Source organism: Colossoma macropomum, unplaced genomic scaffold (assembly GCF_904425465.1).
Source record: "Colossoma macropomum unplaced genomic scaffold, Colossoma_macropomum, whole genome shotgun sequence".
NCBI classification, from domain to species: Eukaryota; Metazoa; Chordata; class Actinopteri; order Characiformes; family Serrasalmidae; genus Colossoma; species Colossoma macropomum.
Window position 1 is genome coordinate 23243871 of NW_023494787.1, and position 277495 is coordinate 23521365.

Consider the following 277495-nt stretch of genomic DNA (forward strand, 5'->3'; position numbering starts at 1 on the left):
GTTTTGCGACAGCGGTGTATATGTTTATTATTTATGTTCATTTTATAAGAACCATACTGGGTGCCCAAAGGTTCTTCGAAAAACCTTTAGGTGCCTGGAGGAACCGCTTCTTTATTGAAGGTTCTTGGAGGAACCACCACCATATTTGAAATGTTCCTGAAACATGCACGGTTCCTAAAAGAGCCTTGATTTCAATGAAAATCCTTCAAAATTTCCCAGGGCAACATTATAATGTAACCTTGTTGTTGTGGTTGTTTTCTCAGCGGGCTGATGATTTTAAATGGTTTATAAGTGTAAGTTAACCTAAGTTGTTGTTTTTGTTTATTTTGCCAGTCCGAGCCAGAAAAATAACCACCAGGTTCGTGTTGGAAGCTCAGTGTGTTTAGAAGTTCATTAGCTAAAGATCCCTGATGTGCATCAGTCCTCCACTGGCTTATTAGCGCCAACTGGGCCGCGCGCGCGCGTGTGCGCGCGTCTCAGTCTCACGCTGTTCCCACCTCGCTCACTTTGTTCTGCACCGCAGGATGTTTTTCTCTCCGCGAGTCTGAGAAGTCGCGCGGGACTCACTTACTCGATGCTTTGAACAGCCGGATCAAAGTGGCACATTTGCTCCGCACGCGCTTTTTTAATTTCGCCTGACTGGTCTTTCTTTTCTCCCTGACTCATCTGACTCTTCGTTACCGCCATCATTATTCGCTTTTTTTACTTTAAGCCGTTTACAATTGGCTTCTTCTGCGCGCGGTGCATTCCTCCCGTCTCTGCTGCTGCTGCTGCTCATCGTTCCTCGTGCGTGGCAGTGAGTGTGTGTGTGCGTGTGTGTGTGTTGGGTGAGTTTATGACACGGTGGTCTCAAACAGCGGACTGATGGATTTGAAACGGACGCGCTTCTCCTTGTTTTGTGTGTCTGCGCGCTCCCGATGAGACGAGCTTCAGTTGAGAAACAAAGGCAGCGCGCGCCGCTCGTTGAGCTCTACTGCTGAAGATGTTTCTGCTTCAGAACCCGCTGTTTCTCTGATTTCGCAGTTTTGCACCACTGGAGTGTAAACTTGGTTTGTGGTACCCTCAACCCCCCACCTCCCCTCCAACACACACACCTCCGCGTGTTGCCCACCCCGGCCAACCTGCATCTCCTTCGTCTCGCTGACCCTCGAAGGCGCGCGGGATGAATTTTGAGCAGCTCTTGGCCACCGTGGGAGGCTTCGGCCGGTACCAGAAGACCCTGTACGTGTGGATTTGTCTCCCGCAGATCCTGCTGGCCTTTCACATGATGGCGAGTGTGTTCACGGGCGCCACGCCACCGCACCAGTGCCGGAGCGCGAGACCCGGAGTGCCGTACAGGAACCTGACGCGCGCGCACAAGCTCGAGCTCCAGCTCGCGAACTTTAGCGAACTGCTCTCCGCAGGCCACGTGGACTCGTGTAGCGTGAATTCAGCCGAGAACCAGAGTGTCCGCTTAGGGTGTGAGGGAGGGTGGGTGTACAACCACGACGTGTTCGAGACCACCACCGTCACCGAGGTAATTAGCTACTGCTATACACTGTACTTAAAGATGGTTCTTCAAGGGTTCTTTCGTAAAGGGAATGGTTCCATTTTGAACCACGAGTTCTGTATAGAGCCATTTCATGCATGGTTCGTCAGACTGATGGAGAACATGTTCTTTAGGATTCTATATAGCACCAAAAAGGGTTGTGCTATTGTTACAAGCTAGACATCATAACAATAGTAGAACATTTTTGGAGCTGTATAGAACCATTTTCAAAACGGTTCTACGTAGAACCATATACAACACGTTATCCATCTATCTGAAGAACCATTTCACCATGCAAAGAAGCATGAAATAGTTATTTATAGAACTCCTGGTTCTAAGTAGAGATATTGCCTTTACTAAAGAACCCTTGCAGAACCATCTTTTTAAAGTGTGAATGATCTAAAGGCAATTAGAAAATCCTTCATATTACACTAGAATGGGCCAGGACCACAGTGGGTCACTGTTAAAGTTCACTTTATCCCAGGGCTGGTCAGACTTTCTGTCTCTGGCAGCCAAAGTGTCATTTTTGTGGTGGGCTGAAAGAGGACCAAGAGACAAAACAGCAATCAAATAAAGGAGCTGTGTAGACTTTAAATCATATTTTAGAAATTTACATTATATTTCCTTACTGAAATGTTTAAAATGCATTTCAAAGGCAAATGTGCGTTATTTATATCATACAGATATGTTTGTTCTCTCATTCAGTGAGGCAGTGGAGTTAGTGTAACCTCCCTTAAATGGCCAGGGCCCACCTGCAGGCCCACAGTTTTATTATACAAGTCTATAACTTAGCTCAGCTAGTTTGCAGTGAAGTCCCTGTAGTTACTGAATAATTAGACTCAGTATGTAATAAGCCTGGGATTTTAAGGGGTTAAACCCCTTAAACTGAAGGCTTGTTATTCAGTTATCAATCTTACAACTCTGTTCAATTTTATAGAATAAAGCCAGCATATGCTGAAAAATGCAACCTACAACATAAACTTAAATATCAACATATATTTTTAGTTTGTAACTGCTTTGTGTGGTATTCAGTAGCTAACACATGCTGACCCATAAGCTGCTATGGATGGAGGCCACACTTTCTTTCAAAGTAAAATGAAAACACATGCTAGAGCTCATGCCAGTGAAATGCCTCAGAGTCTCTCTAACAGCTGGAGTCAACAGTAGGTGTTAAAGAGCGTGAGAATTTCACAGTGAAGTAAATGTATGTCAGCCTCTAATAAACCTGGGTAAAGGAATGAGCACATTTTACTTGAAATGAAATCAAGAACTAGGGCTTGGGTGAGTGATCGGACAAAAATAGTAGCATTCTTGAAGATATTTTCACAGTACACAATGTGCAGCACAATATTTTGTTTTTCTGAGAGTTGCAATAAGTTGGAACAAACAAGAATGAACCAGCCATGCCACATTTAAAAAGTCCTATGAACTGCGAATGCAGTGATTTTTGTTCCACTTTGTTTTAATACGGTAAATCCAGTAAAACAGGACTAGTTTGCTCTCTTTGTGTGGAAACATTTAGTTGGCCAGTATTCTTTGAGTACAGGTGATATCACAGTATGCTCAGAAAAGTATATTATATCAAGACTGTGTATAATTTCATTTGATTTATTTCAACCCAAAACTGACACGCATCTCTTAAACTCCCTTGGCTGACCAGGTTATAGGTCAGTATCACTTCACAGTACTGAGTTTTTAAAAGTCCACCACCACTCTGACTGCCCTCTTGTTCTCAAGAATACTGCATTTCAGACAATGCAGTCTTTGCACAAACACAGCAACAAATGCAAAGACTCTGTAGAAAGGAGCATTTGGAGTGCTGTTTTTGTGGATGGTCATGTTCAGAGTAAGTGTTAATTAGTTCTTCTTTTCCTCTGTTTGTGTGTAATTAATGTGTGTGTGTGCTCTTAGTGGGATCTTGTGTGTGAGAAGTCTAGTCTAAACAGCATTGGTTCCTCCATCTATATGCTTGGCTTACTGGTTGGAGCTGTTGTGTTTGGAGCTATGGCTGACAGGTATGTTTACATGTTGTTGTTTATATGTTTACATACATGTTTTGTATTGCATTTTGGAACTTCTGTTGGGTTTCATGCATTATTCAGTAACTACTATGAATTATTCAGGATCCACTATAAATCATTCCATAACTACTATGAATTATTTGGTATCTACTATAAATTATTCAGTAACAGTGAGTTATTATACTGTGAATTATTCAGTGTCTCCTATGAATCATTCAATAACTACAATTAATTATTTAATGTCTACAATGAATTATCCAGTGTCTTCTATGAATTATATTTGGTATCTATTATAAATTATTCAGTGTATGCTATGAATAACCTAGTAACTACAATGAATTATTCCATAACTATTGTTGTTTATTATTATTACTTTGAATTATTTGGTAAAAACTGTGTTAGGTATGTAGTTATGAGTGTGAGGAAAAGAGGTCGAAATTAAATCTTCAGAATTTGATGTGAATTATGCAGTATTTACATTTTGATAATTTTCTAAGTTTCCAAATTTCAGGGCACAATTTCTATTTATTTTAACAAAAAATGTGCCATAACATTTGCACAGGCATGTTTTTATGTTTTATCCAGTATGTTAAATTTGGCATATAAACCGTCTTTGTAGAGGATGTGGTAACTTATTTTCACATACAAAAACAACAAAACGTCATTTGACAAATTTTAATCTCCATAGAAAATCATTGCAAATACAATGGGACACTCTGGAGCAGCCAAGCCTGAGCCTAAGACCACCATGTCCAGTGCCATAGGTTAGAGGGGTATACAGCCCCCCAGCATTGGACTGTGGAGCAGTGGAACTGTTATCTGGAGTGATGGAGCTTTATCCAGTACATTCGGCTTGAGTTGGAGAGCTGTTTGTGATCCAGAGCTAATTATCCAACATCAACATCTGACTTCACTAGTGCACTTATGACTGAATGCAATCAAATTCTCACGGTAATGTTCCACTATCTAGTGTAAAGCCTTCCCAGAAGAGTAGAGGCTGTTACTGCAACAAAGGAGGAACAAACTTTGTTTAATACCCTTGATTTCAGAAGAAACATTGGATGAGCAGCTGTCTACAAGCTTTCTGACATACAGCGAATAATGTAAAAACATCCTAATGCATCTTAAGTTGAATCAGGTCTGTCATTGTGCAGCAGACATACACAGAAACTGCAGTGAAAGCAGTCCCCCAGAACTGGATGTAAGAAATAAACTCTCTCTCTTGCTCTCTCTCTCTCCCCTAGATATGGCAGGAGGTTTGCCTTGCTATTGTCTCTTGCCTTTCAGACAGTATTTGGTGTGACTGCTGCCTTCTCTCCAAACTTCCTGGTGTATGTGATTCTGCGCTTTCTCATAGGAACCACCATCTCCGGCGTCATCATCAATGCTTTTGTGCTGGGTAAGTCAGAATAATACAGCATAATTCCTCTCAAATTGCTGTTCGGACACTTGGCTGCTGGTTTAAAGGGCCTTTGTTTTTTTTTTTTACTTTGATTTTCCATGAAAACAAGTTATTTTCATCTGTTTTCTCAAGATCTTGTGATATTTATGTCATTATCACAGCAAAACGAATGTTGTTTTCTCTAGATCACGAGTTATTTATATCATTATCATGACATAATGGACATCGTTTTATTGAGATAAGATTTATGTCTTGATAATAGCATAAATATATTGACATTTGTTGCGTTGTGATAATGATATAAATAAGTTGAAATCTTGAGAAAGCAAATGAAAATAATTCGTTATCATGGAAAAACATAGAAAAAAATGTGAATGAATTTTAGGGCTTCCGTACAAAGTCAGTAATCACTATATTAATAAATCAGTTTGCAATGGATTGTATTTAAACATGACAACAGAATATGTTATACAAAGCATATATACCATTTTGAAGTAATGGCAAAATTATGTGAATTAGGCTGAGAAAAAGCAAATATTTTTCATTTAATTCCTAAGTATCATTAGGCTTAAGTACCAGGATACATAAAGCAAACATGAATGCATATTCTTTGTACTTGACTAGTTTGTGAAGTTTGACAGTGCAAGCCTACAACCAACCAAAGCAACATAAAATCCACTGTTGTTGAGTATACAGCAAAATATAAACTTGACTTCACTGCTTTTTTTGATGGGTCTCAGTCCTAGACACTTCTGGAACAGCGTGCAGATCCTTAAAACAGTGAAATCAGTGTTATCATGACATTGAAACATGTATACATGAATAATTAGCAGTAACAAACATCTCTCCTGTGTGTCAGTCCTAAACCTCCTGTAGTCAGCCCTTTCCCCTCCTCATTCCCATCCAAACCCCTGGTTGACAATCCTCCCCAAATGCTCTGCAGGCACTGAATGGACGTCCACAAAGAGGCGCATGCTGGCCGGAATCTTCACTGATTATTTCTTTGGATTTGGCTACATGCTGCTGGCAGGCGTCGCTTACCTCATTCGAGACTGGAGGAAGCTGCAGCTCGCTATTTCAGTTCCAGGATTTCTTTTTATTTTCTACATCTGGTAAGAGAATGCACAACAAACACGCACACACACACACACCATGCCGTTTTAGCAGGCTAAATGATCACCTTCATTACTTTCTCAGCATTTGATATTGCTCAGCACAAGCATCAGACTCAGGCAGGAAGAGTGGTTTTCAGGATTTGCTGCAGACTGAACAAGTCAGCACAATGGCTCTGACCTCGAAGAACATTTTTCAGATCAGTTCCAGACTTACATTTTTCACCAAACCAATCCTTTAAGTCTGTCTAGCTTGTTGTTTTTTTATGTAAGTCAAGCTAACAATCATTTGCCTATCTACAGCTACGAATAGCTGTGTTTTAAAAGGAAATGTGTAATTTCAGTAAGCCTCTGATGAAGAACTGGATGTCAAAAATGGCATGTGGATTGTGGATATAGTCAGGTCCATAAATATTTGGACACAGACAATTTTATTTTACCTGTCTACCACAACATATTGGAGTTGAAATTAGAGAATGAATATGAGCGTAAAATGCAGACTTTCAGCTTTGAGAGTATTTACATTTTTTGTGACTCAAAAGTAATTGGACAAACTACCGTTATCATAAATTAAATTGTCATTGTTAATACTTGGTTGCAAATCCTTTCCAGTCAATGACTGCCTGAAGTCTGGAACCCACAGATATCACCTGACACTGAGTTTGTCCCCTGGTGATGCTCTGCCAGACCTTTACTGAGGCAGTCTTCAGTTCCTGCATGTTCTTACAGTGTTTCTACCTTTGGTTTTGCCTTCAGTAAGTGAAGTCAATGCTCATTTAGGTTAAGGTCAGGTGGCAAAATGGCAGAACATTTCTTTCCCCTAAAAAGCCTTGGGTTGCTTTAATAATATGCTTTGGGTAACTGTCCATCTGCACTGTGAGGAGCCATCTAATGAGTTTTAAATAATTTGGCCAAATCTGAGCAGATAATATAGCCCAATACACTTCAGAATTCATCCTGCTGCTTTTGTCAGTAGTCACACCATTGTTAAATACCAGGGAAACAATTCCCTTGGAAGCTATACATGCCCAAGCCATAACTCCACCATGCTTGACAGATGAGGTGGTATGTTTTGATAATGTCCAGTTTCTTCCCTTCTCCATACTCTTCTCTTCTTATCATTCTGGTACAAGTTGATCTTTTTCGCACCTGTACATAAGATGTAATTCAAACTGTACAGGGTTTTTTAAATTTGTTTATTTATTTTGTTTGCAAACTCTAATCTAGTGCATTTTTTGGTGAATTCTCTATATTTACTCTGGTGAAGTATTCTCTTTATGGTTGACTTTGATACAGATACACCTACCTCCTAGAGGGTGTAACTGTTGTGAAAGGGAAAGAATTTTTATGTTACCCACCACAGTTGTTTTCCATGGTATTCTGGGCCTTCAGGGGTTACTGAGCTCATAAGTATGTTTTTTGTTTTTAGGATTGACCTGAATGATTTGGCCACACCTAATTTTTTTATTTCTCTGATGGGTTTGATTTGGTTTTTCAGCCTAATAATGACTTACTTCACTGACTGTGAACACCAACAGATTCCAATGGCAAATGCCACACTTGAAATCAAAGACATTTTATCTGCTTACTTGTAAGTGATATGATGAGGGGATAACACACACGGCCTTGGAACAGCTGAGCTGCCAATTGTACAATGACTTTTGAATGTTAAAAACGGTTATAATTCTCACATCATTCACTCAATTTGAATGTAAATACCCTCAAATAACAGCAGAAAGACTTCAAGCTCATATTCATTATTTATTTTCAGCTCTAATATGCTGCTAAACTAACAGCTTTGTCTACATCCAAATATTTGTGGACCTGACTGGATAAGGTCCCGTCCCAAATTCTGTGTCCAAACACATAAAAATTAACATCCGACGTCATTAAGTGGCACTGCTACGAGAAACATGAGGACATTCCTAAAGGGTGCTGATTGTAGCAGTTAAACATAAATGATAAAAAAGAAATAATTGAATTGTTTGATGATGCAGAGATCTGGCATTAATGCAGCTGGCCACAGAAGCTGGCCAATTGGCTACAGCACAAGGTTCATAAACAGAACTGCTTAAGTCTCCCTTTCAGTCTCCCTCCCTATATCACTCCTGCTTTATGTCCTTCACTTTCTTTATACAGACTATTCTAAATCTCTTCTTTTGTCCCTCTCTCACTCGCTGCTTTAGGGTTCTTCCTCATTCAGCCCGTTGGCTGCTGGTAAATGACAGAAAAGAGGAGGCTCTCGTTCTTCTGCGCAAAGCAGCTATGGTCAATGGTCGTCCCTTCCCTACTACAGTGCAGGTATAGCACTATCTCTCTCTGTCTCTCCCTCTCTCTCTCTTGTTCTCTCATAGGTAAAGATGTTTAGCACTCATAGTAAAACTCTGCTAGCTCAATAGCTTCATTAGCATCACCATGACAACAGGCACCACCCCCTCCAGGCACTCAGCCAATCAGGCAGTCATTGTGCAGGAGTTCCCTCTGAAAGTGACTGACTAAAGCTCATAGTTTACATTGCCACGGCAACATGGAGATGACTCCTCCACATTAGGGCATTGGGTTCAAGTTGTCTCCCACAGGTCCACGTTCATGTGTCATGATGTTTGTACTGGTTGATGTTGTTATTGTTAACTCTGTTCTGTTCTGTCACGTTATTGTCAGTTATTTTCACTAATACTGTGCAAACTAGCTATGCAGATTTATCAGGTTATTCTGTCAGAAACTGTGTCTCAGTCAACAATTTTTTTAATTAATTATTTTGATTTAACAAATGTTGTATCAAAACATCAGCTTCAACTTTTGGAACATAAAACTTAATCAAATAAAATGAGAAATCAAATAAATTCATTATAAATTGAACTGTAGATTCACTGAAAAAAAAAATTCTATGATTTTTCCTTCTTTTCTATTTCTGGTAGTGGTATGTCAAAGTAACGAGTTGGTATCTCAAAATAATGACCATTTTCTCAAAATAATGATTTATTTTCTCAAACCTTTGACTTAAATTCTTGAAATAATTCTTTATTATCATAATTATAACTTTTTTAATTTTTAGACTGTCTTTTAAATTTTTACTTATTTTCATTTTTTTATTTAACTCATTTCAAAGAAGCGTCTCAAAAGCTTAAAAAATATCATTTCAGGATGCTAAGTCAGTATTAAAATAAAAGTCAATCTTTTGAGATATTAAGTGAGAAAATGAATAATTATTTGGAGATGTAAGTGAATATTTTGACGTACTGCTGTCAGAAACAGAGAGGATTAATAACACAAGTCATATTTTTTCTCCTCTACCTGGAGGGAATGGGCTTCCATAGATTACACACTGGTTTTAACACAAATTAACCAAAATGTGTTGCTGTTAAGTAGATACACAGGTGTGAAAAACACACGTGATGTTTTTAGGATGTTTTCGGCTCTGTTACAGGTGGACATGTGTGATGCGATGCAGGGGCGGGGTCAGCACTCTGCTGCAGATCTCCTCCGTACTCCACAGATGAGGAAGAGAGCCCTCATCCTCTTCTACATCTGGTGAGAATGCAGTGTGCTCAAAACACAGCTGGTTCTGTGTGCCAGTGCTGAGGAACCCGTACACTGCAAATTTTTGTGTTTTCCCTCATTCAACACATCTCAGATCATCCAGTTATTAATTATTTGTGAAAGGTGTGTTAGAGCTGCTTTCGCCTAATGAGCGCTGGGATAGACTCCAGCAAACCCTTCGCGTGTGTGTGTGCATGTGTGTGTGTATGTATGTGTGTTATAGCAGGAAGCACACACACTACCACTCAAAAGTCTGAAATCGCTTGTCATATTTACAACTGCTATTTTATTATACAATAATCACAATAAATTAGACACCACATTTTTTTTTATTTTGCATCATGACATCAGGAATAATAATTGATAATTACATAATAAATAAAGGAATAACTGGAAACATCATAAAATGACGAATAATAAAATATGTAATTAAGTTATTTAAGTTTTATATGTAATCATCTATGTTTTCATAATGTAATTATCTAAGCTAAGGTTACACACTATAACCACTTATGGACATTCAATTTATAATAACTTCATTCTTGATCTTTCTCTGTCATTTGCGAATCATATACAGCTCAGTTCATCGCTATGAATACACCTAAAATTCTTCCTTTCGTACTTTCTTTCTTTCTTTCTTCGATTCTTTCTTTTTAGCAGCTTTTTAGCTTTCTACTAATTATTTAAATCCTTTGAAGTTGTGCCATCATTTTATACATTTATGTAACCGTGGTGCTTTTATATTATTGAAAACATTGATTACAGACTGTTGAACAGTATTGTAAACGCATAAATGTTTTCATTAAAGACAAATGTCACCAACTTTCCAAATTTCTTCATAATATAAATGGTTAAAATGTACACAAAGTCATTTAGAGTTGTTCTAGAGAGTTGCTCCGTTCTAGACAAACTTACAGAGTCAGAATTGTGCACAGTGGTGGCGATAGGAACCAGATACCTGAAGGGTTCAATGCTTCTAAAAACTATATCACAGAAAGTTATTACATGAAATGGTTATGAATACACTGCTTGATACCTGACACTTTGTTTTAGGACAGTTTTAAGGTGAGGTTTACATACATGAAGAACATTGTAAGGCAAAAAAAAAAGAAAAAGAAAACAGATTTTCGGGGGTTTACCACTATTTTAACATTATCAACATTACATATAAAAACTCAGAAGACATTTGTAGGCTAACGGGCCATTTTGGATAGCAAATAAAATGGTTATTTTTGCTTTGTAGTTTCTCCAGCGTGCACCATTTCACATTAGAACTCTTAATGCCTTTTTTTGTCTCAGTGATTGAATTATGCAGAACATTAAGCAGAACATTTGAAAAATCTGTGGAATTTCCCTTTAACCTCAAGACAATCTAGCATTTTTTATCATCTGAAGTATCCTTTATGTTTCCTGTACTATTTTGTAGAACAAGTGTGATGGAATGGCTCAACCTAAAAATGAATAAATGATTAGATCTCCCATTTTCTCTTTGTCTGTCTCTGTAGGTTTGTGAATGTGTTGGTGTATTATGGTCTGTCTCTGGGTGTATCTGATCTGGGCACAAATCTTTACCTGACTCAGTTTTTGTTTGGACTGGTGGAGATTCCTGCAAGGTCACTGGTGTTGATCCTCCTGCCCTGCAGCCGGCGACTCCCACTGAGTGTTTTCCTCTTGATCGGGGGCGGAGCGTGCCTCCTCATGCTCGCTGTCCCAGCAGGTGATCACACAGCTGCAGCGAGTTTATCTCTGCCACAGGAAGCACTCTTCTTCTCTCTTCTCTTGTTTCGTAGACTGATCTTCTCTCTCTTTTTCTCTCTCTCTTCTTCTCTCAGATCTTCTTAATATACAGACTGCTCTGGCTATGACTGGAAAATTTGGAATCACAGCTTCTTTTGCTATCATCTACATTTATTCAGCTGAGCTGTTCCCAACTGTGCTCAGGTATTTATTTACACATATTAGTCCAAAACATTTCCCAGAAAAATGTTGATACCTGACAATTTGTTTGAACAGTGTAAAAATGCTCTGATCTGGCGCTGGAGATTCAGCTGCATCGACTTCGACAGTCTCCCATACGGAAGAAGACAGAACCCAGAAGAAGAGGGACAGTGGAAGACAGAACCTGGAAGAAGAGGGACTGAAGAAGAGAGAACTCAGATGATGAAGGACTAGATGAGGCATAGAACCCAGATGATGAAGGACTGAAGGAGACAGAGAACCCAGATGATGAAGGACTGAAGGAGACATAGAACCCAGATGATGGAGGACTGAAGGAGACAGAGAACCCAGATGATGAAGGACTGAAGGAGACATAGAACTCAGATGATGAAGGACTGAAGGAGACAGAGAACTTAGATGATGAGGGACTAGATGAGGCATAAAACCCAGATGATGAAGGACTGAAGGAGACAGAGTACCCAGATGATGAAGGACTAAAGGAGACAGAGAACCCAGATGATGAAGGACTGAAGGAGACAGAGAACCCAGATGATGAAGGACTAAAGGAGACAGAGAACTCAGATGATGAAGGACTGAAGGAGACATAGAACTCAGATGATGAATTTCTGACAGAGAACCTAGATAATGAGGGAACGAGAGGGAAAGAGAACCCAGATGATAAGGGACTAAGGGAGACAGAGAAGTCAGATGATGGAGGACTGAAGGAGACAGAGAACTGAAAAATGATGAGGGACTGAGATAAGACATAGAACTCAGATGATAAGAGACTGAGAAAGACAGAGAACCCAGATGATGAGGGACTGAAGGAGACAGAGAACCCAGATGATGAAGGACTAAAGGAGACAGAGAACCCAGATGATGAAGGACTGAAGGAGACATAGAACTCAGATGATGAGGGACTAGATGAGGCATAAAACCCAGATGATGAGGGACTAAAGGAGACAGAGAACCCAGATGATGAAGGACTGAAGGAGACATAGAACTCAGATGATGAGGGACTAGATGAGGCATAAAACCCAGATGATGAAGGACTGAAGGAGACAGACAACCCAGATGATGAGGGACTGAAGAAGACATAGAACCCAGATGATGAGAGATGGGAGACTGAGAACCCAGGTGATGAGGGACTGAAGAAGAAGTGGAAACCAGAAGATGATGGACTCAGGGAGACATAAAACTCAGATGATGAGGGACTGAAGGAACCATAGAACCCAGACAATGAGGGACTAAATGGGACAGAGAACCCAGATGATGAGAGACTGAGAGACAATCAAACTGAATGAGGAAATTAGAGATTTCATGATGTATTGAATAATCAAACTGAATTATATGTGAAGTTACTTCTAACTTATAGCTTCTCATAACACAAAAACGTGCATCACATAGTACACAACACTTCTACACAGTAGTTGTTTTAAGTTTAAATGTAATATTACATCTAGATGACAAGTCTGTAAAGGTTCTGTTATTTTCCCCCACAGACAGACAGGCATTGGTGTGTCCTCCATGTTTGCGCGAATGGGTGGAGTTTTAGCTCCAATGATAAATCTGCTTGGAAGGCAAAACCCGGTTGTGCCGGTGCTGATATTTGGCTCCACCCCCCTTTTGGGTGCAGCTCTTGCTTTGGCCTTGCCTGAGACAGCCAATAAACCACTGCCAGATACCATTCAAGATGCAGAACGGTAGGCAGATACACACATAACTAACCTGACTAAACAGCATAGAACTGCACAGAGCTCAAAAAATACAGTTTCAAACTCATCCACATCATAATCACACCCCTGCTTATAAAGCACATACAAGCACATACATACAGTACAAGCTATTGATAGATGATACCTTTAATGCTGAGTAGGACAGTATCAGTATCCTGATACCAATCCCTTCATTTATTTAATTTACAGTCCAAATGGCCATTAATCCCTTAAATGGCCAGGGACTATCAGCGTGCCCAAAGTTTTATTACACACTTCTATAACCCAGAAATAGCTCAGCCAGTTTGCATTGAAGTTCCTGTAGTTACTGAATAATAGGTCTTAGAAAGTAATAAGCCTGGGATTTCATTTATCAGTCCCAAACAGAAGGTTCTCAACAACCTCTCTGCAGGACTGTATGAATCTGTATGAATATTTTTCCACATTTCTCCAAATTGGTTGCATTTTCTGCTTCTCATGATCCAAATAATCACAAACACATTCAGTGATGCTGAGGTCTGGAGGTGGTCAGTCCACTGTTCTGAGAGCACCAGCAGCTTGTTTGTTTAAATGGCAGATTTTCTTCTTTTTTGTCTGTTTCCTTTTCTCAGTAAGGGCTTCTTGACAGCTGCACATCCTTTCAGACTCATAGCACTAAGTTTCTTCTCACAGTGAAAGGATGGACAGAAACACATGGATTTTTCACATTTAAAGGAAGAGTAGAGCTTGGTTTTCTCCTCTGTCTGAAAGATGAAAGCTTTAAGTGCTGTTTATCTGATGATGACAGTGTTGGTGGTCCACCAGGTCTTGCATGATTTATAGGAGTCCTGTGTTTTTTTTTATTTCCTATACATGAAAGTCTTGGCTATCCAATCTAAGCCAATATGTATTTGTTCATTAATGTACTATTATAAAATTGTGTTCACCAGGAAAAAAAGCGTCTGTTTCAAGAAAATATGGACATAACATTTTTAAAATAGTCTAATATTTGGCTAATATATAAAATTTAATTACTAGATAAAGAGAGCACATTATTGATATTTTATATAAAGATTGGTTCTCAAAAGGAGAGAACCAATTTAAGCATTGTATCTTTTCCTGTGCAGGTTTACTATCCAGAAATATGACCGGGATCTCCCTGCAGACTCCATCCAGTCACCAGGCAGCACAGAGGGCCAAGAGCTGCAGCGCCTAACAAACGAGTCTCCATAGACACACATACAGGTGCTTGCATGCAAAAACACACAAAAACAACCAGGAAAGACTTCCCACATATCAGTAATGGTATGAGTCTGTGAATCTGCAGGTGGACTGGACTTCTTCAAAAATTATCAAATGTTTGAAAATGTTGAATTTTGTACTGGATTTTTAATAAGTTAGTTTTTGGTCAGAACGTTTTATAGTTTCACACAGAGAAAAGCAGCTGTGTCACCAAAGGTTTTAAACGATAGGTGGCAATGGCTCAGGAAACGGCGTGTCTACTCTTTTCATCCACACTGTTAATCAAACCAATCTATGCAACAGGAAGACCTTTCACTCGTAAAATCTTATACATACACTTTAGTTAGCAGACTAAGCAGAGTCAGTGTCAGTATCATCTGTGATTTTTTTATATTGATCATAAACTAGATGTGTTCTTTGTGAAATCATTTTGCATGTCTGTAACTGTAACTGCTACTACTATGTTTAAAATGTATATTTTAACATCGACATTATATAGTCATGACTAAGTTAACTGTAGATGTATTTGATTTTGGGGAAGAGGGTACATTTTCCTTTGTGGGCAGGTTTCTCACAACAACAAGTGGTGAGGTTCCTGCCTTTTAAGTACAGATGTGAAGGGCCCGTATCATAGAAAACCACATTTACCTCACGTTTTTTACATAATAAAAGTTGCTGTAGTATGTATATTTAAACACTGTTAACATTTTAAAACGTACTACTCAGTCCATGCAGTGTATATATGGCATGTTTTAAATCTATATGTGAAACCAACTTATTTACTTACAGTACAGTGCCAAACTTTAAGGCATGTGAGAAAATCAAACTAACAGAGCTATTTGTCTGGTCAGCAAGTGTTTAGTTGCTCAGAAAAATACTAATATTAGAATAAATACAAATGTCATTAATACCATAAGAAGTGATTCCCTGTACATCAATATTTTTGTTTAACCATTTCCAAACTCAAGGAACCCCAGTATTAATTGTAGTTCATCCAACACCTGGTTTATCTAATGAGTGCTGCTGATGGAATTTGGGGCATCCAGGAGCAATGTGGAGTTTGTTTTTCAGATTAGCTCACAAGATATCAATGACATTTTTGAAAATAATGTCTTGTTACTTTTTACTTGTTTTTACTGTACCTTTTACTGTTCTTTTGCATTTATTCTAATGTTATATGGTGTTTTACAAGCAAAAACAGATTTACCGCAAAGAGAAATGGTTTTAAATAATGTGAATAGGTAGTTAAAACCTTTGCACAGTGCTGTATATCTGCCTGTTCAACCTATAGCAGTTTAGCCCCACCTATTGAAGACTGAAGATATAAGGAGTGTTTCATCCTGGACTGCTTTTTGAATGAGGCCCTATGCAGGATAACCAATCAGAACAAAGGTCATGAAGATATAAGGAGTGTTTCATCCTGGACTGCTTTTTGAATGAGGCCCTATGCAGGATAACCAATCAGAACAAAGGTCATTTACATATATCAGTCTTAAAGGCACAGTAACATTTAATTCTAAGGGATAAAGAGAGATTGGAAAATGATCATATACAAACAAATTATGACTGTTTTTGGTACATGAACCGACACAAATCTTTTTTTCATTTTTTCTATGACCAAATGAAAGAAATATGGAGGACATGGGCCTTTTAAAAAATACAGGGCAAATAGAGAGTTTGAATAGGAGAAAAAATGAGTCAAGGCAAGAGATAAAAATGATTCTTCAACGAATCGCCCTTACTAATGAGAGTACCAGACTATAGATTATTTTCCATGAAAGAGTCATGAGCCGTCATGCACTCTTCTTGTGTTCATGACCATATGAGAGTTCTGAGTGTATAATTTCTGGTGATCTCATTAAAACATGGAATAGGCAGAAATCATTATGGTAGAGCACACTTACCATGAGTGCTGACCATGATTCTTGTGACAAACAAATGCTTGTGACACTGTTATTAGGGTTGTGTTTGAGTTTTAGTTGCTGGGCATGGAGCCTTGAGAGTTGATTATTTACAGCTGCCCACATCATGACCTTCTTGACTGCACCAAGCAGGCCATTACTCAAGGGAGTTAACCAGTGCCTTTTCTATAACCAAGTCCCTTGAGGGAGTCTTCAAGAAGCTCCTGGTACAAACAATCCTAAAGATTTGACAGACATTTTACAGACATTTTTTTTGACAGACTGTTTACATGAAATTGATGATATGGGTTACCAAAGAGAACATTTTTTATTGTGAACAATTGGTTCTTGTAGTTACCCATAGTTATATTTCTGGATGTCAGGAGGGAAAGGTCCTCAGTTTTGTGTTTTAATGTTTTGAAAACAATGTCAGGGCAGCCATTTTATTGTGTGAAACCTCAGATTGGAACTTTGACCATTTTTATGTCCTTGTTCCTCAGTCTTACAGGATTCCACAGTGTTTGGGAATGAAATTTGGTATGTAGCTATGGTAATGTATGTTTCATTGTACACATTTATTAAAACAATAACCAAACAGTGACTTGTTTGTGTAAGAGTGAAATGTCTCCTTGCAGTTGATCTCCCTAGCCTAATCCTGATTCAGCCTGTAGAAAGATTCGTCCTACCAAGTACCTACACATCAGATGTTTTCCTGAATCTCTTATAACTGAATTTCCTGAAGAATTAGCTACACACAGACTAGATTTATCAGTAAAACTGAGTACCTGTTGGACACAGTCCCTAGTTGTTTAGGAACAGAAATCTAGATAAAACCTCCACTGAGTGACCACGTACATGCAGTGTTGGGTGGCAACAATATGGTGTACAGCAGTCGGCCATAATATTAAAACCACCTCATTTCTACACTCTTTGTCCATTTTACCAGCTACACTTATCACATAGGTGCATGTTGTAGTTCTACAATTACAGACTATAGTCCATCTGTTTCTCCGCATACTTTGTTAGACCTCTTTCACCCTGTTCTTGAATGGCCAGGACCCCCACAGAGCAGGAATTTTAGGGTGGTAGATCATTCTCAGCACTGCAGTGACGGTGATGTGGTGGTATTAGTGGGTGGTGTGTTGGTACGATGCTTTAATGAAATTCAAATACGTTATCAACAACTTAATTATCTTTCATCAACCTTTCACAGTACTATCCCATTATAACTGAAACTGTTCAATAAAACAAAGAGGGGAGGCAGATAATACTGTACCTCAGACCTACGACCTATCTAAGCCTTTTAAGATGTGGATTTCAAGTAATTTTCAGGTCAAAGGGGTGAAGTACAGAAGACAGAAGAATAAAGGAGACTTCTAAGAGTTTTGAGACGCACCTCTAGTTGCCCCCTTGGTCAAGGTTCCCAGACTGGGCATAGTTAGGCAGCAAAATGTCAAAACTTCCCCTGCATGATAAATAAAGTACAGTATAAGAAGCATCTTTCTTAAAAAATTATATTTATTGTCTAATCAGAAAAAACTCCCATTGTATCCCACTCCAGCATCCAGAATAATCCCAAGTAGTGGCAAGTTTCTGTACGTGTACACTGGTGCTGTGCAATACAAACACAATACTGCAAATCATATTGCCTCATTATGTAAATGTGATATGCTAAAGCATGGATAAGCACTTGGTATTTCAACAAGACAGCAGCTTGACTGTGGCAATATTATTTACTGAACAAAAAAAAAAATGCTGTTTATTAGAACATTTAAGGACTTTCAGTCTGAGCATCCGAGACTGGCCAGCATGCTCAAATACTACACAATTAAAAAAAGATTCTCTTTTGCAAACTGTAACAAACATCACAGAAGTAATTACTGTAATCATTTACAAAACAATATATTGTGCAGCTCTAATGTGCAAGCACGTTTGTCTGCATGCATGTACATGAATGCAGTTAGGCCAGCGTGACGTATGTTGCATCAGTTGCCACTCCACAGTTGTTGTCCTTCATGGACATGAGCACATAGCCGTCATTGCCCCAGTAAGTGGACCAGGAATTCTTCACTAGCCAGTAAGGCTGGTTGTCCAGTACCCCATAACCCACCGCCAGCACAGCATGATCCAAGTCATCAGTCCCATTTTCTACATCACAAACAAGAAAGTACATCATTGCATATGATGACCATTATTTTACACAGATTATTATAGTTAATATAAGCTTCATCAGACCATCTTATTAGATGACAGCTAATGTCATGTTGCAAACAACATAGGGCTCAATGCTAAGGTCTGGTTCCTAAAATTGATTACATGATAGCCATTTTAAAGTGAACATCTGGAGTAACTAAAATTTTACATAATTACAACATAGATTAATAGCAAAAACACTTCCTTTGTGAAGTGGAAAAGTTATTTTTAGTTTTGACTCCACAACTTCAAGTTTATTTACATTTAGACAGAAATCATAAGTTTGTTTATTATTATTATTATTATTATTATTATTATTATTATTATTATTATTATTATTAATATATTTACATACTTAAACAAAAAGACATGAAAAGTCAATGCCACAGGGGCAACCAGAAGCCACAAAATAGTTCAAAATTGGTTGCTAAGGGCTCTGAGAATATTACAACAAATCAGGAGCTTTTGAACTTCAGACGTGGAGGGCCTTAGTCCAGTGCAGTTTGGGGATTTCTCCATTTAAAACACCTAATTCAATTCAGTAGCTAGTTACCAGGTTTAGTATGAGTGTTTGAGCAGGGAAATCACAACACTGTGTTGGTGTAAGGACCTCCAGGACCAGAAATGGTCACCCTTAACCTAGAATAGTGTTTCTCAACCCTGGTCCTGGAGGCCCACTGCCCTGCACATTTTAGTGTTTTCCCTGCTTTAACACACTAATTTCAACTCAATAATGGGCTGTTAATGAGCTGATTAGTTGGATTAGTTGTGTTGGGGGCAGGGAAAACACTAAAACGTGCAGGGCAGTGGGCCTCCGGGACCAGAGCTAAGAAATACTGACCTAGATAATCAGTTAAAAAGCTAAAAGCTGTGTGTACACTGACTGGTTACTTTAGTATATCTACTTGTATCTACTTTCTTTGTCCCTTTTATCGGGTCTGTTTACCATATATGTAGAACTGCATTGTCACAGACAATAATCAATTTGTTTCTCTGCATAATTTACCCTGTTCTTCAATGGTCAGGACTCCCACAGGACCACCACAGAGCAGGTATTATTTGGGTGGTGAATCACCCAGCGCTGCAGTGACACTGATATGGTGGTGGTGTGTCAGTGTCACTGCAGTGCTGAGAATGAGTGTTAGTCATCAGTGCTCACATGAAGCTGTTGGCTGAATATTTTTGGTTGGTGGACTATTCTCTGCCCAGCAGTGACTTCAGTGCTGAGAATGATCTACCATACAAATAATACAAGCTCTGTGGTGGTCCTGACCATTGAACAGGGTGAAAGGAGGCTAAGAAAGTTCTAAAAGAAACAGATGGACTACAGTCTGTAATTGTAGAACTAAAGTGCACCTATATGGTAAGTGGAACTGATAAAATGGACATTAAGCATAGAGACAAGGAGGTGTACTTAAGGTGGCCAGTCACTGTACAAAAAGTGTATGTATATTGAGAGACTCACTGCAGGCAGGTTCATAATATACTCCATTGCTGTAGAAGGTGAAGGAGCGGTGAGAGGCGTCAATGCTGACCGCAGTGGGACCATTCTTAAACAGCGCAGCCTTCAGGGCTTCCACATCCCCACTGGTCACATTGGTGTAACTCCTCACACGAGCGGTCAGTGAGGAGGAGTTGTAGTGACACAAACCGTTCTGTTAAGAAATAATGCAGGAGAACATGCACATTAAAGCAGCACCATCTCTACTCATATATATTTATATATTTATATATTTATTATAAACTATGAAACATACCCTCATTTTTGGCCATAACAAAAGTCTTAACTTATTAAATTTATTTAAAAAAATAAAAAATAAATAAATAATAATAATAATAATTTTAAATACTGCTGCATAAATAGTTCTTTCACCTCACATTTCTATATCCAGTGTCCTTGCACTTCCAAAGTAATGGACTAAATCATGGGATCATTTGAGATTATAATGCACTGGCTCAGTTCCAAAAAGTCTAAGTCAGATCACAGATTTACACTCTTCATAATTACACAGGGGTGAATGACCCGACAGCAGTTGCTGCATATTGTCGGTCATTATTGTTTTTCACTTTTAAATGTTCAGTTTTCCTTTATATTGTGTATATAATAAAATCTTATCACATTAATTTACACTGAAGGCAAGGTCTGGAGGTTTTGTTCAGACAGCAATGATATGCTAATAAATGCATTTAGGACCCACCATGCCTGTGTATCCTCCATAGCTCTCTGCAGTGGAGATTCCACCATGTTTCATGATCCACTCGTATGCTCTCCACTCCTCTCCTCCATCACACCCATTATTACCAAAGCCCCATGTACAGTCCACCAGCATCTGCTGAGACAGTATCACCTGCTCCCCTGTCTGAGAGAGAGACAGTATAAGATATAGTGAGTTACTGTGATAAGGTGAGGCTTTGTCTGACGCATAATCTGTCTGGTTAGGTCATGTATATTTTGTTAATCTCTACAGGAAAAGGTAAAACAGTGTAATCTAAACTGGATTCAGTCTCAACTTGGAAACAACACTGAAGAGAAAATTTATGAAACATTTCACACCATAAATTCAGTTGCGTTAGCTTGTTCTTTGACATGTACATTTACGTAATTTAGCAGGCACCCTTATCCAGAAGTGAAGTGTTTCTATTCTGATAATATATAATCTTCAAAGAAGGTAAAGCCTGAAGACCTCCTTGAGCTAAGACAGAAACAGGAAATCAGTATACCCGGACAAATCAATACAAAATACACGGATTACAAGACATTTTACTTAGGTGCAAGGTTAGAGTAAATGTTCTTATTCCATTATCTAGTTGCAGAATGTTTGTGTATCAGCAAGCCATTTGTATCCAAACTTTTTGTACTAACAGTTACCTGGGATAGACTCACATACAATACTTTACAAAAGTGCTTGGTTAAAACTGCTCATCTCAGCAGTGTGTGTCTATTTTCCAGCAAAATAAATAAATAAATAAATAAAAACTCTGTTCTTACATTATAGACTTCTAATATAGACACAAACAAATAAGTAATAATTTAACTTTGTTTAAAAGTTATTAATAAGGTGGTTAAAAGGACAGTTTGAAGAACAAGCCTGGTTCCTGACCTTTCAGTGCGGTACTGATGGCAACTGTATATACAGTGAAATTTCTGGAGGAGAGCTCTGGAAATGATTAAGCTGTGTGTGTTTGTTTATTTTTATTTATTCTAAAGTTGCTGTTTGATCTAACAAATGTTTACTGCCCACATCAATGGCTTTATATATCATTTTCTCAAACTTCTGCACAGTACTGTATATAAACAGGTGAACTTTGTACATGTAACCATTTTGTTCAAACTGCAATAAGGAAGTACAGAAGTATGCAAATACTACGTTTTTCTGTGAGATTTGCACAATTTTACCTTTAAAAACAATGCTCCTTCAAGTGCTCCTGTTGTGGCAAAGCTCCAGCAGGATCCACACACAGCCTGGTCTTTTACAGGGGTCACAGCACCTAAGCACACAGACATACAGTATAGTGTTTAAACTCAGTATTCTAATCATCATGATTCATATCTGAATTACACCGTAACAAGGCATTATCACGGCACCTGAACAGACCCAAGAAGTACACATCCATGCACGCACAGACATGTTTACAAAATAACTTGTACAGAAAGACACACCATAGAGCCTCCAGTCCAGGGAGTCTGGTGTGGCAACAGAGCGGAGTTCAGTGGGGAAAGACTGAGCGTTATTAGGGGTCTTCTTCCGTCTTCTTCCCCTCATGACTGCCAGCTCTGCCTGCGAGTGATCAGCCAGGTGATTCACAGAGAGTGAGAATGACAGGCCTGCCCTGTTCATGGAGTGAACATACCTGAGAGAGAAGAGGAAGGAACAGGATTTGGTGTCAGGGAAGGAAACAAAATTATTTATGAGGTCTCCATGCCTCAACATTGTTCCTCACCGAATATTATGTACAAAGTTGTGTTCTCGCTTCTCGTGTTCCTCCTCAGTTTCATAGTCGCGCTGATATTTCTCTTTAAAGTGCCCAAATAACCGATGGGCATGTCCAACAGGAGACGTATGTATCAGATCTTGAATGGGATTGGCTAAGAGCCGGTGCTCCGCTCCTGGACCAGGGAATGGGCCACAGTCCATACCTAATAACAAACAGACCACATAGATATTTTTTTATTTACTCTGTTTACAAAACACATGCAGAGAACATACATAAAGGATGCATTTGTATTTATATACCATCTGGCAGGTTGAAGTCTTTAGGGTCAGTGCGTGGGCTGAAGTCACTGTAATCAATGAGATATTTGTCATAGTGGGAGCCGAGCAGCGTGTTGTAGCCCATCATCTCATAGTGGTGGGGTGTGGCCACTGAAGGCCCTCCCTCTGGGCGTGTCACCCACAGACGGTAAGTGTTCTTTTTGTGCCCGACTATAGTGATGTTCTTCCACACTTCACACAAAACACCAGCATAGTAATCCATCTTCTCAAACTGTACACAAACACATTAAAAATGTCACCAGCGTGCAACAAAAATGCAGCAAACACACAGCTGACATTAACCCCTTAAAATCCCAGGCTTATTGCTCAGAAACTACAGGGACCTCAATGCAAACTGACTGAACTGTTCTTAGATTATAGATGTGCGTAATAAACTTAGAGTCTGCTGGAGGGCTCTGGCCATTTAAGGGGTTAATAAAGAGCAGCAACAGCATTTATTTGATTAACTTACAGCCTGTGATTAAATTTAGTCTCCTGAACTTCCTTTGAACTCCAGCATTCCATGGAAATTATATACTGTTTAACAGACATCCCTAAAAGTTTGTTTCCCAAAAGACAGACTCTCCTACAAATGCTCAAGACGCATACCTGGAAGCCCTGTACGTTGGGCAATGCCGCCTGAGGCAGGACAGGATCTTCCTTAGTGCCATTGACTTGGAAGCACTTCATGGCATTGAATTCGGTCTCTGTTGTAACCGGTGTGACCTTATAGCTGACACCTTGAGGCACTGCTGTACCAAGCTGGAAAGTGCAGACCTGGCCTGGGGGAGGCATTGTGCTCACCATTGAAACACAATTCATTCAGAGATGCGCTGCATGAATAGTAGCTGCAATAACTTCAATTCTAAAATAACATGTTTTTTGGAAATTGTCACAAGTCAGACTCAAGAGCCATGTTTTATTCAGAAACTACTCATAAAAAAAACTAATAACTCTGACAAATACTTAATTATTGCTGTGAAAAGCTATTACTTTGATTTGACTGGCGCATTTCACATCAAACCACTCAGAATTACTTTGTTTACATGTAACTGACTGAAGTAAGCAAACATTTTGAAAAGTTGGTGGAATCGCCCTTTCAGAGCTGAGATGTGCAACCTTAAGCGACCTGAACACACCAGCAAGACACCACTCACCATGATAGTAGTCAATACGACTTCTCTTCCCCTCCAGGTCATACCAGGCTTCAAACGGCTCTTTGATTTCAGCGTAGGGCAGTGAGATCACACCTTTAAAAAGAGCAGGATCATGATTCCCAAAGAAAACCAAACTCACAGCCACTCACTAAAGAGAAGAACTCTGCCCCGTGTCAGCAGACAGGCAGACAGCTACCTTTCACATGATGCATGTTGCCGAAATCGGGAAGTGTTCGGCCCGCCAGCGGTGAGGCCTCCAAGACTGCGGACACACAGAGCACACGCGCTTTTCATTATCCCGTCTACATTCAGCCACGCAGGCTACACTTAACACAGCAGGGCTTATTTACAGCTCGGCTCCAGCGTACAGTGTGAAAATACGGAAAAAATGCATGAAATAACAGGCGTAGCTGCTGCAGATCTAAAGCAACGATCATGAAAACAAGAGATCCAAAACACAAACACTCACCTGAAGCACAGCCGAGTAACGCGGCTACCGCCAGAAAAGGCCCCATCGTGAGGTGAACAAGTCAGTAAGCAAGTGGTCAAAAGGACATACACACAGCGCAGACAGCTCATCTGAAGTTCAGTTTGTTAAAAACACGCTCCCGCCAATGAAAAGCGCTGCCCTGCGCAACGGTCCAATCACAACATCGGTGGGCGTGGCTTGATGAAGTCATATGACTTCGTTTGAGTGCCTCTCACATGACTGCAGTCAGCTGTTTCAGTTCTAGCGATGGAGGAAGTTTTCACGTATGTCAGCAATTAAAAATGCTGTGTTTATACTTGTGTCTTCAGTAACATATTAAATTATAGACAGGATTTAAAAAAGAGTGATTTCATTCTGACAACAACCACCCGCCGCTGTGCGTAACTGGAGATGAAATCTTGGCTGAGATTTGTTGAAACCTAAGATGAGAGGCTTTTATTTCCAGGTAAACACTGGACTAGTGTATCTGCAAAATCACTAGAGGAATCTGGAGCACTGCAACGTCCTAACTATTATGTCGTGAACTATTCAATATTATTTAATTGTTACACTGAATTAAAATAAATAAACCCACCTATTAGACCGTTGCCAGTCTAAAGGCCAAATCTGTGCTGATTACAGAGAGAACAGCACTATTCAGTGGGCACTTCCTTATGTCAAGCAGTCTAAGGTTTGCCTGGTCTTAAGATCCATATTAAAGGGTTAAAATTAAATCATTGTCAACCTAATGCATGTATAACATAACCACCACTGACCTTGTCAATGAATAAATCAAATATGACTCCTCATCATGAAAACTTAAGCTCAGCCAATGAACACTCTCCTTATTTTTAATTATGAAAATCAGATACATTTCATAGGGTTTCTCAAATGTGACCTGAGACCCAGACAAAAATCATTCTCTACTACTGCAACTTTCACTTAAATAAAAGATGACCCAAAAAGTAACATAACTGATGAGAATCAACACAAAGCGAGTTGTCAGATCAATACAAAAGACACTGATTACACATGATCAAAACTCTATTTATTTCATGAACTACTTTGCCAGTTACAAAAGTGTTGAGTCTGTTATTATAATAAGAACAACTATTTCTTTTTTAGCGTCCCTGCTGAAAACCTAATAGTTGTGCTTCCTAATGGAAATTTGCTTAATGGTTACCCTCAGAGACCGCTAGTTTCCCATAGGACACCTTCAAAGCCCACTAGAAAACCGGTAAGTGCATCTGGTATCAGTCCCAAAACACCTGTTAAACCATTAGAATACTTTATATTGTGTGATCAAAGCATCATGAAAAGCACGTTACAAAACCACCAGGAACCAACAAAAACACTTAATGCTTTCTGTGTTTTTTTCAGCAGGAATTTTTAAGAAGTTTTTATCCCCTATACCTTATTTAGCCACTGGCCAAAGTAAGTGGAGCATAAAAAGGAAGATCTTTCCATTATTGCACAACAGCACCACCAGTCCAGCATATGAGCAACCACATCTTTCTGAAAGTCCACTTGTAGGAGAACATTTAACCCTGCAGATACCTGACTGACTTCCATTTCATATAGCAATGGCTTAGAGAGCAAGCCCATCAATCAGAATGCTGTGCTTGCTCGAAGAATCCCAGACATGGACAGGAATGTCTTCAACCTGATGACTTGAACCTGAATCCAGGCACACCTGTGGTGCCCAAAGAGGAGCTAAAGGGGGTGAAGCAGTGTTAAGATGTATGGTGATCATCTATACAATTTAACGGACAATAATGTCTAAAGCTACTTATACAAAAGCATTTAACAAAGTAGAAATGTAACAAACTGTGACAAAAGATCATATTACTCATGTTCTAGAGACATTGTGCAATATTTTCAATTACATTTTATCATTTTAAGAATACTTCCCTGTAACACCAAGACACAGACAGACATAAAACAGTAACCAAACCTCTCCAGTATTGTGCTTTAGGCTGCGTCATTTAAAAAGAGAACATAGAGCTTGTTAGAGCACATTTGTATTTAATTGCTGTTAAGACTTGATGCTGTTCAGTGAAGTCCAAGTTTTTCATCTCATGCTATAAAACTAAGATTTGTGAGGTTCATAATTACTGAAAGCTCCAGGCTGGTCTTCATATATTCTGACAACTGGATGTTATTTAAAATTAAAAATGTATTTCCACCAGTGAAATTTAATTCAGTATTAAGGTTTTTGTTATCTTTAATGTATTTGCTTTTAGTCTAAGTGAGTTCTAAATTTTACTATTAATAAGAAACTTGCATTGGAAATGCTTTTTAGTTCTGGGCTTAGTCTGGCCTTTTGTGTGGCACTGATTTATGATTAGGCTAAAGTTTTGTTTGAAGTTCTTTTGACCAAGAGGACTACAGAAGCCAAAATCACTGTTTCAGTGGTGAACAGGTCTTGACCTTAAATGACCTTAAACTTATAACCATATCTGCTCTGTTTCTGGTTAGATCTCAAACACAAGGGACCAATTAAGGGCCAGTTCTCCAGTCACATATGAAGACTAGCCTTAATCCCTAAACCATGTTAATTGAAAATTCTTTCACAAATATGCTTTAGTGACTACTAGACTGTCCCAATAAATGTTTAACCCTTTTTAGAAGAACTACACTGGAAATGTAAGAGAAATTGCAGGACTGTTCGATTTCATGGACGAAGCTGCCTTGCGGAGGCAGATTACTCTGAGCACAGCTGGAGGTTGGTTCTGATGGGCAGCACAGCGTCCACCCAGCTGTTTAGGTTTCCAATGACTGTATTCCACACGCTTATCTCCTCTTCAGTGGAGTCCATCCAACAAACCGTCTGACCGTAACTCACACCTAAAGAGCACAAAGACACACATTTACAAACACCCATATGGGCTCAGAAAAGATGGAACTAATTTATGGTTTATTGTTTTAATTTGATGTGCGTTGCCTCAGTTATTGATGAAGATTTATCAATCGTTTTTCTTTTTTGCTCAGTTACCTGTGTTGTGATGGTAGTGTTGCTCGGGAATGCAGATAATAAGTAGCGCACAACACTTAGAAAAAATGTATAAATGCTTTGGCTTTTACTAGCCGTCTCATTCAGAATCAATTTTTCATGTGGAGGCATTTCATTCAGAACACAAAGTGGCGTGCGCCCGCTCCCCGGGCCCCGATGGAGGCTGCGAGCACCCGAGCCGAGAGGGAACAGAGCTCGCTGCTCCACCTTCTCGTCACCGCCGTCCTCGCTGGGCTTCGTCGCCGCTCAATGTTTGGGCCCCGCCTTCTGGCAGGCTCTCGCAGCCGCCATCGGGGCCCGGGGGGCTGGAGCACGCCACACACAGTAATGTAATAAATTCTGTGTAAAATGCATGTGAGTGTGTATGTATAAACACACATAAATACATTTATTCAAAAGTGTGCGATCACATCACATTTATCACTTTTGTTACTTTATATTCAATAATAACTTAAATGTTATAAAATTTTATAAACTAGACACCAACAAGTATTTTCATCCTCGAATATTTCAAGTATTTTGCGCACAAGAGGTGAATAATAATACAAATAAATACAATATACGGAAATTATCTAGATTTGATCACTTATAAAATTTGAGGCTTTCTGGATATTGATTTTATTATAACTTTCTTGATGTTACATAGCTTTTTCAGTCATTATTTGAAACCTGCAAAGTTGCATAGTACTAACATCATATTAGGACAATTTCATATATAATATTGCTCCATACATATCTCCATACATATTTTTTTCGTTTTACCTGTTTTTTTTATGTTACTGAAATACTAGTCTTACAAGCTTTTGACTGGTACAACCCCATTTCCAATAAAGTTGGGAGCGTAGTACAAAGACAACGTATTGAATGTTGAAACTGAGAAATTTTATTGTTTCTGAAATGTATATGCCGTTTTTCACAAAAGTTGGGACGGGCAAACAAAGGCCTGGCTAAAAACACCTGGTGGAACATCTTACAACTAAATAGGTTAACTGGCAACAGGTCAGTAACATGACTGGGTATAAAAAGAGCATCACAGAGAGGCTGAGCCTTTCAGAAGTAAAGATGAGGAGGGGTTCATTACTCTGCGAAAGAAAGTGTGGACAAATAGTGCAGTGATTCAAGAAAGACGTTTCTCAACATAAAATAAAATAGAACTTGGGGATTCCATCATCTATGGTACATAATATCATTAAATGATTCAGAGAATCCAGAGAAATCTCTGTATGGAAGGAATAAGGCTGAAAACCAGTATTGGCTGGTCATGATCTTCCAAAAACCACTGTCTGTGAACACAGTTCATTGCTGCATCCACAAATGCAAGTTAAAACTACACCATGGAAAGAAGACACCGTATATATACATGATCTAGAAACACCACCACCTTCCCTGGGCCAGAGCTCATTTAAGATGGACTGAGGCAAAGTGGAAAAGTGTCCCATGCTGCCATACAGATAACATCTTTTCAGGGAAGGCCTTGCTTATTTCAGGAAGTCAATGCCAAACCACACTCTACATGAATTACAACAGCATGGCTCTGTAGTAAAAGAGTCTGGGTGCTAAACTGGCCTATCTGCAGTCCAGACCTGTCACCCACTGAAAACCTTTGGCGCACTATGAAATGAAAATACTGAGCAGCTGAAATCCTATATCATATCAAGCAAGAACAGGAAAACATTTCAAAACTACAACAATTGGTCTCCTCAGTTCCCAAACACTTACAGAGTGTTGTTAAAAGAAGAGGTCATGCAAAACCTGGTAAACATGGTAAACATGCCCCTGTCCCAATTTTTTCGAAACGTGTTACTGGTATCAAATTCAAAATGGGCACATATTTTTTGAAACTTCATGGAGTGAATTTAACTCATTTCGAACTTAATGGCAGTAATGCATCTCAAAAAAGTTGGGACAGGGGCAACAAAAGACTGGAAAAGTAAGTTGTACTAATAAAAAACAGCTGGAGGAGCAATTTGCCACTAACTCACATGACTGGGTATAAAAGGAGCATTTCAGAGAGGCAGAGCCTCTCCAGAAACGCTGCCATCTTCTCTGGGCCAAAGCTCAATTAAAATGGACTGAGGCAAAATGGAAAACTGTTCTGTGGTCAGGTGAATCAAAATTTGAAATTCCTTTGGAAACCACGGACGCCGTGTCCTGTGGACTCAAGAGGAGAGGGGCCATCCAGCTTGTTATCAGTGCACAGCTCAAAAACCTGCATCTCTGGTATGGGGTTGCATTAGTGCCTATGGCGTGGACAGCCTACACATCTGGAATGGCACTATCAATGCTGAACAGTATATAGTTGTGTTTTAGAACAACATATGCACCCATCCAGACAATGTCTCTTTCAGGGAAGATCATATTTCAGCAAAACAATGTTAAACCACATACTGCATCCATCACAACAGCATGGCTTCGCAGAAGAAGAGTCTGGGTGCTGAACTGGCCTTCCTGCAGTCCAGACCTTTCACCAATAGAAAACACTTGGTGCATCATGAAACGAAAAATCCAGCAAAGAAGACCCAGGATTGTTGAGCAGCTAGAATCCTACAGCAGACAAGAATGGGACAACATTCCTCTTCTACAACTCCAACAATTGGTCTCCTCACTTACCAGACGTTTACAGACTGCTGTTAAAAGAAGAGGGGACGCTACACAATGGTAGACACGGCTCTGACCCAACTTTTATGAGATGCGCTGCTGCCATCAAGTTCTAAATGAGTTAATATTTGTCTTGAAACGGTAAAATGTCTCACTTTCAACATCTGATATGTGTTCTACGTTCTATTGTGAATAAAATATGGGTCTATGAGGCTTGCAAATCATTGCATTCTGTTTCTATTTACATTTATTTACATTTTACACAGCATCCCAACTTTCTTGGAATTGGGGTTGTACATTTTGCACCATGTTCCAACTTTTTTGAAAACATTCCATTTGGAAAATTCCAAAAGTTATAATTACTGATGAAGAGCCAAAAAATGTGTTTTTAATAGAAGCAGATTGTTCTTTTAAGATGTCAGTGGAGGAAGCTTACTGAACTAAAATTTTATCTAAATCACTTTTATCATTATTATTTTACCAGTACAATTTCTGTAATTCTGGAATGTACTGTATTTTTCCGTGTATTTATATTTGGAAGCCTTGGTGTACATAGCTTGGTCATTATGGGTTTTTGAAAACTTTGGTTTCACAAAAATGAAAGCAAAATATTACTCCATATCTGCAATAATTAGAAGCTGATGTATTTGGAGAAAAAAAAATGCTTTATTTATTCATAAAATCTCTGTTTTGCTTTGTACTGTTGTGTAACTATTGCTGACACAGTCACTGGTTTATGCATCACTGGACAATTAATGCATCTGATAAGAGTGTTTTTTTGTTTTTTTTATTGCGTATTTTAACGTGTGGACCTAAATGAAAAATTTACCTGAGCCTATGCTGAGGCGCACTCCTCCCAGGCAGTTGGAGGAGTTCCACACAGTGATCTCTGTGCATGTCTGTGTGAGGTCACTGGGCTGAAGGCCGTCATACACCATCGTGTGGTTGAACACAGGACTGACTGAGCCACGGACCACCCGTGTCTGCTGACCGCTAACGCTGGTCTCATCTGGCAAAACTACACTGCACACACCATATGCACATATGTACTTGCTTTTGGGTGCAAACATGAATGCATTTACAACGTAATGATTTGCAGATAAAGACCACATTACAGAGCGCACATGGTCAGTGTTACTGATGTATTTCATGATTTTTCTGCATCTGATTGTGAATGTTTATATGTACCTTTTCACATAGGTGTTAGGAACGCCACGCTTTGGAGGAAGGAGTCCAATGACCTCCCTCAGCCAAATATGTAGCTCACCAGTCAGAGGATACCCTCCTCCTATGACCACACATTCACAAAAAGATCAACACACATGTACATACAGGATGTAATGTATTTAAAGTAAGTGTTTATTATTATTATTGTATATATATCTCTATCTCTGTTTGTGTGGCTATGCAGTGACCTTCAGAGCCGGCAGGTACAAATTTCAGTGAAAATAAGACGGTTCCTCTGCTGATGATAGCATCAGGATTGATTTGTACCTGTGACAGAGTGAGAGAGAAAAAGCAGTCCAATAAATATGCTCAGACAAACAATTTGACAGTTTTCACTGATCTCAGAATCAAAAGGTTTGGTCATTATGTGATCATAAGCTGCACAGGCATGTATTGATATTTTTCTTGCCGTAAAGCAAAAAACATCAAAGGCAGAAAAATAATAAAATAAACAGAATGACATGCAATGTTAAAAGAAAGGAGATAGTTGTTAGGTGTCTGTTCAGGCAGCACAACAAAATACATGATGTTAATGTTGTACAGTAAATAAGTAATAATAAGTAATCTAATCTGATGTAACTGATGAAGATACCACATGGAAAAAGCTGGAAGGGTGATATATTGCTTTAACTATTTTGTTCTGCTTTAGGGTATTTGTAAGTGACTCACCCTGGGCTGGAGGGGATACCAGGTAGGTTGATTCCGCCCCCAGTCCCACTGAGCAAGCCCCACCTCCACCTCCCCCAGGAACAGGTTCCTCCTCACACGCTCCAAATGCCACACAGACACGCTCAGCACACGTGCCTGCAGCTCCGAATTGCGCACTTTATACTGGGAAAAGATCAGTGTGGTTGTCAATTATATATCGTTGCTGTCAAAGAAAAACAACTATCTGGCAACTTTGCAGGAGAGGGCAAAACTTTGCTTTAATGGAAGTTAATTAAAATGATTAATGAAAAGGGATTTTATTCCAAGCAATTTTGGAACATCGCTATAGATCCATTCATCCTCAAATTTTTACCCAACGCTTTTTTTCATGGAGTGAAGATGCCAGTATTGTATATTGTTCAGTATCTATTGCAATATATATATATATATATATATATAAATATATATATATATATATATATATATAACATTGCAATAAGTACTGAAAAATATACAATACTGGCATCTTCACTCCATGACAAAAAGCTGTAAATGTGCTATTTAGAAATACAAAGTCCTTGATGAATATGTCACTGTTATGGCAAGTCCCAGACATCTTCATTTCTAATAAAGGTACTCTTTTTGGCCAACTTCAAATATTTGTAATATTTCAAGCACAATATGATTTGTTACATTATAACAAGTAAATTTCAAAATGTTTTATATCTTTCATATAATGTATTCTGCAGCAGCTATAACTATAGTGGTTTCTTACTTTAAGTGTTTCATCGTACACAGGATTTAGGGTTTTCCTCTTTACTGAAGTCTTCCTTTTACTGCGAGATGTGTTGTCTGGGAGAAGGTACACTTTCACATACCTGCAATGGATCAGCAAAGACATAATGAACAGCCCTGACAGCACCTGGTAATATGCTGACGTACTCCACAGTGTTGTGTGGTCGGTAATTTGAGTTTGTGCACTAGAGCAAGTACTTGTTAGCATTTGCTGTGCTAATCATACACTAATGGTAACATGAGCTAAATCTAGTGACGTTAGTGTACTTTGTTACTACTTGGGAGACATAGGTAAAACACAAAACCTAGTATTGTATGAATACGGGTATACCTTCACCACATCCCACTTTGTAATCAGTAGCAGTCTGAGGTAGTCCAGTTTTCAAGGCAGCAGACATAAAAGAGAAATATGAAGGGAATGGCCGGTCTCCTGGGGATAGCCTTAAGTGTAGCATGGGGAGTGAACAACTCCCCATCCTGTGCGGTCTGATGCTGTTGCTTCTTCTGCCTTGATCGGGTGCCCACTGCTCGCCAGCCTTCGGGACCGGTTTGACCACCATTGAGCTTCATGCTGTACAACGCTGTGCAAACCTCACCCTCATGAACTGACCCTCCTGATGATGTTGCTGCTGCTGCATAAACTAAAACTAATCTAATTAACCATTGCTCCACCTGTTTTCCCCATTTTGTATTATAACATTTTATAATAATGCTGTTTGCTATCCGGTGTCGACCAGAGGATGGGTTCCCCTTTTGAGTCTTGGCTCCTCTCAAGGTTTCTTCCTCTTGCTCTTAGCGAGTTTTTCCTTGCCACTGTCACCATTGGCTTGCTCATGGGGGCTCGGACCTGGATTTTTCTGTAAAGCTGCTTTGTGACAACACCTGTTGTAAAAAGCGCTATATAAATAAACTTTGACTTGACTTGACTTTGACTTGACACCCGACTGCTTCTATTTCCTCTCGCACCATATGCAGTGCAGGTCTCACTTGGTTAGCACACACCACTGCAGTGTCAGGGCTTGATGTTGGCAATAAGCCAAAGACCAACAGGTACTGATAGTGTGCAAGACTTGCAATATTTACCAGTGTCTGACAGTCGTAGATATAAGCACAAGTTTCTTAGACACATGTATGGGACAAAAGAAATTAGGAAAGAATTAAGAAATTAGGATGTGAAACACTTAGCATTTTTGCCAGGCCCAGAGAAGCTGCTGCATGCTAGAATTAAAAAGCACTGCTGACATAGCTTCATCTATATATTATTCAGTTTTTACTATTTTGCACAGTAAAAAATGCAAAAGATTTAATTAATAAATGACAATATTTGCATTTTAGGCACTTTATTAGGAACACTATACTAATATGGGATAGGGCCACCCTTTGCCCTCAAAACAGTCCCGCTCTCAATACAGTCTCAATTCTTTGTGGCATGGATTCCACAAGATTCAACATTCTTTTCAGATTCTGACATGACTGAACCATGCAATTTCAGGTGCACTTTCATGCTGCAAATGTCCCATTCTACCACATTCCAAAGGTATTCTATTGGATTCAGATCTGGTGACCGGGAAGGCTAAAGAACACTGAACTTGTTGTCATGTTCATGAAACCATATCAAGATGACTTTGGCTTTGTGACATGGTGCATTATCATGCAGGAAGTAGCCATTAGAGGAGGGGTAAATTATGGCCATGAAGGGAGGCACTTGTTCAGCAACAATACAAAAATATGCTGTGGCATTCAAGTGATGATTGAATGGTAATCATGGGCCCAAAATGTGCCAAAAAACATTCTCCACACCATTACACCACCTCCACCATTCTGGATTGTTGACACTTGCTGTTGCTGCCAAATTCTGATCCTACCATCTGTGTGTCTGTGTTTCCAGTCTTCAACTGTCCAGTTCTGGTGAGCCTGAGCCCACTGCAGCCTCAGCTTTCTGTTCTTGGCAGACAAAAGTGGAACCCGATGTGCTGTCCATAATGAGATGCTTTTCTGCTCATGCACGAATGAGTAGGTGTACAGGTGTTCCTTACAAAGTGAGTATATGTGAAAAGATACTAATTACACTTTTACTGCGATATAATTTCTATTCAAACCGCACACTACTAACATAACCCCTCTGCATAAACATCCAAACATCCTGACTGTAACAATACATCAAATAGCTAAAATAATACTAATAAATTATAACAGTGTAAAACACTATTGCTTCTACTACTAATTATAATGGCAATAATGATGATAGTAAAGTAAAATGATAAAATACAGTGAATAACATTTTGAACTTAAGTGCTTTAACTATATTGCAGTCAACACACTATTCATTGCACGCAGAGTGCAGTTAGGGCTGGGCGATATTGCAAAAAAGCAAAATCTCGATTATTTTCAAATTTATGAATGATTCTCAATTCCGGTTGGGATGGTTCTTGCATAATGCCATTAGAAAAAGACAATTTCTTTTTTGCAAAACATAGTAACAGCACCACCTATAATTATTAAATTGTGCAAATAGTGGTTACTATTAAATATCCTTTCAAGGGACTGTGCAAGCACAACAAAATCTGTAACAAAAAAAATAGCAATAATTAAAACATAAAAGAACCATTTTAATTAGTGATATTCTTTTAGGAATAGCAAGCAGCTTCCTTAAAGCTCACAAGCAACTCTCACTTCAAATAATGTGCAAGCAAGACCGTAGATTAAGAAAAGTGCAAACCTCAAAGTTCTTTACTTCTTTACACAGGTTTCTTGAACGGAACACAAGCCTATCTACTGTTTCAGGCTTGAGAGACGCCATTTGAAAGGTAAAGGCCTCAGGAGGCTTCTTGCGGAGACGACGTTCAGTGAACAATGTGCCGTAATTGCAGAGAAAACGCACAACCGCAGGCGTCGCGCGGAGGCTTCGTTCGCCGTGTCGCGCACATGGCAGCTGGGCGAACTCCGTGGACGAAGACGCTATGCAACAAAGCCTTTGATTGGTCAGTAAAAAAAGAGGCGTGCCTTTAAACAAAGATGGACAACTTTGAGGAGCTTCAGCTTCGGCAGACACGCTAATATTTCAGTGTGAAACACGCATTTGTTAAATAAACAATGAATATCTCATAAATGTAAGATATTAAGTCTACTATTCGGTAGTGTTTACTAGTACTCAGCACCAAAACATACAGGTTATCTTATATTTAGGTTCACAAGAGGACGAGGCTGAAGTTGGCTTTCTATTCACCAGCTTCTTGTTTGAATTTCCCCGTTCCACCTTAAATGGTGGCGGTAGTCTCAACTCAAATGTCGCCATAGTTAGAACTGTGAAAGAATCGTTTTCCAGCAGTCCGGAGCATCCGCGACAGGCAACACGAAACCGCAGAAAGTACGCGATCTTATAATCTCGCTAAGGCGCTTTCGGCTTCGCATAACCCTTGAGAATTTAGTTTCGCAAGAAGTGTTAAGGCCTTAACAACGTGCCCTGTTGCACTGAAAACTCACTCATTTTCATCGCGTTGTTTCACTCATTGCTCCCAATCCATTGGGCGTTTGTGTCATAAGGGCTGGAACAGATTTGTCGTACTGCTAAATTTGGTTGCAACTGTCTTTCGACACAACTTACACTTTTCCACACCACTGAACTGATGTCTCCACCTTTCTTTGGTACAAGTTCACTCCTCTGAAGCGCCGCCTGCCTCCATCTTAGAGTGTTTGTGTTTTTGTTTTCTATCGCACGCGGCTGAGGTCACTGCACAGACCTGTGCGAGGCAGCGTTTTGTTTTTTTTTATTTAAGATGCGTTTCTCGTACGTCTTGAAAATTTGAATAGTTTTGTTGGTATTTTAATTAAAGTACAAGCAATGTAAACATGTACAAACTCGATTGTCACATTTCTAACATCATATGAAAATGTTAACCGAATTAATCGTGAAAAACGCCCAGCACTAAGTGCAGTAATTATAATACACTATGCATGGAAGTCTTACGGGTATACTTACGGGTCAGAGCGGTTGTTGCGCGCTGGAGCCAAATCCTGACATCGACACACATGGACATGAAGTTCCTCCCTTTTTGGGTCATAATAAAGAGAGAACTGAATCCTCCCAGTCACGGTAACACCTCCAAAATCCCCCACACTGTACAGACTCATCAGGCTTCCACTCATCTGCCACAAACACAGTCAACTAAAGTTAGCACTAACTCACAGATTCAGATTCAAAGGTACTGCACATACTGTGTGATATGGACAGAGATGTCTGAGCCAGTATTAGAAGTCCAACTCATTGTCAGTGTTGTTGCTCATGGGCGTAGATAAATATATGTGTGTATGTGCAACGTACCATGTGATTGGAGTGCAAGCTGTTAACTGAGCCGAATCTAGTGTCGTCCAGTTCAGTGCTGCCAGAGTCGATATCACCCTCTGAGTCCACCTACAGACACACACATCCAAATTATTCAACTTTTAGAATATGCTGTACATTACACAATACAGCACCTAAATCAGAAGTGGATTTGAAAACACCAGCAGTACATTTCATGATGAAAGGACCAATAAAATGGTCCACAATTACATGAAAAATATACAATCTCTTTACTTTAACACATTTTAAAATTACAAATACACTTTTGCTTCGACAATAATGATACAAAATTTCGACGGTAACAATATGTGTGTTGAACATACCTGCAGCGACGGCAATGTGTTCTGCAGTACTCCATCTACAACCTCTGAACCTTCAACACTTCCTGAGACAGCAGGGCAGAGAGGAAGGATAAAGCAGGGAGGTTGAGAACGGAATATAAAGAGTATAACAGGAACTATTCCCTTTACAATCTATTCCTTGTTTTATGCTCAATCACTGTTGTGTGTGATTTCCAAAACAGATACAGAGCTTACCTTCAAATCCTGAACTACCTTCTGTGTTCTCTGCATTCTTCTGAAGAAAAAATAAATGAAATGTAAAAACATATAAATACTTCATGCCACCATTCTTGATCATACGTATACAACACCAGTCAAACTGACCTTGGGGACGTGTTTCGTCCTGGGCCGTGGTTCAGGGGCCACGCTGAGGTTGGGATTGTAGAGAAATTAGTTAAAGTTAGCTGAGATACTGAGATGTTTTTGATGATTTTGATTGAAAGAAACTATTATTACTGAAGAAACTCCAGGTTCAAAGAATTAAAGAAGGTCAATAAAACTGCAGAGTTCGCAGATTCATACTGGAATAAAGTCACAGATCTTGTCAGTACATTACATTACCTCTCAGGTAAAACTAATCCAAGTCAAACAGGACTTTTAGACTGTGATGACTTCACTGTTTCATTTAAGTTCATTAATATTAAAACCAATGAATATTTATTTTGAAAAAGATGCTGCTGAACTCCAGTGATCTGATATAATAACCCAAAACAGACTAACAGATAAGGCTGCACCAACCTGTCTCTTTTTTCTTCGCCTGTTTCCCTTTCTGCTTCATCTTCTGTTTTTTCTGTATCTTTCAGATCAGCTGTGTTCTCTTCTGTGCTTTCTTCCTGCTTCTCAGTCAAATTCTGTTCTTTCTGATCCTCAAACACTGACATCGCAAGCATATCTACAGAATGGAGAATACACTGTAAATATGCCAAGAAGGAGTCAGTGAGTATAAACAGCAATCAGGTGTAAAACTGGAGTAGAATATGGCCTAGAATATGAGCCCTTTTTCACATATGATGTAAATGATCAGTAAGAGATAATATGACCTTTGCCCCGCTTTTTGCGTCGTATGGAGGCATGGACGATATCGGCCCCTCTGTTTTGATAGCGCTTGGCACACTCTTCATTAAACCACGAACCACTGAGGGAGCGCAGACGCACAGGGTCTGACTCCACTTGCTGTAGCTTGCTGAACACACACATACACACACACATATTACACAGACACATAATAACACACACATTTAAAACAAACTTACTTCCTCTCTAATCCCCCTGATTTACAACCCTGTATAACATTCAACAAATCAACAGTATAAACATGCTCTCCAGTACTTCCCATAAGTCTGATAGAAACTTGGGTGGAGCATTGTGGGCCCAGGGGGTGGTATTCTAATATTTATGGATATTTAAACTCCTCTCAGTATTCTTTTTCTCTTTTGTTTTTAAATAAGACAGTGGTTCTCAATCCTGGTCTTGGAGAACCACTGCCCTGCATGTTTTAAGTGTTTATATGCAGAATTCAACATATTGGAAAAAGTAAAGTATAAAATATGAAATTTGCATCCATAATGTTTGCATGGGCGACATTTCATGTTGTTTTTTTTTCCAATATGTTGCAAATAAACAGTAATTGTGCATTAAAATGTGTAGAAGGATGTGTTATCTTATTTTCTTATTTCTTTTATGTGTTCTCTTATTACAAAATCAACAAAACATGTCATCTGACCAGGGTCGCCTTGTATAGCCAACAAATGGGAAACACCGCTCTATCACATGCACACACACACATTTATACACACACACACACACACCTGATCCGACCCTCCTCTCGTTGGCGTAACTCAGCATCCCTCAGCAACACGTTTAAAATCATGGTTTGTTCCACCTCAGTCAGGTGACTCAAATCCAGCTGAGCAGATTCTTCCTCCATAATGAACTCACCTTGCACAACAAACACTGCTTTAGGAACATCAGAAAAAGCAGCAATAATTAGTAGACACAATTTTAAAATCACTAACCTTTCACTGTTCAATGTGATTTTACTGGACTAAAAAAGCAGAGATTTTTCAAAGACCACACCTGAGTGTTAAGGGTGGAGCTGAGTTTGAATTACAAAGCCTACCTGGACACCCAGATTTACACATGCAAACACTCCGCTGCTCTCCCTTTCATTCAGATCTTTACTACGAAAAAGCTGATATATGTTGTACTAGTTTACATAGTGATTATAAATGTCATTAAAAACACTGGAAACTTGAGAGGAAGAACTCTGAGGATGTCGTAGTTACAAAACTAATATACACGTTCAGTTTTACACAAAACCAGAACAGTCAAAATAATGGTTAGAAAAGTAGATTGGAACAAAATCCTTCATTTGCAATAAAAGGAATGTATTTTTCACTCTCTTCCATTTTACTCTTTCACGTACATATTACTAATATTTAGTTTAATTCATTCTATTTTGCTAGAGACAGCAAGGTCAATCCATGTGAAGTCACAGCAGGCCGCTCAACTGACCATTTCAGATTTGCTTTTGAAGCACTGATGCTAAATGCATGAAATATTGTCAGAGATTATTTCCCTACCGATGGTATTCATTTTTTTTTACTATTGGTAAGAGCAAATTTTAATTAACCAATGAACCATATAATGTAGGCATTTTGACTGAACATATATTTACTGAAGTATCAAATATACCTTGTTTTACAAAAGACAGAAATGTATAACGCAGACACACTACACACTATACAATCACAAAACTGTTTTAGGTAGCAAATATATATTTTATGCCAAAATAATCTATTAAGGTATATTCTAGAAATTTCCGTAATGACCAGTTATACCAGGGGTCACCAATCTTATCCACAAAGGGCTGTTGTAGCAGCAGGTTATTCAGCTCAAGTAGATGCACACCTGATTCCATCTGTTTAATCAGATGGTCTTACTCTTTAATTGATTTGTAATATGATTATATACGTGGGGCATGAGACCCTCTGTCCTAGACAAACTGTATTAGAGGGACCATGAGAATGCATCAATGTTAATTGTTCTTGTTCCTCCTCTGATGCAGCAGTTCCTCCTCCGATGTTGAAAGGCAGATACATATCAGATATCTAATCCTGTTTTGTAATTGTACAGTACGTAATATGTCTGAAAACAAGGAAGTTCAATAAAAATGTTTTGGCTCTTAATACCAACTACATACTGGGTACATTTGATCACTGAAATATGCTTTCACATGTGTTGAAATGTGCTGTATGAACTAAAGTGTGACTGTTTTTTTTATTATTGTAATGGCTTACAAATGAGAAACCTTTATTACTTGTAGACTAAGCTTCAATGCACCTTGTTTTATTTATTTATTTATTTATTTATGGTAAATTTCCAGGAATCCATGAAATGGCAATTATGCATGCCTGTATCTCCTGTTCGGTACTGAATTCAAAATAACTGAATCCCTGAACATTACATGCATCTAGCATGTAAAGTATCAACTTAGCAAATTTTGTACTTTTTTAATAGCACTCATTTTAAAGCAAAAAAGAGCACATTTATTAAGTTCAAGCCCACATGTCCAAGCATCTGTATATCAGAAGTATAATAATGATAAAGAATGTTGTGCACTATTTATTGGGCATAATGTCAACATTTTTTGAAAGTATTAGGGAAATCTGAGTGGTCAGTTGAGAACATTTTCTGAACTTTTTCTCCAGATCTGGCCATTTAAAGCAAACACACCCAGCAGCTGGACTGCTTTGCTGTTGCTCTTACACTATAAACATTCAGCCCAAAACATGTACTTCATCTGGCAAGAAGCAGTTCAAATTATTTTATTCAAGTCAAATAAACTGACTGATTTAAATGAAGAAAGCTAAATTTTAGTTTACACAAAGTAACACTTTTCACCAGTCGAAATATCAGAAACACTTTAAACCAACCACTGACTCCTTCCTTTCACAGTGTACTTGTGAGCTTTGTTGTTTTATTTTAGACCAAAACAATCCCAAAAAGTAAAAAAACATGACCTAACAAACTTGGGTTCATGTGCTGATAGATGCTGGATGTACTAAGAAATTCCACTCAGTTGTAAAGAGCACTCAGTAGACTTTTTACTCTTTTACTCATACTCAAGTTTCTTGGTAGCTACCTTCACTTCTACTCGAGTCATTCTGTTCCAGAAATAGCAAAACTACTTGAATACAGTTTTCTCTGTGTGACTCTTGTGCCCTCAGTTGTCAGTCCCCTTCTATGTAGGCTTACACTATACAATGTTCAATAAAGCATGTTAAAAATATTTTAATATAGTTTTAGGCTCCGCTGCTCACTTCTGCAGCAACAAAATAAGTAGCTATGACCATCATAAAGGTAAGTAGAGGTAAGATGGAACCACGGTCTGGTTAATCTGGTAAAATATGGCCTAATAAAAGAGGAAAACTGTGGTTAACTAACGATGCTGACAGCAGAGAGCGCGCACGAGCACGCGCACCGACAACAAGAGTAAACAAACAACAGCAGCCTGTGGAGGCCAATGGCTCTCTTTTTCACACAAATTCAACAAGTCAGCAAATACTGTTTTAGAGCTCGAAGAAAAGCTCCACACTTACAGCTGGAGTCACCAAACTCGACAAAGTAGAAGAACTGGATGCAAAGACCAGCACTCACAAACCATCTGAGTTTTGGGTCATGGCTTTCGTGCAACTTTTCTCGCGTATCGTGTGTTATACACGTTTACATTCTCCTCAGTCATAAGTACACATGGCTAATCTCCTGCTTTTCGGTTGCGGAGAGAACAAAAAAGTGAGCGAGACGCACCTGTTTCTCTGACTCCTTCACTTCAGCGACGCAGACAAAGCCAACAGCACAGTGCAGAGTTAAGACACAAAAACATTATTACAGTTACCTTCACGTCATTTAAGGTGTCCCATTTGATGGCCTCTTTTGGAGTTTGCACAAAGTTTTCCGCGGCTGGAGCTGAAGCTGAAGCGGGCAGCAGCGCTGCACTCCTGCTTCTGCCTGAACTGGCTGCATTAGCGCCCCGCGAGCCCGCCCTCTAGGCACGGTGCAAAAACTGAACCGGATCCCAGAGCGTTGCATGGGAAGGCTATTTGCTATTCATCAATTCACTTCACGTCTCATGTTTAACTCATTCATCTCTCGCTCTCTCAGTCTCTCTGTCTACACTACTTGTCCTAAAGTTTGTTGACTCCGCTTGTAATATGAAATTAGTAAATTCAGCTACCGAAGGTGCTCCCTTGCTGACACAGGCGTGCACACACAGCTTACGTAATCTCCATAGAAAAGTCTTACCAGTAGAATGGGACACATGGTCACACATGAGCCACATGGTCACACATGCCGAGCTTTCAGAATAGGGTGGCCAGGTAGGACCCTGAGATTTACTGGGGTGGCACACTGCTAGAAAAAAAAGTTTACTGCATTAACATTACATACAAACTGGTGTTTTTTTTCTCTGTAAATAACTAAATCTGTCCACCATTTCCAAATGAAAATCCCTGCTGAAAAAAAAATCATAGAAGTCATTAAAAGTCTCTGTTGGTTCTTGGTGGTGTCCAGTAGTCATTATTGGTATTATGTGTTTTCCTGATGGGCTGATATCACGGTGTAAAGGATTCTAACTGGCAGGTGTTCTGAGTCCAGATGCATCTGATGGTTTCCTAATGGGATCTAAAAGTGTTCTACAGGAAACCAATGGTCTCTAATGGTAACCACTAAGCCAATTCTCATTAGAAAACAAAACCAGCAGGTTGTAATCCTGATGGTCCTAGCAGTCTTTGTTTCAGCAGGGATATTACACCAATACAACTACTGCAAACTACAAAAGTAAACTTAAAGGCAAAACTGTGTTGATGTTGCTAACATTTTTTAGTGATTCATGAGGAAGGATGTGTTTGAATCATGTAATTAAATCCATCACTTTTGTTTAGTTCACAGTGATAACACTAGCAAAACATTTTACACAGACAGGCCACAGAAGGTAAAATTCGAACGGGGAAATTCGAACAAGAAGCTGACGAACGAGAAACTGACTTGAGCTTTGCCACTTTTTGTTTTTGTCAGTTTCTCGTTGCAGATTAAACGTAGCAGGAAACCAGCTAGAGTGCTTTTAAATATAAAAGAGTCTGTCAGTTTGTCTCTAAATTATCGATGTTCGTCTTGTAGTCATCTTTCTTTTCTTTGCCCTTTCGTTGCTAATAGCTACGCGAGAATGTCTGCGTTGCTATGGCGACCAGCAGTCGGCGCGCCGATCTTCAGGGTCAAAGGTCGGTAAAATATTATATAAACTAGCGGTTGTACATTAATTGCAGCGTTTATAACCATTTATTGTAAAATCTGTGTTGGAACTGTGCGTTAGAATGCTCAGCAAAGCTTTATTTTACTGCAAACGTGGATTATTTTATTATTGCCTAAAAATCTAAATCTGCTGTGGAGTAACAACAGGGCAGTAAAAAAGCCGCACGTGGCTTCCCTGGTCTAATGATTAGACAGCGAGCCAGACGGCACTGTATAAGGTAACCTACACCACATGCATATATTCAACTATAACAAGAAATGAGCGTGATAAGTTATTATAGCTGACTAACTGTTGAAAGTTAATGTATCTAACTACTGAATTGCCGTATTCACAGTGTAGCTTACAGAGCAGCACTGCTGAAAGCACCCAGTGCACATTCACTCGCTAGAGCCCCCAACACTGGACTGTACAGCAGTGGAACTGCGTTCTCTGGAGTAAAGGAGTCTCATCTAATACATCTGCGGTAGAGTGGTGCTTGTGATCCAGAACTAATCTGGACCTCACTAACGCAATCAAACCCTCAATGAACAATCAATGTTTCAACATCTAGTGTAAAGCCTTCTCAGCATAGTAGAGGCTGTTACTGCAGCAAAGAGGGACAAACTGTCTATTAAAGGTGTATCAGGCAATTTATTCTGTTTTATTTTTATTTTCTTGGTAGTACAAATAACCTGGAAAATATGTAGAACATGATTTAAAAACAATAATTTTAGCCATGGTGTCAGTACAAGTGAATGCTGTGCCTGAGAAACCCAGTTTGAAAACCCATCTGTGTTTCCATTGACCTCCTGTCAGTCATTTTCTAAGACACTTCCCAATGCATCATTATTCCACCCGCTTATCTGTCTGCAGGGCAAAGAAAACATAGCAGAATCCGGTTAGCAACCTGTACCACCAGGTTCTAGTACTCTGGGGGCAAAACACACTGTGCTGCCAAAAACCTAACAACAAGAATCAACACTGGCAAATGTTTTTAAAGATGGAATTATTACATGTGAAGGGAATGAACACAGAATTAGTAACGTTCCTTCTGGACATATATGTAAACGGAATATGTATAAAGTGTTGGGCTGTTTGAATTGCTGACTTTACATATCAAATCAAGTAGGTAAATCTTTATTACTCAGAGAACCTGGTAAAGATGCCCTTTTAAATAAGCAACCATCACAGATTAGATGAAAAGTCTCTCTGAATAAGTTAATTGTAATGGTATGTCAATAGTTTACAAAGTTGAATGAATCAATACTTTGCCAAGGGGGGTATTGAAGAGTATTGTAGTCCTCTCTTGATGCATGTACCTTTTAGCTATGTTTCTGAAAGCAAACACAACCCCCTGAGATGCAGTAGTATATACCCATGGTTTTCACTATTATTGTATCTTGGGAAATTGTTGTTTTACACTATATAGTCAGTATACTATAGTATGTGGACACCCCTTCTAATTATTGAGTTCAGGTGTTTCAGCTACATCCATTGCTAACAGGTAAATAAGATTTAAGCATATAGCCATGTGCTTGCATATACTTAATGCAATATGCAATCTCAATAGACAAACATTGGCAGTAGGGCAATGGGTCATACTGAAGAGCTGAATTACTTTACACGTGGCACTGTCACAGGATGCCACTTTTGCCAGAAGTCAGTTTTTGAAATTTCTGTCCTGCTAGATCTGCCCCTGTCAGCTTTAAGTGCTATTATTTTGAAATGGAAGTGTCTAGGAGTAACAACAGCTCAGCCATGAAGCAGTAGGCCACACAAACTCTCTGAGTGAGCCACTGACTACTGAAGCATGTAAAAATCAGTGTCCTCTGTTGCATCACTCTCTACAGAGTCCCAAACTGCATCTGGAAGCAACTTCAGCAAAAAGAACCAAACTTAACACAGAATGAACAGAAAACACACGCACACAAAAAATGTTATAACATGTAACACAAGTAAGTGTGTTGTTATTGAACACATCACTTTTTAGGGGGCACAAAAACATTGCAGACAATTATATGCTTCCAACCTTGTGGCAACTATTTGAGGAAGAGGGGAACTCTGCTGGCCCACACACAGCCCTCACCTCAACCCCACTGAACAACTTTGGGATGGATTGAAACATTGATTGTGAGCCAGACCTTCTCGCCCAATATCTCTGCCTGACCTCACAAATGCTCTTTTGACAGAATGGGCACACATTCCCACAGATGCGCTCCAAAATGTTGCGGAAGACCTTCCAGAATAGTGCAGGCTGTTATAGCTGCAAAGGAGGGGGGAGCAACTCCATATTAGTCTCCATGGTTTTGGAATGCAATGTCCAACACGCTCATATGGGCACGATACATAGGTGTCCATATACTTTTGGCCATATGGTGTAGCTATGAAAAATAAACACACTCAGTGTGCTCTACTGAGATGTAAGCTATCTCAAGTATTTTGATCTCCTCGCAAGCAACAATAGCATAATACCATACTTTTATTACTTTTTATTATCTATATCTAAATAACGAAGAAAGGCAATACGTCTAATACACAGCCTACCATTGCTAGGAAATGAAGCAATGACAATCCTTGATAATGCTAGCAAACTGTAAGTGAACTCGACACTGGACGCCGTCAGGTCTAGGGCCATGCTTTGTGTTAATGGGCAAGAACAGGAGGTCCAGTGTTATTGTTGTTCATCTACTTTACCACAAAAAGTTTAGTGTCTTGAATCTTGACTAATGTACCTTTAATCTATCTATCTATCTATCTATCTATCTATCTATCTATCTATCTATCAATCTATCTATCTATCTATCTATCCATCCATCCATCCATCCATCCATCCATCTCAGGTAGCTTGCATTTTCATGCCAATACCATTAACCCCTTACATGGCCATGGGCCCACCAGCAGCCCCAAAGCTTTATTACACACTTCTGTAACCTAATAATAGCTCAACCAGTTTGCATGGACCTCCCTGTGGTTACTGTATAATAAGCCTTAGTATATAATAAGCCTGGGATTTTAAGAGAATAAATGATATAAAATCTGTATATTTTGGAAAGCATGTAGTCTGTGCTTTAAGTACAAAAAGCATGAGCTTCAGTCATGGTTGTGTTCATATTTGTGCACACTGCAGTCATGCACTCATGTCTTGGATATGTAGCTCTGGTTAGCTGAACATGAGTAGCAGCTATCAGCCCACACCTGCTAAATACACAGCCATTCACACAAGTACACCCAGTAAATACACAGAAAGGCGCATGAGCATTATGCAATCATAGTGCAATTATACAAGCAAACTCACAAAATCCAGCAGCTGAAGTGCTGTGTATTAAGAATTAGTGTTTATGTTTTTTCATCTCCATTTTATAGATTTTAACATTTTGCTGGTTAATGCAGTGACTTTATCTTATCTTCTGTTTTTTACCCATTCAGTAAAGGAAAACAGTCCTTACATGGAGACACACACATACACAGACTTTTTCTGTGATAAAAATGAATTTTAGTTAATTCATTGTAGTTTAGGTCTATATTATCAGGAGGTATTTTGAGCACAATTAGTCAGTTTATAACAAAATAATCATTAATCATACAGAGTAAAGGGGAGAACAGTCAGACACTGGTAGGAAATTACAATAATCAAAAAGGCAATAAAAGAATTAAATGTATAACAACAAACTGAAATCTTAGAATATTACATTTCTGTGTGGATTTAAATTTGACTAAATCAGGTGTCTGAATATAAGAAATCTTCATAAATCTACTTTCTCTGACAAAATACTCACAAACTGTCCTCAAACATACCTCCAGTGGTGTTAACACTGGTAGCATAAGATGTAAGCGATCATTGAAATGTATGTGAAGACAAAAATATAATCCTGAACCAGGTCTGGAATATTTTTTAGCGATGCTTATTCGAACTGCAGGCAAGCATGCTCCCTAAACATGTACAATTTAAAAAGAACCAACCCTTGACTTACAATATGAGTGAAGTGTTTTTAGCAGGCAATGCTGCCTTTGCCAAAGCAAGGAAGTCAGGTCTTCACTATTACAAATTCACTTTTAGATGTCAGAGAAACAGCAGATACTTTAAAAGATTAGTTATTATTTAGATATGATAAATACCACCAGCATTCCTAAGTGTAGGAATTCTCCCTGTAGACCCAATGGCAGTCCAGCCAGTTTCTGGTAACAGAGCTCAGTGTTGTTGCTCACAGTTTCTTGAAATTGTTAGTGGGGTTCTGCAGGGTTCCACTCTTGGGCCATTTACATTATATAATAATGGGCCTGGAACACAAATTTACAATTGTAAAAATCATCTTATGCAGATAATATATGTCCTTATGGGCTTCCTGAGGAATATTAGATATAAAAAGAACCTTTAATTGTATACAGTCTTTCTTATACTCCTATAACTAGTTTTTCATGAAAGGAAGACAAAATATATGCTGGTTTCCAAGTTTCCATTACTTATTTACTACACTAGGCAGCTCAGAATTCATTATATTTAATAGCGGTGTTTTGATTGTTAGAAGAAACATTTTAAAAGGCCAATAATAAACTCATGGAGAAACACACTGGGGTTTGGAATGTGTTTATTAAAAGGGGTCTTTTTTGTAAAAAGTCACATACATATTTCCAGCACTCTTACACTCTCAAAGGTTGTGCTAAAAATCTCACATATCATTTCACACATAAACATACACATACATACACACACACACACACACACACACACACACACACAGAATCCTATTCAAACACACAAGAACCTCTCATATACATGTCAACATACATCCCAAACAGCACTGCAAACACACACTGCCAAACTTACCATCATAATTATCCCCTCCCACACATTATAATAACTACACACACATCCAATCCCATTCCTCTCATCCCTGAGTGTGTCCTCATAGTTCATCATGAGCAGCTGCTTCTTCTGCTTTCAGTTTGAACTCCTCCTCAGTGATTTTCCCATCCTTGTTGCGGTCTTGGTTATGATACATGCTTTCTATGATTCGTTGTGGATCAAAACCAGGGGCCAGGCGACCTTTGCCTTCATTCACCTGGTGCTGGATGTAGTCTGAGAACTAGAGGGACAATAGATGTTATACAGACAAAAAGACACTCAAATACGAACACATGCAAATGTATATTCTTGCTGTGATAAGGAATGTTAAAAAAACTGTGTATCTTAGATTCTTTATGACAACAAGTAAGTTTCCTATTGGTTCAGGTAACAGGTAACTTTCCTGCTGGTGCAGTCATCCTGTTTATGGATCCTTTGTACTGTATTTATTGGTACTGTTTCAACCAGATTTTCCCTTAGGGATAAAGTAAGTATGTAAATAAGTAAGTATGTAAGTCAGTTGGATGATCGGTCACTGGTACACCAATCCAAACTTTGTCTCTCCCAATACTGACTCTGATACTGATATTGGTTGATACTGAGTACCGATTACAATAGTTTTTTCTTCTTCATTTTTAAATCTGTATACCTATTTATGTAATGTGCTGTGGCAACTGGAGAGTTCCAAAATATAGAGATATCAATTTAACAAATTTTGTTACAATGAGGCCCACTGGACAAGTATTTCATATCAAACTATTTTCTTCTAATTTATTTAAGGGTATGAAGACTGACTGATCACTGTAGACACCTTAACTAACACGTTATCATCTTCAAATCACCCAAAAATCTGACAATTAATTTCTCAGCCTACTATAAATTGATAAAACTGTTAAAGTATGAAATAGCAATAATGCTGACAAAGCTGTTGTGAAGCACAACAGAATTAGAGAAGCAAACCTGGGCTTTTATTCTGATGCACTGTCACACTTTGTTAAGAAGGGCTTTTATTTTGGCATGCTGCAGCACTCTTTAAAAAAGCGCATGGCTCATTTTATGTTTGCAAAGAAACTTGTTTCATCACCTTAAACAAACAAACAAGTTTGCATGAAATGTAATGTTTCATTATTATTTCTTGTCTGTACAGCATTCAGTTCCATGAATATAAAGTAAGACTTAGATGTGCAACGTGTTTTGGAATGACACTTTTCCTCCTTTGAGCAACCATGACTTAGAAACGGTATCTAAAGTGGATCAGGCACATCTGGCCAATATCTGATCCGTTCACTAAGGTCTGTATCAGTGCTAATGCAACTCCAATGGATCTATCTATCTATCTATCTATCTATGAAAGATGGAAATGTTCTTACCATCTATTAAAATCACTTTATATCAGTTTCTATTGGTCTGGTCATCATCAAATGTACTCATACTGTAAATGTGAAGAGCCAATAACAGCCATGATATCACACAAAAATACAAATACACACATGCAGACAAGTCTGTACCTCACTGGGGTCCACTTCTAAGTCCTTGTTTCTGTCCATTTCCTTGAAAAGGTCGGGTGACACATCTTCATTCCATACAAACATGTAACCCTCAGGAAGACCCTCCTCAACGCCAATCAGCTCAATATCAAACACCAGCACTGCACTGCCAGGGACCTCCCCATCTACAAACACATATAATACACACATATGAACTAATGTCATTACAGTGGCATTGCAGTACATTCATCATATATAGCTACTTGTAGAACAGTGTTTTTTGTTAAACTGTGTTTAATTCATAAATCGATAACCTGCATGTGATCCTACTTCTGGCAAGAATTCTACATGCTACCGCATGATTTCTGCACCCTCTGGTGGTTCTATCAGAATAGCAGCAGAAGTCAATGTGACTTTTACAAATAATTCCACCCAGAGGCAGCAAGTGAAAAGTGAGAGTATTAGAAATTAAATTCATGTCTACATAACTGTTGGTACTAAAGTGTTCATTTAAATAGGTTTGAACCTATTATTCTACAGTCATGTGCAAAGGTTTGGGGCACCTCTTGACAAATGACACATTTTGTAGATTTTCTATGTGAAAATAAGTACACATCCTCTATACAGAACACACTTCTGTACATTTTAATGCACAATTATTTTTTATTTGCTGAATTTAACATACTACAAAAACAAAATAATACAGGTTAGGTGCAAGTTACAGTACATTTTATGTTTTTTCCAGTATGTTAAACTGAATAAATATAAAACATGCACTAAAAATGCCATTTTTAAGTTTGTTCCCTGTAGAGTATATGTTTATTACTTATTTTCACTTAGAAAATCAACAAAACAAATGAAGGTGGCATACATGCAACATCTGATTTTAGCACCCTCTGGTGGTTCTACTAGCTACTACAGAATCAAAACCAGGCCCTCCATTCAAATCCATTCAACCGCAAGGACCTACCAGCAACTGGTTCTTTAAATTTCTTTATAAATAAAGATACAATAAACCACAGAACTCCTATTACAGTGACTATCACTACTTTTCTGGGTCACACACAGGGTAATTGTGTGCGTGTGTGTGTGAGAGAGAGAAAGAGAGAGAGAGAGAGAGACATAGATTAATGAATAGCATTAGACAGAGAGAGAAAGAGATACATCCTTACCCACTCCTCTCTCTCCATAGCCGAGGTGAGGAGGCACAACCAATGTGCGTTTCTCCCCCACACACATTTCCATGAGACCCTGCTCCATGCCTGGAATTACCTGTCCTGCTCCCAAAACCACGTCATATGTCTTCCCATATTTGTGCCTACACACACACACACACACACACACACACACACACACACACAGACCACAGCAACTGTATGGATGAATTCTTTTAGATCTGTGTTTTAGCTGTGACAGGAAAATGAAAAGCCAAATGCATTATCGTTCAAAAGTTGGAAATCACTTATATTCAATCACTTATTTAATGTAAATTTAAATATTACAATATTTGACACCAAATTGTATTTTTACATGTCTTATTCAATATTTCAAGTATTTTTGGAATCCACAAGAAGTTAGTAAATGATGATAATATACTGTGATTCTCTGTTTAAAGCAATTCTGTCAGGATTTCTGCCTCAAGTTTGGTCATCACTGTCAAAAAATAAGAAATTCTATTTATTTTATTATAACTTAGCTTTCTAAGTCATTTTGAAATCTTCTACAGCTCTTTTAATTATTCTTCCTTTTACACCTTCCTGTTTATTATTTGAGACCTGTGAAATTACACAGGACTAACATATCAGAATCATTTTATCAGGGATGCACCGATATGGAACTGTAGACTGATACCGATAACCAATATTTTTCGTGTATATTTCTGTCAGTCCTGATCTGACTGGAATACATACACATTTAAAAAATACAGAAATTCTGACTAAATCTACCTGGATTAGCATTATGATTTAAAAAAGTTAAAAACCTGTGAAAATTTGCTCAACCTCCTTTGAGCCTTAAATCCATACATTCTCAGCTTATTTTTCAGTGATTAAAACTTATTACTATTAATTATTTAGTAACTACTATGAACTATTCAGAAACTTCTATAAACTAATAAAAAAATTATATATAAGTTATGTTTGCACCCACATATGAACATTCAGGTTTTAAGACTCAAAAACAGAAAAGGTTTATTTATGTATGCGTGTTACTAACGAGGAGTCGATGTAAGTGCCGTCCAAAAGCGAGGCATTGTAGTGGTATTTGACAAAGTCCCCGCGTTTGGTGGAGTAGCCGCACTGCTCTGGCTTTTCTTTGGTTATCTGCACTGTATCAGATGGGTTATGGAAGTCAATGATCTGGACATCAAAGACCAGCACAGCAGAGCCAGGGATCTTAGTGCCTGAGAGAGAGGAAGAGAGAGAAAAGGAGAGAGGGTAAAATAAATCCTTTATTTGAAATTATTTAAACTACAATTCACAGAAAATTAAGTGCAAACCTAAGTTTAATTTAGGTTAAGTGCAAACCAACCAACAGTAAAGAGAGAAGTTTCAAAAGTCTGAGCTTGCAAGCTAATTTCATCATCCTGTACTGTAGTTCATTTTATACATTCTGCTGTTTCAGCCCCACACAGTTTGCCAGAAGATCTGATGAGGCAAAAATATCCTTATGTGGTTAAAATGAGGAAAGGCTGGCCATTATCGTGCCTGCAGAGTAAGACTGTAGGGATGTCAGTTTTTAGATTTTTAACTTTAAATGACCTTATGACACAGCACTGTAGCTACACACCTGTCCCCTCCTCTCCATACGCGAGGTGAGGCGGGATGGTGATCCTCCTGCGCTCTCCGACACACACACCCAGAAGACCTTGGTCCATCCCAGCAATCACATAGCCTTTCCCAATGTATGTGTCATAGGTACGATTCCTTGAGTAACTGAAACACAAACACAACACAAACATTGAAATGCAGCATACAAGCATTAGTTATTACCACTTTAACCAGAGTTAACTAGAGATTTCAATGATCCAGTACCAGGTATCAGTATCAGGTAATGGAAAATCAGAAGAGGGAAAAAAGAATGAATCTGATCCAATCCTTTAACAAATCTAAACTGAAAGAGCACACATTCACACTGTGATGTGATGTTGTTAGCTGTGTATTTCTTCCTGTGGAGTAGTGTTTCAGTAGTTTGAGCATAACAGCCCAATTGCTCATCTTTCATTAAGTGTTTCAATTAAAAATAGCTAAATTTAAAAATGAATAGTTTTTGAAGACAAAAATTTTTGGATCGTAATCAGTATCAACCGATATATATATACACACACACCGATCAGGCATAACATTATATCCTTGTTTCTACGCTCATTTTATCAGCTCCACTTACTATTTAGGTGCACTTTGTAATTCTACAATTACAGACTGTAGTCCATCTGTTTCTCTGCATACTTTGTTAGCTGCCTTTTACTCTGTTCTTCAGTGGTCAGGACCCCCATGGATCCTCACAGAGCAAGTACTATTTGGGTGGTGGATAATTCTCAGCACTACAGTAACACTGATGTGGTGTTGGTGTGTTAGTGTGTGTTGCACTGGTCTGAGTGGATCAGACACAGCAGTGCTTCTGGAGTTTTTAAACACCTCAGTGTCACTGCTGGACTGAGAATAGTCCACCAACCAAAAATATCCAGCCAACAGCGTCCTGTGGGCAGTGTCCTGTGACCCCTGATGAAGGACTAGAGGATGACCAACACAAACTGTGCAGCAGCAGATGAGCTATCGTCTCTGACTTTACATCTACAAGGTGGACTGACAAGGTAGGAGTGTCTAATAGAGTGGACAGTGAGTGTTTACAAACTCCAGCAGCACTGCTGTGTCTGATCCATTTGTACCAGCACAACACACACTAACACACCACTACCACGTCAGTGTTATTGCAGTGCTGAGAATGATCCACCACCCAAATAGTACCTGCTCTGTGAGGGTCCATGGGGGTCCTGACCACTGAAGAACACGGTAAAAGGGACTAGAACTACAAAGTGCACCTATATAGTAAGTGAAGCTGATAAAATGGACAGTAAGTGTAGAAACAAGGATCATAATGTTATGCGTGATCGGTTTATATATATATATATATATATATATATATATATATATATATATATATATATATATATCCAATTTTACTTTTCTTTTTTTTTCAGTAGAACTGCATATATATTGAGTCACTCAGTATTCTTCTCAGTTCTGCTTGTGAGTGATGAGCAACCAGAAGAAAATACTGAGAGACATCCCATTATTTCTCCATCTGTCTTTCGCTCACCTGGAGTCAAAGAAGGTTCCATCCAGCAGTGTCCCATTGTAGTGATAGCGCATGAAGTCTCCCTCTTTGCTTTTACGAGGGCAGGAGTCTGGAAGACTCTGGACCTCCACTGTGATTTCATCTTTGGGGTTATGAAGGTCCAACAGAACCACATCAAACACCAGAGAAGCCTGAGCAGGGATATCACTGCCTGAAGAGAGAGAGAAGAGTGTGAGATGAAGCAATAACCTTTCACAAATAGTTTCCCAAAAGATCTCTAGGGCTAAGATCACATTAACTATTGAAGAAGTGACATTACGCATTATATATGTGTGGAAGGCAATGAGGCTTTTCAGTTTAATTGGTTGTGAGGAGACATAATTATGCTACACCGGAGTTAAGCTTTAAGTAGGCCTAAATATAAGCAACAACAATAACATCCAATAGTATTTCCTCTATCAGTGCTTTATATCACACTTTTAAGTGCAATATTCTTTATTTTGTCTGGATGACAAGTGCAGCTGCAATCATTCTACTTTATCATCATTCTATCATCTACTCTATAATTCTGCAGCTATAACAGCCTCCACTATTCTGGGAAGCCTTTCCAAAGAAAAAAGCATTTGTGAGGTCAGGCAATGATGTCTGGCTCACAATCAACATTCCAATTCATTCCAGTTTGTCAAACCATGTCTTTATAGACCTCACTTTGTGCACAGAGGCACAGTCAGGCTGGCACACTAAAGAATCTTCCCCAAACTGTTGTCACAAAATTGGAAGCATATAATTATCCAAAATGTCTTTGCATGCTGTATCATTGACATTAGCCTTCATTAGAACTACAAGGCCAAGCCCAAACCCTGAAAAACAACCCCAGGTCATTATCTTCCCCCCTGTCAAACTTTACTGTTGGCACTATGCATTCTAGTACGTTCTCCAGACATCCGCCAAACCTAGATTCATCAGTCAGACTGTTAAATAGTAAAGCATGACTCACCACTCCAGGAAACATTTCCATTGCTCCAGAGTCTAATGGCAGCGGCTACTTATTTCTTTTTATTTCTACTTCTTTTTTATATAAACTCGGAGACACACCACTACTCCTACTCTGGAACAAGTGAATTTCCCTTTGGGATCAATAAAGTTCTTATCTTATTTATATCATTTAACTTGCACAACCCATCTATCTCACATACACTCATCTCAGAACTCATCTCTCTCATCTCTTTCAGCCACAACCCTTCACCCAAACCAAGGTGCATATCTGAGTTTGCACTAATGGCTACCCACTGATTCACCTCAAGTGTGACAATTCCAGATTTCAGGACAGGTTCAAAGATTTCAATATAGGAATGCCACATGACCATATTTACCATCTCCATGTTCTCCATAGCCAAGTGAGGGAGGCATGGTGATGATACGTTTTTCTCCCACACACATTCCCAGTAGCCCCTGGTCCATACCAGCAATCAGCCAGCCAATCCCCACATACGTATCATAGGTCCTCATGCGTGTGTGACTAATAAAACAGAGCAAACAGAAGCAGCAATTATAACGATTCACTGCAAAACACACACAAACAGAAACACCCAAAGCATGGTTTCCTGGAGGATTTGTCCACCTGTGTTACCTTGACCATTGTTTATCGCTGTAAACTGCAAAGGCCCAAACATGAGCCAACACCTCAATTTCTTACTCTTGTAACAATTACATATTAGTTTTATTAATTGTAGTTATTGAACATTAATAACTAAATAATAAGCCTGCATTTGAAATGGGAATTCCACTGATGTTCCAAAATGTCTGCATAATTAAAGGGTCAAGATGTAAACAAAGTCATTTCGAGTAATTTGATGTGAAACATGCTATTCTAGACACATACTGAGTCAGGCAGCGATAAGAACAAGATGTCTGAAGCATGCCCTGCCTCTAAAAATTACAGACAGTTACTATAATAAATGGTTAATGGCTATATTTGCATTGTAGACATCATGAGCCTTGGTTTTTTTTCCTCACCATTGTAAAGAAATTTGACTCAGCAAGTTTCAATATAAAATGTACCATTTCACATCAAACTACGCTGAATGACTTTGTTTACATCTCATCAATTGAATTATTCAGTAATGTCAAAAATTTGCTGGAATTCCCCTTTAAGGGGCTAATTCAATTCCGTTTTAATTGTGCAGCGCTTTTACATTGTCAAAAGCAGCTTTACAGAAATTTGGCTCCAGACACCTAATGAGGGTAAAACTCCCTCAGAGAATGAGCAAAAACGCTGAGAGAAACTCAAAAGTCAGAGTTAAAAGTCAAGACGTATTACAATGTTAGCTGTGGCTGGTGGTTTACTGCTGCCAGTATGTCTATGTATTTCCTCACCTGGAGTCAAACAACGTGCCATCAAGCAGAGTGCCATTGTAGTGGTAGCGCACATAGTCAGAGACCTCCACAGTGCGGCCACATTTCTCTGGCTTGTAATAAGTCTGAATCTGCACCTTATCTTCTGGGTTCCAGACATCCAGCATCAGCACGTCAAAGTGCAGGATTGAATCAGGAGGGATGATGTCACCTGGAGGATAGAGGTACATCCTTAATAACTGGGTTATGAGTGAGAATACTCTAGAACTGTACAGCACTGCTGACTGCTAGGGATGGGCAATGTGGCAAAAATATAACATCGCAATACTTGAAAATATTTTCATGATACATAATATTGCATCACGTTATTTGTTTTTTCTGAGGTTTGTAAGTTGGAACAGCCAAAAAAACAGCAGAACCACATTTTTAAAAATTCAATCTAAAACTGAGAACAATGATTTTTAGTCAGTATTTCATACACTGCACTGCACTAAATCCAGCAGGACCAATTACACTCTCTTTGTAAAGAAACATGCAGCTGATCACGGTTCTTTAAGCACTGATGATATCCACAATACACTCAGAACAGCATACAGTGTGTAATTTATCACGATAATGGTAAAATGTCGTCTACTTAGTGCTCACACCTTTAAGATTTAGTTTTGTGCTGCTAATACATTTTAGCTTAGCAAGGCCAACTTGGAACTGGAATGGATGTATGAAAGGAGGAGCAAGGGCATGGTAAGCGAAAAGGAAATACATGTATCCACCCAATACGATAGCATCTGCATAGATGTGTGTAGACAATGGCATGCAAAAGTACTAAAATTACTTTTATCTTGGCTGGTAATCTCATAGCAATAAGTTAGCTGGGTCTAATTTGCTTTCAGTTTGTGTTCTCATGTCACTTTAAGCATTCGTCCATATGCATGAGAACCCACACAACACAGTTTCACTCATCTGAGCTTTAGTTTCTCACTAACTAGTACCAACATGCGGACATGGCCCAAAATTCCTTTCCAAAGTCACTCCCTTCAGAAGTCCCCACCCCCAGCTATTCTCTCTCTCTCACTCATCCACCCCCACAACCAGCATCCTCTTCTCTAGCCTACGAAAACACCTTCCCCCTCTTCCCTCTCTGTGCCACACAACACCCCCACTGCTTCTACGTCGTAAAGCAGGGTTTATGGGAATTGTGGGCCTCATCCAGGTAAACCCTATCAGGAACATGTTTAAGCAGAGAACAATATATAAGGAACTCAAAGACAGAGATGGAGGACACTCTGCTGATGCACTCATATACACGTATACAGTACAGCAACACAAGAAGATCAATCATCAATGATGGTGTATATAAAATTATATACATCTTCATATCATCGGTCTCACTGATCCTCATGTTAACCTACTGTATGTGCAAATGCATCCTAAATATAACACAACTTTACCATAGCCGTTCTTCCCGTAGGCCAGCTCTGGAGGGATTTTGACAAGACTTCTCTGATTCACACACATGCCCACTAATGCTTTGTCCATTCCGGCAATAAGCTGACCCCGGCCAACAAACACATTGTACGTGGTGCCACGATCATAACTGCAAATACAGAGAGAGAGAGAGAGAGAGAGAGAGAGAGAGAGAGAGGTTAGCAACTGAACACATGCTACTAATCTGCACTAAATATTCTCTTTATGGTCTTTATGGTTTAGCTCTAATTGAGAAGCCTCAGCTCTCCCTTCAGGAGCAAAACTGCAGCAGTTTGACCACCAGTCATCTAAGAGGGTCCATCTGCTTTACTCATTCATTCGTGCATGAGGTCCACAGACCGCTTTCATTCATGCACTGTTTAATTTACTCCTTCGAGAATCATGGCTACTTGTTTTGGTGAAAATGATTATTATAATTTTTTATTTATAAATTATTATAAATAAATTATTACTTCAGACACACTTTCTGTTTTGCCTGCGTGGCTGAAACATGCGCTCTGCTCATTGCATGAGACAGAAGAAGCGCACTGTCCCACGCCAGCAGAGATTTGCAGAGTTTTTCCTCTTTCTGTTGCTGTATTTTACCTGGAATCAAACTTCTTGCCGTCAGGGAACATGCCGTTGTAGTGATACCGGACGAAATCCCCCGGCTGCACGGCCCGGTCGCATTTCTCAGGCGTGAACGTTTTTTCCACGACGATGTCATCTAACGGCACCGGCGGGGCGTTACACGCCACAAAACTGACAAGAAAAGCCAGAAAAATCATCCTCCCCGTTAGCCGCTGTATCATCTTCCCTCTGGACTCTGTAAGGCTTGGTGAGTCTTCTCTGCCCGAGTGCTCCTCCGCAGCAGCCCACACAACTCTCTCCAAGCACTTCAGAGGCCGCAGACTCTCGGTGCAGATTTGTAGACGTGGTACCGCAGGCCGGACCTTCGACTGGAGGTTTTCTTTCAAAGCAGCTCAACTTTTCCTCAGGCTTTCGTGTCGTCCTGTTTTTATCGCACCTGTATTCCGGCAAGTCCCGCCTCCTCCGCTAGCTTCGCTAGCAGTCCGCACAGCGGGATTGGCTGGCGGGGTTCTGTCTCCTGCGCTGTAATTGGCTCCTATGTCGTCATTAGGGCGGCCAAACAACTGGATTGGCTATGAGCGCTACGATTGGTTAGCGGAACCCTGTTTCCTGCACTGGGATTGGCCAATGTTGACGGACACGAGCTACTAGCCAATCCTAATGCAGGAGACAGGATACCGCTAGGCAACCGTGGCAGGAGCGCAGGAAGCGCAGATTTAGTGGAATACGGGTGGGAAAAAAATAAATAACATGAGACGGTATCACATTACACCGGAATATCGCGCATGGGCGCGGGATGAGCACGGCGTTTCCAACGTGGCAGAGTGGGGAGGAGGAGGAACTATACGATGGGGGTCGTAGGAGTGTAGGATTATGGATGACCAGAAGCCCACAGTGGGAAAAGACTCAGGCCCAAAGGCTGCTGGCCTAGTCTACACAGCAAAATCCCCAGTGATGAATGAGCTCTTACTGTGTTCACCTGGACTTCACAGAACATTGTAGTTGTTAATTCAACATTGTAGGTGTCCATTTACCCAATTCTGGACCCAAATAATCAATCTGAGACTGGCCAGTGTTGCTATTTATTCATTTAACCTCAATGACCTCAGCTTTGTGCATTGGCCAATACAGGTACTCTGACATAAAGTTAATTAAAGACATGAATTCTCTCTCCTCAGAAAACCCCTTTAAAGCAGCAAAAGTGTTAATTTTATAACTTAATACTGTAAACGTTCATTCAAAACTGTAATGCTAATGAAACACTAGGGATTTACTGGACTTAATCAGACATGTCCCTAATAGGGGACACTTAAAGAAACTCTCTCTCTCTAAATGAGCAAAATGAGGTCACTCATAGTGGGAAACTGAATGAAATAAGGGGCCACAACATGACCTATTTTACCATACAAGTCACTACTGTCCTGAGGTCTCAAGGGTGAACTCACTGCTTCTGCTTCACCGTGGTTTACTCGCACTGCACTGCACGCTACTGCGTTTTCAGATGTCTCACTGTGTTTAATGAGGACATCATGACAAATAAGTGCAGATGTGAGCTGCTGTGAATGACTTGGGGGAAGGGAGGGGGACAGGAGAGGGGGGTTGGAGGGCAGGCCGTGTGGACGTGGAGAGCCAGCTGGGCGCCTCCTCCCCCTCCTCCTCCTTCTCAAACTTTCATCCAAACTCTTACATTGGACCAAAATGGCCTCCTGTCCGCCGTGTCTCGCGCTCGCTCTGCTTTTCTTCGCCTTTCCGCTGGTCTCTCGCGCGCAGTATGAGAAGTATAGCTTCCGCAGCTTCCCCCGCCACGAGCTCATGCCGCTGGACTCCGCGTACCGCCACGCGCTGGACCAGTACACCTCGGAGAAGTGGCCCGACGCGGTGGAGTATCTGGAGGTGAGTCTGCGTTTGTACCGGCTGCTACGCGACAGCGAGGCGTTCTGCAACCTCAACTGCAGCTCGGTGCGTCTGGACGACGAGAGCCGCTTCGACGCTTTTCCGGAGCTGCGCGCCTTCGGTAACGTGATGAAGCGCGCGCAGTGCCTGAAGCGCTGCAAACAGGGCCTGCCCGCGTTCCGCCAGACCCTGCCAAGCCGCGAGACCGTGGAGGACTTCGAGAGACGCGAGCCTTACAAGTACCTGCAGTTCGCTTACTTCAAGGTGAGTAATGCGCCAGGGGGCTCTCTATTTGCACGCCCACCCCCACTCACTCCTGCTAGGGGTTTTCAGTGCTGGTTCGCACTCAACTTTGCTTGATTCTAGTATGTACTTATTTCCACATGCACAAAATATGTTGCATCAACACAGTTTTGTTTTTCATTATTTTGCTTATATCATTTTATTTTACTCATGCCCTTCACATTTAAGTCTTTTTTCTTCTCCAATCTGATGAAATTAATTAAAAAAGTTTAAGGCAATTTACTTCTCAGCTTTTTCAGTAGACCTCAACCCATGCCCTCCAGTTGAATTGTGAAGTCAGTTGCCTTAACATTTTAAGTTGACCTAACTGTTCTGTTTTATTACAACGTGGCTGTATTAGAGCACAGTAATCACTAAAATATGCAAGGTAGGAGCAGGACCAGGATTGGGCACCACTGGAATAAAGCACTGAGTGACAAAACCCCCAGTATTTGAATATTTAGCCTATTTTGAATGTTATATTGGATATTATATGTGCAGTTTCCTTTACTTCAAGTTATGTTTCCAAATCTGAATATTCAGCTAAATAAGTGGTTCTCAGCTCTGATCTGCAGTTTCATCTATTCCCGGCCTCGAGGCGCAATTACCTTAGTGAGTTGGGTTAGGTATTTAGAGGGAAGAGAATAGTTTAAACTGTGCAGGGCTGGGGGTCCCCAGGACTGGAGTCAAGAAACACTGAGCTAAAGAATGTGTGGTGATTGTGTTTGTGTCCATGTGTGTTTCAGAGTGACAAACTGGCCAAAGCCGTGTCTGCAGCCCACACTTTCCTGCTGAAGCATCCTGATGATGAGATGATGCAGAGGAACATGAACTACTACAAGAGCCTGCCAGGTGCGGAAGAACATCTCAAAGACCTGGAGACCAAGTCATATGAGGCAAGACAAACCCATACACATGCTTCTCACACATACACTTAAAGAGGCTCATAGCTTACATTTTTCTTGTGTTTTATTTTTTACCACTTACGACGTTTGGTATTGGTATTGGTATTATATGCCAATCAGAATTCATTTTTGCATGACCATTTTCCAGCCTCTCTTCATCCCTTAGAATTAAGTAGGCTGTTTTTGTTACTGTGATATATGTAAATGATCTCGGTTCTGATTGGCTATCTTGTATTGTACTTCATTCAAAATGCAGTCCAGGCTGTAAACACTCCTTATAACTTCAGCGTGAATGGATGGAGCTAAACTGCTGTAGGCTGAATAGGTGGATAAATGTAAATGAGTTGTTTTTTGTGACATCACAAAACCAATAAATTCAAAACAGGCTGTTTTGCCACTTAGTTTCAGTATATAGACTGAATAGACTGAAGAATAATGAATAGTATGTTCTGAAACAATGTTTACATACTAAATCAAACTTTATAAATCATCAAAAACTAAATTTTATTTAAAAAATCATGTGCTAAATCATGGAATCATGTTCTATATTTAATATTTTTGTTATTTTGCATAAAATAAGTTATACAGTGTCTATTTACAGTGTGGATTACAGTTATTCCACATTACAAGAATTCTGTGAACAATAAGTGAATAAAATGCTAAACACTATACTGTAATTATCTATTTAGATTAATATTTTTGTCAAGTTATCTGCATTGAGATTTGATCTCCACTTTTGAATATGATGAATTCTATATTTTAATTGTATTATAACTTAATTCTCAAGGCTATACAGCTTTCTAAGTGATTTTAGAATATAGTATGGTCCATACATCATTGTGGACTCTAATTTCATACTTTTCAATTCTAATTACACATTCCTAATGTCCTACACATCATATGAAACATTATATGAAGTTATAAAGAATCATTTTATAGACATTATAAAGTCATTATATAGTCAGTACCTTTGAGTATGTCTTAACTCAGTTTGAAGACATTAAAAACAATGTGCGCTGTAATTTAGTTAACGTAATGACAGACCCTAACTGATTGCGTTTTCTTCCACAGGCACTGTTTATTCGAGCAGTCCGGGCATATAACGGTGATAACTACCGCACATCTGTGGCAGATATGGAGCTGGCGCTCCGAGACTTCTTAAAGGTTTATGATGAATGTATTGCTGCCTCGGAGGGTCCCAGAGAAATCAGAGACTTTAAAGATTTTTACCCCTCCATTGCAGGTTGGTTTACACTTTGTCAGATAAAAATGCTATAAACTCTTTTCTATAAAGGCTCAGATTGTTTTATATCAGTCTTTACATATTGTTTTTATATGATCTGTTAACCTTTTAGTTTCATTTTAAAACTACTAATAATAATTTCATGGGTTTCTCCCAATTCTCACTCTCTTGATCTATAGATCACTATACTGAGGTTCTTGAACGGAAGGTTCAGTGTGAGAGCGATCTGACCCCCGTTGTTGGTGGATTTGTTGTGGAGAAGTTTGTGGCAACTATGTATCACTACCTGCAGTTTGCCTATTATAAATGTAAGTCAAAAAGCTCAATATATTGTGCACTTCAACCCTCAATGGAAATTAATGTGTTACATTAAGGCTTCCATTATTGCTTAGTGTGTTAATGTGTGTGTCTCTTGTCGTTCTCAGTGAATGACCTGAAGAATGCAGTTCCGTGTGCTGCCAGCTACATGCTCTTTGACCCAAGTGATGAGGTGATGAAGAATAATGTGGTGTATTATCAGTTCCACAGAGAGAAGTGGGGACTCAATGATGAAGACTTCCTACCCAGACCAGTCAGTATTTCATATTTTCATCAATACAGGCACCTGTACTAGGGATATGCATTCTGACTAGTTTTGACATTTGAGCAGGGAAGAAAAAAACATGCTTTTTGTGTATTTTTGTCTAAAACAATTCAAGAACATGAACAAAAATTTAGCCACTCACAGAAGTGTAAATGTGAAAATATATCTTGTTATTCAAAAATGACTGTGCAAGTAATAGAGGCAGACTTTAGGTAAAGAACTAATGGGCTAATGTTAACACTAAAGATGAACAGTGCAGTGGTATATATTGATAAATTGTGGGCTTCTGTTCACATTATTTTTTGTCTATGGATGATGTGACAACTGAGAACAACTTTGTTCATTGTTTTTGGTTATAGCTAATGCTAGCTAGAATTGTTATCCCAGTTACAGACAGTTTTTTTCCTTGCTAGCAATCAATCCAAAGGGCAAATCCAAAAAACAGAGTCGAAAAGAACGGGTAATACAGGTCATACACAAAATCAGGATCACAGATAGAACGCTCAGTAGTAGCAAAATGAAACAATACGTCACAAATAACTAATGCTAAAGCCCGGGCTTATAAGCTAAACTGAGGGAGTCACATGGTCAAAACACACAGGTGTAACACATCAGAATTCGGGCGAACGAGAACGCTGATAGGAGCATGTGGGGAGATCAGAAGTCAGCTGATCTCCCTGTGTATTCTGGGAGATGGAGTCCGTGTGTGTATTGGGGTTTGTAGGAAGAGTCAAAGTCATGTGATCTCCCAGAGGATTCTGGTAAATCGAGTCCGTTTCTTCCGCTTCGCTCGTGACATTCGTGACAGCAGACAGAAGTCAGATAGCTAACGTTACTGTTAGGAAGCTGAATATCACATCTATATTGTAGTGGAACACAGATGGATAAAAACACGAAAAGGGTTCAAACTGTTGAGGCTGAGGGAGGCAATGTTGCACTGCAGAATATTACATAGCAGGAAATGAAACACATGTATTTTTCTACTTGATTTACATGAGTAATTGTATGTTTTACTCGATTTTGTATGGCTGTTAACAGGAGGCAGTACGGTACCACAATCAGACGACACTGCAGCTGCAGATGTTGAAATTTGCCAGAGAAAAATTCCGGCAAGATGATGAGGTGAGCACAATAGAATATGCTTGTGTCCATGAGGATAATTATGTCAATGTTAACACTTACCTCGTAACAGGAATTGTTAAGGCCATGTTACCATCCTGTGTTCACTAAGAGAGAATGGAAATATTCACACTCTGGGTTTTGTTGTGCATCTTTTGACATTGTCGTCATAATATGTACTAAAACTGCAGATTTCTGCTATTCCCTGCTATTGTAGCCAAGGAAACTGCAAACTGCATATCAGAGTCTTCACACAGTTGCTTTAAACTGTGTCCAGTGATTTAACATAGGCTTGCTTTTTGTAGTTTCAGAAACCATATCTATAAAAATGGGCAAAAGTATGTTGTATAACTAAAACAGCAGCCGTCCTGAAGCCTGACTTTTGTCCATTTGTGTCCAGACTTTGGACATCAAGTATGTTGTGGCTGATAAACTACATTTGGTGTAAGGAGAAAAATATAAATCAGTGAACTGTCCCTTTAAGGTTGACACTGAAGTGATGAAAGCCAATAAATCTGAGCAGTGAAGACTTTTGGTTGCTGGTTATTCTCATCTAAAGTGTCAGTTGTCGGTTGAGGTGGATTGGGTAGATCATGCCTCTCTTGGTGCGTGCTGTAACACATTTAGCCACTGGAGTGCAGAGTGTGCTCATGTTTTCAGAACCAGCAGAACAGCACTGTCCTCTAGCGGCTGAATCCTGAACGTAGTCTTTTTTTAAACATGCAAAGCTAAACTGCTGTAAATACTTCAGCCCTGGCCCATTTTGTGATTACAGCTGTCTTGCTCCCTCCCCCTCTCTCTCTCTCTGTCTCTCTCTCTCTCTCAGGGAGAAGTTTTGGAGTTTCTAGATGAGGTTCTGGAGGCTGAAGAGGAATAGGCTAATGAACATTTTTTTGCACTGAAAATAACAAAACCAAAAAGGGAGAAAAAAAACAAAACTATGAACTATGAGCATTTCCAGTGTGAGTATGTTTGCTATATTTATTTCAGGTGACTGGGGGCCTTTTAATCTGTATCTCCCAAGCTTATGATCCACATAAACGCATTGACAATATTAGTACAATGCAATGTTACTGAACAATCACTGTAATTCTGAGGGACAAATCAAACTATGTCATTTGTTTATCTTTTATAATAAATTACAGTGTTTTGTATACACTGCAGTCCTGTGTTGTTCTTTTATGGTGAAAGTGTAAGTATATACCAATTCCTTATTATGTATTGTTATTCAAAAGAAGTTTTGCAAAATATATTCTTAGGGAGGTCTTTGTTGGCATATTGCGGCAAGAACACAAACTAATCATTCCTTTATTTAAAAGCATAACACGAAACACTGTCATATTGTATTGTGACAGATACAGTTACGAGTATCATTGGTTCTGAGGTTCAATGGAACTAATATTAGCTCATGGTAATGGTATCAAGGTGCTTGATTATTGACATTAAGTAAAGCATCTCTCATCATTTTTAACATTTTTATTCCGATCTGATGCAAAACACATTCCTAAGATTAAAGGGGAATTTCAAGGATTGTCTTAATATCTCAGCATAATTTAATTGCTAAGAAGTAAAAAAAAGTCATTCCAAATGGTTTGATATGAAATGCCCTGTATAATAGCAACTTACTGGGTCATAATTGTGGTTGTGATAGGAACCAGACATTTAAAGAGCCTAATACCTAATACATCTAAAAGCTTCCTCACAGGGAGTTATTACATTAAATAGTTATGAATTCATTGCCTGCTACCTAGAAAAGTTATAAAGTTATGATAGTTTTGGAAAGATTTTGGCCTAAAGTGTATTTATTCGTGGTAGAGAGCTACATGCAGAGTATTGTAAGGCAAAGTAGTAGAAGTAGTAAAACCAAAAGAAAACTAATTTTCTCAAGTTTACCACTATTGTACTATTATTAACATCACATACAAATAAAATGGCTGAATTTGTGTTGTAGATGACATGACACCACCACTGTAAAGAAACCTGAGTCAGTAAGTTTATCTACACCAAAACATTTCATATCAAACCACTCTGAATGACTGTTTACAACTTGATGATTGAATTATGCAGAAATTTGACAACTTGACAACTATTGACCAAGAACGACTGTAATATGACTAAAATCTCCAGAAGACAGCTGTGCTCTGTGGTGGAAGACACAAAATTCCTAGACTTGTGCTCAAAATCAGCAGTGCACACACTTGAGTACCCTGACTAAATTTAACAGCAAAAGACTAAACACTGGATCTTAACTTCAAACATTTGAATTTAAATGTGAATGTGGTCTCACACACACACACACACTCTCTTTTCATTTTTCTTTGCTGAAACGCTGACCCATGATTCTCTTTCTTTCCTTCTCTCTCTCTCTCTCTCTCTCTCTCTCTGTGAAATTTTCCTACTATGGTGTGATAAACTGCACAGATACTCCATGTTCAAACACCTTTAAATGAGCCTCTGTTCCTCTTCTTAGTGTGTGTGTGTTTGAATGCGACCATGAATGTTCTTTCTCAGCACTTTGTCATACTATTTAATGATCGCAATGTCTTAATCATGTATAAAAACAAGTCTACAAAGTACACTAGCTAGTCCAAGTACCAAAAATGTGATTTATATTTTTCAAATTTCATTTCCTGCTGACACCAGGCTAAGCTGGATGCACAGACACATACAAATACCCCCACCCAAATACACAAGCTCTAAATACTCCAAATAAGAGCAGGATTCAGCAAGAAATCCTAAAGTGATTGGATTTTATTGGTAACCGGTCAGTTAATTTGTCACAAGAATGTTCAGCAGTGTCAGATGGCCACATGACTCTGACTACAGAGATATAATGCATTGACCAGACCTCTGATGTTCTGATACATCACAGAAACATTTAAGAGAATGGACAAAATTAGACTTTAGGTGATAAAAGGCATCATTTCATATATGAAACAAAAATAACAGGAAAAATAACAGGATAAATAATGCAATTTGCTCATGTTCTTCTTTGAAGGAATGTTACTTGCTCCTCTAATACTAGCAGCCAGTTGGGAGTCTGCATAGTCACAAGCCGGTGTCAGGTATTTAGCGTCCTCCCAGACTATTGGTGCTGAGAGACCTACAATAGGAATTGGTACAAGAAACTGAAAAATATTTATGTGCCAATTCATATCTGCACTGAAAAATATATTTTTTTTAAGCAATACACCGTGATCATATTTCTGAACTATTGGCACTGTTGTTTTTGGGAGAGTTGTCTTTTAAACGCCTGTGCAGCCCAGAGCACACTGACCCAACATTCCCCAACAGACACCTACATTCTATTGCTGGCAGTTGACTTCATTCTGTTCCAGAAAAAGAACTGACAGGCCAAATGAACCAAGAAAAACATTTTAGAACAATGAGAATGGGAAGAACATTCTAGCATAGTGTGAATGAGGGAGAACATTCAAAAAGAGTATTTGGTTTACACATTATTACGGTACGTTAGAAGTTAACACCTCTACAAAACACAAACAAACCTTTTTTTTCCTAAGATAAAGGGAGTGGACATTACTGTGCAAAATATGGCATAGGATTAAAAGCTGTGACTTCTACTCTTGACGCTCTGTTTATTTGAATAAGGTGCAATAATGTTGACACTTAAAGGGTTCTGAAATAGGAAAACATCTCAAAGCTCTGTAAGTAAACAAAACCACTTTTTACCTGCACAGGAAATTTTGTCATAGAGCACCGTTGAAAAAGAAAGATGGCTAAGAATGTCAAAAGTACACAGATTTGCATTTTTTCTTGGCAATGAAATACAAACTTTTGTTTAATTCAGCCAAAGCATTAAACATAGTGTATCTATTTAGTCTGCATCAGCTCAGTGGTGTGTAGATTTTCTAAAGAGCTCAGACTAATGTTAGGACCCCTTCATGAGCTAGTAACTGAAGAATTTTGGGCCTGTTCACAAACACAGAATTTATGTGAGCAATAAAAATTAACATCAGAACATTTTTTTCCAAGTTATTCATTTTAGGTTCTTGCACATATAGTTCTGTATAAGGATTTGAGTAGGATACATAGAGAGCGTTCAGCATTATAGCAAATTATTCTTGTTACCATTTTTTTCTTCTAAAATTACTTCTAAGTTGTGTACTTCTAACTTAAAACACAAAACTTGAAGACAGCCATTGGATCACTGGAAACAGCAGATCTAGCACTCCACCTAGTATACCCACACTAAATACAGCTGATTAATAGCGTAATATGAAAAGCTCTACTACGCCGCAAACTTTGTTGAATTACAGCTCTTACAGAGCAAAAGTCATTGTCAGTGTCATGTGCTAACAGTGGAAAACAGCAGGATACTAATGCACGTTACATGCAAAAGGTTAAATCCATTCACCTGGCCCACAAAAACTAACCTATCTAAAGTTCTCAAATACATAATAAAAAAATACTGTCCATATTGGTTTTTTTTTACAGCCTCAAAACACTGGCTATTTTGTTGTGCAAGCCTTTAAAATTAATCACTAATGTGGATTTGGTCGACTGTTACTAGAAACGATAAAGCACATATGACAGAATCCAGTTCTGGCAGGCCACAGTTCTGCCTTTTCATTAAGCACAGCTGATTCAACTTCAAATTTAAATCAGGACAAACGCTAATCACCTGTAAGGAACCTAGTTTGACAAGCCTGTGATATGGTATAGAACACAATAATTACAGTAGAAACATATGTATTACATGTATTGGGAATTTTTTTTAAGGTATCAGTTGTGGCGAATGGTATTTCAATTTAGATTCCTAAAATATGCTGCCTACAAAGGCTAAGTCATAATCAAATGCATCCTTAATCCATAAGACAGTCCCAGAATGCAACGCAAGATGGATGGAAGCAAGCAGCAAAATCATCCTTGCTGAAAAAAAAATACGGCACAGGAGTTTATTCTAAGCTGATGCCTGCTAGTTTATGCTGGTCTGGTGCTGGTTTAACTGGTCACCCAGCATGGTCATGCTAATTAACTGACATACCAGCTTCCAAAACACAACCAGTGACCAGCATATTAACTTCCGTTGCTGCTGACCAGCAAACCAACATCCAAAACACAACATGTGGTGGTTTTGCCGATGATCACCCACACTGATCTGTGCTGTGTTTTTAGCAGTGATATGCCATTACACTCATTTTATTTATGATTTTGATCATTTTATATTGCGAAACAAGCTAGCTGTCCCTTCAGCATATTTCAAATGGCAATTAACTGACTGTTAGCTTAGCTAATGTGTTGAATTGTTATGTTCTTGTTGTGAAAGATCATTATCTAGGTAACATTAGCAGGCTAATCAATGGTCTCAGCTATGTGAGGCAGTTTTGGTTAATTAGCAAGAATCATGAGGATTCTTTGGTTCTTATCTGTAGCTAGCCTAGCTACTAAGCCAGCAATCTTCACAAACATACTGGTGATACTTGTGGCTGAGGTGTATAAAAACAACACAAGATGAACCTTGCAAGTTAAAGGAACAACAGATAATGTGACCATTCTCTAACTGAATTGTCTAAATAGGCTGTTTTTAATGTTTTGTTTTTTTTAGCTAAAATGCTACATACCTAGACAACTGCCTACGTAGATAGTGAGGAGAAACACAGCTCAGTAGGTTTGTTTTGTATCTATCAGTAATAATTTCAGTATTTACATTCAGTGTACTTTAATTATGTTGGTCAAAATATACTGGGAATGTGTGTTTGAGGAGATATAGTAATGCTTTTTTGGTTTGCTTTTTTCAAACTTCCATTTAAATGTAGAACAAGTGTACACCACCATGTCCTCCTATAGCTTAAGGTCCAATGCTGATTTAAAGCATTATGATAAAAAAATTATACAACACATATTTAAAGTATTACGACACTTGACAATGTTAATTCTTAACAGAGCGGACTCCTTTCAAAAACACCAAAGTTTTTCAAAAGTCAATCAGGTGAACCTTCATTTCCTCTCACCGGAATGTCTGCAGACACAAACTAGGCCTAACACCAATGTGTAACACTGAGACTTCCAGAACTCACAGAATCTAGCAGTCACTTTCACATGTCCACTGAAACACCCCTCATACTCTCATAGTCACACTCACTCACAAAAGACAAGCCTATACACACAGACAAATGTGTTAACACAGAAAAACATCTCCCATGCATGCACTGACCCACACCCAATGCATCTCAAATGCAGTCCACACTATGAAATTAAATTTACAAACCTAATCTAGAAGAAACAAAGCATCAAATATAGATAAACACAGCAAAAAAAAACAACATGCATGCTCTAAAGCAAGTATGAAAAATAGAAATATGTATTAACAAAGCATTGAAGCAATACACAATTTCTAGCTGCTATCACCCTTCCTAGTGTGGAAAGAGCTAAAGCTTCAAAAACTTGAATCCCCAGATTGTGTGTGTAGATTAGTGTATGTAGTTGGACATAGATCATAATGTTCAAACATGTATGTTGTTTGTGTAAGCTACGTATGTTAGATTACACAGTCTGCTGGAGCTCGATACATTGCGTTTGTCTGTTAGTTCCATTGAGCTGATAGTGAGAGCTCTTCTGCTGCCTCCTTTTGTAACACCACACACCTAAGGCCACACCAACAACAGCTGCTACTAATCCAACGATAACGGCTGCGATGGTTGGCCCACGACCAGCTACTTGGCAAGGGCCTACCCCACAAGCTCCATCCTCTGCTTTTTCCTGTTGATCCGTGTCTCCTTCCATCGCACTCTGATTGTCGTGGCTTTCAACCGAGATATCACCCTCTTTGGTGGGAATCTGTTCCAGGAAATGGCCAAAGTCTTTCGTTTCCCAAGAGACACTGATTGTGGGCGTGACCACATTGCTGACAATGTGTATCTCTTGAGTAGGTGTGGTGTCCAGAGGTGCCATGCCTGAAGGTGTGACCGTGTGTTCAAAACCCATTCTTTCTTGGCTGGTACTGACATTCTCAGGGGAAGAGCTGGGCGTGTAGGGCATTGGTCTTTTGTTGAAGGTCATGTCATCTATGCCAGCTGTGATCTGAGTGAAGCCGGTGAAAGAAGTAGGGCTCATCTCCACATCATTTGCCCTGTCAGTTACACCATGAAAGATCTCTTTAGATCTGTCGATCACATCCTTGGATTCCACCTCAGCTGGTCCCTTGGCCTCTCCTTCCATCTCCTCTATTCTAGGTTCCTCTGTAACTAATTCTTCTGACAGCTCTGTGACTCCATCAGATATCTTTCCTTTAGGCACATCAGTAACTCCTTGATAACCTTCCTCATAGCTGGGAAACACTCCCCCATAAGCCTTCCCTTCAGTACCTTCAGTCACACCCTCAGTCTCTTCTTCCTCTTGACGATCAGTACCTCTCCCAATGTCCTGCTCTTCAAATGTCTCAGATGTACCTTCAGGTCCTTTCTCCTGTTGGCCGTGGATAACTCCTCCCACACCTGCCTCTTCAGGACTGTGTGTCACAGTTTTAAACCCCTCCACCTTTGAATCATCACTCTCAGCATCCACTCCTGGTCCTGCCTCATCTGTAGACCCTGCACCTGCTTTCTCCTCCTCTTGTGGAACAGGGTATCCATCCAGCCATGATTCCTCCGTGCTGCTCACACTGTGACCAACAGGCTTGTCAGTCGGAGGTGGAGTTAGGTGTTCTCCATCATTTTCTTCTGTGGTTATCTCAGTCTCTGGCTGCCTGTCATCTGTTTTGGCTATGATGTAGTTCTCATCATGGGTGGGAGCTTTAATGGGTGTTTCTGTGGTGGTGAAGGGATGCTCTTCCTCCTCGAAAGCCTCTGAAGGGAACCAGAACATGTGTTTCTGGCTGAGCTGGGACACTGGAGGCTCTGTTACAGACACCGCAGGGTCTTCCTCATCAGTGACATCCTCTTCCTCTACCATTACGTGCTCGTCTTGCTCGGGCTCAGGCGTAGACTCTTCCTCTTCTTCATTGTCAGTGATCTCAGGCACCAGACTCACACGATGCACCTCCTCCAGGCCCTCATACAGATGATGGTCATCTGGGAGCTTGTCTTCATAGTCGATGAAGGCCTCAGCATCATCTGTAATACATTAAAAATACTTGCACTAGTGATTCTTTCTCAAGTGTACTATACATGAATTCTGATTTTAGAGAACTAGACCCAGGGAAAATGTCTTTACTATACTAATCTTAAATGGGTCTAGTCACACTGTCAAATAATCTTGCTCAATTTTCCAGCCCTCTAAATAAATGTTCAGAACAAAAATCATGGAATTTTGTGCTATGGCTCTAGAGATATTTAATTGTTCTAGAACCTATAAATATTGATTCCAACATCTCCCAGAAATCCTTTGCTCTATTTCAGAAGGTGTGGGCTGTATCAGCACTGCACAGGCATGATCAAACCCTCACATCTGCTGTGAGTCAATTAGCATCACAACTTCAGCAAAGATCTATGCTGAAAGACTTTGAAAGAGATATCAGTGAAAAAGTTGCTGCTGCTATATGGAACCCAAACTGTGATGAAACACATAATTTCTTCTGACAAACGTCTGCATGTGTTCAAAACACATCAGTATTTCAAGAATCATTTAAAGGTTGGTCTTTTGAACCAGCATAAAACTCAGACTGGAACTTCCATGGAAACTCGACCGAAACAGAAAACCCAAGCTAAAGGAAGACTATCTGTAATAATAAGGCCAACGCTGATTTAGCTACTAGTAAAAGTGCTCATTTGACAACATAATAAATTGTGTGTCATCTCTCAACAAAGCTACCTAAAATATACTGAGGTAAAATAGTTTTGCATTCACAAGCTGCTTTCATAGATTCACTGTGCATTTCCTTCTCATATTGCAGCTGCAGTTGACTCTCTTCTATGGCTTCCAATATGAGCTTCAATAAGTTTGTCTTTCACTTATCTTTCACTTATTTACAAGTTACAAATAACATACTAGTCATTTCATCATGCTATAGCAAAATCTACATAATGTTACTAAACTCTAAAGCTGTTTCAGAAGCCTACTACTAAATCCATTAAAGCCTGTCTCACCCTGAGAAAGCTTACTTATATGTTTAAAGAAAAGTTGGGTCAGTACTGTACATTTTCTCACCTTTGACGCAGAGCTGCACCAGGCCATACCACTCTCCACAGCTGTCACACAGCAGGCTGAAGGCTGACTCTCCATTAGGCAGAGTGTATCCTGGGTTACAGGCGTACAGAAGCTCATCACCCAGCTCCAGTCCTGTCTGTCCCTGCAGGTGTGTGTTAGGGAATGATGGTGGTGCTCCACATGGAGCCCCTAACACAGGAACAGGAAGGAGACAGTTTTGGAAATGGATGTGGACATCAAGGGAACATCTGTCCCTAGTTAAATCTGTAGGTAGTTTGTAAGTATGTAGCATATTGTTATCAAGAAGTTTATTTCAAATTACATGACTCTATATTCTATACTTGTTCTTGATTTATTATTTATTTTTCAACCTCTCTTGATCCCTTAGACCAGGGGTGCACAACTCTGGTCCTGGCCAGTGTCCAGCACAGTTTAGTGATTTACCTACTCAAACACCCGATTACACTTGTCTGTTAATTACCAGGTTTAGTGGGTGTGTTTCAGTAGGGAAACCTCCAAACTGTGCAAGTCCCTTCAGGACTGGAGTTGTGCACCCCTGCCTTAGACTGTTTTTGTTACTGTGCCTTTAAGACTGGTTCATATAAATGACCTCTGTTCTGATTGGCTGACCCCTTCACAGGTGCAATTAAGTATATCACATTGAAAATGAAAGCAGAATGGTGGAAATTTGGGGCAAAATGTTAAGTTTGGAATTAAATCCTCAAAGATGTCGGAAGAAATATACTTTAGCTAGTCCGTTCAGATGTCTGGACTCTCTTTAAGGCTACAATGATACATTTCCTTTCTGACAAATAGAATTAGCACCATGTTTAATTGTTTTCTCCATTTTCCATTCAGCTACAGACTGTCTACAGCTGAGTTGCCCAATCCTGGTCCTGGAGATCTACCACCCTGCACAGTTTAGCTTCAGCGCTAATCAAACACACCTGATCCAGGTAATGAAGGCCTTCAGGGGCATTGTGAGCATTAGAGCCATTAGAGTGTGTCAAATCTGAACCTGAGGGGTGGTAGATCTCCAGGACCAGGATTAGGCACCCCTGCTGTAGACAGTCTGGTCTACAGTAAAAACACTGTTTATCACTTCAACATGAATGGGCTGTAGGCTGAACAAGCACTTTTATGTAAATGTGTTCATGGTTGTGACACCATGGTTGTGACACCATTCAGGTTTAAAACTGACCTGTATCTTTTACACAGAATGTAGCCAGTTGCTCAGATGTCTCAGTCACATTCTCCACACGCATGTCCACAGCCCGTAAGTTCCCAGCCACGCTCCTGCACACTGTGATCCTGCAACAAAGGCAAAAGAGACGTAGCTACCAGGCAGAAAGTTACCCGAATGGCGCTTGTACTTGAATATAGTTGGAATTAAATACCTTACTCTTTACTTTCTCTCTAATTCTTTTCAGTTCTAGTCACAAGTCTTGCAATATGAACCTACAATTTAAGTTGTGTGCACTGATTCCATCTGTCAATAAGGCAGGGCAAGATAAGGCACATTTTCATACACAAGGTACACTGTAAAAAATGGCTCATCAGATGAACCTAAAAAAATTTCGTATGGTAACAAGCAATTGAACAAGTTTCATTCACCTTAAAAAAAAATACATTGATTGAAAGAATTGTTCATTCAAAGTATTTTTTTAGGTTGAAGAAAACTAGTTAATTTACTTGTTACCGCATGAGGTATAGTAACTGACAAGCCATTTTTTACAGTGTAGAGATTTAAAAATATATTAAAAATATTAAAAAGATCAAAAATGAAGTTAAATAACACTGCAAAAGTGGCTTGTCAGATCTACCTAGAAAAAATTACTTCATGCGGTAACAAGTAAATCACCTAGTTTTATTCAACGTAAATAAATACTTTGAATGAATGATTCTTTCAATCTACGTAGTTTTTAAGTTGAATAAAACTAGTTTAATTGCTTGTTACCACATGAAGTAATTTTTAAATAGATCTGATGAGCCACTATTCACAGTAAAATTTAACAAAGATAAAGTAATAAACATAGAATAAAAGAAACGTAAACTGAATAATAAAGTGCTAAAAGACGCAATGTGCAATTGCTTAAGGAGTCTGAAAGTGCAGAGAATGATTTTAGCCACATGATTGGAATTGAGTATTCTTAATTGATGTACAGTATTGCTTTTGTTCATCTAGACTAAAATTTTGCATTACATTCATTCAGAGTATTTATTTGAGTTCAGTAAAATCAGATACATTGATTTTTATCATGATATGACATTTTTAGGTTGAACTGAATGATTAAGAGGTGTTTTGGATTTAAATATCTTTTTGAATGACTATTTTACGTGAGTAGTCTTGGACTTTTTGTCACTACTGGTGAGGAAATTTGTGATGCATCATTGTAAAAAATATGAGCCAGTTTCTGCAAATAATCTGTCAATATCGATTGTCATATTGATATATTTAATGTTAACATCAATATAGACAACAACTCTCACAAGTCAGCATGTTGGCCACAGTACTTATTGGTACTTATTGCTACTGTCGTACAAAAACATGTAACAAAATATGTAACAGTCACTTTATAGAAGAAGGGAAATAATTTTCACTTAACATCTCTTAATGCAACTTGACTTGTTTGCTTTTTGCAAATTGATTGTCATGAAATGTTTGAGCAATATAAAGGGCACTATCAAGTAGAGAAAAAAATAGTCACACAATTTTATTATGACAGTGACTCGGATAATAGAAGGTAAAATGACCAGCAGCAACTGGACTGCAGAGTTGAGGTGATAATACTCCTGTCCTTCTGCTCAACTTATTACACTCTGTGCTACTCCGTGATGAGATGCTTACCCTATCTGGTGACTGGCCGCATATTCATTAAGAGACATGCACTGGCTTTTGTTCTCCACATTAGCAATGATTAGGGGAAAGGCCTAACACACTGCTTACTGGACACAGTGGTAATTATTTTATGTAGAAAAATTGAGCAATTTCATTTTTAATAATGGAAATGTTTTCCTTTATCATTTTTATAATAGGCTGATTACTGGCCATGTGCCTCATTATTGTAATGTGATTGTGTAAGACAGATTTAATGTTTAATTTTGTGTATGCGCACACACACTCACACACACACACACACACACACACATACACACACAGAAAGTATAACAGTGTCAACTGAGAAGTCACATCGTAATGTTTATCTAAGTTTAAATTCTGGGCCTGGTTTCTGTTTAACATGTATCTATTTGACATCATTTTTATGTGTGTGTGTGTGTGTGTGTGTGTGTGCATGCTCTCTGTGAGCCTATGTGTATAAAAGTGATAACATGGCAGATAACATATCTCAGTCGAATATCACACATTAACAAGGATAACAAAGTGTTTTTATGCCAGTAATGAAAGTATTTCATACCTTATTAACAGATTGCACCTTTGAAGGACATAGATCTAAATAGATCTATGTTGGTGGTTGGTGGTAAATCTAAGTTGGTGACTTATCCCACATTGTATCATTCCCTTGTAGAGTCTGAGTCAGAAATGGAGTGGATCATTGTGTGTGCATGTGTGCGTGCATTTGGGTGTGGGTGTGCATGGAGGTGTCAAGATTTAACTGCTGGGAAACCGGGGGGACCGAACATGAGTGTCCTCTTGGGACAGGGTAAAGTTACCTTGGAAATGCCCCATGATTGCGGATCTGCTGAAGAGTTCACGTAAAGGTCTATCTGTGTGCAAGTTATGTGAAATTTATGAGCCATCTGTGATGAATCTGTATGTAATCTAAGGGTTATTTTGATTGGACTGACATTCCTTTTGGGTGGACTCGCAGTTAGAATTCAGCAAAAGGTACATAAGGTCAACACCACTCAACATATACTCGCATTCCCTAAACCACAAAGTCTTGTGGCTGTACAATGTAGGTAAAGCTAGAAATATATCAAGAAAAAAAATCTTTGTTGTTAATTTGTGATTTTAGATCTTTATTTGAGCGTTTTGACAGTTTACAATTCACAAGGAGTAATAGAGTTGCAGTAAATTTACAATGTGATAATTACATTGGGATTTGGGCATTCAGGTTAAGGAATATACATTAACTGTGGAACAGCACAAGCAGTAAGTAAGTGCTAATGTATTCTGTGACAGTGCCTCCGGTCTTGCTCTCCAGGGGCCTGAACGCCTGAGGTGCAAATGGAAACTTTCTACCTGAATTCACAAAACACAGTCTCTCTCTTCCACAGATCCTGCTGTTATAATCAGATGCTCACACTGTGGTTATGATGAAGAGATATAATAGGTGTGAGAGCATGTGTGACTGGGTCCCTTACCCGATGCTGGGGCCAGTAAGCCAGCCTCTTGTGCAGGCGGAGAAGGCACACTCCACCACGGCATGATGGAGCTCCATTCCTGATGCCACCCGCGCACCCTGAACCTCGCATGCATGTGAAGCTGCCTCAAAGCTTGCATCTGAACCGTTCCGCAACTCCAGCAGGAAGACACGGCCTGTGAAGGAGATCAAAGTGATGTCTCAGCCAAAAATCAAGTTCACATGATTTCCTCCTTACTACAAATGTATTCAAGCAGCCATGACATGTTTGATAGTGCAAGTTTACTTCCTTGGCTTTACAGTGGAGCTTTGAGGCTAATGTGTCTAACAAGTAATGGAAGCTTACAGGTAACAATTAGCATCATGAAAACTGAAAGCTAAGTCATCACACACTAATCTCAAACCATGTCAAGTTGTTAAGTAATCTCAAATAGACTTATTTATGTGGTAATATGGCTATAAGACAAGGTGTTATCTATAAAATGAACAAAATCATGTTGCAAGGCTAAACAGCAGTAGTAGCAGCAGCAATCTAGCAATCAAACTTTTATCCATTATTATAGTTTACAGTATGTCATACAGTGTCAGAAACCACATAAACAAGTCTTTTTGAGATTTAAAAACTTAGTTTGTGATGAGTATGATGATTTCCCTGCTGGAAAAACAGCACTGACCAACATGCATTCCATACTGGTCTAAGCTGGTCTATGCTGATCTTGTGCTGGTTTAGCTGGTCACTCAGCATGGTCATGCTGGTTGATCAGCACACCAGCACTGAAAACATATGCTGGTTTTGCTGGTGATCAGCATATCAACTTCCATTACTGCTGACCAGCATACAGCATCCAAACCACAACATATGCTGGTTTTGCTAATGACTAGCCATGCTGGTCTATGCTGGTTTTTCTAGCAATGTTGCACAAAGCTAACTTTATGCTATAAGCTTCCATTACTTCATGCCATTACTCCATTACTTGCTGCAAAAAGACAGCTTAGATCAGCATGAATTCTATGTTGGTTTATGATGGTCTGGTTCTGGTTTAGCTTATGCTAGAAGGCTAATTGTTAGCTGCATTAGCCTTATTAGCTGCATTAGCCTTGTAGCTCCAGTGCAAAACTAAAGACAAAACTTCAGACTCCGTCTCCTGGCTGATCGACTACATCTTGAGTTTGTGGAAAAATTTGTATGTTTAATTTTTGGCCAAACCATTGTTTTTACATATGTCGACTGTATGTTTTGTGGTATCATTTTCTGCAGGATACAGAAAATAACATTATATTATAAAATTGAACACATGAGGTGTCTGAGAGAGAACGAAGAGGGAATTTTAGGTCCCCATGAAAATCAGAAGATGGTTTTAGCAAATTTGCAAATACAGTTATTGGGATGATAATTGGAATATAGGCTCAGCATGATGAAAAGGGAAACATTTACAATCTCAGGGGTAAATATTTATTCAGTTGAGATTGGAATAACGCATCAAGATGCTAATAAGGTCAAATGAGGGTAGCTGCTACTGTGGGTGCCAGCAGGGATGAGGGGATGGTTTTATTTTTAGGGCCAGGCCGTACAGAGTGGACTCTAACTTTAAATGACGGCAAACAAAAGGTAAGAACAAGAAGAGAAATGAAGATCAGCTCCAAACAGGACCTATGACTCCAAGGTGCGAATGTGAAGTCACATATACACACCAAACACCACAGTCAGCACCATTCTGTAACCCCACCCCAACCAACACTCACACACAGAGAGTCTCAGTGATTGAAAGAAGTCCACATTCGCACAAAAACAGCCACAAACACTGTCCAACTTCAACATCACTTTCCCATTTAGTCACAGTTTCACACACACAACTAAAATAGCAGTTGGGGGCAGTCATTGTGGTGAGCTATTCCAACAGTGTCTTCACTGACCCTTCTGACTAATTTCCACCAAAACATGAGCTCAAACGATGACAAGTTTTACTTTACATTGTATGAAATAACGAGTGTGCAAAGAGGCACTGGCTGTCTCAAACCACAATTACCATTTAGCCATGTGCATCTACTGAAATGGTACAATATAATACTTAATTCTCAACAACATGTTTTCTGTCTGATCTTATAAAATCTTGGTAGATTTCAGGTGACTATTTGCATTCACATCCCACATTTTTTGTATTTTTTTTCTTGAAGTCTATGCCACTTGTTGGTTTCATGCACAAAAACCAGTCAATATTCAATTCTACATGACCATTTCCAACCTTTCTTTATTCCTTTATATATTATGGAGCACCAGTAGATTTGATACAGGTTTAGAATGAAGGCTCAGACAGTGTGGTAAAGTATAAATCATATGGTTGGTGTCAGACAGTCATGAAGTCACTTGGCGTTGGATCATGGAGTAATACTCAGCTGACCCACCTTTTACCATGTCCGTCATCAGTCTTTTTTGCTGTTAAATGTCACAATGACTGAATGTCTGTGATGTAGATGTGAAGATATTAGGTGTCAGGAATGAGCAAGGTTTTCTGTAAGGGTAACATAATTGCTGCCTTATATGATTATACCTTACATCATGATTTTTTTGATGTTGTAGGTCTGTTTTAGATTGGTTATGTTGTTTTATACATAGGCTAAACACTTATTTATATTTTACAATACAATTAGTACCATTTTAGAATAGAATAGCCTTTTGAATAGGCTATTGTATTTAGCTGGTTCAATTAATCAATTAATTACTAAGGCATACTATTAAGACATAAATAGAATAGAATAGAATAGAATAGAATAGAATCATCTGTATCCAACATTAGCCACTCTCAGACAAAATTTCCCAGCGTCTCAGCCTCGTAAACCAACATTCTTCTCAGCTATGGCTGCCAGCATCGGGCTGGAATTTTGACACAGAGCAAACAGAGGCAGCTATGTGTGATCATAATTAGACATCACCTACACTAAAGCAGGGTGGCCCAGGTCTGCTCCTGAAGGACATGCTGCACATTTCTTTGGTTTAACACATCTCACTCAGCTTACAAATTATCATCCTAATTATATTAATATGAATATATTATATGAATTATATTAATGTTAGCTGTAGTAAAAAAAGAGAAACCAAACCGTGCAGAACTGCAGAGCTACAGGCCTAAAGTTACCAAATGACTGGCCAAATTCTAGCCATTCTGTTTACATTATGAAGCCAAATGAAGACTGAATCATAGGTGGAGGACAGCAGTGTACATCACAGTGTCCCACACACCAGTGAAGACACTGTTTATGATGAAAATGAAATATCTGCTGCTAGTTTACATGCTGTTTCCTCTCTACCCTGTGGAACATGTCCATGTTTTGTACAGCTGTTTGCAACATACTGAATTACTATTTGTATTTGCAAATATGTGTTGTATATATATTTTATATTTAAAGAACTATAAATATACACGGTAGGAAACAGCCTTCGCAACTTTTCTTAGCGAGGCCACAGCACACACCGCTGGAATGTGCACACTGCTCTCTCCCACATCCACACACATCCATACACACTCTTAAATGGAATAGAGAAACTCACCGTCCGCGCCCGCGAATCCCGCGCTGAACCACGCCAGGAGTGCGAGCAGGAAAGGAAGGAGCGCGAGCGCTCGACCACTCAGGAGTCCCATACCGCGAGGGTGCAGGTGTGGAGACGATAAAGGGACTTTGCGCGCTCCACGAGAGAGAGAGAGAGAGAGAGAGAGTTACCGGTGCGCGTGGGGGATAGGCTCAGGCGCGCGGGCACGAGCAGGCTTATGTGAGCGAGGAGCGCACTTACTGCATTACCGAGCTGCGGTGCGAAAACTCTCACTGCGCTGTCAGTAAATACGTCATACTGAAAGCGAGCGCAGGAGGAGTCCAGAGAGGAGAGGAAAAGAGGAGAGGAGAGGAGAGGAGAGGAGAGGAGAGGAGAAAAAGAAGAGAGGAAAGGAGGAGAGTGAGAGGAGAGGAGAGGAGAGGAGATGAAAGAAGAGGAGAGGAGAGGACAGGAAAGGGAGAGAGGAGAGGAGAGGAAGAGAGGAGAGAAGAGAAGAAGAGAGCAAAAGAGAGGAGAGGAGAGGAAGAGAGGACAGGAGAGTAGAGCAAAGGAAGAGAGGAAGGGAAGGAGAGAAGGACAGTGAGAGCAGAGGAGACAAGGAGTGTGAGAGGAGGAGGTGAGAGGATAGAAGAGGAGAAATGAGGAGAGGAGAGGAAAGGTGAGGAGACGAGGAGGATGAGAGGAGAGGAGGTGAAAAGATAGAAGAGGAGAGGAGAGGAGATGAGGAGGGTGACAGGAGAGGAGAGGAGAGGAGAGGAGAAGAGAGGAGAGGAGATGAGGAGGATGAGAGGAGAGGAAGGTGAGATGAGAGGTGGGGAGATAAGGAAGGTGAGAAGAGAGGAGAGGCAAGAAGAGGAGATGAGGAGGATTAGAGAAGGGGAGATGAGGAGGTGAGAGAAGAGGAGTTGAGGAGGATGAGAGGAGAAGAGAGGAGAGGAGAGGAAGGAGAGGAGAGAAAGAAAGGAGAGAAGAGGAGAGGAGACGAAGGGGGAGAGGAAGAGAGGAGAGAAGAGGAGAGCAAAGGAGAGGAGAGGAGAGGAAGAGAGGAGAGGAGAGGAGAGGAGAGGAAGAGAACAGGAGGAGAGTGATAGGAGAGGAGAGGATGAGGGTGAGAAGAGAGGAGCAGAGAGGGGAGGAGATGAGGAGGGAGAGAGGAGGAAGGTAAGAGGACAGGAGAGGAGAGGAAAAAGGCATGGAGACAAGGAGGGTGAGAGGAGAGGAGATGAGGAGGTTGAGAGAAGAAGAGATGAGGAGGGTGAGAGAAGAGGAGATGAGGAGGGTGAGAGGAGAGGAGAGGAGAAGAGAGGAAAGAAAGAAGAGAGGAAAGAATAGGACAGGAGGAGAATGAGAGGACAGAAGAGGAGAGAAGAGGAGAGGAACGGAGAGAGGAGAGCAAAGGAGACCAGAGGAGATGAAAGGAGAGTAGAGGAAAGGAAGAGAGGAAGGGAAGGAGAGGAAGACAGCAAGAGCAGAGGAGACAAGGAGTGTGAGAGGAGGAGTTGAGAGGATAGAAGAGGAGAAATGAGGAGAGGAGAGGACAGGAGAGGAAAGGTGAGGAGACGAGGAGGATGAGAGGAGAGGAGAGGAAAAAGGTGAGGAGACAAGGAAGGTGAGAGGAGAGGAGAGAAGGGTGGGGGAGTCAGAAGCTCTGGACTGTATTGGTCATGTTCGGTGATGTAGTACTGTGTTGTAGAGCAGAGCACATGGAGCTCCACATTGCGGCCATGCATATAACACTTAAGGACACACACACACACACACACACACACACACACACACACACACACACACACACACAGAAGAGGAGTTTGGTGGAGGTTTATAATAAGGGAACAGGACACCCAGAAATGCATAGCTTCTATTGTCCAACTGCAGATAAACTCTGTCTCAGATGTATGTGTACGTGTGTGTGTGAGAGAGAGAGAGAGAGAGAGAGAGAGAGCGAGGGAGGGAGAGACAGAGAGAGAGCATGTTTCTAGTAGGGGTAAGAGAGAGGACTGCACAAGTAGGGTCTGTCTGAAAATCTTCTGATAATATTTGCTGAAAGAGCAGAGCTGTGTGTATGTGTGTGTGTGTGTGTGTGTGTGTGTGTGTGTCTGTTTGTGCATGTTTTGGAGGAGTGTATCACTTTATCAAAGCTAACAGTCACACTGCTGCATAAAGAGCAGTCCACATGTGTTATACACACACACACACACACACACACACACACACACAGACACACGCAGACAAACACACACACACACACACACGCAGACAAACACACACACACACACACGCAGACAAACACACACACACACACACACACACACACAATAAAACCTTTTCGTTCCAAAATATTACTTTATTTGCTTTAGTGGTGTATTGTGTTGACTGATTCTACATTGTTTTAACAATGTTTTAACAATACCGATAGTACATAATCAAACAAACTGAGTAAATGTCAAAGACTTCATAAGCAGATCCATCAATAATGACAGCCCACAGCCGTATATGTCCCTCTACTGGCGCCCTCTGCTGTTGCACTCGAGTAGAACAACATAACACATGTAAATGAATATAATTCTCTGACAAACATCTTTAAAGAAACAGTAAAAATACTGTGTATTTATACAGGAATGTTAATTGTAATTTTCACAGATAACAGAAATTTGATTGCATTTTTTTTCATACTTTTAAAAATTCCTGCCAACAGAGCAGCCCCAATATCCAACCCTTCTCCGAAATATACACATATACACGCGTGTGTACGTGTGTGAGTGTGGGTGGGTGAGTGAGAGTGAGTGAGAGATAGAGAGAGAGTGAGTGAGAGAAAGAGAGAGAATGCTGTAATTCACAGAAATGTTTTCCCATGTGGCTCACATTCCTTAGAACATTTTGTAATAGCAACTGTAAAAAATAAGACACATTATAATGATCTCAATCATTTAATCAGATATCAGACATGCTATACGTTCTACGGGGATTTGAAAGTTGTAAACATTTTTATATGAGCACCAAAACAGGCTTAACTAAAAAAGGCCAAGTGTTCCTTCCACCACTTAGACAGAACATCCCATCAGCTTGTTAATTATGCCTTATAATGGATTATGTTGATTAACCTAAGTGTCTCGAGACAGGAACAGTCGTGGAAAATACTTAAACATCATAAATAATACAGAGAAATAAATGCTAAACGTGTTGCCTGAAGGCTGCTATCAGTCTTCATATGCCAAGTACTGTCATTTCTTTCATCACAGCCAGGTGTTGGGTGAGGAGTGAAGCACAGCTCCTCTGAACAGCAGCAGAGAGGAGGAGAAGGAGGCGATAAATGTAATAAACACACACAATAAATTGCGGTCTTTACAATAAACTGTACAAACTATGTGAAATAACATGGCAGTTCACAGAATATTAGGATAACGCTGTTTGGTGTTTGGTATTAAACGCCCGTGTGACATAAAGGCCAGACAACGCTGTACTGACCCTTCATTGACCCTCTGCGTATGTCTGTGAGGCCGCTGTAACGCGCTCCGTTCGTCTGAACGCAATCAAAACAATCAACCACGCGGGCTTTTCCCGCAGAAATGACGTCAGAGCTCCGCCCACCAATCCGCTCGCAGCCCGAGTGCAGGCAAGCTTAAGCTGGGTTTTGCTAATGCGGAGTCGAACCGCAGGCTGTAGTGTTTATTTTCACGCGCCTCATCTGAAGGTTCGGCTCGCGCCGCGGCCGCGGGCAGCGGAGGAGTTCGCGAGCGAGCGGAAACGGCGGAGCGCGAGGCGGAAGTGAGGTCGGCGCAGCGGCAGTGCTGCTCCCGTCCATGTTATTATTGTTGTTTTGACTGGGGGATGGTTGGCGGCGGAGCGCGCGGACGGCGGCCAGCCCCCCGGATCCCTGCCTCCGGTTCCCAAACCACGCACGCGAACGAGCCGTAGTAGGCCACACGACGGACTCGCGCGCCGCCAGGCTGCGGGGTACCTCCTCGAACGAACGCGCTCGGAACGCTGAGCAGAAGGAGCGGAGGACCGGGCTCAGCCCGTCGTCGTCGACGCCGTTTTGTTGGTGGTGGTGCTGCTGACGCCGCTGCGGAGATGAACGGCATCGCCAAGGGCAGGTTTGAGGTAAGACAGCGCGAGAGAGGCCTGCGGGGCGCTCTTATTTTTAAGCGTGCGCGAGGAAAACGGACACGGGCGGTGGCAGCTCGCGTGACCGACGATATGTGTCTGTTTGTGTGTGTGTGAGGGAGAGAGAGAGGGCGTATGTATGTTTATGTGTGTGTGATTGTGTTTGTCTGTGTGCGTGCGTGTGTGTGTGTTTGCTCATGGGCGACGTGGGTGTTTTTACGTGCCGTCGTCGTCGGTGGGCTTTTGTTCGTGAAGGGTAATCCGGTACTAACGCAGCACCGGCTGGCTGGCTGAGCGTGTCAGCGTCGGGCGCGAGGCCCGAATCCGTTTAGCGCTGGAATTGGCCCGCGCGCTCCTTGGACTTTAGATCAAGCTGATACACGCGCGCGCGCCCGTTGCGCGTGATCAAGGCGAGCAAAAACTAGCGAATGCAATGCAGCAAATCAGACTGATCTTGTCAACTTTAACGTCTGCTGAATGTTGAGGTAAAACAAGCCTTATTAACTGCGCTGTGAGAGACACAGTCATGTTATTTGGTTCTGCTGCTTATTGCTGTTTGTCCGTCTGTCTGTGAACGTGCGTGATATATCCAAAAGAATCCAGACACCCTTCTAATGAATGAATTCAGCTACTTTAAGGTGCACCTACTCCTTTGCCCACATTCAGCTTGTACATTTTTATGTACAATGGGATGTAAACGAGCCTAAGGTCACCATGTCCAATGCCAGGCCCCTTGGCTAGAAGGCCATAAAGCCCCTCAGCTCTGGGCAGTGGAAATGGATTCTCTGCACTGACTAAACACCATCCAGTTTACATGAATGTTTACATTTATGCATTTGGCAGGCGCTCGGGAGTGACTTACAGCTTAATCATGTTGAAGATGTAGGCGAACATAGCTTCGGGAGTCCTGCCCAGGGACTCTTATTGGTGAAGTTTGGTGGGCAGGCCTGGGTGTGAAATCAAACCCTAGTCTGAAGTGTGGAGGGCAGTGGTATAACCCACAATGTCTACACCGCTACTCAGCTCTGTCCAATACACAGAGTGCTGTTGCATGATTAGTTCTGAATCTCAAACATCAGTATCTGACCTCCTAATGCTCTTGTGGCTGAGTGCAGTCAAATCCTTACGGAAATGTTCCAACATCTAGTATCGTGGTTCCTAGCCCTGGTCCTGAAGTACCTCCTGCCCTGAACGTTTGGGTGTTTCCATTAAACCCAACACATCTAATCCAACTAATCAGCTCTTAACCAAGCCCTTCCTGAGTTGAGGCGGGTGTGCTGGGCAAACCCTAAAATATGCAGGGCAGGGGGTACTCCAGGAGCAGGCCTGAGAACCTGTGATCCAGTGTTACTGAAGCAAAGTAGGGTGCAAACTCTCTATTAATATCCTTGATTTCAGAAGAAATGTTTGATGAGTAGGTGTCTATAAGCTTTTGGACATATAGGGCAGGTTTCCAGACAGGGATTAAGCCAAGTCATGGTCTAAATTTTCCTTACGATGGAAAATCTCCATTCAGAATCCTTTATAATCCAGGACTAGGCTTAGTGCCTGTCAGGAAAACTGGCGCATGGTGTACTAAAGCAGTCTTTAGTGCTTTAGTACACCAGCTTATCCAGATTTGAGATGGGAAAGTGTATCTGAGACTGAGGTATGTGGTGTAACATGTGGGCCTGTGTTGTAAATATGGCTTTAGGGAGGCAGAAGTCAAAAAGGTGAATATGGATCTCTCTCTTTACGCATTCCCAAGGTGTTCTCAAACAGTGATGAAGCCCCCATCAACAAAAAGCTTCCCAAAGAGCTCCTGCTCAGGTAAGCAATGTCCAAGACCTGCATAATTGAAGGCACAATCCACTGTCTGGTGTCAGATTAGATTGTAATCTAATATATATGTGTTGCTATCTCTGGTTTTTCTCAGGATTTTCTCCTACTTGGATGTGGTTACATTGTGTAGGTGTGCCCAGGTGTCCAAGGTATGTCCCTCCAGAAGATATGATTCAGTAGGATAAAATGGCATGACCTCAAAAGGAGCAAGTTTAACCAAGACTGACCAAGATTCCTTCTGTTTTTTTATTTCCTCTTTTCAACTGCAAATAAAAAGGCATGGAATGTTCTAGCACTGGATGGAAGCAACTGGCAGAAGATCGATCTCTTCAACTTTCAGACAGATATTGAGGTGAAAGGGCGGTCATAAACTGCTCTGTGTGATGTGTAAAGTCTATGTGAGGCAGAGTGTTAATGTCGGTTGTTTGTACATTGTTGTTTGTCTGTGTGAAGCTGGTGTTTGGGCATCACATTCCTTGTTGTGATATTTGTGTGTGCTGGGAATTGTCACTGTGTGTATGGGATTAGTACTGGGTCAGTAGGCTTTGTTACTGAATCCATAGACTGTGACGTCATCTCTGATCCTCCCTCTCTCTCTCTCTCTCTCTCTCTCTCTCTCTCTCTCTCTCTCTCTCTCTCAGGGGCGAGTGGTGGAGAACATTTCAAAGAGATGTGGTGGTTTTCTGAGGCAGCTGAGTCTGAGAGGCTGTCTCAGTGTGGGTGATGCCTCCATGAAGTGAGTTCAGGCTTTTTTTTTTTCAGCACTTAAAACATGAATGGTAACATTTTAAACAGCCCTTGTCAGCTCATATTTGCCTACATAAGCATATATAATAAATTTATCTGTCCCACTCACACATAAAGTGACAGTGTAGATAAGTAGACAAGTCAAGATGTAAGTAAGGCTCTAACTGACAACTGTTGAGGATTTTTTTTCTAAACCATTTGTTGTATTGCTCTTGCCTGTAATGTTAAATCTGTTCCTTTAACAGTCACTGCACAAAGGACTTTAGTTTAAGCATACCTGTATTAATAATTATGAAAAATATTAAGCCTGAAATATGAAGTAGATTGTTGTAGTTCTGGGAAATGTATTTGTTTACTGTACTTGTTGGTTTGTGGACTGAGAGGAAGCTTTGTGTCTCAGTTATGTCTTTCCAACCCATTTAAAACTGCTTCTAGGCAGTTTCTGTGTTTTAATGCTATTGACATCTGTTGTGATCAATAGAATTCCGTTATGCAGGGCTGAACATGATGTGCTTATTGTCGACAGGACTTTTGCCCAGAACTGTCGTAACATAGAGCAGTTGAACCTCAATGGCTGCACTAAGATCACAGATTCCACCTGCATCAGCCTCAGCAAGTTCTGCTCCAAACTCCGCCATCTCGACCTGACTTCCTGCGTGTCTATCACCAACCACGCACTCAAAGCCTTAAGGTGAGTGTCAGTTTTTCATTACATTTCATTCTTACAGTGCAGGAGGAACCCTATGGCATGGAGTTCTTGCATCCTTGTACCTTGTACCTGTCCATCAACAAATAAGTGACTGCCAAAGATCTCCTTTCATCACCAATTTTCATCACTATCACCATGACAATGTTTGCATGGCTGCATGCTGCCATCAGTCATGTTCTGTTGTTTAAATGTCATTGTTTCATTGCGGTTGTTGTAGCTACAGTGAAATTGGCTAGTCGATGGTTGTCAGGCTTACTATAGCGATGTGTCTGGGATGTAATGTTTTCTAGCTGGTCCTCCCAATCTGAAACCAGAGCCTCCTAACATGAAGTTTGCCATCAAGGTGGCAAATTCAGCCAGTGGGCCTGAAATGGAGCTAGTTAAAACTAGGTGAAGTCATATTCATAGTATTCGATTACATCCTTATGAAGACCTTATCGCCATGTTGGTAGGCAAGCTGGACTCTGACTGTGCTCTTGTCTCCTCACTCTTACTGCAGCGACAACCCTGCTGGTAGATAAAAACCAGGCAAAATAGACCAGAATGGCCACAAAAAAGATGAAAAGATAAAGATGCTTTAGATGCAGTCTCCAGGAAACGCTACAGGGTGAAGACTAGCTAGTTTGGTGGACTCTGTGGCTACCAAAACTTCCAAAGCGTTTAAATAATAAACTCATACATATATATCATGTTCATGTCAGTTTCTTATTTGCCAGCTTCTCATTTGAATTTTCCGTTCCACCTTAAATGCTGCTGCTGCTGCAGCTACAGTGAGGTGTGCTAGTTTCGGTTTCGGAAGCGAAAGTAATAATGTAGCAGGAAATTTCGGCCATTTAGATTTTAGCTTTCATTTGTTATAAGTACAGCAACCACTCAAATGAAAAAATTAAATACACTCACACACTGGTTAATTTAACATTGGTTAGCTTTTAAAAATGAGATTTAAAAAATGTTTAAAGAATGTGTTTTACTGCCTTTGCTGGATCAGTTATGATATCTCATTACTACCACCACGGCACTGCTGAATGAACTTAAAATTGCCTATCAAAATGGTGGCAGCGCAACTGTGACGTCATAGGAATATTATCACCAGAGGAAGTGAAGAGTTGAATGGGGTGGTGAGGGTCATGCTTGTTGTTAGCCTTTCATTAGTAGGTGTAGGACTGCTTGTTTGATTGTCTGAAGTGATCTTGGTATATGTGAGCTTGTCTCCATCCAGGCTTTGTGTGTGTGTGTGTGTGTATTTATAAGAGCAAAAATTAATATGATGAGTATTTCACAACACTAACATATTGTCCAGTACATATATTAAGAGATGACTAATGTGGCAGTAGTTAGTATTCACAGAAATGAATAGTTAATTGGGTAAGGGAAGCTTTTCATGTGTTCAGTAACATTTTCCAAAAAGTATAGTCTGATTTTCAAACGCTGACCTCTAATGATTTTTGAGCTTGATGTTGCACTTCTTTTTTGCCTGTCTGCTTTGGTAATGTTCAGTTTGTCCTACTGTTTTTGTTATGGAATAGTCAGTCATTTAGGTTAAAAGCTAACGCATGGTTTATTAGATCAAATTACCAAACCTCCTGCTGCCAGCTTCTCCCGCTATCCTAGGAGATTCCACGATCCATTACACAACATCCCAGCACGGCATAATCTCCTGGTGTACTGCCACATTATTTAATCTCTTAACTCCATTACTAATTTATCAAAGGCAGAGTGTAAGTATTTTGAGATCTTGCGGTCAAACAGGAGAATTTAGAGGATTCTCTGGCTGTAAGGAGCATTTTAATGGGTTTTGAGAATGATTGACTGACATTTCTTCGACTAGTTTAAATGCAAATCAGCATTATCTGTCTTTCTAACCTTTGGAGAGTTGTAATATGACTCACAAACAGAATGTAGCCAAACATAGGTGAATGTTTAGCCTAAACAGAGGCTACAGCACAATTATTAACTCTAGCAGTGGTAAACTTTGTGGATACCTGGGGCGGTGACTGCAGAGGTTTATGAGCATTGTTGCTTATGTAAACATGACTCGTGATGGTTCAGCAGTTTCCACGCTCTTCAGTCTGAGTGTTGCCAAATACAGATATTAGACACTCAAGTGTATTATTTGTGGTAATGTGTACTATGAAATGTTATCGTACTAAATGTTTTTGTTTTCTTCGTATTCTTGTCATTTTAATATCTGAATCTTCAACCGCTGGATGTCAGATTAAACATTAAAACAGCAAAAATGGCAAATTAATTCTAACTAGAATAAATATCATTTAACATTCGATTCATACTTCTGTTATTAATGTTAATCCTAATTAACGCTATTTTTCTGTTATAACTTAATGTGTAGTATAGGGCATGACATGGTAGTTGGAAATGCATACACAAAGTAACATAAATGGAGAAAAAAAAGCAAACTTTTGCTAAATTTTGAAGCCTTCTTCATAAACTTAATTGATGCTTGTTTGTTTATTTACAGCATATATGTATCTTTCAATGGCCTTTGTTCTAGATAGCCTTCTTAGCCAGTTAACTTTAAAATTAGCTCTGCTTTCCTGAGGAGAGTGTTAAAGCAACTGAAGCGCGTGTGGGATTAAAAGTGGGTATGTAAATGTGGTTGATAGACTGGAAAATTTAAATCAGCAAAGCACGGACATGTTTATGAATCACTGTTTACCAAAGTTAGCTGACTAAGCCACAGGAACAGATTAAATCAGTTTATCCAAAATAGAAAAAAATGTTGGACCAAAATGGTGGACAGTTTTGAAAAGAAGAGATGAGGATTTATTTTGAAGATCACAGGGAAAAGGAGTCACTGAACATTTTGCTGTTGTGATTTTAAGTTGGTAAAAGCAGTTTAAAAAGTAAAAAATAGTAAAATCAGAAGACTTTATTAAGGTTTAGCTACTCAATATCATATAATAGCAGAGCAGGCCAAACTGTTTCAATTGCAAATAAAAGTTCTGTATTATCTTGTGAAGAACATTTCTGCTTTTTAAGTATTATTTTATTACTATGTTACTATACTACTTTTTTTTCTTACACAGCCACAGGCACTGAATGAAACTATAAGATGCACTATATAGAATGGTGCAAAAGTTAGAGACCACCTTTTACTGATTTACAGTCGAACCAACCATTGTGTACATATTATTAATTCTTCAGGAGATGTTTCTGAGGATATTATATGTAAGATTGTACACTTATATGAGGAGGGGAAAGTCAAATGAAAACAAGTTGACAACAGTTTCCAAAACTGGATAAAAATGATTAAAAGATGTAGAAAAAATGGAACTTTTAACCACCGTGCAAGACCTGGTGTACCACCAATACTGTCCCCATCAGATAAACAGTAATTAAAGCTTTCATCTTTGAGAGAGAGGAGAAAATCAAGCTCCGTTCATGCTTCAGATCTAAAAGATATGTCAGTCTTTCTGTCCATCCCTCAACTGCGAGAAGACAGTTTAAAGCTCTGAGCTTAAAGGATGTGTAGCTGTCAAGAAGCCAAAATAGACAAACAAACACAAAAAGAAGAAAATGTGAAAATCGAACAAAGAAGCTGCTGATGTTCCCAGAACAATGGACTGGCCACTCTAGATTCCAGACCTCAACATCATTGAATGCTCCCTCACAGAAAATGATTACATGAAATGGATACAAATATGCTGCCTGATGTCTAAGACAGTAGTTTTGTTGCCTAAAACGTCTTGTTAATCCATTTATTTGAATCCGTTCATGCCGGAGGGATACATGCAGGTCATTGTGACCCAAAATAGTACCCAAACAGTACTGATTTTTCCAGATTTATCACTGTTTCCCTCTGGTTCCAGTCACCACCATTTTAAAGAATTTGGAGTCTGTAAATTTCTCTACCATGAGCTATTTCACATCAAACCACTTTGAATGACTCAGAAGAAGAGTTCCCCTTTAATGGCTGTTGTAACTGGTATTTAAATAAAGGGTGGTCGCTGACTTAAGCATAGTACTGTATGTGGAATATTTGTGGTCTGTGTGTGTTTTGCTCTTCATTAGTTAAATAGCAATGACTTTACCGCATTCTTTTATGGTCACCATTTTTTAATGCAGCTGTTTTTGTCTTTATTGTTAAAGTAAATAAACAATTTTACAGCATGTTAATCATTAGTATTTTTTCACCCCACATTTCTCTGTTTGATGAATCGCTTGAATGATTAAAAAATACTCAAATCATGTAACCAGTTACCTAATGTAGCTAATTTTTGTCCTTTGGTAATTCTCTGAATCTTATAATAATATACAATGGTTTAATGTTTTCATTTAATGTACCTTTAAGTGTCATCACACTGCAGTGATCAAATTTGTTTTAGTAATATTGCTAACAAAGTATTACAGAAACAAAACCTTTAGTATTTGACTGGTTGTATTCAAGTAGAAGAAATTAGTTTCATTCACATTTGTGTATTTTTAATGTTAATGTTTTGTTTAGCTTTTGTCTGCTTAGAATTAATCTAGGTGTGTTTTCAGTTGGTCTTGTGTGTTGTTTTGTCTATGTGGTTATCTTACATTTGATTTATGGGTTGTCTGCATTTCAGTGAGGGGTGTCGGATGCTTGAGAATCTGAACCTGTCCTGGTGTGATCAAATCACACGTGATGGCATTGAAGCACTCAGCCGTGGCTGCACTGGCCTCAAAGCACTGTTTCTTAGAGGCTGCACGCAGGTACACATACACACAAAGCCTTCAGTGATATGTTTGAGGATAGTACGGTATTTCTTTCACAGAAAACTGTCAAGTTGTGCATGCTTGAGCAGGTGTGTGTTTTTCAGCTGGATGATACAGCACTGAAGCACCTTCAGAAGCACTGTCCGGAGCTTGTGACAATCAACATGCAATCCTGCACAGTAAGGCTTGAATGTGTTCTTGCTAGGGATTACGTTACATTGTAAAACAGAAGTTAAAAAACCCATTTGAAGTATGTCATTTTTTTCAGAGTGAGAGTACACGGGGTTCATTATAAATTAGTGTTCATACATACAAACTTCAGTCCATATGTACACTGCCCAGCCATCATGATCACATCACCACTGAAGATTTACTTTTTTGAAATTGCAACAAATACAAGGTGAAAAGGCCAGAACTTGTCTACCTTCATGATATGCCATTTTTCATTGCTATTTCACATGGCAGTACCATCATATCTGGAATGATGAGGGCTGCAGAATCCTCCCTTAGAGGTGTGCAAAGTTTCCCATCCCTTCTTTTTGAGTCATCAGCTGCGCAGCATCCGTGTCCCTAATGCACTTGGAGTAGAGTACTGACCTCTCTAATATTTATGGTCTGTGTAGGAGGGCCATAACCAGCAGAGTCATCAGGAAGATTGGACTTAATTAATTAATGCAGACACAGAGATGAATCTGTTTATATCTGAATCAGTGTTAAACAGAGCTGGTGGACACTATGTAGATTAACTCTTAGAATTCACAGTTGTAGGGAAGGAAAGCCTGGTCGGCTCCTGCCTTTATTGTTCAAAACGTTAACATAAATGTTTACAAAATAAAGCCCTACATTTTCCTAGTTTGACCCTTTAAAACCATTCATAATTCCAGCCTGAAGCCCAGCTGTTTCTTCGCTGTTGCTCTGTCTCTGTGGCTGTAGTTCAACTATAAAGACTCCATTTGAACAACAAACAAATTGTTTAAATACAGCTTTTACATGTGAAAGTTCCATTTGATGGCACTCCTGATAAAGTTTTTTCCAGCTACTGCTGTGGTGAATTTGTCCATCAAAGTGTTTCTTAAATAAGCACAAAGATGCTGAAAATATCAGTAATATCCAAAACATTAGCACTTAGGGACTCCCCTTCTCAGTGCTGATCTATGCATAAATCAACAAGCAGCAAACTAACAAATACAACAGCAAAGCATAAAGCTACATTTTCCCTCGAAACAAGATGTACCATAGTGGTATGAGAGTATGAGGGACTACAATCATGGAAGAATTGGAGCCTGTATGTCTCATTCGTCTGAACATGCAGTTACATGTTGCTCTCACTGGACATTAATCATTAAAATTAAAATCTGTGTGCATTTATGTGAGTTTCAAGTTTAGTTTATGTTCCCCTGCATTTGCACAATGAAAATAATGTTATTGAATTATTAAAAGCAGTGTAAACACTCTGATGAAGGTTATTTTGTCCACTCATATAGCTATGAAAAAAAAATCTTTCTAGAGATAAATTGTGATTTGCTAATTATTGTGACTAATTGCAATTAACTCATAAAATCATGTGATTAATTGCAATTAATTAATTAATTTATGCCCTATGTTAAGTAGAAAAGGAGAAATTTGTAAAAAGTTATAAAAAGTTATCATTGTGCACACAGTCTTGTTTTGTGGAAAGAAAAAAACAGTTTTGTAGTGTTTTTGTCACTGCTTAACATCAAAGCAAATGGGCTGCTTATACATAATGTAAATCGGCTGTAATGGTGGAATTCACTGTGCAATCAAAGGTAATCGTTGAATTACATATGTAAATAGTATAGGAAAACGAGTTCAAGTGGTTTATATGGTAGTGTCTTTGCTTCTGACTGTAAGTACAGTGGGCTTTAAAAACATGGCAGAGATAATGGCAGAAACATTGACATGGCTTGTTTGTGTCCTACAGCAAATAACAGATGAGGGCTTTGTGAGTTTGTGTCGAGGCTGTCACAAGCTGCAGATGGTATGTGTGTCTGGCTGCAGCAACATCACAGACGCCTCTCTGACTGCGCTCGGCCTCAACTGCCAACGGCTAAAGTAAGGCTTTAGACACACACACGCGTCCATCGCGCATACAAACACACACACAGTTTCTCTGATGCACATTTTTGAATTTGTCAGGATCCTGGAGGCTGCCCGCTGCTCTCATGTGACCGATGCTGGTTTCACTGTTCTAGCGAGGGTGAGTCTATACAAGCAGACATGCACACTCACAGACTTTCTAGCATTAATTTTCTAACTGATGTCTTAAAGGCTAAATGAAAAACAGAAATTGAGGAAATTTCCATTTATCGTGTACCTTTTTGCTTTTTTTTCAGAATTGTCATGATTTGGAGAAAATGGATTTGGAAGAATGTATTTTGGTGAGCTGAAAAGCAGTTACATTTTTCCCTTAACAGCTGTTTATATATGTTGGTGCTGTCCATGTTATTGTGTAACAGTTCACATATTTTTAGGTTTGATATTATTTTCTCTATCAAGATTCAGTTAAATTTTTATGTGGTAATTCTGTAGAGCTCTAATGATACGTTGCACAGATTTATTTGGCTCAGAAAAAAGACACATTTGTTTTCAAGACAAAAGACTGCAAAGTAGCATAGTGTAGTGTAGCAACAATGTGTTATGAACAAAAACTCATTTCACACAGTACTGTGCAGAAGTTAGAAACCCTTCAGTTATTTAATTTCAAGTCAAATGGCCATTAAGTACAAGTTATTCATTTTTCAGCATCAGGGGAAAAAGAAATAACAAAAAATTACTCAGAAGCCTCAACAACTAAATATAATAAAAAAAAGAATTCAGTAGTTTCTGCTTTATTACAGCTTTCATTTTTGTGAGTCTTACTTTCAATTCTTCAAAGAAATCAGCAGGGATATTTTTCACACCTCCAAAGTTGGTTGCGTGTTTGGCTTCTTGACAGCTACACATCCTTTCATAGTGTTGTTGTCCTCTCACAGTGGAAGGATGGAGAGAAACTCCTGTGTATTTTTTCAGAACGGAAAATCTTGATTTTCTCCTATCTCTCAAAAGATGAAAGCTTTGTGTAGTGTTTATCTGACAGTAACAGTTTTGGTGGGCTACCAGGTCTTGCACGGTTGTTAGGAGTACTGTTTTCTCTATATTTTTTTAAATAATCATTTCAACAGTTTTAGAAACTTTTATTTTTTCCACTTGTTTTTCTTTGACTTTCCCCTTCCTAATGCAAGTGAATCATCTTATCTATATGATCTATATCTATTTCTCTTCCATTTTCAAACCTCTTAACAAAATTAAAATATCAGAATTAAAAGATCCACATAAGCACCTAACTTCTGACACAGAAAAAATGAACTGTACTTGCTGTTTCAAATGTTTAATTGTTTAGATGAAAGACAAACAAAATACCATTTGTAAAAGACTGAGAGGCATATTGACGTTTTTTATTTTTTTCTGATTTTTTGATGCCATATTGATGCTCTTACTACATACATTAGTCTGCTGTGTGTATTTATAATTAACTTGTGTGTATTTTGTATATGTATTTATATTCATTTAAAATTTCACACTTTTGAGCCACATCAAAAAAAAAAACTTTGTATTTCCTGAATTATGTTTGTTTCCATGGTAACCTCCTCTCTTTGCACAGAGCAGTAGTAACTGTGCTTTTTGTTTATGTGGGATGTTTCAGGTGACTGATAACACTCTGGTCCAGCTTTCAATCCACTGCCCTCGTCTTCAGGCCCTGGTGAGTGCCTGCTGTGCACCTGTGTGAAAATACATGGTGGAAGTATACTGTATCTTTAGCTCTTGTTTTCTGGCTGCCTTTGGGGAAAATCATTAACTTCTTATATTGTACTCTCCTGAGGGAAAATTCACCTCTGTTTTCTGTGTGTGTTCCAGAGCCTCTCTCATTGTGAGCTGATAACAGACGATGGGATCAGACACCTGAGCAGCAGTGTGTGTGGTCAGGAGCGGCTGCAGGTGGTGGAGCTGGATAACTGCCCCCTGATCACAGATATCACTCTGGAGCACCTGAAGAGCTGCCAGCGCCTCGAGCGCATTGAGCTCTATGACTGCCAGCAGGTCACTCGCGCAGGCATCAAGCGCATCCGGGTTAGTCATCCGTAGCTCCGTGCCTAAACTACAACTCCTGCACACTGAAAAAATGTATTGTGTTGATGTACTGTATTTTATACATGTGGAACCAAAGCACACACATTTGGTTGAAGTAAAACCAAAGCAACAGGGTAATCTTCATACAAGTTCCAGTCATCACACAACATAAGTCCTACACAGCTGGATTACTAAATTGTGCCAGTATTCTTGTGGCACATTTGCATGTGAGAATAATGGGATGAATTTCACTGGTTTAAATTAATGGCTACATTCACATGACAAGCCTTTTTGCCCAGTTCTTTCAATTCTTTCCACCTTGACAGTTCACATTTGTGTTTGTAAGTGACCCATATCTGTCATAAGTGTGGACTCTACCCTGAATAGACCCTCAAAGATGACATTGATATACACACAGCTAGCTAGAAACCACTAGCATGCTCTTTATGTTGCACTTCATGCAGTTGGTTCTGCCAGAGTGCTGTGTGACACATGCAGACATTATAAAAGACTCTGTTGATTAACATAGGAACCTGGTGCTCGTGTTGCGGTTACCCCATCTGGTGTAAAATGGGCTTAAATCCTATTGTATAAGTGCTTGCAAAAAGCCAAATAAAAGAAGGGATGCCCAAATTGGATTTGTTTAAAGAAACAAATACTACAAAGAAATTGGTTAGTTTTTGCACAGTGACGATTCTTTCTAAGATATGCTCAGTGCATTTGCCCATCAGTGGGTACTGCAGGCAAGTTCAGTGCCACCATGTGGCCAAATCAGATTTTTTCATTGTTCTCAAGGAGCCAAATTAGGCATATATATTTGATGAGCATTTCTCTTTCTCAAATATGAATGACATTCTTATATTAAAGGATATTTTAAAAATATTTAGTGTCGATTTATAAAAGTGAATCTTGCCAAACCCTACTAAAATAGTGTGTGTGTTTGTTTGTATGTTGTTGCTTCTTTCCCAGGCCCACCTACCTGAGATTAAGGTCCATGCCTACTTTGCCCCAGTGACGCCCCCTCCCTCAGTGCATGGAGGAGGTCAGCGTCTCTGCCGCTGCTGTGTCATACTCTGACAGAGGGTTGGCTTTCTGAGGAACTACATAGAGAGCGGAGCTGTCAGTCAACCTCTCAACCCTACCCTGGTCCTGCTGGACACCACCGCTAAACTCTACACAAGGGTGTGGCTGTGGAAGGCATGGTTTCTTCACTGAGTGTTTGCCTGGCAGCAGGATGGAGCTACACAAGTTACACGAGCTACAAATGCAAAATACAACTCAACATGAAACATTATTACTTCATACAGTATGACCTGTCGGATATACAAGATGAAAGTGGAAGAGCCACCCTGTAAAATATTTCATATTTGGATCTGTAGAAAAAAAAAAACACACATCTGTGGAAGTACTTAATGCAGTATGACATGGAACTACTGACTTGAGAACCTCGTCTGTGTAGGATGTCCCCCAGGGCTTCATGACAACCAGACAGTGTTTACTTCTTGCTCCTCTGTCACCGATAGGAATGCATTCCCTCACAAAGGGAACCAATAGATTAACACAATGAGCAGAAAGGGGTGGACCGTGAGCCTCTTTTGTTAGCTGTGGGAGGGTTTGTTTTGGAGATTCTTCCCACAGTGTGCGGGACTGCTTCAAAATTGGGAGCAGGAAGTCAAGGCTTCTGTTGGACTTAGAGTTTGCGTGTGTGTATGAGAATGTTGAAATATAGAAAACAAAAAAAATATAACACTACAACCAAGGGAACCCGTGTTCAAACTGGAGTAAAATGGTTCTCATTTTCTGTCATTGCTCACCATTATTTCAAGAGAGAGAGGGGGGAAAAGACATTTGAAAGGACTTTGCCACATGAGAGCGTAAGGGGGAGAAAGTAAGACGGAGATAAAGAGATGGAGAATGTAAGTAAGAAAAAAAGAATTGTTCAGCTGATCGGGCACTAGCAGTGGAAGTGAAGAAACCTTAGGAGTGATGTGACTGTTCATATTTAGAAAATTCATATCATATTTACTGAGGGAATCTAATATGAATAGATGAACCTGATTTTACGTTATAAGTGCAATATTGCAGTATGCTGAAGGTCTAGATTTTATGTTGTATATGTCAGGATTCACAACACTCCATATTCAGACATTTTCTTGGCAATGTTATGAAAGTATTCTTTTAAAATTGCCCTTTTCTTTACCCACATAGCTGCTTACCTATATTTGCTGCCACCTACTGCGTATTTATTTAGCTAACAGGCTAGTGCCCACTGTGTAATTTGCCACAAAGACCAACATGGAGGGTGCACTTTTAAGCCAATGCAATCATGAGAGCTTTTCAGTGTCATTTTAGTGCACAACTCCACATGCCATTTGTAATGTAGTTTTGAGCACTGAAAGGACTTTTCTTAATGCACACTGGGCCTCGTGTTCCTAATTTAGATGACTGTTGAATCGATTGCCTAATCAATGATGATGTCTTTTGGGTGTGAGTGCCTTTGATTTTGCAATGCCAGAATGAGCGTGGGAAGTCTAGCCTCAGAGATAAAAGACTCAGGACTGCAACGTGATCCTTCTGATCTTTTCCTTCCCTGCTTCATTGATTTTTAGCATTGGACACCATCGCAATAATGAGCGACATCATTGTCAGGCAACGGACCATAAGCTGCGACCAAGTCATGCACCCACATTTGATGGAGTACTGAAGTTGGTAATGAAGGATAAAGAGCGAATTTGAATTCTACCGCAATGTAAAGGACAACCCCCTCTCTCTATCATATTTTTGACAAAGAGTTGGAAAAAAAAGTTACCTGATTGTCCTTGTGTTCTGGTGTTACTGTGACATTTCTTTAAATAAAAGATCTGAGCAGTGTGTCACATTCAGTGTTGTTCGTGCTGCGTATCGGCCCTGTGGTACCACGTTGAAATAAGACTGCCCGCATAAAGGGTTTGTGAATGGTTTAAATTGAGTTTACTAATGGTCATTAATTAGGTCTTAAAAGACCTTAAAATCTTTATTAAACATTTACAACACACAAATGACGAGGGCAACAGTGACCTGTTGTTTGCCTAATGGTGAACACACATTGATTCATACAGTTAAACCTCAGAATTTGATGCTTACTGATCTTACTGCATCTTTATCAGTTAGCATTAAGCCTGTCATTTATCAGATGTCATGGCTCAATTTTGCTCTTTTTATTAATGTGTTATAACTGCTTATTAATGATTAATGAAGTGTTTATGACCTAACTAATAACCATTTATAAACACTTATAAAGGTAGTCTTGAAAGTAGTACCAAATATGTTTTCCACCTTTTCTTAATGCAGTTACTTTTCATTTGTTACTGATGCAAGCAGCTGTTTTATTATTAGGCGGTTTTCATGTGTTAGAGCACCACCTGCAATGTCTGGCTGAATACATTTAAAAGCAACTCTCACTTTAGGCTCCTTTGACAGTGTTTTAGTGGTTTTGTGAACATAGATTAGAGCACATTTACAAGAGTAAATGCATGAGCTTTTGAAAAAACTGTCAGTATGCTCTTTTGGAAAAAGCAAAATGTTTTTTTTCCCATTGCTCAGGCCTCCCAAAGTGTACTGACAGTGACCCAAGTGTATGTCAACAATGGCATTTTATTCCAAAACTTACATGCTTTATTTGAAAAAACCCAATTTAAGAGAGATGAGTTGGGAGTTTCATATATATTTGAACAACCTACCCAGCCCCCAGTATGCTCCACCCCAAGTATATTTCAGACCTGTGGGAAACACTGCTGTCTGTCCAAAAAACGGAAGATATTAAAAGGAATAAATGTCTTCAATAAAACGAAAAGGTACTGTCCAAGTTAAATTTAGTCCCTCAAAGTGCAAATTATATAAATATATAAATGTACCCTCAAAAGGAATAACATGGTCCTTAATGTCCAATCATGCAACTTAAATGAGTTTTAAAGCTACACTACATTCACTTTCCAACGGAAAGGTGCATATTTGTACGTTTTATAAGTATAAAAGTAAAATAAAAGGTCTATGGTCACGACAGGGAATATGGTGTCAATGCAACATTAAAAACACAACTGCAACAACAGGACACAATTATGTTCTCTAACTAAAAGTACCTCCAACAAAGCAGGAAGTCACATGATCAGTCATTTTAAGACTGACCAATGTATTAAACAAGTAGAATCAGCTGAGCTCCTGCTTGTTTGGAATGAAAACCTGCACCCAAGCCAGCCCTTTGTGGATAAGACTGGACACCCCTGGTCTAGAATGTCCTCCATGCTGAGCTGTCCAGTGGAGGTCAATTTAGTATGTGTCCTCCCTGCTGAGCCGTCCATAGTTTCTGCACAGCTGGCACAGTCATATCAAGCACAAGCCTCATAATGTACATGACTAGAGCCACGGGCCATGTCACTGGTTGTGCAATAGCTGTCAGAGTGAGGCCAATCCATTTGCTCTGAGGAATTCACACAATACCTGGGAATCACAAGCACAGTCTTGTTTTTCTTCTGTGTACACAAGGAGGCAGCCTTGCTTTACAAATGAGTTCTCATTTCTCCCAAATGGACAAGAAAGGCTTGATTTGCAGTTTGTGAAGTTCCTCTATGTAAAGATTCTTCTTCATTTAGGCACCTCCTTACTCGTGTGGGAGGTCAGATGTTTCACCTCAGACCAGGCTGTAGGCATTTCACAAGTTACAGGAACAATCCAGAAAACCCCTTCTGATGACATATCTTGAAAGTGGGAGGAACTTCTGGAAAACTACAACTGTTTTGGGGTGAATTTTTGGGGGTTTCACAGGAAGTGTTGCACTCTTGTGCTGCCTTTTGTGTGTTTAAAATGTGTTTTTTTTCCCCTCATTATTCACCAAAAGCAGAAGGAAGCCAGATAGTAAACAGATAGGAAACTTGAAAACACTTTTCCAAAAGCCTGCCTCCAGAAAATTCACCCCAAAGCTGTTGTTTTAAAAGTTCTTCACCTTCACCTTCAATATAAATCATCAGAGTTTTCCTAGTTCAGCTAGAGTGTCCCTTTAAAACCATAAAGTATGTTGTGAATTCCACACTGTTCCTGTACAAGCTGAAATGGTCCAGGTTCCCCAAAGAACATTACATTATAACTAACAATAATTATTCTATGGTAGCTGGGGGTCCCCAAACTTGCTGTTTTGAGAGGTCAAAGTCCAGTGTTTGTGGTGGACAGAGGGACAAATTTACAATTTAAGAAGGTAGGTAGATAACATTTTTTTAAATGTATTTTATCACATTACTTTATATTTTGTTGCTAAAACACAATAAAAAATCTGAATTTAAAGGAAAATAAGCTAAGAATTTAATATGTTACATGCAGTGTATGTTTGTTCTTTTACTAGGTAAGGGCATGGGGTTAGAGTAACTTTCTAGTAGGCCACACCAATGTCCTCACCAGCCACAGATTGGGCAGCCCTGTTATAAGTTCTATTTCTCATGCTTTAGTCTCAGGTTCCTCAGTGGCAGCAGCGTGCACACCTGAATACAATTATAAAGACTAAACTAAAAGAATGTGCTGTGTGATCAACTGTTTGTGGATTTTTCCAGATTGTCCCAAGTCCAAGTGCTTTGCAACTGAATTGTGGATGTTGGCCAAACGTCATATTTCACTTAACTTTTTGCTTTTTAAGTCCTCCATAGATCAGTTCCAAGCACAAAAGGTACTCTGAAGGCATGTACTGTAACAAGCAGGAGGCAGCAGGATGCATGTGCAGAGCAGCTTTATTTAGGGGCTTCTAACACTCATTGATAAAAACACACTCAGTGGGATCAAAACAAAGGCAGGCAGGGACACATGCACATAAACCTCAAATGCTATGCTATGAGTTGAGAAATATGAAACCTAAAATCATTAAAGGTAATTAAACTTTTTTTCTAAACAATAGTTTTGTTCATTCAGAAAATGCTTTACTCTGAGGGATGCCAAAGCTGGATTTATAGTTTCAGGCTGACTGAGATTTCATTAATAAATCCTCACAATGTATCCAGTGGTGACATTTTGCAAGATTGGACTAATATAGCAAGAGCATAATAGCAGGTATTAAACCTCCAAACATGTCACAGGTCAAATAGACAGAATTTTGAATGAAAACAAATCAAGAAAATACCCAAAGGTGTTCACTATTAATTATTTACTTTGTAATAAACTGGAGAATATTATTCCTGTTCTACATTAGAAATGTTACATCAGCCAGTCTTGTTGCCAAAACACAGAAAAATCTCTAATGTTGAATTAACATTTATATTTTTCATATTTGTACCCAGTTGGCCTTAAATAAACAATGTATGTATTCTTTCACCACTGTGGATTACACTGTATACAATGTTTTGAATTGATGATGCTTAAATATAAATGATTCATTTAATCTATGTAAACAAAAATGACATTAAAACAAGTGTTTTGCTCTCACCTCAAGTTTTACTAGTGGGAAAAAGGGCCTTCAGTGATTTTATAAAATGAGCTGCCAAATAACCTTATATATAAAATAGCCTTACTGCTCTGCAAATGAAAAGAGACAGCAACATTAAGATACATATAAGTTAAAGATAGAACTGGATTTTAATGGAGAAAATTTTCATTTTTAACTACTTTAACTGTCACATGTATGTTTTATGTATGTTTTTTTACTTTCAGGAAACACCATCACTATATGTTAAGCTTGAATCTAGGGTTAGGAATGGGACACAAATAAAAATGTGGAAAAACAAAAAACAAACAGCCAGAACCATGATTAACCTGTCTAGAAGAGGACATAAGTATATTCTGTCCCCACTTACAGTGAGGAGGATAATTTAAGGACCAACATTTTCTCCAGAAATCACAGCTGGACAACTGCAAGAGCTGGTCGTATTCTGGGGTTATCAAGTCTCCAAACTACAATTAGATGCCACCCACATGTCAACAAACTATTTAGAAGGCTTGCCAGAGGAAAATCTCTGCTGTCATCGAACCACAAACATAACCTCCTGGAGTTCACTAACCTTTACTGAATGTTTAATTGGAATCGGGTACTATATTTAGAAGTGAATTTGGCATTGAAAAGATTAAAACTCATGATGAAAAGAACCCAATCCCAACTGTGATGTATAGTGGTGGATCCATGATGTTGTAAGGCTGTTTTAACTCCCTAAGGCCCAAGGAGTCATGTCAGGATACATAGCTTCATGGTCTGAAATACTAAGAAAATGGATCCCTGTCTGCACTTTACGTTTCAACTGTGTACTCTGGCCATCTGTCTGAACTGTAAAATTTAATTCTGTAGTTATTTCAATGGCACTGCAATCTCCAACAGTGCACTCATAATTTATAGTGAAGGCATAGATACTATATTAGACGAATGTGTACAAAATGTATTGTGAGCCACAAACTCTGGTTTGTAAGACTATAAAAAAACATTAGGCTCTCTTAACTGTCTGGCAAAACACTGCTTTAAAAAAAAGGGTACCACTGTACAATTAAAAGCAAAGGCCCTACATTATTTACTGCCTGCTGCTCTTTATCTAGCAAAAACACTAAATAGTAACTGCCTTGACTTGTCTAGTATGTACTTTTCAAACAAGAAGATTACAACCATGTCTACCTCATTCAAGCTGCGAATATATCAGTATACTGTAAACAACTGGCCAACATTTTTAAATGCTTCTCAAAAGCATTGCATCTTGAGTGTCAAAGCAAGACTCTATAAGAAACGGTTTGCTATAATATAGACATATTATTCAATACAGATGTATTCTTCAAAGTCCACTAAAATTTCCACAAACAAACTTCTTTACCCAGCCATACTTCATGAAATTCAGTTGAGGAATAATGGATATATTCTGGTTTTAATTAATACTTTAGAACAAAAACGGCGCGTTCACCTTGAAGTTAAACTTTTACACTTCAGGAGTGAAGAGAACATAACATTTTAACACAAAAACAGAGGACATGTATTATTTATTTATAAGGGAAAATATGTAGTCGGACAAGGAGCTCTGTCTGAACAGAACTCCATGTCATATAATTTCCATTCGACAACTGCAGTTACTTCAATTTCTTTCTTTCTATTGACAGCTCCAGTATATCTTCATAGCCCACCTTCCTTGTTTTTTGGGTTGCTTTTTTTTTGGCATTTTGGAAAGCCTGATTTGACTTTTTTCAGCATTTCTTCTGAATCAAAAACTAAATTATTTTTCTTCATACAGACCGTGACTGATCAGTGTAATCTTTGTGGGTCTTTTCAGGGCCTTTGGGATCATCCATGTCTTCCACCACCTTTAAGGGGTACTCCAAGAATGTTTCAAAATGTGTGAATAATTAAATGGCTAAGATGTAAACAAAGTCATTCAGAGTGGTTTGGTGTAAAATGCTCAATTTGAGAGAAACGTCCCAAATCAGAATTGTTCACAGTGGTGGTGATATCAACCAGATCTCTGAAGAGTTTAATTTCCTCATAAGCTCCCTCACAGAAAGTTGAAATGATGATGAAAACACTGCCTAATGCCTGAGACGACTGACAAGATTTTGGTCTAAAATGTAGTTTTTTTTAATCCAGTCATGCCAGAGAGATATTCAAGGTATTATAAGCTAATATAGTACTCAAATGGAGCTTTTTTCAGATTTACGAGAACCATTTTCAACATTTACGTATGAAATCTCAGAAAGACACAGATTAGGTTGTTTAAAAAAAATAAAATAAAATGGCTATTCGCGCTGTAAACATTGCAATTTCTGGTTCCTCTCACCAACACAACACTGAAGACATTTGAGTCAGTAAATTTCTCCACAATGAGCCACTTCACATCAAACTGCTCTGAATGACTTTCTTTACCTCTCAACCGCTGAAAAGTCACTGGAATTCCCCTTTAAGGCGCGTCGACGCATCGGTATTGGCATTAGTATCGGCAGATACGTACAAGAAAAATATCCCTAATCCTTATCAACGGAGTCAACTATTCTGGTTTGAGACCGTGTGTGTAACGTTCATTCTAAGGGACTCTTTACCTCTTAAATTTCCTCACATCACTGATGCTGTAGCAACAACTGACAGCAATGTTAGCCTATAATTATCATTAGGTTTAGGCTTATGATTAGGTTTAGGGGGATCTTTATTTTATGATTACAGTTTGTGGTCATTGGACACGTGTGTGTGAGTGTGTGTTTGATATTTGCAGTAATGAACTCACCAGCAGAGGGCTCCAGTCCTCTGTCAAACACTCAGGTAACCTGCATTATATTTTGTTAACACACCTATAAAGACGTAATTAAGACGCACTGTCCGTATTTTGTACATGGTATTAATCTGAAAATTTCCTGTGTCGTTTCACGATCTTGTGAAACTTTAACGTCCACCACAGTCAGCGTATTTTACGCTGGCATTATCGTGGGCTGCTGTGCGGCGTTGAAGGACCCCTAGGCCTCGGCCCTGCTGTCAGTTTTTGTCCAGTTTAGCGCAGGCTGGCTGCTCGCTAATCGAGCAGAGAGACCGTTGTTACCGGCGGTGCGGTTGTGGTGATCCGGGGAGGAGTGAAAGTGAGCGGCAGCTGTCACAGTGGTGACTATTTCGGGACTGACTGTAACCAGGAGCTCCAGGGAGGGTGCCGCGAACAGCGCAACGCGGCGACGCACTGAGGGTCGGCTACAGGAGCCGGAGTGAGGCGGGCTTTGCTCAGATGGAGGCTCGGAGCGAGCAGAGGCCAGGCTGCACGGCCCAGGCCAACCGGCCACAAGTATAGCTTCAGCTAGCAGCGTTAGCCGAGACTCGGCTACCTAGGCTAAATACACATCTGCGCCTTTTCCTGAGCATCGCTGTAGTCTCAGTACTGAAAGGGACTCTTTCCCGCTCAGATCCGTTTGCAGCCGCAAGTCGATTTGTTAAACCACTTTTGTCCGTTTTTTTCCTCACAAACTTCTCAGAAGTTGTTTTGTTTTGTGTGTGGGACTCAAGTTGTGTATTATAACCGAAGTTGGTCGGCGGTTATTTTGACTGGTACCGTTACCAACTCTTTTTTCTGGTTGGTGACTTTTAGCACATTAACGTTAACTCCCTCTTCGCCTTCTGTGGCGGCGGCGTTGTTAGCTAGCTCAGTGTTTTTGTCTCATTTCCTCAGCTTCTCTGCTGTAGCAGGAACGACACTAACAGCCTTGCCCCCCTCTGAGCGCTTTGGCAGCTTTGACCAGCTATACAGCGATGGAGGAAAATGACAACATGGACTATTTTTACCAGCAAGTGTTGCAGAAGGACGTGAGCCGGCGGCTGCAGGTTGGCCCGGACCTCATCGACTACCTCAGTGACCCGCAGAGATCCGCGGACGTGGAGCAGGACAAATCCCGGCTGGATAAAACCATAGACGAACTAACCGGGTGGGTCAATTCAAGCAACTACAAGGTACGTGCCTTTTTTTCTGACCGTCTTGTGAGTTTAGTGGTAAATAAGAGGTTAAAGGTTCAGTGACAGGGGGTCATACCTTGTACATAAAGGTCTTTTTTTAGTGTAATAACGTCATTATTTAGGAGTGAGCTGCTGAGGCGTAGCCGTTATCAGCGATGCCTGCATTGTTTTGTTGTGACCATACAGTCAGACACAGTACATCTCGACCAAAGTCCGTAGTTAAATCCCATTCCAACAGTTAAATCTTATGAAGTAATGCACTTTTCTAGGCTTCTTATCCCTGCAACTCGTTAGGGAACGCTTCCCGTTGTGCTGCATGCTCCTCTAGTCACTTTGTAAATGTGCATTGTATTTGGCATGCCTGAGCTCTCAAACACGTAGGCATATACCTGTAATTTATTACGTTCTGACATGATACTCGTTCCTTCCTTAGCTTAATTATTGATTTATACGTCAGTGGAAATGAGTGAGCATCTGTGTCCTGGGCCGTGTGAGGCTGGGGGAGGGGGTCGTGGGGGTATTGTTCTGAGGGTGAGGAGGCCTATCTGAGACTATTTAAGGAGACAGCCGTTCACCTTAATTCTGTGTTTCATTTGCAGATACCTGGCGTGAGAGCACAGTTTTTATTTTACAATCGGGTAGTTTGGGGGCTGAAAATGTGTTTCTATTAGAGCAAATTTCAGTAAACTCTGCAATAATTGAACTCTCTATGCTAAACCATACTGAGGTCATTTTCACAGATGGACATTTGACCAGGTGACCAGGTGTTGCATGTCTAAGATGCTCATTGGGTTTGTAGGGTATTTCTCCACATTAACAATTAGTGTGTTTGTAAAATCAAAACATTTGCTTCAGATGGTCCATTTAACTGTGGAGATGTTGTAAAAACGTCCTGTACATTCTTGTGTTTATAGATGTGACGACCTAAAGAGCATCATTTAGGCCCTTAGCATAATACTAATGGACTTTAATGAAGTCTTGGTTGCTGTTGCATTTTTGCTTTTGAGATACAGCTGCAGACTTATTTGATATGTGTATTGCACAAGTACAGGCTCTGTATATATCTTGACATTGGCGAATAATATGAGCTGGTGCTCCCAGATAATTACTGTACTGAAACAAAGGGTTTTTAGTGAAATCATTGCCGATTGTGGCTCAGTAGCATATTGATATTTGTGGGTTTCTTCTTTTAAAGTCAACCTGAAGCCAATTTTTTTTTACTTTTAAAGTTGATGTCCCTTGTTCTATAGAGAATAATTCATCCTTCTATATATTGTTGTTTTCCCATAATCTTTCTCAAAAACTAATGATTTTTGCCCACCTTTAGAACTACTTCTGAGTTTTTATTACATTACGTGCATCAGTGAACAGGGAAAAAATAATATAACCTAGTAATATCATGTTTAACCAACCCCACTTATCACTGAGCAAATAGTCAGTCAGCTTAAAGAGATAAATCACAATACAGAAGAAAAACGCGTTATGATTTCTGATTCCTGTTGACTTTAAACATAAGCTTGCGCTGTCTTAAATGGCTGTGGCTATATGCTGTGTAAGCAGCGAGTGTGGCTGTGTAGTGGAGGCCTATATTATTACTGTCATGTCGTGAATCTCATTGTCCTTGCGAAAGGAGGTTGCAGTGCCTCTTTAACATTGAGCACTAGCAGGTGTATTGCCATCAAAGGCAGTTTAAACGCTGACCATTTCATGTGCTGACAGTGTTCACCATACAGCAGGATGAAGAATGATTTAAAATAAATAAATAATAAATCTATATTTGTATGAGGTGATAAGTCAAAGGACAGGAACATTGAGAAAGCTACATGGATAATTTATACAAATCCAGTGGATGCAGCCTGATACACTCTTGTACTTCAGGTACTTTGGATTTTTAGTGCTGTGTTTTTCATTTGCTACCAAATGCCTATGTTGCCAAAAGCTTGTTGTAAAGTTACTATTTTGTAAATAAAAGTTTTTTTGTTACGACAGGGACTGTATGGAAAATTTGTAGACCAGGAACTCTGCGGTGCTCCCTACCTTGTCTAACCCAGGGCTCTCTTAGGCTGCTTTGACTAAAATAGGTCAAAAATGGAGCTCCTGGATGTAGTGAATATTTGATTGTTTCTCTGGAATGTGGACTTCCATCCTGCACTGCCAAGAAACACACTACAGCAATCCCACCACAACCCTCAGACACACACAAACACACACGCGCAAATTCTCCCAGACATAGCGTGTGTGTGTGTGTAGATACATGCAGAAAGACATCAGGAATGCTTTTCACTTTATGTGCATAGATGTAGCACCAGTGCAGACATTTCTAAGCATCTTAACAGTGAGAGGGGCAGTGGTATTGCTTTTTCAGCCTTCATTGTGGCTCAGTTACAGTGATGTGTGTTTCAGCTGTGTGTGTGTGTTTGTAAGAGAAGATGAGAGGATGATGAGTCTGCATTCTCAGCTGATGTGTTTTTTTGCTTGATGTTAGGTTGCCTTGCTGGGGATCGATATCGTCAGCGCGTTTGTCGATCGGATGAGTGATCGCTTTCGAGGATATGTAGGCACAGGTAAACTACTAATGTGTGTTCTCATTCAAATCTCTTCATATCTCTCATGTGAGATGTAGCTTTGCTGTCTTAAGTCACCGAGATATATTGCTGGGTGGTATTGAAACAATTGTCACAATACAAATAAATCAGTATCACGATATCAGATGATATCTTGATGAGTTAGTATTTATGTAACTTAGTATTCATGTGTTTTCCACATATGGGCTGGACTTGTAATTTGGAATACTTTGTAATTGCATCTAAGGGAACCTTGCACAGTGTGTTTAAACCACTGTGGAACAGGGGCATTACTGCTTTATGGAAAAGGTTGTTATTGATAGTTATTGATTATAGTCAATCATTGTGCTAAAGCTAAAAATGTTACATGAGTATCTGTATATTGTATAGATGACAGCACCCAGCACCTCTCAGCAAATCTCATCAAGAACAACCTGAAAGCAAGACATTTTAATTACATCTGCCTCAGCTGGAAAGGGGAATACCACAATGACTCAGAACTCGTAATATGACATAATCTTTAGATGAATGCCACTCTCTCAGCTGTCTTGGCTCCCCCCTTTCATTTTACCAAGGAAACAGCTTGTTTTGCTAGCAACAGAGCACCCCCACACATTTATACCCTCATTCCTCTCTGAGAACACAGAATACACAATAGACACAAAAAAGGATGACCTCATACATGCCTCTGAGATTGAAAACACGTAACAGTAAATCTTTCTCTTTCTGTCCTCTCATCTCCCTCCCTCATTCCCTCTCTCTCTCTTTCAGTGGTCCCTGCGTTAGTGGATCGTCTGGGTGATGGAAAAGATCAGGTTCGAGATCAGGCGCAGGCGCTCATTCTCAAACTGATGGAACAGACAGCCACTCCCATGGTGAGTTCATTGCTCTCTCTTTCCCACCATCTCCCTCTCTATCTCTCTCTCTCTCTCTCTCTCTCACTCTCACTGGCTTTCTTTTGCTCAGTTTGTTTGTCTTTCTCTCTCTACTCCCCCCCACTCTCTCACTCTCTCTCTGTCACTCTTTTTCTTGCTCTTTCTCTTCCCATCTCCATTTTTATCTCTTGCTTTCTTTTCCTTCTCTCTCTCTCTCTCCCCCCCCCCTTTTTTTCTCACCTTTTCTTTTATTCTTGCTCATACTTTCTCCCCAGTACAGTATTCTATACAAGCCATCAGTAATTTTTAGCCATGCATTTGTCTTCACTTCCCTTTCTTTGACTTCTGAAAGTAATACATATGGCTCCTTACAAGCCCGTCCTCTATTTCTCATTTTGTGTTTGTTCCTGTTTCAATACATGCAGTGAGTCATTTTCTCTCTTTTTCTCTCTCTGTGTATAGTATGTATGGGAGAGGTTGTTCCCTGGCTTCAAACACAAGAACTTCCGCAGCAGAGAGGGCCTGTGTTTGTGCCTGGTCACAACACTCAATGCGTGAGTCCCTTGACACACTCAAGCTGCATCCACACACCCCTGCAGTCTCTGAATGGGCCACAAGGGGGGACTGTTAACTATATCCAAGTGGTCGACACATGGACGTTCAGTATAAATCTCTTGCGTTCTCCGGACTTGCAGACACCCAGGCTCAATATGTGCATTCCCACAGGGCTTTAGGGACTGTTCCACCCTTCATCTAGGCCGTAAAGCTTTGGATACACTACACGACTGTTTGTTTTAAAAAGACTGGGTATCTCACGCTATCCAACTGGTTTCTACAGATTTTTTTTGGGTGACTGTTGCTGAACTGGACTGAACTCGCGCAAACACACACATTCTCCCGTTACTAGGAGTTTGCATGTTCTGTGTGGGTTTCCAGGGGTTCCAACTGGAGATGCTAAATTGCCTCTAAGTGTGAGTGTGTGTGTATGAATGTGTATGTCTGTCGTCTGCACTGCGATGGACTGGCGACCTGTCCAGGGTGCTTCCTGCCACCTGCCCAGTGACTGCTGGGATAGACTCCAGCACCCTCTGTCACCCAGGAGGATAAGCGGTGTAGATAATGAATGAATGAATAATCTTCTCAGAAATATATCCTGAAAAATTAATAACTTAATGGCTTTTTAACTGTACAGGGTGAAGGGTGGTCTTTGATTTTTGCACAGTACTGTACACTTGCAGCCTCACAGATTAGATGTGATGTTAAGCACTTAAGCAAACGTCAAAGAATGTTCATACAAAGGCCTTGAGACTTGAGTCCACAGGTCCGGAGTCCAGAGATTTGGATTTGGCAAGAGATTTGTGCTTTCTCACTAATAGGGACAGAGTGCAGATGTTGGGGATTTGGGATAAGGCAGTATTATATATCATCTGTGTTTGGGGTTATGTTGAAGGTGGCAACATTCCACTGAGGCTCTTTTTACTATTATTCAGTATCTGGTTTTAATAGGTGAAATAATGTGCTCAGGTACTGCAGCAGTATTTGTATGTGGTGTTTTGTAGACTTCAGAGGTCAGTGCTGTAAAGAAGCATGTGCTAGCTTAGAATAGCGTTACACGCTTTTGCATGCGTGTTATTCTCACTCTGAGACATAGTCTTGACAGAACTCCTGCAGGCTGAGTTAATCCTCTTACCTGAGTGCTTCACCCCTACAAAGGTCAAATTAACACACAGCTACACTGTAGTGCCTTTTGTCCGCCAGCACAAGGTGCACACACTCCACTGACGCTAGTGGAAAAGGAGCCATGCAAGAACGTGCGCTGACCCTGACACATAATACCCTGAACTTTCTTACGCTGTACACTAGGGGTGCAGGAAAAAATTGATTCTTAGATGCATTGTGGTGCGGACGTGAACGATTCTGAATCGATTCACAAATGTCAAAAATTGATTTTCTAAATATTTAATTTATAACATAATTGACGGAACGCAAAAGGCGGAACTTGGAAGTGCGGAAGTGCAGCGCCCGGGCAGTCTGTGGCGGCACATAACAAAAATACAACTGGATGAGCGAGAAATCCGACCGGCACCCTCTGCATTAAAGCCAGGTTAGATCAGGAGTCACAACCCAAATGATAAGAAGAGCCATTTTGTCCTTTCAACAAAAATCAAACCACCTTGGCAGCCACAACATTTATGTCCAGTATGTCTTATTATGTGATAATGTTCTAGTATAGGCTAAACAATATAAACGAGAGCGCAGATTTACTTCGCTCTGCTTTAAGCTTTAGCTATAGCCACTTTCCTCCCATTTCCGCCAGAAAACTTTTCCTCAGAAGTAGATCAGTTAAATGTCTCTCAACGTTCGACTGTTTTACGAGGCTGAAGTCGCTTCTTATTTTCCAGCTTCTTGTTCGAATTTACCCGTTCCACCTTAAATTCTAACTGAGGCGCTGAATGTAAATGCGGCACCATTTAAGGTGGAACGGGAGAATTCGAAAGAGAAGCTGACTTCAGCTTCGCCACTTCTTAGTGTGTGACAGTCTCTCGTTGCAGATTTAATGTACCAGGAAGCCAACTGCGCTGCTTATAAATGCGAATAACGCATCGCTGCTATGTGACCTGCAGTCTGCACGCCGGTTCTCAGTCGTTGTGAAACAGGGCTTTCGCGCTGTTTCACACGTCCCGTCTCAAAGATACTTTACTGACACAGCGACCCACACCATCACCGTAACTGCTCATTTTATCACAGATGAGTAGCAGCAGCTTCTCATGCTCCAAACAAGAGCACTGAATGAAAGCCTTCTAGTTCACTTGCCACATCGCTTCCATTTGATTTATTAATAAAAGATATTGGAAATAAATTCATTCACTTTAAATAATTGTTAAATAATTAAAATTGTTAAATAATTAAAATTGTTATTTAAAGTCACTTTAAATAACAATAACACTGAGTTACTTAGTCACTTTAAAATGTATATTGTCTCTATATTCTGTGTATATTTTGTGTATATTTAATATATTTCAGTTGGTTTTTCTTGTATTTTTATTCTTAATTATTTACTTTCTGTAGAGTGATTAGCTGAGCCTCACCACAAGCATTTCAATGCATAAATGTCCTGACATGTTGTGCAAGTGACAAATAAACTTGAAACTTGAACTCGAAACTTGAACTTGCACAGTGAGACAATATAAATGCTATATAGAAAAAAAAGATGCATCGAGATGCATCGATAATCGTTTTATAATCGCATCGCAGCCCTCTGAATCGTAATCGAATCGTGAGGTGCCTAGAGATTCCCACCACTGCTGTACACACACATTCCTGCTGCAGTGACACCATTTGTATGTTAATTCCATGTTATTGCTCCTTTAAAAGATCACCTGTGACGGGATTGCTGCAGCACACTTGATTGTTTATTACATTTTTTTTTTATTCAGAACCTCTATTAAGATACATTTAAAAAGGAATTCCACCATTTTTTCGAAGTTTCTCTGTAAATCAGGCCTTTAAATGTGAACAGTCATTGCCAGTGTTGAGATTGGTAAGTTTGCAGTAATGGTGATAGGTGAGGGGGGGTTGTGATGTCTACAATGCAAATATAACATTTTGACTGTCTAAAATAACCAGAGAACCTACACATCTTTTTATAGAGCTTTTATTACATGTAATAATTTTCTGTGAAGTAGCTTTTGGAGGCATAAAACTCTTTAGACATTTGGTTCCCATCACCACAGTTTTCACTAGTTGCATTTCACCTAAAAACACTCTGAATGACTTTGTTTACATCTTAATGATTAATTTAAGCAGGAAGTTAGATCGTCAGAATTCCCCTTTAAGATATATGCGCACATATCATGTCAGTATAATTGTTTGCTTTTTCAGGATGTCTGTTTGCTCTGCAGAGATTGTATTAACAGTGTCCCTCTCTCTTTCTCTTTCAGGTATGGTGCCCAGCCATTGAGTCTGAGTAAATTTGTGCCTCATTTGTGTGTGCTAACAGAAGACCAGAACCCCCAAGTATGAATTTGTTTTTATATGGATCTTTAGATAATAGAGTTTCTGTTTGTGGAGGTGTTGTAGCGTGACTGTGTTTGTGAATGTGGAGAGGCAGATAGTTGCACTAATTCTACACTAATGGAGTGTGTATGGTTGGTATTTAGTGGAGTAGGAGCTCATGCACAGAAACTAGATCCCTCACTGAGAGAAGGATTATAGGGAGAGAAGGAGTTTAGAGCCTGTAGGAGGTGAGAAGATTTTAAGGGGAAAAAAGAGGGGAAGATTGCTGGGGCTTTTGAATGAGAGGGCACATCACTGCTCCTTTAGCGGGGATCATTGGAGTGAGTCGGCGTGTGTGCATGTGCTTATGTGTGTTTGTAAAGTTTGATGGCTCGTTGGAGTTTGCAAGTGTTTTGTACCTTCCAGGTGCGGGAGACTGCCATGTCAACTCTGGTGGAGGTGTATCGGCATGTAGGAGAGCGAGTGAGAGCAGATTTGGGCAAGAGAGGACTACCAGCTGCACGGTCAGTCTGCTTCTCTCTCTCTCTCTCTCTCTCTCTCTCTCTCTCTCTCTCTCTCTCTCTCTCTCTCTCTCTTTTTCTCTCCTTTTCTCTCTTTCTCTCTCTCTCTCTCTCTCTCTCTCTCTCTCTCTCTCTCTCTCTCTCTCTCTCAGAAAAATAATTTGTGTTTATTGGACCACATGAACACCAACTGAATTAACACAGCCAGAAACACAGCACACAGTAAAAAGCGTTGTGATTGGTGAGAGAGCTACTTTGCATATTTCAGCTGCATCAGTACTGCAAAGGCCAATATTGAGATAATGATCAACACGGTAACTTTAGCTACAAAAACTCACTTTTTCTATAGTGCAAATACAACAAAACATCACTTATCACTACCATGGGTATTGAAAATAAAGACTTTGGTGGTACCAACCAAATTACAATACTGCCAACTATCAAAAAATTTCATGTCATTCAGTACTAAATTTCAGTACCTTAGTAGTCTTGCATCTACTGTATAATCTATTGCGGTCCATAAATGGTCCACACCCACTTCTTGTTTGTAAATTGAAATAAATATCAAAACTTTTTGTGCAGCTGACGGGAAGGTACTGCTATTGAACAAAACATTTTTGAATGATTACCCAGCCATTATCACTAGTGACATACAATTCGCTTCGCTCTAGCTATCTATGAACTGACCCAGAATATTTGAAAAATCCAAGTATTAAAACCAAATAATGGCACTGCTTACTTGTCTGCAACTTTAAAAAGCTGCTGTTATAAATTGCCACTGGTCAATGGTCATGAAATCTTCTATTGTGAGTGTGAAAAAATAGAAAAGTTGGGAAGTCTTGTACAAATGGCTGATATTTAAACAGAGCTTATGTGGAAAAGCATTAAGTAGTGATGTAGCTAGTTACTCATAGATTAACAAGTGAAAGACTCTAGGAAAAGTGTTAGCAATTGCAAGAAAGTCACTGTGTTGTTCCTGAGTGGATTTATCTTTTACAATAAATGGCTTATTAGAAGCATTTTCCTTGAAATGCACCAGTCAAATAATTTCTCTTTGGAATCAAAACTAAAAAATTAAAAATATCTAGAGTTTGATCCTATCGGAATTGCAGACTAGTCCTTCTTGATATCTGGCTAACATGGCGTGTAATGGTATCAGGTGGTACCAGATCAGCTGTTTTTACCATTAGGTAAATGTGACTAATCCTGAATATGAATATAAAAAGTCTTGTGTGTTTCTTTTATTTTAATCTGTGTAGAAGTGAACTTAAAAAACGTAATCTTAATACTGATGTGACTGAATTTAAATTATATGAATTTGGTGGAAAATATTGTACTATTTGTGTAAACTCCTGAATATGGAGTTTATATAAGTTTATTCTAGATATAGTCCACTCCAACTTACAGACACAGCATTGTAAAGGCCTTGAGATTTCCTTGAAGATTAAACTGTACTGTTAAAACTGTTGAGTGTAGCAATTTGTACAGAGTGAACATGGCTGATGTCTGCCACATTTACATTGTATGGTTCCCCTTGTATTCCAACTAGTGTGTGAGATTAGTACTTCACAAGGTCACAGAGTGCACTTGGGAAGGTTTGGCATGCACGTTGTGATACAGCTACTCAGGTTCTCAGAGGTTGAAAACATACACCGTATCGCCACATATGTGCTGTACTGCATCTATACAGACTAGGTTTTAACCCAAGCCGGATTTGCTAGTACTGTATGTCTTCTGTGCCACAGGATATTTGTAAGTATTTCTGCAGTTAGCTGTTGAATTTGAGCTTTTCAGCATAAACAGCATGAACAGTGCTCAATTGCAACGCAAACCATGACAGTTTTATATTCCACTACTTAATAGGATTTTCTATCTTCAGCAGTTCTTCTATGTCCTTATGAAACATGCACAAGCAGTGTTTTTCAGAACTCTTGTCTTATTTTTCTGTACTGCTAAAATGTGTGCATATCTTGCACATCCATCCATACATGCTCTTGGAATAATTTTTTTCAGCAAAATCCAGAATGGACATTGATCTAAAACTGCTTGTCTTGCGCACCCAGTCAAAACCACAGGAAGTGAATTTTGTAAGGATTCTGTAGTAGAAGGGTGTTTGACAAAAAAGCCATTAGGCTTGGACTATTGAATTGGATTCAGGAGCATTGATTAGTGATGAACGTAAAATCCTTGGCCAAAAACGAAAATCTGAACACAAAGCTGAAATCGAAAGCTGAAAAAAACGGGCAGAATGTAAAAACAGTGTATGTAAGCTTTCTAAAATGAGTACATTACATTATAGTACAGTTATGATTAGTCATTTTTATACAAATCACAATAAGAAGTGCAGTTTTCAAATCGCATGATCTGCAATTTTAATAATAACTGTGTTGATAAAAATGGTCTGAAATCAAAGCTACAAAATTACCTTTTCCCTAACAGTTCTTGCTTGACAAATTTGTAATTTGGTTGTTTCTTTGACCTTTTATGTTACCTCTTCAGGAGGTCAGGACTGTTCTGGATTGTGACAGTGTTTGATTGCAAGTGTGTTGGTGTTTGTATCTTGTCCTTTTCCCTCTAGAATTCTTTTGCATCACATCATACTAATATGACTGTATCTGATTACTCAGGACCTGGGAGGAGGGTGTTTAACTCCAGGCATGTGTGTCGCATAATACTGGCTTTAAGGAGTCTGTGTCTTTTCAGTGCATCATGGAAGTGAGAGAGAATCTGACAGAGAGAGGGTTGTAGGGAAATAGAGAGGGAGAGTGGGGACACATTTTGTTGACATGGTTACAGACTGAAAGGCTGGCCTGTGGAACGCGTCAGTCAAAACGAGCGAGGCAGGTCGAGGGGAAACTGAAGCAGGGTGAGAGAGGCTGGGGAAGGACAGCAAGGAGAAATGGGGAGAGCGTGTGTTTGTGAGAATTTGTATTTAGCTCTTTGTGAGGACTAGTGTAATTATGATAGTGTTTTTTTAAATGTGTAAAGAACCAAAAGCAAGGATAGACAAATACAAAAATGGCTCTGGCAGCTTGGGCTATCAGTCCAGTGAATCTTGTGGCCAGAATTATAGAAAGATGTTTGTTGTACATGTGTTGAATTTACAATTAACAAGCGTGCTTCCGTACCAAAAAACAGTTTGGTGTTGCCTTTTGCTGTTCCAGTATTACATGTCCTCTCCATGTTTTTTCTTTCCCATTACACAAGTCAAACCAAGGAATGTTGTGAAGGGATCCTCATTTTTCACAATATAGTGAGCCAAGCTGAAGATTTTTATCTTTCAGTCCCCGTGACCCACCTCTACCTTTATCAGGTTTTGATCGGTCATTCCTGCTGTTTTCGCATTGGGATTGCGGGAGAGCATTGCGCAATAACAGTGTTTGTTTTGAAAGCTACTGCCGTGCTTTTGAATATTCTGTTTTCTGATGAATTGCTTGTTGTGACAAGCTGAAATGCTTGACAGAATATCACAGTCTTTTCAAAATCATGCTCTGGCCGCACAGTGCTTGATGCACTTAGCTTCTTTTGTGACCATACAGGTTTTGGATCAGGTGAAAAGTAGTGATTCTGTTATTGTGGGTATTTGTGCACATGTGAAAATTCGACTAGTCTGATGGTCTTTTAAAAAAAAACAAAACAAAACAAAACAAATACGGTGTCACATTTTACTGGCCAAAATGTGAGATGATGTGGTAATAGGCAATGTTTATCTCTGACCAAAAGATTGCCTTTTTGTTGCTGAGGTTAAGGTCAGGGTTAGGTTTAGGTTTAACTGTGGGTGTGGCATTACTGATCTACAGTATAGAAATTCTCACAAAAATAGTAATACCAACTTAAGTGTGTGTTTGAGGGGGAGGGGCAGGCTCAGTCGTCTTGTCTCTGAGCTGCTGAGCTCTAGTCCCTCCCACTGCTGTCTGTTCCAGGCAGGAGGTTATGTAAAGGGGAACAGAATCCCTAGGCTGTCACACACACATTGCCATGCAGTTTCTCAGCACTGCGCTCTCACACATGCATGGCAATTTGTAGGATTTAGCTGCCTTTTTTAAACTGCTTCGCACACAAAAGAAAGCTAAAGATGTCTGTGCAGGTGGGTGGGATTATTGCTCGCTCTCTAGCTCTTATCCTCTCCTCTTCTGCCTTTCTTCACGATTCCTTTGCTTTTTCTTGCCCCTCTGGCTGTTTCTTATGGCCTTACTCATGTTATTTTTGTTGCGTTCTGTGCTTCTGTTAGGCTTCCTGTGTTCTTTCTTTGTCGCTGCACCATTTTGGACACAAAAGGGAAGAATGGTACACTGGCTGCAGTAAAGGGGGATAAGGGAACTCTGTATGGACACTGTCTATGTTTCTGCGTATGTGAGAATAACATGGCTGATCCGTCTAGACTATTATCTTTTTGTTAAGACCCTCAGTACACACCTGTATACAAATAAGAACAAATAGACAATAATATATGCACTGTTTGGAGAAAATTGCATTGTCTTGACTTTTAATTGTATCTATGGCTTAGCTTTTGTCTCATGCATTAGCCTGAGTTATCTTTGTTTTTCTCAGTATTTATGCCTATAAGTAGCTTGTGTAGTTTTGAAAAATGTTGGAATGTCTGAGTCTTTATTGTCTTTGTCTGTTTTTCCGCCCCGTCTGTTAGACCATGGGTTTGTGTATTTGGTTGTAGGCGTTTCCTCTAAATTTACACCTACATTAAAATTATAGTTGTGCTATTGTTGGTTGCTTCAACATTACATTTTGAGCTATCCTTAGAATATGTGTACACGTTTTTGATGCTCTGTTGTTGGGTGCACACAGATCTTATTTGTTAGTTTAGCTAGGCAAGTTAAAAATAGTCTGTTGCAATTATTAGAAATATGTACATATTAAGAATAAATGACCATTCTGATGTAATTTTAGCAACCTTAACTCTTTTGAATGACACCCAAGAAGCAGGGTTTAGAAGCTTGTTTAGTTCCATTTTATTAGTCGTTCAATTCACCAGAAATATAGACAAAAGGTATGATTACAGTTGGTGCAGCAAAGTACAACAGTTGGTAGTTCAAGTCCATTTCCCATTTGTGGTAATCTCACTGTTTCCAAAATAAGTTTATTTTTGAAAATAACATGTTTTAAGTCAGCTTGACCAAAAGTCCTTGTTTTATTCTTTATGGTTGCGTTTGGGTCGTTCTTCTGTTATTGCTACCCTTTATTAAAATCATTAATCTCTTAGCTTCTGAGTGCAGACATCCACTTTCTGTTTTGGAGATCAAAAGCTGTATGACCATCCTTTAGAAAAGTCCCACAGCTTAGTGTTGTGGTGCACTGGATTGGGATTTTAGTTTTGCTTTAGAAGGCCCCCCTTCTAAATAGAGTTTAATAAGAGTTTAATAAGAATGTAAAAACTTTTCAGTTTTTTTATTTCACCCTAAATGAATGTTTTCTTCAGCAGCAGTTATATAAATTTTGTACGTTATATGCAAGATTTGTTTATTGTTCTATATTTCCCTGCAGTTTCGTTTGTATACTTCAGATTGTAATGTTATCCCATTTTGAGTTTAAGATTCAACATTCACGATTTTTATTTGCAATATACAAGTGCATTGGAATTTTTACTAATACAGCTGAACTCTGCAGTAGTAGAAAAATGTAATGATAAATATGTTTGAATAGAGAATGAACATTGCATTACGTTTTGAAAGTGTATGTTCTAATAGGGCTAAAACAAGACCTAGTCTAAACAAATCAATGCAGAAGCAAGTACAGTAGTGCACTGAGTGTAATAATGACCATGTTTGCACCACAGTGCACACCATAAAATGAAGTTGCAAGTTTCCACAGCTTAACTGTTCATAATGTGGACTGCTTGGGGGTAGAAACCGTTCTTGAATCAAGTTGTCTGTTCTGATACTGCTGTGCCTCCTACCAGACCTTGGCAGAGAACAGATTGTGGCAAGAGTGTTTTGAGTTGCAGACTATACCTCAAATATTGTTGCAGCAGCGGTTGAGACCAGTCATGTCCAGTCATTGGCTTTTCTTTGCAGACCACAGAACACTTTGTATTGCTTTTCTACATTGCACTATGGCTTCACCATATCACACTGCAATGCCATCAGTCTTGACAGTTTGTGTGATATTATGGTAAAATTTGATAAGCATTGTCACCATAAGGTGGTGCAGTGGGTAGCGCTGTCGCCTCACAGCAAGAATGGCCTGGGTTCGATTCCCAGGACCAGGGTCCTTTCTGTGTGGAGTTTGCATGTTCTCCCCGTGTCTGCGTGGGTTTCCTCTGGGTACTCCGGTTTCCTCACACAGTCCAAAGACATGCAGTCAGGTCAGTTGGACACGCTAAGTTGGCCCTAGGTGTGAGTGTGTGTGTGTGAATGTCTATGTCTGTCTGTCTGCCCTGCGATGGACTGGCGACCTGTCCAGGGTGCAAGTTTGTCGCTTGAGGGTGCGTTTGAGGTGCTTGTGTCCCATATAGGCGTGTTTCTGACAAAAATATCAGCCGTACATCTGTCAGCATTTTGATTCCTCAGTAGTTTTAGAAAACGGTCACTGTCCACCACATGTATCACACTTTTCCACGAAGAACTTGATTTGACATAGTTGTCTGCCTTAACGCTTGTGGATGTTTGCTTTTGGTGTGGGACACTGTTGAAGTTATGGTGCAGTTGTCGACTAGAAAGGTGGTCTCAAACACCGCAGTTGTTAGCTGCATTTCTTTAGTAGGCCTATTTGGCAGATTTTTTTTGTAGGCCTGTTCAGCTGAGCTAATGGCCTATTGAACCCTAGTGCATACAATTCTAAAGCATTCCTTGAATAGGAACTAATGTATTTGAAATGAAATATAAACAAAAAGCTTGGAGAGTAGGGACTGGAGACCTTGTGAAACCCGTGTATGATTGGTCTGCTAAAATTTGTTTGCCTCAGTCATTCATGTTGTCACAACGCTGCATCAGGCTTATTTTAAATAAAGTAAAAAAGATCTGAACTTGATCTGTCACAGTGTCGCTTATTGCTTGTTTCCAAATTTCAGGTAAGTCGGCTTTGTCCGTAAGAAAATTACTAAATTGCAGCTACAAGTTGCATTTGTTCTGTTGCCGTTAATGTGAATGCAGGATGAGGGTACGAGGAATCTGAAGTTGCTGACAGTTTTTAATTAAGCCCAAATTTCAAATTCTTATCAGATTTCTAAAACAGAGAGCATCACAAACTTGGCGTCAGTTTGTCACAAAATTTCTTGTCTTTTTGTTGCGAGGGCGCTTACACTAGACAACAAGGCAAAGAGAGAGTATAACACACACAGCGCATTTCAGCTACAAATAAGACCTCAAAATCCAAGATCTCCTCAGAGATCACATGACTCAAACAAAACTAAACTTAGTGGACCAGATCTGTTTGTGCTTTTATACGTAGCGAAAGTGCAAACTGGGGATTATTATTGGGGTTGAGAAACGCTGATATCACAGTGACAGCTGGAAAGATATTTCGCTACAAACTGGCAACTGACTTGGAATTGTAAAGGAAGTGCTTTGATGTTTGGATCCACACATTATAAACATGATAACGGGTTTTACGTGCAGCTCCTCTGTCTCTGCGCTCCACTGTTCAGGCGCTGTGCATGCACGTCTCTTCGCCTTTCTCTCCTCTCTTCTGGCTCTCTGATTGGCTGCTGTTTGCATCATTCTCTTGACCCTCTGACACTACAGGACTGGTGAACGTTTTGAATCATAAATATCAAACATGTTTGATCGTGTCAGAGGGCCTACGATCACCTCTGAGTTTGATAGGAGGGCTAATATTTCATTTGTTTCTCCTCTCACACTATCAGATCATCTGCGCTGTCAGTCGCTTCTGTTTGAGCTCCCGACCTGGAAAATTGCTTCAGGTTGTGAAAATTCTTTGCAAGAGGCAAAGCAGGGTTAAAATCGGGCAAAAAAATTGTGTAGTGTGGGCCAGCTTAAGGGAACATGAATCTTAATGGGTGTGTGACTCCCTCCATGTCTGCTGAAGTACACAATAATTTCCTTTGTTTTGTCAATGTTGAATGTGAGATTGTTGTTGTGACACCACTCCAGCAGCTCTGCTAACTCCCTCCTGCAGGCAATTTCATTACTGTTGCTGATGAGATTGATTATTGTGGTGTCATCAGCAGAACTGACGACTGTTGTTGATTATAGCCACGCAGTTATATGTAAAACAGAACGCAGGTGATGGCTCAGTTAGCTGCCTCGGGTGCCCTGTGTTTAGGATGAGAGGGAATGAGGTTATATTTCAAATCCTTTCAGCTTGGGGTCTGCCAGACAGGAAGTCCAGGACCTACTTGCCAATGGAGTTGCTGAAGCCCAGCTTACTGAGTTTGGCCGCCAGCTTGTCCAGCACGATTTTGCTGAAGGATGAGCTGAAACTAATAGATATAACGTCTTGGCAGACGTGTCTTGTCCAGTAGCCGTAAAGGGCCACAGCACAGAACAGTTAGTGTCACTGGGCCATAGACATTTAGACGTTGAATGTCTTAGATTTAGAAGCCGATGTTAAGGTTTTGCAGGTTTATTGGTATTGCTGAAAAGACACCAGTATTGCTTTGAAGTTGCTTTTTTTTTATTACAATAAACACACTTCTTAACTCGTTCATTTTTCAGTGTTCTCATATTTTATTGCAACGTTTACCATATAAAACTTACTGGCTGTATATTTGTGACAGCTTTTTCATAGCGCTCTTGCCCAAAGCATAGTAGCAGTGCTCTTGAAAAGTGGAACAGCAGACAAGGACAGTGATACTGAGTTTTACAGTGATGACAGGAGTTGGATGTGCAGTGTATGTCTTTAAAGTCCAAACCTTTTAGTGAAATCACTTTTTAGTGATTCTCCAAAGTTCCTGTTCACACAGCTGAAGCACACATTCCTCAAATGGCTGACTGGGCGTCCTGTATGAATGTATCGTAAGCATCAAATCTCACATAGATTAATTTTTTTGGTCAGTTGGTCAGACAGTGAAGCGTCAGTTGCTATTACACTCTTGTCTGTTTTAGTTGATTGCCTGTAGGGCCTTGTATCATTGCCTCAACACTGGGAGCCTGTGTTGGGGCACTTTCAAACCTGTCTGTTTTTGCACATCTGATGGCCCTCTCCTGTATAGCATATGGTGTCCTAGTTTGAAGACTATGAAACACCAATATCAACAAATGTTTGATAAACTGTATAACTGATTCTGCAGACTTTTTAATGTCTTTGAACACAGTCCAGTCAGAGAATTTAAAGTAGTATTGAGAGCTGTGCTCTTCCTGTATGGCCCAGCTGCTCCATCTTCTCCTTAGGGGGCATCTTCCCATTAGTCTTGCCCAAATCTCTGCTGAAGGGCCTCCATGTAATTTAATACAGGGCGGTCACTTGAGATTATATTACTAATCAGGTAATCTGCTGATTACTTTGGTGACCAGTTGAGTAATCTGTTTTTGGCCAGAAAATGCAAACAAACTTAACTGAACAATAGTGTATCATGCATAGTGTGTTTAATTTTACTCATGCAATTTGTGAGTTTCCTCTCTTTCATGGATGCACACAAAACTGTGTGGACAGTCTTCAGCCTGCTAAACCCAGCTTTATAATGACCTTCAGACTCTTCAGACTATCATTAAAATTGCAATCTAAACTCTAAGCAGATGAAAAGAGAACAACTTTTTTGTAAATCTTTTTTTTAGCCAATACTGCTCTAGTAGCCCTAATATGATACCGTACTCTGTAGTTGGTTTTCAGTTCTAGAATTATACTGCAAATGCCACTGAGCCTTCATACCACAAAGATCTGTTTAAATGTCATTGAACCGCATTTGCAGCATTATCTACTGTACTTTTGCCAGCTCCTTTTTGAGCAAGGACTGTCTTTGGTCACAACTTTCTTCTCTCATTTTGCCTTCTGTAACTCATTTAGACTTGCAGTCGGCATCCATAGTTTCTCTAAGAAGTCCTCTTCGTATTCTGCAACTACATTTAGAATGGTAATCTAGGTAGTATGGAGGTAGATAGAGAGAGAGATAATTATCTTCACAGAAGTTGAAAAAAGGTGATCCATTAAGTAGAGTCTGTCTATAAACTGTGTAATACTTTGAGGGTAATGTATTAAATCTAGGCCATTTAAAGTCACTGTGAATCGGAAATCATAACACGTTTTCCTACTGTGTCGTGAAGTATTTCCAGCTAAAACACAGTATTAGGGAGAGGCTCTGAGCTTTCTGAACGTTTTTGGTCGATGGTAGGTGGGATGGTGGGAGAAGGAGATGAATCATGATGGTCTTATTTTATTGTTATTATTTTTCCCTGCCCACAGGTGCACAGTGATATAGCCAAAAATCAAGAAGATATTTTAGAAGCTGGACAGACATTACATTTTAATGGGAGATTGCATAACAAGACTTTTGTCTTTTATGTGATGCAGTATTATGAGTTGTGCATAAGATGATCAGGCACATGAACAAACTAAAAAATGTCAGTTTTAGGTTATTTTTGAGGGTTGTGTTTAAAGTACTCTTATTAGCTATCAAATCCTGTTTGTTCAGAACTGCAAGAGAATTTAATTCTGTCCCCAACCCAGCCGTCCCAGTCATCTTTAACACTATCCCCACACCATCCCTACGTGCTTCAACACAAGCCCCCCCATCCCTGCATTACCCAGCACCATACTCACTTCATACTCGTGTGCCCAGTCACCCTGCACCACCCCGTGCCATCTCCACACACCCCAACAGTATTACCATTTTATACTGAAATACTGTTTTTCAAGCTTAGAATTTTTTTTAAATTCAGGTTTTTTTTGTAATCATATCTTGACTTTTATCTAGACTTTTTCTAGAGTAATGGAGAACGTTTTCTTAGTGAAAATTCTCACGTATCAGTATTTCTAAAAGACGTAGCTACACGGGCTTATAACGATAGGTAATTTGACCTAGTTTAAAACTGTACTGTATAAGTATGATTTTAGAAGTACCCTTTTCATGTGAACAACGATGTGTGTTTTGTGGCTTATTATTCAGTCAGATTGTCTCTTATAACCATCTAAACAGCAAATGGAGTGATAAATAGGTTTTGTTAATTCTGGTGTACACAGACTAATTCAAACCAAATATTTTAAAAGTTGTTTTTGGCTTTTGAAAGGCTTTTGGAATACCTAGAAAACAACATCCAGTCTGTCAGGCTTTTAGGTGCACCCCCCTTCCAGGTACATCTGACCACATCTGGAGCTTTACATTTAGAATATAAGTACACAGCAAGCACTTGCTACAGATGTAAAACTTGTAGGTAATGGTCAGATTGCTAAGCAGTTTTTATAGCACTGGTTGCTAAGCAGTGATTTGAGGACTGAGAAAATAAGGTATAAGATTGGTATGAGAATGAGACTGATGAACAACAACGGGTTAGTCATGCAGAATGAATTGGCCATAGCTGCTGTAAAAGAATAAATTATTAATAATAATAAGTGGTTGTTTCATTCCCATTCCCACAGTGGTAATAAGCATTTTATTGCTTGCATGGAAATATTGTAATTATCGTGATCTTCTTTCCTATGTAGAATCTCCATTCACAGTGTTATGTAGTCCATGACAAGGCTTTATCCTAGTCTAGCTAACTGACTCTAAGAGCTGTTATCTCTGAGTGTCAGCTCTCAGTGCAGTTCTTAAAGATTAAAGTTTGATGTGCTATGCTCTCATCATTAGTCTTCCCCATATTGTATGATTTGATGGCCATGTGTGGGTGGTAGTGTTGATAGGAAAAATAAATCAAACTCCAAATCGCACATTGCTCGTTAATGTTTATTGTTTTGTGAAATTGGAGTTTGAGTTTGTGCGTGACAGTTCAATTTTAGCAACCCACAACTAGGGAACAAACGTGACTTCGCCTTGCTGTGATTCATGCACATTCTGGATGTTTCTACGATATTTACGCATTTTCTTTCTTTGTTTTACAGGTTGCAGACTATTTTGAGCCGGTTTGATGAAGTGTTGAATTCTGGGAACATGGCTCTCAGCCTCAGTCAAGGTAAGGCAGCATTAAAATGATTGATGGAGTTACAGATTGTTGACATTGTCTGGCTAAGCTTTATTGGAAGTGCAATATAAATCTTTCTGTAATGACAGCACAGGCCTTTATCAGACCGCCTGGCTTTTTTCTAGTATAGAGGTGATGTCTTTCCTGTACAAGTCCAACCCCCTTCGCCACCACCAAGTGTATCTAGTATCTGTGAATTCTTGACCAGATGATATTTATCACTTTTTTTCAGTTTTGCTTCACTCAGTTCCACAGTGAAACTAAGCTAAATTAAGGTTCTCTAAATTTGACAATTTACGGTGATCCACTTTGTTGCAGTTATGTTGACATTTACACGTACAACCTATCTGTAGAACATATCTGAAATTTTGATAATTGGAGATGATTTAATCCTCTTGTTTTAGTCTGTAGAACAGCTGAGATGCAGTGTTCAGGGCCAATATAAGCAGACAGTGATGAATTTAATATTGGAGGGAAAAAATGAATGAATCTTTTTCAATCCTGTAACAAATGAAACCTGAAATAGTGCACTTTTACATTGTGTGATGTGATGTTAGCTGTATTTTTTTTTAGTGTTTTTCTTCCTGTTTGGTAGCATAGTATTTGAGTAGTTTGAGCATGATGTGCTACCTTTAGTGAAGTGCCTTAATTAAACAATCAAATACCTAACTTTAAAGAAGGTCTCAGAATCTGGATCGGAAAAGAAAAACTGACATTGTGCCAGCTCTGGTGTTTACAGCTGTTGGAAATAAAGCCTGCAGAAAGTAGAATATTTTTACTTTTTTCCTTGGCCCAAATAGCCAAGATATGGATTTACTGCGATCAACTGGACTTGACTGTGTGCAGTGAGTTTGACAGTAGTAGATTCCAGATCTTGCAGAAATGTATTCATGTACATCTTCTGTTAAGTACCTCAAAGATTCTGCTACTTTTCTACTTGAATTTAGACATGCTGATGTTACTACTGCATTAGTTTAGTTGTTTGGCTCACATGGAGGGAGTTGAAAAGGCGTAGTTATTCAGTGAACTTGCCCAGTAAGCTGCGTCGGGGGGAGAGGGTTAGAGAACACTGTGCCTGTCACTGCTTTTCCCTGACACGGCGTGACAGAAAGAGGGAGAGAGAGAGAAGAGAGGGGGAAAGAGAGAGAGTGAAAGAGCCTCTTCTCAGAAGCAGTGTAGCCATGGCAGTTGGCGACGATGGGGATGGTGAGTGTGTTTGCTTTCGTGATTTGTCAGAATGCGCATTTTATGTTTTTTGTCATGTTAGCTGTTTGTATGTGTGTAGATGTCAACTTGGTTAGAGCATATGGCTAAGTGTGCAAAGCAGCTTACTGAAAGAGCAAGAGCTGGATGAAGAGGAGTCATCGCTGGGCATCTGAATGTGGCTTTTTTTTTTCCCCAGTGCTGTTCTGATTTTTCTGGGTTTGTAATTTAGAAAGTCTTAGAATGCTTGAATGTTTAACTTTGGCAAGCAATTATAATTGATTTAAGAATATGAGTTAGCAGTTGTGTAAGTTTATGTGCTTGTTGTAGACATGTTTGTTTCTGCGTCACTGGTTTTCGTCCCTGCAGAGAAAGCATGACCCGGTTTTCAGGCCATTTTGCTGTCATGGCTACATGTTGTTAGACTCACTCTGACTCTCAGATTTTAAAATTGCTTTTAAAATCTGGAATTTGTGTGTGTGTTTGATGTTTTTAGGCATGTATATATTGCTACATAGCCTATAAAAGGTTTTATTGTTTGTGTGTGTTTCTTGGCAGATGACCTCACTTCCTTTCTTAATCCTCATAAACAGATCAGATTAAATTGCCAATTACGTTACAGTTCAGGCAGCAGAGCTCAGGCATTAAACACACCCACAACTACTACACGCTCTATTCAGAAATAACTGAATGGTCTATTTCATTATGTAGTAAATGTAAATGGCAGTGTGGTTTTGATTATTTGCAAGATTTAATTTATATGTATGAAACTAAAACTGTTCCATTCCATCTCTCATCCATCACTGAAATCGCTCTCCATTATGGACAGTCCAAACTTATGTTTTTAAAAATGCATCTTCCAGAGTTTACTGATCTCACTTGAGCTGTTTGTTTTTCCTCAGTTTTCTATAGATGTTATTCAGAAAGTCTGCATTCTTTAAAATTGTATTTCTCAACGTGATTAATTGCTAATTTGTAATTCTAAATTGCAGTCAGACTGAACTAGTTGCAGTATCCACACGGCTTTCTGAATCCCGCTTCCACAGGGGATGTGGGTTCCCGTTGTAGTCATGGAGACGGCCTTTTGAGAGGCACCCGCTCCCCCCGCCCTGCACAGTCCTCTTTTTTCTCCCTTTCTTTCCCTCCTCTTTACCCTGTCCACACTTTCTTGTCCTCTCACCCTCTTATCACTCTCTTCCTCTTATGTTCTTGTGTTCTCTGATTTGCTTTTCTTTATTTGGTTTATTTGGACACGCCCACTAACTGAACAAAGGCAGATTATACTTGTATGCTAATAATGCTAATGCCACAGCCTGAGACACAGAGTCTTTTCATGGGCTGCTGGTGGGATCAGCATCCGTAATGTTGACAGCCCTTGGCTTGGTAATAATAGGGTCACACTTCCCATCTCTCTCTCTCTCTCTCTCTCTCTCTCTCTCTCTCTCGTTCTCTCTCTCGTGCTCTCTCTCTCTCTCTCTCACACTCTCTCACACACACACACACACACACACACACACACACACACACACACACTCACACACACACACGTGTATACACACACACACATATTCTCATACAAAAGGCTCTCATCTGTAGGGGTGTGGCTCCCCCTGTCATCCACTGTTTTTGTTTTCACTACTCTAGCCCTGCATGAACTCCTGTGTGTGTATACATGTGTTTGTGTGTATGTGCAGGCCTGCGCGCATGTGTGTGTTGGCTTACCAAGATGGCAGTGCTGTATTGATGCTAATTAGCTTAGCTTCTCCAGACAGAATGAACTCATTTACATTCGAGAAGCATCCTCAGATCTCAAAGCCCATTGGCTGGTAAAAGATGATGTCATCACTGATCTGATTGGCTCTGTAAACACCTTGTGAAGGAGGGGCAAATGAACAGGAGGAAGAGAGGAATAACGGAGGGAGGGAGGGGTGGAGGCTGAGAGAAAGCAGAGAAGGAGGTGAGAGAGCGTGAGAGGGAGAGAGAGGGAAAATGCCGACAGGCTGCAGGGTGGTGGTTCCTTTGGATCTCGTCATGTTTCCTTTGGAGTTTTTGTCACTGTGAGACCTGCTGTCATGTGAGCGTTGGCTTGGGCGTTGCCTCGGATACGAGAGAGAGAGGGAGAGGCGCTCACCGTCAGGCATGAGGCGCCTCATCTGCAAACGCATCTGTGACTGTGAGTGATCCTTTGATGCACCTTCAGGGTGTGTATCCTTCTGTATGTACGTTAGCAGCGAAAGTCTTGAGTGCATATCGATCTTGAATGTAGAATAGGGTGTTGTCTGGTGTTTGTTGCCATGGAGATTTATTTTTTTTCTAGAGCTAAGCGCTGGTTGTCTAAGCTACGGGATGTCTGCATTCCGCTAGCTGTGTGTTTGCCTGGCACAGGCTGTGTGTGTAGGTGTGTGGGTGGATGTGGGGGTTGTTTTGAGATATGGAGGCAGTTCTCTTTGTTTAGCTCTGCATGAGTATGAGAGTGAAGTGTAAATTATAAGTAGCATTTTAGCCAGCAGCCTTTCTTGGACTGAGATTGTTTGGCTTTAACAAGGGCTGGACTAGAAATTGACCATGACCGTTATTGTCATGCTGCTGTTTGTTCTCCAGTAATCAATAAAGCCTTCAAGTTATTATTTATTCTAGGCATTCTGAAGGATCTTCTTATGTTTCTTTTTCATACGGTGTCAAATCGATAAATTACTGAGATCAGAAATAGTTAGCTCATTCGCTCTCTAGTAGTCTTCATCTGTTGCTGTAATGGAGCTCATATTGAAGCTTGAGGGTTTAGTTCACTTCAGTGAATTGATATCTCAGCTTGGTTTAGATTGTGGCCTGTTTTTAAGTCTGTGTAAAGCTGCTTTCTGTGTTGATGTTTGACAGTTTATCTCTTTTTCTTTCTCAGATCGCAGCTTTGATGATGACGACTCGGTGGATGGTAGCCGTCCCTCCTCGGCTCAGGCAGCTTTCAAAGTGCCGAAGGTGCCGAAGAAACCTGGAGACTCGGCCAGCAGCTCCAGGAGACCCAGTGCTACAGGAGCCGCCAAAACGAGTAAGCGACAGAGTTTCCGTAGGACACACACAGTGATAAGCTGCGGTGGCAGTAGCTTAGCAGTCAGAGGTATGTGCCAGTGTCCAGAAGGTTGTAAATGCCATGACTGGCGGGGGACTCGTTGGAGTGGACTGCAGTCACAAAGGGGCCAGTGCCACTGTGCTCATGTTCTTCTGCTGATGGAGCTTTCAGTGGAGTTTGTAAACTTGTCCAGGAGCCTGCATAGTGATGCAGGCCTGGTCTATGCTTCATGAGCAAAGTGTCCTCTGGCAGCTGGAGAGCCATTTCTGTTTCAGCAACAAGTCATGCCATCTTTATAGCAATGCCATCACACCTCTTTTGTTTTCCTGAAAACAAAGCCTGTATTTTCAGTGATGAAATAATAGATATGGTTTAGAAGGGGGAAATTTCATCCTTTAATAGAAGGTATAGTGAAAAACTTTCCTCAACATCCTCTCAGGCTTGTCTTTACAGTTCAAGTAAGCAAATATTTGCAACACCTCACACACACAAGGTGCTACTCGTTCACTTGCCAGTTGCAGTTGCAGAACGCACATGACCTTGTGAATTTCAGCAAATGCTCAGCTCTGCCAGTGACCCTCTAGAAAGAACTGAAAAATGATTAAAACTATCACTGTTTATATGTGGTGTATTGACTCAGTTAGTGTACAAGTGTATGATGTATTTGGTTTATGATATAGGCCAGGTTTGGTTTTGTCTGTATTTTGCTAATGACAAATGCTTACATCCATATTTAATATAAAAGACGAATGTGCAGTAAAGCCATAGGCCCTGTTTCTGTACTGTTTCTAATGATTGAGGTCAATATGACAGCAGTATGGACAAATCTGGCTTTTGTAGTACGTGGATGACCAAATTAAATTAAAAGTTCTATGGGGTTAAGGGTGCGACAATTGCAATACAGAATGTAAAATGGTATCTCTGATTCGTCCCTCTGTGTCTTCTAAGAGTCTCTCGTTCGCTGTCTTTTGTGAAAACTAGTGTCCGTGATCATAAAAATGGTAGAGGTCTGCACAGGCGTGAAATTGAACTGCAGACTCAACCCATTCCTGCAAGCCTGATGCTGTACATGAAAAATTGGGACGAGTACCTTATGTTTTGTTGGGTCTCCTTGGGATTAGGTCACATAGTAGACCTTTAAACTAAGCATCTGGGTGTATCCTATCATAAAAAAGTGGACAAGGGCTTGTGCTAAGTACTCACTCATGCTCAAATGAGTTTTTTAAAAGTGGAAAACCGAAAAATGAATCTTGACCACAGAATTGAAAATAGCAATGAGCATGAACATAGGCATATTGGTACACCCCTAAGTGATCCCTCCAGTTTTTCTCTTTATCGATTTAAAGAATGCTGTTATGTATGGAAATTAATAAAAAAAAAGTACTCAATTTACTCAAAGTGTGAGGTGATCGATGTGTGTATGAGGTCTAATATCTTCTGATTGGTTATTGGCGGAATGAATAGTTCTTACAGGAGAACCTTAAGTATAACATAGTGTTGTGCAGGTGATTGGAAGTCTTTGTTGAGTGCTAGAGTAATCAGGTCCTGTCAGACTCAGTCACCTGCGTACATGATGTAGTGTTTCAGTAAAAGGGCTGCAAGAGCAGTGGATGGAAGCTGATGTTCTGTTGCTTGATACACATACTTTCCAAAAGTAACTGAATCAGTCAACAGCAATTCCCTGCAGAGCTGCTCCTGGTGACAGGCAGTTTCATCAAGAGCTCCATGATGCAGCAGTGCTGCTACTGTTACAGTAAACGCAGAGCATTCTGGCTTTCCAAGACTAAAGAGAAAAGGTGGAATAGCTCAAACATAGCTCTGTAGAGCAGTGGAGAAATAAATACACCCCTAAGTCACAGTCTTAAGGACATTTCAGAGAAGATTCGTTGAATAATTGTCTCCAGGACTTCCCAACAGGTGAATCAGTGATGAATTGAATCAGTTAATTGTATCCTGTTGTCCTACAGTACTCAAAGACAGAGGTTTTATGCTTGTGCTGATAAATTGCTGATCAGCTATGTGAACTGCTTTTTTACGGCTTTTGATCAAATTTACACAGCCTGTGTGGAAAGTGAGAAGCCGCTAATGGTTTTCTGCAGTAATTATGTAAAGAAATATTCAGTATTTTCTTTTTAAATCAAATTACACAATTTTTTCTGTTCACTGTACCTAGCATTCACAAAATAGTCTGGCCACCGCAAAAAGTGAAAATCAAAATCTGAATTTATTGTGACCTTTAAGCACTCAGAAAAATAAGTAAAAATGTGGTGGTTTTGAAAATGTATGTTACAGCTTAAACAGCCCAAAGCAGTCTGTGTAGCTAATAAGTCTAATGTGGTATTATTGCTGCATGAGCACAGTGTGTTATGAATGGAGGCCAGTGTTCAGCTCAGGATATTTCTCCATCCTTGCTGACCTTATCAGACTTGTGTGTGGAATGCCTGAGGGCAAAACACCCCAGTGGCCATATGGCCACCTGCTTGCATTCTTTTGCTCAGCAAAAGATGCTAAGGGTGGTGTGCTGCAAGAGGAAAGGGCAAGGAAAGGAAATACTTTTACAGTATTCAGATTTAATTGGGTTGGTTGGAGATTATAAAGAATGAGAAGATTTTCCTTCTTGTATTTGGTTGCTTTGACACATTTCTGAGTGTGGTTTGCACTGCAGATGTTCTCAAGCCCAGGAAGCTTCTGCAGTTAAATAATAACCTTTAAGTTTGCTACTCTAGTCTCTAATATCAGCAGTTTCAGCAGAGAGTGATGTTTTTGCTTACACTGAGAGGCTGTCTTTGTACTTCAGTGGTGGGGGGAAAAAAGGTCCTTCTGAACTTTCCTGACACAGGGTTCCCTCAGGTTTGATGAGCAAGGCCCTGAAGCTGATGTTTGTTGATTTCTCACTTTTTAGCCCATCCCCCTGTGGGGGTGCCCCTCCCATCCCCACTCAGGGGCTGCCAACCCTCGGGACCTGTGATTGACAGCCTGATAGTGTGCCGACAGGATGTCCATTACGACTCAAAGCTCTGTGTGTGCGTGCGTGTATGCACTTATGCCTTTGGTGGCGCAGAGTTTTGGCACTTTTGAAATGAGCAGTGCTTGCAAATAGGCATTGAATATGTAGAAATATGGTGTTGGCTTAAATCAGATTACAGAGGATTAAGTCTTTATTTGAAGTGTTTTACCCCAGAAGTTATGTAACACATTGCAGCACATTATTGACAATGACAAAAACCTCCAGCCCCCCACATATGACACACACAGACTCACACACATAATAGAGGGAACCCCTCCCTTTGCCTGGCAATGCAGTGGTTTCCATAGGAACAGCTCAGTGTGCTCAGTTGCTATGGAAACAGTCGTAACTGTCAGTCACTTCTCTCTTAGTGACCATGATTCAAAAATGAGTCTTCCTTTAAGAGAGGGCACATACATAAAATAACACTAATACTGAATTTCTGTCTGTGAGCGTGTAATTTTGCGCGTGTTTATTTGAATCCACTGTGTGTGTTCTGTTTAGGTGGGTCTAAAGAGGGAGCCGGCGCTGTAGATGAGGAGGACTTCATTAAAGCATTCACAGATGTTCCTACTGTTCAGGTAACCTGCACACATAATGAAGTTGTACTTACACAAGAACGGAAAAACATGCACAGCTTTTTAAACAAATTTTATCATGTCATACATTTTTTGTATCAAAAGATGTCTCATCTAAAGGTATATGAAATGTGATTTTGGTCCCTCTCCCTCTCTGCATAGATCTACTCCACACGGGATCTGGAGGATAATCTAAACAAGATCCGAGAGATTTGCTCTGATGATAAACATGACTGGGATCAGAGAGCTAATGCAGTGAGTCTTATACTCACAAACATGCTTACACATCTGGTTCTCATTAGTATAGAAAGATTTGTAGACACAAATGCACACATACAGATGCTCACGCTTTGTAATCTCTGACCTGCTGGCTGTGATTATTCAAGCATTTTTACACTACTGACTGAATGGGCACAAATGCGCACAGGCAGGCTTCCACACTTGTGGAAACTCCATATTGATGCCCATTGTTTTGGGATGGGATGTCTGACAAGCTCGTATAATGTGCCTTGTAAAAGTATCCAACCCCCTTAAGTCATCAGGTTCATCTGGATTACAAATGATTAAGACCCCTTAATTCAAGTACCACTGATCAGACTGCGAATCAGAGGAAAAAGTATGAAGATTAAAGGCATTCTCAGGCCATCAGAGATAAAGTTATAGACATGCACAAGATCGGAAGAGGCTACAAAATAGTATCCAAGTGTTTAAATGTCCCAGTGAGCACTGTTAGATCAATTGTGAGGTAATTGAAGTGGCATCATACCACCCAGGCGCTGCCTAGACAAGGCCAAACTTCAAGCTCAGCATCAGAGAAAGAAGGGGACTTGTGGGGGAAGCCACAGAGAGGCCAACAATCGCTTTAAAGAAGCTAAAGAGTTCAGTGCCTGAGACTGGAGTGAAGGTGCACCAGTCAACAATATCAAGAGCTCCACACCCAATTGACCTGTATGTCAGGGTGGCAAAAAAGAGAGGTCGAACAACAAAATGGTTAATGTTATACAGTGGCCATGTGCAATACATGATATTCTGACAAATTATAAATTTTGAATTTGAAAATTGAAAATTTATTTTAAGAGCATATTGGTTTGCAATAAAAAATACTGGCTGAAACAATCCGTATAATTGTTGAAAACCTTTGCTAGGCAACTGGAGGTGTGAGGGTCGGGTGTCCACATACCTTTGGCTGCATGTACATGAGAGATTTCGGAAATTGACATTGACCTAGAATTCCCATGTTGCTGCGTCCTTACTGTAAATATAAAAAAACTACTTCAAACATTCTTACACATCTCATACACATCAAGACTTTTCATAGAATTGTTATATGGCTTTGTCTTGCACTTAAATGCACTGAATAGTAAGAACCTGTAGTAGCTTACCACTAACCCACCCTTTCAAAATGGCTCTCCACTCTCAAGGACAAGGGTAGGCTAGATGGTAGGTGGGGCATCTTTTATACAATGTCACCAAGTTCCCATGAGAAAATCTTACGCAGATTAGAAGTTTCAGGACATACCCCTGAGAGCAGCAGTCCAGACTGAGGTCATGCTTCTATTGTCAGAGACTATCATTGACTGTTTTGGGAGTTTTGTGGTGTTGAGCTTTTGATACTGATGCACTGAAATATTTTAGCTTGTCAGCTTGCATAAAATAGTTTTTCAGCTTTGCTGTTGTTACTGTATTTGATTACCATTTGGTTAGCTGTTTGGTTGCATCTGTCTGCCTGTGGGCTCCACTTTGTCTGGAAGAAAAAAACCCTCTGTTCCTTTTATTTGCACATTCATATTTGTCCTTTTAACGTTTTGCAGTCTTTCATTCTTTCATTCTTTCACCCCTAGTTAAAGAAGATCCGCTCTCTGCTGGTTGCTGGGGCTAACAACTACGACTGCTTCTACCAGCACCTTCGGCTGCTGGATGGAGCATTTAAGCTGTCTGCTAAAGACTTGCGCTCCCAGGTGGTGCGAGAGGCCTGCATCACTGTGGCGTGAGTAACACACAGGCCTTACACTGAAGTGCTGAGTGGACACTCTGCTCAGCTTGTTCAGAACGTTTGTTTAGCTGCCTAATTAAGGGCCTCAAAATAGATGACAGCATCAGGCGATTGATTTTGCTTAAAAGTACCAAGTTGGAAAAACATGGCCTTTGTAGTTTGAATAATCGAATGCCAGCACTGAAAGATTTTGCTTTTTGACGAGGCAGCTGCATTTATATCAGTGCACTTTTTTAGTGTGTTTGTGTTTTTGTGTGTAGGCACCTGTCCACAGTGTTGGGGAATAAGTTTGATCATGGAGCAGAGGCTATTGTCCCTGTGTTGTTCAATCTCATCCCTAACTGTGCTAAGGTGATGGCCACTTCTGGCACGGCGGCAATCCGCATCATCATACGGGTGAGAAAACCTTTGTGCGTTTGTCTATAATAATGATAGTAGTAGTAATAATAATAATAGTAATAGTAATAATAATAATGTCTTATTTACATTGTACATGTATACATTAAATGCAGCTAAAATTGCCCCACAAATTAAAAATGTAAAAAAAGGGACATTCAATTTAAGTTAGACAACAGAAGGCTGTGGATAAAAGCAGAGACAAAAAAAAATCTTAAAAATGAATTAAACAAAATAAAATTTAAAAAGCTGATTCAATAGAGCAGCATAAAAAAGCATAGAATTAGCTGACTAAATGCCTAGGCAAAAAGGAAGGTGTTAAGTTTGATAGCACTACTGTTGTAATGTGATAGTAGTAGTAGTAGTAGTAGTAGAAATAATAACGATTAATGAATAATAATAATGATGATGATGATGATTAGTAATAATAATAAGACGAATAACAGTTGTTGTGTAGTACTGTTTATATATGAAATGCAGCACAAAGTACTTTATAAAATAAAATAAAAAGAGATGGATTTATGGTTACGTATATGAAGCTTACATATTTACAAAATGGATTTAGAGATAAATGTAAAAATTTATGTTTCTTAAAAATGAAGGAAGCAAAATACAATAAAAATATATTCAATAGACCACCATAAAACAAATAAAAGAATTAGCCATCTAGAGGCCTGAGGAAAAAGGAACGCCTGAAGTCCAATGGCACTTGTTGTAATAATAGTGACAATAATAACCGTAATAATATTAACAATAATAATAATACCTTTTGTAAGTTACTTTCTATGCATACTATGCAGCTCAAAGTGCTTCTCAAAATAAAAAGAGCACTAGGAGATACACGAGTACAAAATGGGCTGGGAGGTAAAAAAGAAAAAAAAGATTTTCAAGTTAAAAAGTAGAAAACAATGCAGAAATGTAGTACATCTTAAAATTAATTAAACAAAATAGAATTTTAAAAACTATATTATTATTGTTTTCTCATGTGATAGGAATGTGAGTGTTTGCAGTGGGGTTTTTGCTGATTTGGAATACTCTGACTGTGTGTGTTTTGTGTGCAGCACACTCATGTGCCACGGCTGATTCCTCTCATCACAGGGAACTGCACGTCTAAGTCTGTGGCTGTGAGGAGGTAAGACACAAGCTCCACCTCAACACTGCAGCTCAGCACTAATCTGATTCACACGTGCTCATTGCACTCTCTCTTTCTCTCTCCATCTTAGACGCTGTTATGAGTTCCTGGACCTGCTGCTGCAGGAGTGGCAGACACACTCACTAGAAAGGTATAAGGATCAGTGCCAAATTCTCAACAAGACAGTTGTGTTGAGAGCAACACTGTTAACAACAATGATGTTGTTTACTCTGAGCCATCTCATGCATCTTGGTCTGATTGGATAGCTGTCTGATCATGTGTAACATGATGCCAAGTGTATCTAAGACACGTTGCTATTCAATCACCCGAATCACTTGAGGAGGTGTTTTGTGATGCGTAGGAGACGCATCTGAACCAAGTGTAAATGTATTTGTTTTTATGAGCCACATACGTAATTTTTACTCCTCTCAAATGGAACTACATAAACAATGTGTACAAAGCTCATTAGTGAAATTAATCATGCACCACAAAGCAAACGCTACATACACTATATTGCCAAAAGTATTTGCTCGTCTGCCTTCACACGCATATGAACTTGAGTGACATGCCATTCTTAATCCATAGGGTTTAATATGATGTCGGCCCACCCTTTGCAGCTATAACAGCTTCAACTCTTCTGGGAAGGCTTTCCACATAGTTTAGGAGTGTGTTTATGGGGATTTTTGACCATACTTCCAGAAGCGCAATTGTGAGGTCAGACACTTATGTCGGACGAGAAGGCCTGGTTCACAGTCTCCGCTCTAATTCATCCCAAAGGTGTCCTGTCGGGTTGAGGTCAGGACTCTATGCAGGCCAGTCAAGTTCTTCCACACCAAACTCGCTCATCCATGTCTTTATGGACCTTGCTTTGTGCACTGGTGCACAGTCATGTTGGAACAGGAAGGGGCCATCCCCAAATTGTTCTCACAAAGTTGGGAGCATGAAATTGTCCCAAATCTCTTGGTCTGCTGAAGCATTAAGAGTTCCTTTCACTGGAACTAAGGGGCCGAGCCCAACCATAATCCCCCCTCCACCAAACTTTACACTTGGCACAATGCAGTCAAACAAGTACCGTTCTCCTGGCAACTGCCAAACCCAGACTCGTCCATCGGATTGCCAGACGGAGGAGCGTGATTCGTCGCCCCAGAGAACATGTCTTCACTGCTCTGGAGTCCAGTGGCAGCGCTTTACACCACTGCATTCGACGCTTTGCATTTCGCTTGGTGATGTAAGGCTTGGATGCAGCTGCTCGGCCATGGAAACCTATTCCATCAAGCTCTCTACGCACTGTTCTTGAGCTAATCTGAAGGCCACATGAAGTTTGGAGGTCTGTAGCGATTGACTCTGCAGAAAGTTGGCGACCTCTGCGCACTATGCGCCTCAGCATCCGCTGACCCCGCTCTGTCATTTTACGTGGCCTACCCCTTCGTGGCTGAGTTGCTGTCGTTCCCGATCACTTCCACTTTGTTATGATACCCCGACAGTTGACTGTGGAATATTCAGTAGCGAGGAAATTTCGCGACTGGACTTGTTGCACAGGTGGCATCCTATCACGGTACCACGCTGGAATTCACTGAGCTCCTGAGAGCGACCCATTCTTTCACAAATGTTTGTAGAAGCAGTCTGAATGCCTAGGTGCTCGGTTTTATACGCCTGTGGCCATGGAAGTGATTGGAACACCTGAATTCAATGATTTGGATGGATGAGTGAAAACTTCTGGCAATGTAGTGTACCACAGCTTCTGTCCCTTTTTATATTGGAAATGTAGTTAAAACTGGAGCTGGTTTCTCCTGCATAACTGCATAGAAGAAAATTTCTGTGGCCCTGAATCATCTCGAGGGAATTCTGGAAAAAGGAGAAAGTGGAGTGTAGATTAATCTTATCTGGACATTGTTGGGATATGAGACACATTAATCAACAAATGTAAAAAGGCTCAATGATAATAATAACCCTTTAGCAGATATGTACTTCTTTTTCTATGCATCACCCCAAGTTCTCTCTCACTCTTTGCCCTCTCTCTTTCTTTATCAGGCATGCTGCAGTTTTGGTGGAGAGCATAAAAAAGGGAATCAGAGATGCAGACTCAGAGGCTCGAGTGGAGGCCAGAAAGTGTGTGCTCCCCTCATGTACAGAAACATACACACAATAGAAATGATATCCACTTCCTGGCTCTGGGTTAATGTATCCGTATTGATTTGTCCATCTCTTAGGGCGTACTGGGGGCTGCGGGCTCACTTCCCTGGGGAGGCGGAGTCTCTCTATAACTCATTAGAACCGTCCTATCAGAAGACACTCCAGTCGTGTCTGAAAAGCTCAGGCAGCGTAGCGTCACTGCCACAGTCTGATCGCTCTTCTTCGAGCTCCCAGGAGAGCCTCAAGTAAGAAGCACATTCATACACACATGCATCTTGCTGCAAACGTAACACAACTGCTTATAACTTTATAAATTTACATTTTGAATTGGCAATCACTGTACAGTCTGTATGGTAGCCTTTGATGCTACTTGTGTTCTTACATGTGTTTTTTCATCTCTCTAGTCGGCCGTTGTCATCAAAATGGTCAGCTGCTCCAGGCAGAGGTGAGGTTTGAGTGCGTGTATTTTATGTATTATCCCCAAGAAACTACTAAAAATGGCGCAGAAGATCTTTAAACCTCAACAGTCAATGAGAATGTGATGAATATCACGTCCCAGATGTTTACAGACTGTTGTTAAAAGAAGAGGGGATGCTATTCAATGGTAGACATGGCCCTGTCCCAACTTTTTTGACGTGTTTTTGACTAGTTTTAAATGAGTTAATGTTTTTCACGAAATGGTAAAATGTCTCACTTGCAATATCTGATATCTGTTCTATGTTCTACTGTGAATAAAATATGGGTCTATGAGATTCGCATATCATTGCATTCTGTTTTCTTTACATCTCTTTACATTTTATAGAGCGTCCCAACTTTTTTGGAATTGGAGTTGTACAATAAGAATGCAGGATGTTGGCCTTTTAACATTAACTGTTCCATTTAAAGTCCTTTGCTGATGAAAATGAATGTAATGTAGGTTATAATTTTTGTGGTTTGAATAAAAAGATCAAGCTTACGAATTCTGTTCAGAGAAACAACTACCAACATAACGTGTTAATGCTAATTTGAAATATTCAAGCCAGCCCTAGGGAATATGATTGGTTATAATTTACTCGTTTTACGTTGAAATGTCAGTATGTTATATATGACTGCTTGTGATTTTATGAAAGCGTTTGTAAGTCTGTGTAATCTGCGTAGTGCCTAACTTTTTTGCCTGTGTGTACATATGTGTATGTGTTCCTCAGTTCCAGCCAGCTCCAAGTCATCGGGCTCCCCAGGCTCTCTGCAGCGATCACGGAGTGATGTGGATGTGAATGCAGCAGCTGGAGCTAAGGCAAGACACAGTGGGCAGGCGGGAGGAGCCGGGCGCCTCACCACAGCGCTGCCCCCAGGCTCATACGCCTCCCTAGGTATGTGCAGATACACACCTAGAAAAAGCTCCTCAAAATGACTTGCCCTGAATGTGTAAGACAAAAAGTAGCACTATTGGGTCAGCTCTCTATCTCGTCCGCCTCACAACCTGGCACACAGCCCTCTTTTTATTTATTTATTTTTTTTTTTTTCTTCCTCTTGAACTTAGTCCCTCACTTAATCCTAAGTGATCTGAAGAATACCAGAATTCTTCAGTTTCTTTTTGTGTGTGCGCATGTTGGAATTATGTGTGTCCGTGTGTATGCACTCTTCTTTCTAACTGGTTTGCTGTGCTCCTCTCTTTCTTCTCTCTGGCCTAAAGATGATTCTTCTGATAAGGATGGTAAGATCATCCGAGTTCAACCCATCCATCCCCATTAGCTTGTCTGTCTTTTAGGGCTGGCCTGAACAGCAGTTTATAGGCTTCGAATGCTGGTTGAATTTTCAGAACGAATACTCAAATACTTGTTCTCAAAATCACCCTAAAACACTGTAATACTTGATTTTAAGTTGTCTTTCTGACAGCACAGATCTACTTCTATTTCAGTAACTGTTTCTTGCCGTACCAGCTGCGCTCAAAGCGTCTTGCATCCATCAAAACATAAGCCCTTCTGGAGTGTCTTTTTCTCCCTCCATTTACACTTACGCTAAGCATAATGCATAATCTCTATAAAGATCCTGTCCAATCACACACTCTTAGAACTAGTGTTGTAAACTATATTTAAAATAATACTTTGCTAAAATATCATGATCTCATTGGTGTGGTACTTGTAGCTCATGTGCTGTGCTATGTGGAGGAGTTTCTTCTCTGATACAGCAGTAACCTATCTGACAAAACAGGTCTACTGTTTGGGCTGTCAAGCTTTAAACATGAGAACCAGTTAAAATGATTAGACATAAAAAAAAGAAAAAAAAGAACAGATGTGGTTCAGTCAGAGGCAATGTGGATTTAGACGCATGGCGGGGGTCACATATCATACTAGTCATCTCCATGGTATACAAACCTCCTGCCACACATTTGCACTGAGCATTTTTCTTATCATCCAGTAATTTAATGTGCTGCCACACATGATTTCTTTCAGAGGCATCTCTTTCAGCTTTAATGGCCCTGTAAAAATCGGTGCAGTTTGTTGTGTTCTGAGACCAGCTTACATGGATTTAACATGTATTCAACTAAACCAACTGTGATTAGGGATGCGTGATATATTGGTAGACCTGTGTACCATGATGTTGCTTTTCTGTTTGAATGATAATTTTAGCCACATATTTGGTAGCTACAAGCATTTCATGCATAATATAATGGCTGGTGTTCCTGTTGGTTCCTCTTTATTTTTTTAATTTTAATCAGTGTAAGCAAATCAATTCGATTTAACTTTGCTTTACTCATCATTCAGGCTAATGTGTTAGCCCCAAGCTAACGTTCTAACCACAAGCTAATATGATAGCCCTGATACCTCAAAATACAGCTCAATTTGTTTCAATACAGTTTATATGCTACAAGCCTTTGTGCAACCTTGATATTAAAAAGTATTTACTTTTAGCATTTTCCATATATTAACAATAACTATTCTGTATTGACTGAGGAGACATAATTTATATGACTTTAAAAAGAAAAACAGCTTTCAAATACTGAAAAGAGAAATGAATACCAAAAAAATGAACAAGTACTCGAGTATTGCAATTATTCAGGCCAGCCCTACTGTTGTTCCTCTTTCTTCATCTTTCCCTGTGATTTTTCTGCCTTTTTCACACTTTGTCCATTCATCTCCTAATGTCCTCCTGCTCTTCTTTGGGTTGCTCATCCCTACACTAGAGAAGTAGAGTCATCCTCATCCCACAGACACCCTGACAAGGAGACGTACAAACACATGCACACACTCGCAGAGGTACTACCTCTTTGAGAAGGGTGTTATTCTCATAGTTGGGACCTCTGTGACTCTTTAGTTTACACAATTTGAGGTTTTGGCAAGTACATATCTCAGAACCATGATACACCTTCCATAGTACCTCCTATTTGTGGTGTTGCTGCACTCTGTTGGTGAGAAGTGGTACTGCAGGCTCTGGCTTCAGACTGTGACTTGTGTGTTACCTTCAGCTGTTGTAGCTGGAAGTCCCTTTGCATCCTTCATTCTTCTGGTGTTTTCTACATCAAACCTACTTAAGCTTGCCACTAATTATCAATCTTTCACATGTCTTAATCTCTAATGCGTGCAATGTGCAGATAAGCATATTTTCATGTACTGGAGTGAATGGATGAATGGGTGTTCGAAAGAGAACGGAGGAAATATAGGGTCATTATCCACTTTATTAGGTATACGTTGCATCTATTCTTATTGTCCATTAGATCAGGTCCACTCATAATTTAGGTGCATTTTGTAGTTGTACAGTTTCAGACCGTAATTCATCTGTTACTCTGCGTAATTTGTTAGCCCATCGTTACCCAGTTCATCCGTGGTCAGGACCCCCACAGGACCACCACAGAGCATGTATTTTGTGGATGGTGGATCATTCTCAGCAATGCAGTGACACTGACATGGTGGTGGTGTGTTAGTGTTTAAAAACTCCAGCAACACTGCTGTCTGTGATCCACACCTGCTCAGTGGTGGGTCTGTGGGGGTCCTGATCATAAATGAACCGGATAAAAGAGGGCTAACAAATTATGCAGGGAAACAGATGGACTGCATTCTGTAATAGCAGAACTACATATTGCATCCATGTTGTCTGTATGGAAAAAGGACATGGTAAAATGGACAGTAGATGTAGACACATCTAGGTGTACCCATTAAAGTTGCCAGTAAGTGTATAATCTTAGATGAATTCTGTCTGAAGTTGAACCCTGAAAGGTAAAAGTGTCTGTGCGTTTCCAGGGCGACTACGCACCAAGCAACCATTATCGACACCATCAGGAGTGGGCAGCAGTCAAGTGGACTCCAGGGGACGGAGCCGAACAAAGATGGTATCTCAGTCCCAGCGTAAGTATATATGCACACAGACCCACCCATAAGATGCTCACAAAAACCCCATGCAAGCCTCTACACTCTCGTTTAGCATTGCACCGCGCATGCATACACTAACCATTACACACCCACAGCTGTCACTCATCGTAGTCTTAAGACTCAGCATTGCAGATCCCCTGTGTATTCTCACAACAACGTTTATACGTGACATGCGCGTTGTTTAATATTTTTATTCTAGACCAGTACAGTGCTGGGCAACAAGTATTCAGTCACTTCTGTTTTTATTAGTTGATATTCTTCCAGTGCATACATGTAATGGCATACACATAATGGCTTTTGACTTTGTACTTACTGCCTTTTGTGTGAACAAAATGTTTGTGTTTGTAAGCATGAAAAATTAAATTGATAGGAGGGAAAATTATTTTGACACTATATAAAAACAATTATATATGTTAAGTTTATATAAAAAGATAAACTTTAAGTTTTAGATTTTAATGGTGTGCAATGCAAGATTTTGCAATGTGCTCTCAGACTAATGATAAGGAGGGTAAGAGAGAAGCCAGTAGTCACTTGAAAAGGATGACCTCAATGCAGCAGAAACAACAGTTACACATACAAGAATAAGCACTGATCTGCTCCACAGTTGTCTCTGTTTCTACACCCCACACAAAACTCAAATCTTATAATTCAGCTTGTCATGTTAAGAGAAAGAACAGGGGGTTGCATGTATGATCCCAAAAAAACCATACCCACAGTGAAGTACAGAGGTGGGAGCATCATGAAATGGGGTTGCTTCTGTGCAAATAGTGCTGGGGCATTACACATCATTGTAGGAAACATGAATGAAGTGATGTTTCAGGAAATATTAGAGTTATGTTTAATCAGCAAAGAAATGTGGAAATGACTTAAGCCAATCTCCATACTTAAATTTCACAAAAAATTTATGGAGAATTTTTAAATTGCGAGTCTGTCAGAAGACAGAACCCCAAAATGTTCATGAATTTGTACTTTTTGTTTGTATTTGTAAGTATAAAGTCAAAAATGTGTGTAAATTTGAATAGGATATATGCTGTGGAAATATGTAAAATAACAAACAAATGTCTGATTTCTTTTTTTCCTTGCACTGTAATCCATGCTCCAGTTTATCGCACACTCTTACAGCTACCCACATAATTTTGCACAATACACAATATGCACGTGTACACACTTATTCCTACCCTTAGATCCACTGTCTGTTTAAGACTGTGTAGAGCACAGTGTGTGTCTGGAATCATCCTGCTCTCAGGATGTAACGCACAGCTCCTTCAACTGTTTCTGTGCCTCTAGGTTCCGACGATTCTGATTGCACGCCAGGTACCCTCGTCTGACGTGTTGGCGAGAGTGTTAGTGTGTGAGAGTGTGTGTGTGTTCAGTACCCTGCATGCTTTGTGGTATTCACTTGGGTGTGTTAGTGAGTCCATTTCTGCCTGCAGGACAATCAAGAACCAACTACACTCTTAAAAAGCACACACAAATTCTCTTGTATGTGTGAGAGAGAGAGAGAGAGACATTGCTGACAGAATGCTGAATAAAAGAAAGAAAAAATCTAAACTAAAGGAAGAATTAGTGTCACAAAGTGTGTGAAGTGTGTTAAGAATTTCATCTGTTCATTTCTGTCTTCATGGTGGTTGAACGTTTTTGCAGCTTACTGTGGAACTATTGCAGTGTGCAGTGCTGTTCGGCGGCTTTTCAAATCTGTGTGCGCCTCACATTGCCCTCTTTATTTGCGGACCAATGTTTTGTGCATTCATATCTGCGTTGGGACAATCAGGCCACCTGCATGTTTTTTTAAATCCCATAACGCATTGCATCTTTTTAATGTGCTTTTCCTCCTCCTACCCAATGGGCCTCCCGGCCCCTCCCCTCTCTACAATTCTGCCCCTTCATTGGCTCAGGATCTCAGTCTGCTACCCCTGTCGGTGGTAAGAGTTTCCACATATTTTGCTAGTCACTCAAAATGTGTCCCTTTCCACACATTTCCCTGGGCTCCACCCTCTTCTCCAGCATATTTTCTCTTTGTGGTTGATGAAGACACTGACTTTCATATCAACACCCCCCACCCCCACTCTACTTGCTGCATGTAGAGTGTAAAGCTTCCCTGCTTGGCTCACTATGGGTGCTTTTTTCCTGCTTAAACTTTTGAAAATGTAATTTTTATTTGGTTTAATCCCACAACTGTTGGTTTAGAAGTTGTTTTTCATTAAGATTGAAAGATCTGATGCAGAGAAAAGTGTGGAGGAGTTTGTGTTTGTCTTCTTCAGTAGGCCTAATAGAAACCTTTTCTGCTGTTCAGTGGCAGCACTTCATTCTTCCTGTTTGGTGACACTTTATACTGTTTTTTTCCCTCTTTGTGTCTGTTAGTAGATTCTTGTGCAAGCTCCATTTTAGGCATATGGACAAAAACCTCGCTCTAGAAGATTCCTGAAATATTCAATACAAATGTTTCTCTACTTGTTTAGAGGGCTGAATCAGTAATAAAGGTTTGAATTTGGCTTTCAGGTCACCAGTTACTCATAGTTGCTCTGTTTGTGCTGTTTGATAGTATGTGTCGGAATAGTGTTTGTTTGTTCCTTGTTTGTCTTTTTGTTTTTTTTTTTTAGTGAAAATACTGGTCTCATCCTTCTCTTTTCCCTTTCCTTCCCTTTAGCGGGCTCTCGTTCTGGCTCTCCTGGCCGCGTATTAGCAAGCACAGCTTTGAGCACACTCAGTACAGGTGCACAACGGGTGAGTGCAGTTCCAAGCTCCCACCGCCGCAGCAGGATCCCCCGCAGTCAGGGCTGCAGCCGTGACTCTAGCCCAACACGCCTGTCTGTGGGTAAGCACCAGCTTCACTCTGTGTCTACCTTTAGATTGTTACTGCCACAAGCTAATTTCACTTGGCAAATCAAACATGAAATATGATGATTGTGTTTTAATAAACATATACCAGATTCTGTTCACGTGTCATCACTTCACATGTGTCAGTTTCAGTGTCAAATGTTTTCTGTTTTGGTGCTTTTGTCATTCTAGCATTTGCATTGTCGGCCTGAATTGTGTTTGTTTTTTTTTATTGTCTGGCTGTATGTTTTTGTTGAGTGTAGAAGCAGGGTGAAGGTAGCATACAGCAAATCATAATCTTACCAATCTTAAAATGTGCTTTTTCAATCAAAGCGCCGTCAAACATTGGCCACATGTACAATGGATCAAAAGGAGGTACGTTTTCTATCCTTCTTTCCATCATCCATCCCATCCCAATAATCCATTTGTCTGTCTGAGCACTGACTGTCATCGCAATACTTTTTACTGGCGATTGGGCTGTATTACGTGCTTCGGAGAAGCTGGGCTTGCTCTCACAATAACCTGCTGATCCACATAGTGCTTTTGCTGTGATGTTAACAAGGTGTTTTTGTGCTTAATGGTGTGCCAAATCCCAAGAATGAAGATTTAGATGAAAATTAGAGCTGTAACACAGTAAACTACAGTTCCTTCATGCCTTTAACTGTTTATCTCTTCTGTCTTATCTGTCGTTTCCCACACTTCCTTGTCTAATTCAGTGCTTGAATAGCATGCATGTATTATCAGTATCGAAAACGCATTCATACTTCTGCTTCCTGGAATACCTATGTTGATGTAAATGTTGAAAATGTAAGTGATCTCTGTGGTGTTCCTCAGGGTTTCAGATTAGGACCACTATATTTGTCAGTTGTAGCTACTCTTGCTTTATTTCATTGCTTTACTGTTGTGTTTGTGAATCTTATATCTATTCTTTCTTTTTCTTGTTCTACCTTTTATTTCTTCTTTTATATTTGTATAATCTTTGTATCTTCATGCCTGTCCTTCCCTGTTTTTCTCGTTCTTGTTTGTATCGCCTTTTTCTCGGTCTCCTTTCTTGGGGTGGGGCAGCGCGGGGTAGTCGTATACCACGGCCTAGTGTGAGTCAGGGCTGCAGTCGCGAGGCCAGTCGAGAGAGCAGCAGAGACACCAGCCCTGTGCGCTCCTTCACACCGCTTGGTGAGTAGCCACGGCAAGTGGTACATAAAACGGAATCAGCCATATAGCTGTGGCCCAGGGGACTCTGTAAGGTCTTGTTGTTTTGATTGAGTGACAGCAGATGTAGTTAAAAATCTTGGAATGGAAATTTGTGCATGTGTGCTACTCTTTACCTCTTTGAAACGGTTTTGCCTCATAGTGCACCTGAACTTGGCTTGGTTTTCTCTCACTGCTTGCTTTATATGGATCAAACCCCATGGCCCAATCTTTGATGACTGAGGTATTTTAATGGCATGCATGGAATCAGCCAAGATTGGTATTTTGCTCCAATTGTGCGATTGGCAATCTGCCAGTTTGTTAATTTGATTTTGGCCAATCTGTGTTGCAATTTTATGACGTAAAGAACATGAGCCACGTAAATGCACTTAAACTGTCTTTGAATGCTGCTGCTACACCTATAATAAATGCTGCAGTGGAATTATGCATTACTTATCATGCTAAATGGCCAGTTGTGTCTTTTTTTTTTTTCTTAGGCAACTGATTATTCAGTTAAGAATTTAAAATGTCAGTTTGGCCCATTTCAAAGCATTGCTACTTTGGCTGAGAGATAGTACTGGAAAAGTGCTAGTGTGTTTCATGTTTTTCGTTTAGCCCACACATTGTGAGCTTCGGGTTAAAATAAAAATGCAAATAACTCTAACAATCTAAATCAGCCATAAAAATTCATGGTTGGTGCATCCTTACTTGATTGATTCATAGTACATTTTAATAGAACTGCGATTCTGATCATGTAGTAGGCATGGTTCACTGGGGTCACCATCAAGAAGACATCATTGCTTGCTGGCTTTCCAGTTTTGCTTCGTGTCATGTTGCGGATGCTGAAAGATGATGACACAAGCAGCATTTAAGATGATATTCCTGCCTTGCTCCCTAGAGAGAAAGCTTTTGAAACAAAACCTAAGACAACAGTATGTGTACATTTCCTTTTTTCTGTCAATTGGTGACAACTACCCTTTTGTTAAAATTACAATTGATTGCATATGAAGAACTGATTATATAGTTTAAAATACATTTGTTTTTAATTATCTTAACATTTTTGACAGATTTTCCCTGTGATTTTTCAAAAGCATGTGACCCAGTCACTGCCTTCATCACATGTAATTATTTTAATGGGATCAAGCTCCATATGAAATTCTGTAGAGAGCTGATCATATTAACAGAAATGGACTTTAACCTTTGGGCACTGTTGCGTAAAACGTATCACAAAGGCTGGTGGGTGGTGGTGATGGTGGTTTCTCTGGTGGGCTCTAACACTGGCTTGGTTATGCGTGTGTGTGTGTATGTGTGTGTTACAGCTTCGCGGCACTACTCTCGCTCTACTGGTGCTCTCCACGCCCCAGATGCCTTTGGGGCAGCAGGTGAACTGTGACCCCCAGGCTCCCAAGGCCTTATTTAAAAGCAAAAATACATACATATGCGCGATTTTAATACTTGTTTCATCCAACCATTCTGCTTCTTTCAGTTTTGCTTTCATTGGACCTGCATGCTTTAAGTTTAGTCTCCATAACAACTGTTCTTCCCATCTCCTAGGTGACCGCTGTGATAACACACTCCAGCAAACAGCCACAAATGTGGAAATAGACACAACTGAAGAATCCATTAAAATCATAATTGGAAGCAATTAGAGGAGAAACAGACACTTAGGAGCAGTGACAGATGACATCAGGATAAGAGTTGGGAGGGACAGGGAGAGTTTAAATGAGTGCAAGCGAGAAAGGTCTTCTGCATTTGAAGCTTTTTGCTGTCGGTTCATTTAGACTCATTAGTAAAACATTTGTGTTCAGACTGTTACCACCAGTGATTTTCCTGCATTCTAACCCAAGTTTTATGTATTTTGCTTTATGTTTATGTATTTTGCACCCAGTTTGTTTGTTTGTTTATTTGTTTATTTTTTGGTCTGTGGTCACAGAAATGTTATTGATGGTGATAGGTTTTATGTTTTTTGTTTTTGTTTTTTTTTTTTAATTCATTGATTATGTGGTGATGTGAACATACTATATTTAATGTAGTTGTTGTGTGTAATGGTAATATGTATATGGTACATGTGTTTCAGGTTCAGGATTGGGGATGTCTCAGTCCAGTCGTCTTTCTTCCTCTGTCAGTGCCATGAGAGTGTTAAACACTGGATCAGACGTAGAGGAGGCTCTTGCTGATGCACTGGTAATCATTCACCTTCTTTCTATTTCTAATCCACATACAGTACTGTGCAAAAAATACTGTGCAGCACTGTTCATTTATTTAATTTCCAGTTAAAACTGCCATAAATACAAGTTATCTGTGCCATAAAGAACGAGAGACCTATATTTAAGAGAGAAATTCTCCAAACGTCTCCAAAACATATATGTATAATATCAAATCTGTACGTATTTAATTTGTCCATTCTTAATTTTTGTGCATTCTACTGCCACTTTAGATCTTCCATCCTTCCAATCTTAAAACCAGAGAGTTACAGCTGGGTCCTCCCAAAAGAGGCTTTTCTCAGAAGTCACTGACATTGTTACCCTTCAGAGAGATACCAACATTCACGCAAACAGCTAACCAAACACACCTTAGCTGGCTTGCACATGTCCTCATGTGCATCTAAAATGCCTCAATGAAATATTTTTCTGTGCAGATTAGATATAAGATCTTTAACTTTCATTAGAAAAGGGGAAAATTGAAGGAAAGTAACTGGAGTTTCCAAAACAGTAGTTCAAAAAACTATTAAAAGAAGTAGAGAAAATGGGACTCCTAGCAACCATTCAAATCCTCTTAGCCCACCAAAACTCTCACTATCAGTTAAACAGTACTTGAAAGCTTTTTGGGAGAAATTCAGGCTCCACTTTGCTTCAGATCTGTAAAAAAAATATAGATGTTTTTGTCCATCCTTCAACTGTGAGAAGATAAGTCAGCACTGTGGCTCTGAAAGGATATGTAGCTTTTAAGAAGCCGTTACTGAGAAAAGTATTGGACTATATTTTGCTCTAGAACAGAGAAACTGAGAATTTTTAATTGTGATTTCTTGAATTGTGAGAAGCAGAAAATGCAACCAACTTTTAAGACTGATCTTTGGAGTTGTTTACAAGAAGCATGGAAAAATATCCCTGGTGATCTTTAAAAAACTAAAAGTAAATCTCCTGAAAAGAATGGAAGCTGTAATAAAGACATTTAATTAATGGTGTTTTTAGTGGAAATTAAATACATGAAAGGGTGGTCTCTTACTTTTGCATAGCACTCTACACTAACATCAGTACAGTCTCTCCTTTTCACCTAAGCTCACTCTGTGTTTAACTCTTAACTGCTAGTTTTTTAACATTGCTCTCTGACTTTGTGCTAACGCCGCCAGCTGTTAGGAGATATGCGGAGCAAGGTTAGTCTCTACCTTTCTGTCTGTCTGTCTCAAATCAACTTCATTAAACCATTCTTTTCTTTTTAGCTCGCCTCCGTTTTGGGCTGTCTCTTTGTTTTGTGCCTTTTTCCAAAGCTCTCCTTTTTTTCTGTCTCCATGAGCAGAAGAAACCAGCCCGGCGGCGGTACGAGACCTACGGGATGTACTCTGATGATGATGCTAACAGTGATGCATCAAGTGTGTGCTCGGAGCGCTCGTACAGCTCTCGTAACGGAAGCATTCCCACATACATGCGTCAAACTGAGGATGTGGCCGAAGTGCTTAACCGCTGTGCCTCCGCCAACTGGTCAGAGAGAAAGGAAGGGTTGATGGGACTGCAAACTTTGCTGAAGAACCAGCGAACTCTCAGGTAACATACACATATGCATGACAGTTGAAAGGTTTGGAAACACTGTTTTCAATAATATGAAAATCAAAAAATGATTATATTGCACTGCTAATCATCCTTAACTTTAATTAGAAAAAAAGAACTGTAAAAAAAAAATGTTATGTGTTCAGAATGATGAGTTCCGGATTATTCCACGATGAAGATAACGTAGCACGGAATTTCTTTAAATATTAATTACAGTATATTATTTACCATTTAAGAACTTCTTGATCTTCTCAAAAATAAAATATTAAATAAAATATTTTGAAATATTTTCTGGTGTCTAGCAGTGTGTCTGCATGTATAGTACTTCAACCTACACTGTAAATTATTATTGAATAAAACAATAGCAATTGTTACATGAGATATGATTGACAGTTTTGAACGGTAGCGTATGTACCCACACTACCAAAACCCACATTCAGATATCTTAGCAGCCAAAAGATTTTCCTGAGGCTGGAAAAAGGAGGGCACTAGATGCTATATTTGCTGCTTGTTCTGCTCTTATTAGGGTCCCATGCTGTGAATGCTGTTGTCAGTGCCATTGACTTTGTCTTGTCTGCCTTTCTCTCTTCTGTTTCAGTCGAGTCGAGCTGAAGCGGTTGTGTGAGATTTTCACCAGAATGTTTGCAGACCCACACAGCAAGGTACCCCGGCACGCCGATTGCAGTGGGGCTCTTTTTTGCGCACACGCACCACAGACACACACAGACACACGCACACACACACACAAACATGCAGACAGACACTGCCCTGCCCTGCACGAAACCCACTCTCAGGTAACACAATATCGGATTCTGCCTCACCTAGAGCCCGTTTTTGTCCCCCCCCCCTCAGACACACACACACGCCCTCAGCAGCACTCTCGACCGGCATGCGCTCTGCACACTAACTCTGGGGGTGAAGCCGGTGGCTAATGGCATGTTTGGTATGGGTGAATTTTTCTGCACTTCACCGGCAGTTAGAATGCTCAGCTCTAGTCACTCACCGCACTACCGCTACCTACTCCAGTCTTTTCCGCATGCTTGCACGCACGCAAACACATTTTTTCTGAAATTGTAGGGTTATCAAAATTGCTGAAGAAAAAAAAAAATCAAACGGAACAATTCTATACCTCTGAACCAGTCCCTAAGTAATGGAACTATTACATTCTGGCATTAGGTGGACCAGCAAGATCTTAGAGAAACAGTTTTTATATAAATTAACTTTGCATTGATGAATAGTCATAATCAGCGTACTTTTACTGTTTGTGAAACCATGCATTTGCAGTAGTTTGTATTAGAATCCTGTGAGATCCAGAGACATTTGGGTGAAAATACCTGTAGGCAAATGAAACCTGAACCCGTTTTATCTAAATACGCACCTTTAAACGTACAAACGCGTGCAGAAACTAACCGCTCGGTGTCTAATTTGCCGTTTGAGCTGTTTTCTCACTCACCTGCGACGTTTTCCTGAAGTTTCCTTGGGCTGTGTCCCTGCTTTCGGTGGCTGGGCTGTTGCCCTGCTCTGTAAGTCTGATTGACGGGCTTTGGGCCCAACCCTCTCTCTGATTTACAGCGTGAGTCCAGAGGCTTCGGCACGGCAGAATCCGGTATCAGTTCCGCCTCCTTTAAGGTACAATACATGTTCCTGCTCATTTACAAATGCCTGACCTCTCCTTCAAGGGTCTGGAGACCAGGAGCACTGTTCTTCGTAATGTGCTTCCATTATAAAATCCCTAAGTGTTCTGGAACAGAAGTTTTTTCCTTTGTACTTTTGTAACGTTGTACCTTTTTTTCTTTATATTTCTTCTCTTATTTCTTTCTCATAATCTCCTTCTATCTGTCTATGTGGATGCCTGGATAGACTGTAATTGAAAATCACCAAAAATGCTAGTTACAAATGTACTTATGGTTCTATAAATTCTGCATGACCACCTACGTGTCCTATGGGGCGGAGCACAGTAGACACTTCTGGTAAACTTGTACTCATGTTGAGATCTTACATTATCAAAGTCACAGGCACTGCAGCCAGTAATACAAATCCTCTGTTTACGCAGAGTGACTGACAACTGTGCTGGTCATCTGGAGTTCATAGAACCACAGTTACATATGAACTGGCGTTCTAGTTTGTTCCTATAGGCTGCCAGAGGTGGTGCAAAGCACGGTTGATGACGAATAACACCAACAAAATCATGAGCAGTCGGATTTGCCTAAAGTTGAAGCTGAGCACCACTGAGCTCACTGTATGACTCAAGGCCACACTGACATTGTAGAGCCAGGACAAAGTGTAAGTCCATTGCCAGCTGACTGCTGAACAGACCTCCACCAGAGAAGCACCCTTCAGCACTGCCCGGGACACGGAAGCCAGCATAATATGCTGATTCACGAATTGAGACTTTAGGGACACACAACAGATTGGGACACAGCATGATTCTGGAATCATTCGGACTCAAAGCAGGCTCACAGACAGTTTGTGTAGTTCACCCACACATTTGGTACCTATGATACCAGTTCATATACAAGCAGTGAACATTGTTAACCTGTGATTTCTGTGCATCTTCCATCTTACTGGCTCTGTCGCACGTCCTGTCACTGCATGGTCTCGACCTCTGCACAGCCACACAAGTACAATCCACTATGCTCTGCATCACCTCTGGCAGTCAGTATAAATGAAGCAGTATTAAATTGTATGTTTCTCTTTCCCAGAAGTGAAGTCTGATTTTTGTTTATGACCTTATTGTACTGAAGGGGCTGTGAACTGTGATGAGTAAACTCACTAGATTGTGTTTTCTTTTCATGTCTTTCCCTGGGGTGCAACTGTAGAGAGTAAGTTCAGATGATTTTACGCAGATTTTTTTGTCTCTTCTGACAGCAACCTAACCATTTTTGATGCTTCTTAACATTTGGGTTTTTTATTTTTTGAGCTATTTCTCATGAATTAGTGGTGCCTGTTGAGTAGCATGTAATCATATTTGATTTCAGAGTATTTAGGGCTAGGTGCTAACAGGACAAGCTGCAACACTAATACACTAATCAATAACAGATTATGATGACACTCATCTGACCGATGCTTATCAGAGGGCATTACTGTCACTGATCCTCTTCCCTTGTTCATGCTATTTTGTGCTAATTCAATCTAAATAAGTCCACTTATGTTTTTCATGCCATAAATATTAATCACTGATTTAAAATCCAATAAATGATTGGTGATAATGCTAATCAGTGTATTTGTTTATGGGCAACTAATACTAAGAAACTGCTCACACTCTAAATGTATGAAAATCCTTTATTGTACGCAAAGCAGTGGGAATGCAGAAGTTTTCACAAACAAAATTTCAATCTCACATATAGATGTGGTTGCTGATTTGAATTTGTGTCTGTTCTGCACAGGTGTTCAGCATGTTTCTGGAGACGCTAGTGGACTTTATAGTGGTGCATAAGGAGGATCTGCAGGACTGGCTGTTTGTTCTGCTCACGCAATTGCTGAAAAAGATGGGTGCAGACCTGCTTGGCTCTGTACAAGCTAAAGTGCAGAAAGCCCTTGATGTCACAAGGTTTGTAAGATGCAAATTGCTGTCTTGTGAAGTAACAGAGTGGCACTAAAGGTTTATCATTTTGCCAGCAGTATCATCTTTTATTATTCAGCAAAAAAATGTCTTTCTTATATTTGTCTCTGTAGAGAATCTTTTCCTAACGATCTGCAGTTCACCATCCTCATGAGGTTCACTGTTGACCAGACACAGACGCCCAACTTAAAGGTAAGTGCTGCTTTCAGGTCTGGCTGCGTGTTTTCACAGACCAACTGGGCTGGCAGTGTTCTGAGTCATGCCCTATTAATCTGTGCTTAACTCTTAAAGCAGTATTGTACTGTGGATGGTTGCAGTTCAGGTGTTTGCCAGGGTTCCTAGCTGATTGGGAGTATTTCAGAATAAGTGTTGTCAGTGCTATGAGGCGGATGTAAGCTCTGCATCAGTTCTCGTGCAAACCATGAGGTCACTGCTTGGCACAAGATTCCACCCCAACTCATCTCTCCGGCACACCGATCACACACATACACGCCATTTGGCCCTCCTCCATTCCATCCCTGTATACTTCTTCTTTATCTTTCGTTCTGATTCTTTTTTCTTTTTTTCCTCCTTGCTCCCCTCCCTCCCCGTCTCTCCTTCTCTGTGCGGGACTCTCTGTCATTGACATGCTCTCCTCTCTCTCTCTGAAGCCGGGGAGAAGGCGCTGTTGCCGGTACGGGGGCGGGGCTATAGAATTGCTTCCCCTCAGAAAGCGGCGGCATGCTTGCACACTGCAGGAACATATCCAAGTGTGGAACCAAGCAGTACAGGTCAGTGAGACTCAGGGGAAGCAATTCTATAGCACGCAGGGCTCCTAACAGGCAACTCCCCATCATAAGCACAGGCCTATGGAGCCTGGAATACTTAAAGCTTAATGACATCATAGTCTTGGCAGCTCTCACAGTAGTTACCAATGCAATCCCAGACTTTGATCAAAGTGAAGAAGAGCCTTTGCAAGATTGTAGAGAGTGCTGAATTGAACCCGTGCTGAAATAACTGCTGTGCTGCCAGTGTGAGAGAGAGAGAGACCTCCAAGTGCTCTAGTATTACCTCGTTCAATGGACCTCCTAACAGAAGCTACTTAGGTTACTAAGCACATAATGGATACTTTGCATCTGGCCCACAGGAAGATAAAGAGTGGGGCATCAGTACTAGGACATGCATTAGCTCCCATGCCTTTGTCACATTGCCCAAGCACCCAAGCACTCATCTTTTTTTCATTTAGACCTCTGTCCGCTGTCCTGTTTCACTTCACGCAAATGCTGTGTATCATTTCTCCCTGTTGCTATGAGTATGCCAAGCATAGCTGTGTATATATGACTGTTCACGTGACTAGTTCAAATAGATTGTGATATTAAGTATAATGTGTTTTACTAGATGTTGATTGGGATTGTAGTCAAACATTGTCTTTCTATATGTACTGTGCTGGTGATTGAGTTAACATTGAAAGAAATCAGAGACACAGTGCTGATATATAATTTTCATTAGCTGAGGTGATTTGTAAGAGTGTGAATGCTAGTTGAACACTAGTCATAATTAGCTGATGAGGTGTAATGGTGATTAATGTTATGGTATAGAGTGGTAATTGTATAATAGCAAATTGCTTATTTGTAATATGATTTCTTTGGCAATGAAAAGTACCAAATGTGTTGTTGTTCAGTAGTAATGTGAGGCCACTATTTTCAGGTGAAGGTGGCCATCCTGAAGTACATTGAGACGCTGACGCTACAGATGGAGCCACAGGACTTTGTGAACTCCAGTGAGACAAGACTGGCAGTTTCCCGCATTATCACATGGACCACAGAACCCAAGAGCTCTGATGTTAGGAAGGTACAAGGAAGCATTTCATGCAAAATCCATACACATATGCATAAGAAGAAATTTGAGATTTTCAGGGGCTTTTGCACTTTTCAGCTTTGTGTTATGGCTTCCAATGCAGGATAGGTACCTTTTTGTAGAGCATTTTCACCCTCAGCAGTATGTAACACCTTAAACAGGCTGCTGAGAACATTCATGGTTAGTTTCACACTGTACTTGAATCTGCTGTAGTTGTAGTTATGCTGAAGAATCTTATCTTGTGTGAGGTACCTTCTGAATTGCTGGAGGATTATGTAATGCTTGGTTGCAGGCGGCCCAGTCCGTGCTGATCGCACTGTTCCAGTTGAATACACCGGAGTTCACCATGCTTCTTGGTGCACTTCCTAAAACCTTCCAAGATGGAGCCACCAAACTCCTTCAGAACCACCTGCGCAATACAGGCAATGTAGCACAGGTAAGGTACTCATGAACACACACTAACACAGACAACATTGTTTGGCTCTGAACTTCAGAACTCTAGAAATCTGAAATTTGAAACCGTTGAGGTTCATGTGTTGAGAATAGCTTTAAATCGAGGGTTTGGTTTAACATGTTATTTCCATTCATGCAGCAATGTCTATTTCTGTTGTTTCCCCAAAAATTATGTTTAACTTTTGTGCTGGAGTTAGGCTCCAGTATATTGGAAAAATGACAAGTGACTGTTGGCTTAGTAGTGCTGAATACCCAATGTTGTGTGTGTTTGGTACAATTTTGTAGCAGATGTTTATAGTAATGTACACTATAGAGACAAAATTATTGGGACACGTCCTTATTATTGAGTTCAGGTGTTTCAGCCACACCCTTTCCTAACAGGTGGATAAAATTAAGCACTTAGCCTTGCAGTCTGGATAGACAAACACCAGCAGTAGAATGGGTCGTACTGATTAGCTCAGTGACTTTAAACATGGCACTGTCATAGGGCCATCTCTGCCACAAGTCAGTTTGTGAAATTTCTGTCCTGCTAGATCTGCCCCATAAACTGTAAGTGCTATTACTGTGAAATTGAAGTACCTGGGAGCAACAACAGCTTAGCAATGAAGTGGTACACCACGCAAACTCACAGAGCGGGGCCGGCAAGTGCTGAACCACACAATGCCTATCCTCTGTTCACTTACTACCGAGTTCGCCAGAGCAGTGAAAACGCATTTTGTGGAGTTATTAATCACTCTTCTCTATCTGGCAGTCTGATGGATGAGTCTGGGTTTGGCAAATGCCAGGAGAATGTTTGGCCTAGGCTGCTTAGTTCCAGTGAAGGGAAATCTTAATGGTTCAGCATACCAAGACATTTTGGACAATTCTATACTTCCAACTTTGTGGGAACAGTTTGGGGAAGTCCCTTTACTGTTCCAGCATGACTATGCCCCAGTGCATAAAGCAAGGTCCATAAAGGCATGGTTTGGTGAGTTTGATGTGGAAGAACTTGACTGGCTCGTACAGAGCCCTGACCTCAACCCCATCAAACACCTTTGGGATAAACTAGAAGAGAGATTGTGAGCCAGGCCCTCTCGCCCAACATCAGTGTCTGACCTCACAAATGCTCTTCTGAATGAATGGGCAAAAATTCCCACAGACACACTCCAAATTCTTGTGGGAAAACTTCTCAGAATAGTGGAAGCTCTTAAAGCTGCCAAAATCAGCTATAATGGGGCTTAATGCTTATGGGATTTAAAATGGGATGTCATAAAAGCTCCTGTGGGTGTAATGTGTAGGTGTCCCAATACTTTTATCCATATAGTGTATGTGCTTGGCTCCCTGCAACATCCTTAAAGTCAACATGAATCAGAAATCATAGTGCATTTTCCTTCTGTGCCATGGTATAATTCTGAGTGAAATGTGGAATCTCTGAGCTCTGAGAGGTGAAACATATTGTTTAATATTTTTTCATAAGCATGATGTTGCATTGTGATGTAATCAAAACTCAGACGAGTAGAGGCAGGTAAAAGACATTACGTTTTGATAGAAGATAATGGGAAAACGAGAATATTTCATTTAAAAGAACAGCCTGCCTTTTCTTACTGAAAAGAAATTCTAAATGCCTTTTTGCTCACCCTGTAGGCTCCAGTGGGTAGCCCTCTGACACGACACACACCAAGATCACCAGCCAGTTGGTCTAGCCCTCTAACATCCCCTACCAACACATCACAGAACACACCCTCACCTAGGTAACATTTGTCTTTCGTACAGTCTCGGTTTACAGACTTTCTAACAGTAGACTCCTACATTTTCACAGGGTTTACAGGCCACTGACCCCTTCTTACATCTTTTTGTGTAGTTCATTTGATTATGACACAGAGAATATGAACTCAGAGGAGATCTACAGCTCTCTGCGTGGGGTTAGCCAAGCCATCCAGAACTTCAGTGTCCGCAGCCAAGAGGACATGACTGAACCACCACGCAAAAGAGAGGGGGATGGAGGAGAAGAGGTAAGAGTAAAGTGATGGAAGATGACTGAGTTATAAGATTTGGCCCTTACATCCACCACCCCTTGACAGAGATATTTGTTGCTGACCTGCACTCAATTTACCAGCCAGTCCTGAGTCTGTGTATCAGGTTTGTTTGTAGAGAAAATAAAGCTTGTACTAAACCTTTCCTCTTACTTATTTTCTTTCTTTCTCTTTCATGTATAATTCTATGCTCTATTGGATGTCTTTTATGTGTTTTAATATCTGGAGCTATATTCTTTGCTAAAAACTCAGAACAGCACTGTAAAGTTGATTTGTGGTAAGATGATTCTGAGAGTTAAAGTTTCAGTATCAGTAACAGTATAGAGTGTGTACTAGTATTGACAATGAGCATTGGACCATATTAATAAACTAATGGATGTTTGTGTGTCTGTGCAGGGTGGTCCTGACACTACGGATTCTGGTCGGACAGCTCTGGATAACAAAACCTCTCTTCTGAATACCATGCCCTTACTGTCCTCTAGTCCCCGCCCCACGAGGGAATACCAACCAGGGAGTTACTCTGACTCTTCCTTTGGCTCTTCCCCCTTTAATAAGAGCCTGAAAGATGCACTAGACCAAGATGCAGAGTCCCTTACAGATGGTGAGATACAACCTATGAGTGTTGTACAATAATTCCTCATTTGGCAAAATACATGACTAATTTGTATTTGGGTGAACTCTATCAGATGTTGCCTGTAGGTTTTTAGACATTTTGGCAGTTTCATTGGTCACATGGTAACCCTTGAGTATGTCGGGATACACAGGGTCTTGGCTTATGAGTTCCTATATTCGTGAGTGAGTTCTGATTCTCTTGTAGATAATGATTTAATTGTGCCAGCAGACAGCAGTGTGGACCAGTCAGAGGTGGTAGCTGAGCTACTTAAAGAGCTCTCCAATCACAGTGAGCGGGTAGAGGAGAGGAAGGCAGCACTCTGTGAGCTCATGCGGCTGATCAGGGAAACACAGCTGCACGTCTGGGACGAGCACTTTAAAACCATTCTCCTGCTGCTACTGGAAACTCTGGGGGATGGAGAGGTATATACACCTATAGTGTTGCCTGCAGGGAGGAAAGAATTGAATTTTGTAACTAATTACTCTGTCATTTACGTACAATTCTGCAGCATGTGATTCGTGCATTGGCACTGCGAGTGCTGAAGGAGATTCTAAACAGGCAGCCGTGGCGCTTTAAGAACTATGCAGAACTCACCATCATGAAGACCTTGGAAGCACACAAAGATCCACACAAAGAGGTCAGCCCTCAAAACAGACCTTATGTGCTTACATTTCCCAGGTCATCTAAACTGAAACAATGTAGTTTCCCACATGTTTTCTTATGTAATATGTAAAAATCTTAAAATCTGAAATCAAAACTAAATCGTGTGTAGGTGATCCGGGCAGCTGAAGAGGCCGCGGCAATGCTGGCGAGCTCCATAAGCCCAGAGCAGTGCATTAAGGTACTGTGCCCCATCATTCAGTCTGCAGACTACCCCATCAACCTGGCCGCCATCAAGATGCTCACCAAAGTCATCGAGCGCCTGTCCAAGGACGGCCTGCTCCAGATGCTCCCTGAGATTGTCCCTGGGCTCATACAGGTAATAACCAAGTTATGTGGCATTTATAGCACAGTGTTTCAAGGTTGTGCAGAGTTCTGGAGAGTCCTGGATTTCTCTATAATAATTATTTTGCTCTGCTGTCTAGGGTTATGATAACTCTGAGAGCAGCGTACGAAAAGCTTGCGTGTTCTGCCTGGTGGCTATCTATTCCATCATTGGAGAGGATCTTAAACCTCACCTCAGCCAACTGTCTGGCAGCAAAGTAAGTTGGTAAAATGCACACCTTCCCCCAGTTTGCACTATGTAGCACACTATTTAGTCCACTATTTGTTGTTAGGGTGCAACAGTACAACATATTGTATCAGATATCTGAGGTATAGCAGACATCCAGCAACCCACACGTTTATACATATTCTGTAAGTAGTCACATGCGGATGCTTATATGTGTAAACAAATACTGAACCTGAGTCGAAATAAATTTGTGAATTGTTGCACTCCTAATTTATAGCGCACATACAGTGCACTATTTTTAATTTAAAAAAAGGATGTAAAAGTGTGCTATGAAGTTAAAATGCAAGTTGTTTACGGTGTCTACAGAATAACACTGTGTCTGTCTGTCTCTGCAGTTGAAGCTGTTGAACCTGTATATAAAGCGTGCTCAGAGCGGCTCCAGTGGAAGCGACCCGTCCTCAGACATGGGAGGTCAAGGCCTGTAGCTCAGCCCACAGGACTTTATGAGGGCAGGGAGCCCTAGCAGGCTTTTTAACACGCATACAAAACACTCAGACTGCTATACACTGACACAGGCTTGCAGTCACACACTCTCACATGTATGGACCTACACTTCTGGACGCCATCCCTTGCCTTCACTTTACCCTCTAGCTGCAGTCTGAAGCCAGGTGGGGCAGCACTGGACTCGTCTGAAACTCTTCCTCCCAAACAGAATTCAACTGTGTTTGTGCGTGAGTGTGTCTTACTTTGTGGAAGCTCCATCTTTGACGCTGGTGGTAAGCTTTGTAGAGCTTGTTGACTGATAATGGAGGGAATGTGTGTGCGTGCGTGCGTGCGTGTGTGTGTGTGTGTTCGTGTTCACTTATCTGTGGAAATCCCAGCAGTGAGATAAGGGGGAGAGAGGGGAGGCTTTGGGTGTCATTCCACAATATCAAGATCATTTCTTTTGTATCAAAGAGCTTTTTGGGGAAAACTCAGATTTGTAAGATGCAATTCAAAACTCCAGAATCTGAGCAGAAATATCATTAACAACCTGAAGGCTCCTTATTGATTATTAATGGTCATATCACTTCATAACACTGAGCGGTTGGTCCAGCTTGCTCTATTATATGGCATATTTTGCTTGGCTATATGCATGTCATGATTAAAAACCAACCCTTTTATCTGGTAGCCTACAAGGCTTAACAGGTCCGGCAACCCATTCTCACGCCCAAGATGCATCGCAGTTGTTCTGTGAAGCCAGACATGACTGATTACATAGGCAATATGTATCTATATATAACACAACAGGAGTATTCGAGAAGGTTTTGTGTTGCTCGGAGGGCGCGTGGATTCTTTTCAGTAGCATAGTGTCATTCTTCTCTGATGGGAAATTTGTAGAAATGTATTTACGCATTTAAATGGCAAAACCGTTGTGTCTCTTTCTCCTCCCTGTAGTCTCTCTTTCTCCCCTTGTGAGGAAATTGTTTCCTCTGTTGTTTCCCCGCTGCATTTCTAGAGCTATGCTAACAATGAAATGAAAATAAAGACAAAATGTACAGACATGAGCAAAACTGTTCTGCCTTCATTTATTCGTGCTGAGATTTTTCTTCAGTTCTACGTTCTTACAGAAGATACAGGAACAGTACTGACTTGTTTACCTGTGGTTGGTGATTCCTGGGATGCCCTCCTGTCCTGTCCACTTTGATTCCATGCACATGATATTGTACTGTCATAAGTCTTCTGTTGTCGTTAACCTGCATTTGAATATAATGAAATAATAAAAGAAGTGTTGTGGAATCATAGAAGAACACAAGATTTGTAGTTGACCCCTGATTTATTGACAACAGAGCATAATATAACTCCACAACTGGACACAATTTATATCTGTAGTTGTATCACTGAATTAACTAGTTTTCATAATAGGTAAATATATGGTCACTGTCAGAATAAAACCTTGATCTCTATGTTTGTCATTTGTAATTTGAAAATGACAGTTGATCATGATGTCATCATGAATAGAGAATGGAAATTCCCCAAAAGTACTTATAGAAAAAAAATGTTCCAATAACATTATTTTAAACAAGGAATATTGTTTATTCCTTCATCAGTAAAGTTACCATTTTGGATATACAAGGTTTCGCCACAACAGTGATGATGCAGTGTTGTGGCACCTTTTTATGCACAAGCTTCACCTGATCTACGGCTTGTCCAAAATTGACCCCAAGTGCACTAGGACACTTTTTCTGGAGATAAAAGATTTTGTTAGTACAGTGATGGTAGGCATTGTTTTCTTCTTTTGGTAGCAGGTTTGCAAAATTATAATAGCTATCCATAGAACTGTGAACTTGGGTGGCACAGTGTGACAGCTATTAAAAATGCATGCAAATAGGAAACGGAAAAAGTATTCAAAGCTTACACGGAAAACCATTTCTGTGGAGAGTGTGTGTGGCGGAGGAGGGGGATGAAGTAACAAGCTTAATCGGGACAATAGTCCATAAAAACACGTGACGTGTTTAAGGCAAACAAAACCAAGTAAAGGTCAAAATGTCCACTAAGCAGGAGAATGAAACAATTTTACATTTAACATGTAGTGAAAGCCTACAGTAATCGTAAACAGACTCAAAATTAGAAATGAAAACAAAACAAGTCTTTAATGCAGGGACATCATAACAGACAGCCTTGTACACCACTCGTCCTTCAGAATGACGACAATCCGACTCATGTACGCATCAAAATTAAAAAAAAAATCTGCAGGGCCATCTTAATCCCGATTATGTAGGCAATTTTAATTCAATCATAAAAACGAGAAACAGTGTTATGAAGCTTATCAAACTAATTGTATGTTCAACTGTTACAAACGGTAAGTGATTTGAACTTATTGTGGAGAAACTGAACTGATCAGGAATCACAGGAGAGGAACGGTTCGTTGTTGTGAGACGAGCGTTTGGGATCCAAGGAGAAGACGATGACGACAGCCTGTTCGGATGACTCCCATTGGCCAAGCAACGTTCCGTTGCCATGCAAGAAGCTGTGTGGTTGGATACCGAGTCCGCGAGACCGAGTAGCTTGTAGTTTAGCCAGTTCGTACATGATGCGTTTGGCGACAGGAGGCCATGATGTCGTGTATTTTCTGGCTTCTAAAAAGATGCCTTAAATCTGAGCTGGCCTAGTTTTCTTCATCATGAAACTGGGCGAACGGTTTCGGACGGCAGTGGACCAACGGGCATTTTAAGCTTGTTTAAAATCTGAGGGTGAAGTGAGAACAGCTCGGGTGGATATTGCGTGTATGAAGGCGATGCACTGACTGGACTGTCAGCAGCGTCCTCCCACTTCATTTATATCGGTTACAGGGGGAAACGGAGGTTTCTTTACCAGCTAGATGTGTTTTCTTCGGGCGGAAAGGCATGCCGAGGGCTCGTCTGGTGAGTTGGTCGTGACGAATCTCGTGTTGGAGTAAGGTGCGGATCAAGGCGCTGCTCGTGTCAGCTCGCTCTTCTGAAAGAAAATCTCCGCCGGGCAAGTTGCTGTGAAATTAGTCCAGCTAGCTGCATGGCGAGGCTCACTGCAGCTACAGCTCTAACGTTACTGTCACCCTTTCCCCTATGACTCTCAGCGGCTAGCCTACCGCCGGTGGCCAACCAGCTGACGAGCTTGGCTAGCCCCGCCACCTCTGTGGCGTTAGCTCTCTGTTTTTTGTCGGCAGAGAGCGAGAGAAGCTGGCGGCCCTCCGTCTGGAGCCCGATGAGAAGGATATAGGCGCCATGGCGTGGGTGCTGAAGATGGACGATGCTACGATCGAGTCCGGACTTGTCCACGACTTCGATGCCAGTTTATCTGGGATCGGCCAGGAACTCGGGGCTGGAGCCTACAGCATGAGGTTAGAGGACTAAAGCCGCTCGCTAGCTTTCCGAAAGTCACGTAGCCTTGAGGTCCAACTCGTCACGGCCAAGAATCGTGACTAGAAAAGCGCTAGCTAGCCGCTTAGCCACTTAGAACTGATGGAAGCCAAGCCATGGTTGTAGCTGCTTAGCTTTCCTATTGTGGCTATGTTGCACAGAACCGCCATCTGCTGTAATGGATCAGTTTGATCAACGGTTTAGGTGGTTGTACACATTCGTCACTCGTTCCTCATTGTTTGGCGAAACAGTCACTGTAAACAACCCGAGTCAGCAAGAGGTGATGTGTTTTATGGTAGTCACCCTATCAGCTTCGCTAGTGAGCTAGCTTAAAGTTGTTCAATACAAGATATTCTGGCAAAACACTCGGAGCGTAATGCTGCAGCTAGCTAAAGGACGTTACCTACAGCCATCTGCCTTACTTCCTGGAACAGCATGTTCTTCTTTTACATGTAGCTAACACAGTTACACTCATACTGAAGTCCGCCAATAACACTTGCATTAAAGTTAGATTTGGTTGTAAGTTCTGTTTTATATTGTATATACCATGTCATACTGGTTTATTATGAACTGGTTCATCCCCTGCAGCTTCCCTGCACTAAGGACGTCCTCTTTCTCTAGAAAGTTTGTGTACACTGAGCTCAACGTCTCTTTCTCACTTTCTCACACACATACGAGGCTACATATAAGTTGTGTCGTGTTGTTAGAAAAATGTAGTATCACGATACTTGAAGTTTTCATAATACACGATACGTCACTATATATTTTTTGACGCTGATAAACTGGAAAAACAAAATAGTGCCACCTTTTAAAAAATACTATCAAAAGCTATGAATGCAATGATTTATATTCAGTGTTTCACATTGTTTAGCCCACTACGCTGTGCTAAATCCAATAAAACAGGGCTAATTATGCACTCTTTTTTTCAAACACGCCGTTGGGAAGTGTTTTTAGATATTTATTATATTCACAGTATGCTCAGAAAAGCCCATTGTGGCATACTGTGATGTAAGTTGTTATGATAATGATAAAGATTATCACATTGCCCAGCCCTGTGTTATGTTATGTTACGGTATCATCATTGTCTGACTATTCGTGTTGTACAACAGAGAAACATGTATCCCTTCTGTGCAGGGACGTCCAGTTTCATGACTCCTGCATCTTTCACAGACTGTCCAAAGAGAATCTTTGTTCTCTGATTATCATACAGAAAGTCCACAGTAATGACTTTGAGAGTAAAAGCCTCTGAAACAGTGCCCTCACACTGGCCAGCTCGACTACATATCAGCTTACCTTGAAGAATTTAGTTTGGTGCTTATTGAGCAGTTAGTCAGAATCGAAGCTTTCAACATCTTTGCTGATTTGACGCGTGTAATCTGCTGATGGTCATGCCGTTTGATTAGAAGTGACCGCATTCTTGTCAGTAATGTCATAATCAGACATGATAAAGTTAACTTTGCTGCTGCTGAGCAGCGGTGCTCGAGGGCACATTGAGAAACAGAGCTTCAAAGGCCATAGCACACTAGTTCAGCGGTTAGATAACAAACACGGTGCTGTACATCATATTTTTTCTTCAACATAATTTGTAATGCAGAGTCATTTTCTGTGCTCTACATTGCAGCCCAGTCAGTAGTTCTAGTGCTGTGTTGCCAGGTTGCATTGGGCACTGTGTAGTCACTCTCTGCATATCTAGACTGACACAAATGCATAGTCGCCACACACACACACACACACGCACACGAACATGTCAGCTCAGGTTTCCCTGGAATGGCTGCCCTGAGGACTGGCATGGTTTTGGGGTCATGATGGAAAAATCAGTATCAGCAAATCTCTCTCTCAAAACATGCTCGGTTACATCTTCTACATAAACCGTGTCTGTTTGGGTGCGATCTAGGGGTTGAGACGGTGGTGGAGTTTACATTTGTTCCAAGTTGGGAACTGTGAGCACACAGAGTCTACGGTGGCTACCCATTAAGAGTTAAGTAAATGTCAGACAGGGGACATTTCTCACGCTTTCGTTCTCTGTTATCAAGTTTCTTGGTACCCCACCCTGTGACACCACAGCCACTAGTGTTCTCCTACAGTGTTTTCGCTGCATTGGGTAATATCTGCCTTGAGGTTGACATTAAAGGAGGAAATGAGAACTGGTCCTTGGCAACATTATTGGAATTCGCATTGGGTTGTTGGCATTTGACTGGTGTCCTCACTGAACATACACATGTCAAATCCCCACTGAATGTAAACTCAATAATGCAGCTGGTGTATCAGTGCACTGAGCATTCTCTCAGTGTGTGTGTATGAGTTAATACTGGGCCGAAGCGTTAAGTATCGTGATGTTCTAGTGCAGGGGTGAGTGATGCCACGAGACCGATTATCTAACCGGTGGTCAGGCTGGTCTGTGGAAGAAGCAGCTGTGGAACAGAATATTATAGTAGTGGCTGCTCAGGTTTCAGACAGCACAGGCAGCTTCCTGGGCAGCAGTGCTATCACTGCTGTGCATGCCTTAGATACACCATCAACGTGCTGACTCTGCTTCTTTTAGCCTTACAGTATGGACTGTCGCTGGGTTTGAGTTTGTTACATTGCATTGCGAGAAGTCAGTGAGAAAATACAGCATCGAAGGAGAACAGTCTTATGAATCTTATGGAAATATATGTTTGCTTTATTTATTTATTTTAGGAACCCATAAAGAAATTGTAGGCTGATGCCAGTATGTTTTTTTTTGTATATATCATAAACATTTACAAAATGTAGAAATTGGGCCTAGCTCCACTTTGATTAGCATTACAGAGAAATAGAACGCTTATTGACAGTGCAGTAAAATAAATAAATTACCGATATTTTAGCACAGTAGCTAAACTACTAGCCACCTAAACATTCTGCTCTTCCATAAAACATGTCACCAAATATTGGTATGAAATATTGGTCAAATCTAAACATCTGTCCGATGCAATTTTTTAAAACGCAAACGTCTACCAGTATGACTCTGATGTTGTGCGTCTCTGTCGGTTATGTCATTACTGTCATACCTGAATCTGATCATTTTTCACTTTTTTGCATGATTTGAAAACTCCAGTTAACTTTTGCTTTGTTTTAAATTCCATGATGAATGAACCAGTAGCAATGACTCAAAAATCTTGTTACATTAACTTCCATTACAAGTTCAGAATGTTTTTTCCTTCTCCTGCAAAGTTACCACTTTCAAGGTACATGGTTTTGTTCCAAAAGTGACGATTTATATCAGCCTCCCTGTTTACTGTATTGGATACTAAAATACTAAAAATAAGGCAGGCTTACTGTACTGTATGTCAAATTGTGAACAAATTCTTTAATTGTGAGTTAAAATAGGTGATCTTCAAACTCTAAAATCTGTGATCTTAGAACACTTTCCATCCAATCACAGCCTTTGAGTTCTGGCATTGTGGTATTTTGGACCAAGATCTCAGATTGTAAGTGCTGCTGCGATGCACATCAAAAGAACAACCAGTAAAGAGCGGCATAGGATGGTGCACAACTCGCACACCAGCTACAAATACATGACGGTAATAATGGTGAAACAGACGTAAAGCAAAATGTTGTATTTAAAAGAAAGAAAGAAATAAAGCACTGATAGATTATCTGATCAGAATGTTTTTTTTTCTTATGTCAAAGATACAATCATCAGAGAATCTTTATTGATATAATCTAACTTACACACATGAAGATGACTGTGCAGATTTTGGCTAATATTTTATTAGCTTCTTTTGCAATGTGATGTACAGTAAACGTGCAAGACTGCTTTTTATAGCTGACTTCAGTTAGATTGTACATCCCAGCTATGGACATTAGTTTGATTCTAGAGTGGCCTTTGTTGGCTGTAAGGATTGACATGCGAGACTGTGAGTGTGCACTAGGGCCGTGTAATGAAATGATGTTTTTATGATGCTGAACAAATTATTTAAATTCTACAGTGTCAAAAAATTCCATGTCATTTACCATCAAATTTAAATATCCAAGCAGTCTCGTCACCGTCTGTATGCCAATAACCATGCTTATTCCAGAATTTGATGGGCTGTCTAAACTACATTCTATATTATTATTGTTATTAACGTCAGCACGTTTTGATTAGTCCACAGTCCTTTGCAGTCTGCAAATGTTCTCATGTCTAGCACCTCACACTAATTTCTAATTTTAGTCCCATCTACATTCAGTTTGTACTTTTCTATGCCTTCTCATTCAGGAATCTGTGATAAAGTCAAAACATCAGTATCGGTGTCAGTATCACAAAAGTTTGAGCGATATGTGGCCGTAGTGCGCACAGCATGTAGGATTCTGCAGGGACACTGCATCCTCTCTCCTTCGCTTGTAGTCTGGTAGAACCTAAGTGTTGTTTTTTACCTTTGCGGTTTTGTAGGTTGAAAAGAGAGGATGTATGTGGTTTTAGATGTCTAGAGGAATGAGGGGGTTCCCCAGTGCTGGTCTCTGTGACAACTGTTTCCATAGTGACTATGACAGAAAGGGACTGTGTTTGGCTTGTTCACATGAGTGCTGTACTGACAGTGTCTCTCTCTCTCTCTCTCTCTCTCTCTCTCTCTCGCTCTGTCTCTCTCTCGCTCTGTCTCTAGTGATGTGCTGGCTCTGCCCATCTTTAAGCAGGAGGATGGAAGCGATCCTGTCGAGTCAGACAGTAAGAATCCTCCCTTTCAGTATGTCCTCTGTGCTGCCACCTCCCCTGCTGTTAAACTGCATGAGGAGACAGTCACCTACCTAAACCAAGGTAAACAGTCTCAGTCTCTGTGCTATACATGATGCAGTTGCTTATGTTGCTGATTTTGAGACGAGCATTTATTCACAATGGAAACATCCGCTTTTTGCTATCCATTTAGGCCAGTCTTATGAGATTCGTCTCCTAGATAACAGGAAGAAGGGGGAAGTGCCAGAACTCAACAACAAGACTGTAAAGGTATAATTAGTCCTCTTTAATTGGAATAACTGCAGCGCAATATGTGAAATGCTAACTGAAAATCAGTGCACTCAAAGTAACATTCTTGTTGCAGTGTGTCAGTTCCAAATTATTAAACTTCAGAAAAAGAAACTGTCATAATACACACTGTGTCATGAAGATATCTGAAAGTATGATGAGGTTACATCTAGTAAATCAAGTTACTTCAAGTAAATGAAAGAAAATGTGAAAAAAATGACGTTAAGTCCTTACAAATTAGTATTACTGTAGATGCATTTTACCCGTCCACATGAAAAGTGTTCTAGAACTCTCAATCCTGGAGAGCATTTTCCAAAAGCTATTTTCAGTGACCGAAAATGCTGTTTTGTTGTAAATGGGAGGCCAAAATGCAGATAAAATAACATCTGTACATTTGTGAATATACCCTGACAGTCCAAAAGTATAGTTTAATTGTGCAGTTTAGACAAAAGGCTGTTCATCTGTTCTGCCAACATGTTTTTCTTTTGTATTTTCTTGACTGAAAAGAAGACAATGACATTGCAATTTTAATCTCTTTACATTTTTAAACATTTAACATTTTTTACATTTTTACTTTATTTACTCATTTAACTTTTTTTTATTACATTTTTAGCAGTTACACACCATGCTGAACTCTTGCCATTTTCTACTGTAAATGTTGTGCATTTTCTCTAGATCATCATACATGACAGTCATACTTTTGTGACAGGTGAGCTTAGTTTTACACGTCATACGAGAATTTTATACGTATTTTTAAACAGTTCTAAGTGGTGTTCCCATGTTTTTTACTTTTTTGGTTCGGCTTAACCATGTAGCCCTGTCATCCCTTGCAATCAAGTGATGTAAATGGGAAGTGCAAATATCATAATGTCAGTAAGTTTTTGCAGTTGTTAGTTTTGTTGTTCTATATAGATTTATACACTACGTGTAAATGTAAGGGCCTCCCAATCATAATACAATCATATTAGTCCGTTGGCTAAATATCCATCATGTTATGTTTTCATGTTTTACAGTCATGTTTTAAATGCTTTCTGTGATAAGGCCTGGTGCTCTGTCTGTAATGAGTATGTGTTTATATTCATTCTTTTTTCGTGTGTGTGTGTGTGCGTGTGCGCGCAGAGTATAATCAGAGTAGTGTTTCATGACCGGAGACTGCAGTATATGGAGCATCAGCAGCTGGAGGGTTGGAAGTGGAATCGTCCCTAACGACCGTCTCCTCGATATCGGTAAAAAAAATTGTGAGCTTACTGTGCTGTGGCTTTGAATTTGCTAAACATGGCCAAATGTCAGTGAAAACACTGATCACCGTATGTATTTTGCATTTGATGTAGATATCCCCATGTGTGTGGGTATAACTGAACCCCGAACCCACGCCTCCCAGCTAAATGCTGTTGAGTTCTTGTGGGATGTCTCCAAGCGTGCATCTGTATTTGTACAGGTAAAATATGTTCTGATACACCAGAACACACGTCTTCATAAATTGTGCAGTCTTTGAAACTGTTTTGGTCCGTGGTGTAAAGTAGGCCTGTCATGATCATGAAATTTTGGCTCACGATTAATTGTCAAGAAAAAGGTGCAACACACACTCTGTACCATAGCAAAGGCCCTTCCATGGGAATCTGAAGAAGGACTTGAATGTGGGTCAAAGTGTCATGTTTTTAACTTTATAAAGTCATAATTTTATATAGTATAGAGTCTTGTTCTTTTTTTCTTGACAAGACTTTTGACTTTTTGTTGACCTTCATTATAGTTGGTAGAAGCAACTTTTTTCTTTGTCATTTAGCTCACTATATAATAATTGCAATTAACAGTTTACTTTTTTCAACTAATAAATTACCATCTACAAAAGCCAAATGGGCCAATTAGCTGTCTTGATTTATAGTTGTTGATACTTAGTAGGTCCCAACTGATGACAGTCAACAAACATTTTTCTCTGCTGCCCTTTAAAGGTGTTAAAGCACCAAGTCAAAAGTTTTGTCTCAATATTAATACTTAATACTCAGTACTTTCTGCTTTTTTATTTATTTGCATTTGCCTCAACCTAATGGATGAAAGTGCACCCAATTCACATTCTGTTTGTTGCAACGTATGATTGTGAAAGCTAGCGTTTTAATTGTGACAGGCCTAAATGTAACCATATTGCTGTGTATTTGTGGCTGCTGTATTAGGTGCACTGCATCAGTACAGAGTTCACCCCACGAAAACATGGTGGTGAGAAGGGCGTACCGTTCCGCATCCAGATAGACACCTTCAAACAGGACGAGAGCGGAGAGTACACACAACACCTGCACTCAGGCAGCTGCCAGATCAAAGTGTTCAAGGTAACAGTAATAACACAAACACAGACAAAGTGCTTTTCAATGACTTCTTTATCCCCCAGTGTTTTTGTATCAACTGGCCTTAAAGAAAAATTCTGTAAGACTGAAAATTGTTTGGCGTCTGAGTCTCTGCACATCTCTGTGTTTAGCCAAAGGGAGCAGACCGCAAGCAGAAGACCGACAGAGAGAAGATGGAAAAAAGGAGTGCACAGGAGAAGGAAAAATACCAACCCTCCTATGATACTACCATTCTGTCAGAGGCAAGCAGTTTCCTGTGTGTTTGACTGGTTTCTGTTATTTGGGTGCGAGTGTGTGCACGCTGACAGGGTTGGGTAGTAACAGAATACATGAAACAGTGTTACGTAATCAGGATACAAAAAAAAAAAGGCAACTCTAACTTTTTCCCCCCTAAAGAACAACATATAAACACAGCATTATCCTGTGCTACTGTTTCTCCTGACTGTGGGAACATAGCTGAGCTGTGCTACTTCCTAGCATAGGCTTCTACTTACGTAGCTATAATAAGCGAGTTAAAGTTGACCATGGTAAAGAAAACAGTACAGTAACGTTACTAAAAATTCTGTGCCGATGGCAGTCTTCACCCATTTGCCCTAGAGTTCTGCAGCTAGTCCTGTATGGTGGAACTCTAGTTAATGTGCTTCAACCCACCATGGTGTGCTCTGTGTTAAATGCAAGGTCAGCAGTTTAAATTTTTAATTCAGTAGGATCATGGAAGGTACAATGCATCAGGCTAGCTGGCTAGTTGGTGATTGTCGACCTCACAGTAATGATGTCTCTGGGATATAAAGCCTCCTAGCTACACCACTAGCCTAGTTTTGGCAGTGTAGTTGTCCTGTTTGCTTTGATTAAACACATTTTATGTAAATTTGTTTGAACTCGTCTTTATTTAACCCTCACGTGGTGTTCAGGTCCGTGGGACCCATTTTTAATGTTTACCAAAAGAAAAAAATTATGCGATTTATTATTATTTTAACCCCAAATTCCTTGGCCTTTGCTCCTTTTCTGTGAAGAACATATGAAGTGACATATTTTCAGTGACTTCACACTGTATAGCCCCTACACATTTATATTACACATGTGGTGTTGGGGTGAACCCCTTCACTCTGTTCTCCTCCTACATGGCCTGCTGTTAGTGTGTGTGTGTCTGTGTGTGTTTGTATATATTTACGTGTGTGTGAGGGTGGACAACATGGACAGGCTGCTGACTGGCTACAGCTGCTAAAGGAGAACCCTATGCTGGCCACTTGTGATATTTTAAATATCTGGTATTTTTACATAAATTGTTATGGCTGTATTGTTTTAAAAAAACAATAATATGGTGGATCCAGCAGACCACTGAGTAACAAAAATATCAACACCACACAAGGGTTATTGACTTTAAAAACCCAACTAATCCAAAAGTAACTAAAGTAGTCAGATTGTTGCTGTGATATAGTAATCGTTTGGATTAGGTTACATATTAAAGCTAAAAGTAATCCGTTATCTGTACAAGAATACGGCTTTTTAAGTAATGCTCCCAACCCTGCATGCTAACTAATCGATTTTCTGTGCTATGTGATTGTGTAGACTCGTCTGGAGCCGGTGATGGAGGAGGCTGTGGAGCATGAGCTGAAGAAGTCCAGTAAGCGCACACTGCCTGCAGATTGTGGAGACTCCACAGCCAAGAGCAAAAGAGGAAGTGTAAGCACACAGACATGCACTTTCTTTCATACCTCTGAGGAGTCAAATTGCAGTGCCCTCTCTGACCTTTTTGTGTCTCGATCGTTTGTGAGCAGTAAATAGGTTGGCGTTTCAGTTTCTGTGAGGCATGCATTTAACAGTACTTCATAGAAAAATGTGAACAAGTTCTCGTCAGAAACTGTGCGTTATTAGTTGTGAAGTGTACAGAACAGCGTCAGAGAGTTATAAGCCCTTTTCAGGAGACAGTGCGGTGCTGGATTGACATCCTCCACACTAAAAAGGTCAAGAGATTAGAAATCTTCAGAAACCACTCTGATTGCTGGTTTAGAGGCAATCTCTCTTTAATGAAATTACAGGAATGATGGAAATTTGAAGAAAAAATCAATAACATTGATAAAAAAAGATTATTAGTGGTATTTAAACCTGTAAGCCCTTTGATGGTATTTGGATGGTCTGATGATATTTATTTTTTAACAATCTCGGTAAAAATGCTTCAACTTAATTTTAACCTGTTTTATTAATGCTGTCTAAGAACTGTGTGTGTGTGTGTGTGTGTGTGTGTGTGTGTGTGTGTGTGTGTGTGTGTGTGTTTTTTTTTGTTTTTTTTTTGTTGAAACAATGAATTAGTGGAAGACAAATATGATCAAGGATGAACACTTCATAGCATATGGTTAGTTTTTCACTGTACATAATAAGCCTTTTTTCCCTCTGTTCTTGTCTTTCTTCAGTGTTCTCCTTGGCCCGAGAATGCTTACGTGAACCCAAACACAGCAGCTACCCCAACATTTACCTCTAACACACACTCCTACAGCAGTAGCAATGCAGTACCCGACAGGTAACCAGAGCACAGCTTACTTATACAAACGTGGATTTGTCCTTTTTCCTGACACATTTTTCTAAGCATTTCCATTCATATTTGAGGATTTATTAGAAATTTAATAAGAATTTAATAAGAAATTAAATTCTGAAGAAAAGCACAATACTGAAGGCTGCTACTGGGACTTTATAATCATCAAATCCAAACATTTAATGCTATATATCTAGTGCTAAGGTTGCTTTATTCAAGCCCTCATAAGTTAATCTTGGTTCCAGCCAGTATGAAAATTAGTTGCTATAAATTTTCAACATTTTTTTTTTTTTATGTTCTCAGTGAAACATCTTCACCCAACCACCAAGGAGATGCTGGCAGTCATGTCGCAATGGAGGTTAGTATTGGCTTTACATAATATTCTATAAACCATAACACTATCTCAGTGTGAGTTCTTACTGCATTTGTGTTGCAGCAGACTTCATAATGTTTCCTTCCTTTTTCTATTTCTTTAAGTCTTTAAGCTCAACAGCGTCTATGCAGGATGTGCAGCAGTGGCTCCATAATAACAGGTTCAACTCCTATAGCCGGCTTTTTACACATTTCTCAGGTACTCTCTTTCTGCCTCTCTGTAACCCTGCGTTCACACCGGTAGAGACTTTTCGCCTCAAGTTGACCAGATTGCTGGTCAGTCATCGTTTCTGGGCATTTCTGAACTTGAGCTGACATTTTGTTGCCATTGTTTCACTGACGCTAAGCACAAATCAGATGCGTCCCCGCTAACAATTAAAATCCTGCAGAGAAATGGCTTGTCTATAAATTTAAACCCTAAGTAGTGTGAAGAAGACAGTGTTTTGTCTTTGCAATCGCCGTTTGCTACCACTGCCATTCCTCCATCTCTAGTAGGAACATACCACCCTGACCAATTCCCATTGGTAAGCACCACAGCGCTTTGCTCCTCATTTGCTAAAATAGTTAAACTTTGCTCAATTCTGGCTGCTTTGTAACATCATGTCGCTCCAGTGTGAATGCAGGGTGAGATCTGAGATAACAAACATCCACTTAAGACAGCAATGATGCTGCAGTGGTAATGTGCTGTATATAGTAATATTGTTACTATGGTATTGTGTTCTCATGCTTTTGTTAGGTTCTGATCTACTGAAGTTGACTCGTGAAGATTTGGTCCAGATCTGTGGGCCAGCTGATGGAATCCGCCTTTACAATGCACTAAAAACAAGGTAATCATTTTAGAGGACTCTTGTGTGTGAGCTAATGTTTATCAATATAATATAAAGCCCGTTTGTTTGAACCTTCAGTCTGAAGTGTATGTCTGTGATTGCAGAGCGGTCCGACCTCGGCTTACGGTATACGTCTGTCGGGAGGTGTCTCGCGGCGAGAGCCCCCTGCTGGAGAGACGCTGCCACAGCAAGAACGGAGAGCATGGCAGTCCCACAGCCATACATGGTGCACTCCCGTTGACCTCTCAGAAACCTGCAATGGCTAGATAAATAAATTAATGCCATAATACTGTTATATATATGTTTTCATAAATACTTAGTGATTTTCAGTCTAGTACAGATTCTGTTTATTGTCAAGCAATTCAGAGATGTTAACCCTTGCAAGTAGAGAAGGGTGACAAATGAAAGGAAAAAGTAGTAGGTAGTGCTCTTGCAATACTGTGATATGTAAGGAAAAACACAAGCAACTGTTCCTCAGGTGACTGAGAATGTCAATGCAGGATTTGATCAGACTGTGGCAGCAGGAATAATGCATCAACAAATACACAGAGAAGGATATTACAGTATGGGTGCAGTGCGTAAACCCCTCATTACAAAGACAAATGCAAATTTAAGAGTTTGGTGGTGCAAAACTATAGGTCTTTACAGAGATGTGGAAAAAAGTGATATGATCAGATGAGTTGTCTTTGTGCATGAGTGCATGTGTTCCATACACCATGAGAATGGTACAGGTCTGAATGCTTGAACCATATAGCAAGAAGCCCTGGTGGCTGTTATACCATGGAGATGCATTTTTCTTGCATGGTTAGGGTCCACTTGTCCCCTTAGAGCAGGGGTGTCAAACTCAACCACGAAAGGGCCGTATTTAAAAATCAACAAATCCGTGGGCCAGCTGTGTTTTTAAAAATATTTTAAAACAAAAACAAATTGTTTTGTATACAACAATAGACTACATTAGCTACAGATAACCGTTAAACCTCTTTAAGTGTCTCCAGAAAGTACGTCTTTTAAATCTGCCTATTTGCTTGAACTAGCCACCTGGCATCTTTTGTTTTTTTGTGGTGAAACCACCGTCCCATAGATTGTTGTTGGGGGAGAGAGGTCAGAGCGCAAATTACAATGACGTGAACGCTGGGGATTGTAGTGTAGCTCATGGTGAACCGGGCAGATATTAATAGAAAATTAAAATAATTTCACGGGATTGTGCCACAGGCCTGACTTGGCCCGCGGTCCTTGTGTTTGACACATGGGCCTTAGAGGGAAGAGTCCCTGCAAATTAATGCAAAGTTATTCTGACTGATTACCTTTATGCTATGATGTATATGATGATGAATATTTCTGTCCTAATGGGAGTGGTCTCTTCTGGGACAACACTGCCCCGTCCACAGAACATAAGGGGTCACTGAATGGTTTGATGTGTATGAAAATGATGTAAATCACATACAATGGCCTTCACAGTCACCAGATCTCAACCCAGTTGAACATATTTTATAGATTATGGTCATGCTTACCACCACTATCACCAAAACATCAGGTCAGGGAATATCTTTTGGAAAAATGGTGTTCCATCCCTCAGTACAATTTTCCAGAGACTTGTAGAATCTATGCTGAGGCACATTGAAGCTGTTCTGGCAGCTTATGGTGACCCAGTACCTTACTAAGACAACTATGTTGGGTTTTCCTTTACTTTGTCACCCATCTGTATGTATCTTTATTTCAGTTTAAAGGCTTTAATACTGTCATTCATGTGCTCAGTGTGCCTTTTTTTCTTGTTCCGCCTATTATCAGAAATATACTGTATATTTTTTTTGTTTGTGAAAATAATTGGATTTTTTTATATAGTTTACCATGCGCTGTACCTCGAGGAGATGACAGCATGTGAGCTGACCAGAAAAATATCCAATGTGTTAAACCTGCCTCTAACCCACATTAATCAAGTCTACAGGCAGGGGCCTACAGGAATTCACATACTGCTCAGTGACCAGGTATACATACATACATACATACATACATACATACATATATTCATACATATGTATGTACGTACATATATACTTGCACATGATGCATTCAAACGGTTCAGTTTAAGGTAGCCAACATGTTCTTCTCTCTCTCTCTCTCTCCTGTTATCAGACAATGGTTAGATGATGCCTGACCTGCTAATGTTTTGCATATTTATTTGCATAATATGACTTAGGAGCCCACTCACACCTTATGTAGCATAGCATTGATGGAAAATGTTTTATGTCCTGACTGCACTTCTTATGAGCGGTACAAATGTACAGTAAAGTTGATGTGTGCTACCTATTTTGCAGATGGTTTCTAATTTCCCTGATGAGAGCTGCTTCGCTGTCAGTACATTAAAAGGTAATGAGTTGATCTTTTATATGAAGGTTCTCGACTTCATGCACACAGTCTAACTCTGTTATCTGCTCCTGTGTTCCCTGATAGATGATACAAGCGACGGATTCCATCTGGTTCTAAAGTAGTTACAGTGGGAGATTAAGCGGAAGGCGATATGATGACGTCACTGAGGTTCCTCACTGCCGTTCTTGAGCACTGGTCATGCTCCCTCCATCCTTCTCTTTCTCCATCTCTCTGTCTCTCTCTCTCCATGTTTGAGGCAAGAAAGAGAGAGACCGAGCAGAGGTTGGCTAAGGCCTCCTAACTGTTAGAATCTGACTTAAGCGAGTACATTGTTTCATATTGAAAACACTTAACCTGATGATTGTGTGCGTGTGTGAGAGACAGGAGGTGGGGCTCTGAAGCATGAGTGTGTGTTTTTTAAGATGTAATGGGAGAGATGGAAGGGAGGGTCAAAAAAACAGACTACTCTGAAACCTTCTACATGAGCAGGGTGTTTATGTACGGTCCTAACTGACAGGGCTGTTTCCAAACTCTGTGGCCGGACAGTCCACACACGGGACAAAAAGCTGCCATCGCTTTATAGTTTGGTGACAGTACAGTCTCCACTTGAATAGTTTACCATGTCTGTAATAGTGGCTGTGCTGTTTGATTGCCTGACATAGATGTCTATCAAAAAAGGACTGCACTTTTTACCTTTTTTTGTTTTGTTTTTCTGACGCAGGACACCTTTCGTGTCTGCACAGATGAAATGATTCCTGTGTGAGTGTGATCACCTGTAGCTCATTATCCACTTGTGGAGATGCGAAGTTTGGGCAACATTTCCAGCTCTTTTTATTTTTAAGTAAACTTGTAAACGATGATGCTGCTTTGTCTGCGTCTCTTACCAAGACCAATCATCTCTGGTGCCATAAAGAACTGTTTACTAGATTCTGTTACACAGTAGCTTTTGAGGACTTGTGGCATTTTTAGTTTGCATTTCTTTGGGTTGAATTAAGCAGCCAAATGAAATGAGTCAACTTTAGTCCTCGCTCTTGCAATGACTTGTCAGAAGCTGGCATGAGATATATATATATATATATATATATATATATATATATATATATATATATATATATATATATATATATATATATATATATATATATAGCTCCTTTTTGTTCAGTGTCTAGAGCTGTAATAGAAGGCAGGGAATAATTGAATATGTTAAACAGAACTACAGATGTCTGTTATATAAATACTTCTGTCACCTTCCCTTGGGATAAAGGTGGAGATTCTGTCCAGAGGCCCTGTAAGTGTCTGTATGTGACATGCTGCAGCTATATGTAGCCGAGCAGCAGCCAATCAGGGCAGGCTCTGTGATTCCTTTTCTTTTTAGTTTTTTTTTCTTCAACAGAGACTAATATGATTGGTTATCTCAGTAGTTCAGCATCAGGCAGCTGTGCTTTGGCATGTACTTTGTTTGTTTGCCACTAAGCATGGAGGGCAGGAATGTTGCCCTCTTTAATTCTGTATAAGAAGAATGACCAGGTCTGCACTGACATGAACATACAAGACTGCCGCTCTGTTGGATGTGCTGATGTGCTACGCTTGATCGGAAGAGGGTGTAGGCCGTGTTTACCCACCCTCCGCGCTTCTGTACAGGGGGCAGCAATTGAAATAAGACGTTGATCTGATGACTAAACGCTCTCGTCCTCTGTGGATCATGTGGACTGTCCTATGTGTTTCCATGACAACAGTTATGGTACTTCCATATCACTGTGTCTGAAGGAAGCTTCTCTTGTACTGGAGGATGCTGGGATGTACACACTTCATGCCTGTACCAGAAATAAAATAATTTTAATACACACTTTTCTTGTGGATTGTGTTCCACTGCCCATCATACAAGATGCTGCCTATTTTGCTCAGTGAGGCAAAAAAAAACCATTTATCACACCAATCATAACTGAGTTATGATATTCTGTTTAGTTCTATTCAGTAATAGTACGTGGTTTAGGTTATGTTGCTTACACTTCATGTCCAAACATTTGTAGACATCTGCTCGTCCTGTTTTTTCTGAAATCAAGGGTATTAACAAGGAGTTTGTCCTCCCTTTTTCAGCGTAACAACTTCTACTCTTCTGGAAATTATTTAAACTGCTGGAACACTGCTGTGAAGATTTGATTTCATTAAGCTGTTAGATGATTAGTTCTAGATAATAAATGTTAATTTGGGCCCAAAAAAATGGTGCTCCATCATTTCAGAGAAGTTCCACAGCCAAGTGCAGGTGGGCTTTATACCTGTCTAGGCTATTCTTGGCATTGGTCATGATGACCTTTGGCTCACTGCACCAGAACATCCCATTCTATTGGCCATGCTTTTCAGTGTAGACTATACGAGCTGTGTGGGCAAATCAGTGCCTGCGTCTGCAACAGGTGCACTTTCAAGTAGCTGAATTTACTCATTAGAAGGGGTGTCTGGATACTTTTGAACAAACAGTGCATTCCCAAAGATCTTGACAATAACCTGTAACCATATTTGCTCTTACCAGCATGAGAAAGTGCTGAATTATACAACTGTATACCAGATACTAGAGGTTAAGTCATACAGTGTGAATCATCATTAATTCAGACAGTATTTAGGTTACAGTGCAATTCTGCCATATTTAAGATGCCTGGTACTAGATCTGTATTTATGCATGTAATTCTCTATAATCTTTCTGCTCAGCCTTATTTACAAGCAGCACAACTGTCTATCTGTAAGGCACTCAGTTGCTGCTCAGATTATAACCTTTGAATGCATTATGAAACTGCTTTAGATATGTATTATTACAGAGCTAAACCAAATTCAATATTTACCGTGCATTTTTTCTATTGTATTTTCTGCCTTTTTTAAAAGTAATAAGGCATTGGAGGCTAAACAACCCACAATGCACATGAGAAGAGAGGAAACTCATTTGTAGTAAGCTAAGTCAGCCTTATATTTACTATATTGAAGTGAAAAATATAATGTGAAATTTTATCTGGGGGTAAAAAAGGTAAGTTACCTAACGCCAAACTTAGAGGAGAAAAATTATGACAGGTCAGAAGAGGACCGATGGGACCATGAAAACAACACTGATCACCTCTGTATTGACATATTAAATAAATCAAAATATGTTGAAATAGTATGCACAGCCTGTTTGTATTTGTTATTGTATGCACCATTATGTTGTGCAGACATTTTAAAACTCTGATTTAATACTGTCTGATTTTTAAGAGGTTCTTGAAGTGTTCTTTATGAAAAAACTCATGGTAATACAAATTCCTGCATTTTAATGTATGCTATATGAATAATGTTTATTATTAATATTATTTCTAGAAATACTTGTTAAAAAAAACTACAGGGCCAAACCACAAAAATACATTTTTAAAATACTATGTATCAATAAATAGGTCACCTTGTAATTAGACTTCCTATCAGGGGACACGCCACCCCACTCAAATGCCCATTTATATTCTGATAATTACATGTTGAAGTGAGTTCATGCTGCAGCACCTACATCATCATCAACAGTATGTATGGTAAACACAGTTTAAAGTTATGCTGTCTGCTGTACAACAGTAAATACTGAACCATAACAGGTTTGATAGTCTGAAGGACTGTCAAGCAATCCAAGCTTTTTGAGACCCTTTAGTTTTATGGCTAGTGGCAAGCGACAGCCTCTGGCTCGCAAACTGAGCTCACACAAACATTAAGCCTGGTGCTTAACTTGGTCAATGTGAATAGAAATCATAACATATTTCCTTCTGTATTGTGACATTGTCAAGTGAAACAGCAGTGAACGTCTCTGGGTTAGCTGAGAATTTTACTGACAGTGGAGGTTAATACAATTTTCCCCACCCACTGGTGCATGGTGATGCAATTAAAACTCAGAAGACATTTAAGAGGTGGGCAAAAGTCATTACACTTTGATGGAAGATAATGAGTACTTTTTTATCTTTTAAACTGCATGATGAATCATGTTTAATATGATCAGGAATATGAACTAACGAGGTAAAACAGTTTGATTTTAGGTTGAATTGCAATTTAGAATCACCACTAGTAGCAAAATTCAGTTAAAGATTCTGTATCTGAGAAACTAGTTAAGTGAGATTCATACTAGCATTCCCAAAAGTAAAAAACAAATCCAGAAAGCAAAATAACCACCATGGTTTAACAGATCGTTCCCTTGAAAAGTGTGTAGATATTAATCAACTGTGTCAGATGTACAATGTCAGTTAGCAGTTTCTGGAAATTTGCTGCTGCAAAAAAAAGCATACAGAAAAGGGGAAAACCATGTAAAATGCTCATGTGATTGAAAGATGAAATAAATATTGACTTAATAGTACTTACATATTTACTTTGTACCATTTGACCTGTTTTAATATCCATAACATGCTAGTGACTCACTATTGTGAGTTTTCAGTGAAGTGTAACACTGTAGCCTATAAACTCCAACATCACTGAGTAAAAGGACACACTATGGGCTGATTTTGTGGACAAGGATTAAGCTTCGTCTTGGAGTAAACAGCAATGTCAGTGGCATTCCTAGACAGGTATTAGGCCTAGTCCTGGACGATGCAGCATTCGGAATGAAGATTCTTCATTAAAAGTGAAGTGTAGTCTAGGACGAGCCTTCATCCCTGTCTGGGAAACCAACCTTAAAAGTCAAATTTAGTCTAGGCTTAGGCTTTATCTGGGTCTGAAACCAGTCCTAAATGTCCAAATGTATCAAAACACCCCGTTGACCTTTGAGATGAGTTGTAGTGGGGTTTGTGATCCAGAACTAGTCATTCAGCAACATTATCTGACATCATTAATGCTCTTGAATGCAAACAAATCCTCACAGTAATATTCCAACATAGTATTGCTTAGATTAACCCCAAGCCTGGACCAAATGTAACTTTTAACGGTAGACACCGCTTGTTTTTGCGGTCTAAGGCTATACCTAATCCATGTCTATGAAAACAACCAAGCGGGTGTTTCACAAATCAGGATTTCTCAGTTAGCCAGACCAAAGATGAGGACTGTCCAATAAGAATTCCCCTCAGCTTATGTCCTATTGGACAGGCTTGACTTTGGGCTCAAGTTATCTGGCTAAACTGAGAAATCCTGCTTTGTGAAATACGCCCCAGAGTCTACAGCTGCGTCCAAAACCGCATACTTTTATGCTATACATACCAAATTAATGAATGGACTTCTTATGGTGGCGTATTAGGTTTGGCATACTTATTATGGTAGTATGTGAGGGATGCAGCCTATATTGAGCCGAGCGCTGCTTCGTAAACACTCGGCAGTCACCGGAAAGATCCAGGAAGTGCAGCGCTGTTTTTGTGCCCGCTGCTGTTCTCCATTCGCCATAAACCCGAGTCACTTCAGCGGGCCGAAATGGCGACGTTTATTTCTGTCCCGTTAAAGAAGTCTTCAGAAGTTGATTTGGTGAAACCGCTGTCAAAATTTGTCACTTCTGCTTATCCGGCGGGAGAGGAGCAGTCGGAGTATCTCCGCGCAGTGGAGGAGCTGAATAAGCTCCGTAAAAGCGCGCTGGGGAGGCCGCTGGACAAACACGAAAGCTCGCTGGAGATCCTCTTACGGTCAGTCTGTTAGCTAGCTGAATAACTGTCTAGCCACGGTGACCGTAATGTATTACATGCTCGGTGCTAAAAAAGCTCTGTATATACTAACAATGTAGCTGCATAACAACAGAAATGGTTTAGATAAAATAATGTCAAACTAGCTAGTAAGGCTAAACTAGCTAGCTAACTAGCGCAGCTAGCTAGCTACCTAACAAGCTTGCTTTCTACCTGAGCAGCCACTGTTCACATTTGATTATACTGCGGTTATATTCCTTTAGCAACGAATATTATGTGCATTTTATGTGAATTTTAAGTGTATAGTAACATTAACTAGATAACGCAAGGTAGCTGAATATCTATGCTAGCTAGGTTAACGTTACCTGTCATTTGTTTGGGTACTGACATGTTCTAGGAAATGAGACTTTGTTCTAAAAACTTAAAAGTCGACCTACAAACGCGTCAATCTAGATTTTGCAAGCGGTGTCGAAGCTTTTAGGAGCTTTTAGTCTTATTAGAAGATCTTAACTATGACACGAATAGACCGCTCATGTCCTTTATGGTAAACGCCACACCTCACCATGAGCTACAAAACAGCTACCGCCAACTAAACGTATAACTTACTTAGCTAACGCTAGCTAACCTACTTAGATAGCTTAAGGATAATTGTAGGGGATTCGAGCGTAAGTTTGTTTTCTAGGAATTATTATTTTGGTTGTTTTAGTTTACAGACAGTTTAGTTAGTTTAAAGAACTTCAACAATACGATTTAGAAAATACGACACTAGTTATGCCCTATTTTAATTTCCCAATAACTTATGTGTATTTTAGTGTTTAAATGAACTTCTGAGCATATTCACATTTTTCTCCTAACTCTTGTGGTAAAAAATGACACTTTGCATCCAAAACTGAGGTTTTTTCTTGCTTGGTATCAGTTACAAAGACACGTGACAATGGTCTTATTAAATAAGCTGTTTATTTATTAACGCGGATTTGATAAGTTCACAGTCTGTGCTGAATCTTTTCTTGGGTTCGTTTTAGCCGTTTTAGGTTGAGTAAGGTTTAGGTATACATGACACAGGTGCATTATTTTCGGACCACAAAGCTAGACTGTTCTGACCGAATAACTTCAAGGGCTAAAAGAGCGCCTCCTTCTGCCAGTAAAACTGTCTGCACCATTTTTTTGACTGAAGCTCCTGAGCTTCTGGTCATTAAGCTTCCTTGTTTTCCCATGACGCATTTTCGCCTTTGACATTGAAAAGAAGGTTTATGATGCCATGTTAAACAAATAGTCTTCAGTAGGCTCGGAGGGCTGCTTAACCAGCAACATGACCTGATCTGAAGGCATACTTTGTATAGGTTTAGGCAGTACTTGCCTGTATTGTTTCTGCCTGGTCTGCAATAGGCTGAATGACGTCTATTTGAACACATTAGAAAGAAGACGTGGGTGCAGTGTTTTAGGCCTGTTTTACAGACTGGTAAATTCTCTTCACCGTTATTAGCCCAAATGTTTAAGAACTTGAACATTGTTTGATCACTGATAGGGAAAACTTTGCATACGGAAGAGTCCAGGAAATGGCGTATTAATTTGTTAAACAAAAGAACTGCAAGGGCTGCTGAGTCTTTGTCTTTTGTCTGTAGCGCATCATGATTTTACTTCTGCTAATTCAAATCTGTTGTGGGAGAGACAGAACAGATTTTTCAATCTCAAATAAATGGGGGCCTAAATGTGGTAAACCTGCCAGTCTGAATTTGTAATAGCTGTGAAGTCCACTGTGGTCCTGCTTTAGAGCTATGAGTATTAATGTATCTGCCAGCTCTGCTGTGAAAATGCTGACAGAGTGGAACACAAATGAAAGAATGGAGCAGTGACTCATCAGAAGTATGTGCCAGATATTGAATAACTCACTTCTTGTCTGACTGCTTTTCTCTTCAACCTTGCGTCATGTTTAACTTTGGAATAAGTCAGTGTATGCAATCTGGTTCTTATAAAGACAGTATTAAGTTTCCTGCTCCCTCCTACCATGTGGAGAGTCAATGAGCTATACGTTGCCATAGAAACAGGCCTTTTGTTTTGGTGTCACCCTGTTGTGGCGTTGATGTGGTAAGATGAATGGTAGGCCTTGTGCCACTGCTAGCTCCGTGTTTGGCCAAAAAGGGTGTGTTTGGTTCAGATGACGAGCAGTCCCTTGGGTACACCCTTCTGTAGTCCTGATGGATGAGTCAACAGTCACATACTATATTATGTCATCAGGAGTAGCCAAAAATAGCTACCCATAAGGGAACTTCCTGATCTTGTCATACACAAGCTTGCCAGCATGACAAAGCAATTGAATGAGATCTTTGCTCTGAAGAGTTAAGTAAAGTTTGTTGTTATTACTTCAGAAGGCTGTGAATGACACACAGTCACATGAGCTTGCGTGTCGGCCGTTCGCATCACTGCTCTGATTAGCTCAAGTTACTTCTCGACAGTCACACGATGAGACTCTGTTGTTCTGGTTTTCTCAGCCTGACCTTGAAAAAATGCCTGGTGTGGCATATAGGGGAAAATGGGACTTGCCAGGGAGAACGTTTTTATGTGTTCTTTATTGTGACTTCCAAGTGGATGTCACCGTTTTATCAGTTTCAGTTGGTGTGCAGTAGATGTGGGCAAACTAGAACCAAATAAAGGACTATGGATATGGATCTCTAACTCACAGCTCTGTTTCCTTTCATTTTAACGTTTGATGTTAAACATAATTTTATTTCATAAGCTACACAGAAAAATGGAACAGAGTGGTTTTTAGTGTCTTGAGTTTTAACAGAAATATTTAAAAGTGTGTGTTTGTGTTTCACATTCATAGAACACAAAACTGGATTCCCCATGTAGTTGTGTATTTGTTTTTCATATGTTTTTTCTTCATTTCTTTCACTTTCTCTTTCTCTTTCTGCAGTTACTACGATCAGCTGTGTTCCGTTGAGCCTAAATTTCCTTTCCCTGAGGTAATGCTCACATACATGTGTACATAAATATGTGAATATTTAGATGCGTTATTGTAAAAATATCATTTCATATAAAATTGAATCTTTGTGTTTTAGCTGTGTCTGACATTTACATGGAAAGATGCTTTTGATAAAGGATCTCTCTTTGGTGGCTCGGTTAAACTGGGTAAGTCTCTGTTTTGTTTTGTTTGTTTTTTTAAATCATGAACAGGTTAAAATTTGTTCTGCTTTAGTGAAACTAGGGTAAATGTAATTTTGATCGATATGTTTATATTATGTGTGTGTTTTAGCTTTGGCGAGTCTGGGCTATGAGAAGACGTGTGTGTTGTTTAATGTTGGGGCACTGGCAAGCCAGATAGCTTCAGAGCAGAACCTAGACAACGATGAAGGACTGAAGGCAGCTGCCAAGTTCTACCAGGTCAGAGTCTCACTTCAAACCTCTGAACTCCAGCACGAAAATATGTTAAGTAGTCACTAATTTTCTTATATCCACGCTATACATACATATGAAGTTTATGTGAAGTGTTGCCCTCCTTTTAGCTGGCTAGTGGTGCGTTTGCTCACATAAAGGACACAGTGCTGTCTGCTCTGAATCGAGAGCCTACAATGGACATTTCTCCAGAGACTGTGGGCACTCTCAGTCAGATCATGCTCAGCCAGGCACAGGAGGTCTTTGTGCTCAAAGCCACTGCAGGTATGTGCAGTAGGGCAGTAAATGTCTTATAGTCTTACAAGGCCAGACGTGATCTCTTAACAAATAAACTTGTCTCAGGACAACTTGTTAAACTTTTATTGCTGAATTGTGGCAGAATCTGCTGCAGACAAAGGTACTGCCCCTCCAAAACCTGTTCCTGAATTTCTCAAGTCCATGCTCTTTTAATATCAGGAGTACAAATGATAACACAAGCGAAACAAGCTAATATTAGTTGCAAAACGTAATTGTTAACTAATGGAACAGTCTTTCCTGTGCAAGAGAAATGTAAATTTAACTGCATGTTCTCTGCACATGTGACACACATCTACATTGGATGGGGGAGAGGGAGACTATTCAACTTCACTAACTTGCGTTACATCTGTGAGCTAGCTATAGCCTTGTTGTCTGTCAGACAATGTGGATGAGTGCACAATCACCTCCTATTTTGAGCTCCACCTTTATGAGGTTTTGGATTTCCCACTCTAATAAGTCTATGTTCTCACCCACATTTAGCCCAAATTTGCTCATGTTTTTTTTTCCTCTGCAAATGTTCTCATTACAAGATCACGCCCGGCCCTGCAACATGTCTCTCAAAGTCATTTTGACATGACTGACAGATTAAATAAGCAAAATCATTTTCCATAGGCATGTGCTAAAGTGGTGAAACTATATAATGTCTGATGTGATTATTTTAAAACTACGTGTAAATCACAAGAATAAAATATCAGATTAGCCAATTCAGAATAGCTCTGTAGCTATAATATTGAATTTATAGCTATGTGTAGTCAAATGGATACATCTGTTGGTATCCTGACTTTACAGTAGCTGTTGAACAGAGCTGAACTATATTGTGTTGATTATGACATTTTGCATATTATGATCATATGTATCATTAGTGTCACTGTTTAGTGTATCTAAATACTACATGCTTGAGACATTTGTCTGATTTTTTTTTTTCTTTTAAATAATTATTTTATTAATTTTCCATTCTGTAGACAAGATGAAGGATGCCATCATTGCTAAGTTAGCCAATCAGGCTGCAGATTTCTATGGCGATGCTTTCAAGCAGTGCCAGTACAAAGAGAACCTTCCCAAGGTAAGCCCACTTCAACTTGACAAATCTACCAGTAGAGTATCCACTAGGGGTCACTCTGGACACAATATAAACCATGAGGACTGACACATTGCATGCAGCAACCACTGTGTGTATGTGTGTTTGGTACATTTAGTGTCTGTAATGACTGCTAGTTGTTCTCTCAGATGCACATACATATACAAACACCTTGAGAATTTCAACTTTCTGCCTTTGTTTCTCCTCCCACTGATCTGTGAGTGTGAACGCTGCATGAGCGTTGTGTGAAGGTTTGGTTGAGGTTTGCTGAAGGTTGCGTGCTGATTTGCTGTTCTGTTCTCTCTTCCTGCGCCCTGTGCTGTGTGTCTGTGCTCGTTTGTGGTTGCTCGTGGTGTTTGTTCGTGGTTGCCGTGGTGTTTGTGGTTGCCTCTCCCTGGTCAGTATTTTTATTTCCAGGAGGTGCTTCCAGTCTTGGCAGCCAAGCACTGCATGATGCAGGCCACTGCAGAACTCCACCAGTCAGCACTGGCCAATCAGAAGAAACGCTTTGGAGAGGAGATTGCCCGTCTTCAGGTGTGTGTGTGTAGGACTTTTGCATCTGTAGAATGAGAATGTCAGGCAGTGCTGTATAGCGGTTTTCAGCATTTGATGTCCCTTAGAACTCTATGGTAAAAAGAACTGAATGGAATAAAGTTCAATAATTTATTGGCATGAACCATGAAGTTGCTGTCCAACTTTTGATATGCCTGAGATCTTCATAGTAAAACACTGAATGGTATTTACTCTATCTTGATAAAGTTCAAAAATGTAATAGCATGAACCATGAGGTTGTCAGCAATTTGCTACCAAGACAAATATCCATAAAACAAAGGTAAAGAGCAAAGTTGATACAGTTAAAACAAGTAAAAGTTAAACATAGGAAAATGCACAATAAGAGCATGGTTTAAAACATTGAGTCAAAAACAGATTAAAAAATAAAAGTGCCAAGTGTACATAAGACAGGAGCTAATTAACTCATCCAGAATACAGAGCAGTAGTTACCTCTGTGCTGTTTCTTAACCTGGCGGTTCTGGACCGGATTAACCAGAGTCTTTTGCCTGAGCAGTGAAGTTTAAACAGGGTGTGGGCTGCATGGGAGGCATCTTTTAGAATATTTTGACTCACCCTGCATATGGCATAAACTTCTGAAAGGAAACCCTTGGTTATCTATATAGTTGCTGTCCAAAGAAAAATTTTCTCTCCAAAATAGAAACTTTACAGGAGAGGGCAAAAACTTTCTTAACCTGTAATGTAAGTTAATGTTAAGAGGTTTTATTGCAAGTGATTCTGGAGAATTTCTGCTGATCCAGTAATCATAACATTTTCACAAAACAGAGAGGACAGCCGCCGTGTTGTAGTGCTGTAGAAAAATAATCGAGATACATGTTTTGCTTTGGACAGCGGAGATATGTTTTGTCCATTTATCTTTGGTGTTTTATTGGAGTATTTTCTTTGTGCCTTTGCAGCATGCCACAGAGCTGGTTAAGACCGTAGCTTCCCGCTATGATGAGTATGTGAATGTTAAGGACCTTTCTGATAAGATCAGCCGTGCTCTCACAGCTGCTAAGAAAGACAATGACTTCATCTATCATGATCGAGTCCCTGAGGTCAAAGATCTAGAGCACATTGGCAAGGCAACACTTGTCAAGGCAACTGCTGTTCAAGTACCACTTAGCCAGAAGTTCACAGGTGAGAGGTCAATTAGATCATTCCTCACTGTTTTATTTTTATTTTCAATTTTTAGCTAACAGTTATCCTATGTTCATACGTCTTACTTTCTCTTCATTAAAATGTAAACAGTAACAAATTTGTATAACATGTTATACAAATTAATGTGTGTGCATGTTGTTTACTCCCAGACCTTTTTGAGAAGATGGTCCCTATGGAAGTGCAGCAGTCTTTGAGCATGGCCAGTTCCAGAAGGGCTGAAATGGTCAACAGACTTGTGGGCAGCCTGAGAGAGGCAACTAATCTCTGCAATGGGTGGGTTTGGGGATAAAACTCTTTGACCTTACTTGACTTTGGCTGTGTTGTTAAACCTTTGAGAGAATATTTTATGAAGCTTCTTTTAAACTTATTATAAACTTGGTATTTGTATGGTTCTTGTACAAAGCAGAACATTACTGTTATTGTGTCGTTTAGCTAGTGCTCCATGCACTTTTCTCCTTCCTAGTTCAGACAAATCTCTGTGTTGTGTTCCTGAGTTCAGTATCATTTTAAGATGTAAGGGTGTACTGAATACAATAGTGATTTAAAACTTGAAACTATTTTAAATATTGTTTAGCATGTTTTTGTTATTGCTTTTTTAGATTTTGTAGATTTTGCTGCAGTTGGTTTGATTGATTTATTAGTTGATTTGATTTTGTTATTGGTAATTCTTCAGGGTGCTCGCCTCTCTGAACCTGCCAGCAGCGCTAGAGGATCTGTCTGGAGACTCAGTCCCACAGTCCATCTTAGAGAAGAGTCGTGCTGTGGTCCAGCAGGGAGGTCTGCACAGCATTGAGCAGCTTATTAAAGAACTGCCTGAACTACTACAGAGAAACCGTGAGATCTTGGATGAGGTTGGTCTTGCACTGTATTTATGTATTATATGCCTGTAAATACCAAAGATGACCACTTAAAATCTGAAGTAGTTGTTTTCTATGGGTATTCATGGGTTTAGCTTACTGGATTCGTTTTTTTTTTTTTATATAAATAGTCTCTAAAGATGTTGGATGATGAGGAGACAACTGACAATGAACTTAGAGCCAAATTCAGCCAGCGGTGGAACAGAACTCCATCTGGAGACCTTTACAAACCCCTCAGAGCAGGTACATAAACACACACACACACATACGTACTCACACACACACTCACACACTCCAACAATAAAAAAATCTGGGCTCTGGTTAATGGACATGCAAGCATACATGGAGAGACAGACACACAATTCAGCAGATACCATTCCATGACTTGTCAGTCATACTAATATTAAAACTCCTGAACTAATCGTGTTGAATGTGAATATTCTAACACGTAAATGTTTTGGTTTATTTGTGTTTGTTTAGAGGGTGGTAATTTCCGGAGTGTGTTGGATAAGGCTGTGCAGGCTGACCAAGTGGTAAAGGATCGCTATAACTCTCATTGTGAGATGATCGCTCTGCTCTGCAAACCAGAGAACGAAATCTGCTCTGCTATTCCATCAGCTAATCCTGCAAAGACTCTTCAAGGCAGTGAGGTAAATTATGGAAACACACACACACACACACTTTAAAGTTTGTGGGTATCACAGTGCTATAAGAATTTCGACAGGGTGGAGGCTTCAAGAAATCAAAGATTGCTGTTTGTCATTTTACACTGTTGAAGTTGTGATCTTATACAGAGTGAGGCTTATAATGGAAAGCCAGAGCACGCACACAAATATATCCTCTCCATCAGCTTTAGGAGAGATTGACAATAAGGAAAGAAAGCTTAGGAAACATGACAACATTTGAAATCTCGTTACCAAGTGAGCGCAATTAGGCATATTAAATTGGATTTAGTGCAGTGCAGTTTGTGCAACATTGAATACAAATTATAGTTGTAGGATTATTATTGTTGTTGATATTATTTTATTATTTTTTTTTAATGTGGCACTACAGGTGTTTTATCAAATCTCAGGAAAAAAACGAAATATTGAGATCCATATTGTGTATCATGAACATATCTTGAAGTATTATGATAAAATTCTTTTGCCATATCACCCACCCCTAATATGGAGTGCATACTGTCTGTATGTTGATCACATGTATAAACAGCTGATATGTTTCCTGTAGTTAGTTTTTTTCTTCTTTTCTTTATATTAGGTTTAACCTAATTGACATAAAACCTATAAATAGTTTTTTATGTTAGTTCCTTCAGACGTGTGTGTGCTGTTGGTTTTGTATTTTATGGTTTTTAGCGTTATAAGTTTTTTTTTATACTTTTATTTTCCTATAGTGTCAAGGATTCCTTAATGCTAAAATGTAAACACTCAGTTTAGCTCGTCATTTAACTCCATACATTGATGCATTCACTGTGCATACAGGAACACCAGATAATTCTCGGGTCCTAGATTTTTTTTTTTCCAAATTCAGTGCATAAATGCAAAATAAAATACATGTAGCTCATTCACCCCTGCAGGTTGTGAACGTATTGAAGGCTCAGCTGGCCCAACTGGATGAAATCAAACGAGACCGTGAGGTTCTAGAAGGAGAGATAAAGTCTGTGACCTTTGACATGACAGCCAAGTTCCTCACTGCACTGGCTCAGGATGGGGCCATTAACGAGGAGGCTCTTTCCACCACAGAACTGGACGCACGCTATGGAACACACATGCAGCGTGTCCAGCAGAATCTACGCGCACAGGAGGATCTGCTGGCCCAAGTGCAGGTACACATGACGAAAGGAAATTTGCGGACTGTTATGTTAATGTGGTTTCTGGGTACTTCAGATGGTTGTTTTTCTACCTTTTGCTTTACTTGTAGGGCTCAGTTATAGTACATAATTGTAATACTGAGTGAGTGTTCGTTGGTTTGATAACTTTTGATGACTCTGGTTCTCCATCTCAGACCTCCCATCAGGAGTTTGCGGCACTCAAGCAATCCAATGCCGAGGCTAATGACAGGGAGGAGATGTTGAAGAAACTAGCCTCAGCTCATGACAGTTACATTGAGATTAGCTCCAACCTCAAAGAAGGAACCAAGGTAACACACATGCACAAGATTCGTCCTCTCTTAAAAGTTACACTGACAAAGAGCGATCTAAGTTAAAAATGTATGGTATTTACATGTCTACGGGGTTTATAAATGTGGATTATATTTTAGTAACATAACAGGCCAGTTTTCCAGACAAGGATTAAGCCTAGTCTTGGAATACATTCCCACTCCCATACTGATTCACTGTTGAAAATTCTTTTTTTTGTCTGTGCTTATATTTAATATGGGTTTAAGAAATTAATCATATAATTAGAGATGGTCTCCCAACAATGATGACACATGTTTGAAATTTGTTGGTAAATTTGTGCATTTTTCCCTGGGTGGTGGGTCATTTGCCTGTATATGCAAACTAGTTGCGAATAACTGTTTGAAAAATAAAATGAAAAATGGATAGGAAGCTTGTTTTTTTCAATCATGTGAATCATCTCAGTCCACCAAGTAAAATACTGTTAGAGACGTTTAATAAGTAGCCATTTTTAAACTATTCAGTAATATTAGAACGTTATAACCTCTGTGCCTTAAAATAAAAAGGTCAGGCTGTCCAGCAATAAGCTGTTCTGTTGATTTTGTCTTCAGTGATCCAGATAGCTTTTTAAAAACTCCGTTGACACTTCTATCCTGTTCCTTTCCATTCATATTTTCCTCCATTTCATGCAGTTCTACAATGATTTGACTGAAATCCTGCTGAAGTTCCAGAATAAGTGTAGTGACATTGTTTTTGCCCGCAAGACTGAAAGAGATGAGCTGCTCAAGTATGTACTGTCACTTTGTAACTTTTTTGCATGTTTGTGCGTGCATGCCTGTGCTGAAAATAAGTATTGTCTTATTAGTTTTCAATTTATGATTAACCTGTTCTTGTTCTTTTTTTATTATGTATGACTGAGTTCAGTGTTGAAATAATGTTGATCTTGTTTTCTTCACAGGGAGCTCCAGCAGAGTATTGCTCGTGAGCCAAGTGCACCTTCCTTCAGTGTCCCTGCGTACCAGTCCAACACCTCAGAGCCTGCTGCAGCAGGCCCCACCCCTGCCCCCAGGACTGTGTTTGTAAGTGTCGAATCAGAACAGGCCTCTGATCAGAAAGCAGTAACCATATTATCCTTTCCTCTGGTTCTGATCTTGCTCTCTGTGTTCCAGCCAGTGCAGCCCCAGGCTAAAGCCCAGCCTCCAGCAAGGCCACCACCACCAAGCTTCACCCCACAGGCAGCCAGCAGCAACACTACTCCCAGCCCTGCAAGCCAAGCCCCACCGCCTCTTCCTGCTAGCTCTAACCCCCCACCCATGGCACCACCTACTGCACCCTCACAGGCTCAAGGCCCGCCTTACCCAACTTATCAAGGTTACCCAGGGTATGCATCCTCTCCTTCTCTCATACGCTTACACACAAGATGTTCGCTCATTTACAACTGAAGGGATAATACTGCCGCTCTAAGATGAGAAACATTACTGTAAATTTGCCTATGGCTTTGTTATTTGGGCCAGAAACACACCCCATGCAAGGATGATTTTAGCACATTATTGTTTATGAAAACTTTTCAACTAAAAATTTACAGTGCAGTGCAGTAGAAGCACAAGCAGCACTTTGAGCTGCAAGAAGTGTTATAGTAGAAAAAAAGAAATAGTTTTAGTTTTTATCCAGTTTTAGTTTTAATATTATGATGGACACTGTGATAGTATTTTTTTTTTAAGGGCAGAATAAAATTAGAACAACACTAGACTGAGCTCTAAACCACATACAGCTAAACATAGAAGGGATCCACTTCTAAACTCTTTTTCACACACTGAAAAAGCTAAAACTAAGTTATTCTACTAAATCTCAATAATTCTTTCATTTTAGTTAATTTTTCAGTTGACATAGTTTTGGTTTAGGTTTTGTTTTTGAAAACTGCATGTATTTTTATTACAGTTATTACAGTGCAGCTCATTGTTTTCCACTTTTTTATTTTAGTAATAGTTTTAGTTTACTCTAATAACGCTGATGTACATGCAGCCTTCTATTTAACAGAGTGTGTCATTGGAGCAGCAGCAGTTTCCACTCATCACTCAAACTGTTCTGTAATCATTGCACTCCAACTCTAGGTTTTCCATTTTTCAGTTCCCTGCTCGCCCGAGAGAAAATCTTCTCCACATCCACTCTGTATGATTCATGCTTATAATTCATTTTTATTTGTTTTCAATGTCTGAACAAGACACTTATTAATTTAATATAATTAAATAGAATAATATAATTGATTTCATTTTGTGTGGGTGTATAGACTTGAAACAGTTGCTCAGTCACAAGTCAAAAATTATTTTGTCTATGCAACAAGTAAGAGTGCAGACGCACCAAGCCCACAAAGAATTAGCTCTGACTAGGGATGACTCTTCATCACCTGAAGTCAGCTTACTGTTGCCTTTTGTCTCTTGTGAAATTTTGAGGAACGCATCTCAAAGACTAAAGCTGATGGCCAACATGCAGGTGCTAAATGCACCTGCATTAAAGGTAGCAACTCTATAGCAGAAGCTAGCTGAAGATTGTAAAACTGTAACATATAAGTAAAGAATATATTGTTTGATGTCTTACAAGTTTCATGTGTCTGTGTTTAAGACAAATCTAGTGTGTAAAAGTGAAAGTGAACTCCTGTTAGGTTGGTGCTGGGTGGATTAAAAAAATGCTATTTAAAAGTAAATGTTTATACATTAAACAGTAAAATAAATTGTGCAGTTTGCATTTGTTATAGTTACATGACAAGAGGTTGAAGAATGAGTATCCTTTGCTTATGCTTTGTTATTGTTTAGTCAGAGCACCTTCAGAGCTCTTGTATCCATGTATGTTCATAAAAATATTAAATAATATTTAGTTTGGAATAAGATATTTAATACTGTTTGTGTAAAAATTTGTCTTATAATGCCTACCCCTAGTAACAAAACCAAGCTGCTTGGACTGGTGTTAAAAATTGCGGCTACTTTTAGGGACAATTCTTTGAGTTTCTCAGTTTCGTTTCTCTCCTCATACACTTATTTCCAAGTCTTTGCAACAGGTTTGAGACTGTTGTACTGTCCTTGACTCAGCGCATGTTGAGTATGTACAAGTCAGTGTGCTAGTAGTGCACAGGCTGAACATTTGTCTTTTTTGTTGATAAACCTGCGTGGGGTGTGTTTTAGACATTTTACAGCACTGAATTGCTAAAACGTTTTGCTTCTGTCTTTCCCTCAGGTACTATCAGATGCCGATGGCGTATAATCCCTATGCCTATGGGTATAACATGCCCTTCGTGCACTATCAAGGCGCGGGGCAGGCTGGTTATCCTGGAGGTCCCCCAGCCCAGCAGCCTTACCCCTATCCCCAACAACCTCCCCAGCAACAGCCCTTCTACCCCCAGCAGTAGACAATATTTACTCTGAACACCCCTGCCCCAGCTACAACCATTCTGCCCCTTGTATTCTAGCACTCCTTTCTCTTACACTTAATCTCTAACACCTCCACTCCTTCTCTCTGTGTCTAACACCTGGCTTCTTGTGGGCAGAGATTAGAACACTAGAAGGACCAATGGGATCTGCCCTCAATAACCACGCCCACTCTCCTCTAAGCCTCAGAGAGATGCTCTCTGCTCTGGTTTGGATCTTTCTCTCTCTCTCTCACTGATTCTCTCACTCATGCCCAAAGTCAAGCTGCTGGCTGCCTGCCTGCCGCTGCTTATATCTTATTTTTGTAATGAATACTGAATATATATACTCTAATGCAGGATATGTAGATGTTTTCTTACCCAGAAGACGAAGATTATTGTTGGGAGAAAAAGTTTTACTGTAACCCTTTCATTGTACCTCTCTTCATCTTTCAATCAGCGCTTGGGGGAATGGAACGGTTTAATGGACTAGTGAATAAGACAATGCATCTGTCACTTAAAAACTACTTTGCGTTTTGTTTCTCTTTTGTTCTCATGTAATTAAAACCTGTCTGATGCTAAAAGGCCTTCTGTGTTCTCTCTGTATATCTTGCTTTGGTATGTGCTTGTTCTTTTATTTTTAATTAGATTCCGTAGAAACGTGTTAGTTTTGTATGGAGCAGGGGAATAAGGGTGCTTATGTTCCAGTCACATCAGTCATTTTCTTTAGAGAATTTAATTTGAGACTTGACAGATGATACAACAGTGGGAGTTCAGTGTCACATTTAAAAGATTTCCTTCTAGTTTGCTGAACTGTTTAAAATTACAGCTTAATTTGTACACATACTTTTTATGCACACAATGTTTTGAAAAGATTTCATCATGCTCACTTCTTGGTTACACATTCTTTGTTTTTAATGACCTCCTGAATTCTGTTCTTGTGGTTTTATATTTGGCCTGTGCTGTGGCCTCCTAGACACTGCCTGCTGTAGCCTACTTGGCTGAGAGAGTTTTTATGATTTTCAGTCTTGTTTTAGGGGTTGAAATGTGTGCTTTGTTGAGTTTGGATCTGGTGTTTTATTTGGTCCGTCAGGAATTTCTCTGTTTTACCCAGAAGAACATTTTTTTTTAAAACTTTATGAAGAAACTAGTGAGTTTTTAAGGTGTTTGGTTTTAGTGAAGTAGTGAGCTTCACAACATGGGCAATTTCCTATGTCGTCAGGACTAAACTCTTAATTTTCGTTTTATGTAAGGCTTGGTTTCTCATGGTGTTGGACCATGGTTTGACAAGTATTCTTTCTATTTTGAATTTATTTTTCTCTTCTGTAATTTCCTTTTAATAGTGGGACTTTTTTTTGGCATGGCTAATATTTAGGCTTTCTCTGATTGGTCAATTCAGAGTTTATAGCCTCATAATGGTCTGTTTTACTTGCTTTAAAGCCAGCAACAAATGCCAAAACCTGCAGTAAAGACAGACCAGCTTACACTTTTGCTGAGCGCGTCTGCACACACTTTAGAAGACATGGCTTAAAACTACACCGGATAACCAAGAATGTACTGTAATTTTTGAATGCTTCATCTGATAGGAGTGAACCCTGCACCTCTGCATCATTTGAAATTCAAAGTGGACACTGAGCAGTCTGGAGACAGGACTTCCGGCAAAAAAAAGAGGAAGTTACCAAAAGAGGAATCAAAGAGCAGGTGCTTAAATGAACTCTCTCAATGCTTACTGTAACTGTAGGAGCTGGAATGCTCTGTGCTTCAGCTGAGAGATTGGTGGGAGATTTATGTGTTTATGTGTAAGCGTCAGAGGGTGGGGAGGGGGCGAGAGGCAGGTGCTACATTGTTGTAGGAGTGCCAGAATTTCCCTATGTCTTTATCCCCTGTGATCTTTGACCTTTCAGACAGCGATATCGCTCGGATGAGTAACAGATACGGGAAAGTGTCATCAGAGAAGCTCCAACACTTCAGCGACATGCCAGTGTGCGCGTCTGTTTGGTTAGATAACAGAAATGCTTTGATGGCTCAAGGCCCCGACTGCCCCATGTAGTCCAAACCTCTGACAGACAAGCCAGGAGAGGGTGCCTGTGTGAAGTGTGGATGAAGCAGGTGCCAGTCTGAACATTTTATTCTCAGGAGGACACAAACTTGAGCATCATTACGGTAAATGCAGCCATCAGTATTTTAGGCAAGGGGGTTTAATGCTATAAAGTGGCTTTACCTCAGCAGACCCCAATTGTTAAATATTGTGAATTTAAAGGCAGAGCAATGCTAGCAACTGATGATAATCGTCACTTAAAATGAATTAAGAGTGAGAACCTTTATAGGTCACAAAAGTTGACACTATATATTTAAGCTTTCAGTTTGCTTATTTTTGCCTGGTCATACACTAAAGGTTTGTAGACACCTGCTCGTCCAACATTTCCTAAATTAAGAGTAAAATAGAGAGTTTGTCCCCCTTTTGCTGCAGTAACACCCACTACTCTTTTGAGGGGTCCATCTCAGCCACAAGAGCATTAGTGACGTCGGGTACTGATGTTGGGTGATTATTTCTGATTTACTTAAACTCATCCCAGAGATATTTGATGGTGCCTGATCACTCCATAGAAGCAGTGTATGTCTCTCATTCTGCTTGAGATTATCCCATTCTATTGGCATTTCATACAAGCAATGGGAGCATTAGAAGATGTCTGGATGCTTTTGGATATGTAGTGTGCTTTGCTAATAACCCTGATAAATTGATATTGTCCTGATTATTAATTCTGGGAATCAAAATTGTGATACCTTTCAAATTATTATAACACTGTTTGTATATCTATATAATTCATTTCTATATCTACACAACTACAGGTTTTTACAAAAAATAGTGGTGTATACTTTTTGGCTCACTGATGCTGATCAGACCAACTTAGGTCTTAATAGTTGGAACTGATTGGCATGGAAAGGTTTCAGTATTTGGTGCAGTGGATACAATAAGGAATGAACATCAATACCCAGTAATGATTCTGTTCTTGCTTTCTTATATGAAGACACCATTACTGTAATAAGGATGCCTGCTGTGATGCTTTGACACCTGAGAGCAGTTATAGTGATAATAGGAGGATTTGAACTGATGTCACACTCACGTCAGTCGGTTCTCAATGACAGCAAAGACAGATTACCCTTGCAAATGAGTGAACTGAGTTCACTTTCAAAGAGGCAGTGAGTACTGAAATTATCAAATGTAAACCTATAATATAGGTATAATATATACATACACAACATTTTAGGCAACACAACAGGAGAATGGACGAGAAAAATGCTTTGTGTAAAATACACACAGGGACAACCTTTACTCCCAGTCAGTATGTTTAAACCACGCGGGTGCAGGTGCCTGCGGGAGCAGTAGTTTAGAGATGATCAACGGTATCGGCTCTCCTTTTCCTGAATAATCAAGTGACCAGTTCACTAAGCTTTTGATGCACTGAGGGTGTAATGATCACCACCTGTGAGTTCATATCACATTTCTTCCTGTATTCTTTGTCTCTTTCTTGTGACTGCACCACTTCGTAGAGCATAATGCAGATGCGGTAGGTGCATTAGTGGGTTAGTGCGGCTGTGCTGAGGGAGATAAACATAGAACTCATCTAACAGGTGTTCTTTTGGTTTTGGTGGTTTATCTTGCGCGCTTGATAAGTTCACCGAGTGAGTCTGTAAGGTAATTTTGTTCTATGTAATAATCATGTGGTGACGATGCCTTTATGAGAAAAGCCTTCTCGGATATTATAACTTTAATCCAGCTTCTCAGAGGCTAAAGCCCCAGTCCCTGTGTGTTACAGCGGACTGCGTTTACGGATCGCTTCTCGTCCGCTCTTCACTTTTTTCTTTTCCCCTCATTTCCTTTTGACTAACAGGTGCTTTAGTGTGTGCGTACGACGTTTGTGTGTGCGCGCGCGCGCGCACCAGCCACACTAGGTTAAATTGGAGCGCGCGCATGCATGTGTGTATTTATTAGCTCGTGTTGAAAGCGCGAGGCGAGCCAATAGCCTGTCAGAAACAGCAGCAGCAGCTCGAGCGCCGCTCACCCCGCTCAGTGATAAGTGAAGTCAGGACCCCTCCGCACGGCTCTGACCCCCTGCGTCCTCACACAAAGGTAAGAGGGGCTGGATCTCGCTGGATTAGCGCAGCCACACGTTTATTTAGTCTTCAGACTGAACATTCAGAGAAGATTAGCTGACTAAATCGTAGAACTGACGGCTCAAGCCAGACGGGTGAGAAACCTAGCTATGTTAGATGTTTACTGGATGTTACATGTTCTAGATAATCTGTGTTTTCGGGTTTTAATTCTGCGGTTGTTAACAAAGTCTGTTTAAGTGTTGTTTAGTCAGTGTTTTTGGAGGTTAAGGAGAGGCTATGCGTCCACAACTCTTTTCCCACCCGTACTCGGTTCAAATCCCGCCCTCCTGCGCTATGATTGGCTGGTATCTCACCCTCGCTGAGAGAATGCGAAAGCCAGCCAATCGTAGCGCAGAAAGCGGGACACTACTAGCCAATCCCGAGACAGAAAGGCGGGCCGTGTTAGAATACGGGTGGGGTTAAAAAAAAACCCTCGCGAGTGACCCCGCGTCCTGTTCCACAGCGGAAGGAAAGATTCAGAGTATTTTACCTTCAGCTGCTTCTCACAGACAAGGAGGGCTGTTTCTGGATTAGGTTTACAGCCCAGTAATTCTTACCTGAGTTTGTAGCATTTGTTCAACATAATACAGAAAAGCGGAGGTTGTGAATGTCTCTCGTTTCTGAGAACACAGTTTTGACTGGTGAGGTGGTCTGGGGGTCTCTGGGCGGTTTAAAAGTAGAGCGGAGGCCTCGAGCTCTGCGTTTCTTTTTAGAAACTGCAGCTGCTGGCGCTTCTCGTGCGTCACGGCGCTGCTCGCGTGGATTGACAGCGGCATGAAGTCCGCGAGACCCGAGACACGCCAAATATAGCGCGCGTCGAGCCGGGAATGCAAGCTAGCGGGCGAGACGGAGACTCACCGGCAGTGCGCGCTCAACACCGGGCACGAGCCCCATACAAAACACGGCGTGGTGAGCCGCGTGAGACCGCGCGGTCTGCAGCCGTTATCTTATCTCTCTCGCGCTCTCACTCTCTCTGTCTGACTGTCTGATGGCAGAGCCGAGGGGTAGTCATATCTTAGATAATGTCTCTGCCGTGCAGACGCAGAATTTCGAGGCCTCTTCGCCACCTGTTCACTTCCCCAGATAAGATCCTACAGATGATGACGAGGAGAGGGGGAGAGAAAGAGAGAGAGCACTGTGGTGTGCTGGGGCCTGAGCAGTAGTGAGAGAGTAATATGAGTTGAGCTCTGAGGTAACACTGGAGGTTAAAGCAGTGCACATTCTCCACATGAGCGTCTAGCTGGCACAGTCATGAACTCTGATATCGGACACCTTACAAGACATACACACTGCGGTCTGTGTGTGCATTAGCTGTAAGAAGTGTACATTTCTAATTTGAAAGAGGAAATTCACCTCATTTCTTTTTCATGATGGATTGTCACTGAGATGATGTGCGAGAGAAAAAGATAATTTAGGCCTATGTCAAATATGAGGACCTGGTTTGGGTTCATACATGACTGTTACTATATGGTGTTAGGTCTCCCAGCTTGATTATAGTTGAACGAAAAGTATGACATTTTCAAAGACATTTGTAGTTTGAGCCAGGTCAGGTCAGCATTTTCTCCACACAGCTACAAAACTGAACAACCTCTTCTCGGCCTCTAGTAGTTGCTGCGCATTGTGTAAGGGCGTACCAAGCTTGCCAGTAGGCAGGCAATAAGGATTGTGTTACGAGATGACGTCACCTTGTAACAGTTAAAAAGGTTGGAATTTCAACAAGCTGTTCCAGGCAGCTGAGAAAAGTGGTTTCTGTGGGTTACAGTTGCTCTCTCTAGCGTGTACTGTGGGCGTTATAACTTTGCAGAACGTTTACATTCACAAAAAGCTATACAACACTAAAGGAAAGTGATAGAAAGTTAATAAACCACTATTGCAGCAGCGCATTATTCTCCAGTGACTAATATTATATAAAGATTTGATAAAGAACAGAACAAATGAAATCTTGTAACTCACCTGGAATTTTTTCTACAGCTCTGTTCATTTCAGTGCTGTGGGCAGTGATGTGTTCCTATGAGCACTCAGATGGAGGAACATTGGTTATCAAAGCTAGTACAGACAGAATACTAGCTATCTAGACACTATTGTTTAAAAGTTTGGAATCACCATTTAAAAGTTTAGAATCACTGTTTTCAATAATATAAAACCAGTGTAGTTTATACCACTTCAGTTTACACTATGTAAGTTGTTATTGAATAAAATAACAGCAAATAAATAATAATTGTGCATTAAAATATGCATAAATGTGTTCTCTGTAGAGGATATGTCAACTTATTTTCACTTAGAAAATCAACAAAACATGAAATTTGGTAACACCTATATTAATATGACAAGTGATTTCAAATGTTAAAACAGTAGTGTAGATAAATAATGAATTTATGCTAAACGTTTTTAAAGAATAAATAAGTCTGTCCTGTTGACACCATCATCATCATCATCATCATCATCATCATCATCATCACACTCAAGGACTAAACTGAACTATTTTATACTTGCATTTATACAAGACCTTTAACCCATAACTGAGTATTAAGGTAATAGCTATGATGAGCCTGTTGTGTCTCATTTGGGACAATGTCCTTCAGTTAAAATCCCACATGTCCTTTTTGCACAGTTCTGCCTCATAAAGAAGAGAATCTGTCCATTCGTCTGCTGACAGAAGACTGTAAAGAGACACAGGTAGAGCTCCTGATGTGTCCAAGTCATGGGATGTAAGAGTTTAATGAGCTGTGACTTATACAGCCTCTGAGTGCCAAGATGTCTGACGTTGAAACTGAAGAGAAGAATTTCCCAGAGTCCGTAACGGGCAGGGAAAAGCCACCCACGTGCTGTGTCATGGAATCAAAAAAGGAGGATTACAATGGCAGCAGCTGCATGGAGCAGCAGGTTAGGAGAAATTGTCCAGGCACTGTTTTCCAATATTGTCTCTCTCATTCTTGTCTCTTCCTTTTCTAATCATCGGTTCAATATTTTCTTCTCCTGAACAGCTGAAAACAGATGCTAACCAAGGACAACTTAAAAGGGTAAGAGCACCAGAGCTGGCACACAACGTGTACTAGTAAAAGGCAAGATAAAAAATCATGTCAGGCAAAACCAAGAGGTGGACATTGTAGTCATTGCATATCTGTGATGCTGTACTGTGTTAGTACTAATGATAAACACTTAAGAGATGCTCACTGATTTAAGCTCCACATTGCAGAAAAGATCATTGTTGTTTTTAGTTGGTATAGTGTGAAGGAGCCAAACTGCCCAAAGATCAGTGCTATTTTGTGCAACTGTGTTAAATTACAGAATTGCCCAAAATATGCCTATTACAGTAGAACCTCCTAGCAAATCATAGAGGCCATCAGAAAGTCAGATGTCATAGCACAAATGTACAGGGTGGTGTTCTTAGTGAAGGACCACATCACTGCACGGTTTAGTTTTTTCCCTGCTCAAACACATATTATAGCTTATGAAAAGCTTGATAATAAGCAGACTGAATGAATTAGATGTGCTACCACAGAGAACGTACTAAACTTTATTCTGCTGTATTCTCTGGGACTGGGTGTGAAGAACACAAAGAGAAAGGTACCCAGTTTAAGAGGTACTGCGAAGATATTAAATGTGTACTGTTTTCTTGTCTTCTTAAACAGAACACAAAGCAGTAATGTTGTGATATGAATGGGCTTTCTTTGTCGTAGCTTCCACACTGTATATTACAGTTTTGGATGTATGTGAATGTGTAATGTGTGCTTTATTTGCTGATTAGTAATCATTGTCTTGTTTTTCAGCATAAAGGGAAACTAATCAGGAGCGCAGCTGTGTGTGACGAGCCTTTACCCACTGAATCAAGCAGCAAGGTAAAACCAAACACACAATGCCATTACATGTTTGGCGTCTGAGCTTTGTTTCTTTAGTTTTCAACTGGAACTATAAGGCTAAAGTACCTAACAAGTAATGGAACATATACCCCACCAGTTAGCACAGTTGTGCACTGTTGCCTAAAATGGACTGTTGAATTATTAAGTAATTTCAAATACACTTGTTTATGTGGTGACACTGTATGACACACTGCTTTCTATAAAAATGGACAAATATATAAACAAAAATTCTTACTTCAAAGTAACTGCTATGACTATTTTTAGCAGTACTATCAGGATTTCACAGCCATTTTTGTGACTTTTGCAGGCGAAATGCTTAATTTTGCAGTAGCTTTTCTCAAAAAGAGCAGCAATATTTGCACTTTGTTTTTGAGGGGGTGATTTAGCAATACAACTGTAAAGGGTGTGATGATTATGACTTCTGTTTTGATTTGTTTTGTGCCGTTTAGTGTAGTGTAGTGTAGCCTCGTTTGTTTCTGATGAAAAAAAAACAAGCGAGAAACAAATTTGAAATTAACTGAGTAATAAGAACACAGAGACAGATTTGGTATTAAAAAATAATTTTAAAGTTTTGCAAGTTTTAAATACGCAAAGAAAAGAGTTTTTGTTAGTTTTTTATTAAAATTATGGTATTGAACTATTTGTAGGCAAAATAAGCACCATATTTCTACAGTCAGATATTCAGGAAAAATGAGGAATGAAGTAAAATAAAATGCTCTTAAACCTATTTCAATAGAACATCCAGTAGAGTGACTCAGTGTGACTCTGAATTAGGCCTGGGCGATAACTAAAAATAATTAGCATAATATTTTCTTATCTTTATAAAAATCAGGATTACTGATTATGCACTCGCTGCTCTCACCAGACCACAGCAAAAGCACACACACACGGACTGCGCGACACAGCATGTTGCACAAAAGATGCTCAATTACAGTTATTGTGAATTCACTTATGATTTACACATTTAAATCAGTAATAATTAGACAACATTGTGAGCCCCTACAACTATTGCAAGGGTTGGTTGAATTTGTGTGAATTTGTGAATGAAAATTCCTGAATAACTGAAATATGCGATGTTGATTTGTAGTGTAAAACTAAACAACTTCAGACAACGAAGACATTCTGGCTTACTGACTACATGTAAGCTTAGGGGAAATGAGTTGGGTGAGTGAAAGCACTGTGTGCATGTTTGTGTTCTGTAGGAGTCTGAGAGTGAGAGTACCACCACAACCGACAATGCAGGCAGCTCAGAGTGTGAAGAGGAAGAACAGGGGAAACAAGAGTGCAGCACAAGGAAAAAACCCAGCTTATCCAAAGGTCACAAATGTGTTTTGTATGTGTGTGTGCGTGAGAGAGAGAGACAGAGAGAGAGAATGTGGTCCATTCATGCGAGTTCATCATTGGAGTTTTTTATTGTCTCTGGAATTAAATGCTGTCACATTAGTGGAACTGAGCTGTGTTTGGATGTTTCAGAATCAAGTCTGGAGTACACAGATTCTACAGGTATAGATCTGGAAGAGTTCCTGATCACTACTCTGAAGAGCAGTCCCAGGTACTGTGTGAATGTGTTTGTGTGTCTGTACTGATGAACCCCATCAACTGGAATCTTTCCATTAGTGTGTTGCTGAATTGTTTTACTCTGTTCTGTAGAGACAGACTGATGCTGCTAAAACTGGAGCAAGACATGACTGATTTTATGACTGACAACAGGTAAGATTGTGAATGTGTTTGTGTGTATGTCTACTGGACTAGAGAACAAAACCATAGACAAAACTCCAGTGGAAAAAACTGAGTCATATATTAAAAATTGAATTCCTGTCCTCACTTTTGCAGCTCCTATAAGAAGTTTCCTCAGATGTCATCCTATCACAGGATGCTGGTTCACAGAGTTGCGGCTTATTTTGGTTTGGAACACAATGTGGATCACAGTGGAAAAGCTGTCATCATCAACAAAACCAGCAACTCTAGGATGTACATGTCTTTTGTATTCTACTGAGTGTGTATTTGTAAAGGGAGAGTGTGTGTGGTGTAATGATGTGTGTGTTTGTATTTAGACCAGAACAGCGGTTTGCTGAGCATGTTCAGGAGGAAAAAACTGAGGAAAGAAGGTCAATACTTAAGAGAGACAACAGTCAGGAGAAAGAGGACATCCAGGTACACACACATACTCTTAATCTCTACTAGTTCTCAGAACAGAGTGTTTAATCAGTAAGTGCTTATTACTGATTTCATCTTTGAATATTCATTCTTTACCTATCAATATAATTATTAATAATTTCATCTTTGATTTTACATTCTTTACCTATAAACAGAGAAACATCACATGATTAACAGAGAAGAGTCGATTAAATGGTCTTAAAAGGTGAACAACTAAGCAGAGTACAGTTCTAATTAATAAGAGCATCCAGAGTTTAAGTGGGTGTGTTAGAGCTAGGAAAATAGGGTTGGGAACAACTGACAGCTTCAGTCGGGCCTGAAATTTTGAGTCCAACAAAATTCTGTCCAAAACTGTCCCAGACTGCTCCTTCACAACCCAAAGTACTGAATAAAACAAGGTAGGTTAGTGCCAACTAAATTACCGCGTCTCAACAGTCATAGCTATCATTAGATCATTAATACATAAAATAAAAAATAATATAGCCTAAAATAATCAGCTTAAATTTAAATTCCACTGCAAATAATATGTTCATCAAGCAACACTTTTGAACAACATCCTAAAGGCAGGGGTGATCATTGCACCAGGCAATGGTAGGCAGCAACCTAGGGCCCCCATGAACCAAGGGCCCCATGAAAATACATACATACATACATACATACATCATCTAAACCGCTTATCCTTCTGGGTCGCAGTGGGGTGCTGGAGCCTATCCCAGCTGTCATTGGGCGGAAGGCAGGATACACCCTGGACAGGTCGCCAGTCCATCGCAGGGCAGACAGACAGACATACACAATCACACACACATTCACACCTAGGGGCAATTCAGCATGTCCAATCAGCCTGACTGCATGTTTTTGGACTGTGGGAGGAAACCGGAGTACCCGGAGGAAACCCACGCAGACACGGGGAGAACAGGCAAACTCCACACAGAAATGACCCTGGTCACCCAGCCGGGAATCGAACCCAGGCCATTCTTGCTGTGAGGCGACAGCGCTACCCATGAAAATATAAATTAGATATTCTATACACTTTGATGTTAAATAAACTATCCCAAAACATATATGCATATACATACCTTTTTATTTGTGATTGTAGGGATTTTCAGCTTTTTTCATCTTATTTTCAGATTATATCTCAACTTGAATGCAGCCTCACACCCTTGGTCACGTTAATAATGGACTATTCCATCTTGTTACATGCTGACACAACTGCATAAAGACAGACTGTATGAACATAGTGATTAAGTGATAATCGACATTATGAAGGAGCTTCTTCAGTTGATTTTCTGGGAGTTGAGAAGGAAAATCAATAAAGACATACAAGTGCAGCAGAAAGACACAAAAAGAGGGAACAAAGCAAAATGTTTGTAGCTCTACTCCCAAAGCTAACTTTGTTTTTTTCTCTCAGAGCAGAGTGCTGCACAGTCTCAGCAGACTGTACATAATGCCAGCATTATCATAGCATAGATAGCTCCAGTGTTGGAGTCCATTGTAGTTACTAATTATTTCTCTCAAAATGTAATGGGATTATATTACTTATTCCTCCTGGAAAAATTATCTCATTGCCCATTACATTTCTTACTGTGTTATTATCGCACTATATGTGTATATTTCAAATATATTTCTCAAAACAAGCAAAATGATCTTATAATATTCTTACAGAAGTCTCAAAATGAGAAACATTAGAGATAACAACTAGTCTTAAGATGATTTCGCTTGCCAAGATATCTTTTTTTTTCAGTGCAGACAGTTGTGTCACTAATTTAAAAATGTGCATCCAGGGGGCACCATTTCTTTCTTTTTTCTAGAATCCCAGAATCAATAAATACGCCGCTGCCCAAAGGTTCTTAGTCTGCCTTTTAGACTACACTAAACTTTCCATAACGCCCTGTTTTCATGCTGTGTGGTGCTGATATAGCAAGATGTTAGCCTTCACTTGTTTAATCTTGAGTAACTATTACAAAGAACATCTATTACAACTAATACAACAAAATCTATTGAATGTAAAACATAAAACAAATGTTTTTGGTTAAAAAAAAAAAAAATGGAGAAATAACCTACTCTTTACTAACAATAGAGGAAGAACTAAAGACTCTGATGTGGTGTGTGTTTTGGTGTATTTTGTAGATGAGAGTGCCGCTACTGAAGGAACAAATGAAGAGTAAGTCTATTGAAGAGAGAGAGGAAGAGTATCAGAGAGTGAGAGACCGCATCTTCTCTCAGGATGTGAGTGCACAAATGCCTCCAGTTTCTTTAAAATGCACACATACAAATACACACCATTCTCAACGTTTCTGTCTTCTTCTCCTCTCTCTTTCTTCCAGCCATCCTGTCCTCCTAAGAGTGTTTACATTGAGACCAGGTAAACTTGGTACCACCTGTGTATGCCTTTAGTCTTAGATTGTCATGTGTTTGAAATGCTGTATATACAAATATAAATGTTTGTTTCATAATTTACAGAAACAGACTTGTTAGATTGAACTGTCTATTATCTCCTTAAACTGCAAGGGCCCACACATGGCCAACACATCAGTTTCTTATGCTCATAACTACATAACATACATACATTACATACATACATTTATAGTTTCATAGCTGTTATTGAATAATTTATGTTACTGAAAAATGTCTTAACATTAACAATGCTAAAAATAACCCTGCTGACTCAAATCACAGATATCTAATGGTATCTCTCTCTATCTCTATGTCTGCAGAGGCCCAGAGGAATGCTGTAATATGTACAGTGAGACCCAAAGAAGGAGACAGCTTTTCAGGTTAGGACAAAAGTTAGGACTGAATAGGCGTTAAACTTCTTTAAGCTGGTTTAAAATTTCTTGTGTAAGCAGATTTAATTTAAGGAGTACATTTCATGGTACCATTAACATGAAAGAATGTGCTATATTAGTCACTCCAGTCATCAAGTGACTTATCTGATATCATAGCTCTTGCTGGCTTGTTTGCAGGAGCACGAGGGATGGTTCTGGACGGCTGTCGGGCAGCAGGCAGAGCAGTCTTGAGCTTGAGTGTTACTGGAATGACCCTCGACCCTGGAGCAGCACAGACTCCGACAGCTCCACCTGGACCTCCAAACCCACACACTCACGCACAGATTCCAGCTCCAAGCTTGGCAAATCAGGTATATGATACACACCAACCACAATGTGCTTCAGTTTTATGCTAACTAGAATGTCCAAAAAAATACATTACTACTGCTATATACCACTTAAAGCAGCCCCCTAATGCCCCACTACAAAAGCTGAGTAGCTCTACACACATCCAACTTCAGCTACCTAAATGCTGTACAGTTATGGCAACACTGTGTCTAGACTGAATGTTAAAATGCAGCTTAAAGCAAAAAAGGTAGGGGAAAAAATTAAGGTAAGGTAGTATTGTGTAAACTACATTCCTTAAACATGGACAAAAGAATTGACACAAGTATGGGCAAAACTTTTGTAGATAATATATCATACAGCTCCAGAACTTACAGCAAGTCTATTTGAGATGGCCTAACAACTCAAGACAGTTTGAGGCAGTGTTTGAGAGTTTAGTCATGCGCTTTGCACAACACTAAAGCAAACTTTGGACACCAAACATGTCTCGCATGATCAACTACATTTGGGATAAGGGGGACACTGTGTAAATTAAATTTTTGGCTAAAACATCACTTTGTCACTGCAAACTAAAACACTGACGTATGTAAACATCTTTAATCAATGCAGTAAATTTAATTTAGAGATAAAATAAACTCTTTTATTTCTCGTGTCCCAGTGACAGAGGCAGCAGCTGCCAGTGGCTCTCTTCCAGGAGCTCCAGCCAGTAATAGTCCTGCCTACATCCTGGTGCCCCCAGAATCGTCTATAATTCCTGGGAGTATTCTAATAAACCCACATACAGGTATACAGACATACACACAAACACATACTGCCAAACATTATACATACTCTAATCACTGAGAATGTGTTTGGGTCTGATATTCTAGGACAGCCATATCTGAATCCTGATGGAACTCCAGCCGTTTATAATCCGCCAGCGAGTCAGCAGTCATTGAGCAGTCAGCTAAACACAATGCAGCCACAGGCCCCGCCCCCTCCCCCCCAGCAGCAGCCAGTGACAAGCCATGGTGTTCCACAGGTGGGAGGAGCTTCTCAAACACAGTTCATAGCTGTCAACCAAAACCAAATGGAAATAGAGAGGAGGCTGACAGAAAACCTGGAAATCTGTACGATTTGATGAAATCTCTCAGTAACACTTTATAATAACAGGCACTGATAAATAGCAGCGTAATCATCATAATAACTTGTTCATGACTGTTAATAGCTATGTAATAGATGCATATGCATTAATACATAGTACCATTTGAATTATTAACCATTTCCATAATGAGATACAAATAATTCATAATGATTTGGAATTATAATAAATTATATTTATTTGATACTCATAACCCTTACATTATAGAGCCAAGCATTTTCTTAGTTTCATAGTAAGTAACTTATAATAATTATCCTGTCCTATTTTAAATGATAAAGTAGTTATTTATATATATTATCATGCTCTTTGTGATGCATTAACTTTTCATCAGTTCTTAGTCAATTATTATTACGTGTTTAATAAATACCTTTTTAAACATTAACAATCATTAATTGGACCTCTATTATAAAGTTTTGACCTCACAATGTATTTACTTATATATCCTATACTTATTACACTTAAATATTGTCGCTGTCAAAAGTAAAGCAAGTATCTCCAAAATGGCAGCTTTACAGGAGAAGGCAAAAATGTACTTTAAATAAAAAGGCTATATTCCAATTAATTTTGGAGCATTACTATTGGTCCATTCATCACACAATGTGAAGAGCAACTGTTGAGTTCAAAATGGAGATTTTTTTCAGAAAGCGACAAGCGGATACCTTAATGAAAAGCAATTACAGTGATTTTTGTATATAAGTAAAGGTTAATAATGCAAATGGTAGCATGTTTTAATTCCCAAGTAACAATTGTGTAATTATTAACTTTCATTAACTATTGGTTATTCACAGCGGCCTGTTATTGTAAAGTGTTACCCATGTTTCTCATCATTTCCTTTTAGTGCTGTTATTGTCTTCACAAAATAGGTTTGTCAAACAATAATCTCAAAAATAATCTAAATCTCTGTGTGTACCACTTAGTCCCAAGTGCTGTGCTCTGTGTGGTACAATTGTGAGGCCTGCTTTCCACTCTTAATCTTTGCGGTATACAATGTAATGTTTACAGCATGCCTAAACAGTTTAGAAAAGGCATTTATTTCCCTTTTTCCTCTCAGTACAATTAAATTGAATACTATATTTTAGAGAAAATGTTGTGGGCTGTTTAGCACCTGATTGTTCTTGCTTAGCATCCAATTTAAATGTCTGGATGCAGGATAAATACACTCTGCACTTTAATTGGGAAGAATTTTGTGAAACAAACTTCTTTTTTATCTGTTTGGAGAGTGTGGAAAGCTATGAGATTTACATTCACAGCTGTGAAACTGCAGCAAAAGCAAAAAAACATGAGTCTCATGGGTAAACCATGAGACTTGAAAGGAGTATAAATAGATGGTGCTCATTAGTAGAGCAACAATAGTTTAGGGTGATGTAGAAAGACTGGAGAAAAGGTCTTCATATCAGTGCAAGCACCTGCTGCAGAATCTCAAATAACTAATAAATAGCCCTGAGGGTGACAAGGATATGCATCTCTCTCTCTATCTGTCTCAGGTTCAGTACTCCGCAGTGACGTATCTTCCGCCACAGCAGGTGGTAACTACTTCACAGCTCTACCCTCCAGAACAGTGCGTAAGTACACCTAAGCCTGTTTCATGTGATTTTTAATTATTGTTTTTTGATATACAGATATACAGATCCAGATGCTTCTCCTGTTTAGTGAATTCAGATCCTATAAGAGCCCCTATTACTGACTGTGCACACACAGCTTGCTATTGCAATAGAAAAGCATTGCCAGTAGAACAGCGTGCTCAGCAGCAGCTTCACATGAGCCTACGTTTACCATGCCCATTGTTAAGCATTAGCCAGAGGGGTAATAATACCCCCAGCATTTGACTGTGGAGAAGTGGAACTGTGATGGAACACCATCAGATACATTTGATATGAGCTGGAGTGGCATTTGTGATCCAGCACTAATCAGCTAACATCAGTACCTGCTCCCTAATGCCCTTTGTGGCTAAAGGCAATCAAATTCACACAGGTTCCAACATCTAGTGTAGCCTTCCTAGAAAAGTAAAGGCTGTCAATGCAGCAAAGGGGGACAAACTTCTCATAAAACTCCTTGATTTCGGAAGAAACCTTGGATGTGTTTACTTGGACATACAGTGCATTTGTGATGTGTTTTACAGTCTGTAATATTCACCATCATCACTGATATATCATCATATGCAACAGACAAAGATATACAACACAGAAATACAATGATTAAAAGACCAAGGGCTTGTTTTCTCCACAGAGGGAGGACCTTTCATCTCAGTTCAGTCACATGACACTGAGCCTCCAGTCTTCAGGTGATGTATCAGATGTGCCCACCTACTACCTACATGGAGCTCCACCAACACACAGCTATACACAACCCCAGCACAGTTATGCCCCGCCTCTTCCTGCAGACAGCTACTTAAGTTCAGGAATGGGTTTGGCCCCTCCTACAGCCCCGCCACCACAAACCTGCAGCCAGCAGAACACTCAGGTTCTCATCATAAGTGATTGCACCCTTTTTAACATATACTGAGCTGTAAATTGACAGTTTACAGTTGAAAAGCTAATGTATAAAGTGTACAGTTTTTATGGTGACATAATTTTTCTGCTCCTCTTTCTCTAAGGCCTCAATGTATAGTTACCCAGTGCAATGTCCCAACACACTTCAGCAGTATGGACCACCCAGTTACAACACACAGACAGGTAAATGGACATTGCATTGAATTGAAATTCCAAATGTATATGGTTTGTATGTGTGTCCATATATATATATATATATATGGGGTGCAGGAAAGAAATCGATTCTTAGATGCATCAAGATGCAGACGTGGACGATTCTGAATCGATTCACAAATGTTAAAAATCGATTTTCTAAATATTTAATTTATAACGTAATGTTGACGGAACGCAAAAGGAGGAACTTGGAAGTGCGGAAGTGCAGCGCCAGGACAGTCTGAGGCGGCACATAACAAAAACACAACGGGATGAGCGAGAAATCCGACCGACTCCCTCTGCATTAAAGCCAGGTTAGGTCAGGAGTCACAACACAAATGATAAGAAGAGCCATTTTGTCCTTTCAACAAAAATCAAACCAGCTTGGGAGCCACAACATTTATGTCCAGTATGTTTCAGTATGTGATAATGTTCTAGTGTAGGCTAAACAATATAAACAAATAAAACAAAGTATTTGTAATGATCCATAATGCATTTACGTCCAATATCTTTTATTAATAAAACAAATGGAAGTGATGTGACAAGTGAACTGGAAGGCTCTCATTCACTGCTCTTGTTTGGAGACGCTGCTGCCACTCATCTGCGATAAAATGCACTGTTACGGTGAAATAAGATCCAGTGGTCATGGATGACCACGCACACATTATATATTCTTTAGTGATTTTATAACTTCGGTTTTGGTCTCGTGATAGAGGGGAGGGGGCGCGAAAGACTGCAGGTCACGTAGCAACGAGGTTTCACAGAGCGAAACGAACAAAAAAGGAAAAGAGACAGACAGACAAACATTTGGAGATCAATGGACTTACTCGCATTTATAGGCAGCGCAGTTGGGTTTCCTGGTACGTTAAATCTGCAACGAGAGACTAACTAAAAAGTTGCGAAGATGAAGTTGCTTCTCTTTCTAATTTTCCCGTTCCACCTTAAATGGTGCCGCAATTACATTCGCCGTCTCAGTCACAATTTAAGGTGGAATGGGAAAGTTCAGCAAGAAGCTGCGAATGAGAAGCGACTTCAGCCTCGTAAAACAGCCGAAAGCTGAGAGACATTTTACAAGAAACTATTCAACTTTTGAGGAAAAGTTTTCCGGTGGAGATGGAAGAAAAGTGGCTATAGCTAAAGCTTAAAGCAGAGCAGAGCAAGTCTGTGTTTTCGTTTATATTGTTTAGCCTATACTAGAACATTATCACATACTGACACATACTGGACATAAATGTTGTGGCTCCCAAGCTGGTTTGATTTTTGTTGAAAGGACAAAATGGCTCTTCTTAACATTTGAGGTGTCGACCTCCTGACCTAACCTGGCTTTAATGCAGAGGGAGTCGGTCGGATTTCTCACTCATCCCGTTGTATTTTTGTTATGTGCCGCCACAGACTGTCCGGGCGCTGCACTTCCGCACTTTCAAGTTCCGCCCTTTGCGTTCCGTCAACATTACGGTATAAATTAAATATTTAGAAAATCGATTTTTAATATTTGTGAATCGATTCAGAATCGTCCACGTCTGCATTGTGATGCATCTAAGAATCGATTTTTCCCGCACCTCTAATGGAAAATGACACAGACGTCTCAACAACTAAATATAATATCTTTTTTTTTCATTCTTTACTCTGACCACCTTTTGCCTTTATTACAGCTTCCATTTTTTTTTCTCTTGAGAGAGAGACTTGCTTTCAGTTTTGAAATGAATAAAATTGACTGGAAATGAAATAAATTAAGGGTGATCTGGTCTCTGACATTTACACAGTATTGTGTGTGTGTGTGTGTGTGTGTGTGTGTGTGTGTGTGTGTGTGTGTGTGCTACAGTAGTTGGGTGTGACGTGGTGAAGGGATGAGATTATAAGAAAACAGAAGCTTTTGCAGTTGTGCATCTGTCACAATCTAGTACAACGAACTTATATGCTGTATTAATATAGCACTAGTCAGTTTTTTTTTCTTAAAAAAGAAATGTAAAACAACAGATTAGCTCTTAATAACAGATCGGAATATGAAATAACAAATGAGTTCTTATAAACAATAATTTTGGGAGAATTCACACAAATCATTATTAATTCTCTTCTTGGGGAGGGGCCGTACAGTGAACCAGTCTCTTCTCCTGCTGCCTAAATCAAAGTGAAAAGACGACACAGGGTAATTGTCGTTTTGACTTGTCAATAGAACTTACTGCAAAAAAAAAGGTCGAAATCTGTCTAAAAATAAAAACAAATTACAGTGATGGAGTGAGCTGTCACCATGGATACCACATTTTCAGTATATTAACCAAGGGTATCCACTCATAGAAAGGCAAAGTAGAGGTGTATCCTAGGCTGATTTCATGAAGGTGGTGTTAATTAGCCAATAAGTTAAATCGGGAATTTAATTGCAAGGAAAACATCAACCAGAGGAGGGCAGTAGGGCATCAGGGCTGGGGGCAGGGGCCACTTTACCAAAGCAGAAGTACATTCACTCAAGATTAAAGCCTTGCTTTTGACTTCTCCTAGGATATGCTGTTCAGCAACAAGCTTACCCAAGCATGGTGGGAACCCAGGTGCTACCCCAGACACAACAACCCATCATGGGCTCTTACTCTTCCACTTCCTCTTATCAGGTGATGATACAAATAGTTTGGAAAGCGATTTAAAAGGTTATTGAATAATAAGTTACATGTAGTGACTATATTATGTCAATTTTTTTCAAGATGGCGTCACAGCTCCAGTCATACCCCTCTACAGTGTTGGTGTCCAGACAGGCTGGGCAGTCTCAGAGTGCAGTGCCCCCAGCTGGAGTGTCAGTCTACTGCACCCCCCTGCCTCCCTCTCCACCCCCACCTGGCAACATGCTGGGCACCACTTGCCAGTCAAGCAGCTGCAGAAACGCATGCAATAGAAACCAGAACCACTGCTGGTACTAACGCACACACGGTATCCCACACTGACTGTAGCACTGATATAATACTACTGGAACGTTCATTCACACACGCAGACACGCCTACTCCAACGCACAAATATAACAGGCAGAAAGACTCACTGGTAGCACCTCTCAGTAGCACAACCTGCCTACCTGATTTCACTCCACTAGCACAGTCCAGGCACATCCAGCCTTTTCTACTTTTGTGTGCCATTTTAATTAAAGGTCTCACATTTGTGACTTTTTTTTTTTTACATGCACTGATGTATATGATATAATGTGCCAAAATTGTGACAGAATTGCTGTGTTTATTAAAATGCACCTCTGCAGTTTATATTTTATTTCTTTTAAGAGTAATATGTGTTTTAATGAAATGCAATAAGATAGTTATTACATATCCTGTACAGAATCATTACTACTTCCATATTGAAAATGCATGTCCAGGTTTTTCAATGTGCATGTATAATTACAGATAATAAAAGCTGTCACTAAGCTGAAGCTGTGTTGCCTCTTCAATAAAGGCAGCCTAATTTTGAATAGCAGTAATTTTTGAACACACCTCACTACCAAACTTGATAAATCTCTATGCTTAAGGGAAAAATCGACTGAACAAAGTCATGGTTTGGTGTGGAATGGTGAATTGTATAGAATCTTACTGAATCAGATTTCTTTGCAAAGGTGGTGACTGGAAACAGGAGTCACGATGTCCACAACTATCCAAAAGAACCAGTGAACATACACGCTTCTGAGTTCTTATATATAACGCTGATGATGGGTAAATAGTGGTAAATCCAAAAAATACACTTTCTTTGTGGACCACTTTATCAAATCCCTGCATGTACCTCTCCACCATGAATGGATTTTAAAATTTGTAACCGTTTCATGTAATAACTTTGTGAGGTAGCTTGTAGAGCAGACTAAAGCTAAAACACACCTTATTTCATCAGTTAGTCTTCAAACAATTGATCATAGCTCCTAGTTTTTTTCCGGATAAGATTGTACACCCTTTTTCTAGAGGAATCAAATATTTCAGATGTCCAGTTTCTATCGCCACCACTGAAAACAATTCGGACTCTAAAATGGTGCATTTCACATCAAACTCTTCAGGTTTGTTTATTTTTTAACAATTTAATTATGCACAATTCAATGAAATTCCTCTTTAAGTAAAGGAGCACATTGCCCCACATCCATGGACCCATGGAGCTTACATAAACGTATGTAAGTTAATATTATGCACAATATGCACATTTACAATCAATATAGAATAAAAATCTCAGCTTGGGGTGGGCTAAAACTGTCAAGGAATCATAGACATCCATTGAAAAATAAGCTTATGTATGATTATATAGACCATAAATATAGACAAAATAGTTATCATATTGAATAGGCCTTTAATTTATACAAAGGCTTTGTTTTCCATCTACTTTCCAAATCATGAAATTATTTTGTACATCATTTCTTAAAAAAGTCTTTTTGTTTACAGTTTGTCTTTAGATAGAGAACAAAAGAACTAGCAGTCAGGGATGCAACAGAATTGGCCAAGATAAGAATTGTCAGATTGTCAATTTGACTATTTTCCTTTCTCAATTTTCATTGCAGTTTTATTACATAAAAACAAGAGCCAGGTAAACACTCATCTACATCTTTACCAAAACATCAAAGCATAATTATGCATTACTTACTGTGCTAAATAGCCAGTTGCCTCTTCCTTCCGATGTAGCACTTTATTTGAGTCGCTGTTTAAATAGGCAACTGACTTTTCATACATACAAGACTAATACAAAGTACTGTAAATGGGCTAGCATGTTTCATGTGTTCATTTAAGCCACACACTGTGTGCTTCGGGTTTTAAAAAAAAGGACTTTTCAGGTTAAAAACTGGCCTTAAATTTAAAATTTGGCTATAAATAGATCAGAATTTCAATCGGTCACATAAATTCATGATTAGTGCATCTCTACTAGAAGTGTGTTATCGTTTGATGTGGTTTAAGGGACCAGTTTGCTCAGAACACTACAAAGATTTTATCTTGCGAGTGCTTTGTAAAACCTATTCTTAAATGCTTGTGCATACAGTGATCTCTTACCTCACGATCTTCTCACTCACACATTTATATATTTCACTGCAGTGTAAGCAAGCTCACCGAGAGTGAGCTGTGGATTTTTTTTTGTGTGAGCTCTGTGTGAGTAAACATAATCACACAAATCTTCCTGTAATTGGATTACAGTTGAAGTCCATCAGTGCTGTCCAACCGAATGAGTGCACAGACTCCAATGTCTTCGGTTTAGATGAGCTTTAATAGAAAGGCACAAATACAGCCAGAGTGTAATGTGAGAATTAAAAGCTTTTAAATACAGAAACAGGTTCAAACTAGACTCCTCGATTCTGAAAGCACAGTCTAGATCAGCTCCACTGTCTTCCTCTCCTGCAAGAATTCAAGTATGTCTAAAACTGATGAGTTACAGCTGACTTCAACCCTACTGGGATCTGATTATACCCCATCTGGCTTTCTGGTTCCCCGTGCATGTGCGTGTGTTTATCTGAAGGTGTACAGGTAGGGGCAGTAACAGTGGTTCCCAGTCAGATTTCGTTATTCGTCCAGTCTGTTTCCGTGGTTAAGAAGAGTCTCTGTTGCCAATGGTAACGAGTGCAGGTTAAATAAAAGTAATAAATAGTGATGGGATTGCTGATGTCGTTCTCTCACCCAACTAAGAGGTGGGTGGGTGGGTGGGTGGGGTTCTGCGTGCAGGTATGTTCTTGTAGGAGCAGGAGAGAAAAATGTGAAATGACAAAATCAAACTCTAAAGATAAAAGATAAAAAGAGTAAGTTTCACAGATTTTTAAATAAATGTGTTAAAAAGGTCAAACTTAAGTTAGCTTACAAGACTATAATGCTACGGGGCTAAAAGTGTGTGTTCCTGAGAGCACACCAAGAAAAAAACTGCAAACATGCAAAAATCTCGTCAGCCTGGTTCAGAGGTCGGCAGCCATTTGGATTAGGCCGGTTGACCTACTGTGCCTCAAGTAAAATGTCCGCCTTCACTTACAAAAATACATTTAAAGCAGGTGCAGCCTATTTTCTGCTGGGTGGGCATTTTGTGTGTGTGTGTGTGTGTGTGTATGTGAGCCTTGAGAGGAGGGTTCTGAGCAGGAGAGAACACTGCATGGACACACACATCTACAGTACCACAGCATATCGTGAATAACACTGCCTAAACTGCAGGCAGATGAAAATAAAACGTCAAACCCAGTGCATCCTGGATTAGACCTCTAACAAACCTGTCTCTGTCTCACAGTCACAGAAATGGATTCCCTCTGTTCACTCCCATACATACATACATGCATGCATGCACTCACACCCATAAGACACGCATGCATGCATGCGCACCCACTTCCATACATACGCTCTGGCGGTGGTGTCCATTCAGACTTGTCCTGCTTTTTTTTGCTTTTTTTTCCTAGCGAGGGGTCAGCACGGCGCTGGGTCACATCATTGATGAACAGAGACTCGTTTTTTGGACCATAAAGGATCTGAAAGCATTTCCATTAACCATACACACACAAACAAACAAACGAACAAACTGAATCTACTGCGGTTCTTATGGGCTGTCTATTTATCTCTCTCTCTTTCTAAATCCTTGTTCTAGTCGAGGTATCTGTGGTTCAGCGGTGCTTCTTCTTCTCCCTTCCTCTCTTTAATCTCTCAACCCCTGCCTCCCCTCGCCAGCTCCTCTCTCTCTCTTTCTCCTCCCGTTCTTCTCTATTTCTGGATCTGAAAGATGAAGAGGCGCAGGTTGATGTTTTTGGCGGCCAGCAGCTTGTTGCACTCCACGCTGTCACTGATGGGCAGCGGCGCATACTCCGTCTCGTTGGCGTCGTTGGAGAAGACGTGGTGCTGGATGACGGGTTTGATCTTCACGTCGTCGTACGGACCCTTGAGCAGCAGGAAGGAGCACTCCAGCGCCGAGTTCACCTTGCTCTTTAGGATCAGCTGGAAGGAGAGCGTGCGCTTGCACGACAGGTTGGGGTTGCGCTCAGAGTCGTTGACGCGCGCCTTCAGCACCCATGTCTGGTTTAGCACGGTGAAGCGCGGCGTCTCGTAGTACAGCCGCGTGATGAAGTCATCTGTGCGATATGGCCGGAACTGCACCTCTGCACTCAGAGCAAGTAGGGGTCAGTTTTTGATTTTGCAGTGTTTATAAGGTGCAATGAAGAAATGGGTGTTTTTAAGTGTGCATGCACATCAAAGCAGTCTGATGATAATTTTTGATCAGTCCATTTTTGATAAATCATTGCTAATAACAAATGATATCAGCCAAGACATCACAGTAACTGATGAAGACATTTTCCAAGTGCAATGTAATTAACCATTTAAACTTACTTAAGTTATTATTATACAGAAACTACTATGAATAATTCAGTAACTACTATGAAACTACTATGTAAGCTTTGTATGTATAATACAAGCAGGAAAGTCTGTTTAAGGTTTAAAGTTCAAGGGTTTAAATTCTACTAAAGGAATAGTAAACCTTTATAAAACAAAAATAAAAATACCTAAAACTGTTTTTAATTCACTGCCAATAAAAGTTTTTCAACCAACTCAGCACATCTAGGGATCCACAATTTTGATTCACACATTTAAATGGAATAAGCTGACAATTCCACCTAACTAAGAATAAAGATGTTATCGCTTATTACTTCAAAACATTTTGTAACAGGTACAGTGCTGTGTAAAGGTCCTCAGCACCTAAACCAACTGCCTAAAAACACTTCTCAGCAATTATTGTGTTTTTACTTGCAAAAACGTAATAAAAATAATACAGTAAAAAAAAAAAAAAAAATCAAAAAAAGTGGTTAATGTCTTGTGATCTGGTTAGAACAACAGCTTTGGTTCCTGACCTCTCCCTGATGCCCGCAACCATTGCATAGATTTGTTAAATTCCATCAGCAGCAGTTTTTTTTTTTTTTTGAAAATGGTGAAATTAACACATTGACATACATAAAATCACTACTTACTGTATAACTGTTATTTGTATTTTTTGCTAATATTAGCGTTTTTTCTGAGAAAATAAATGCTTACATCTCAGATTTACAGCTTTATATGATGTCATTTTCTTAGGTGCCAAAAACGTTTGCACAATACTGCAAGACTACTTTAAATACTGCATCCAACCCATATTTAATTATGCCTTTGATACTAATGGCTGAAGAAGTTGTTTAACAAGGTTATCTGGGTAGCAAATGGAATTATGTTTAAGTTCTACACTTTACTCAACTTTAAGTGCTGTAACAGTGTAAGTGTACAGTGTGTGTGCACGTTGATGCTCGCTAAGTGTGTGTACCTGTGAATCCGATCTTCTCAAAACTGAGCAGGCTGAAGATGCTGTTATAGAGCTGCAGCTCTCTACGATGACTCTGATCCATCTCCTCCAGGATACCCATCAGTTCAATGCCAGTCTTGGATGGGTGGCAGCACTCCACCTCATGGGCACTGAGCTCATGGTAGGGCCCCTGCCATGGGCAGCCAATCCGCTTGTACTTACATTGTGTAAGTCTGTTTATGTAAAAGTCAGACACAAACAGGAATCAGAGAAATCACAAAGACAATGCTATAATGGTGTAGCTACAAAGCAAGTGTGTTTGTGTTTTAATGTGGGGGTAAAATGCGTTGACCTGAAGGTGGCAACTGCATCTGTATATTTGTAGGAAAGTTAGAAATGATTATTAGTGATTGTAGTTAATAATATGTAGTACAGCTTATGTCTTTTTGGAAAGCAAATGAAATAAAACAAATAAAACTGATACTGGTTTTTAGTGTTCATGTATCCTCCACACAGATCCTCCCACATTTGTATATTTTTAAAAATAATTCTGAATAGGAGCAAAATAATCAATTTGGAGGGTATAACTGAAAGACTGCTTGAAATGGTACCTATAGTGGGTGTGTGAGACAGAGTGAAAAAGAGTGATTTAGTATATGTACCTGTCCTGGCACTCCTCTGTCTGGTGGTGGTCCAGGCTGGAGCGAGGGAACTGTTTGAGGCAGTAGCTGCAGTCAGACGGCAGTTCGCTCACTGCTTTTTCCACTGCTAAGTTCCTGCAGCACAGGCTCTTGCTGATCTCACAGCGGCAGTTCGGACACGTGGCCTGTTCTTCCTTCAGTCGTGCGTCCGCCAGCAGGTGGATGAAACAGCCTGCACACATCAGGTGCCCGTTCGTGCACTACCACAAAAACATACCCCCATTTAATTACAACACAAAAATACATGCTAACAATTCCATTGAGGTCTGATTTTAAGATACTTTTACATGTATATTTGTTTTCCTTAGCTGTCAAAGATTACTGCTATATATTGAACTAGAGTATCTTATGTAAGACTTACACAGGATGTGATTTCATCATTATTTTCGTGCATGTGTCAGATGAGTGCTTGTCAAGACCGGAGTGGATTTGTACTGAATTATCTAAGTACAATCATCTCATTCAGTTCTCACACAAATGTTACTGTTCAAACGAATACAAACAATTTCACTGATTAACAACTGATGATTTTAAAAAAAGGAACAGATTAAACATCCATGATTAGTAAGAAGCTTTGCGGATCTACTTTATATGCTACTTGTTTTTTTTTTATCAAGTAACACTATTTTTATCATCTTCTATTCAACATAATTCAGTAGGTTTTGTTTTATGTGAACTGCTTCTGGAACACAAAGTCTTATTGATTAGTCGGTTGGTAACTGTTTTTCTTAATACCAATAAACTAATCTGATAATTATGGTGATGTTTGATTAAAACTTGTGTTTATCTGTGTTGAGCTCTATACCCATTTAATACAGACACAGTTCTAATCTGATTTGCTGAGTCTGGGGTTAATGATTCTGGTCTGTTACACATCCTGGTAGTCACATGCTTCTAATTTTAAGGGTGTGTGAGAACCCATCATCCATTATTAGAAATGGCACACACACACACTGATACAGAGAACGACCTCTCTGTTTGCCATGTATGATCAGCTTACACTGATCAGTATTAGAGTGTACATGGGAAAACGAATAATTGACAAATCCCTTATCCGTGCTGTGAAGTTGGACACTGACATCAGTTGCTTTGAGGGACTGTGGTCATTAACCTAGTAAGTGTAAAAATGTGTTTGAAGTGCTTAAGGGTAGTTGCTTAAAGATGTGGTTCTTTGAAGGCATACAGGAGGAACATTTTTGGGGGAGGGGGCTTATGAGGTCGGCAGTGATTGGGTTAAAGGGGGGCACGTGACACTGCTATGTTTGTCCCTGACTGCCAAACAGCTGGTCAGGTCACACACACACATCCTCTGTTTGAGCACTTAGACAGTCATACAAAAGCTACAAAATGAACAAAGCGAGTGTTAAGGGCCACTGGCTCAGGGGTTTGTGTGTGGTGGGGGTCTGGCCTACAACATGTCTGTGGGCAGGCTGTGGGGGCGCATACTTTTTTCAGTTATCAGATGCGTATTTTGGTCACCAATATACGCACAATAATCAGTACACCATCACGGTTTTAACCCTAATGTAGTAACAAACCACATTCACTATCACTTTCTGCTACAGAGACAGGATCTCCACTGACTATTTACGTAGCCATCAGGCGTAACAAGGCCTGTTTACGACCTACAGAGTATTTGAGCACTCGGTGCAGTTTGGTGAAAAGGCCAGTGGTGGTGGGGGGCTTCTGTCTTCTGTTGCCTGCACTGGCCTATTTATGCTGTTAGCTCTGCACACCTGCAAAATGGAGGCCTCGTGCTCGTGTCTCTAATGCCTCTGTAGTTGTATATTTTAATTACCTGGTAGACGGAGGCTTTGGGCAGGTCCAGGCACACCGTGCAGCACAGGACAGAGTACAGCCTTTCTTCGAGCTTCCCCGCTTCGCCCTCCTGCAGCCTCACGCGCTTCTTGGGCGGTGCGTCCGCGTCTGTCTCCGGTCCAGAAGCGTCCCTCCGCCCGCCGGGCTCCTCCTGAATCCCGGCCAGTCCAGCGTTCGCTTGCCCGGCTTCCAGGGCGCCCCCCACCGGCCCCACGCCGAGGCCGGACGAGGAGGAGCCAGGAGCGGCCGCTACTGCCAGCTCTCCCCGCTCTTCCATCGCAGACGCCCGCGTCGGATCCGCAGCGAGTGAGTCGAGAGCCTGTTTGGAGCGCAGAGTCTCCGGGGCTGAAATGGCTTTATTACGCGAACGGAGTCGCCAAGCAGCCAACAATGCAGCCAACAGTGTGTGAACTGTTTCGAAATAATGAGCTTCGGTTCATATGTAGCTGCTCGTCACAAGCGGAGCCGCTTCTGGAGGAAGTAAACGGCATATGTACGAAGAGCAGATGTGGGGGTGACGGGGTCACTTCAGCGCTCACCCGGACGATCTCTCTGAGTGTTTTGTCTAAGTCAGCTCTGCTGTCTGGCTTTAGCAGCTCGGGAACGCACAGCTTCTCTCGCCCTGCCTCAACGAAAACAACAGTGTGTGCTGCTCGTGCTCGACAGCGGGGCCGCCGGGGCCGCTCTCCGTCGTGACCGCGCGCTCTCCGGTCCGTCCGCCCCGCGATGCCGAGCCGCTTTCAAGCTCTTTCCTCCTCGCCTCGGTAAAAGCCTGAAAGTTGCTACTTCTGTGCAGCGTCTTCTCGACACTTCTCCCCTCGGTCTACACTGCCATCTTTGTTTTTTTCTGCCCGAACCCTCCCCCCCCCCGCGCCTCAGTCCGCTCATATCATCTTAAAGTAACCAATCAGAGCGGCGTTTACTCAGAGCAGGGCGAGTTAATAGCCAATCCCCTGTCCCGCTAATAGGTGATCAGTGAATGTTTTGCCCCTAGTTGTTATGGCTGGTTCGCCAGTCCTCGCTCCCCCCCAACTCTGCTCTGATTGGCTGTGGTGAATGTTGTGTTTCATCAGATGACTGGGGGGATTTAAAGAGCTGCGCGCCGCGCATGCGCAGCGGCCTCCTGCGGGTCAGTGAAGTTCTGTGAGTGAGAGCCACTAAAAGGTGACCACACACCGAAATGCGACAAAATGGCAACGTCATTTATAGGCGTCTCCCCTCGTGTTATCAGAGAAAACAACTGGCTGCTGATCGACCACAACATCTGTTTTTTACGAACAGCCCCTACTTTTCTATAAGGCACAAGAAGCTGTTTAATGGATACCTGATAAAAGGGATCTTTCCTTCTTCCCTTTACTTATTTCACTATTTTTCTCATACAAACACAGTCTGTCCTGTTTGGAATAGTTGGTCTAATAGCATATTAGAACACTGCCCTGCTAAATAATAGAGAATATTGTGAGAAACAGTTGTTAATGTGAGATTCCTGTAATGACAGCCAAGCTCCAACAGCTTACTGCATTTCTTTCGGTTCTTTACTTGAGTGAAACCAGAGAGTGACCCTCTGGGGGGGTTGGGGTGGACCCTCTGGGGGTTGGGGGGGTGGCCAAACTTTGGCCTTACAAAGACACAGTGTAATCAGATAGACTGGCCCAGGCATGACAACTGTCAGTCTGTCCCACAGCTTATGTGAGTTGTTTGTGTGTAAAAGTGACTGGAATTGTGACCTAGTGTAAAAAGGTTGTTTAAGGATTTCTGGGTGTGGCTGAAACAGTGTCTGCACAGTTTAATCATTGAGATGTAAACAAAGTCATTCAGAGTGGTTTGACATGAAAAGGTGCATTGTAGAAAACTGTGGGATTTCTTTACAAAGGTGACAATAGAAACCAGGAGGCGCAACACAAGTGAACCTACACGTCTTCTGAGTTTTATGTGTAATGTTGATAAATGGTAAAATAGTGTTAAACCTGAAAGATAAGTTTTCTTTGGGGACTATTTTGACCCACAACACCCTCCATAATGTACCTACACACCAAACCACTCTGAATGACTTTGCCTTCTTAAACTTTGAATCTTAATGAATTAATTATGCAGAACAATCTCCCTTAAATCATGGTCTCAAATGTTGTAAATCTTGCATATAATGTAAAAATATCAATACTAACCCAGATAACATGTAGTAAATAGGTTATTACAAGTCACAGTCATCAAAATCATAATGCTACCAGTGCTGTCACTGTTTGACATAGTGACCCAGTTTGTTCTTCTCCATGTGCACAAAGCTGCTATAATGGCTGCACTAGGCACACTGGTGTAGGACTAGCCTATTCATGTGTGAATCAGTGGGAAAACAAGACATGTCTTGATTTAAATTGTTTTATAGTTGTTACTCTAATAACAAGACAGTAATAACACATGAACTAGAACTAAGCATGTATAATTGTAGAAAATAACTCTGTTGTAGTAAAATAGTTCTCTTTCAGTCAAACTATTAATAGAAATGTGTCTGTCTGTCATAGAAAAAAACTGAGGAGGCCAAGGGTTACTGACTTGTAGGCCAAACCTCTCAAATTCTGGAAGTTTTTGACCCCAGAACATTATAGTAACTGAGAAATTACTGCAATGCCTTTCAGAATTACTGTTATCTTAGACCCTCTGCAATATGCTTACCTATGTAAATGGGAGCAGATGGTTAATTTCTGAATACGACTTCTAAGGTTTTTGAACACCTGGAGTGATTCATTTGCTTTGAATTCTGCATTTTGTTTCTGACCATTAAAACCTTTCAGCCACATGTTTTTGCACAAAATTGTCTAGAGATGAATATTCCTCTCCTGACCTCATAAAATCAAAATTGTATCTACAAGCATTCCTCATGTGTAAGATTGCAAAACACATTTACATCAAACATAGGTATTAATGAAGTGCCAATATTAAAAGAGAAGGATTAGCTTCTGTTTTGTTCCCTATGTACACATTTAACTTCAGTAGATTAAGGTGTAATCAGGAACTGGGTGATATGTGAAAGTTTTCTGATAACACATGAATGACGTTTGTTTCTAATGATGTTACATAAGAGACTCTCTGAATCATTTGTGTTCTGTTCTAATGATCACTTTGGCTTAATATCTGACAAAAGATATTGCAAGATTTAGAGGGGAAAGCAAATATTAACTCTTTGGGCACAAATGTGTTCTATCAGAATTATCATTAGTTATAAACTCGACCAGAAGCAGAACTCCAGGACATTTAACAGACAAGCATGACTGGACTGTTTCTTAGCATTTATCAAAAAAAAAAAGGTTTTACATTTTTTATCAATGTGGTAAAGCAAGCTATGTAAGACAATCCACATTTTGGTAAATAAAGGTCCTGAGGAAGTGCTGTAAGCATATAACTGCAATACATTTTCCAGAAGCAGCGTTTCTTTGATAAAAGGGTCATTATTAGAAATTAGGCTTTTTTATTCCTTAAGTAATGAATAATTCTAATCTCTTAGTTACTGTGTAAGTACAGTGTGTTAACACAAATACAGATACCTAACACAGACACTTAATTTTCATTCCTGTACTGCTAAATATTTCATCCACTGTTTTCACAAAGCTCTTGATAGATCCTTTATTAATACAAAAATAACAGATAAATGAAAATATAACCTTCACGTACAGATATGCAATGCCATGATATTAATTCAAGTGAAAGAAAGAGAAATTCTTGATCTACGTAATAGGGCTACTAACAGGGCTACTGATACATTGTAATGACTGACTCTAACCAGCTGGACCTCTAAAGGGGCTTAAATAGCTACCTTGTTTCCACACTGTCATTGGCACTCAGGTTACACAGAGCAGGCCCCACCTCCACTTTTTGGGTTCTCACAGTGGTGGCTAAAAACCTCCTTTTACATATACTAGGCACTCTCACTGCTCACTCCTTGTAAGTTTACATGTAAAGAAAGGAAAGGAATGGTTTTATACATGGATTCTCTCTCTTCCTCTTATTAGCACAACTCTACTATGAATAGGCCTACGCAATGTACAGTAGTTTCTCCATCTTACAAGTAATATGCCTTGGTTTATTAGAGGACAATACAGAGCTAGTAGCTGCTTTGACTAATTAATTAGTTTTAGTGTGAATCTGTGAAAATGTGAGCTATGTTTTGAATAGCATTTTACATTAGATTAGTGCACTCTGTCTAGAAACGCACAATGAGATCAGAATCATATGATTATCAGCAGATATTTGCTTATAATGCTAAAAATGGCATTGGATAGATTTGTCTGATATTTCAAACCAATGTTTGGTGACACATTTTTGGTACTCTGGTTTAGGTTGCGCGGAACTACTGCGCTACAAAATCTGCATTTTATCAATTTTACTGCATTTGTAACCAACTACAAATGAATATTACATTTCTCCATAATGCTAATCCTGGGGCATCTAGTCCCAGATTCTACAAATGTTTATACAATGGTATTATCAGATATGCACATCTTAAATATCAGATGGTCATCAGCCCACAGTTCCCATACTGGTGCATCCTTAACTTATTTACAGTACCAGTGTTCTTGTGGTTTGTGTGAAACAAAGGGCAAAGTGGATTTCAATTAAATGAGAGTCATCTATATGACAATATTACTTTATTTAAATGAGCTCAGATATCTATATTAATTCAGTGCCACATTACGTGCTAGCACTGTCCTTAAAGGGAATTCTACTGATTTTTAAAAATTTCTGTGTAACTCATTAAGATATAAACAAAGTCATTCAGAGATGTTTGATGTAAAATGCTCAATGAAACTTGTTAACAGTGATGGTGACAGGAACCAGATGTCTAAAGAGTTTAATGCTTCTAAGAGCTGCCTCACAGAACATCACAAAATGGTTATGATTATGCTGTCTGATGATTGAGACATTGTTTTTATGGTAGTTTTGAGATAAGATTTTTGCCTAAAATAAATTCTTTTAAAAGTTCAAATTTGTACCCAATGAAAACTTTTTCCCAAATTTACCACTATTTTAACTTTGTCAACATTACATATAAAAACTCAGAAGACAAGTGTAGGTTCACTTGAGGCTAGAAGGCTAGAAGGCTAGCACAAGGGTTCCCATCCTTCTGCAGCTTATGGCCCACACAAACGACCACAAAAGCAGCTGTGAGCCACAAGAAGATTCTACTGATCTGATATATTTTTTCTGACTCACCTAAGAAGATGGCTAAACTTGTTTGCCAGTGACCAAGTGCCAGAAGTCAGGCTGAAGAGAGGAAAGCTTACTAAATTTGATTGGTTTAGCTACATATTTATTCTCCAAGTGTACAGCACAGAGGGCAGTGTTCTCACTGCATAGCAGCGCATGCTACTTACTGCTGTATTCCCTTTTGTTTTGGTCTATGCTTGGTTCTCTTGGTTTTCTCTGTCTGAGATATGGTGACTGCTTCACTAGTTGAGGGCTCAACCTCAGGATCATTCCTTTTGAAAGACCCTTTTAACCATTTATCAATGGTTGAAAAGTGACATGATTAACACTGACTTGCTCTGAAAATTTAATAATAACAAGCTAGCATTTTGCCAGAACAATCATTTTTTGTGGTTTAAAAAACCCTGCAATGGCCCTTTGTGACTACTGGTTCCTGTTACTACAATTGTAAACTTATACAATCAACCATTTCACATCAAACAACTCTGAATTTCTTTGTTTACATCTCAATGATTGAATAATGTAGAAATGTATAAAAAGTGGTGGAATTCTCCTTTAAGTTAAGGTGTCTTATCTTGAAGAATTTTCTGTTGTGGTCTTAAATTTCACATGCCTTACTGAGCATCCTGCATATTTCTAATGTCAGGTGATCTTTCATGTGTGTTCTAAGATATCTGGTCTGTTCTGCTGTTCCTGCTGATTTTTGGCCTTTCTGGTATGTTCTGGGTGCTGTTCTGCTTGCTGTGAAGGTCCAGGAGGTGTGCACTGCTCTGTTGTTTGTCTGTTTGTTGTGCTAATGTCTCTTGTACGTGACCATTTTTACTGGCCTCTCTTGTTTGTAATGGACTCTCAAGAGTCTGATGGTCTCTCAATGTGTACGGTTGAAGCTGATTGCTCTCATCCTCTCTGCTGCCCGGTTTGGGTTGGTCTTTGTTGTTGACTGTGATGCCACTGCTGTTTGTGTCCCCCTTGTGGTCGCTCTGTGATGCTGCATGCAGAAGCCATCTATCCTGCAGAGTTTGACTGGCTGTTAATCTCACAGCAGGGTCCACTTCTAACAGAGCCCTGATCAGAACTTTAGCTCCTGCAATGGACACATGCACAAACAATAACTCAACCTGTGACCAGGGAGGTACTGACCACTTGCAAATGGAATGGTTCTGAGTTGCATAACACAGAAACTTTAGTGGTTAATTGAAGTCTACCTTAGCATTTCTCTGTATACACTCCTGGTGTGACTATCTAGTGTTGTTATAATGCCATTATCAGGACTATCAATATCTTATGTAAATATTTACCTCTATTACAGCACATACTTGTAACCCCCCAGGGTGGAGTCAATTGCAATTTTAGTCAAATTGTCAATTTTATATATTTCTGTAGTTTTTCCTAATATATGTACATATGTGAAGGAAGGTTGGAGAGGGAGGATGCAGTGGCACATACTATCCACCAAGGGGGCCTTGCACTAAAAAACATATGTTAATACTCTGAAACACATACATGAAGTTATAGAGCAGATGCATTTTATTAGTAAGTCAGGTGTCCTTTCAGAGTCGCACCTTCAGACACATGGTCCCAGTAAGGTGACAGGAAGTGGACCTCTCCCTTCTGTATAAGACAAAAGAGCTCCTCCTGATTGCGGTCTGGACTGCGGAACGGAGGAAACCCACTCAACAGCACAAACAGTATAACTCCCATTGCCCAGTTATCTACGGCAACACCATATCCTACAGAAAAAAAGACACACAGCTGAAGACTATAAGCAGAACAAAAAAAACAAAAAATACAGCAATACTGCAACTTGAGACCTGTACACCAACCTATTTGCATAAAAAATAAATGATAAAGGTTTTATGAAATCCTCTTGCCTTGAATCATCTGAGCTTTTCATAAATTGTATAAAACATTCTGATTTGCATAGCAGTCTCCCAAGTAGGTCAAAGCTGGAGGCTAAGACTCTGTTTGTTCAACTGCTGAGTTTGGCTCTATTGCTGAGAACTGAAGGTTCCCAAAATGGGAATCCACAAGACCACAATTGGCTGTGCTCTTGCTGCTGGTAAGGTGTACATATACTGTCAGCATGATTATTGGCAGACTTGTTAAAGTTTGGTTAAAAAAAAAGATTATGAAAAAATGTCTCTGTGGGTAATTATATTACACTGAAAATATCTATAGAAAGTCTCAACTTTAACTGAAGTAAAGTTAGTCCAAAAAAACAAAACCCTTATAAGTTTTTTAACAAAACCACATGTGGCACAATTATTGGAGCCAAAGCAATTTACTATTACTATTATTTACTGTTTAGCATGAACTCTTTGCTAAAATAAGAGCAATAACTCTTCTCCTATAATGCTGAATTAAACTGGAGAGTATGTAATAAGGAATGTGAGATGACTCCTCAATACAGAATCTCTGCAGGTCCTAGGCCCTCTCTTTTTTAGACTCTCCTCTTCAGCTGACCCACAGGTTTTCAGTGGAGTTTAGGTCAGGGACTAGGATGACCATGTCAAAGCTTGATTCTTTGGTCACTGAACCATTTATGTCAATTTGAATGTATGTTTTGCATCACTGTCCTACTGGAAGATCCAACCATGACCCAGTTGTAGTTTTTGACAGAGGCAGCCAGGGCCTTTGGAGGAAGAAGAACCCCAAAACATCAGGGATCTTCCATGCCACACCATACCATACTTAACAGTAGGGATGGTGTTCATTTCTGCATAACTATTCTTGTTTTTACACCAAACTCTTTTTTTATACCAGAAAGGTCTATTTTTGCGTCAAATGGCAATCAATGACTATCATATGGCTAAGGAAATTTGGCCGCTGAGAAGCCTCATATTTATACCCCAAAGAAACTGGAAATGTTGGATGAATGCTAAAGAGTTCAAGAACACACAAGTGGACATAAAAAGTGAAATATAAATGGTAATACGCTGCAGTTACATTTTGTGCATAAGAATTCCTAGGGGTGCCAATAATTGTGGCTTTGTTACAAATGATAAGTGTCTTTGTTTTTTTAGGGTAAATTTACTTCAATTAAATTTGAGATTTTTCTTACATTTTCAGACATTTCAAAGACATTTTTGTGACTTTCCTTTACATATCTTTATCAAGAATTCCAATAATTATTGGGCTGACTATATATATGACCAATTATTCATCCTGTCTGAAGTGTCAAATCCATGGTTTGAGATTGATAGTGCATGCCTCTTTGTTAGATTAGATAGACAGAACAGCGTAACTGGCACTCTCCTGTGTGTGCTGAACTTTGGTTCGTATTGTCTCATGGGAGGCTATGACTAACTAATACTGAAGTGGCACTAGTAACCAAATGCACTTCCAATAATTCAAATCAAAAGGTGGCTCTTCACCTGTCTCAGCAAGTATTTCAGGAGCAACATAAGTTGGTGTGCCACAGACTGTGAACACTGGCTCTGTCACCACCATGGCCAATCCGAAATCAGCCAGCTTCAGACTGACACTTCCATTGCCATGTCGTTGGACCTTAGCATCAGGTTGAGAAAGACAGTAAACAAAAAACTTTGATGACTTCAGACTATAATTTGCTGTAACCAGCTGGTCCTAAAACATTCTGTTTGTCTATGTATGTCTCACCAGTAGATTTTCAGGCTTGATGTCTCTGTGTGCAATGCTCTTGTTGTGGAGGTACTCCAGAGCCTGGCTGATGTCTCTGATCATTTGGGCTGCACATGGCTCACTGAACCGCCCGCTCCGGGCAATGGCATCAAACAGGTCACCGCCAGTGACCAACTCCATCAGCAGGTAGACGTGTGTGTCTGTGTGGTGCGAGCGCAGCAGCTGCACCAGGCGTGGGTGTGCCAGACTGCGCAGCAGGGCGATCTCATTCTGGATCATGTGACCACGACCCTGCAGCTTGGCCTTGTCCACCATCTTCATGGCGAAGGTGTGGGTGCAGCCTCGCACGCAGCATTCCCGCACCACTGCAAAATTCCCTTCACCCACCACACAGCCGATGTCATAGCAGTGCTCGATTTCTTCTGGTGAAACCTCAACATCGTCGGGTGGAAGCTTTTGCTGCCAGTCTCGCTGCGCCACTATTTCTACTTTAGGCTTGTCCTGCTCAGCAGGTGTTTCTGTTTGGGTCTCAGGAATGAGGACACTTTGGAGGGCATTTGGGTCATTGACTGAGCTCGGATTGTCTGGTTGTACTTTAGTCTTTTGATGTTGCTGTGATGGATTTTCGGTCCTGTTGTCCTGAGAGGGAGGAGCTTTGCTCTGATTACTAGACCTCTCAGATTTAGCACACTGTCTGTTTCCAATTGGGGGAATAGGTGCACCAGCCCCTCTACAGCTCCGACAGTAAACAGATTCTTTCTTCCTCTCTGTCCCTTTCTCATCTTTAGTCTGAGCTTTAAGGTTTCCTTTCCAGTGCTCCCACTCTCCTCGCTGCCTCTCTCGCCTACCCTTCTCCTTCTGCCTAACTTGTGCTCTGATAGGCTGCAAATTGTTAGCTGCTATTTGAGTAACCAGTGGCTCAAGGGCTACATTTAGAGAGTTGTTGACCTGGAGGTCATCGTCATGGAAACCGCTATCAGCCTTGGCTGCTTTAGGCCTTAAGATCCGCTCCCACAACCTCAGCAAGTGTTCACGGTAGCTTGAACTGTCAGGATACAACTCCTCCAGGGCAGCCTGTACGTCTCCAAGGGATGGACGACTATTCCCAAAGGCCAGGAAGGCATGGTCAAAGTGGAAGAAGTCTGAGAGGCTGCGGATCTCTCGACCAGATGGACTGAAGAGGCGACGGACACGGCCATTGCTCCAACTAGGAAAACCAAGAGCTTCTGATACATCAGCTATGAGCAGCTCAAATGTCAGCACTGCCCGCCGGTTTAATAGAAGAGAGATCTTCCGCAAGTCGTGCTCTCCACATGGCCGAACCACTGTCACGATGCGTGGCCGCACTGGACTCGCCTCCGCATGCCGTCCATGGTAGCCACTTGCCCTCTGCACCTCCTCCCATCCATATGAGTCAATCACAGCACTTTCCAAGTGTCTATAGGCCACTGCATGTTTCGGGCTCTTGGAGCCAAATGTGTATGAGGGTTGAGCGTGCCGAGGAGCAGCATTCGGGCATTTAGGAAGTCTAGTTCTCTGATCTGAAACATACAGACAAACTTAGGCTCACACATATGAAACTTCAGTGTTTAAATGATAGAATAGCGTCATGATTTTTAATTTTCCCTTTACCCTAAATGGCTAGTTCAGGGGTCGGCAACATGTGGCCCCAGAGCTGCAAGTGGCTCTTTTACTGCCCTGTTGCGGCTCCACAGCAGAATTACATTTTTAGGTAAAAATGCAATAATCCTCCTTTGCAGAAAAATAAAGCTCACCTGATGCTTCTAGCACAGTTTTAACAATAAATGGTCTTAAACGCTGGAGTTAATGTATAACTGCTAAATCGCCCTTTAATCCCTGAAGGTTGGTGCGCAGACTGCTGGTCACACAGCAATGCAGACAACAATCTTGCCTAGCTAGTAGCTACGAAAAGGCAAAGAGAAAGATTTAAGATGAACACTAATAATTTGGAGACGAATGGACTAATTTGCACTTCAGCTGGTTTCCTGATACATTTAATCTGCAACAAGAAACTGTCAAACACTAAAGATTTGCAAAGCTGAAGTCAGCTTCTCATTCGAATACTCCTGGTCCACCTTAAATTGAAAATTCGAACAAGAAGCTGGCAAATGACAAGCTGACTTCAGCCTTGTAAAAAGTCAAATGTTGAAAGAAATTTTACAAAAAACCATTCCACTTTTGCAGAAAAGTTTCCTACCGGAGATGCAAGAAAAGCAGCTATAGCTGAGCTAAAGTTTAAACTACAGCAAAGTAAGTCTGCATTTTTGTTTATATTTTTTATCCTATACTAATACATTAGCCCATACTGAGTCTGGACACACAATGTTGTGGCTCCCAAGGTGGTTTGATTTTTGTTTAAAGGACAAAACGGCTCTTCTTAACATTTGGGTTGCCAACCCCTGGGCTAGTTGATCATTCAAACGTGTGGTGTTCAAAGACTGCTTTTTGTTTTGTACTAGGGTTACAAGACTAATGCAACAACAAGTAATGGAAGTTTATGCTCCACCAGTGGAAGCTTCTACCGTAGAACCAATGGATACATGCTTAGGCTTCAGGATGGTTTCTATGACTGTTTCTATTGGTAACAAACCACACAAGCAAGTCTTTTTGAGATTACTTAAAAACCGAGCAGTTTGAGGCAAGTGCATGATGATGATGCAGTTTGCTTGATGCTAATTAGTGATGTACATGCTTCCATTTTTTGTTACTTATATTAGCCTTGAAGCTCCAGTGCATAACTAACTTCTGACATTAAACATGTCTTGGCCGACTATATTAGGTGTATATGTAAGTTGAATTTTAGACTACATCAAACCTTTAACATCTGCAGTCTTGAATTAACACCTAGCTTGTTTATTTAACTCGGGCCGACACAAACAAACAGTGTAGGAGTCAATTCAAAGCTGTGTTTTATCCAGGTCATATGTAGATGTGGTTCTTTTGAACACTTTATTACAGTCATATTGCTAAATCTACGTCTCCTTATGTAGGAGAGGTCACAGAGTTGTGCCACCTTTCTTAAACCTGCCTGCCTTCCTGGAAGATGATTTAGATGATGTTTCTGAATTTCCTGTACTGAAAGAAAAGGTTTTGTCTCAGCTTTGCGTTCAGGGAAAAAAGCACCCTGGGGAATGAAGAAGGAAGTGCACAGCTTTAATAATTCAGTGCAGGTGCATGACGAGAAGCTGCTCTGAGCCAGTATATTCTCAGATAGCACCTCACACTCCAGGGGAACGGAAAAGGACCAAATCTGATCATGTCGGATCTGCTTACACAAGACGTAGCAGCACAACACAGCTTTCTCTGCGTGCTGTGTGTGTGTGTGATGTGTGTGTGTGATATGTGTATGTGGTGTGTGTGTGTGTGATGTGTGTGTGTGTGTGTGATGTGTGTGTGTGTGTGATGTGTGTGTGATGTGTGAGTGTGTGATAAACCTAAACTAATTCAGTATGTCAATTAAACGTTATTTTACTTTTTCACATTGAAATCGGCATTAAAAACTAAACAAAGAAATAAACTTAACAAACAAACAAACAAAAAAACTAACTAAAAAACAAAACAAAAAATTCTAAGCAAAACGTTTTTGCCAGAGGGAGCTGGACAGAAAGGCTAAGGTCAAAAAGATGTCTTGTTCCAGACTCGGACAGGGTCTCTTACATTGTGTGGTTTTAATGAGGCTGCCGCACAGGACAAAACATCTCAACAACTCAGACAAAACCTCCCAGTGAACTTCTTACCACTGTAAACTAAATTGTGGGCAGCCAGTGACTGTGAAGCAGATCAGAGCAGCCATGTCAGCTCTCTTCTTCTTTAGTTTCTGAAAATAAACCTTCAAAGGACTTTGTTCTGCCACACAAGAAATGAAAAGGAATGGCAGACAAAACTGTAAATATTTTAGAAATGACCTAGGTGGACTTAATAAACCACAAAGTGCTAAAATGGGGCAGATGATGGGTTTCCATCTTTGTATGAAAGTTACCTGCCACTTTCCACGGGTGTCCTGCAGGCTGAGGCTCCAGGCGCTGTTTCCACAGAGGGGTCATGCTCTTCTTCAGCTTCTCGGCCACACACACTGGGGGCCATCAGGTAAGAAACTTCGTTAGGAAGCAGTAAACTCGGGCCAAACTTCTCCTTTTAAACTTCGTATCGGATAAAGTGTTACGCAACGAGCTATCGAAGCGGTCCGATCTTACACGTCAGGTAAGACGGGAATATCGGGAGCGCGCATCTTTTAGACAGCGGGACGAGCTCGCGCTACCGGATACGGCACATCCTGATGCACGAGCGTCTCCACGGTAACCGTCCACCTCTTTAAATGCAGAGCGCTAAAGTACTGGCTCGCGCGCGCGCTCGTGCACATGCACACACACAATGAAGCACGCATTGATAGGCTATAGTAACTCTACCATGTCCACTGAATGGACACAGGCAGAGGCAGAGCTGATCAGTGTTCCTCTTTACATTCTCTGTTGCAGACAAGTTTGTACATATATATATCTCCATTTTTTTTTGCGATTTTACTTTACTGCTCAGCAGCTGTCCTTTAAGTTTCATGATGATTAGACCAATAGAAATGCTCCAAAATTGCTTAGAATAAAATCTTTTTCCATTAATTTACATTGAAAGTAAAGAACGTGTTTGACTTTTCCTGTAAAGTTACTATTTTGGAGATATTTGCTTTTCTTTGGACAGCGATGATATGTGTGTGTGTGTGTGTGTGTGTGTGTGTGTGTGTGTGTGGGTGTGTGTGTGTATGTATATATGTATATACAAATATGTATCCAGCATCATCTGCCAACATAGGACTGAACTGTTTTTAATGCTGTTATTTTTGTCCAGAAAAAACTTTAACGAATGATAGAAACAATAATACATATAACTATAAGACAAATATAATCTACTAAATGTAGTATATAAATTTATAAATAAATCCCTAAGTCAGTGCATACACCACTTATAGCAAAATACTAATGCTCAAATCTAAGAGGGGTGAGAAACGGCAAAGAACTTCAGGCACTCCACCAACTGAACAGAATGAAATTCCACCAGTTTTTCAAAATGTCTGTACGGGCAAGAATATAAAAACATATCCGAGCCCAAATTACATACATTACTTTGAGATTTCTTTTTTCCAAAATATAATTTTTAGTTTTACTTTTACAGTTTATGTCTCCCAAAACGCATTTCCCATTTAGGCACATTCAAACAAAAATTAATGATGTTTAGTGCTGCTTATTACACCATATAAAACTGTTTTAAAATATTAGTCTGGTCTCATAACTCTTTGTTTAACTGTTTTTTGTATTGTTGCTGCATCTAATTAGATGACAGGAGTACAAATTGGTCTGCTTGATTTATCTATTTGTAATATTGCACTAATATCCATGCTAATGTCACTTCTTCCTTTTTGTTGTGGTGTGTTCCTTTCCATCCTTTATCATTTGCGCTTCTATCATCTTTTATTTGAGTCTTTGTTTCACCAAAATACCAATACTTCAATAATGTTTTAGTAGATGTTTAGGCTGCTTTACTCACCTCTGACTACAGCCCAACTCCTGGACCACAGTTATTCAAATCATGTATAATCACATTATTATTAAAATCTTCATGTGCTGAATCAGGTGTGTTGGGGCAGAGAAAACACTAAATGGTGCCTTAAAGAAATTCATTTGACTTGCTACAGCCTCAAACTCACTGCAGTGCAATGAGCTCATTCAGGGAATGAAATACAAACCTGTAATTTTATCACAGATCAATTAACTGTACAAACATAGCAAGATGGAATTCATTTGTTTTGTGTTTTTTTCTTCAAAGAAACTGTGCACATCCAGCCAGTCTTTGTCCACTCAGTTCCAAGTGGAATTCAGGCATCCATGATTATAAACATTCAGCAAATCACCGACAAAAATGTAGATTCTTTTGAACAAATATGGTAAGTGTGTGGGCTCCAAAACCTACTCTCTTATTTTGTGTGTTTGCATTTTATCACCACAAATCATAGCCACAGATGTGCAGCTGTAATGAAGGCAGTTTGAAGCTGAAATGCTTTCAATCTGCTTTTCCCATTTTTTTGCTCTCTCCGACTCGGTCTCTGTAGTTTCAGGCACAGTTCATGCAAAACATCCCAATACTTTTCATTCCGTCTGTTGGTCTCTCTCTCTCTTTCTCTCTCTCTGCATGGGTGCATTTCCATGGTTACTGCTAACAAAGGCCTGCCCTTTTGTGTCTGCCTTTATTCTGCTGTGAACTGGGCATTATCTCATCCACCTCTAATAGTGTGTGTGTGTGTGTGTGTGTGTGTGTGTGTGTGTGTGTGTGTGTGTGCGTGTGTGTGCGCTTTGGTGGTGTTCGTTTGCATTTGTACACTTGCAGCTTGCAGTTTGCAGTCTTTGTATCTTGTGTCACCTCCAGAGGGCGCCGCACACGTGGCAGAGAGCACAAATCTGAATGCACATACATGCATGCACAAGCATGTTTATTCGCACACAACTGCAACAAGACTTTTTGTCACTATGAGAAAAGATGGTGAGTGGAAAGAGATGTGAGGCCTGTTAATAACCCTGATACAAGCACTGCTACTACCACTACAGCTGTAATCCTAAGAGGAGTTCTAGACATTTCTACAGGCTGTCTTCCAAAAATGAGCTTCACCTCTCACCTCTTTTCCTTGAGGTCACATTCTCAAATACACACTCTGTCTCTCTTCAGCACCTGTTTTTGTCAAATGTCAAACACATGACCTCAGTATTTAGTCAGTCACACAGTTGTGTTAGATTAAATAGACTGATAAATGAGACAAAAAGCATGTGTATGGAGTAATTTGGCTCTTTTAAGTATTTTATCAATATTGTTAAACAATGTGCTGAGAGATTTGATGTATTTTGCAACATAAACAGTGTATAGTGTCTACATCTCTGCAGCTTTTGTAACTTATGTGAAAGTATGTGTACTCTGTGTTGAGTTGGCAGCAGTAAACTGAAGTAACTGGAGAAGACACGTGGAGGCCTATGAATGAGCCAGCAGTAGTAGTAGCCTGCTTATTAAATATCGCACACATATACTGACAATTTACCCTGCAGTGTGAGTATGAAGGCATTTCATTTTATACGAACAGAAAAATGGCATTTCATCTAACAATCATAATATCAAATTACTACTAAAGTGAAAATTGCAGCTGTCATTAATCACAAACCACTAATGACAACTGTATAAAACTGTATCAACAGTTCATATCTGTGTTATGCAGTGGGTGTGATCACTATCAATTACTATCAGTCAGGAAAAGTTATTTATAAGCCATAACACTAAAAATGTTTAATATTTCAAAACCGTAACATTCTATTTGCTTGGCTTTAGGTTGCAAATTACCCCATCTCTTAACAAGACTGCTGAGACAACTTCCTTACTTTACTCTGCTAGCTTGCTAGTTAGCATGCTAAAGGCTACAACGCTAACAACAACCAAAAAAGACACTCAATGCTGGCTCTACACCAAGGTTATAGTCAAAAAAAAACATACATCCCAGCTGTCATTGGGCGGAAGGCAGGATAAACCCTGGACAGGTCGCCAGTCCATCACAGGGCGTCAAAAAAAACAATTATTCACAAATTTTAAAAACATAAAAAACGGTTATGTTCAAACTTTTCAAATGAACATTTTGCTGTGCAAAGTTTGCCTGGCTCACTGAGGTTAACCTGCTGAGGGTGAACGCATTTCATCACCACCTTCCCTTCTGCCTCGAGCTGGGAAACTAACCCATAGTGTCATTGATTTGAAGCACTGCTGTTATAAAGTACCAAAAGCAATTTGGCTGCTAATTGAGCTTCCTTGTGGAGGTTTTAAGCCTCCTAAAATCCGAAAGTATGAAAATCCTGTCAGGAACAATCAGTTGAATGATGGCCTAAGTTCCCCTGACCCAGATTAAGCCTAAATCTGGACTAAAATGAATTTGGTATAAGACTAGGCTTAATCCTTGTCTGGAAAACTGGCCTATAATGCGGCAATATGACAAATAACAGAAGAAGGCGAGGAAATTAAATGCAGATGAAAGGTGAAATACAGTTTCCTTGTGGAGGTTTTAAGCCTCCTAAATGTGAGTGAGTGAGTTAGTTACAAACCCAGTTCCATGAGGTAATTTGCATATGAAAACACTCTATAGAGTAACCATCTACAATCCGAAAGTATGAAAATCCTGTCAGGAACAATCAGTTGAATGATGGCCTAAATTCCCCTGACCCAGATTAAGCCTAAATCTGGACTAAAATGAATTTGGTATAAGACTAGGCTTAATCCTTGTCTGGAAAACTGGCCTATAATGCGGCAATATGACAAATAACAGAAGAAGGCGAGGAAATTAAATGCAGATGAAAGGTGAAATACAGTGCTATGAAAGTATTTGCCTCTCACACGATTTCTTTTATTTTTTGCTAATTTTTCACATTTAAATATTTCAGATCATCCAACTAATTTCAATATAAGATAAAAACAACATGAGTAAAGACAAATTGCAGCTTTTAAATGATCATTCCATTTAGTGAAGGTAAAGATTTTTTTAAATCTACATCACCCATGTGAAAAAGTAATTGCCTCCCCTAACTAATAACTGGTTGTGCCACCCTTGACAATAACAACTGCAATCAAACCTTTGTGATAACTAGCGATAAGTCCTTTACATCACTGTGGAGGAATTTTGGGCCATTCTTCTTTGCAGAATTGTTTTAATTTGGCTACATGGAAGGATTTTAGCCCGTTTAATGTCTTGCCACAGCATCTCAATGGGATTCAAGTCAGGACTTTGACTCGGCCACTCCAAAACCTTAATTTTGTTTCTTTTGAGACTTTCAGAGGTAGACCTGCTTGTGTGCTTCGGATCATTGTCCTGCTGCACAACCCAGCTGCACACAAGCTTTAGGTAGTAAATGTTCTCCCTCAGGATTTTCTTCAGGTGGTCATCTAGACGAAGTCTTTGTGTTCTTTTTGGTCAGCAGTGGCTTACACCTTGCAACTCTCCCATGGATGCCATTTTTGCCCAGGGTCTTTCTTATTGTGGAGTCGTGTACATTGAACTTAACTGAGGCAAGTGAGGCCTGAGGTTCTTCAGATGTTTGTCTAGGTTCTTTTGTGATCTCCTGGATGAGTTGTTTATGCGCTTTTGGTGAAATTTTGGTAGGCTGGCCACTCCTTGTTCACTGCTGTTCTGAGCTTTCTCCATTTGTGGATAATGGCTCTCATTGTGGTTCGCTGGAGTCCCAGAGCCTTAGCAATGGCTTTGTAACCCTTTCCAGACTGGTAGATTTTAGTGACTTTGTTTCAGATCTGTATTTGAATCTATTTAGAACGTGGCATCATGTGCTGCTTTTTAAAACCCTCTAGCCTACTTCACATTGCCAGACAGGTTCTATTTAAATGATGTTTAGATACAACAGGTCTGGCAGTAATCATGCTTGGGTGTGGCTAGTGAAATTAAACCAAATAGTCAGTTGAATTTGGTTAACTGCTTGATTTAGTAGCTAAGGGGACATTCCTTTTTCAAATTGGGCCAGGTAGGGCTGAACAGCATTTTTCCTTCAATAATTGAAATCATCATTCAAAAACAGCATTTTATGCTTACTTGGGTTACCACTGTCTAATAATAAAAGTAGATTGATGATCTGAAACACTCAGCTGTGACAAAAATGCATAAAAGGGGGCAAATACTTTTTCGCAGCACTGTATATGCATATGTAAGTGTTCAACTCTGCAAGGGTTCTTCCTAAGAAGAATCTTTTTGCTAGAAAATTTCAAGCATGAAAGATAAGGCATGGCTGTCTTTGGGGAAAAAGAACTCAGAAATTCCTGTAAGTTCCCACTAGTTTAGAGTTTATCTACACACTCTGTTCAAACCTGTTACATTGTGTCTGGCTTTAATCTGCTCTGAACTGGGCCTTCTCTCTAGATTTATTCCTTTTTACCTTAGCAGAGAGCTCATGTGAGGTCAGCTCTGCTTTACATGTTATCACATACCTTACACTATAAAGAACAAAAACTACCATTCTAAATTGCTGCTTTAACACACCAAAGCAACTCATGAACAGAATAAGGTTTCTTAGAGCAGGAAAGCACTAAACATTGCATAGCTGTGGCCTTTCAGGAATTCATTTTGACACCACGTCTTAGATCATCTCTAAAATAGTTGACACATCTTAGTGAGTATGGTGGGCTGGACTGAAGCAGACTGAAGTAGATTGTGATGTCTTAAGTGTATTACATGTTACTACTATTACCCATAGTACTGCTCTATAACTAGTCCCAGTTGTATTTGTAGAGTTTTCACTTAGGTTACTGTAGGCATGATGTCTCTCCACATTTCTTACAGCAGACTCGTGATGGAAACCACTGTTAATTCCTTCAGCTCAACCCTAGTTGACCACAGCAGGAAGCTGTTGACCAAGAGGAACAAACAGGAACAGATGTTTGCTAATGGCCGTGAACAGCACAACATCTGCTTTCTGATAAGTCCCCAGTATAAATAATACAGAACCTTACACTCAGACCTAAGACTTTGTAATGACAACAACAAAGCATTTACATGCATTCCAACACAAAAAGGTCAACAGAGAGACAGAGCAGTAGAGACATAGAGAGAGTGAGAGAGAGAGAGAGAGAGAGAGAGAGAGAGAGAGAGAGAGAGAGAGAGAGAGAGAGGACAATTGCTCTCATTGGGTCAGCTGCCTGGTCTGTAAACTCATCCTCGTGCTTCTGAGGAGGGGCTGACTACATCATGAGGTGTAATGCTACCTGTTGAGTGTTTTGGAGTGTGTAAGACCAACCACGCAGATAGCAACTACAATACACTGAACTGAGCAGCAAACACGCTGTCCTAAAATACTGAGGGTGGGAAACAAGAAATACAATGACCTGAGGTCAAGAAAGACGGAGAGAGAGGGCAGAGGGGTGGGGGCGGAGAATGAGGCAGATGGAAAAGAGATTTTGCATGACACTGTTTGACCTCGACCCTAAATCAATCACTCTTCTCCTCCACATTCCTTTTTCTCCAGCCTTGAAACTTCTTATCTCTACAAGCTAGACATTTTGCTGCAGGCCTCTGTGAACAATCTTTCTTTCTCTGTCTATCTATCTCTCAAGCACGGCCACTGTTAATACAGCTGTTGTTGTGCTCCTTCCCTTCCTTTCTTAATTCTTCCGTTCAGCTCCCATCCACCATCCCCCCATCTTTTTCGTTCTTTCTTTCTCTCTCTCTCTCTCTCTCTCTCTCTCTCTCACACACACACACACACACACACACACACACACACACACACACTCTTGTCCTCCCTCCTCCATCAGCCCGCCCTCTTGTCAGGCAGTTGCGCTGACGTCATGAACAGCCGGTATAAATCGGCCAGTAAGATTGCACGAGCTCGGCTCCCCTTCTCTCATATTCTGTCTCCCATCATCCACTCGCTCATTCTCCTCCTCGCCGTTCTTTTCGCTCAACGTTTCGCTTTCGCACGGCAGAAACCATGGTTGAGGCTTTCGTTGGCACGTGGAACCTGAAGGAGAGCAAGAATTTCGACGACTACATGAAGGCTCTCGGTGAGTATGTGAGGGTGAGAGCGCGAGCAGGTGCTTGAGCGCGCGTGCTGTCGCTATTGCGTTGCTAAAACGCGGTGAGGTCCTCGTGAATGATACTGCGCTGAGAGCATTAAAACGCCGTTCAGGGGTGCGAGAAGGCGAACGCACAGTTATTTTGTGCTGAAAACTAGAAGCAGTGTGTGTCTGCAGGTGCAAGCGCGTGTGGTGCAGGGAGGATCCCTCGGTCATGCTTGCAGCTGCTAGCTCGATTACATGCATCGCGCCGCTCTACCACGTGGGTGCAGAGATGGGCCGTTTCCAAATAGCTTGTAGATGCAGGGGAGTAATCAGCACCGTACTGGCTGATCTAACCCGTTCCTACTGACATGCATCTCCATCTCCTGTACGTCTCGGCTTTCATATTTGAAGTGTACCGTGAGAGTTCAGTTATGCTGTGCTGCGAGTGTTTCAAGTTGGCCTGTGTTGACTTGACTCTTGTTCTGGAGAAAGGTAACATTAGGCCCGACACGTCCAAGCTCGCAGCTCGCAGCACTGCCCCTCCTCTGCTGATCGCTCACACGATCGCATGCACACAATAGACGTTTGTTGAGTTGATCTAGTGTCTAAGGGCACAGCCTTGAGTGAAAGAGATCGGGAGGGACAGATGAGGGGGATGGGGTTCTCAGAGAGAAGGGTGGCAGTGATCGGGGAGTGGGTGATGGGTGGGGGGGTAATTTGGGGCGGCTCTGGGGCGTGGCCGGCGCTTGGGGGTTTCTTTTCAAACATGCTTGATACTAAATTTGAAATTCAGATTTGTGTCAGAGGTCAGGGTCACCTCCTGTCCACACTGACTCACTGTATTTACAGAACAAATCAATATTAGCAGATTACACTCTCCGCCTGTGCAAGCCTGGGATTGTTGATTTGACCGTTTTGACCGTTCCAGAGTTTAGTCATCTGCTGGGACACATTCACCCATGATTAACACGTGAATGTTAGTGGGGGGTGGCGTGAGTGAATGCAAGGCAGAGCGACTGTATTGGTCAGTCTAGCCTTAGGCTCTGTCTGTGTGGCTGTGTTAAGCACACTGAGAAAAGTATTTCCTGCAAGAGTGGAACATGTGATCCTTCCAGTACACAGAAGTGTTTTTGTGCTTAAACTGTGTGGGGGGGGGTTTGTTCAACTACTTTTGTTATTAGCTAAACACTGACATACTCTACTGGAGTGCAGAACGTCAGCTATGGACAAAGCCTTGTAACTGTTAACAGCATTATTTTGTGGTCTTAGTATTGCAGTGAACATGTGTGCGACCAGGTTTTTTTGTGCATTGTGTGTATTAGGTGTGGGCTTTGCGACACGTCAGGTTGGCAGCATGACCAAACCCACCACCATCATTTCCTTGGAAGGGGATGTCATCACACTAAAGACAGTCAGCACTTTCAAGACCACAGAGATAAAATTCAAACTGGGAGAAGAGTTTGACGAGACCACCGCAGATGACCGTAAAGTCAAGGTACATGCAAGCACTGCAGTGTGATGCATTTTCATTACATTACCGTAATGATGCATGGAAGTGCTAAATCCATGCTTTGCAACAGGCCTCCAGCATTTTTACCACTTTTAGCCATGGAGCTTGTGTGTGTGTGTGTGTGTGTGTGTGTGTTGTTTTGCTTATTGAGTGCCCCTTCCTGTGTTTCAGTCTTTGGTGACCATTGATGGAGGCAAGTTGGTGCATGTTCAGAAATGGGATGGCAAAGAGACAACACTGGTCCGAGAAGTCGACGGCAACAGTCTCACATTGGTGAGTACTACCAGCATGCATGTGTGGTTGGGAGTCTCTGACTATAGTCCTGAGTTTTTGTGTGTCAGCAGTTGGTGAACCTTGCTAATGGGATGCTGCCTGTATTAGTTGCTGACTCTAGGAGAGAACGCGTGCGCACTGGCACGTTTGTTTGCTGATTCGTCTTGCTTTTTTTTTTTTTTCCCCTTTGACAGACGCTAACGCTCGGTGAAGTTGTCTGTACACGATCCTACTTGAAAGCAGAGTGAAATGAAACCCGTCCTGCAACCCTGTCCTTGGTCCTGCATATGCCTTCTCTTTGGTCAAGTACATTTCCAACGGTTGTTAATAGTCCTTGTCCCTTTTCTTTGTTCTGTACCCAAAAAGGGAATAAAACTACCTTTTACACCCAAAAACAATGTGTTCTCATGGATTACTTGATCTTTTCTGATATGATATGCCATAAGGGTACAATTTGTGTCCAGTTTAAGATTTCTCACCTTAAACCACTGTACTGGAGCTGCTGCATCACTGTGCCAGAGCCGTCACAAGTCCATCACACAGACTATTTATACCAGTCAGTATTTCCATCACCAGCTCCAAGGCAAGGGAGGTGTGTTAGTGTGCTATGTCACTGCATATTTGTTTGGAACTGTTCTGTACATCTTCTAATTTAAGCATGTTCCTGTGACCCGTGTTCTACTTTGAGCTGATGAGTGTCTTGCCTGTGTTACCAGGTGAAGGGAGGTCATGTAGGACCACGCTGCTTGACCTTTCACCACTAAACCCAAACCTTTCTGAAGCCAACAACCTTTGTTTATTTTTCCTTTTCAGAAAAACATTTCTCAAGACTGATAAGTACATCTTTGCCTTGTGTTCCAAGACACAAATTCAGTCCTTTGCTCGTGCACACAAAAAAGCACAAAATAACTACATTTGAAAAAGCCAAAACCAAATTCCTTATATTGCATTCACTTGTGTTTTTTGTGTTTATGCTTCTTGTGCTTTTTCTTCTTTTCAGAATGTGTATGGGAGTGTCTTGCTCTTTTGGTGTCATCACTGCTGTCAGAAGAAGAATTCTCTCTTTTTCGCTCTTTCTTCTTCTCTTTCTTAGCTTTCTTTTCCTGTGAGTGGAGAGAGAAATAATATGAAACCACACAAAGAAACTGAACAGAACTGAACAGGTTAAACACTTTAGAATATTAGTCCATGGCAACTATATCAGAGAGAAAGATAAGTAACAAGGCATAGAGGAAAAGCTTGATAAATGAGAGTAGGGTTATGCAACTGGATGCCTGCTGGGTTTCTTCTTATACTATAAATCTAATAGTTGCCAAAAGGGTGGGTCTAAGGGGTGTGTTACAACCTTCTTTCGTTTCTGAGGCTCTGATTGGGTGCTCTGGCTGGCTGGTTCCTCCTCTTCTGGCACCAAACTGTACTGCAGGCCAGGCTGTGAGAAACAGTCCTTTGCAAAGTGACCTGAGAGCAAACACATGCATGATACACTTGGACCTTGTGTCTCTGGCATACTTTGATAGTCCCACACAGCTGTCACGACAATTGCTTAGCCTCAAGCCAAAACAGGACCAATGAGAAGATACAAAACCTAGCCCAGGCCTCGAGAGTGCTCATTTTAATATAATTCATCCATTTTGAGTGCTGTAGTCGTCGAGGTGTTCTAAACTAAGATTTTAAAGTGGGATCTGGAAAAACAGAAAACACTTGAAATCCCAACACAAAGTCTACAAATAAAAGAGCAAGTTAAAACTATTCATATGAATTGCTGTCAATGGATTTATGTTGATTTGGTAATGATAATGCAATAAATTCAGCAGCATATGCAACTTCTCTCACCACATTAAAAAATGTGACTAATTATTATGACTTTTCTAATTGAAGTGATAATACTAGATTTAGCCATGCTGTACAAAGCATGTGTATGTTACATTTCAGTTGCTTCAGTGCTTCTGTTTTGGTGACATTCTTAAGGGGTTTGTGGTTTACCCGATATGAATGTAAAAGTATAAACTAAGGTTTGCTGCAAGGCTTGTGGTTTGGCTTTGATGAAAGTAGCAAAATTAAAGATTTTATCTTTGGTTATCATGGTGTGGTTAGGTAACAACTGTGATTTGTTCATATTTAATTTTTCATATTCTTACCTGTGCACCCACACTTCTTACAGGTGGTGTTAAGCACAGCCTCGAGCGTGATTCTCTGACTTGTATTATCCTGGAAGCGCCTTCGCCTGCGTGCGTCCTGCCTGTATGTGCACAATCATACATACAGGGCTGTGAAAATGTATTTGCCCCCAGACTATTTTTTCTATTTTTGCTAATTTGTCAGATTTAGATATTTCAGATCATCCAACTAATTTTAATAAGATAAAAACAACACAAGTAAACACAAAATGCAGCTTTTTAATGATCATTAAATCTTTATCTTCAATAAATGCATTCAAAATTTACATCACTCATGTGAAAAAGTAATTGCCACCCTTGACAGTAACAACGGCAAACCTTTGCAGTTACTTGCACTGAATCACTCCAAAACTTTAATTTTATTTCTTTTGAGCCATTCAAAGATGCTTTGGATCATTGTTATGCTGCATAACTCAACTGCGCTTGAGCTTTAGGTCACAATCTGACGGGTGGACATTCAACCTCAGGATTTTCTGATAGAGAGCAGAATTTATGGTTCAATCCAATTATGACAAGTCATCCAGGTCCTGCAGAAGCAAAGCAGCTCCAGACCATCACACTACCACCACCATGTTTGACTGCTGGTATGATGCTCTTCTGGTGGAATGCAGTGGTAGCTTTACACCACATGTAACGAGACCCATGTCTCCCAAAAGGTTCCACCTTTGACTCATCAGTCCGCAGAATATTATTCCAAAAGTTTTGGGGGTCATCTAGATGTTTTTTGGCAAATGCAAGATGAACCTTTGTCTTCTTTTTAGTCAGCAGTGGTTTGCACCTTGCAACTCTTCCATGGATGCTGTTTTTGCCCAGGGTCTTTCTTATTGTGGAATTGTATATACTGATCCTAACTGAGGCAAATGAAGCCTCCCGTTGTTAAGATGTCCGTCTGGTTCAGCCACTCCTGGGAAGGTCCACACTGTTCCAAGTTTTCTCCATTTGTGGATAATGGCTCTCACTGTGGTTCGCTGGCGTCCCAGAGCCTTAGCAATGGCTCTGTAACCCTTTCCAGACTGGTACGTTTCAATGGCTTTGATTCACAACTGTATTTGAATCTCTTTAGAAAGTGGCATCATCTGCTGCTTTTTGAGACTTTTTAGTCTGTTTCACATTGCCAGACAGGTTCTATTTAAGTGATGTTTAGATTCAACTGGTCTGGCAGTAATCATGCCTGGGTGTGGTTAGTGAAACTGAACCCAATAGTCTTTGGATTTGGTTAACTGCTTGATTTAGTAGCAAAGGGGGTTATTACTTTCTCACTTAGGGTCAGGTAGGGCCAAACAGCATTTTTCTTCAATAAATAAAATCATCATTTAAAAACAGTATTTTGTCTTTACTTGGGTTATCTTTGTCTAATATTAAAAGTAGTTTAATGACCTAAAGCATTCAATTGTTACAAATATGCAATATGGATGAATTAGTACTCGAAAACACAAATGAGAAACACATTTTAACAAAAAATACACCTGTGTGTGTGAGAGAGAGAGAGAATGGGACACACAGATTATAATGTAAGACTACTTACTCTGCCATCACATTGTTCGGATCCAAGTCCCGCCCTGTCCCTTGATTCACGGCTTTCATGGAGAAAGAGAGTTTGACTTTATCATCATGAATCTGGCACAAAACACGAACAGAAAAAAACACTGTTTAAAATCTGCACATTAGATTATCAGTAAATGAATGAATATGTAGCAACTTAAAATACAGATGCAAATTATTTCTTTGATTATTAGTTGTATTTTATTTTCTGGGTTTGCACTCAGGTGTGTACCTCTCTGCCAATGACTTTAATCCAAACTTTCTCACCAACATCAACAATTTCAGCAGGATTATCTACTCGAGAGGCAGACATCTCACTCTTATGAACCAACCCTGCGAGAAGCAAAGAAGAAATTTACTGTAAAAAAATTTCATATTTACAAATATGTAATGGAATGACAATGGTCGTTAAAAAAAGGACAAAATAAAGAACTAAGCACAAGAACTAAACATAATGCAATGGACAAAACAATGCAGTACAATACACTAAATTACAGCACAACAAATACACAGTGCAACTAGAGCTCAAATGCCAACAATAAAGCCACACACTAGAAGTGCATGTGAGTAGTGCAAAATTATGTAGGTGTATAGATCTAAGCAGATTAACTGTGCAAATTACATAGTAAACCAGTGGTTCCCAATCTGGTCCTCAGGACACCCGAGACAGTCGACATTTTTGCTCCAACACGTAAAAATGACAGAACATATGGACGATCTCAGGGACTCTTAGGACCAGGTTGGGAACCACAGTTGTAAAACACCGTTTCCAAAGAAGTTGGGTGGCTGTGCAAAATGTAAATAAAATAAAATCAGAATGCAATGATGTGCAAATCATTCAAATCCTATACATGTAATTGAAAATAGTACAAAGACAACATAGCAAATGTGGAAACAGAGAAACTTTATTGTTTTTTTTGAAAAATATAATTTTGAATGGGTTGCCAGCAACACGTTTCAAAAAAGGTGGATTGGGGCAGGAGGTGGAGACTGGTAAAGATGTGCAATGATTAAAAAATCTGGTGGCAAATTGGCAACAGGTTAGTAATATGATTGAGTATAACAAGAGCATCCCAGAGGGGCTGAGTCTTTCAGAAGTAAAGATGAGGAGGAATTCACCACTCTGTGAAAGACTATGTGGGCAAATAGTGCAACAATTAAAAAACAACGTTTCTCAACATAAAATAGCATAGAACCTGGGGATTTCATAATCTATGGTACTACCATGCCAAGAAGAAGGTGTATAAAAACAGGATCCAGAAACGCCATCACCTTCTCTGGGCCCAAGCTAATTTAAGATGGACTAAGGCAAAGTGGAAAAGTGTCCAGGGGTCCGACAAATCAAGATTTTGCTCTTTTTGAAAATCATAGACACTACATCCTTCAAAATAAAGACTAGCCATCCTATCAGTGCACAGTTCAAAAGCCAGCATCCATGATAGTATAGGGGTTCATTAGTGCACATGGTATGGGTGACTTACACATCTGTGAAGGCATCATTAATGCTGAATGATATATACAGGTTCTGGCCACATATGCTGCCATCCAGATGATGTTTTTTTCAGGGCAGGCCTTGATTATTTCAGGAAGATAATGCCAAACCACATTCTAAAATGCTGGGTGCTAAACTGGCCTGACTGCTGTCCAGATCTGTCACCTATTGAAAACTTCTTGGGCATTATGAAACAAAGAATATGACACAAAAGACCCTAAACTGTTAAGCAGCAGAAATCCTATATCAAGCAAGAATGGGAAAACATTTCTGTTTTAGAACTACAGCAACTGGTGTCCTAAGTTCCCAAAAGGGGCTCCATCATTTTAGACAATGCAATTCCACTACTGCAATCAAATCAAATCAAATGCTGGGGAGCTTTATACCTCTCTAGCCAACACTCGGCAGCTCCAAGTATCTTATATTATTGGTAGTGCTTTTCTAATTAGATTATTTGAACTGTGTGCTCAACTGAAGGTCTGTGGGGCCACTCACTATACCGATGCAATACACATTAAAATCTGAAGAACACTCAGAACGGGCCAAATTAGTGAAAAGCCCGGTTCAAAACGGCACACTTGCTGGCCTGTAGTCCACAGTTATGAGTGTACAAGCCTTTACTGCAGCCTTCAGTGAGAATTGCAATGATGCAGACTCAGCAGTGGCCTGTTACCCAAAATTCCTTGAGATACAGGTGAGAACCAATCAATCGGGCCAACATGGCAGAGATGAAGATATTCAGATGTGAGAAAAACTGCATTTGTTTATTGATTTAATTTGCCATTGAGCTGCATTATGCTTAAAATCTAAATTAGTTATAATACACTGGAGCCTGCACGACACACAAGTCAGTCTCAAGCATCCTTGAGGTATCTTGTCCTAAAAGTCTACACATTACTCACATTACCAAAGTGAGGAATTTGGACTGCCAGGCTTAGGGCACCATTTGGGACCAGGCTAATGACGGAGTAAGCTCACCTTGCTTCCTGTATCCTGGAATCTTGACAAAGGCTCCATATTCTGTTACAGAAGCCACCTGCAAAAGAGAGGAAGATGGAAAGAGAAACAGACATAGATAGATAGATAGATAGATAGATAGAGAGAGAGAGAGAGCGAGAGAGAGCGTAAGAGAACGAAAAGAAAAATAGAACAACAGTGCAGTGAAACAGCATCTCTCTGTTCACTTGATGATGGGTCTGACCTCTCCTTGTAGGATGCTGTACAGCTCTGGCAGTCCATCCAGCCCAGCTGGCTCTCTATGGTCATCAGCCATTGTCTCTCTAACACAAATAAAGCCAAAGTTTATTTTTAACTTAATTGCCATTTTGTTCTGACCACTGAATAATATAGCACATTGTGTTACATTAAATTCAATTACACAAACACTACACACAAAAAAAATCTACTCTACATGCAATAATTAGCTTATACAACCACTGAACACAGGACAGTAGAGACTGGACACTTTACAATAAGATTGGGGAAAGAAACAGACCACCTGTCAGTCCGCAGCAGCAACGACTACTGCGCACGTATTATCAGTACTTTGATCATTAGTATTAGTTCGTAGCAGCATGGCCACAAGCATTGGCTTGCTGGACAATATGCAGGGCACAGTATTTGTGCACATAAAGTGAGTAAAGTAGCCTATGTTTCGCATGTAAATGGCTGGGTACAGCAGGTATCGTGTTGCAAATTAAAGTGAGGAATAAGGCTGAGACAGCAGTGCAGTCTGAATGAATGTCCATCGGGCAGACATTGGCAAATCGGTTCAGCAGTCTGAACACCATCGTCGTTCTTCACTGAACCCCTCTCTTAGTTTAAAAAGTGCTACAACAGTCTGTTCATAAAAACACTTTAGCAGCCGAAGGAAAACGTATGTAAGGAGATTATTCAGCAAAACTTACTGCTCCCTTTAAGTCCTGCTGGGTGGAGGGTCCTTTTAGGGGGTCTTCTTCAGCTCAGCTATTCACGGCGGCCGGTAAAGTTTCACTTTAGAGACAGTCACCTCGCAGTATCACGTCTTCGGGAATTTTCGCTAGAAGAACACTGCATATTCCAACAGACAGCCTTCTGGTTCGCACTTACGTAGTTAGCTAAACACTAAAATGAAAGAATGAAGGGGGATCTGAATAAAGCCATTCAAAGAGCGCGTTGTTGTTCTACTCTACATACTGCTTCCTGTTCAAATGTGCCTTCACACAGTCCACAACCAATAAGAAACGACCAGCATCAACGGACCAATCAAAGCCTCGATTTTACCGGAAGTGTTTCCAGTTCACCTCCAGCGCGAGGCTAATGGTGGACAGTGAACAGATTCATTCATAAGAATTCGCACCGAAACAGAAATAGCCGCTAATCCTGACTTATCTCGTTCTCTCCTTATACCGAAGACCATCTTCAAACAATGATCGAGCCAAAGAAGCGGGGAGCGGACATGGCGCTGGTTCCCGCCGCTGTGAAGAGACCCAGAAACGAGCTGGTGGCCGCAGCGCAGAGCCAGCAGATCGCGACCATGGTAAAGACAGCGACACGCCGAGATCAGCTCAGCTCCGTATTCGACAGCTTCTTATTCAGAGTTTCCCGTTCTACCTTAAGTGCTGCACAATTTAAGGTGGTACGGGAAAATTCGAACAAGAGGCCGCCAAATAGGAAGTCAGATTCAGCCTCGTACTGAAAATAAACATTTAACGATAGAGTAAACAACGACTCACAGGGCGGCTCACAGTGGAATACTACTGAAGTGCGAAAATGTATAGTTAGCAAGCTGCTAAGGTAACCAACACCGTTTATATCCAATGCTGAAGCTGTAAATAGCTTGTGTATATAAATAGATAGATAGTATAGTAGAGTAGAATAGAGTATAGTATATGAGTATTAAAAAAAGTGTTTGCCTCCTTTCAAAATGAATTCAAATCTGTAACGCAGTACAATAAAAAGAGTGCTAAAAAGTAAAGTACACACACACACACACACACACACACACACACACACATTTTCTAAGCCGCTTATCCTTCTGGGTCGCGGGTGATTAAAAAGTAAAAAGAAGAAATATATATTTTCCATTTTTTAGCATAAACACAGGTTCTGTTGCACAACAGATATTTATTTAGCTTACTGGTTAAAGAAAACACTTATTTTTGATATTTTCCTCTGAGGATCGATTCTCAAAAGCAAAAAAAAGAAAGAAACACCAGCATTGTAAGTGCTGATACTCCAGTATTGAACCACCCATTCCTACTATAACCATACAAACAAAGATGACTCTACTGACACTGTTGCATACAGGCTTGTATAGTTGAGCAATGTTCAGCAGTTAAATAAAAGTACTTAGTGAGCTTCAGTCAGAATTTTTATTTATTGATTCATTCATAGTTTGCCTTTCAGATGTTTCTGTATATGTCACAAATCAATGTTCAAGGCATACACTTACTTTTAAACATCCCATAGTAAAAAGCCTCTTATTGAATGACTAATGAGGATTTTATCTGCTCTCTGATTTCTAAAATACAGTATGTATAATTAAATATGTTTGTGTCTTTGGTTTGTCAGGGGCCTCCTCGCAGCTCCAGTTTGCAGGCTCCTATAATGTTGCTGTCTGGGCATGAGGGAGAAGTCTACTGCTGCAAGTTTCATCCCAATGGAGCCACTCTAGCTTCTGCAGGATATGACCGCCTCATCTGTAAGATTATGCTATTGTGCATATTGGGGGAGAGTGCTCTGTGTTGCTTTATTGTTGTGTTACTTTACTATTTTATGTCCTGTGATGATGTAAGCTAGCGATGATGATGATTAGCTGATTAAATTTGCTGAGAGCCACACAAAGGCATAAAAACAAATATAATCTTACCAAAATGGATTTGTCTGCTCTCATTCTGCTGTGGGCTAGACTCAGACAGTAGAGCAATCAAAGACCCAATTGTGCTGTTTTTTTGTGAGGTAGTAGAGGACGCTTGTGCTCTTAAACATGCACATTCTACATAGATAAGCGTTGGTGTATTGGGCATGCTCACTAGTTGTTGCTTCACATGTGTCAGGTATTTGATGAAGAGTTGAGTAATATTTGGAGTGTTGTTTGTGTGTTGTACAGTGCTATGGAGTGTGTATGGAGAATGTGAGAACTTTGCTACTTTGAAAGGCCACAGTGGAGCTGTGATGGAGCTTCACTACAATACAGATGGCAGGTATGTAAGTGTGTAGAAGCATAATAAAGTGATGACCTCAGATCAGATTCATACTTTGTTGACTGTGTTAATGGTCTCAAAAATCAGAGTCTGATATGTTTATATTCCAAGTTGTCTTTTGAATACCTTTTCAGATGTGTATGTGTCTGTTTTTTTTTGTTTTTTTTTTATTCCAGCCTGCTCTTCTCAGCCAGTACGGATAAGACTGTGTGTGTGTGGGACAGTGAGACAGGAGAGCGTGTGAAGCGTTTGAAAGGCCACACATCCTTTGTGAACTCCTGCTTTCCTGCCCGTCGTGGTCCACAGCTTGCCTGCACTGGCAGTGACGACGGAACAGTGAAGGTAACAAGCAAAACATGTCTCAGTATCATGTGTTGCTTAACCCAGTCATCAGAATGAGTATTTATAATAAGCGGTCTGTCTCCTTGTTGTAGTGCATGTGGTTGAATCCTTTAAGGACATAGGGGAATAGCTATCAATTAACACACGTACCCTAAGCCCACTTTTAAATATATATATAATGTAAAGAAATATATTCTTTTTCTGTGACTGTGAGTTTTAAGCCAGTATAATTCTTTTAGTTTAAGATATTTGCGTGAATGTTGAGAGACTATCCTGAACACATGTCAGAGTCACCATGAAATGCTTTAAAAGGCATTGAAGTGTTGTCCTGGAAAGAAACTTGTTAATAATATTACAAAAATACAGAGATTTATGAGAAAATTAGTTGTTGGTATGACAAAGTTGCTAAAGATTTAGAGATGTTCCCATTTCAATTTCCTTTTCCTCTTAGATTGCAGATTAAGTCAGGAATCACGTGACCAATAGCAGTCTGGCTGATTGGACTGTAACTTAAAAGTAAAAACTATCAAGCTTGTTTAAAATGTGACATTTCAACTCACCTTACTTCAACTTATTCATATTTTCACAAACCATATGGCTAAACGTTACAGTCATAGTAGTTCTAACTCAGGGAGAAAAGATTCATTATTTAATAATGGAAGCAGTTTTGCATTATTTGGTTTCTAATATAGAAACCAAATAACAATCAATTACATTTTTTTTTTTTCTTGATTATTTTTGTATGGGTTCATTTGTCAGCAGATTTTGAGTGGAAACCTAATGTCTATTAGAAAAACAAGGCTTTTATTCTCTTTTCTTGGAAAGAGTGATAAAGAATTACAGAGATTATCATATTATGTGCACAATATAAATCCAACTTAATGGTTTAAATGGAGATGATAAGAGATAGAATCGAAATCTTTCTTATATGGGGTGAAATAAGAGAAGGGCATATTGTTCAATAGCTTTATGGTTTTTACAGTGCCTGATAAGGAGAAAATCAATGGTACTAAAAGCAGTACTGAGGAAAGATGTCTAATCCGGGTGCTCTAGGAAATGGAATAGGAAACAAAATTAGAACTTAATTTTTGTTATTATTGTTATTATTAAAAGTAATTATAAATACTAATACATTACATACCATGTTTTAATAACTACCCGTGTTTGTTTTAAGCTTTGGGACATAAGGAAAAAGGCATCAGTTCACACATTCCAGAACACGTACCAGGTACTGAGTGTGACCTTCAATGACACCAGTGACCAGATCATTTCAGGAGGCATTGACAATGATATTAAGGTACTGTGTGTGCACTTAACATCAGTGTATTTCAGAAATATTTATTTTCTGCCTTGTTTATTGGATGACAGTGTATTTCATTTTATTTTTTTTGTGTGTGTGTGTTTGCTGCAGGTGTGGGACCTGAGGCAGAATAAGCTGATTTACAGCATGCAGGGCCATGGAGACTCAGTGACCGGACTCAGTCTTAGCTCAGAGGGATCCTACCTACTGTCCAACTCCATGGACAACAGTGGTGAGTTGCTGACAGAGAGAGAGTGAGAGATAGTGTGAATGCAATGAAGAGTGTGTTGGTGTTTACTCCTCTGTATATTGAGGGTGCTATCTGTTCATCTGTTAATGATGTGTTGTCTGTGATGCAGTGCGTGTTTGGGATATCCGTCCTTTTGCCCCAAAGGAGAGATGTGTGAAGATCTTCCAGGGAAATGTCCACAACTTTGAGAAGGTAATCCCTGCTCTCTCAGGAAGTGTGAAGGGGGTCACAGCATTTGATAGGTTCACTGCACTTTGCGGTTTGAGATTTTGCTTTATTAGTAAGCGTAATTTTTTAGGACACTTAATCTTTGGTCTTTCACCATTCAGTATTAATTTTAAATATTATGGATGCAATAAAAGATTTGCTGTATTTTTTTTGTAGAAAGATGAGATTGATAACCATTTCAGAGTTTAAATAATTTAATTAATATGAGCCTTATATTGTACTTCGTTGAATGAGTAGTTTGGGATAAAATCCTCCTTATAACTTCGATGTGAATGGGCAGGCCTAAATTGTTGTCAGAAGAATAGGTGGATATATAGAAATACGTGGGTTTTGTGACATCAAAAAAATAATGATTTCAAAACAGGCTTTTGTGTATCTTAGTTTACAGTAGCGTGAACAGTACATTTTGAAACTTTAGCAGTGTTTATATACTACATTGAACTCCTTATAGTTCAGAAAGACAAGAACAACTCAGTTTTCCATGATATGGGCCCTTTATGTAATGCAGAGCAACAAATTACTGGTAAATATTAAAGTACTGTACCATAATAATACAACACGATTTAATATTAATATTCAATATGCTTTATTATTTTACTTAGTTTAATAAGCAGTCAGCTATGTAGTGTGTTTGTGTCTAGAGCATAGACATTTGGGGTGGAAAAAAAAACTATGCAGTTAGTCAGAAATCTGACACAGAGGAATGTGTGACCTGAACTTATACATTTTTGATGTCTGTGTTGCCTACTAATTTATAATATTGTTTTGTATAATTCTTCGTGTTCTGCGTGTCTAATAACCTTTTGTATCTTCTTATCTGTTTAATATAATCTGTAATGACTGCTTGCTGTCCAGTGTGCTATTGTGTTTTTGGGTGAAACTGATTCACACACTGAGCATTTATGACTTTCTGTTGTCCTTCTGTCCCAAGAATCTTCTGCGTTGCTCATGGTCACCAGATGGGAGTAAGATAGCGGCAGGCTCCGCTGACAGGTAAGTGCCTATATGCTCATATGGGTGAGTATACTGTATATTATTTTTATATATATATATATATATATATATATATATACACACTGTGTAATTACTCTGTATGTTTGTTTTTAGGTTTGTTTATGTCTGGGACACGACCTCTCGTAGAATTCTGTATAAGCTCCCTGGTCATGCAGGATCAGTCAATGAGGTGGCCTTCCATCCTGAGGAGCCTGTTGGTAATTATTTTTCTTTGTTTTTCTTTCATCCTCTTATCCAGATTTTGGAGAGAATTTGGAGAGACTGTTTGTAAATCTGTCGTACTCCTTGTAATAGCAAGATTTTTTTTTCTTTCACAGTTCTCTCTGGATCCAGTGACAAGCGCCTGTACATGGGGGAGATCCAGTAACGGGTGTGTGTGTGGGTGTGTGTGTGTGTGTGTGTGTGTGTGTCTGTGTGTGAGTGAATGAGAGAGTGAGCTGTTTAAATGATTTGGCGAAATGTCATTTTGAAACTGTGCATAACCATGGAGAAGATGTGGGAACGTTTTTTATGCTTTTAATAAACTCATTTTTTTGAGAAATGTTACACTACACAGTGTGATTCTCTTATAATCTGAAGTGGATCAAGTAGCTTATGTAAAATAATGACATGTTAAAAGAAAAGTACCTTTCCAAAAAACAACTTGAGTAAATGTCCAAAAGTAGCAGATCAAAAGTAATCTTAAATACTGAGTAACTTATGTAATTTCAGTGATACTTTTTCGGTACATCCAGCATCTACCAGCATAACAACTGAAGGATGCACTCCTGGTCTAACATAAAACGTTAAAGCTCCAAAAATTGATGTGCGACTAATCTTATAGTAGTACGGATGCTGTCACCAATGTAGTGTTATAAAATTAACCACAGAAAAGGAATCAGTAGTTCAATATTAACTAAGATGTAACAGTAAAAAAATGTATTCCTTTTCTCACAAACATACTTGAAAAGTGAAATAATACTAAATGAAAAATTCAGGAAAGCACAAATCCATGGATTAGTTACTACCTCCCACTGCTTATGATACAGGGTTAAATGTATATTCTGAAATATGAATAAGAATAATGAACAAGAATACAGATAATATGTCATCTTATAAAGGGCAGAGTACAGTAACCAAAGGTTTTGTGAGCTTGTGAAACTTTTCTCTTTCCTCACTAAACTGAGTATTGATTTGCAGTGCAGTGGGGAATAGCCACTAGATGTCGCAGGGAGCAAGACTGATTAGGATTTTTATTTTATTTTTGTACAAATATACATTTTTTCCAAAAACATTTTTGATTCATAATAAAGTACATTATAAGAATATTAATAATTATTAATAATGATGTAATAGCTGTTTAAATAGCATTATTCGTATTCCTCCTTTACGCTCATTTTGCTTTATTGAAGATGAGACCCTTCCTCATCTGTTTTATTTCTGTTCATATTAAAGGTTTCCTGAATGGTATCTGTAGTTTTATTTTCTTCTTTCACCTAATTTACATATCTGAATAAATGGTTCTATTTCATTTTTGCTATAAGGATTTAGATAATATGAAATATCTTATATTCATATGCTGGGCAGGTTTAATTTTCACAAGGCAAGACTTTTGAAATTTAAACCTAACTAAATTATTTCTAATAGATTTAGAAACACTGTACTCCTTTCTGAAAAAATCTCCTCCAACAAAAATGCCATAAAAACATCCCAGATCTGTGAATTATTTTTGGACAAATTGTAAAAATATTTATTTATTCAATTATTTATTTATCTCTTCCCCCTGTTGATACTGGTGTTACTTTCTATTTATCTTGTACACATTCTTCCCTTTCTTGTAAATGAAAAGTTTCCTTTCCTGAACGTGCTATATCTGGCTGACATTTAAGTAGTAAGGTTCCTTTTGGTGTCATTGTAGATGGAGAAAACATAATAGTGACAAATAGTCAGAACAAGCAATGTCAGATGGGTAAGACATTCTTTTAACACTAAGCCTCACTCAGGTAGAATGGGTCCATTATAGGGAAATTCCTTCGATTTTTTTCAAAATTTCTGTATAATTAATTAAGATGTAAACAGAGTGTTTTGATGTGAAATGTTTAATTGTAGAGACACTGAATTAGATTTTCTTTACAGTGGTGGTGATAGGAACCAGAAGTCACAATGTCCACAACACAAATAGGACCATTTTATATATCATCTAAAATCCAACTAAAATAGTGGTACATCTGGGGGAAAAAACATTTTATTTGGGTAATATGTTACTTTACAACACCCTGTATGTACCTCTCCACCATTTTTTATTAATATGTTTTAGGCCAAAATCTTGTCTTAAAACAAAGTCCCAGGCATCAGCCAACTCCTCAGTCGTCTGGTTCCTCTCACCACCACTGCGAACAAGTCTGACTGTAAATTTCTTCAGAACAGTCCATTTTACATCGACTCACTCTGAATTCCTTTGTTTGCAAGAATTTTGAAAAATAAGTGGACTTTCCCTTTAACTTTATTGACGCAAACTGAAGATATCGTCTCTGCTGCTGTGAGATAATCGGTAAATATCGTGATTAATTTAGTTAGTATCTCTGCACCAGAAGCAGCTGCTGCTCCACTGACCCCTCAGCTCAGTCCGGTGTGACCGCCGCGCCGCTCAGGTCTGAATCACAGTCCCCTCAGAGGGTCTGACCGCAGCGCCGCGTCCGCTCAGCTCATATATCAGCTCTCATAGCTTCATTCTTCACCTTCACCAGCGCTTCTGCCGGTCGGCTCGAGTCTCGCCGCTGCGCCTCGTGCGTGTCTCGCCCTCCTTTGTGTAGCGGCGTGAAGGAGGCGGGCGGGCGCGCGCGAGGGGCCGGTTTCCACCCACAATCCCTTTCTCGCGCCCTCCTGTCGAGTGTTGACAAAGAGCCTGAGCGGGACTGTGGAAGAAGAAGAAGGAGGAGGAGGAGGAGGAGGAGGCGCGCGATGCTCCAGCTGCACTGAAATCCGTCTCTCGCATCGCCGGAGGAAACCGACACCGGACAGACAGCACGCGCGGCGGACTCGGTGAGTCACAAAGGCGCTTTGTGTCCCGCGCAGATTGCATTTGCGTTATTTTTTGCCCCTCGCGCCATTTCACCCCTCCTCCTCCTTCTTCTCCTCCTCCTCCTCGCGCTCCGTGTGATGCCTATCATATGATGCTGATTTCTGCGAGTTAAATGTGTCAGCTCTCTCTCTCTCTTTCTCTCTCTCTCTCTCTGTCCTTTGTGCTCTCTCGTAATGAAGGCGTGGCAGAAGCGCTGCGGTTCGGTTCGGCGTGAGCGCGCGGGTGGCCGGAGCGCCGGACACGGGCGCTATTATGGTCAGCGGTGTTGCTGAGAGACGCCAGGGCACGGAAAGCGTGGGTGCGGCCCGGCGGGCTCCCTGACGTGCTGACTGACCGCTTAAAGGCGCTGGAACAGGAGCCGCGCTCGCGCGCGTTGTCCACGCTGGAGCTCACCGGGGATCCCGCGTTTCCGCGACGCCTCGCGGGGCCCAAGCCGTGCCTCAAGCGCGAGAGCATGGGGCGGTGCGACGGGAGGTGCACGCTGGTGGTCATCTGCTCTCTGCAGCTGGTAAGAGGAATGTGTAATGGTGGCCTAAGTGGAAGCAGCCGGCCCCCACAGTATGTGTCTGTATAGGAGAGGAGAGGCAGGAGAGAGTGAGTGAATGAGTGAATGTCTCTGTAGGTGAGCCTAGAACAGTTATTCTCAAACCAGTCCTCAGGAACCCCCAGACGGCCCGCGTCAAAACACATAGGAACCTTCAGACAGCCCACATGAAAACAGATTGGGACCCCAGTCGGCCTTCATCAAAACACATAGGGATACAGCAGATATATGAACTGTCTGGGGGGTCCCTGAGGACTGGTTTAAGAACCACTGGCCTAGAAAGCGTAAATGTGATTGTTTAAGTAAATGTGTGTGAGGGCTCTAGGCTGCGAGGTGAGTGTAGAAGAAGGGGAGTAGGCCTTACAAGTCTTAAGGTAGGTGGCTGCCCTAGTTAATGTTTCTGCAGTGTCTAATTGAATTGTTGTGGTACACAACTCTGGAAACTTAATGCCCCAGATCTGTGTGTGTGATTTGTGAGTCTAAGACTCTGCTGGGAGGCGAAGGAGTGTGTGTGTGCACGCATGAGGGATCTCCTGAGGTAGGGGCTCTTTTCTCATAGGGCTGTGGGCTGGGGCTCCAGGCAGTTTCCATGGAAACAGCTGCAGCGGAGGGCTGTGGGATTGCATGTGTGTGTGTGTGTGTGTGTGTGTGTGGTGTGTGTTGTGTGTGTGTGTGTGTGTGTGTATGAGAGAGAGAGAAGGGAATCTTGCATTTATTTGCCCCCGGCCTAAATAGAGTAATGTGTTTTATTGGCCCTCTTTTATTGGCTCATTTCGGTTGTGCGATCCACAAATACTTGATTGGTTACGGTGAGTATAACTGGACAAGTATGACAGACACCCAATTTGCACTGAACGGTAATCTTATTAGTTTCTTTTTCCTATCACACGTCAGTCATTTAGAAGCTTACGGTCGATTTGAGCCTAGCTGCAGACAGTTTGACACTTGAGCCGAGTCTGATGCCAGTCAGTGTTGCCTTGATTAAGCGAGGAATGCACTCACAGCTGACAGGGTGGTATATTTTTCTACTCTTTCTGTTGTAGCCTTGCTCTCTTTTTCTTTTTGCCCTGCTGGTTCACAGTGCATGTGCCAGGCAGCCTGTCTGTTTCTTGGATGCGTGTGGCTTGTTTGAGCTTCAGCTGTTAATGGGAGCCAGCAACAGCAGACGTCCTGTGCTTGGCCAGGGCTGCCAACAGAACGTGGAGTCTGCTTATGTAGGCCAGGCCAGCATTGCAACAGTATGCCATAAAGGCTGCCTTAAAAAAAAGCCAGTATCCAGTTCACCATGAAGCCTGGAAGAACATACTGTTAGTTCATCTGTGAGAAAAATGTCAATTTTAAGCTTAAATATTTACAAGGGAGGTTATTTACATCCTCACTGGCTCATGTACTACTGTTTTTAGCACTGTTCAAATTTTTGATGGATATGTGCACCTAGAACAAGTCTATTTAATGTGTCATTAAACTACTAGAAACAACCGCCAGTGTATTCAGTAGGACTTCACAGGTGCTTAGAGTCTACAGTGCAAATGTATAAATACGTTTAATGTATTGTGATTTATAATTGACAATTTATTAGTGTACTTTACCTTTGTATATGCATGTCTTTGTAGCTGGCTGCGCTGCAGAGGCAGGTGTTTGATTTCCTGGGCTATCAGTGGGCTCCCATCTTGGCCAACTTCCTTCACATCATGGCAGTTATTTTGGGAGTCTTCGGGACGGTGCAGGTCCGCTCTCGATATCTTATACTGGTAAGTTCACACAGCTCCCTCGTGCAGGCAGATGTACATTTGGACATGAGGCAGAACAGACAGAATTGGTGCCAGACAAAAAAAATATCAGAGAGTAGAGCATGTTTGATTTGAAGTCATTTACACCCTCTTCTAAGCCAGTATTCTGAGTTGCTTCTCTACTGCAATGCTGCATATGGTGTCTAAATCTCTGTGGTTTGTAATAGTTAGTCTGCATTATCCTTGTGTGCGTTCTCAGTACGCAGTATGGCTGGTGGTCTGGGTTGGTTGGAACTCCTTCATCATCTGTTTCTACCTGGAGGTGGGCCACCTGTCTCAAGTAAGTGGAAGCAGAAGGTTTGGCTCAGTCTGTATTAACACCAGATTTGAGTAAGCACAGCATTTGAGTATGTTCACTTTGCTTGCAACAGAATTTGAAATCAGAAACACTCAAAAAGTAATGATGGGATAAGAACGTTTGAACATCCATTTTGTGTCATCTTCTGAAATATTAATGCATAATGTTGCTATTATTAAATTTTCAGTTCTACCCCAAGTGTCTCAGTGCTGAAAATGGTTTTTCATGCACCTCTGTATTAGGGATGCACAGTGATATCAGAATCGTATTGATATCAGCAAAACATTTTTAAAATAATTGAATTTACAAGAGATTATTACATTTGACCAATAGTTTAAACTCAATAGCAGATAGATTTTAATTAAATCGTGGCTAGCCTGGTTAAACAAATAATAAAGAAATAACAAATTAAAATGGGGTGTAATGTTGGCCCACAAGTTAATTTGATTCTCAGTACTGGGTTTGCAATTTGATATTCTCTTGATAATGTAAAACAAAATTCAAGTGAAGAAAAGTGATTGTATCTATCTTGTCACACAGCCTACTAAAGAATGTGTGTTCTTGATTAGTGCTCAGACAATTCAGTTACGTTTGATGTCATAATTAATATGCTCATTCTCCACGATACATTGTCACATCTGAACAATGCTCATTGTCACATTTGTGTGTTGTGGAACAATATTGTGGAACAGCCAAAGATTCCCACATCGGAGCACCCGACTCTATATATAATCCAAATGTTTGCATGTCTAGCAGTGGTCTCATTAATGCTCATAGTGCTCATTATGAGGCCTACCTACACATATTTTGAAAAGCTGGATTTTTAGGTGGCACTTTCTGACTTATTAGGAATGAATAACACATGCAATGTCATTCATGACCACTGGAAAATAACCAGAAATGATCTACTACAATATCTAACCTTTTCAAAAATGTGACAGTATGTCTTCTATCCAAGCTCTCTCCAAGCAGAATTCGCTTTTCAAAAACACTTAGACCAATAGTCCTAACGGCTGATTACATTTCAAACATTTCTATCAATGGTACCAAATATATGCATATTAAATGATTAAATCTAATTGACTCCACTGTTTTTGTAGCATATTTGTGCTGTCCTAAGAGTTTTAACCCAGGTACTTATTTGTGTTGGATTTATGTTTTTTTTTATGTGTAGAACAGAGATTTCCTGATGACATTTAACACCTCTTTACATCGCTCCTGGTGGATGGAGAATGGGCCTGGTTGCTTAGTTACAACAGTGCCTGACTCGCCATTGGCTCCACAGGACCACCATGTGATCACAGTCAGTGGCTGCCTGCTGGACTACCAGTACATAGAGGTGGTCAGCTCCGCCCTGCAAGTGTTCCTCGCAGTGAGTGTTTCGCCTTGCTTTTGCTGTTCAAAAACACCTCTAACACAATCATTAAAGAAATAGTTCAGGAAAACACATAATTTTCCCAATTTTCCCTGAGTTTTGCACTGTGAGGCTAAAATAATAAAATCTTTAGAAGTCTATGTCAAAAAATTTTGGGTGACAGACTTTTATTACTTGTTAGCTACATTAGCATTGCAGATCCAGTGCAAAACTAAAGAAGCAAACTTTGGAAAACAAACGTGTCTTGAATAATCTATTAAATTTGAGATGAAGGAAGGACTGTATGAACATTTGTTTAGTGGTCAATCAAACTGTTTTTCTCTATACCCAAACTCTAAGTCAAAGTACATTTTTGACTTCAGGCAGCATTTTCTGCTAAACTGAATAAATTTCACTCATTTAGTTGAGTGTCTTATTTTTCTTCTATGGTTCTTTCTTTCTCCTCAGCTTTTTGGCTTCGTATATGCCTGCTATGTTAGTAAAGTCTTCCTGGATGATGAGGACAGCTGTAAGTGCCATGTTTTCAACACTTTTTGCCTTGCTTTATCTTCATATCATATCTTCTCCAATCGTTTTTTATAAAAAGCTTTATGGCAGCACATAAAGCATTCAAGATACTTCAGTTCTGACTTTTCCTATCTGTCTCACAGTTGATTTTATCGGTGGATTCGACTCCTATGGTTACCAGCCTCCACAAAAGAGTTCCCACCTACAGCTGCAGCCTCTTTACACGTAAGTGCCCTCTTCATAATGTTCATAATGACAAATATACAAACCTAACCCTGTAGAATTAATTATATTAAAAGTGATTTCAGTGTGTTGCAAGCTTATCTTTATTTAAAGGGGGATGGGTTAAAAAAGGAGATGAGCAGGAAGTTTTTAAAATTTGCTTTCTATCAGTGATCAGCAGAAGACTTTTGTTTTCTTCTGCTACAGATTAATAAAGGATTCTGATAACAATAATTAAAATAAATGTTGGAAATTTAAAAATGAACTGGAAAATGGTTGACAGCAGAAGGTTATACAGGCCCACTGTGGTAAACCCCAGACCTTTAAAGCAGGGTTTCTCAACGTGTGGTCCATGGACCACCAGTGGGCCGTGCAGCACCCTGTAGTGGTCTGCAGGCCTGAACTCTGGGGAGGCAGTAGTTCGTGGAGGGCCTCGTAGAGGTAATGTAACTTTAAATCATAAAAACATAAGTGGGTAAAAAAGATAAACTTAAGAATCGAAGAGCAAAAGTTCTTAAATTATAACCAATATATGTATAAATAAAAACATTGCATGTCATCAACTTGAGACAACACAGCTGCGGGCGCATGATGCAGACAGTTAGCGAGGCAGAGATGGAGAAGTTTCTCAGGGCGCTTTCACACCCACCTTGTTTGGTGAGGACATATCAGACTTTTTCTTTAGTTTGCTCCGTTTTGACATCTGTGAAACCTCCACCCATATTCGGGTCTGTAACAGACAGCTGAACTGTGGTCCACTTCCAAACAAACCCTGGTTGCTGGTGGGAAGCATTCTATAATGAAATGAAGGAATTCATCAACAGAGCTGCCTTTCCTCTTCCAGGAGCATGTCGGCATTGTACCATCAGTGTAATCTGCTTGTTCTAACGTCTCACTCTTTACAGACCCTCATTGGCTTTCTTTTCTGCACCACGACCTGCTGTAAAATAATAGTGAAGATATGCGTTTGATTTTGGCTCATGGATCAGAACGTATTTTTGGCCAGGCAAAGTATGGTTTATTATTAGTATTGTTGAAGCCCGGTGAATGGTGTGAATTTTATTTCAAATGAATCACAAATACCATTAAAACTAAAGAGAAATCTTGACACTAAAGGCAGTGAAGTTTTTTTAGTGAAAAATCAATATACTGCAGCTCCAAATCACAGTGCACTTCCACCTTGTACACTTCCATTCTTTTTGCTTTTTTCCTCTTTTTTACCATCTCTGCAAATATATTTTTTAACATAACTGCAAATTTTGGGACTTGTGATTGAGCCAAAACGGACAATCTGATCTTGTTCAGGCCCTGATTCTCAGGTTTTCAGTTTTAACACTTAATAAAAGAAAAAGAAAATTACATTTAAAAAGTTGATTTTAGTTTTCCTGTGGGCCGCTATTCTTTGGATTTATAAACAGGTGGGCCTTGGGATAGAAAAGGTTGAGAACCCCTGCTTTAAAGTCAGTAATGCTTTGAAACTACATGATTTGAAAAGTTCTAGTGAGAATTACATGGCAATGATGTTTTTAAGGTTTATAAGAAATATCGCTTTGTTTAAGGTCGCGTAGCAGCTAACTATCCAGTTGACTGTCGCTTTTAATAAACATCATTATGTCATTATAAACATAACATACATTCAAATATATAAATGAATATAAATGTACATGAAGGAATGTAATTATGTACATACATTATACATTAGAAACTTATAAACATTGGTCACTAAATGCTTATTGTCATGCTCTCAGCAAAGCTTGGAACCCTGATGCACTTTTAGTAGTTTGCTTCTACAGAAGTATATACTTGTGAGATATTTCTGTGGTACGTGAGCACCACCAGGTAGACTGCAGATGTTACCATCACAAATTCAGCCAGATGTTATGGGTTTGCAGACTTTACTCTGTAGGGTTTCTTGCTTATTAGCACCACCTGCTGGGCAGAACCTCAGATAGGCAACTTTAATGTATTGTCTGCAAACTAACCTTTCTATGCTGGTCTCAATGTCACTTTTTTCATTCACCAATCTCTTGGTTTAGGGCTGGATAAGAGCACAGATCCACTTCCACGTGCATTTGAGTGGAGCAGCTGCTGAACTCTTGAGCGATGCCGTCCTGTGCATTGTGGGATATATAGTTCTACAAAATTCAGTCTCTGTGTTTCTGAAACTGTCTCCCTCTGCTGGCAGAAAAATGAACTGCAGTACAGACACTGTGTTCAGTGAGTGACCGTGAGAGAGGCTGTGGGCTAAAGCTTGTACTGCCACTGTTAAGTGCATGTTTCAGTATACTTTGAAGTGCACAAACATATTGCCCAAAGTGGGTATATTCAGAAAACTACAGAGCCAAGATCTCTTCCACAGAGTACAATTCCATTTTTTGTTTTTCACTTTTTGGAAAGTAATGGTGACCTTTCGAAGCCATAGTGCATGGCAGTTCATCACTCTGATTATAGCGTGAGTTAGCTTACAGAAGTTAACTTACCATGATGCTTCCACAATACGGTATAAATCCAGTATGCTGAATTTTTTTGTGTGCTGCACAATTTTCAATTAGATGATCACAGACACCTGGTTAGTGTTGAGTACATACAGTATTGTGTGTCCTCAGTATGTGCTTTCGCCCATGGCCTGGGGGAGTGGGAAAGAAAGGAAGCGCAGAAAGGTAACTGACTTTGCCACTAGAGCCTCATTGCGTTGCCTATTTGTCTAGGCATTGTGGGGGGAAGAGGTGAGGACTACAACAGATTCTATTGCCATGTGTGCGTCTGTGTGTATACATGTGTGTATTTCTAGTGTATTCACAAGGAGGATAACCTTTGACCCAGGTAAACTTTGATCTCTCGTCTGAGCTGCCCATTCAGCTCTGCAGTATGTGTGTATGTCAGGGAGAAGACTTTTTTGTTTCTTTATACTTTGACTTAATCCAATACAGTGTAATGTGTTAGATGAATGTTGTAGGTGGGCTAGCTGTTTAGTCAGGGAATGTAGTAGGATTTTCTGCATGTAAATATAAGGCTGATTGTAGAGAGGATGAACATCAGGGTGGCCCTCACTTGTATGACTGTGAGCGTGTGAGTGTGGACTAAAAGTATGTGCTTGTGCACATGGTGAATGTGAGTAGCCATAAATGTTTATTTGTAAGCAACTTTACAATGAATGTATGTTCATGTACATGGCTAGTGAGTGCGTGTGTGGGTGTGTGTGTGTGTGAGGGTCACATCTGGAGAGCGTGTTAGTTGTTGGAACTAATAAACTCTTTCTAGATTATTCGCTCTGTCTAAGTGTCTCTTTAAAGTAAAACTGGTCTGTTTTTACAAAGTAATGACCCACACATGCAGTTATGTTTGGGAAAGCAATGCTTATTTGTTCTGGTGGTCTATAGGATGAGAACACAGTTGAGTACAGGATCGACAACTGGGAATCATGTCACATTATAGCTGTTTTCATACATGATCTAATTAGGTTTAATGACTACTTAATAAGGTACACATGATCATTTGACACCATGAAGCCACCCTGTCAAAGTGTATGTTATCAGCTGAGAAAACCACATGCAAAAGCTGAACTCAGTAATGCATAATGGACAAATAGCTGAATAGCAATTTGGCCTCAAACTTTACCTGCATTACCTAAATTTATGTATAAAGTTGTCTTACAATACGGTCTGGTCTTAATCTAAGTTACAATAAAGAATAAACACAATCTGTTTAAACGAATAACACAAAAATAATGTATTGTTCTTGTCTATATTGAAAACATCCTACAAACATTCACAGTGTAGGTTGGAAAGAGTATGTGAACCTCATAGGCTAATGACTTCAATGAAAGCTAGCTGGAATCAGGAGTTAGCAAACCTGAGGTCCAATCAATGAAATGAGATTGGAGGTAGCAAGCAAAGGAAAGCAAAGTTTATTTATGTAGCGCTTTTTACAACAGGGGTTGTCACAAAGCAGCTTTACAAGGAAATCAGCATTACAGAAAGAAATCCGGGTCCAAGCCCCCATGAGCATGCCAGAGGCGACAGTGGCAAGGAAAAACTCCCTAAGAGAAACAGGAAGAAACCTTGAGAGGAACCAAGACTCAGAAGGGGAACCCATCCTCCTCTGGTCAACACCGGATAGTAAAACATTGTTAGTATAAAGTATTATAGGACAAAAACAGGGAAAACAGGTGGAGCAAATGATTCATTTGATTAGTTAAGTTCATGCAGCAGCAGCAGCATCAGTGGGGTCAGGTTGTGGGGGTGAGGTTTGCACAGCGAGCAGTGGCACCTGATCAAGGCAGAAGAGGCAGCAGCATCAGAATGCACAGGATGGGCAGCTGTTCAACTCGGCAAAGAAAAGAAAGAAAGGAAAAACACAAAGTCAGTTCTGTAATGGGTGATTGATTAATTTGATTAGTTTAAATGATTGATTAGCTCAAATGATTAATTTTGTCATTTTTTGTCATTAATTGATTAAGGTGTCAGTTAGAGCTACTTTGACTTATAAAAAACATTTAAAACATTTGAATTTCAGATTTCAATAATAAAATTTCAATGTTAATTTTGCATAAACCTGGAAAGGGTTATAAAAATCTTGAAGAGTTTAGGTATTCATCAGTCAACAGTTAGACAAATTGTCTGTAGATGAAACAGATTTAGTACTGTGCCTGCTCTCCCTAGAAGTGGACACCCACCCATCACTCAAAGGCCCAAAACAGAATGTGTAATGAAGTCAAAAAAGACCCCTAGAGTAAGAGCCAAAGGCTTGAGTCATTGAAATGTTAACATGTCTGTTCATGAGTCAGCCATATGACAAACATTGAACAGGCATGGTTCCTGTGGCAGGACACCACGGGGGAAGCTGCTGCTCTCCAAAAAAAAAACAAAAAAACAATGCTGTACACCTGAAGTTTGCCAAAGAACACCATGGCTCTCCAAAACGCTACTGGGAAAATATTTTGTGGACTACTGAAAAACATTAGAGATTTATTTGGTAAGAACATGCAACACGTTTGGCACTGTATACCAACCTGAAAACATCATCATCCCAACAGTGAAGTATGGTGGAGGGAGCACATCATGATTTGGGGCTGCTTGGCTGCCTCTGGGCCTGGACTGTTTGTCCTAATAGATCTGAAAATCTGGAAATGCTTGCTTGAGCTTATTGCTGCCAAAGGAGGTCCAATCAGTTATTAAATCCAAGTGTTCACTTTTTCCACCTGCAATGTGAATGTTGCATTGGTGTACACAATAAAGACAAGAAAGATTACTATTGTTACTTAATGAATAACAGATCACATTTTATGACCAATTAATGCGGAAAACTAGGTAACTCCAAAGGGTTCACATATTTTTTTGCCATTGTCCTGTCAGACATTTTAAAAAGGAATATAAACAGTGTCACAGTGTTTGCTATGAATGGGGGGTGCTTGTGTATGTCTTATAGAGATTTATAAAAGATTTTAAAAATCAGGTCATAAAATGTCTTTTTTACTAGAGGTATTAAATTCTAAGATGATGCCTAAAGACTGAGTTAAAAAGAGTCGTTGGCCACCAAAGAGTAATAATCCAGCCAATAGCAGTACGGTATTCAGGAACTGACCAATGATGAAGGGCACAAGGACAGCAGAACTAAAAGTCAAAGACGCTGTCAAAGAAAAAGTGATAGCAGTTGAAGCTAAACAGGTAAACTGTGACGAGGCCTAGCGATTAGAACTAGATGAGACATGTCACACCGTTCAGCCATAACATTTAAAACACCTCCTTGTTTCTACACTCATTGTCATTGGGTGGTGAATCATTTTCGGCACTGCAGTAACACTGATGTGGTGGCAGCATTAGTGTGTAGTGTTGCGCACGTGGACATAATTGTTGGTACCCTTCTGTTAAATAAAGAAAAACCCACAATGGTCACTGAAATAACTTGAAACTGACAAAAGTAATAATAAATAAAAATTTACTGAAAATCAACTAATGAAAATCAGACATTGCTTTTGAATTGTAGTTCAACAGAATATTTTAAAAAACAAACTAATGAAACCGGCCTGGACAAAAATGATGGTCCACCTAGAAAAGATTGAAAATAATTTGACCATAGGGATGTGTTAAACTAAGATAGGTCCTGTAATTAGTAACACAGGTGTCTTCAAACTAATCAGTCAGTCTGCCTATTTAAAGGGTGAAAAGTAGTCACTGTGCTGTTTGGTATCATGGTGTGTACCACATTGAACATGGACCACAAAGCTAAGGAGAGAGTTGTCTCAGGAAATTAGAAAGAAAATTATAGACATACATGTTAAAGGTAAAGGCTATAAGACCATCTCCAAGCAGCTTGATGTTCTTGTTACTACAGTTGCAAATATAGAAGTTTAAGGTCTATGGGACTGTAGCCAACCTCCCTGGACGTGGCCGCAAGAGGAAAATTGATGACCAATTGAAGAGATGGATAATACGATAATATTTGGATAATATTTGCCAAAGTGCATATTTACAAGCCAAAAAGCTTCTGGAAGAATGTCCTTTGGACAGATGAGACAAAACCAGAGTTTTTTGGCAAGTCACATCAGCTCTATGTTGACAGATGCAAAAATGAGCATACAAAGAAAAGAACATTGTACCTACTGTGAAAGGTTGGGATGAGGCTCGGTTATGTTTTGGGGCTCCTTTACTGCATCTGGCACAAAGTGTTTTGAATCTGTGCAGGGTACAATGAAATCTCAAGACTATCAAGGCATTCTGGAGCGAAATGTGCTGCCCATCGTCAGAAAGCTTGGTCTCAGTCGCAGGTCATGGGTCCTCCAACAGGATAATGACCCAAAACACACAACTAAAAACATCCAAGAGCGGCTAAGAGCAAAGCATTGGACTATTCTGAAGTGGCCTTCTATGAGCCCTGATCTAAATCCTATTGAACATCTGTGGAAGGAGCTGAAACACGCAGTCTGGAGAAGGCACCCTTCAAACCTGAGACAGCTGCAGCAGTTTGCTCACGAGGAGTGGGCCAAAATACCTGTGGACAGGTGCAGAAGTCTCATTGAGAGTTACAGAAATCGCTTGATTGCAGTGATTGCCTCCAAAGGTTGTGCAACAAAATATTAAGTTAAGGTTACCATCATTTTTGTCCAGGCCAGTTTCATTAGTTTGTTTTTTAAAATTATTCTGTTGAACTGTTTTATTTTATTACTTTTATCAGTTATTTCAGACCATTGTGGGTTTTTCTTTCTTTAACAGAAGAGTACCAACAACCTTGTAGGTGTAAAGTCAGAAACAGTAGCTCATCTGTTCCTGCACTGTTTGTATCGGTCATCCTTTAGTCCTTCATCAGTGGCCACAGTACGCTGTTGGTTGGATATTTTTGGCTAGTGGACTATTCTCAGTCCAGCAGTGACACTGAGGTGTTTAAAAACACCAGCACTGTGGTCCACTCATACCAGTGCAACACACACTAACACACCACCACCACATCAGTATCACTGCAGTGCTGAGAATCCACCACCCAAATAATCCCTGCTCTGTGGTGGTCCTGACTACTGAAGAACAGGGTGAAAGGGGGCGAACAAAGTATGCAGAGAAACAGAAGGACTACAGTCTGTAATTGTAAAACTACAATGTGCACCTATATAGTAAGTTAAGCTGATAAAATGGACAATGAGTGTGGAAAGTGTAGAAACAATGTGGCGGTCTTAATATTATGGCTGATCGGTGTGTGTCCACGTTTAATTTTTAGCCAGTCCATTAATAAATGCCACTTTTGAGTTCATGTGTTGTTGTGTGGTGGAAACGGTATTATTTTCCTTCCTTTGAGAAACCTGTAACCCTGTAAACATAAAGGAAAATGGACCAGAAATATCATCCTCTTAAAGTTCTAG

At 40.1% G+C, this 277495-nt stretch overlaps 17 protein-coding genes across 41 annotated transcripts; 10 read left to right on the forward strand and 7 right to left on the reverse strand.

The window, feature by feature from the left end:
* The first annotated feature begins 1162 nt into the window (after nt 1-1162).
* On the forward strand, nt 1163-15399 carry si:dkey-166k12.1 (organic cation transporter protein). The gene is made up of 10 exons (XM_036565664.1): nt 1163-1516; nt 3440-3543; nt 4794-4948; nt 5895-6063; nt 8250-8364; nt 9491-9594; nt 11109-11320; nt 11436-11544; nt 13044-13244; nt 14363-15399. The coding sequence occupies exons 1-10, from the start codon at nt 1163-1165 to the stop codon at nt 14466-14468; spliced, it is 1629 nt and encodes a 542-aa protein (XP_036421557.1). The 3' UTR covers nt 14469-15399.
* Nucleotides 15400-18092: 2693 nt separating this feature from the next.
* On the reverse strand, nt 18093-24580 carry LOC118805597 (digestive cysteine proteinase 1-like). The gene is made up of 11 exons (XM_036566517.1): nt 24451-24580; nt 24178-24243; nt 23982-24074; nt 23434-23606; nt 22807-23056; nt 22514-22709; nt 22233-22423; nt 21969-22060; nt 20770-20931; nt 20037-20226; nt 18093-18526 (listed from the first exon to the last, which is right to left on the reverse strand). The coding sequence occupies exons 1-11, from the start codon at nt 24494-24496 to the stop codon at nt 18339-18341; spliced, it is 1647 nt and encodes a 548-aa protein (XP_036422410.1). The 5' UTR covers nt 24497-24580; the 3' UTR covers nt 18093-18338.
* A 634-nt stretch (nt 24581-25214) lies between these two features.
* Nucleotides 25215-42686, reverse strand: sytl1 (synaptotagmin-like 1). 4 transcript variants are annotated; one of them, XM_036566521.1, is made up of 15 exons: nt 42312-42686; nt 39223-39370; nt 38455-38597; nt 38153-38306; nt 37739-37781; nt 37610-37646; nt 37397-37458; nt 37053-37142; nt 36711-36877; nt 32712-32814; nt 31958-32119; nt 31477-31555; nt 31250-31349; nt 30891-31084; nt 25215-27297 (listed from the first exon to the last, which is right to left on the reverse strand). In XM_036566521.1, the coding sequence occupies exons 2-15, from the start codon at nt 39339-39341 to the stop codon at nt 27155-27157; spliced, it is 1596 nt and encodes a 531-aa protein (XP_036422414.1). In that variant the 5' UTR covers nt 39342-39370; nt 42312-42686; the 3' UTR covers nt 25215-27154. The 4 variants fall into 4 exon arrangements, with proteins under 4 accessions (XP_036422414.1, XP_036422413.1, XP_036422412.1 ...); XM_036566520.1 differs by having other exon boundaries at nt 25217-27297; nt 37610-37649; nt 39223-39352; XM_036566519.1 differs by having other exon boundaries at nt 25218-27297; nt 37610-37649; nt 39223-39367.
* A 5586-nt stretch (nt 42687-48272) lies between these two features.
* fkbp9 (FKBP prolyl isomerase 9) lies at nt 48273-59190 on the reverse strand. Its single transcript, XM_036566522.1, has 10 exons — nt 58755-59190; nt 58133-58278; nt 56706-56895; nt 55703-55848; nt 54351-54540; nt 52821-52966; nt 52248-52434; nt 51206-51351; nt 50055-50218; nt 48273-48787 (listed from the first exon to the last, which is right to left on the reverse strand). The coding sequence occupies exons 1-10, from the start codon at nt 58958-58960 to the stop codon at nt 48608-48610; spliced, it is 1701 nt and encodes a 566-aa protein (XP_036422415.1). The 5' UTR covers nt 58961-59190; the 3' UTR covers nt 48273-48607.
* A 1216-nt stretch (nt 59191-60406) lies between these two features.
* Nucleotides 60407-65920, forward strand: LOC118805601 (cartilage associated protein). Its single transcript, XM_036566523.1, has 7 exons — nt 60407-60896; nt 61661-61810; nt 62891-63062; nt 63242-63370; nt 63488-63633; nt 64684-64767; nt 65591-65920. The coding sequence occupies exons 1-7, from the start codon at nt 60438-60440 to the stop codon at nt 65639-65641; spliced, it is 1191 nt and encodes a 396-aa protein (XP_036422416.1). The 5' UTR covers nt 60407-60437; the 3' UTR covers nt 65642-65920.
* Nucleotides 65921-71268: 5348 nt separating this feature from the next.
* Nucleotides 71269-81832, reverse strand: susd5 (sushi domain containing 5). The gene is made up of 5 exons (XM_036565507.1): nt 81742-81832; nt 78196-78370; nt 75071-75180; nt 73870-74058; nt 71269-72836 (listed from the first exon to the last, which is right to left on the reverse strand). The coding sequence occupies exons 1-5, from the start codon at nt 81830-81832 to the stop codon at nt 71269-71271; spliced, it is 2133 nt and encodes a 710-aa protein (XP_036421400.1).
* A 3738-nt stretch (nt 81833-85570) lies between these two features.
* On the forward strand, nt 85571-100826 carry fbxl2 (F-box and leucine-rich repeat protein 2). Of its 2 annotated transcripts, none has more exons than XM_036566524.1 (14): nt 85571-85842; nt 87593-87654; nt 87761-87815; nt 87944-88018; nt 88308-88402; nt 88940-89104; nt 93691-93817; nt 93925-93999; nt 95763-95893; nt 95978-96038; nt 96175-96219; nt 97524-97580; nt 97736-97948; nt 98918-100826. In XM_036566524.1, the coding sequence occupies exons 1-14, from the start codon at nt 85813-85815 to the stop codon at nt 99023-99025; spliced, it is 1299 nt and encodes a 432-aa protein (XP_036422417.1). In that variant the 5' UTR covers nt 85571-85812; the 3' UTR covers nt 99026-100826. The 2 variants fall into 2 exon arrangements, with proteins under 2 accessions (XP_036422417.1, XP_036422418.1); XM_036566525.1 differs by having other exon boundaries at nt 85679-85842; nt 87539-87654.
* A 6527-nt stretch (nt 100827-107353) lies between these two features.
* On the forward strand, nt 107354-165147 carry clasp2 (cytoplasmic linker associated protein 2). 20 transcript variants are annotated; one of them, XM_036566527.1, is made up of 43 exons: nt 107354-108344; nt 110833-110911; nt 111683-111786; nt 112249-112340; nt 115728-115803; nt 116209-116306; nt 128253-128323; nt 132432-132578; nt 136111-136187; nt 136347-136439; nt 138026-138171; nt 138438-138573; nt 139635-139705; nt 139797-139856; nt 141737-141814; nt 141916-142083; nt 142243-142283; nt 143023-143187; nt 143511-143531; nt 146056-146160; nt 147472-147498; nt 148832-148999; nt 149335-149376; nt 150067-150174; nt 151509-151571; nt 152267-152373; nt 153539-153562; nt 153706-153950; nt 154552-154615; nt 155526-155582; nt 156773-156775; nt 157340-157503; nt 157629-157707; nt 159202-159345; nt 159644-159787; nt 161428-161534; nt 161645-161795; nt 162213-162417; nt 162658-162851; nt 162938-163066; nt 163202-163408; nt 163515-163631; nt 163996-165147. In XM_036566527.1, the coding sequence occupies exons 1-43, from the start codon at nt 108147-108149 to the stop codon at nt 164083-164085; spliced, it is 4665 nt and encodes a 1554-aa protein (XP_036422420.1). In that variant the 5' UTR covers nt 107354-108146; the 3' UTR covers nt 164086-165147. The 20 variants fall into 20 exon arrangements, with proteins under 20 accessions (XP_036422420.1, XP_036422425.1, XP_036422426.1 ...); XM_036566532.1 differs by lacking the exon at nt 155526-155582; XM_036566534.1 differs by lacking the exon at nt 151509-151571 and having other exon boundaries at nt 107355-108344.
* A 1454-nt stretch (nt 165148-166601) lies between these two features.
* ubp1 (upstream binding protein 1) lies at nt 166602-181936 on the forward strand. The gene is given in 17 exon segments (XM_036566548.1): nt 166602-167459; nt 172083-172234; nt 172344-172420; nt 173558-173638; nt 173640-173664; nt 173770-173876; nt 174607-174759; nt 174906-175016; nt 176344-176457; nt 177186-177292; nt 177608-177662; nt 177782-177875; nt 178413-178503; nt 178608-178729; nt 180346-180488; nt 180819-180870; nt 180955-181936. Coding segments are annotated over 17 exon segments (1638 nt in total). The 5' UTR covers nt 166602-167343; the 3' UTR covers nt 180993-181936.
* A 4233-nt stretch (nt 181937-186169) lies between these two features.
* LOC118805606 (programmed cell death 6 interacting protein) lies at nt 186170-199890 on the forward strand. Of its 2 annotated transcripts, none has more exons than XM_036566549.1 (18): nt 186170-186461; nt 189373-189421; nt 189518-189587; nt 189712-189839; nt 189962-190115; nt 191111-191211; nt 191629-191760; nt 192693-192915; nt 193086-193209; nt 193610-193787; nt 193925-194036; nt 194274-194443; nt 195367-195615; nt 195795-195929; nt 196599-196693; nt 196865-196985; nt 197076-197287; nt 199135-199890. In XM_036566549.1, exons 1-18 carry the CDS (start codon nt 186256-186258, stop codon nt 199304-199306), a joined length of 2631 nt encoding a protein of 876 aa, XP_036422442.1. In that variant the 5' UTR covers nt 186170-186255; the 3' UTR covers nt 199307-199890. The 2 variants fall into 2 exon arrangements, with proteins under 2 accessions (XP_036422442.1, XP_036422443.1); XM_036566550.1 differs by having other exon boundaries at nt 191644-191760.
* Nucleotides 199891-203281: 3391 nt separating this feature from the next.
* On the forward strand, nt 203282-219654 carry arpp21 (cAMP-regulated phosphoprotein, 21). The gene is made up of 20 exons (XM_036566551.1): nt 203282-203435; nt 206070-206341; nt 206443-206478; nt 207229-207297; nt 208521-208635; nt 208792-208870; nt 208969-209028; nt 209152-209289; nt 209373-209472; nt 211603-211701; nt 211800-211837; nt 212190-212249; nt 212439-212611; nt 213244-213369; nt 213455-213606; nt 215211-215288; nt 215953-216186; nt 216320-216398; nt 218904-219010; nt 219101-219654. The coding sequence occupies exons 2-20, from the start codon at nt 206213-206215 to the stop codon at nt 219311-219313; spliced, it is 2085 nt and encodes a 694-aa protein (XP_036422444.1). The 5' UTR covers nt 203282-203435; nt 206070-206212; the 3' UTR covers nt 219314-219654.
* Nucleotides 219655-221584: 1930 nt separating this feature from the next.
* cyhr1 (cysteine/histidine-rich 1) lies at nt 221585-228030 on the reverse strand. The gene is made up of 4 exons (XM_036566553.1): nt 227127-228030; nt 225290-225528; nt 224649-224860; nt 221585-223458 (listed from the first exon to the last, which is right to left on the reverse strand). Exons 1-4 carry the CDS (start codon nt 227421-227423, stop codon nt 223067-223069), a joined length of 1140 nt encoding a protein of 379 aa, XP_036422446.1. The 5' UTR covers nt 227424-228030; the 3' UTR covers nt 221585-223066.
* A 4980-nt stretch (nt 228031-233010) lies between these two features.
* On the reverse strand, nt 233011-240009 carry dclk3 (doublecortin-like kinase 3). Its single transcript, XM_036565508.1, has 5 exons — nt 239946-240009; nt 235964-237486; nt 235720-235852; nt 233908-234075; nt 233011-233429 (listed from the first exon to the last, which is right to left on the reverse strand). The coding sequence occupies exons 1-5, from the start codon at nt 240007-240009 to the stop codon at nt 233011-233013; spliced, it is 2307 nt and encodes a 768-aa protein (XP_036421401.1).
* Nucleotides 240010-247345: 7336 nt separating this feature from the next.
* fabp3 (fatty acid binding protein 3, muscle and heart) lies at nt 247346-249718 on the forward strand. Its single transcript, XM_036566557.1, has 4 exons — nt 247346-247540; nt 248860-249032; nt 249219-249320; nt 249515-249718. Exons 1-4 carry the CDS (start codon nt 247468-247470, stop codon nt 249566-249568), a joined length of 402 nt encoding a protein of 133 aa, XP_036422450.1. The 5' UTR covers nt 247346-247467; the 3' UTR covers nt 249569-249718.
* A 379-nt stretch (nt 249719-250097) lies between these two features.
* zcchc17 (zinc finger, CCHC domain containing 17) lies at nt 250098-256744 on the reverse strand. Its single transcript, XM_036566555.1, has 8 exons — nt 256439-256744; nt 255733-255811; nt 255510-255567; nt 253272-253372; nt 253023-253114; nt 251459-251559; nt 250666-250778; nt 250098-250423 (listed from the first exon to the last, which is right to left on the reverse strand). The coding sequence occupies exons 2-8, from the start codon at nt 255802-255804 to the stop codon at nt 250271-250273; spliced, it is 690 nt and encodes a 229-aa protein (XP_036422448.1). The 5' UTR covers nt 255805-255811; nt 256439-256744; the 3' UTR covers nt 250098-250270.
* Nucleotides 256745-256812: 68 nt separating this feature from the next.
* On the forward strand, nt 256813-262395 carry snrnp40 (small nuclear ribonucleoprotein 40 (U5)). Its single transcript, XM_036566554.1, has 10 exons — nt 256813-257049; nt 258084-258213; nt 258622-258715; nt 258892-259057; nt 260232-260354; nt 260469-260589; nt 260717-260799; nt 261767-261828; nt 261943-262046; nt 262167-262395. Exons 1-10 carry the CDS (start codon nt 256939-256941, stop codon nt 262214-262216), a joined length of 1044 nt encoding a protein of 347 aa, XP_036422447.1. The 5' UTR covers nt 256813-256938; the 3' UTR covers nt 262217-262395.
* A 2945-nt stretch (nt 262396-265340) lies between these two features.
* On the forward strand, nt 265341-272913 carry nkain1 (sodium/potassium transporting ATPase interacting 1). Its single transcript, XM_036566558.1, has 7 exons — nt 265341-265418; nt 267068-267205; nt 267444-267524; nt 268717-268914; nt 269365-269425; nt 269568-269649; nt 271683-272913. Exons 1-7 carry the CDS (start codon nt 265365-265367, stop codon nt 271690-271692), a joined length of 624 nt encoding a protein of 207 aa, XP_036422451.1. The 5' UTR covers nt 265341-265364; the 3' UTR covers nt 271693-272913.
* Nucleotides 272914-277495: the final 4582 nt, after the last annotated feature.

Excerpts from the sequence above, each read along its gene's own strand:
- si:dkey-166k12.1 (XM_036565664.1), top strand. The coding sequence starts at position 1,163 with ATGAATTTTGAGCAGCTCTTGGCCACCGTGGGAGGCTTCGGCCGGTAC. Across the intron at positions 1,517-3,439 it reads AGACCACCACCGTCACCGAG|TGGGATCTTGTGTGTGAGAA; the intron begins GTAATTAGCTAC and ends GTGTGCTCTTAG. Across the intron at positions 6,064-8,249 it reads CTTTTTATTTTCTACATCTG|GGTTCTTCCTCATTCAGCCC; the intron begins GTAAGAGAATGC and ends TCGCTGCTTTAG.
- LOC118805597 (XM_036566517.1), bottom strand. The coding sequence starts at position 24,496 with ATGGGGCCTTTTCTGGCGGTAGCCGCGTTACTCGGCTGTGCTTCAG. Across the intron at positions 20,227-20,769 it reads ATGGAGGATACACAGGCATG|AACGGTTTGTGTCACTACAA; the intron begins GTGGGTCCTAAA and ends ATTTCTTAACAG. Across the intron at positions 18,527-20,036 it reads ATATTATGAACCTGCCTGCA|AAAATGGGACTGATGACTTG; the intron begins GTGAGTCTCTCA and ends TTTGTGATGTAG.
- sytl1 (XM_036566520.1), bottom strand. The coding sequence starts at position 39,341 with ATGGAGGAAGAATCTGCTCAGCTGGATTTGAGTCACCTGACTGAGGTG. Across the intron at positions 38,598-39,222 it reads CGAGAGGAGGGTCGGATCAG|CAAGCTACAGCAAGTGGAGT; the intron begins GTGTGTGTGTGT and ends GTGTGTGTTCAG. Across the intron at positions 37,650-37,738 it reads GGACGAAACACGTCCCCAAG|AAGAATGCAGAGAACACAGA; the intron begins GTCAGTTTGACT and ends TTTTTTCTTCAG.
- fkbp9 (XM_036566522.1), bottom strand. The coding sequence starts at position 58,960 with ATGATACAGCGGCTAACGGGGAGGATGATTTTTCTGGCTTTTCTTGTC. Across the intron at positions 56,896-58,132 it reads CTACGGGAAGAACGGCTATG|GTGACATCATCCCTCCTGAT; the intron begins GTAAAGTTGTGT and ends TCTATCCTCCAG. Across the intron at positions 52,967-54,350 it reads GGAACCTTCTTTGACTCCAG|TTACTCAAGGAATCGTACCT; the intron begins GTGAGCGAAAGA and ends TTTGTGTTTCAG.
- LOC118805601 (XM_036566523.1), top strand. The coding sequence starts at position 60,438 with ATGGCCTCCTGTCCGCCGTGTCTCGCGCTCGCTCTGCTTTTCTTCGCC. Across the intron at positions 60,897-61,660 it reads TGCAGTTCGCTTACTTCAAG|AGTGACAAACTGGCCAAAGC; the intron begins GTGAGTAATGCG and ends TGTGTGTTTCAG. Across the intron at positions 63,063-63,241 it reads TTTTTACCCCTCCATTGCAG|ATCACTATACTGAGGTTCTT; the intron begins GTTGGTTTACAC and ends CTTGATCTATAG.
- susd5 (XM_036565507.1), bottom strand. The coding sequence starts at position 81,832 with ATGGGACTCCTGAGTGGTCGAGCGCTCGCGCTCCTTCCTTTCCTGCTC. Across the intron at positions 75,181-78,195 it reads CTTACTGGCCCCAGCATCGG|GATCACAGTGTGCAGGAGCG; the intron begins GTAAGGGACCCA and ends CCTTTGTTGCAG. Across the intron at positions 72,837-73,869 it reads GGTGCAGCTCTGCGTCAAAG|ATGATGCTGAGGCCTTCATC; the intron begins GTGAGAAAATGT and ends AATGTATTACAG.
- fbxl2 (XM_036566525.1), top strand. The coding sequence starts at position 85,813 with ATGAACGGCATCGCCAAGGGCAGGTTTGAG. Across the intron at positions 85,843-87,538 it reads TCGCCAAGGGCAGGTTTGAG|GGAGGCAGAAGTCAAAAAGG; the intron begins GTAAGACAGCGC and ends ATATGGCTTTAG. Across the intron at positions 96,220-97,523 it reads ATTTGGAAGAATGTATTTTG|GTGACTGATAACACTCTGGT; the intron begins GTGAGCTGAAAA and ends GGGATGTTTCAG.
- clasp2 (XM_036566527.1), top strand. The coding sequence starts at position 108,147 with ATGGAGGAAAATGACAACATGGACTATTTTTACCAGCAAGTGTTGCAG. Across the intron at positions 154,616-155,525 it reads TTGCAGACCCACACAGCAAG|CGTGAGTCCAGAGGCTTCGG; the intron begins GTACCCCGGCAC and ends TCTGATTTACAG. Across the intron at positions 163,632-163,995 it reads GCCAACTGTCTGGCAGCAAA|TTGAAGCTGTTGAACCTGTA; the intron begins GTAAGTTGGTAA and ends CTGTCTCTGCAG.
- LOC118805606 (XM_036566549.1), top strand. The coding sequence starts at position 186,256 with ATGGCGACGTTTATTTCTGTCCCGTTAAAGAAGTCTTCAGAAGTTGAT. Across the intron at positions 186,462-189,372 it reads TCGCTGGAGATCCTCTTACG|TTACTACGATCAGCTGTGTT; the intron begins GTCAGTCTGTTA and ends CTCTTTCTGCAG. Across the intron at positions 192,916-193,085 it reads ACTTAGCCAGAAGTTCACAG|ACCTTTTTGAGAAGATGGTC; the intron begins GTGAGAGGTCAA and ends GTTTACTCCCAG.
- arpp21 (XM_036566551.1), top strand. The coding sequence starts at position 206,213 with ATGTCTGACGTTGAAACTGAAGAGAAGAATTTCCCAGAGTCCGTAACG. Across the intron at positions 206,342-206,442 it reads GCAGCTGCATGGAGCAGCAG|CTGAAAACAGATGCTAACCA; the intron begins GTTAGGAGAAAT and ends TCTCCTGAACAG. Across the intron at positions 212,250-212,438 it reads AGAAGGAGACAGCTTTTCAG|GAGCACGAGGGATGGTTCTG; the intron begins GTTAGGACAAAA and ends GCTTGTTTGCAG.
- cyhr1 (XM_036566553.1), bottom strand. The coding sequence starts at position 227,423 with ATGGAAGAGCGGGGAGAGCTGGCAGTAGCGGCCGCTCCTGGCTCCTCC. Across the intron at positions 225,529-227,126 it reads CCAAAGCCTCCGTCTACCAG|TGCACGAACGGGCACCTGAT; the intron begins GTAATTAAAATA and ends TTTTTGTGGTAG. Across the intron at positions 223,459-224,648 it reads TGAGAAGATCGGATTCACAG|AGGTGCAGTTCCGGCCATAT; the intron begins GTACACACACTT and ends CTCTGAGTGCAG.
- dclk3 (XM_036565508.1), bottom strand. The coding sequence starts at position 240,009 with ATGACCCCTCTGTGGAAACAGCGCCTGGAGCCTCAGCCTGCAGGACAC. Across the intron at positions 235,853-235,963 it reads TCAAGCCTGAAAATCTACTG|GTCCAACGACATGGCAATGG; the intron begins GTGAGACATACA and ends CCTGATGCTAAG. Across the intron at positions 234,076-235,719 it reads TGAAATACTTGCTGAGACAG|GATATGGTGTTGCCGTAGAT; the intron begins GTGAAGAGCCAC and ends TTTTTTCTGTAG.
- fabp3 (XM_036566557.1), top strand. The coding sequence starts at position 247,468 with ATGGTTGAGGCTTTCGTTGGCACGTGGAACCTGAAGGAGAGCAAGAAT. Across the intron at positions 247,541-248,859 it reads CGACTACATGAAGGCTCTCG|GTGTGGGCTTTGCGACACGT; the intron begins GTGAGTATGTGA and ends TGTGTGTATTAG. Across the intron at positions 249,321-249,514 it reads ACGGCAACAGTCTCACATTG|ACGCTAACGCTCGGTGAAGT; the intron begins GTGAGTACTACC and ends CCCCTTTGACAG.
- zcchc17 (XM_036566555.1), bottom strand. The coding sequence starts at position 255,804 with ATGGCTGATGACCATAGAGAGCCAGCTGGGCTGGATGGACTGCCAGAG. Across the intron at positions 255,568-255,732 it reads ACAGCATCCTACAAGGAGAG|GTGGCTTCTGTAACAGAATA; the intron begins GTCAGACCCATC and ends TCTCTTTTGCAG. Across the intron at positions 253,373-255,509 it reads TCCAGGATACAGGAAGCAAG|GGTTGGTTCATAAGAGTGAG; the intron begins GTGAGCTTACTC and ends TGCTTCTCGCAG.
- snrnp40 (XM_036566554.1), top strand. The coding sequence starts at position 256,939 with ATGATCGAGCCAAAGAAGCGGGGAGCGGACATGGCGCTGGTTCCCGCC. Across the intron at positions 261,829-261,942 it reads GCGGCAGGCTCCGCTGACAG|GTTTGTTTATGTCTGGGACA; the intron begins GTAAGTGCCTAT and ends GTTTGTTTTTAG. Across the intron at positions 262,047-262,166 it reads CCATCCTGAGGAGCCTGTTG|TTCTCTCTGGATCCAGTGAC; the intron begins GTAATTATTTTT and ends TTTCTTTCACAG.
- nkain1 (XM_036566558.1), top strand. The coding sequence starts at position 265,365 with ATGGGGCGGTGCGACGGGAGGTGCACGCTGGTGGTCATCTGCTCTCTG. Across the intron at positions 267,525-268,716 it reads AGGTGGGCCACCTGTCTCAA|AACAGAGATTTCCTGATGAC; the intron begins GTAAGTGGAAGC and ends TTTTATGTGTAG. Across the intron at positions 268,915-269,364 it reads CCCTGCAAGTGTTCCTCGCA|CTTTTTGGCTTCGTATATGC; the intron begins GTGAGTGTTTCG and ends CTTTCTCCTCAG.